Source organism: Neopelma chrysocephalum, unplaced genomic scaffold (assembly GCF_003984885.1).
Source record: "Neopelma chrysocephalum unplaced genomic scaffold, ASM398488v2 Primary Assembly neopelma1_23, whole genome shotgun sequence".
Lineage (NCBI taxonomy): Eukaryota > Metazoa > Chordata > Aves > Passeriformes > Pipridae > Neopelma > Neopelma chrysocephalum.
This window is the reverse complement of record NW_020897691.1, coordinates 20,572,404-20,860,761: the sequence shown is the minus strand read 5'-3', so window position 1 is coordinate 20,860,761 and position 288,358 is coordinate 20,572,404. Positions and strand designations below refer to the sequence as shown.

The following is a 288,358-nucleotide window of genomic DNA, read 5'->3' as shown; positions in this document are numbered from 1 at the left end:
GAAACGGAAAGTGCTGGAAATAAACTATCAACAGATATGGAACAAGTTTCCTGAGAGTTTAGAACATGGAAGGATGTGCTGGAAGATTCTGATTTCTAAGAAAAAAATCACAGTTTCAATACTCTAAAAAACTTTGGTCAACTTCTCCAACAGCAATACATGTAAAATAAACAAACAAAATTTAATATTCTTTACAGTGCCAGTGGTCTCAGTGCTGCAAAAACCATAAAAATTAAATTATTTGTGAACAACTCCTTGTGAACAAACCCAGCTGATCCAACCTGAGAAACTCCATTCTCTCCTTCCTGCTGAGGAGACTTCCTTCATTTGTTACTGACATTTGTATGTAAAGGAATGAAAAAAAAAAAAGATAAAATCACATCCTTTACTCTCAGTGAAGAGTAACACATTATGCAGAAACAACATCACTCTAGCTACTGAGATACACAAAGGAACTCTGCTCTTGAACAGTGAATGCAACTTTTACCCTTCCACCTAAAACAGAAAAGTATGAAACTTACGGTTGACTGGAGTCTACCATGTTTGGATATGTGCTGTGAAGGAAAGACATTACGGAGGATAACAGACCTGATTCTTCTTTTTCTTGCAATGTGAAGCAAATGAAAATCAGATTTGTGTTTTGAGGAAAATCTCTAAAAATTAATATCCCTAATGTTTCAGGGTTAAAGTGTTTACTCCACATCAAGGGAGAATTAAAATGGTAGTTATTATCTGTTATATTGTTATTACAGACTTGGAAAATAAAGCAGCAATTAAAATGAGACAAACATAACAACAGGACAACCCTCCAGAGTAGAATATTCTTTTCGTGTACACCACAAAACAAAAATATTACAAGCTGTTTCAGGCTAATACCATGAATATATAGGCAAGTACTGAATTTTTATAAACCTACAGTACACTACAAAGGAGAAAAAAGACAGAGTACATGAATAGGGAATGAAAGTCATTACATTTAAAGGTGTGAAGTGTTAAATTAATATTTCTGGTTTTTACTTGAACAGGAGTAAGGAAATATTATACTGCATATGAATGTCAAAGTGCTTTTCATTATATTAATATTTAACTAAGTCTTTAATAGCCACTGTGAATGGTGGAAGAATAATGTAAGGTAGACAGTTTAACCAGAGTAACAAAAGCATTGGTTGAGGAGACAGCTAGTTTTCTGATGCTTATTTTTAGTGAAGTCTGGAAAATTGTTCAAGCTCCTGGACAAAACTACCAGCTTATTCAGCAGTTCTGAACCAGGCTGACATATGAAATGCTTCCATCTGGGACAGTATTTTTTCTCAGGAAAGGAAAGAGGTCTCAGGCTCCCAAGCATCCATCAGACTCCCAAGAGCTTGTCAGGCTCCTGTGCATGCAGCTGGCTCCCAAGCAGCCAACACTCCCCAGACAAATTTTTGCCAAACTATGACAGAGAGAAGATGTGCTACTGCCATCCAAAAGTGGTTTGGTTGGTCTGGGGGGTTACAATTGCTGCTCTGGAACTCTCTACTGAGAAAACCCAGATCCAGCCCTTATGGCAGCTGAAGCTGAAACAGCCAATATTTCTCAGATATACTCATGCATCTGGCAGTCGGTCTACAGGCCTGTTGATCCAGCCATTAAGACTGTAAAAATATAAAGAATCAAGGTTATCTCACAGAGAATTAAAGAGAAAGTAAAAAATTAATATCAGTCACCACAGTCTTGTGGAAACAAGCACGTGTTGAAGAGGATTTCACTTACAGTGCATAAAGACATAATAAAGGCACAATACAGGCAGAATCAAGACGTTCATCTGAGTGCTGCACAACAGCGATTAAAAAATTAGTAGACATGGCATTCATGAAGGATAAATTTAATGGAGTCAAATATATACAATTAACTGATGACAAAATGCTATTCTCAAGGGGGAATCATCATAAAACAGATGTATTTCTAGCATTTACAGAACTGATAATAGACTGAAAGCTCTCAGTACATCAGTCATGAAAAGCACATAAAAGCAATCCAATGCTTCCGGATGACACAGAGCTGACAAAGGGGTAAATACTGATAAGGAGAGAGTGATCAGAGAGACTGCTCTGAATTGGTTGGCAAATGAAACTTGCTTAAGCACAATGTTTCAGAATAGCAAATGCAAATAGCTCTATGGCAGTAACAATATTCTTTGTGCTACAAAGCAGCATACTGTTAGAATGTAGTATTACTTCTGCAAAATCAGAACTCTAATGAGATGACAGTAGAGTAATACATCTACTTCTGGTTCTTATAAGTTTAGAAGGGTAGTAGAAATGAGGCAATACTGAGAACAGCATAGAAAAATTAATGAAGGATTTGAGAAAGCACTTACATCTTTAAATTTAAAAAGGAAATTATCTGTTTACAAAGTATATTTTTCTTTAAAGACAGAAACTACCCATCATTAAACAGCTTTTTATTATTGTGGAGAAAGGCAGACTAAAACCAATGATTGAAAAAAACAACTATTTAAAAATAAAAAATTAAGCATAATTTTCTGTGACAGTGATTAAACCATGAAATTCAATTACCAAGGGTTACCCTGCTGTTTCTGATTCTCATTATGCTTAGACAAAACAGCCTGTCCTTTAAGAAAAAAAGTTCTAGCTAAATATAGTGGGGTGACCTCAGCATGGGGGTAGCTGTTTGAACAAGTCAGTTTCATTCAAAAAGCAGCAGTTCAGATATCTGTTGTACCTTCCACAATAACTATGAGCATCTTAAGATCTTAATTAAGATCATTCTGCACAACATTGCTTCTTTTTGCCTTTCAGTGTGGAATTTTACCCTTCCTTTATGATAGATTTCATCTTTGTTCCTATCCAGTGCACATGGCATACAGTGCAGACTTCACTTCAATAGTGTTTGATTTGTTTTTAATGCCTGGTCTGATTCTGAAGCCTCCACCAACCAATACATTTAGTTTACTATTGAAAGAAGAACTGGTCCTTGAAAATGCCTGACTGAGATATTTGTCCTTCCTAGGACAATCTGGTTATCTTTTGTTGCTGTGTGTTAAAACTCAGTGAGCACTTGACAAAACATATACATGCATTTCTCCTTTTCTTATCACTCAACTTATTTAGCCTGACCATTATTATAGTAACAACCCACACTTATAAGCTCCAGCACTAGTTGTTCATTTTTATCTGTTCTAGTGGCTTTAATAGTTTCTGTTATCCTTCCACTGTTCATTTTGTGTGCTGTTTGTAGGTCTCGGAGATCTCTCCTTCAAAAGGCAGTGATGTTGAACTGCTTCTTTCTAAAACCAAAGATTGAAGGAGGTGAAAGAAACCATTCACACACTAAATTTCACCATTACCCTGCAATGTTGGGGGATTTTGCTTTAAATAGATTTCTTTCTTTCTTGCACATAGGAGTGAGTGAAATAATTTCTCATGATCATCAAAAGATCTGCAAAGAGCAAATAGTCTTTCAAGTCTCTCAATAATATTGCTGTATTATTATAGCAATAAAAATATGGTGTTTATTTTATTTTGTTTTTCTAAATGTTCCCAGATGAGATCATTTCCATTTTAAAGCATTTTCCTTGTGAGGGGACGTGTAGGGGCAGCCACTGATCTCTGGTGACCAGTGACAGGACCCAAGGGAGTGGCACGAAGCCGTGTCGGCGGAGGTTTAGGTTAGATACTAGGAAAAGGTTTTTCACCCAAAGGGTGATTGGTCACTGGAACAGGATTCCCAGGAAGTGATCACAGCACCAAGCTTGACAGAGGTCAAAAAGCTCTGGACAATGCTCTCAGGCACATAGAGTGAGTCTTGGGGCTGCCCTGTGCAGGGTCAGGAGTAGGACTTCAATTGTCCTTGTGGGTCCCTTCCAATTCAGAAGATTCTCTGATTCTGTGATTTCCATGTGGTTATGACAACTGTGAAACATCCACTTCACAATGACAGAAATGTCGTGCATTCTACAAGTGTGCTCGCATGACACAACCAACCCAGTGCAATTAGGAGAGGAGCACAGAAGCTTGGACACATAAGCGTGAATCTAGGAAACCATAAAGCTGTGTTGATCTTACCCTGTGCCTTAAAAACTTTCAATGCTGAAGAGAACGAGCTCACTAGTTTCAGCTCGGTGCTATGGCTGAACAACTTAGAATTTTGGGGCTGATAGGGTAGTAAAACTGGTGTTTAGGGATCTCTGCATCTCGATGTATTGAGCAGTAGAGTAACAACACCTTCAGTAATCCTGGCAATCCACTATGCACTATTAATATTTCAGTGTGTACGTTTTGTAATGCCACATGTGTAGATTCCATGTTTCTGCTGGAATTTTGTGAACCATATTTGATTTCACCACCACACTGCAAAATTGTCATTAAAAGGTTATAGTATAAAACATGGCAGAGTAATCTGGCTGTTGCATTGTATGCATATTCAAAAAGGCACTGTTGTCAGATATCTTTATTTTCATTTATGTTCCTTGCCTATCTTATGAACCAAGGTGAAGGGGGAAATGTGAAGGGGGAAAGTATGGAAGTATGGGGGGCTTTTCAGACACTCAGAGGACAAAAAATCAGAATCACACAAAATGACCTTTTAAACTTTTATTACTCAGTTCAAATAGCAATGGATATTTATTTAGCATTCCTTTTCATCAGACAAATCCTCTTTGATTCTACTAAAATGATATACTTGAGTGCTTTTATCTCAGAGTTTTTGCTCTTCACACACATATGAACCACTTAAAAATTGTCTCCTTTATGAAGGTATAATAGATATTTTTATTTCAGTTTGGGTTTAATTTCTTCTGTTTGATATTGAAATAATTTGATTGAATTATATTTTAAATGACCAAAGATAGACAGGTCTACTCTACTAGCTGATCCACATCAGGAAACTGACTTTACAGCATTTTTGTGCCTTTTCATCCAAATTCAAATCCAAAGTCCCCTCCTTGACATCAACAAAAATCCTGGGTATGTTTTTATTAGTCAAAACTTAAGTAGATTTTACTTTCTGTACTAGGGCCAAGGGTTATATTTCCAGTATATTCCCAAGCAGACGGTCATCAGAAGTAGATAATAATTTTTATGCAGAACTTCTTAATCAGATATTGGCCAAATAGAAAGTCTGTTGGGAATGAGATTTTGGAACACATCTTTCTTCGCAGTTGTTACTTGAAGTAAATTGTTATGTGAAAGTAAAATTTGCTAAAAGTCTATTAAAAATAAACTGAGCTAGCTAGCTAGCTACAGAAAAATCCAATCAGTTTAAAATCGGAAAAGTTAGCTGTTTCATTAAATTGTCCTAGTCACTCTGGAAATCTTATGCATCATTTACAATAAAATGAAAACAAATGCACTATCAGAAATTGTATCTGTGTTAATTAAAATATTAGAGGAAGATTGTGTAATTGTGATGAGACACTCTATCTGCCCAAAATCTAGACAAGTCCATTTTGTGGAAGAAAACCAAATGAAAAATGAAGAGGTTTGTAGTGTTCATGGATTACTATACTGTGATTCCTTCAGAGATTTCAAACACTGATAAAGAAAAACAACGAAAAAATTGGCTTTGCTTGGAAGCACACAGACATAAACAACCAGCAATAAATGGGGATGCTGACGTAGATATCCACTTTGGTAACATCTTAACTATCTGTGGTTTGGATACAGTATAAATATATTTGTGCAGTACCTGTTATACTGTAGTTATGAATCTGCAAGTACATAACCTATAGCCCAAAGCACATAAATTTGCATAGTGCTGTTCCATGCTACAAAAGAAGGGAAGACAGGCAAATTTATTTTCTTAGGTGATTTCTACCCAGTACAAGTATATCTTCACCATAATGCATTTCACGCCACCATCATGTTCATAATTACTGTCCTCTCTCCCAGAGAAACCTCTTTGCTTTTCCAGAAACTTGAGTTGGTCCATGAAGCCTTGTACATTATGCATCTCATTTCTTGCTTAATCATGAGGTGTGGAACTGCTTTATGACATAGGGACGTACCATGTACTTCTGTTCTAAAAGCACATTGTACAGGAAGCAAGAGAGAGGCAGGAGGCATAAAGCTACTTAAATTGAAGTTAGTCTCAGCAGTGAACCAGGAATCAAGACAGGTACATGAATCCAAATAATGCAATTATTTGTATGTAGAGACTGAATGGCTGTATTTCTAGTGATGTCAGACAACTTCAACTCTCTCTGAAGTAACATTCCAAGGACAGTTTTCAAACTAACTTGCTAGAATTAACAGAAATTTAATCTTACTTAACAATATCTTACAAAACTTCAAGATGATCTATGCAATCTTAGTTTTTTTTCCTTGTATGTATTGCGGCACAGTTTTCAATTATATCTTCTCACTTCATTTTTTTTCCTTGGGACTCTTGGCTCATTCAATAAAACTTTGGCAGCATGATAAAAGCTGAAAAGGAATTATGACAGCAGAAAATATTTTGCATATGATCTTTACCATCTACAATAATAATTCTTAAAATTGTATTCATTCAGTCAGAAGACGAACTTAAACTGTAGGCATTATTGTCATTCAGAATTAGAAATGACAAAACAGAATCTGGTTTCTTTCCAGAGGCAAGGTCAGAACAAGCAGAAATATCTTACTACTTTAAACTTACTACTAACGGAAGTAAGTAAATCTTTCTTTCATTTACTTTTAATGGAAGTAAAATATCTGTCTTACTTCCATTTAAGATGGAAATATGTTACATCCATATATGTGGATCTTGATAAAGTTCACAGATCTGCTGTTAATTGTACAAAGACTAATTTTTCTAAAAGGCAGTTCTACCCGTAAAGACACAATATATATTTTTGTAAGTTATGGAATTAACTCAGGCATACTGAATTGCCAAAAAAAACTTTTAAATATGATCAGAAAAGTGATACTTCCTATCTCTAGAAAAGTGAGAGGATACAGATAGATTTGCCACCATAACCAGTCATCTTGTAAAAGAGATCTCCTCAGTCAATTCCATTGTGGGAAAAGATACAGTTATAATTTTATTTGCATACTGAAAGGCAAAGAATTATGGCTTTTGCAATGATGTCTAAGCTGCTTTTAAATCCTAAGGTGAGAAGAAGTAAGCAGTATATTCCTATGTCTAAATAGCAGGCACAATATTTGCTATAAAAGGCCTCTGGAACTGAAAATGGTCACTAGACAAAGAACTCACAGGGAAGATTCAGTAATGTAATGCTAAAGAACTGGTGAAAAATAGAGACTTTTTTATTGTTTCATAAAAACAGAATGTCTCCCCTGTCCTTTTCTCTCACTAACAGTGCAAATGAGTTTTAACTCTGGAAAGGTGAGACAAGAAACCTGCCTCACCTTAACACAGCACTGAGAGGCTCTTGCTCTACCCCAGGCTCACTGTTACAATGCTGCCTTTCTTTCACCCAGAGAAGTAGGTAGCAGCCACCTTACTCTGCCAATCTGATTTTGCACAGGGAGAGAAAACCAGAGCAGTGTCTCTGCAGTCTCAATGTGGGTCTCCCACTTGGAGAGCCACCTGCAGGTGGTGCAGCCCTCCAGGGATCAGCTGCTTGGTACCTCTCTGCAATGACTGGATCAAAATCCCATTTCTGTGCCAATTATAACTGAACTACAAGGCATTCTCTTCATATACTCCATTGTCTCTGTGTGTTTCATGTCCAGTACCAAAACAGACGTGTTCAAGGGCATCCACATTAAAGCAACTGACATTTCCTTTGTTTCATGTTACCAATTAGTAGCCATTTTGCAAAATGACTACCATGAACTCAAAATCATAGTTGTTTCAGCTGAGGGTAAAACCTCTTGATTATAGAGACAAGTTGCCTTAGATGAGAAATCTCTATTTTTTGACAAAGCAGTTCTGCTAAAAAATTTTGCAAGTGTAACCCAGAAGAAGAAATTCTGTCTTCACAGTTTGTTATAACAGTTGTGGGAGAATTAAAAACAAGTTAGTGGAAGGTGTTAGGCAGAAGTGCCGTGTGTGCCAGGAAAACCAAGAGGCTTGGAGTAGCTCCACTTTTTTCTAGGAGATATTCAAATTAAAATGTGCTCTTTTAATCCATTTTGCCAGTCTAAGTAAGTTTACACATTAAGTAACAATGAATGTTTAATCTGTTTTCAGGGATTTGGGGGTTTCTTTTGGTTTTTGTTTTGTTTTGCTTTTTGTAGAAATCAACTAGTGCTGGCTTCTTGGAGAAAAAGTAGGAGAAAGAAAGCTTCTACAAATATATTATAATGAAAGCTGCTAATGACTGAGATACAAGAATCAGTTGAATCTAATGAATTCAACCTAATAAACACATCAGAACTGTGCTTTTGACTCGGAAGATGGAGCAGTTAATGCTCCATACACAAGATGAACTGGCAGGTCAGTGCAGTAAATCTGCATGGTATCTCAGAGGTTAGTCATGCGGGTTTATGGATTTGCCAAGCTGCTAAAGTGGAAGGATAGATAGGGTGAACAAAGGGGCCAGTGTATAAGATGAGACAGATAGTCTGGAACAGCAGCTGAAGGTCAAAAAAACTCTAGAGGGAATGAGGCTGTCTAGAGGTGCCAGGTCCTTCCTCAAGCGCCCTGTTTTTCATGCTGCTGACCTGCCTGTAGGTCAGGATTAAAATGTTCACACTGTGTTTATGAAGAGGTAAGTGTCAGAGAACCGGTCTGTGGCAAGCCAAGCTCACTTATACCTGCAGAAAAAAATCTGTACTGAAGTTTGTTCCAGAATTATGTGTAAATGTGTGAATGACTGGAGAGCCTAGACCTGAGACCAAGATCAAATATGTGCTAAGTGATAAACCTGGAGTTTCCTGGACACATAACTGAAAAATCTGGTGGAATTTCAGCTGTTAGTTTTAATGAGTGTGGACTTGGTGTGCATTTGTGGGAAACAACAATAACAAAAATAGAACAAGTCCCAGACAGTTCTTGCAATGAGCTGTGGTAATAATCCTTCTGGTAAGTGGAATGAGTTCCATCTTAAAACATTCGAGGATTTTATCCCTCTATCCAAAATGAAAGTGCACTTCTTAGGCAGTTAGATACATTCTGCTGTTTTACAACATAAACTTGTTGACTAATACATACAAATCATCTGTTGTCTTCAGTGACATATAGATTGGTGGGTTTGCAAGTTTCACAATATTTTGCAGCATTATTTTAGAATATTCTAATTTAGTGTCTTCTTTTGTAAAATAGGTTTAGAAGTATTGCAGCTGTATTTTCTTGATCATTATCCCTTTTTTAGTCCCCCTGGAATAAGCCTTGTAGCTACCTCTATTATCCAGTTTTCTGTTATTCTCATGAATATTTGCATTTTTTCTGGTTTGTTTTCCTGCTGTTTGCTACTCTTTCATGCATTTCATTTCTTGTATACCTGATTTTCCTCTAATCAGGTATCAACATAGGTTCCCAACTTCTTGCCTTAATAGAACTCCCCTATAATCATGTCAGATCTAAAAATCTCACACAGTCTCTGTCTCCCTAGGGTGGTTCCTATTGTGAACACACTTCAGCTATAAACACAAAAATCTCCTTCATATTCCTGATACTTAAACCATCTGATCAATTCATTACCACTTTCTCTGTTTGTTTAGTAACAAGAGAATGTCACTGAATCTTACCTAAATCTCTGCCTGAGAACAGTCAGCCTGTATCTAATCAATTAGGAACCTTAAAACATTTCTTGTAAGAATGTTAGGGGAAAAAACGTGGTAGAAAGGTAAAAAAGAAGTGCCAGTTAGCCTCCTACCCCCCCCCCTTAAAAAAAAAGGTCAGTGAAGTAGACAAAGACCAGTATTTATGGATATCATATGGCAAGTATGAAATAAAACATTTTGAAAAATGCATACAGGAGGAAGAACAGAAAGAGCAGGACTGAAGGTTAATATTGACATTACAAACAGGCAGATTTATGTGAGGAACCATAGGCCTTTTACCAGAGGAAGTGTAGGAAGGAAGTATTTCAGTCAGGAGCAAAAACACCTATTTCTGAAAAGTACTCTTTGTAATAAATTTCAAGAATAATGCTCTTTCAAGGCTCCTATTTAATTAGAGCAAGGCTAACAATTCCCAGACAGAGATTCAGATGATCTTCAGTGATATCGTTTGATTAACCCTTCAAGGAAGTGCTGAGAGAAGTAAAAATCAGGATTTTCATGCCTGACTGACAATGCTAACTGGAAGCTGCTTGCCATTCTCAAAGTACTCTGTGCAGGAGACATCCATACCATCATTCCCTATGCAAGTGATGAGAAAGTATGAGAGATTATCACTGCAGAAATCCTATTTATGGATTTCTCACGCTCCCTTGATGTATCTTCCGTGTGATCTTTATACTTAATGATGCTGATGAAAATCAGGCTTCTACTGGGTTTGAATTTGTACCATGAAGAATACAAGTTTATTCACTCTCCTTTGCATGAGTCTCCCAAACATAATGTAACATTCCCCTCTTCCTCAGACAGCAGTCTCTCCAGAAGTCAAATTACAATGATTTTTTTACTAATTACACTTACAAGTTTGGCACCGCAATATGACCATTATGAATGTTATTCTATTGGCTCTTAACTTGTCCAAAAGCAACAAGTATCAGTTCCTGTAATGTGTGACATGAACTGTTAATTAGGCTCAGCTGTTCAGCTTTAGTTTCCCATTTTGAAGCTATTAGAAATATGCTAATTGTAGCACAGAAGGTAAATAATAATCTGAAACTCCATTTCGCAGCAATTACAAGGAAGCCAAGGTAAATGTGCGAGTTACAAATGGATTTAAAAAGCATTTTGCTTGGAAGACAAGGAGATCTGTAAGTTTCTGCATTCTTCCAGCTCCACACATACAGGACAGGATAAGAAAATGTCAAGAAGATGGTACAAGAACATGGTACAAGAAGATGGAAGTATCTTCTTGCTCCTGATACTTGCTATTCTCTGGCACCATGGAAGCATAGGTGTCATAAGACCTGACAGGGGACCCACTGGAAGAAAGCAATCACACTCGTCAGGTTTGACCAACCTGATGTTAGTTCTAGAAATGCATTAGGGAAATAGCAAGATAGCAATATTTCCATCTATTGGAGTACTGATAGCTGCTGTGGCAAAGTGCTGCATTAAGACTGTTACGTTGATGTGGAGCAGCACTGTTTGCCACTGGCAATACAGTAAACAGACCATTCAGAAATCGCTCTGCCCTTCTTAAGATTGGGCATTAAAGTTGGGGTGTTTTTTATGAGTTGTAAACTGAAATTTTCTGGGTTTTGGTTTTGGGTTTTCCTTATTTTTCCACTTTGCCATCAAACCTCTGCTCAAACTCATAGTTGTTTTTCCCCAAGAGATTGCTTTAAGGGAAACAGGCACAACAGGGGTGCTTTGGGTGACCACAACAATTTAACTATCCTTCGTTACAAACCAGCCTTGAATGTGAGCCTACATCCTTACAAGATAAGCTGATATCACTACAGATGAGAAGGTTTGTATGTCATCATAACAGAACAGCATGTCCTGCAGAAAAAAAAAAAAGGCAAACTTTCCCTCAGGTCCATTAAAAAAAAAAAAAGATGGTATAGCAGTAGAAATATTAAAAAGAAACAAACATACACACAAACTAATAAATATTTCATAAGTATTACATAAATTAAATACCAGCCTTGGTTGAAGGACTAATTTTTGGCTAGCTTGGACACTTTATGCTATCTTATGATACATTACTATTTCTCGTAGCTACCAAAGTTTCATAATTCCCACTATGTTTTATGATGCTTTTGGTGAACATTAATATCATTTGCCAGAGAGTCCAAGCATGACAAGAAAAACCTCAGACCTGGAACATCTTTCAGTATATAGTGAGGCTGAGGCATAGCAGGACCAGGAGGGAAACATTCAGAAAGGTGACCAAGGGGTATAAAGCTCTTTGTGAGGGGGTACCTCCATATACCCAAATTAAGAGCAACACTTCTGACATTGCCCACGCCCAAGACAGACCTCAACGGCATTTGGAAAATGTACAGAAATTACATTTCATTTGTGATTTCTGAACTTTGAAAGTAGAGTTGGAACAGGTTTTGAGGGAATTTTTTTAATTTCCTCAAGTTTTAGACCGTAACATTTGCAAACGTCACATATTTATTCCCTCTTTACTCCTTTTTATGAGGTCGGTGTTAACACATTTGCCCTAATTATCTGTATTTATATGTCCTTTTGAATTTCTCTGAAACAGATTCTTGCTTTTCCTTGGAATGTGGATCTTTCAGAGTTGGCTCCTTTGAGCCCATATCCCTAATATACCTCCTGCCTTACAATATCCAGCAAAGCAAAGCTTCCCATGTGTACTCATTGTTTTTTCTCTGCCAACAGATACAAAGTGAAAGGTAATTTCTTTCTGCTTCTTGAAAAGGTTTCTTGATAAACAAAGAGTTGTAGTTCAGATAACTGCAGTATAGAGCAATACACAAACTACTCACAGGCACATTATCAAAGACTGTTGACATGATTGAACTGAAAACAGATACTCTGACATCATCCTTGATGTCTTGACACATTTTCCCATGTGTAGTCATTTAAAATTCAACAAGAGGCCTTTCCATGTCTGCTCAGTTTCACCCAGTGCTCTACACATTGGTATCTCCATTTAGGATTCCTGACATAATTTATCCCCCATTCCCATCACTTTTCTGAAGATCAGCTCCTTAACACCTCTATAGCGGAAACTGGGAATGTGGAATTGGAAATATATTAAACTGTCTCTTCCTTTCCCTTTCTTTTGCAATAGTATTGGTAGTAATATGCAAGTGTAGGATAATGTTACAGGCTTTCTCCAGAGAATGTTGCCCTCAGACTAATCCTTTCATTAGAAAATACGTTTGAAGATCAGATCCTGTTTGTTAAATCTGTTTCTTCACTAGTAGAATTATAAAATTGTAATAAATCTGTTTTAAGAAAAAATATTGAAAATATTCTTAAAATTCATATCAATGAAATTCTGAGAGGAAATATCATGAAAATGGTGAGACAGGAGTTGCACAAATGTAACACAGCAAGGAGAATGGAAGAGGAGAATATAATAAAAAGGGGCAGCATTTTTCCCCTCTCCCCTGCAAATGGTAGAGCAACTAAAAGGAAGCAACAGAGCCTGAAAATCACAGAACAAGCATATGAGAAGTGGAAACAGACAGAGGAAATTAATAATTTCCTGTACAATCAGAACAATGTTTTCAAGATAAACAATAGGCTTACAAATGAAAACAACAAAGGGAGAAAAAATTTCTAGAGACCATTCTTTCTTCTTGAAATGCTAAACAGCCCAAATTCTCTGTATATTCTGAAAGCAACCATTTTGTGAAAAAGCTTTGTGATTAGGCTAAATTTAGCAAATATATTTCCTTGTTGTTTTTTTTTAATACAATCAAGTGGGTCTTAAATGTATAAAAATATTTAGCCAAGAAGATATATCATAGTAACAGCTTTTCATGTGGTTACTAGGAATAGACAGCTAGAATGCTCTTTGCATAAAATTTTATGTGCTTCTCTATGATAGTTATGTTATTTGTATTAAATAGCAAGCTAAGGATACATTAAATTAAATTACCTAGGGCATCATTAACACATGAATAAAACATGTTTTTGGTAATGTAGAGTATAGCAATACTTTTGGTGCATTTCTCTAACATTAAATGTAGAAAAAAATACACTCCAAGGAGCAGAACACAGCATGGGCGGCGTATAATGCTATCACTCTTCTCACATTGGTGGCACTGATTTACACCAAGTGAGGGCTTTAAATGAAATACTCACTTTTCCCATTAACAGTCACCAAGTAAAGTAGATGTAGATATGACTTAGGGACAGTGAGTGATGTGGTGTAAGACGATTATCTGTGGCCCTTTGGTCTCCTGAAGTTTGTGAGCAACTCCAGAACAATTCCCACTGCAGGGCCAAGTCACACGAATAGCAATGCAATTTTGGCATCTAAAGATTGCCAAGCAGTACAAATTCTCAGCTTTGGAAGCAGCTGAGCCAAGCACAGGCTAATGAGTCTGATATTAGCACAGTATAATGGACAGAGACTCAGGTCAGTGGGACAGAAACTCAAGGAAGACAATTCTTTCAGGTTTCAGATTTTGATTCTCTATTGCTACTGAAGGACTGACAAAAGATGTTCCAAGTTTGTTATTCAAAACCTAAGCACTCAGTCAGTATCAACTAAACTCATAATTTTTCCTTCTTGCTAGGACTATCAGAAATAAGACTGCAACTAGTGCATAAGAGAATAAGAAATGTAGGGTTGCTTTTTCTACGCATTGTACTTCAAGAGTTCTGAACATTAACTTACTTTGATGATCACTAAAGATTTTAAAAATAGTTGCAAAATAATTTCCTGGCCAGAGCAAAATGACAGATAATTCATATAGACTATAGAATGTCCTACTAGTCATGCTTGAGCAAGCATGACATGATGAGTTTCTTTTTCTTCATTTACCCTACTATTTTGACATGAAAATGAGGGAAGGATGTGATGTGATTGCAATACACATGCGAGAAAAGAAGGGGAGGCACTGAAATTTTTCTACTTAATTACAAATCATAGGCTGACATAATACTGAATTTTTGTCTATTGCAGATTAACTTTTTTAACAAATTGAAAATAATTTCAGTTCAAAAGGAATAAAAAGGAATAAAAAACCATAAAAAATATATATAGACAATTTTCTCTCTGTTTAAGAGATATTGTCTATCCCTTATACTGATTACACTGTAATTACACTGAGCCTTCATCTTCAAAGGTTGTGTTGGCCCTAAACTCATCCTGTCTGGGGTACTTTACTTTACTCTTAACGTGTATGAAGCGGATAATAGGGCCATACAATCAGTCCGAAAGAATATTGTGGATTTTAAGCTAGACCACAAGTGAGTCCCAGCAGCTGTCTGAGTTTACTTCATTAACAAGCCTTAGTGTTTTTCTGTAGAATACCTTGGTCACTAAAGGTTTTTACTGATGCAACAGCAAAAATTTTCTAGGTTTTTACATTATTTATTTAGCATTCAGCTCTGAGGGTGTTTGGATAACATCAGTGGTGGAAGCCTTTGGAAGTCAAAGAGATAATTCAGGGGTTCATTAAGCTAATAATTCTCTTTAATATAATTATGTAATGGAAAGATGACACAAATACTTTGCACAAACAGAGCAATGTGCAGGGATTACAATTATTTGGCTTACTAATTAAACCTCCTATTTGGCCTCTTTGTGACAAATTTAATTTCATAAACTCATCATGCATGTCATTCCTTGAGTCATGGAGTAGTTAAACTATAAGACTATACATAAATTTCATGTCCTATTGGAGAACTTTACTGGGACTTTCCTGTGTGTTTGTGGGTTTGGTATTGTTTGCTGAAAATGTTCTGAAACAATTGTAATCAATCAAATTAAAAGCCAGTAAAACTCTGGGTGTTTGATTCAAAGGTCATTAAAATCAGTAGAAATTTTTGATGGATCTCATGGTTTAAGACATTACAATAGTAATGTCAGTAAAAAGCAGTAAAAAACTCCAGACAACTGACAGTATGAAGGTTAAATGAATTTGGATACCAAACTACCAAATATGTTCAGTTGTTTGAAGTCCTCAGCTCCTCTGTTCAATGGGAGAGTTAGTGCCATACAGGAGAGAAGTCAAAGGGCAGTTACTGTTGCGAACCCCACCATGCCATCAGCTGCTCAAAGACACTAGAGCTAGTCTTTGGTCCAAATATGTTCAGGTTTAGGGACATAAAACCCACTAAGAGAAACATGAGCGTTACAAATCTTCTGATCTCTGCCAGGGTCAATCAACTGTCTGGATGGCTGGGCCCAGAGAGTGGTGGTGGATAGAGTTACATCCAGCTGGCGGGTGGTCAGTAGTGGGGTTCCCCAAGGCTTATTACTGTGGTGAGTCCTGTTTAATATCTTTATCACCGATTTGTATGTGGAGATCAAGTGCAGTCTCAGTCAGTTTGCAGGTGACACCAAGTTGGGCAGGAGTGTTGGTCTGCTGGAGGGCAGAAAGGCTCTGCAGAGGAATCTGGACAGACTGGATCAATATGCCAAGGCCAATGGTATGAAGTTCAACAAGGCAGAGATCTGGTTCCTGCCCGGGGGTCACAACAACCCTATGCAGCGCTGGGGACAAAGTGGCTTAAAAGCTGTCCAGTGGAAAAGGATCTGGGGGTGCTGGTTGACAGCAGCTGAACATGAGCCAGCAGTGCGCCCAGGTAGCAAAGGAGGCCAATGGCACCCTGACCTGTATCAAAAATGGTGTGACCAGCAGGACAAAGGAAGTGATTGTCCCTCTGTACTCAACGCTAGTGAGGCCACACCTTGAGTACTGTGTTCAGTTCTGGGTACTTCACTACAAGAAAGACATTGAGGTGCTGGAGTGTGTCCAGAGAAGGGAACAGAGCTTGTGAAGGGTCTGGAAAGTCCTGTTGGAAGCATCTGAGGGAGCTGGGGTTGTTTAGTCTGGAGAAAAGGAGGCTCAGGGGAGACCTTATCACTCTCTACGACTGCCTCAAAGGAGGCTGTAGCAAGGTGGGGATCAGCCTCTTCTCCCAGGCAACTAGCAACAGGAAAAGACGACATAGGCTCAAGCTGTGCCAGAAAAGGTTCAAGTTGGACATAAGGAAGAATCGTTTCTCTGAAAGGATGGTTAAGCACTGGAACAGGCTGCCCAAGGATGTTGTGAGTCACCATCCCTAGAAATGTACAAGAAACAAACGGACATGGCACTTAGTGCTGCAGTCCATTTGCCATGGTGGTGTTTGATCAAAGGTTGGACTCAATCTTCTCAGAGGTCTTTTCCAACATTAATGTTTCTATGATTGTGTGATAAATACAGAAAGTTTTGATAACTTGATTTTAATTGTAAAAAGTTTAATAGAAATCTATTTATTGTACTGAATTATTCTCCTGCCTAATATTCCTTGAGTATGAAAAAATTTAAAACTCTTTTTTTGATTTACATAATTTTAATAAGATGAAGACTCTTCAAGAAAAAATAGATTTCACATTGTTTATCCTTCAAAAAGTAAATATACATCACTCTGATAGAAACCTGATAAACAAAGGATGCCATAAAAGGGGCTCATGCTTACAGTCTATATTATACAGTTGTTATTAACAGCTGCCAAGGGTGAATGATTCTTTGCACACACCAAATACAAAATTATTTTGATTTTGTTTTTATTTTCAGTCATAGTGTCTCTATACTTTTTGGTTAGGCACTACTGAAATGAGTGCTATGAATCCACCAAAAAAAGCAAGTCTCTGGAGTGAGGAACTTGTAAGACACTTCGTCTCACTCTATGAGGAAAGATGAGAGTCATTACAAGGGCTTACAGGAAAGTGCTTACAGGAAAATTAGCACGTGAAAGCTTTAATTTACCAAACAAGGTGTGAAAGTAGAAGCAGCAGAAAGTAGAAAGTAAATGGCACACAAATATTTTTTCCAAGTCTATATTTGCACCCCACAATAAATATCTTTTTTGATACACACCAGAACATGAAGAGGTCATGCAGTGGCAGTAAGAGAATATAATAGATTTGATAAGGTTCTGCAGAAAAAGTGTCTTCATAGGTGATTCTGAATAAAGTAAGGAAACAATAGAAATAAGAAGGAAGCAGTCAATATTAAGGGCCTCATGTTTTGTTCATAATATTGTATATGGGTATATTAATGTATTTATATATTATATTTTATATCTAAAGAATCCACATATGATATACAAACATGCATGTGTTTATACACACATATGCACTCGCATCTATAAAATCCCTGTTTCTGGGGATTTTTTAGTGTTGGGAGAGACCTTTGTACTTTCATAACATGTATGCACATTCTCTTTGCCAAATGAGGAATATTTTTGGCATAGTTTTAGATAATAATTTTTATTAACATTATCACTGGTATTTAGTAACTTGGCACACAAGCAAGGACTAAATCACTGTGCAGTGAACTTTGAAACTGCCAAGACCAAAGTGAGAGACATCAGGCAGACTATTGGCATCAAAATGTTTCAAAACTAAGAACACTTACAGTAATTTTATCTGTTTCCAAGAGGCTAAAACTCTAGTAGCTGAATCCAGAATAACGAGTTTCCACTGAAACTTAGTGCTTTGGCTTCAGAGAGCTTTGGTTTATTAAAATGCACATAACCTAAAGGGGGAAGAAAGGAACTTTAAAAAATATTGCAATAATTCCAAATCTTTGTTGTATGTTCAGATAAATGCATATATGCTTTGCTCATGAGTCTCTGTGCCAAATTTCTACCAGTAGCAGCTTGTTGCTATAAAAAGAACACAACACATGAGAAGATGGTGAACCAGGTGACAGACTGAACCATGTACATCTGTTTTCTCTGGAGACTGGATTGCCTGTATCAGCTGGGGACAAATGAAGCTGAATATAGTTATCCAATGTTAGTGTCTGCCAAAATCCAACACAATTTGGCTAATTCTTTCCTCCTGATATAATTATCTGTTTAGCTGAAGAGTTACCATATTCATTATAATTCTGAACATCTCCTCAATCTATATTAATTATATGGATAATATTATTTAAAACACAGAGCTCACAGAGTCACATCACCAGTCAAGGAAGCACATTAGCCTCAGGCTAATTACTCAAGTAAATTGTTGGGCTTCTGTATGTATTATTTAGATCATAATTCTGTTCACAGCATAAATAATCACTAACTTGGCCTAAGTCATCCTTTCAGAAGAAGTTGCTATGCGTACTTAAAAGGGGGAATTTTCTCCCATGTGGATAAAGAAAAAGATTTTATTTATCTTCAGGTACCTGTAATTTGAACAGTCATTCCATCAGCAGTGTCTGTGCTTTTTCATCATGGAATGGAGGCATTATAAGAATGAAAGTGGAAACTACTATGTACACAGATTTAATGGGATCTTGCTTCATAAGCCATTTGTAAATCTAAGTAGCAAATGTATTCTACTGCTTAAGACAGGATAAATGGCAAGTGATAAGGCAGTTGGAATGCAAAAAGCACAAAGCCAATTATGTCACTTATAATTGATAAGACAATAAGCACAGAAAAATGTGAATACTTGTAGTTAATTTTGTTGACAATCTACCAAAGCCACTAGTTTATGAATTTTAGCCTTGCAGGGACAATTAATCTGGATGTCTTTTGCAAAAGAGACTGATAGAGCATTTTCCCTCGCACAAGAAAAAAACAGCTGATATATCTGGATACTCCAGCAAATCATAAAGCACATCGATATAAGTGGCCATCATTCTTCGTACAGTAATTAAGAAAAAAAAAAAAGAAAAAAGAAAACTGGTTTGGCAATGATTCCTGCCATTCAGATGCAGCAATCAGAACCTCTGCTTAGTAAAATTTTGTGTTGTTTGAGACATCACAACTAAGTCAAGTTGGCTTACAAAATGGGTCAGGGAGAGTGAGAAAGAGAAATGCATTATGTCTGCTTTAAAATCAATCAGGCTGTATGGGGGGAAGTGTGGGACTCTGGAATAGGATCACTAACACTAGCAGCTTGACTGAAATCAGACCAAATCAGGTTTAATTCAGGGTACATTTCCAGTGCAAAGATGTGTTAGGAACAAGACATATAGCATTTCCAATTTTGTAAACTCTTCCTTCCTAATCACCATTCACAAATTAAAATGGTTTCTGTCTTTTTAGACTACTCAGTATCATCCTAAGCACACATCCCCAAACATGGCAGGAATCTGCACCAATGATATTCTCTGCTTGGAAGAACTATGCTTTCCTATGGGGTAGGCAGACCCTGGTGCTGTCTCCGCTTGCACTTCACATCTGCTGGGTTAATTGATCCTTCGGCACAGAAGGCACATTCTGATCTGTTCTTGAAAACACATGCAGGTTCCTTTGAAGTCTGTAGTAGCGTTTCCGCTGACTTCAAACAGCTTGGGAATAGCTCTGTTATGGGTAAACCAGGAAGAAAAATAAGGTGAGCAAGGAAAATTAGCTTGAAAAAAAATACTGATCTAAAAAGAAAGCATGTATTACACAGCATGTGATAACAAGGCATTCTCATGTAAAAGCTGGATCACAATCCATTTTACATGCACAGGTATTTAGGAGGGAAATTTCAGCATAATTATCAAGATTGCGAATGGTATATTGCTGAAGCTAATGCTTCAATATGTAGTACGCTGCTAAGGTAGAATTTCCCAGAAGAGTTTCACGCCGAGAGACCCCTCAGACTATTGCTACCATTAACTCAATCCAGCAAAGCTGACCCTGGAAGCTGTATTCACCCAAGACAGCCTCTGAACTACCATGCCTTGCCTCAAGAAAGCACCTTTTGCTGTGGGTCTGACCTCCCACACCTGTCAGGTGCTTCTGTCACACTGTGTGAGCTTGTGTCCAATGATAAATTAGGGACTCTCTGCTTTGCTCTCCATTTGTACTGCAAGCATGCCCTCAGGCATCCTGAGCATTAATATTCCATAGTATCAGCTTCTTCTGAATATATTAAATTAATAAGGAGGTTTCATCACAACCACACAAACATTCCAGGTATTCTTGGCTACTCCCAGTCTGTTGAGATTTGCTCATTGCAAAATGACTGCCTTTCTCTTTGTACTAAACCATCAGTAACTGAAGGAATTAGATAACCTTCTGCATGAAGAAATATTTGCTTGACTAGGAACTGTTGTCTAGTTTTAGGCTGTTATTTTGAAAATCAGAAGCTTAGAATACTGCAATTTTGTTTTGTTTTGGTTTGTTTTTTTTTTCTTTTTTAAAAGACTTACCAAGGCTGATCTAAAAGCAGGAGGGCATAAAGGCTAACTCTGCATTGCAAATATTTTGCTTAGCAAGCCACAGTCACAGAATACCAGTGCTATAAGCAAAGCCCTGATGTCAGCTGCAGTGCTGCTCTGACTATCCATCTGCTCAGGTTTTGGCAGTAGAAATCACATTTTACTGCATTTTGGAGCAGAAATTAAGAACAGTGGGGTGTATTACTACTCTCTCCATTATATTAGCTGTGACAGCTGTTTGTGATTGGATATGTGAAAGAGCCTTGCCCCATCTCCTTCAATATGCTTTATGGATTTTTTGGTTGAACTGCACTGAATAGCAGTTGAACTACTGCTATTGGCAGTTCAGACGTAAAAGCATTTTGTCAAGTACTACCTCCATCAAGCTTTCTTAGCCTTCTCAGATAAATACTTCTCTATGTAAGCTTACTGTTAGGCAATGACCACAATGGTTTTGGAGAAAGAGAGGAAAGGAGAGAGGAAAGTATTGCAGGAGATGTACAGAAACGTATTTCCTCTTTCCACTTCTACTAATTTACACACACATCTCTTAGGTCTGTTTCATGTATTGCTACTATATACACAAAATCCTGGTTTAAAAAGGTACATCTGGAAATGCTGATGAAAATCCTGAAAGCTAGGAAGAACTAACAATTTCTTTGACTTCTAGCGTATCTTGATTTTCTCTCATTTACTCTCATATTAACCTCAGTAATTTGAATTTGGCCAACATGTATTCCCAGAAATAATTCAAACTTCATTTGAAGTTCCTAATAATAAGTGTGATAGTAAAAATATTGGTTTTGTTAATATTTACTCCTTATCTTGGTGATTTCGATAATGGAATAATTATGGCTTTTGTAAAAGTGCACTTAATTTCTCATCAAAATTATTCAGCTTTAAGTCCAGAACATTTAGCTTCATCACATTTTAATTTTTTTAGCGAGCTGGAAAAATTTTATTAAACCTAGTATTTTCTCTTCCTGAAGATACTTTTACAATGGAATCACTTTGCCTCTCACACTTCCCTTCAATATACTAAACAAAGTGAACCCTTCTATTCTTTTAAAAAAGCCATGCATTACAGACTTTACATCACTTCCAAGTCTTAGCACCTCCCTATGTGCAATTTTCCACCATCCTTCTAAAAATGTGGGTAGCCATGGGATTTAGTGTGTTCTTCTGCAGGAAAAAAAAGCCATTTACAGAGGTAAAGCCATGTATTTGCTAATTCGTTTCCTCTATAAATAAGGATAACACCAGACCTTTTTGCTACAACATAACATTGTGATTCTATTCCTAGTTAACTTTGGAAAATGCTTCTGTGCTTGGATCTGGTAACATTCATATATCTTCTTTTTTTTAATTATTTAACAAAACTTGTAAGTATGACTATCTAGCTTTCATCATTTGTGACTCAGTGTTGTCTTTGTCTAATGTGTACATAGGTATTATTATTTTTTTTTAATCTGATTCTTGATTATTGATGAGTATATCGAGTCATGCTGCACTGAAAATTGCTCCTTGAAAATCTTCAATGGAAATTATTGTTCTAGATACTCCATTCACCTGTTATTTCTTATCAATGACAAGGTTTCAGAGCTTCAGGTCAGCTCTCATCTAATTATCTTGTGCATAAATGCCAGATTTCAATCTGAAGGTCATAAAGTACAAATCAAACTGCTTACTCAAAGGCTTTGTGTTTTACAGAGTCTTTATCAACGAAACTCATTATCTCAATTCAAATTTATGTTATATATTGTAAAACAGATATACTCTGGGGGGTTGTTTTGGTTTCTGGGATTTTTTGCTACAGTGCTGCCATTAATAATATTCTCTCCCATCACTTCTTTATGGATTGAATCCAGTCTGATTTTTTCTGTTATTATTCCTAAGTAGACTGTGACTCTCCAAGCAAAATAATGTCCGGTCTGCAGGAGAAGTAAAACAGTATTTGATGCTGGTGTCATGACAGGCCGTCTGGAGGAAAAAACAAGACTGTTAATCAGTGTAATATATGCATTAGCGGCCAGCACGGTAGATTATCTTTCTAATTCGTTGAACCTCTAGGAATTGGGAAAGTTAGCACTAAACACCCTACACGCTGCACAACGCTTTGCAGTTCACAAGGCACCCTTCCAGTTACTAAGGTTTGTTATATCAGTAGAAATGCAAACGAGAGATTTAAAATTTACGTATCTGTGACCTTTATACATGACTTTGTATGAACACCGAATCCAAATGCAAAATTTGAAGGATCATCACATCTTTGCTTGCAAACTTTAAACACTACTGATTTTGCACTTTACTTTTTGTGTCAGCCGTATCAGTCAATAACAGCTTTTGAATGTATATGCTTGCTGATGTTGCTATGGTTCCCTTTGCTGTGCTGAGCAAAACCCCATGAAATGAATTTGCATTTTGCTGAGAGAAATCTGTTTTTTGCTTCCTCTCACCAGGAGATCATTCTTTGTGATATTTCAGTCTCTTGCTGAGAACATTGTCTTAAAATTGCGGAGAATTATGGCTTTATGTGAGGTGACAATAGCAAAAAACACATGTGGCTATTCTTAAAACAAATACTATTCTTTATCAAAATGCTGTGAAGAAATGTAACAAGGATTATTTCATCAAGTTAACAAAACAAGAAGAAGAATCAAAGGGAACTCAGGACACCGTATTTAACAATAATTTATTGTAATGGTGCAACAAAAAGAACACCTCAGACTTTGTTTTCTTCTTTTTTTTTTTCTTTAAAGATAGAAACCAGAAGAAAAGAATTAAGGTATTTGAATACATGCAAGAAATAAAGAAAATTTTAAATTGCTTTTATTTTCATATTTCATTACTAGAAAAGATGAGTCATATATCAAAGAAAACCTTCTAATATTTTAGATTTTCACCCTAAAATTGAGCAAAAAATAGAAATAGGCTATTGCTTCTATGAGCCAACATTTTGTGTTACTGTCTGATGTACCTGATATTGATATAATCTAACTAAAGTGCTTAAATCATGGATTAGGGAATAACACTTGCAAAATGTCTATATCTCCTCAACTGATTGTGTTTATAGAAAAAAAACCAACCCTACAGATACTATAATTGCAAAAATGTGGTGGTTTGTCGTGCTATTGGAAATACAGGAATATAATTTTGCTACAGAGCAAAATCAGTCTAGAATGAAAAGGCTGCACCATGAGAGTCTAAATGATGCGTACTGTCAGGATCCTTGTGAATATGCAAAGACATCTATATATCTTGAGGATATATGACTTGCTCCTCTTCTCCAGAGGCAGTGAAATGACAAAATCTGGAACTGGAGACCATAGAACACTCTGGGTTTTCTCTTCATGTAGCCACACGTGTTGGTGTGCTGTTGCTAGTGCAACTTAAGGCCATTTATTTGCTCTTCAAAGCAGAAAGGAAGAGTTTAAATTCCCTGCCTTAAGGAAACATGGACTTCGGAGTGAGGAGACCACTTCCATGACGCTCCTTTTCCCTCCTCCTTCCTTCCCTAGGGCTAGTGAAGTGAGGACCAGATATTCCCAAGGTAAAACGTTAGCACTCTTCCTCGTGTTAACAGGTAATAATGCTAGCATTTAGAGCTGCAAGTTTTGTCAGAAGGGAAGAGAAAAGTTATTTCTTAGAGGCCATGATGCAGAAGAAAGCAGACAGGACGCTGCAAGGATCCTGTCCTCGCAGGAAAGGATCTTTTACTATATAGCACATTTTAATAATAGGGAGAAATGAACCAAATCTAAACATAATTTGAGAGCTAATAGTGCATTCCAAAATGTTCAAAATGTTTAAAATCTTTCTTGATAGGATCTGCCAAGTAGCTTGTGAAGCTGCTTATTATTCCGGGCCTAGGCATCAGAAGATAGTGACAACTTCAACTCAAAATGGGAAAAGCTGATGACTAAATCAATCATGAGAGGTATTGGAATCATTTTCCAATGCTAGACTTAGACTTATAACACCTGCAAGCCCTACAGTATTAGAAAACATTGCTAAAGTGTTTGTGCCAATTCTCAGGAAGAAATCAGAGAGCACGTATTCATGAGCTGAACTTAACCCAAGCATAAATAAGAGAGAATTTTCACTTTAGCTTCATGTAAAAGGACATTCTTCTTCAAAAGCTTGGTCAGATGACTGATCACAGCTAGCAATTATTCAAGCAGATAAGTCAAGATTTTGTCATTAATGGAGATGGTAATTGAACCACATTGATTAATGTAATTAAGGGTAATCCAGCGTTCAGACTTTGTCTGAGTCAGCATTAGATATTATTTAGAGTTTTATTCTGTAGGAAGCTCCACTTATTCAGTTTCTCAAACTCCATGCAAACATCTTCTCTAAAAAATATTAGAAGGTATTTTGCTGCTGGAAGTACTGACTCTGAGTGAGACAAAAATACCCAGTTGTTTTCATAGAGACACAAATGCTGAATCTATTGAAGTAAGGAAAGTTATGTGTAATTCTATTTTCTCTGGTGTCCCTGTCATATTCTAGCATAAGTGTCTCAGAAAGTTATAGTCTTTGAGAACAGAGTAGAAATTATGCAAAGCATCCAGGTGTTTTGTTCTTTCTTCATATTTAACATGGTCATAGAAGCAAAGCTTGCTTTTTAGAAGATAATAAAACTTGAGAACAAGAGAAGATAAGCCATATCCCTTAAAAATGTGCTAAATCATTTGCCCTCTTTCCTATGGCAAGCAGGCAGGAATATTTATAATTTATTTTAATATAATTTTTAATTTATTTTAATATAAATTCAGTGGCACGGGATGACACATTTTCCATGGCATGTAAAAATGTTTAATGGCTTAGATAATGGTCCTAGGAAGTACTCTTAAGAGTGACTTATAGAAAATCAAAGTGAAAACCACTTTGGGATCTTCCAGTATGAAAATCAAACTGTATCATGATATGATTATGGTTTTTAATTTTCTTTGAACTACCATCTTTTTTTCTGAGTTAAATTCAAGAAGATAGGAGTCTAAGCCTACACTGTAATGAACATAAGGTTGACAGTAATTTTCTAAGGAGTGAAAAAGGGTTCAGAGAGGTTTTTTAATGACATTTCTCTGACTTGATTCTTTATTAGGGAGAAAAAATGAAAAGAAGACAATTCTGGAAAAGGTCATGTAAATCAGTGTTTTAGGACAGGAATCAGCTATTCTGGTTAATTCAGAGAATAAAATAAGTTACTGTCCTCTTAATATACAGAAGAAATAGGTTAAATAGCAGAAGAAAAACTCAGTAATGTCAATATGTCAAATGCCAGGTCGGTGGTAATCATTCGTAAGACAGATTATGAAATCACAATTACTGGAATTATCCATTTATTTCAAGCTAGAATGCGTATCTCTTTATCAGAGACAAAACATCAGTTGTTAAACTTGTTATAGAGAACGGACTGAGCCAGCCTTTAAAGTTCTTCTCAATTCATGTTATTTCAGGCTTCACCTGTACATCTCTTCTTTCACCCCAAGAGATATACAGTACTATTTCAGCCTCGGAGAAGTCTTCATTGGAGATTTTCTGACAATACAAATCGTTCTGAAAGTTAAAGAAGTTCATTAAATGTGTTTAAGCAAATCATTCTTCCTTGTGATTTAACTTTATACCTGAATTTCCATAAAATTATACAAGTCTATTATCTGTGAAGGACCCATGATGAATAGATAAAACAGAATTTTAAAACTGATTTTATTGTCCTTTCAGTAGGATGGTTCTCTATTTCATTTTACTGCTATTCCTCCCCTTTCTTTCTTTTTTTTTCTGTTCACTCTTTGCTATGACAATTCAATAGTTGTAACTCACACTATCCAAAACCACAGTGTCCATGTGATGAATAAGGTGATTAAGAAAGGGATTACAGCAACCTTCTTTGAGTATAAAATAATTACCTTCTAGAAGACTGTCCTGTCCTATGTTAGCAATGCATAGAAATTAATAGAAATATTGTTGTGCAGACAAAGGGATTAGTATTTACAATGGCTGTGACTAGGACTGGTTTTCTTCCCAGATTTTCTTCCCAGTCAAAGAAATCAAATACCTTTAATATTATTAAGAACTAATGCTGTGCTGAAAAGGCAATACATTTTGTTAACTCATCAAAGTGGATCTATGTATTCAGATCTAAATGAAAAGTGTTTCATTTATAAGCATCCTCTCTTTTCTATAACTGCATATCCAATAATTTAGCTCTTTCTTATCCCATTACTGAAAATGACTTAGCTCATGTTCCTGTCATCATTTGCAAGCAGTTTGGTTAGGAAAGAACATCTAAACTCTCTTCCTTGTGTTTCTGGTTCCTTGGGCATTGAAAGAGGCATTTCCATGGTGCGGCACCTAAAAAACATCAAGTAATCCTGGTAATGGAAGAATATTCTTATAGCTGTCATATGAGTTAGCAGACTGTGGTGAAGAATGGTAGGAAACCAAGCACATACTCTGAGCTGATATCCTGGTAAGAATTACTCATGGTACATCCATGTTATTCTGTGCTTTTCAGTGGCCATCATTAGCAACAGGAAGTTTTGTCTTAGGTCATGACTAAGTGTCCACCACCGCACATAAATAAATAAATAAATAAATAAATAAATAAATAAATAAATAAATTAAATATCTAGAGTGAAATAGAGCAACAAAATGTGTTTTTTCTGTTAATAGAAATGAAGTCCATCTCCCATGAAAGCAGAAAGTTTTCCTTGCAAAATCATTAGTACACCTTGCAGGTAAGTAAATAAGTGGCCTGCATTATGTCAAGCAGCTACCTCTCTTCAGATTGGTTCTATAACATTTGATACTATGGTTTTATTTTTAATTTGAACATTTGTCTGAAGTATGAAAATTTCAGAACTGAAATAATGAAGTATGAGCTATCAGCATCAATAAATTGACAATTAAGGTAAGTTTTTAGATAATTTTGTAGCAATGTATTGATTTTATGAGGTTGTCATGGTCACAGATGACACCACCAGCTTTAGAATGAATGATTGCAACAAACTGGATGCACAAAAACCAGTCTTCTATTGACACTTAGAAACTTGGTAGCCAGAAAAATTCATTATCACAGTATTATATCATCATTTGTATAATCTGTTATTTAATTAGTCAACTGAATTTTGCTGAACCTTAAAAATAGTTCTATCTTTATCATACTCTTAGCTTAAGCGATAGGAAACAACTGTTGCTGTGTAATTGCTAGTAGATGTTATTTTTTCAGTAATAATCTTTTCTTGCACTTATGTTTAACACAAATTTTTCCTCTTGCATACAAAAAATGTTTATTCAGAGAAGGATGTCTAGAAACTATGAAGTATCATTTATGGTTTCCTGATGCTGTGCGCTGATCTGAGTCAGTATGAAGGCTATACGAGATAAGAACTGGGAGAACACAACTATACTGCCTTTTTGTGCCAGATCCTTCTTTCACTGCAGCTGGCAGTGACAGGGACATTACCTAGAGCAGCTTCAAACTAGTTTTTCACTTGAAGCAGCTTTTGTTAATTTGTAGTGCCTCAAAAAAATGAGCTGAAATGTAGATGAGAACATGAAACGCACTGTCCAAAGATCACTGGCTAGCAATCAGTTAGTTGTCTGGCAGGTGTTTGTAGGTAGATATATGTAGAAAGACAACCAATTTGTTCTGCAAATAATAATCAGTAATTAATGGCTTTGCAACTTGCAGTGATAGTCAGCAGCTGCCAGCATCTGGAGCTTTCAGCAAAGGCACGCAAGGCTTCTGTCCCAATTTGCTTTTTGAGTCTGCCTCTCCAAAAGGCAGTCTCAGGCATACTTTCTCTCTATGTCATGGAAGCTGTTGCAGAAAATACCTAGATGTTCCCTAGAACATGGATCCTGGAGGATTTGGACTGTCTGGTATTCATTGACCATGTACTGAGAGATGCAAATACCCACCACCCCAATCCCACAATCAACACAATAATTACTTTTTTGTAATTAAGGTATCTGGTGATTTGGGCACACTCTGCAGGTTTTCTCCCTTTCCAGTTGCTTTCAGGAGAGGAAGCCTCCAGAGAGTGCTGTGAGAGTCGAGCAACATCACCTAGAAATAAGCAACCTTACTCCTTGCTTCCCAGATAGACCTTTTTCACAGAAAACAATATACAGTAAATTGAAAATACATCAAGCTGTTAACAGCAGCTGCCAGAACTCCCACAGGTACTGCAGTTTTATCACAGAGCCACTGTCTCTTAGTGCAGCTTCCTTCCTGGAGGCTATGAGAGCTTCTGCATGGCCAAAAGGCATACAGCAGCTTACTGACACACATACTTAGTAGATTCAGCTTCCCCTAAACCAGCATCCTGCTTCCAAGGTCACTTCTGCCTGTTCCCCCTGCTGTGCTTTATCTTCAGGCTAACCAAGTCGCTGGTTGATTTTATCTGCCTACCCCAGCCTTTCCTGTATGTCCTCTCACATCTCTGTTAATCTATGAGACCTTCTTCGCACCTCCCTACTCTTCACAGATGGTTTATCTTTTAACACCTACTTAAATCTAGGTAATTCTGGCAAGCAAATGAATCACTTCTCTTCTTCCTCTCCTATTCACTCTTGTCATTTACTCAAAAGCCAAGATGGTCTCAAGCAGATTGCCCTCTTTTTCCAGCTTTAGGATCCACCATTCAGTACAGTGTGTGAAAACTGCTCCTGGTCCACACTCTATTAGGATTATTGGCTTCCCTGACAGGTTTAGTAGAACACATGCTTTAGAAAAGGTAAACCAAATGGTGGAAGGTAGGATGGAAGCATGTTAATCACAAGGCTAATTAATTGGAGAATTACGAGACTTAAACTAGTTGTGGATCCTCAGAGAATGTGGTAGGTTGGTAGAGTATATTAGTGAATAACATTTAGACGTTGAAACTCACTGCATACGTTTCAACTCCTTGTCTACTAACCTCATGAGTGCCCACTGTGATGCTTTTCTGACTTTTAAAACACCAAGTATGGCATTTGGGGAACAATCCTCTCAAATAAAAGTCTTGTGTATGTCTTAGAGAGTTGCAGCCACTTCATGAGTGATGGACTGAGCCACTGCTACTTATGGTCCATCACATTGTTGTAGACACACCAAAAGAGCACTCCTTTGCCCAATGAAGAGAATATTTCTCTTTCTGCAGGGTTGACTCTTCAGCTTCATTTTCCTCCCAAGAAAAATCTTCTCTGTGCTTATATTGATGAAAAACGTAAGCATAACAAAAGAATTGGCTTTAAGAAAACAGCTAGAGGATTAATCACTTGAGAGAAATATATATATTTGGTCAGCTCTGAGTACAGGAATATTTTGGAAATCCTGCATCAAAACAGATTACATTTTGTGCAGAGCCAGAATATCTGTCAAGAACTAGTAAAAAGTAACAACTCTGTTTAAAAGTACTATGTTGAAAAATTAAAAAAAAAAGAGAGAGATTTGAGGTTGAATATTATGAAATACTATTCTGGGGAAGTGAACTGGCAAAAAATTTGCAGGGCCAGTCATTAGGGGATTAAGTAACCTCAAATCTCATTCAACTGTGTCAACAAAGAGTTTAATCCTTTGTGACTTACTACCAAAATGTGAAATTCACACCCTTGGAGAGAAAGCCTTAATTAGAAAAGGTAACACAGTACATACTAATCAACCCTCTTCTTTTCAGTCATTACAGATATGCCAAAAGCTGAATGAGCATGAAGTCTGGGAACAAGGGAACTGCTGAGAGTTTTTGGAAATACAAGATCCACCTGAGAAAAATTATGTATTACATGTTCTAGGTAATGAATATTGTCATTAGGGGAGAGGCCTAAGGCTAATATATGCAAACTTGGGATTAGGCTTTTGATTTTTCAGCTTTTTTTTTTACATCATAATCACCTTTCTGCATATCATTCTTACCCTTCTTAGCAGCTATGAAATAGTTTTACTATGAAGTAGTTTTGTAGATAGGGAATGAAGAATCAAGGAACACACTTTTTGTCAGTTTATCAAAGATACTTTCAATTGAAAGCTAAGATGCATAGTTCAGAAGAGCATTTTTTTGTTCTAAGTAAGATTGCATTTGTTATGCCAAGAAAAGGAAAAAAAATTAAAATATTTCATTAAAAAATGTTTATATAATTTAGTGATGCATCTATTTGTCAGCTCAATACAGGAGAGAGTAAGTCTAAGTTTACAAAATGTTCTTATAGAAATAAACCATAAGACGAGTAAAATTCAGGCTCTCAATCCTCGTACTGTTATTTCCTGAGTGGTAAATCACTGAGGGTCATAGAGTATACAAAAAGCAAGTGATTTATGTTTTAGCGCTTACAAAGAATAAGAGTTATGAAGCAGATACTTTGAGTAGGATGTAATGAAAATATTTGCCTAACTTTACACTCAGACTTCATAAATAGGTAATATGACATTATTTTTTTAGCATTGGTTCCATTCAGCTAATGCTTAAAACAGCAAGAAAGAGTAGGAACCTTCAAAGGTACTGCATGCACACATATTTACAAGACAAATAGATAAGTCAGAGAAAGAAAAGAAAATGAATGAAGGACACATCTTAAAACACATCATGACCAGGAAAAGACCACTCCAGCGCTGTTTAACATCCTTGTATAAAACACGGAGAGTGGGCTTGAGTGCACCCACAGCAAATGTGCCAACAACACCCAGCTGCATCATGTACTCAACATGCTGGAGGAAAAGGATGCAATCCAGAGGGACCCTGGGAGGTGAGCCTGTGCAAGCCTCATGAAGTTCAACAAGGCCAAGTGCTAGGTCCTGCACCTGGGTCATGGCAATCCCCAGTATTAATACAGACTTGGGGATGAACTGATCAAGAGCAGCCCAGTCAAGAAGGGCTTGGGATGGCTGATGGAGGAGATGCTGGACATGAGCCAGCAATGTGCACTGGCGGCACAGAAAGCATCCTGGGCTGCATCAAAAAAACATGGACAGGTTGAGGAAGGTAATTCTGTTCCTCTATTCTGCTCTTGTGGGATCCCACCAGGAGTACTGCATCTGGCTCTGGGTCCCCAGCTTAAGGATGCTGTTGGAACAAGTCCAGAGTAGGGCCACAAAGTTGACCAGAGGGCTGGAGTACTTCTCCTATGAAGGGAGATTGAGAGAGTTGGAGTTCTTCAGCCTGGAGAAGAGAAGTCTCTGGAGACACCTTATAGCAGCTTTCCAACACTTAAAGGGGACCTACAAGAGAGCTGGAGAGGGACTTGCTACAAGGGCATGTAGCAATAGGTTAAGGGTGGAATGGCTTTAAACTGAAGGAGGGTAGGTTTATATTAGATATTAGGGAGAAACTATTTACTGTGTCAGTGGTAAGGCACTAGAACAGGTTACCCAGAGAGGTTGTGTACTCTCCATACCTGGAGGTGTTCAAGAACAGGTTGGACAGGGTTTTGAGAAACCTGATCCAGTGAGAGGGTCCCTGCCCATGGCAGGGATTGGAACTGTTTAAGGTTCCTTCCAACCCAAACCATTCTACAATGCTTTGTAATTATCATGTCCATGTTCATCCTGCTGGACCAGTGGAACATCTCAGCAGCAAAGTGCACTATAACACACCTAAACCTGCCTGAGACTGTATACGTGACTAGAGAGTGCAGTTATACAAGCACACAGACCCAACACATAAATATTTAAATTAGCAGTTCTGATTAGATTTGCAGCTCATCATCATTTTCACTAGGACAATCCACTGAGTATTAATTCTTATCAGGACTTGTGTGTGTTGGTGTGTTGAGGGAGTATTTGGACTCTTGTCATGGGCTATGACTCTGTTTTCCTGCAATGTAACTCATGCAGAGTTACAGTCTATGACTATCAGGTGTATGTATAAGGCATTTAGTGGAGGTGTAGCATATCCATCGGCAGTTCCAATCTGTGCATAAGAGAAGTTAAAGATGAGGTTTGTAGGGAATGTAGGGTCTACTCTGCCTGCCCACACAGTCCCAGGAGGGACCAAAGCACCAGCACATTGCAGCCTTCATATCTTGCATGCCTGAGTACCCTGAGTACAAATTGTCCTCATGGCCGGACTGCTCAGCTGGTGTTCATGATGGGAATGTACTGTGGTTCCTAATGCTCCTAAGGTTGTTTTTTTGAAGTAAGGTCAAGCTGGCTCAGTCAGCACAAAAGGCACATTCATGGACTAGAAGCCTGCTGCTTCTCAGTACAAGGCGGTGTTTGAATGTAAAAACTGGAAAGAAGGTATTGAGATAGCTTTTGCTTTCCACAATAGTTTGAGAATTTTTCCAGACATGATCTGCCCTTGAAATTTCCAATATCTGCTCGGAGTAAAGTAGCAATGTCCTATTTCAGTTAGGCTTTTAAAACCGATGTAAGGCCTCTTCTGTCAATACAGGATGTCGGGATTTACTTTTAAAAATAAATAATGGTGTTTTATGGTCCTTTTACTTACTTTTTCAGCTACTTCCCACTCTCTCTGTCATACCTCTATTAAAGTGCTCCTCCAAATCACAGTAAGGGTCCTACCATAAAGACCTACCATTCTTTTTTAAGATAATCACTAAAAAGAGAAGTTTCCTTCTTACTAGAACTCCATATAGGTGGTAAGTTTTAGAGACCAGCCTTAACGTTATTGTATTATTTCTTCCTGAAAGGCATACTGGTGCTGCAAGAACATGTCTGTATTTTTAGGCATTTTCCTGTCCTACCTCTATTCCAGCTTCATATCAGCACACGACTTTGGCACTTGCTACATCCTCCAGCACATCACAGACTGTAATCTGTAAACAGCTTAAGTAATTTTCCTTCCTAGGTACCATAAACTTCTTGTAGGTAAAGTTAGTTCTGTATAGTCTGTGAAGTCTCATATATTACCTCCTAAGACTTAAAGGCTGGTCTCAGACGTCTTGTTTCCCCATCCATAAAACTATAATCTTATGAGGACCACTGATTTTTCAAGTTAGTGTTCTCTCTTCAACTCCCACCATAGCAAAAGTGGGCTTGTCTTATTATTTACACTATGCAGTTTTTCCAGAAAGAACAATGTTAACTGCCACAGGAATGGGGAAGGAGAGGAAAAGCAAAGTATAATTTATCACCGTAGCCTGGAGGTGTAAAAACAGACTGAGAATATAATATTCCTCCTTTTTTCTTTTAAGACATTTCTATCATGATATTACTGTATAAAAGATTAATTTCCAGCTTTGACATTTTTTCTTTCCCTTGTGAAGTTGAAAAACTCACCAAATTTAAATAAGAAGAGAAAAAATAGCTCTCTTAACTGCTACAGCACAAACTGCAGCATATGAAATTGTCCAGATGTTTCTCATGGTGTGAACAATCAGAATGCCTGACAGAATGGAAAATCCTTGTGTGTACATTACATTGCAATACACAATTAGACATGCCTGCTGAAAGGAAGCAAAAGAAGCTCCAACTCTGTTCAAAATCCCTGATGAGGGATGTATTACCCGATTCTTCCTTTCTGTTCATATCACACTTTCCTCAAGCATCTTCCTTTAGAAAGGGATCCCCTAGGAGGAAGACGTGTAGATACATCTATGGCATTGACTTGTTCTAGTCACCCATACCCTAAGAAAATACAGTGAAGACTCTGAAGTATGTTTCCCCCTGGACTGTAAGTCCCAGGGTAAAACCAAGTCAGGTTTTCAGAGTAATGTCTCCTATTTTGGGAGACCTTAGGAGCTTCTTCTCTGCTACCTTCTTATTGTCTTCTTTCATTATTTCCTATCCGATGCCAGAGGAATTCCTCCTCCTGGATGAGCATGCCACCATAGTGCTCTCATAAGAACACGTATAATGTCCAACTTGTTGGGCATGCTGAGCAGCTATTCAATTGCACAAGAACTGATCAAGCTGTCTTTTCCAGACATGGAAGGGAGGGGTTTTTTTAGGGCAGTCAGTGAAGCATGCACTACGGTAGTGGTACAGTGTTCTCTGAGATACTCAATCTCTTCTGCTTTCAGCACTGGTCTGACAAAGGTTATGCCTTTCTCTTCTGGCAAACACCATTTTTGCAGATAATGGCATTCTTCTGTTAATGAGTCCTGAAAAGCAGGAAGGATTTAGACCACCTTCTTTGCAACAGTTCTGACGATTACAATGAGGAAGGACTGTGTACAGAAAAACAGAGTGGGTTCATTTAGGACTGGATAGCAAAAAGCTTCCTTCTAGTTGCAAGATTGTATAAACATCCAGGCATTCAGGCTGTGCATTACTCTGGATGAGAGCATAGACATATACAGTGCAGCACACTCTGTAGAAGGTAAATTACACATCTGTATTAGATGTCTAGCCTATATTTGAATGAATGATGAAGCACAATGTTAATTTTTACTTTAGCTTCATTAACATTAAATTAATATAATATCGTGGTTGATTTATTAACAGACTAATAGTGGTCTCGTTTTGTGGGGTTTTATCAAGTCCATTTTCTTGATGAGTGCTGTGCTGTTAGCCATCCCCACTTTAAACAAATGCCATAAAGCAACACATTCTCTGAAGGGTATGGAAGCCCTCAGCAGGCCTATAGGAGTGTCTACTCAGCAGTAGCAGGTATGTGATTTATTCTGGTTCCCTGGTATGTATGTATGGTTTGTGAGGGTTTTGTATCCTTTGAAACTTATTTGCCACTTAGCAATGAAAGTGCAAAACAGATGCACTGCAAAATCAGCATTCTTCAGTTGATTACATGACCTATAATATTTTCTGCTCACTTGTCATATGTTATGTGGCGTTATTTGCCACATTTTAGAAGACACAGGAGAACTTTAGACTTGACATTTTCTCTTATTCTTTATGAGTACTGCACACAACCATTGATCCAACAGGATTTTGTGAAAGACAGCTACAAAAAAGGAAAGTTTTAATCTATTTGACATGACTGAAGGATGTACCCAAGGGCTCTGCCTGCAGGGTATGCAGTAAAAAGAGAAAATGCTTTTGCACTAAAACTTTCTCTTGGTTCTGCCATTGTGCAAGCTCTGGAAAACACTGAAGTGTTCTGATGTGCCATGGCTTCACTTGTGCAGCGTCTGATATTAAACTGTATCAGAAAAAATCTTTATTTTCAGTGGACAGACTAATGGAATAACCACTTTTACTTTCTGTCTTTCCATCAAATTACTGTGTTGTGCTTGTTCATAATTATATCTTTCACATTAAATAAAAGCCAAATATAATGTAGTTAATATAAAAGTGATTCCCTGGTAAAAATTCTCAGTATACAGGACAGATCCTTTAAAACTTGGCCTTTTGTGCATATCACTTCTTCATGGGGACTGTCAAACAGTTCCCTAGATTTAAGACTTATGCCAGAGTTTGAATTGGGCAGTTTGTGTTCCTCTCCTCAAAACCAGAAAATGTCTGGCATTAAGTAAAAAATCTGATTTGATTTTTGCTTAGATTCAAGTAGTACTGTAATTTTTCTTAAGAGATTTTTTTTTTTACCTAAAATGTGACATTTTCAAGAGGAACTTGTTGAGATTTTTTTGTATAATTTCTTTTCTTGGGAAGAATTTCAATTTTTCTAACAATCCTAATGGAAACCATCACATGGGACACCTGAGTTTAGTTTTCAGTTGTTCTTTGTTGGGTTTGTGCTTCTGTGGGAATTACAGAGGCTAAATGAGATGAATAAATGGATTTTTAACAGACTTATTACAAGGAACATTTGCCAACATATTCTCAGCTTGAAACACAAAGCTCTTAAGATTTAATTTTTAGCAGCTTTTCTCCAAAAGTAAAATTTAATTAGAACCCAATTATTTTGAAACTGAGGCAACTGCTGAGGTAGTGCAATGGATATTCGGTCCCACATGGTCTGATTTATAACCCACAAGCACTTTGAGGAACTATTGTCCTCTCTATATTTATATGCATTTCCTATGGACATAAATAAGAACTGTATGGCTGGTTTGCATGTATTTGAGAAAAATTTAAAGTCATATAAGAATCTCTATTTTACTATGGCTTTACACCACCAAGAATAAACATGCATAAATTCATGTTAAAGTTCAGGGCTTGAGAGTTTCTATTGGAAAGATAAAGAGAAAGTAAGAGAATCTTTCTGAAATATCAGTATCACCTAATTCCTTAGTACAGAAAAACCTTCTTAGAAAATACAGAGTAAGGTTTCCTGTTTTGAACTCACACCAATGTGAGCCCAAAATAATGGTTCTGAACTCATGATTTCTAGTTATTCCAGACTTAAAGTGAGGTCTTAACAAACATCTCTAAGCTATATGTCAATCCATTAGCATAAAAAATTTTAAAAAAAGACCAAAACCAGAGATCCAGATCTTACCTCCATCACTTTTCTTTCAGAGAATTCCTGACACTTTTAAGGGCTTGTATCTGAGATTACTTGTTAGTTACATGACCAAAACTTATAGCAGAAAGTATTCTCATGCTCTCTCTATGTAAGGCACAACATAAGGTACAAGACAATGCGGGGCAGAAGGGTCAAAAGCAGTTGGCCTGAAGAATTGGCCCTTCTTGACTCATGCTTTACTAAGTTTTGGTCAAATTTCAAGTGAAATTATAAATTCCTTATCTTTTAATGTTTAATGGGAAATGTTAATGATTAGGCGGTAATTAGTAGCTTACCTGATTAGCATTTCCTACAAGGTAATTTGATGTGGACTTAGGTTAACTTGTAAAACTCAAGCTATTTTTTCCAAAATCCTTTTGGGTTTTCAAAATGATTTCTGTAAGAGAGAAACCTATATTTTAAAAACAATTTTCTGAATCATCAGCATGATGATCAGCCTTGGCAGGTTAGCTAAATGGCAGTAAGATGCCAAATATTAAGTAGGTGTTTTGTTAAGACCTAAAAAAACTTTTCTTTTTTTGTAATGGAAAGCTCCTCTTACTTCTTCTCATTCTCTTATATACAAGAGCCTTAAAAATATATTTATTGTGTCTATTTTCTCCAGTTACAGAGACTGATTGCAGACCTGACAATGTCATGGGAATTGTCAACAGTTCTGCTTGTTGGCATCTGGATGTCACTGAATGCTGATACTGTACATCACCACTAACTTCTCAGATCACACTTGCATTTACAGTCCAAGCACTGCCACAGAAAGCTGATGAGTGTTCCCAAAGAGGAGGAAGGACTCTATGACCTCCCATGTAAACCATCATTGATCTGCAGGATACAATCATGGAATCGCAGAATTTTTAAGGCTAGAAAAGACATCTAAAGTCATCAAGTCCAATGGTCAATGTAGCACCACTACCATGATCGCCATTAAACCATGTCCTCAAGTGTGGCAGCCACATGTTTTTTGAACAATTCCAGGTATGATGACTCCACCACTTTCCTGGGCAGTCTGTTTCAATGCTTTATAATCCCTTCTCTGATTTTTTCTCCCCTAATATTCAGTGTAAACTCTCCCTGGCACAACTTGAGGTCATTTCCTCTCATCCTGTCACTTGTTACCAGAGAGAAGAGACTGACCCCCACCTGGCTACAACCTCTTTTCAGGTAGCTGTAGAGAGTGATAAGTTTCCCCCTGAGGGAAACAGCCACAGCTCCCTCAGCCACCTCTCATAAGATTTGTGCTCCAGGCCCTTCAACAGCCCCATTGCCCTTCTCTGGACACACACCAGCACCTCAATGTCTTTCTTCTATTCAATGCTGAAAGGTAGAATACTCCTTAGCAATGTGCTCCTTTTTTAACCCAAACCAGGCTGCTACTGTCATTATAAAATAATCATAAAACATCTTTTCATCTTTGAAAAGGAGCTGAGAAGATGGTTATCTTCCTAGCACGTACGTACCCATTTGGGAATCTCACAGGCACACTGGCCCTCCTGTACATACTGTGTAAAAGACCATTTCCTCCTCTCTGCACGTAGTTTCTGTCCTGTATTGCACTTGTGGGCAAAAGAGCCAAACTGGGAATTTGCATCTGCTCAATTTTTAATAATATTATTCAGAAATACATCTTTATTAGCTGCTTTTCTGGTCAGGCACGGCTAAATCCTGTCCAGGTATAAGCTGATTTGAAGCTTTGATGTTTAATTGAAATGTATTCTCGAGTTGTTGTTAGTATTGGTCAGTGTGCTGGGAAATGCAGCCTGACTTCTTGTGATACAAGCTGCCAGTGTGATGCAAACACTTTGTTTCAATAAAGGCTAAACCCATAAAACCACTTTTCTCTGTAAACACCACACAGAACATTCAAGAAAACCACAGTAAAAGTGACAAAGGAAAGATCTCCAAAATTACAAAATACTGGATTTACAGTGATCCTTGCTATCCTGTGCCATGCATAAAGAGAAGACCTATGGGAGTGGTTTGTGGTCCTAGAAGTCATGATAGCAATGATGTCTCACCCAAAAGACAAGAGAGATGCACCAGTGATTTTAGCTTTTTCTGCTTTGTCAGCACTCTGGTCCAGCAGCTGAGCTAGGTTACTAGAAAAACCCAGCTATAGATCATACAGTCATGGAAGGGACATTAAAGATCGTCTCGTTCCAATCACCCTGCCACAGGCAGGGACATCTTTCACTAGACCAAGTTTCTCAGAGATCCATCCATTCTGGTCTCAAACAATTCCAGGGATGGGACATTCACAACATATCTGGGCAACCTGTTCAGTGCCTCACCACCCTCACAGTAAAGAAGTTCTTCTAATATCCAACCTAAACCTACTTTCTTTCAGTTTGAAGCCATTCTCCCTTGTCCAGTCACTACACACTTTTGTAAATACTTTCTCTCCATCTTTCTTGTAGGCCCTCTTTTTCCAGTCACCTGGGACTTCACCTGGGACTGACAGGACTTTTCAAATATCATGGAAAGTGGCTTGGCAACTACATTAGACAATTCCCTCTGAACTCTGAGATGCATTTTATTGGGTCTGATAGACTTAGGTACATTAAGGTTCCTCAAGTGGTCTTGAACCTGATCTTTACTTAAGATGGGAGGTACTTGGCTCCCTCAGTCCCCATCCTGCTGTCCATCTACTCGAGATGTGTGGGCAAGGAGGTTGCCATTGAAGACCGAGAAAAAAAGTTGTTGAGTACTTCAGTTTTTTCCACTGTTACCAGTTTTTTCAGTGTTGTTCATCAGCAGGGGTACACCTTCTTTGACTGTACTTGTAGAAGCCTTTCCTGTTACTCTTTGTGTCCCTTTCCAGGTAAAGTTCCAGCTTCGCTTCCTCACAAGCTAACTTCATCTCTATATTCTTCCTGGGTTACCTGTCCTTTTTTCCACTGTCTGTGTATTTGCTGCTTTCCCTTTAGTTTGACTAGCAATTCCCTACTCAATCATGCTGATCTCTTGCCTTCCTTGCCTGATTTCTTGCTCCTGGGGATTGCTAACCCTTGTGCTCTGTGGAAGACTTCCTTAAAACTCTGCCAGGTCTGTTCCACCCTTTGTCCCTGAAGGCAGTATCCCAGGGGGTTCCACCGACTATCTTCCTGAAGAGCTGAAAGTCCATTTTCCTAAGTTTCAGGGATCTAACCTTACTCCTTACTTCACCCATATGCCTCAGGACTGCAATGCATGGTCACTGCAGCCCAGCCTGCCTCCAAACTTGATGTTCCCAATTAGCTCACTTGCATTGGTGACCAGCAGACCCAGTAACGCATCCCCTCTGGTAAGGCTGCCTATGACCTGGCTCAAGAAGTTATAATGTTAAACTGAGGCACAGGAGCCCATACAGCTCCTGGGGGTACAAAGGCGGTTTGGAACACTACCATTCCTTCACTGAGTGGAAATATACTATAGTCCCTGGGTTTTCCTCAATGAATCTATAGGAAAATGGTAATAATGAAACATCTTGAATATATCTGCTTTTGCCTGCAGAGGAAATGAAAGCAAACAGTGTCTAGGCATGGGAGAAGCACTTAAATGAGGCTTGTGTGCAGTAAAAGCTATAATATTGTCCGTTCTGGCATTCTCCCCTCCAGATAGATACTTCCCCTGCTGCTGACAGCTTCATTCTCTGCAGCCGCAGAATCAGATTGGAAACGCTGATGTAGATTTACAAGCCTACCAAAAGCTACGCTATGCTTTTCTAATCTGAAATGTGTGCGCTGTTATAGATAGTAAGTAACTCTGCTCTCAGACAAGCAAAGCTGATGAGGGCTTGGCAACATTTAGTTTCAGACATTGGGATGCTTAAAAGTAAGGGTACTTTGCAATTTTAGAACCAGCAGTGGTTTTAGATAATATTGATTCTATTTCACTGTCTTAGAATCCTAAGTTCTAACTCCAGACTTTCACATTTCTTAAAATACATATAGTTCAAAACTATGTATAACTTAAGAGTGGAATTCAAATCTCAGCTCAGCCTGGGCAAAGGGCTATGCACAGCTCTGCAGAGTGTTGTAAAAAGGCCAAGAGACAGTACATGTTGCTGGGAATAGTGGTGCTCCAACCACAACAGTCATGGCACACAGGCAACAGTGAGTTGTCTAGGCCAGGTGCTGCAAAGACTTTCAGCAAAAGGAGACAAATCTTAGGTTGTGCTTAGAGTTTTCATCTGGGGTTTGTAGTGAGAAGAGTGACAGTCACAATGCATGGAGAGAAGACACAAGGGGCTCTACCCTTGTCTTCTGTGCCTGAAATATATATGACATTTTTGTTAATAGTTTAGATGGAGCACAGATCAAGCACAGATAGCTTTCCAAAGGTATTCACCTGTGGTGGAGCTGTTTTTCCATTATGCATATACGGACAAGACAAGAAGGAATAGGATATAGCTGAAACATCTTTTCATCCTATTCCTGCTCTGCTTTTCCAGTTCCCAGCTACTGTGAGGCTGCTACATACCTTGGCCATGTAATGAGAAGAATTTGAGAGGACTGAAATTAGAAGGACCTTATGTGACAGGCAGGTAAGTAGTACGTGGTACAAATAGCTGTCTGCTATAGAGCAAGGTCTTGCAAAATTGCTAATGTCAGCAAGGACATCTTGTCTCAGATGCCAGCTTTACAGAAGCTAAGGCAGCAAGTTGCATTCACACTCTATACAGTGGGTCAGCTGGAGGTAGACTGTTGAAGATGCATAAGAAATGTAGTCCATAGGCACTGGGCAGCAGTAATACAGAATGGTTCGGAAAGCACCTGAGAACCATGAAGAGTTAAAACCAGCTAAGCTGTGGTACCATCCCCCCCTCAAGAAAGACAGCATTAATATCTCCTTGTGTTCACTCAAGAAGTATTTTTTCTGAGTCAAACATCCACTACAAGGTGACTCAATAGAGCACTGAGCCACTAATGAAGTAAGCCTCTAATGATGTAAGGCTTCTTACTCACAAATGACTCCTTTTATTTAAAGAATGAAGTAACAAAATCCACCTCTTGACAGATTAAAAACAGTTCACCAGATTACTTAAGAATGGCCATATATTATACCTTTTCTGTTCAAAATCAATGCTATAGAAATTTTCTGTGTGCATCATGTTGTAATACAAAATCCAAGTTTAATTTATGTTATACACATCCTCAACTATTCCTCCTAAAAGGGTATAGTATCAAGAAATAAAGAAACAAACAAACAAACAAAGGCAATGACATTATTTTTGGCTCCAGTATATTGCCATTTTGCTACTGACTTAGGCCATTAAAGTCATTTATTCATTGAAAGCAAAATGAACTTGTTTGCATTCTTGATAGCCACCAAGACAGAGTAGAATAGGGAGTCAGAAAAAAGTCAGAAACAACTAGAAATAAAAGCAACATGTCAAAAGTGTATTAGACTTGTCTAAATCAGAAATCAAAAGCAGATCTGTCTGAGCAATACACTTTTTGTGCCAACCTGCCAGTTAAGCAGCTGCAGAATGTGCTTTAATGTAAAGCATGCAGTCAAGTTCTTCAGTCAAAATTCCCCCTTCACTCCACTGACCAGGACCAATCCCAGAAGTGTCTGAATGTACTTGTGAACTGTACTTAGTTCTATGTTTGTTTTATATTTCCATAACTTGAAATATAAAACATTTCATCTCTTCGGAAAGCTACACCTCTTGAGCCATAGCACGCACAAGACATTTCAGATGTCTTGTAGATCCCAAGGGACCTCTAGCCTACTAAAAGTTTTATGCTTTCAGATTGTGTTTGCTGAAATGCAGTCATGCTGGAAATCTGAGTCAGCAGAGACCATGTGAAGACATATCTTTTTAGTCTATCCTTTTGCTCATTCTTCCTTCTCCTATAACCATTTCCGGCACAGCAGATGGGACCTCAGTAGCAGGCAGGGGAACGAGAAGACTCAAAGAGGGAAGAAGCCTGTAGTAAGTAACATTGAGCATCCTGGGAGTGTTACAAGTACTACAAACATGCAGGTAGATTTTCAAAAGCATCCAGTGATTCTGTGAGGTCAAGCTGTGATGTCATTGAAAGGCTGACTATTGTACAACAGACTCTTATTTTAGAAATAAGTGAAGAAAGAAATGTACTGCAAATTTTCAACTTAACATGAAGCCATTTAAATTATGAGAAATCATTTTTCTCTCCTACTTCTAAATTGACTCTCCTTTTGCTTGTATTTAGAATCATAGAAACATCAAGGTTGGATGAGACTTTTAAGATCATTGAATCCAACCATCCACCCAGCACTACCAATGTAACCTAAAATACTAACACATATCACTCAGTGCCAGATCCAGAAGCTTCTTAAACACCTCCAGGGATTATGACTCACCCTGGCCAACCTGTTCCAATGCCTGACCACCTTAACAGCAAAAAAAGTTTTTTCTAATATCTAATCTGAATCTCCCCTGTCTCAGCTTAAGGCCATTTCATCTAGTCCTCTCACTGCAGGTGCAGTAGAAGAGAATGGTCCCCATCTCACTAGAATCTCCTTTCAGGTAGTTGTAGAGTGATGTGGTTTCCTCTGAGCTTCCTCTTCTTGAGACTAAGCAAACCCAGCTCTCTCAACAATTCTTCATAAGATATATTTTCTAGACCTTCCATGAACCTTGTTGCCTTTATTGGGTCTAACTGAGCTGGAGTTCATTTCCCCACAGTAGCCCTCACAGTGCTGTGCTTTGCATTGGTAGCTAGAAGGGTGTTGATAACACACCAGTGTTTTGGCAACTGCTGAGCACAGCATCAGCACTGTAACATTCCTTCCTCAAATGAAGGCAAGATCCTGGGAGGGGACACAAGTAGGCCAGATGACCCAAACTGACCAAAGGCATATTCCAGACCATATGACGTCAGCTCAGATATAAGAGCTAAGGCAAGGAGCAGGAAGGCAGGCATTCATTGTCTGCAATGGTTGTCTGCTGAGGAACCATTATGCATACCAAAGCCCTGCTTCTTGGGAGTGACCAACCATTGCTGCTCATGGGAAGTAGAGAATAAATCTTGTTATATTTTGCTTCACTTTTGCCCGCACAAGCTTTTGCTTTGCTTTGGCTTTAACAAACTCCCTTATCCCAACCCACAGGTTGTTTCCATCTTACTCTCTCCCCTATCCAGCTGGGGAGGGGAGTGGCTGGGTGGGCACCTGGTGTCAAGCCAAGGTCAACCCACCACATTGCCCTTCTCTAGACACACTCCAGCACCTCAATGTCCTTTTTAAAGGGAGGGACCCAAAACTGAATGCAGTACTCGAGGTGTGGCCTCACCAACGCCAAATGCAGGTTGGGATGATCGCTTCCCTAGTCCTGCTGGCTACACTATTCTTGATATTGGCTAAGATGCCATTGACCATTTTGGTCACCTGTGCACACTGCTTGCTCATGTTCAGCTGGCTGTCAACCAGCACTCCCAGGTCCCTTTCTCCTGAACAGTTCTCAAGTCACTCCTACAGTGACTGTAGCACCTGTAGTGCTGCATGGGATTGCTGCGACCCAACTACAGGACCCAGCACTTCGCCTTATTATGCCTCATGCAGTTGTGCTAAGCCCTTAATTGAGTCTGTCCAAGTCTCTTTGCAGAGCCTTCCAACAATCAAGTAGATCGACACTCCCACCCAGCTTAGTGTCATCTGCAAATTTACTTAGGGTGTACTCAATTCCCATGTCTACGTCATCAATAAAGATGTTAAACAGGACCAGCCCCAAAACTGAGCCTTGGGGAACACCGCTAGCAACTGGCTGCCAACTAGATTTAGCTCCATTCACCATAACTCTCTGGGCTCAGCCATCCATTCAGTTTTTTTAGCCATTGGAGAGTCCACCCATCCAAGCCATGAGCAGCCAGTTTTTCTAGGAGGATACTGCTGGAGACAGTGTCACTTTACTGAAGTCTAGATAGATGACATCCACGGTCTTTTCCTTATCTACTAAGGGGGTCACTTTGTCATAGAAGGACAAAGTTGGTCAAACAGGACTTGCCTTTCATAAATCCATGTTGGCTTGATCCCCTGGTTGTCCTGCATGTGCTGTGTAATGGCACTCAGGATGAACTCTTCTGTAACCTTTCCCAGAACCAAGGTTAGGCTGACAGGCCTGTAGTTCCCCAGATCATCCTTCCGACCCTTCTTGTAGATGGACATTACCTTTGCTAATTTCCAGTCAAATACTGGTTTGGCAAGTTCTTTCACCAGTTCTCCCATTACTCAGGGGTGGATACCATAAGGGCCCATAGACTTGTGAGTGTCTAATTAGCATAGCAGGTCAATAACCATCTCCTCCTGGATTATGGGGGCTTCACTCATCTCCCCATCACCAACTTCCAGCTCTGGGAGCTGGGTATCCTGAGGAAACTGGTCTTGATATTGAAGACTGAGGCAAAGAAGGCATTAAGTACCTCTACCTTTTCCTCATTCCTTGACTCTCTGCATTTGACAAATGATGAAGACACTCCTTGACCCTACTTTTGCTGCCAATGTATTTATAGAAACTTTTTTTGTTGTCTTTAACTGTAGCAGCAAAATCAAGTTCTAGTTGGGCTTTGGCTCTTCTCATCTTCTCCCTACATGACCTTGCACCATCCTTGTAGTCCTCGAAAGTTAACTAACCCTCCTTCCAGAGACAATAGGTTCTCTTTTTTTCCCTAAATTCCAGCCTAAGTTCTCTGTTTAACCAGGCCATTCTTTTTTCCTGATGACTTGTCTTTCTACACATGTGGGGACAGCCTGCTCCTGAATATTTAACAATTTCTTTTTAAAGCACATCAGGCACTCCTGGAGTCCTTTGCCCTTCAGGAAAGTCCCCTGACTCTCAAGGGACTTTGTCAATCAATGTCCTAAGCAGGCCAAAGTCTGCTTGCCGGAGGTTCAAGGTGGAAGTTCTGCTGGTGCTCTTCCTTACTTCACCTGGTATTGAAAACTCTACCATTTCCTGGCCACTATGCCCAAGACGGCCACCGACCACCGACACCAGTCTTTCATTGTTCAGAAAAAACATGACTACTAGAGCACCTCCTCTGGAAAGCTTATTTACCAGTTTTGTTAGGAATTTGTCTTCCACACACTCCAGAAACCTCCTAGACTACTTTCTCTCTGTTGCACTGTATTTCCAGCAGACAACTGGCAAGTTGAAGTCACCCATGAGTACAAGGGTCAGCAAGCATGAGACTTTTGCCAGCCCTTTTTACAATGTCTAAAGAGCTTATAGCTATCCATTGTAGCACTCTAGTTGTGAGAGTCATCCCACCATGTTTCTGTGATAGCAACTACATCATAACTTTCCTGCTGTACATTGGCTTCCAGCTCCTCCTGCTTGCTGGCCATACTGAGTGCACTGGTGTAGATGCACTTCAAATGGGCTAATGGTTTTGCCTCCATCCCAGGTATGCCACCCCTAGGCTCATCTTTAGTGAGCCTGGTCTTATCCCCTTCCCCCTTCAAACCTAGACTTCGCAATCAGCCCTGCTAACTCCTTGGACATAATTTCTATAAACCTATTTGACTGAGCTAAGAAATATATTTATGGGGGCAGGTGTGTTGCAAAGATTTGTTCCATATTGTAACCAAAGTGGTTTTGTTGAAGATAATTATCATGTCACAGTGTAATACTAAATGTGGTGTCTCAGGTCAGTTGAGAATTTAACCATACTGACATTTCAGAATTCACCAGTGTATATAATGCTTTTATGACTGACAGGGTGGAGTGACAAGATGCTATCAGACTTATTCTGTACTAGCTCTAGTCTAGAGAAAAAAAAGTCTTACACTGAGGAAACAGTAATTACCTCTATTCCCTCCTTTTTCAAACACTGAGAAGGGATGGTAGTTTTCTCAATTGTTGTAAAAATATGTTTGAAAGAAACCATCTCAAAATTCAGGAGAGGAAGACAGAAAAGAACTGATGTTTCTGAAATGAGAAAGTTTTCATAACAGAAAAAAACCAATCAGGTGGTATTTTAACAACTGTTTTAGCATAGATCTAAATGTAGTATGTGAAAAGGTGACATGATCTCATTTATAGATTTCCTTTGTTTCTTTGACTACAGTTAGAAGAAAATACTTCATAAAATGTGTTCTACAATAATTTAATTGTTAGCGAGCAGTGTTCTCTGAAAATAGCTTTATACATACAGCTGTACTTGTATACAATATGTACATAAACACAGTAACAGACACTTCCAAAATGTGCATATTGGGCTAGCAATACACCTAGTGAAGCTCCAGAAAGATTAACTAATTCCAGCACGCCATGTTACAAGAATTTGAGAGGAGCTATATAAAGATTAGGTTACTTACTCAAAATAGACTTAGAGCATTAGGCCTGGGAAATAATGAACCAAAATTGTGCTGATTTCCTGACAAGAAGGAGTTATAATCTAGAACAACTTCCCCTCGCAACAAAAAGAAACATAATGTAGCTTGCAGTTCTGCCAGAAAGCTGGCTCATGCTGTCCATAACACACACAGCACTTTTAGATGTTGAGTGAAGAGTATGAATCAAACACAAGCATCGAATCTACTACAAATTAGATTATTATTTTTCCGGTAGGGCACCTGTATCATCTGGTAATGTCCACATAAGACAAATGCATTTAGGAAATAAAAAACACAATGGATTTAGAAGTCCTGTGAAATGCTATGCAGTGTAGAAAGTTGCCAAACAAAATCAGGAGCTGGGAACCAGAAAAAAACCAGCACAAATGAATGGGAAACTTGATTGCAGTCAATGATCAGCACTGAGAATTGACAAAGGAAGATTAAGCTTTTGTGTTTTGCAGGTGTGAAATATTTGTGAGCAAAAAGGATTCAAGACCGATCAGAAGTGTGGAATCCAAAACTTTGGGAACACTGGATTGTGGAATACCATTCCTAAACCACGACAGGGTGACAATTTTCTAAACCTTTACACATAGATTTACAAGTTCGAATCAACTGGCTCCTTTGTGTAAAGCCTTCCAAGGAGCCACTGAAGCCACAAGGCAACTGCAATCAGCTAGAGCAGGTAGTATGGAGCTGATCTACACGGAACTTCGTAAGTTTTCTGATTTGAATGCTGCGCACAACTTTAACTACATTACATCACCCTATAGGTCCATCCAGCTGGACCATGCTGGTTGACATTAAAAACTTCAATCTGTTACTTTCCCTGTTGAATGGTAACAACTGGGGATTTTTTTCTCAGATAATTAGCTAAATCATGTACAGATTACATCAGTTTAACTTCTTGCTGCTTTAAAAATTGGGGTAGGGGTATGGCTAGTCTTGAAGACAGGGGAATTGAGAAAGGAATTTTGAACTTCTGATGGTTCCACAGTTACAAACAGAACTAAATAAGTGCAAGTGCATAAATAAGGACAAAAGGAACAGTGAGTTGCTACACTGCATTAGCACTCCAGGTTTTGAAATTATAAGGCCAGAAACTAATTCTGAAATCCAATCTAAATTTCTGGTGTACTTTCTAGTATTCACCTTAGACAAGTCACTGCAGAAGTCGAGGATACAATGTTGTGACAGAGAGATCTGTGCTGGCGCAGTTCCATCCAATTTCAAAGAAAAAGGTATTTAAAATTACATTTGGCTTATGAAATGGCCATAACAAAACAATTGCACAAGGTGCCCTTATCTGCCATTACTGCCCCTTCTCCTAAGAAGGACACTGTGAGCATTTTCTCTCTGAAGCTCAGACACAAAAAAAACCCTGCCCCAGCTAGCCTCTCACCTGGCTTGAGAATAATTATTCATCTGACACCGTGCAGCTGTGTAAGGGGGAATCAGCTCTGACTCCCCCCCGAAGCTTTTATATGAACAGCCTTGCATGAGCAGCAGAAATATGTTTCAATCTTTTTGCCTAGTTGACTACCTGTGTTGGCATGTGAACTGATTAAAAAAAGTTTTTAAAAAATGTATTCTTTTAGGGCTGAACTTCTTGCTTTCTTGAGATCTGAAGGGCAGTTTTGCAAGCTTTGCATGGGGTATCCCTAGCAGAGATCTGTGACTGAAAAAAAAGAGGAGTAGATCCTCCTAGCAAATTTGTTCTGGACATGATGGTAATTGGTACTAGAGCCTTACACAGCATTCCCAGTTGTTTTAATCCCAGGTCTGCACTGACCATGTACCTTGAAAATGTCCTCCTAGGAATAATGACAAAGACGTATGCTGCCCATGGCGCTGGAATGACTAACAAAAACATTTGAAAATCATTTTTTTGGGCAGCTCAGATAGGATTTTCAGAAGCGCATTGACAATTTATGCACATGGGCCTTCAGGAAAAGAAAAAGTGTCAGATTTTCAACAGTACCGGAGCTTTGTTGAGACTGGTAAACTGTGTGCATGAGGAGTAGATCTAGAAGACAGAATAGAATCACAAGATAGTTAAAATTAGAAAGGACCTCTAGGATCATCGCATTCAACCATTAGCCTAGCATCGCCATGTTCACCGCTAAACCGTATCCCCAACTGATATATACACACACTTTTTGAACATTTCCAGGGATGGTGATTCCAGCACTTATCTAGGTAGCCTATTCTAATACACCTGACCACCCTTTCAGCGAAAAAATTTTTCCTAATATCTAATCTAAACATTCCCTGACACAGCTTGAAGCTATTTCCTCTCGGCCTGTCACTTATTACTTGGAAGAAGAGACTCACCCCCACCTGGCTTCAGCCTCCTTTCACAGAGTTGTAGAGACTGATAAGGTCCCCCTGAGCCTCCTTTTCTCCAGACTACATAACCCCAGCTCACTCAGCAACTCCTCATAAGACATGTGCTTTAAACACAGAAAGCAAACAGCTGGTACTGAGCAACCAATGCCAGCTACTCATGCCAGCCACCCATGTTTCATTAGCTGGGGGTTGTTTCAGACTAGGATTTGTCTGGCCCATGGTCTGGATGATCATTAGTGATCAGAGTATGTTGAGTGCGCTCCTGCATGGTATCCTTCAGCTTGGTTTTGTCTGGTATTAATCTGGGTTCTGCACTCTGAGACTGTGCTGAGCTGTATGAAGACTTGCCACAGAACCCCTGTGAAGCCACTCAGAATTTTACCTTCTTGAATGTTCAACCCTCCCAATACACTTAGCATCCTTCTTAGCTGTGTACTGGTATCAACAACATCAGTTAGCAGCAAATATATAGCATGTAGAAACTCTAAACCAATGGTGCCACAGTCTTAACAGTCAGAGAAATGAGCTTTCAGACACTGAGTTCTAGAAAACCTGCATGTTGCATACATTTTTCTTTTGAGATGTTAACCATGAAAAGAATGAAACTTTAGCAGATAAACCTCTGACCTCAGTAGCAAACAGAAGCTTCAAAGAGTAAAATCTCATCATGTATGTCTACCAAAGTGAACAAACAAGGTGGATTTCAATGAGGTAAAGATCTGGCACTTGATACTTGAATATTTTTTATCTGAAACTAGAATTTATGTGTTGCAATGGCCCTTTAATTGAGTCCAAAATGCCTAACAGTCTTAATGAGCAATGTTTGTAGATACCACACAGCTAAAATAATGCAAAATCTATTAGAGTAAAACATAAGCCTGGATCAATATTCAGTTGAAAATATGTATTTTTTCAAATCAGAAAAGCCGAACTTTTTAAAGCAATATTATATCAGATACCCTGCTTTCCTTTATGTTAAACACATACTAGCATGTCCTTTAAAGTACAGTGTAACACCAGTCAGTTTTGGTTTCTCAATAAAATGTACTGCTCATTTCTATCTAAGAGTCAGACTAGGTGTGAGATAATCTGATACTGGCCAGACTTTGAGAGAACCTCTATTTTGAGTACTTAGTCAGTCTAATCACGAGAGCCAAAAGTGAGTTACAAACTGCAAAGAAAATGTTCAGATTTGTTTCACAGTCAAAAATTACACATATTAAATCATAATGACATTTCTTGTTTCAAGTTGTGCCCATTCAGTTGTGTCATGGTAGTTACTGTGTTCCTGGTATTGCTTTTCAGGGAAGTCATTTGAATGGCAGAAGAGTTGCGCAAGTAGCTGGCAGATCTCTCTTGCTGAGCTTTCTTCCTGCAGCAAAGCTGGTTGTTGAAATGCCTTCTGAAACTCTCACTGAGAAAATACAATGCAAATGGGTTGACACAAGAATTGCAGAAGCTTAGCACTCGGGCCACTAAGGTAACAACCATGTGTCCTGTTGATGGATCAATCTTATTGTAATGAAAAGATCGGTACATGTATAGCACATGGTTAGGAAACCAGCAGATAGCAAAGAAGCCAACGAAAACTAGAACAATTTTTGCCAGACGTTTCCGAGTTTCCATCTAAAAAGATGAAGAGAACCCAAATGAACAACAACGAATAGAACTACTCCACATAACAGACTTGATTAAAACATGTAGTATTTTGCTTTATATTAGCTTCAACAACTATCATAAGTAAGGCCAGTAAAAATGCCTCCTTCAGGGGCTGAATTACTTGTTCCATCTCATTTACTTTCCTTTCCCACTTTCAGTTTACTTTCAGTGAAAGATCCTAGCTGTTTGCAGTTACACAAGGTTGCTCTTTCTATACAATATACACAGCAAGACTGATTCATGACCCAAGGAAACATTGGCTTTTAGCCTGAAAGTAAGCACCAAAGGATGCCATGAATCGTAATCCTTTCTGATGAGATCTCAGTGCTTGGCTTGAAACTTAAGTTTTAGTTAGAAAGCTATTTAGAAACTGTTGGCTTTAAAATCTAGAGACATTGTGAATGAAATGTAGAGACATTACTAGGGTGTTAGCCATTCTATATTGATGTACATATATATTTGTATCCCATTGTTTTTCCTGAAGTGCCTCAGCTTGCCCCTCTCTCCTAGAGAAACCACCAAAACTGCATTACACAGTATATAGCATCTTAATTCCAGGGTAAAGTGAAAGCTTCCATTAAATCTTCAATAATGACATGAAATGTACCTTAATTTCAGTACTAATCTATAATGGATTATAGTGACGCTACTGAGAATGGCTGAAAATTTGGCAAGATATGAGCCTACACAGTGAATGCAAAGTGAGAGAGAGATATAAGCTGGACAGGTAGAAGGTACCAAAGAGAGGTAGAAAGTTTCTTCATATTCCTCCTAAAAGATTTATTATGTATATAAGGTATGAAAATTTTGCAAATGCAGGAAAGTTTTCTAGCTCTGCTCAATTTTCTGGAAAAAAAAGTGAAGCAAATTTATTCTAACAGGATTTCAAAATTTGTGAAATTAATCTTTAAGCAGTTTTCTTGTCTCTATCTAAACAAAAAAACAGTGGGGAATTCCCAAAAGATGGGAAAACTCTAATATTTCAATTTGGTAGCATTTGCACTCAGATTGCAAGAGCAAACTAAAAGGTGCAGAGGCAGAGTGAATTTTACACTTGGCCTAAAGAAACATGATTTGATAGCAACAGTCTGAATTTATTTCCCCTTGCTGGAAGACACATAAGTATACCAGAATTTTCTATTCTTCTGAGCCTCATAGATTAAAAAAAAGAAAAAAAAAAGTAGAATGAAAAAATATGTTCTTACTTTGAAAATACATGTGAGTTCAGAAATGTGATATAAATTAAACATTTTTTTTCCATCTAGAGAGTTCAGCCAAAAGGCTCTCTATATTTCACAAGAAAATAAAATAATACCTGAAGTGCTAATATGTATGCACTTTTGACAAGAAACAGACCAGAGTAGAAATGAAATGCTGCTCAAAAAGGACATGAGGGAATGTAGTCTTTCCTTTAAATGAATATGTACATACTATATATGCAAGGAAATTTCAGTTAGTATGGAAGTAGTTTTATAAAACACTGGAAGAGAAAATCATTCAAAGTTGTTTTAATAGGCATAAGTATTTTTCTCTATCACTACTAATGCTTTTGCAAAGTGGTCAAGGCACTTTCACTGCAAAACTTGTGTTTGTATATAGACATGTTCCTGCTAATGTTGCTATCTTACTGCTTCCTGTGCCTTACAGGGAAGATGGCTTTGTCCAGCATTTTATAAAGCTTTGTCTCAAAGGTATACAGAATCTATACCAAGAGTAGAAAAGTGAGAGTTTAGGATTATATCCAAGGAAGATCTACTAAGAAAGTCAAAAAATAATCAGTTAATGCTTTGTGTTCATCTTTTCAACACTCCTTGGTCTGAGAAGACCTTAGATTTCCTACATAAATTTTCCCTGCTTATCAGTTTTCTCATTTCCAAGTACAAATAAAAGAGGGACAATTCTCAAAGATTTCTTTCCCAAAATGGCTGCCTATAGAGACAAGTGAAGCCTGTCTACATTAACTCCACAAAACATCATTCTTTAGTAAGAACACAAGTAATGGTTAAAATAACAGCACATACAAGCACATGTACCAATGTCACTTACTGTTAGGAATGTGGATTGATGGCACTGAATTTATATTTTTCCTTGGTCATATTAATTTACATACTGGGCTTAATACTGAGTAATTGTGAAAATGAGGAGATTTTTCAGATAATCCTTGTCTTAGTTCATGTGGAAACTGAACTTGTCTTCTGTAAAATCCAACTATTTGGGTGTTATAATTCCTTTACTTTCATTTATAAGTGTATACAAAACACAAATCTTTCAACAGGATGTAAAAAGCAAAGTGCTTACCTGTCTTTTGGAATGCTCACTGTATTCTCCAGGGATGTTGTGAGCACTTTTTATTAAACTCTTTGCAATATGATAGTAGTAGATACTAATAATCACAAGAGGCACAAGGAAATATACAAGGAAAAGCAGCACAGAATGGATCTTTGGGTGCATGTCATCTGTCATGGGGTATGGTATGCACGCTGTGAAAGTGGCATTATCTGTGTCATTGATGTGAGCCAGTTCGGAGAACACTGCTTCAGGAACTGCCAGGAGCGTGGAGATTACCCAGATGGCAATGGCTTTAAGACAGGTCCATAGCACTGCACTGGAGGTCTGGATGTCCATGGGATTTACAATTGCTTTGTACCTGAAATTGATCAAAATGCAGATGCAAATTAAAAGGTATTCAAATTCAACACGTGATGCACAAGATCACTTCACGCTTTTGATTAAAATAATATGTTTTGCTCTTATTTGAAATGTCAAGGGGTTTGTAATCTTTCCTAAATTTGCATTCGCTTAATCTCTACCTTTATTTGTATACATACTCATCAGAGGTGGCAGAGGGAGGCACCATAACCTGTGGCTGTAGGTGTCCATTCCAAGCCAGTGTGGTGAAAGCCCAGAATCAGCCATGACTCTACACTTTCTTTCTCCAAATACCCCCCAGCAAATCTCCAAATGTGCATCCTACCTCTGTACTTCCACCTCCCTCTTGTAACAGCACACACACACTTAGCATTTCTTTCCTTCCTCAGCTCCTGAAGCTCAGGGCTCCTTCCTGTCTGCCACCATAGCTTTCCTACTCTAGGATAGCCCCAATCCTCCTCAGAGGAATATATACATCTCCATAAAGTCAGGCAGAAATTACTCCCAACGGCACGGAAGTATTAAACTCTTACATAAAGTAAACATTTCCACATCCATAGTTGGAAGCTGCTGCTCTACACTGCATTTTGGAAAACTGTCTCATAATATATGATTACATATAAACCTTTGTGGAATTGATAATTTCATAGCCCTTACAATGAAAACAGGAAGAATTGCAGAGAATGGAAATATCACTCTGCAGCAAAGTAAAGTAAACAAACAGAGGTAGACTCTGGTCAGGAATTATTTTATTAAACAACATCGTTGCAGGAAGTGAGAAAAATCGGAATTTTCCACAAGAAAATGTACATGCTAAAAGGGCAAGTATACTTTGAGAAAAATTCATGAGGGATATCTTAATGTTTTCCTTAGATTTTTTAATTTTTTTTTAATGTAAGTAAATTATGCTTTAATGTTTTTATTAAAAACTAAACCTTAAACAGAACATTTCAGTTTGTCTAAGGGGCGGTAATTTGGAAGGTTGCTTTGTCTCATAAGGTTTTTTTTAGCTTTCTCAATTCTTTTGTTTTTATTTTCAATGTGATTTGAAATGGCTGGGTTTTTTTTCTGAAACAGCAAAAGTTTTGAGAATTGGAAAAAATATTCTTCTTTAATATCTAAAGGAGAATTTGATAAGAAGAAAGGAGTCAGGAGAGATTCATACTTCAGGTACATAACTTCATCCATCTTCAGGTCTTTCTAGTCAGTGGAGATATACTTTCAAAGAGTGATTCAGATTTCAGGTGCATTAAATCACACTCCGAGGTGTTTATTTTTCTCTGTTAGCTATACAGTGAGATTAGACTGAGAACTCTAACTTAGATGCCTATCACTTTGTGATAAAACTCCATATCCAAGCATCTAGATACATATACATGCATATAGACATTTAAATATGTATGGCTATGAGCAGGGGTCTAAATACTTTCCAAGGGTTAGTTTATACCCAAATATAACATAGTTGCTGAAGGGACTGCTGGGAAATGGAGTTGTGATCCCAGATATCCTTTATGGCTAATTTGCAGGTCCTGACAGGTAGTTCATAGCTTCTCAACACCATGAGCAGATATTTGATGAAATTTCGATTAAAGCTGTACCACCACACAGCAACTTTGAGTTTGCTGGCAATCAGCACTGCAGCTGGCTATGCCATGAAAATGTCTGGAGCAGAGCACTGTCTTGGTACCTTTTCTTCTGAGAATATTTGAGTCAAAATGTGCCTTGGAATCCTCTGTCTCAGAATTGTGATAATTTTTTTTATCACTAAATAATTGAAAATAATGGCTATTTATGTGCATATCTTCTCTGAATTCAGAAAGATTTTTACTGTATCTTCACCCATATTATGCAGTAGAAAATGAAACTCAGCAAACTGTCTTTGTTAATTTATGTTTACCATTTCTGCTAACACACAATGAGAAACTCCCTGGACACCAAGGTGTAAAGAAATCCTTTATACTGCCATAAGAAGGACAGAAGCTTCTTCACAAAGCATGAATACTACCTAACACAAACTGTGACCTTATTATTCAATAATTGCTTCCTATTGCTGTCCACCTTGATTTCATTACACAGAGACAGATCCTCTATTTCATTTCATTCAACTGAGGTGACGTCAAGTCCTTACATCTGCTCATTTTTAAAAAACTTTACATTTTTTGGGAAGAGCTGGTTTGGGGTCTTTGGGACATGGGGAGGGCACTGGAAAAAAATAATATATTGTACTACAGATTATTTTTAGCTTTTCTTTCCCATTGCATTGCTTCAAACTATTTTGACCACAGCCCTATGACCCAAGACAATGACTGTATCACAAATAATTGTTTTAGCATTTGGTCTAGTTAATCTCTAGTTAACCTTTTCAGAAGTCTTCACATTAGAAAAAGACGTGGCATATATTTCTACTTTGGCATATACTGCTGTTTCAGCAAAATCTCATGCTTTTCCTTGAGCTATGACTGACTCCAAGTTGGAAGGCATTGGAGCAAAGTGCCCCTTTTCACAAAACAGCTGAGTTTAGTACAAAAAAACCTTCTTTTATTCTACTCTTTACTTTACTGACTACAAGTGTCCTTCTTCTTCCTAGGGCTCAGCTCTTCACAGTACTCAGTGTCAATGAGAAGAAAAAGACACTAAGTGCTGTACAAAATCTGTCATCTTGTTCATATTTTTGCAAAGATATAGAGTAGAAAGAGACAGGTTACAGATAAAATCAAATGTAAACTGAATGAAATAAGAAGTGCTCCCAAAGTGAACGTACAACCTCTTCCTTTGTATAAAACCAATGTAAGGCTAAAACATACCACCAACCATTCAAATTAAAAAAAAACATATTTTCCGTCAATTAAAAAAAAACAGTAAATTGAGCAAAGGTGCAAATTAGTCAAATTAGTAAATAAACCCATCTTTTCCTTTACTTCACTGATGGAAAAAAAGCAAATTATAGATTTACGTGAAGTTCAGGAAATATTCATAAATATGCATTTGGTTTTAATTAGAAACCTTCATGTAAATTCTGTCTTCCTATATCCTTTATCATTATAACTGCTGACAAAGAGACCCCAACTCAGGAAACACTTCCTTTCTTTGGAGCTGTGGTTTCTGCCAACAGACACAAGCACAAACTTGCCCATTCTCATTCTGCAGATTGGTTTTGTTTGTATAGTGTTTTTTCAATAGAAAGCAATCTCCTCCCTTCTACACAACCCCAAAAAATTGATGAAAAGAATATCCTCTTCCTCCAGCATTATAACATGTTGCTACTTTATAAACACCAATCTATCTTATTGTCCTAACCTTTGTTTTCAAAGCCATTTGTAAAGGTACTTATCAGCTTCAAACTATAATGGAAAGCTCTGTTCCTGTCTCTGCTGCTTCCACAATGCTATTTCCCTCCCACACACTTGACTTCAAAAGAAGCTGCTCCATGCTTAGACCTAAGCTGTCTTTCCATTACATTGCTGCTTCCTTTTCTAGAGTACTGAGTTGTGATGGCCTTAAAAACAAAAAAAAAAAAACCACGAAGCAACAAGACAACACTTAGGCAGCCACTGGACTAAGATAACAGCCAATGATTCCAATCAAAATTGCCACAATATCTCCTTGCCCTTTTGATTCTGGATTGTCTGTTGTCATTTCTTAAAAATCCTTCAGATCAAGGACTTTTTTCTTGTTCCTGTTTATATAGCACCTATCACAAATAGGACCCTAATTTATAACCTAGTTTTCTACATGCCATCACAATGAAAATAAATATAATAATGAAGTGTCATAAAGCAAGGAGAGACACAATTCAGGCAGGGTGAATCCATATTATTTTGCTTTAATTTTCATTTCAATCCTGAAGCTGGAGGGGTTGGTATAATTTGCCTTATCATAAATAAGTTTTTTTAAGTGATGTTGCTGTGCCATAGTATTGCACTTCCTGAAAACTACAGTCATTTACCAAAGCCATTCATGTGATAATCTTTTATTGTGTCACTGCATGGTGATTTCAAACACAAAAAACCTAACAACATAAAACATACCTGAATATAAAACATAGCTGTATGGTCAGTATTTGTTGAAAACACAAATACCGTGTCCATTCCACTACAGTAGAATGAAATTTTGGATGGGACCAAAGTCCTTTTCCTTGTATGGCAGTTCAATTGACTCAACTCCAGCTCAATAATTAAGAGGAGAACAATTTATCTAGCCGAGAACAATATGGGATCATTTGATGTCCACTGTTGTGGGAACTTCTTTCACAACAGACAAACTGTCTGAAATTTGCATTTATTCTATTTTATTCTTACAAATTCTTGCAATGCAAAAGTGATATCTTAATCTTTTTTTTCCACAGATAGTCCCAATATTTTTATTCTGTGCTTATCTCTTAAAGGCAGAGAATTGCATTCACTCAGGAATGAGCATCTCTGAATATAATGAACAGTATTTGAAATGAAGACTAGCAGACCATGTGTAAACACACTTAGAGTGAATGTCAATGACATGTGTTTTGTGTTTCTTAAGGGGAAAATCCCAAGATTTTCCCAAGGCAAAAAAGTTTTCTACTATAGAAATATGCTCTGTTGAGCCAAAAAGCTATCAATAATGCTTCAACAAAAAAGTCTAATTTAAACTCTTGGTTGATGATTTCTCCACCTTGAAAACAATCAAAACAGAAGTTTCCCAGGATGATGGGTGTTTCTGCATGAAATATATTACCTGTCCTGTCCACTCAGTGTATCAGAGAAGAAATTTTCTTTTTATTTTTTCTTGTCTTGCTACTTCTTCCTCTTGCTATTCACCTCACATTAGCTAACTATGCTTCTTCCAACCTTGTACAAATCTTGCAATGCTAACTCATTGCCCACAATCTGGATTTTTACTTCCACTTCTCTAAAGCCATTTATTTATAACTGCAATAGTTAAAAGCACCATCAGTAATTTCTTCAATTCTCCTCCTGAAAGGAAAATTAGTAAATTGTTTCAGTGGCTATTATTCAGAAAAGTTCATATATGTCAGTATTCCCAGTAAATTTATATTTAAGTTTGATAACTCCAAGTCACTCATCAACATTTGTTCACATATCTTAAGACAGACAAATAGGTGTTCATTAGAGTTGCAGTTTCTCTAAGTTTCTACTTAGAGAAAAGAGAGGAGAGACAAGATGAGATGAGACAAGCAAACATGAATGTAATCTAATAAAGACTTATGCTACATTTATATGAGCAAACTAAATAGTGCTAGAGTCTTTTCTTAGGCCTGGAGGACAAGTGGCATTGGCTGGACATCCACGACTAGTTCAACTCTTTAATATCCCAATATGAGACCACCACTTCCAACAAAATTAGGCAGTTTACACTTCTATTGGTAGTGGCCTCTGGGCTTGTGTTTAATACTGGATCATGCCTAGAAATTGTTTAGGAGAATATTGATTGACCCAGGTGAAAACCACACCATGAACTGCTCTAACAACTGTTTGACAAATGGCTGACTTCCAGTGCTCAGGCCTATGCTTTGGTACTGTTGAATATGGGTTTGTGAGTATATAAATACATATATACATATAACATAAATATACGCAAACATATTTATGTGTATGGCAAAAACCCCACACACTTTCAGGTGCCTGGTCCCAAAAACATTATCCAGAAGCCTTGCACAATGGTTGGCCCGTTCCAACCTGCTGTGCACATTCTTTCTTGACTTCTAAACTAAGCAAGCAGTTGTATTTCCCCTGCTGTGCATGCCAGGATTGTACCTACTTAGTTTGCATCCAAGCTTCATTAGGATCCTGTAGCTAAGCACAGAAAAGCTAAGGAGCCTGATCTCAAAGTTGTGTTTAAATAATGACTGGAGCACACCAAAATCACTAACCTTCACAAAACTGCCATGGCAAAGGCAGCTCTGGTACCTGCCTCTCCAAGAACAAAATGGAGCCATTCATTCAGCCAGGGTGTCAAAGAGTCATTGATCAGGCCTGCTAGACAGAGGCTCAAAATTAACATCTCACTTGTAAGGAGAGAACCGTATTCTTAAAGTACAAGGTAGTTTAGCATGTGTATTCTCTTGGCTTTTATTGCCTTTCTGGAGCATTTACCTCATTCCAACGCTAATTTGGGATTCTGGATTTTGGATTCTGCTCTGGAGGGGTGGAGAGGCAGAGGGCAAAGTCAGCGCCTAGGCTAGACACTAGGCATTGCAATGTGGAGGTAAGACACCTTACCTACTATTTGGCTTTGTTCACTCATTCTCTGCTCTCCATTAAAAAAAAACAAAACAAAACTGGAAAACTAGAACTAATCTTGTTTTATCCTTTCAGAGTTTGGAAGTTCTGAAACTTTAAGGGTCAAAGGACTTTGAGAAAAGAGAAACCTGTATCTCCAAATGGGCTTGATCCAAATTCCATTGATATCCCTACCTTTAGATTGATGAGATAGAGATGCATGCTTATCTGCATATTCACGATATGCTTACTACATGTCTCCCAGCAACAATATCTATACATACTTGAATGAAGAAGATCTCACAAAATCATCACTGATGGAGCAGAAGGTCAATAAAAATATCAGTCACAGACACTAAAGTTCCTGGAAGCAGAAATCCTGAGTGTAAACTATGTTCAGTGCCAGTTTACCTTTATAAAAGTTTTGCTGTTACAAAACATTTTCTCACGTTTCCTTGAGGAACTCAGTTATAGTCCATGCCATGGCAGATAGCATACTATTGCAGAGAACATCACATGGTCAGATGATTTTCAGAAATGTTACAAGCCAGGAAGAATTAAATAACCAAACCTCTATTAATATATCTAGAACAGACTTAGATTTTACTATTTGAGAATTTAGACCCCAAATCTCTAATTTCTAAATTCAAAAAGCACTAGCTTCATTTTTTTGCTCTAGTATTATCATCTAGAAGGCTCCACTCTGCGATTTTTAAAAAAAATTCCAGTTCAGTTTCATTTGCAACTTCTATTCTTAGTCTACCCTGAAATCAGTGTAGATGGAAAAAACAAGTACACACCATGGAAAAAAAGGGAAGATTAAAAAAATCACAGAGGAAAAAATGAATATAGCAATCCTTAAAATACAAACAATCAGACAAACTTGGAGCCAAAACACAAATATGACGCTATTTTAGAAAAAATACTGTGAAAATCAGTTGGAAAAAAATGAAACCATATTTGGGATAGTCATGGGCGGGAAAAAACAAAATCATATGAGATACAATGACAACATATCGAATAATCCATTTCTTTCATGTTTGTACACACACCACAATTTTATTTGTATATATGCTCACGCAAAGCTGGAAATATACAAGCCTGTATGCAGCAGATGTAATTACACCAAGCTTCATGGGGGTTGTTTGTCTCTTGGTTATTTTCTCTGATATCTGACAAGTTGTGTGAAGCTAATGCCAAAACACACTTCTCTTTAATGGACACCAAAGGAGGTTTCCTCATACATTCCACAAATTTCATGAACTAGTAATAACTTACTTGCCATTTGTAATTACACTGTCAAACTTGGCTGAATCTCAGCATAGACTTAGAATTTCGTAGTGCAGATACATGTCTAGACCTAGGGATTGTGACTGCATATACCTTGTTTCATTAGTACATATAAAAACACATAAAAATAATTTAGCACCAGGAATATATAGTCTGGAAGAATGGTTCTGCAGCAAAACTCATATGATAAATACAGAAGTTCTTCTATAATTAAACTATTTAAAATGAGGACTCAATTAAATTATCCCTTTTCAGGAGGATATTTGAGAGTTCCATCACTCCGCACACATATAAAAGATATCTATTATTTATTCTCTAACAAATTTATCATCACAGTAAACATGTAAAAGCTTTTCCCTAAAGAAAGCATTGGTAGAGCATGCTTGATCTTTGACATAATTTCTAAGGACATGACAATTGCAGACTTGAGGATTCCAACAGTTCGATTTGTATTAACCTGTTGCAATGTAATATACAAGGTAATTGTGTACCATGTCACGGCAAGAGGTAAACAGATAAAATAAATGAATGGAGATTTACATGCTTGGTAAGAATTGGGCTGGATCTGCTGTTTAGCACCTATTTTGTCTGTCCCCAGCACAGGCTTTTACTGAATTGATCAAAGAAGCAGGAAACAGGAGGGATGCTTTTGAAACTGTCTCTCAGGGTTTAGGTTGCGGCCTGTGAAAGGCTACTGGACACTGGCATTTGCATTAGTCAAAGCCAAGCTGGCTGTTGCCAGCACAACATAGCCACTGCATTGATCACTGACCAGGATAAACATCACAGCCATTTCTCACTTTGCCATCCTCTGTCTAAGCTGCTTCTGTATGAGTTGAAGAGCACACACAGGACACAGGCACAAAGGCAGGAGTTTAACAGGTGTAAGTGTCTGCATGAAGTTTGAGAAACAGTTGCCTAACTTGGGAAGAAAATGTTATTTACTGAAAAATCATTTTCAGCTGTGTAAAGACAGACATAAGTGGAATTTCTCCAACAGCTGATTTGACTTGCCTGGCTTGGACAATATTACCCTCCCTAGAATAGTTAACTCCTTAACCTACTCCAGACATAAAATTCTTTCTGCAGTGTTCTGTGGGAGTTTTCTGACATCCCTTTTGTTTCTTCTGAAATATCTGCCATCATATTCTTTCGATCTGTATAAAATGAATATAAATTAATAAGAACATTTTAGAGTGGAGATAGGTGAGAACAGGCTTCACTGTTTAACTTGACAAAGGCGTTTTAGCAAGGTTTATTTTGTAAATCAAGTTGGCACACATAAACTAAAACACAAATTGAAAAAATGTGACAGACAAAGCTTGCCAAATGACTCTTATTTTTCTTTTGCTTTGCCTGTTATTGTGTAATTATAACCATATTGCTACAGCCTACAGTGAGAGAAACATCTGGACTGTGATTTATTTTAATGTTCTTCAGTGATTCATTCATTCAATATATTTACCTCAAGTGTATGTTTCTAAGAAGATTTCATACTTCTACTTTCCCATCTACTATATACAGTTTTTCTCTTATACAGATAATCTTTCATTTTACCTTTGATTTTTTTTCTTTATTCTTCAGTTAATTGTAGGTAATTTTCAAGATGTCATTTAATACTACTTTCCTTGTAAAGGCTGTTTAATCCCTGAATATCAGCTATTAGAGCTCAAAAGGAAATCATGTCCACTTTCCTGCTTCACCTGCAAGGTGAAGCACCACCTGTACACCTGTACCACCACCTGTAACAAGAAATGAGGATTTCACATTTCTCCAATAACAGTATTTCAGGTTGAATCAGCATCTTCCATAACAAAAGAAGAAACTGTAAGTAAATTCTGAAAAGAGTAAAAAGAAATTTTTATTAAGGTGCTATTACTAATGAAAAACCTAAAGGAGTTATTAGTGCAGCTTTTTACACTTCTGAATATCTTCAAAACACTTCCTTAGTCTCCCCAAAAATGGGAGACAATAGACATGCAAACTGAGCCAAAATGGATTTTGTTATCAACTGTCATCAGAAGTAATCACATAAATAGTAAACTTGCAAAAACCATTTTTGAGCCTTTTTACAGTTTTAAAAATACAGATTGCAATCTTACACATTTAAAGCAAATGAACAAAGAAATAAAACAAACAAACAAAAGAAGGATCAAATAGTTTAGCTATGCAAATCTATAGATTCATTTTAAACACCTCAGGCACTGTGTTTAGTTATTTAAGTATGAATTTAAATTTTCAAACTCTTACCTGGTTAGTCAAGTATTTGTCTCATCAAAGGTGTCTTTATGTCACACTTTTTAGAAAGAAAGCAAAGAAGATGCTATTTTAACTGCAGCAGGGTAAGTTTAGCTTTGCTGTCTCCATTAGAGTGTAGCAGGACTGCATTTGAGCTAACACACTTAAATCCTTCATTAGAAAGAAAATTCAATGTAGGAAAAGTAGCAGAATTAAATTTAATCCTATTTTTACAGATTACATAAAAAATGAGGTATAAACCACAGCCAAGGAGAAAAGGAAAGACTATGTGGGACAAATCTAGAGCTGTTTGAAGACACTTACCTTCAAAGTTTACTCCAGTGTCTTGGCGTTTTGTGGGTACCACACAATAATGCAGTAATGGCCAAAGGCGCACATTGTTACTCTTAATTCACTGCCTCCTGAGCTTTTCCAGCCACCACTCCACACCAAGGTTATGTGTCATTCAGACCTCTAGCTCTGAAAAGCACCTTGGAAACACCTTTCTGTTCTTGCTGTCCATGTCCTTACCCTACCTGGATTCCTTACCAGGAACAGGTCCTTGCCGTACCTAGACTCCTTCCCAGGAACAAAGCAGCAAGACCTCTTACCCTGAGAAGAGAGTGAGGAGCCTCATGGGCCCAGTTTGCATTCTGAGCTAACTGCATGGGCCACCATGGACATAAACTGGAAAGGCACTCCTTGGAGTAGTGAACAAGTTCATGGGATGGTCCAAGTCAGATTTATCTGTGGCTTCTGCCCTTTTTTGCAATGAGGAGATATTGGCACACATTTTCTTCATGTGTATCATGCTGCAGTCCCTCTGGCAACACTTCTCACCTCTTTATTTTTATCCTCCTTATCAAAGACCACACCAAGTCCCGGGACTTTCTCAGCAACATCCTTTAGATCTGGTCAAAACTGCAGTCCATGGACCCTGGAGAAACAAGCTCATCAGAGACCCCATTTTTAATTCCTTGTCCTATCACATCTTTAGGAAGTGCATCCCTGGCCTTCACATCAGCCCTGTGGGCACTTTCAGGGTGTGCTGAGTGCTATTGGGGGTGTTCTGCCCTATGGTGCCCTTAGTTCCTTTTATTCTGTTGTTTTGTATATTTTTGTCCTTCGGTCCCTTTCCTTTTTTCATTTGTCATGCACTGTAATTACTAGGTTTTCTCTTTCTGTAATTCACCTTCTCTTTTTTCCTTGGTTTTATAAACCAGAGAAATATTAACATTTCCAGATGTGATCTGGTTTCTCCACAATAGAGAAGAGTGGCCATGAGGGGCGGGGGTGCTGTCCCTACACATCTCCTGTGTGGCAGTGAGATGGGATGCCTGGCTCAGCAGCACAGCTCCTATGCTGCCTTCCCCACACCATAGGAGAGGGAGATCGCAACCTGCTCTGACACCAACACCCTGCACCACCAGTGCATCATCTCTGCCGCCACCATCCCCACCACTACTGCTGACCTCCCATCCCTCTCTGCCCCAACATGTGTGGGGCTGCATCTGGGCACCACTCCCTGGTCAGTCAGGCCATCAGGAGTTCAGGGATGGGAAGAACCAACTTCTATTCCTGTGATGGGGGTGGGCAGCAACCTATGCTGTGTGCTGCTAATTTCAGTTTCCAAGTGTGCTCTAGGGAAGTCTGGGAAGAATTGTTAAAAATTACATATCATGTTTGTACACACACAAAAAAACCCCCAAACCCAAAACAAAACTCAAACCATCTCAGTACAAGATAATGAAGCTTCCAGTTAAAAGGTGCATGTTTGTCAGACAGAAAGCATTACTGATGCTGAAAGGGACTTCTGTGACAAAAATCCATATGAAATAAAGCAACTTTAGAAAATATATATATGCAACTAGTACTATTTTTTCTTCCTTAAATCTTCAGTTTGTTGGTAACAGTCATTCAGAGTTTATAGCTTCTGTAGCTGCTTCTGTTAAATGTATGAACATACATGTAAACCATCATGCAGAATTTCCACATAAGCAATAAGTACTAATTACACTGTGGAAACCAAGGCAATCTCCCTTATCCTAATTCATGCAGGCATGTTGCAAAGAATTCTAAATATTCCTAAATCTGTTCCTTAGTGGAATCAATGTCTGGCATTCCATACAGTCCCATGGCAACAGGGAATAAAAAGCAGGAAAGGCTTTAATTATCATATATTAAAATGTACTTCTAGCATTATCTGTGAAAGAGACAGAGAAGACGTGTATCAGACCAAATATGTACTGGATTATAATGGAGCCTGTGTAGTGACATCACTGTGTACAAACATACTATGTTAGATTCACTTATCTGGAGAAAACACTGCACCCAGCCAGGCCTCACCTCCTCAGCACCTCTTGGGTGCAGGATGCTGCCACCACTCCTGATCTGCCAGCATAATTACCTATAACTGATCTAGCCAAGATGACACATGTTAGGATCAGGCTACAGATTAGTGTGATGCAAACCCCTCCACACCAGTGGACCCTCTAGTTCAACTCAAGTGTCATACAAAAAAAAGTAGATGTGATTCCAACTCAAACGCCACTGACATTCAGCCAAGTTCACTCAGCAATATCTTGGGCCCCTAGGAGACTGGTCTCCGAAGTCAGTGGCTGATCTTCTGACTGGAAAATAAATGCTTTTTTTCTCAGTAACCAAAAATAAAATTGCAGAGTTTAAAGAAACAGAGTTGTTTAACTCCTAGTAAAAACCATTTCTGACATTGGTATATACTGCAGACTCCAAAATGCTAGAGGAATGTATTTATTATGAGCTTATATGATGTCAGCGCACAAACCGAAGCTGTTTTCTGGTATGTGCAATTCTAAATGCTTTCAGTGTAAACAGATTCAGCATTATTACTTCTTGAATCTTTACTGATATTAAAGGAAGGATATAAAAGTATATGGAAAGATCAAACAATGAGTGCTCCAAATCCATATAAAAAGCAAATGAATGAATCCTTAAATCACTGGCATTCTCTCACATTACATTTCACTGGGAGATGATCTCCACTACAAACAACTTCTTCCCTTTTCAAATAAGATACCACAATCATAATTTTAAGCACTGCAAATAAGGCAGAAAGAGCATTGCAGGGTTTCCTTGGCTCTTTAAGGACAAATTTTTACATACTCTTTAACTGAGTTAATCAGAGTGTTACAGGTGTTCACTTTAAGGTATGTTTTGGAAGCTATTATTTAAAAAATATAACCAATTTTCATAAGTTATGAAGTCTTTATAGACAAGTATGTTCAGTCCTGATTCAAATACAATTGAAATTTATGTCTGCTGAAGACTATCCTCAGGTGTAATCAAACAATTTACTGAATTAGCAAAAAAAAAAAAATTACAACAAGATCCTATTAAAAAAAGGATTAAAAGTTTTAAAGAAACATTACTGTAATTGTGAAGATATATCACTAAACTCAAGACTTCACATCATGCACCAATATAATGCAGTGGCTCAGTTTAAAACCCAACAAAATAAAATGGGGTAATTTCTATGGAGAGGGAATTAAATATTTTCATTTCTGACTTAAAAAAACCCTGCTTAGATAACAGAAGAAATATAATTTCATTTAATTTAAGGTTGCAATTACACTGCATGATTTTGTCTTTCAGAGGCTGAAGCAAAGTCCAACAGGCACTCAGTTGTTATAAATTCCTTAAGTACCCATTCACAGTAATTGGGAGGAAAAATTGGGGATCCAGCTCTTTGTTTCTTCCTAATTTGACCAGTACTGAAGATGAAAGTGTTACTTTCTATTTGTTTTGGTGTATTTTCTTTTTTTCCCCCTTTTCTAAAAGTTCAGAAGACAAAAAGAATAGTTTGAACAAAAGTTTAAGACTGACAATTACAACAGAACAGTTTGGTGCCTCTGAATTCCCAGAAGCTAAGCTAATTCTGGCAGTCACCTCTGGTAACCTGCTCTTCTACTAAGGCACAGATACACATACACACACACACATACATACACTTTCTCAGCAGAAAGAAACAAACTGATTAAAAGTACCTCTGTGCTTGACTTGGTTTAAGTTGCTCACTGCCTGTCGGCATAACACTGTGACTTGGCAAGGTCTGGCATCTAAAACCTTCCTCAAATGAATAAGATTTCAGTATGTAGGCTGTTATAGGCCCATCCCAGAGGTGCAGAAGACAGGGCTAAACCCATTTTTTGCAGCTGACACCCCGGAAGCTGAAGGCCCAGGCACACCCATTTCCAGATACCTTTTAACTCCAGTTAATACCAGACTTGCCATCGTCAGTGAGGGAAGGACTAGCACAGGCACCTCACAAGCTGGAATGAGGGGACTGCAAACCAGGGACACCTTATCCAGAGGGACGCTTCACCTAGCTCTGGCTAGCCTTCGCCCAGCCTGCAGAGAGCTGAGAACTGCCAGCCCAGCTTTCCTACCTGTCAGCACTGAGGGCAGTGAGAGTGAAGACGGAGACACCAACAGAGGTGAGCTGGATGACAGGGATGAGCTTGCAGCCCAGCTCCCCGAAGAGCCACTCCTCAGAGAAATACCGGGAGGCATCCACGGGGACACAGGTCACTAGCAGCAGCAGATCACCAGCTGCAAGGCTGGAGATGAAGATGTTGGGCACACTTCTCATAGCACTGTTGGAAATGAAGATCTTCATAAGCGTGATGTTGCCCAGCAAGCCGACAGCGATGATGAGGAGGTAAAGCGACGGGATCACACAACGGATGATGAACATGGCCGTGCCCTTCCCTAGGGGCAGCAGGACTGTGTCGGGCACCAGGTGGGCACTCTCATTCTCCCCAAGGGGCATTGTTGTGAGCTCAGGCGAGAGCTCTGGCTCCATCCTCCAGCTTCGGGTGGACTGAGGGTCTCTAGTGCAAAGTGCAGTGGGAGCCACTGGAAAGCTTTACTTTTCTGCAAGTCAACAAACTTTCTCCCCCCTTCCCTACTGCCTTTCTTCCTTCACCTTCTTTGACGAGTTTTTTTCCTTCAGAAATGCAGAAGAATGTCCAACGGTGCAGTGGCAGGGGAGGGAAATAAAAATTCCCATGCTCTGCCCCTCAGCTCTTCGCACAAGCCTGTCTCGGTGGGCAGGTGGGCAAGAGATTCTGAGCCTTGCGGGCAGCGAACGCCGTCAGGACAGCGGCTGCCTGCCCTCGTCCCCAGGAGCGCCCTCGGATGCTCGATCCGGCTACCTCCTCGCGCCCGCAGCGGCCCCGGGGCCGCCAGCGCTGTCCAGCGGCGCCGGTGCTGCTCGGCCCGCAGCTGCGGGCGGCGGCGCCGGAGGCGGAGGCGAGGCGCAGAGCAAGCTCCCGGCTTACTCCGCAGCCCCGGTTTATACCTGGTACCGGGAGGGGCCGCCCCGCCTCTCCTCCTGCAGGCGCCTGTGCCTTCGCCCCAGCCCCGAGCCGCCGAGGTGGATCTTGCGCGAAAGGGAGAGGCGGATCCCGGAGCCGACGCCGTCCCGCGGGGTCCCAGCCCCCTGAGCGCGATGGAGACGACGGGGGGAGCGGGAGGGGCGAGGGGAGCCTATCCCCCCGCCGCTGCTCTCCACAAGGAGCCCCCGAGAGGCGCTCTCCGGCAAACCGGAGGGCTGTCCGCCACGTCGGGCAGAACGCGGGATCGCCTCCGGAAACCAGTCTTCCAGCATTTTACCCAGGTGAAACCACGGCGCTTTGAAACGCAGGGTAACGGGGAGCGAGGGACTTGGAAATAAAGAGATTTTATTCCTGACATCCAGCTGTGGGTTCTGCAAAGATTTTACTCAAAGGCATCAGGTGTGTTTAAAGTTTTAGGGTTTGATTCGCAAAGTTGCATTTCATAGTGGTCTCGACATAGAAAGGGAGAGAGGTGTTGTCTTTTATCCGTGACTTACTATGCAAATGGTATAACACAGTGGAGAAAGAATGTTGTTTGCCTCTTTGAAGAGTAGCATTTGTCCCTAGTGTTTCTTGCTTTTCAGTGAGGTAATGTCTTTTACTTCCTAGTGTCTGCACGTGTATAGGCTTTCCAAACAGTTCCATCTGTTTCCAGCAGGAGCCATGAACGTACATAGCCGTGTACATACGCTGGAAGACAGGCAGACCTACTGAACTGAAGTTTTCAAGACAGAGTGCTAACGCAGAGGAATAACAGCATTAGCCATTAACGTGCTCTGCAGACTTATTCCTTTATTTCTTTCTCTCAAAAGGGAGGATGTATGAGCTTGTAGCAAACTTATTCATGTTATTAAAAGAGTTCTCTTGAAGCTCTGTGGGTTTATGACAGGTGTATGAAGGATCTGTCCACTGAAATATCAGAAGCAAAGCATGTCCCATGTGCAGTGATACATAGTCTGTCCATGGCATGCTGTCTAGTGTAGGAATTAAATCAGAGATTTCTCTTAAATAATTTTTACTAAGATTATCAAACAAAAAGCATTAATGTTTCTTAAAAGTTACATCTCTCTGTATCGATTGATCATTGTGATTCTTCTCACATCCCTGAATATATAAATGTGTTAAAGTTGTGTAAATTACTGATTCATATAATGCTGAATAATTTGTTAGAGACCCAGCCAGTGCTAGGCCTCAGAAAAGATCAGGCTAGAGACTTCACCTTTACCACTAGGCAGCTCATTGGAATTGTCACAGAGCTCCTCTGGAAGTGATTCTTGTTACTGATCAAGTTTCCTCCACACAGTGTTAAATTCACCTACACTCCCTCCGAGGCAGCCTTACTGATGGCTTAGATATTTATCTAAATTGCTGTGACCCTCTACTTTGCTGAGCATACATGAAATTTTCTAAGATCAACAATATTAAGGTCTCTGCTAACACTCTGAATCTGTCTTTTTGGTTCCCATTGTGGGATCTAATATATGTCTTTAACACTGTGAGCTAAATTTTAACACTGAGAGTATGGTCCTTTTGCTAATTTATTTGAAAATGGGTTTATATATGAACAATCAATATGCTTCCCATTGGGAGAACAGTTTAAATTCAAAATATATTTAATATTAATTTATCTGGGACAAGAGGAAGTTGAGTCTTTTTGCATGAATATCATCAGAAGGACACTTTAAAAGCTTCTATTGGCAGAAGCTTATTGCAGTTTGAGTGGAAAGAAGTGAGACCCCTTGCTTTTTGTTGCACAATATTACCACTCCTAGTGCTGCCTTCCAGGAGAATTTCTTCTATCCTAATAAATTTTATCTCTCCTTTAGTCCACAGTAATTCCTAAGGTTAAGGAATTAGAAACATTTTCTCTGTGAATTTATGTTCTTGATTTTTATCAGTACTTGATTTTATCTACTCTATGTTCTTCAGAACTCTGAACAGCAAGGAAATAAGCTTTGGAGAGAGTGAGTGACTCCAGCTCAGAGAAAACAAAAATTTAGATTATGCTTCTAGTGTTGTTCAACAGACGTCTGTGTAAAGACAAGGAAATACACTCAAACAGTATGAATATAATTTCCCACAGAGGCAAAAAGGTATTGGGGGAAGATCCACAGACCCTGACATAAACCAGTCAGAATTCAGATCTCCACATACAAACTGTTCTTCATTCTCTTTTCAAACAAAATAGTACACCCGTGTCTTTGGATCTTATTTCAGATTACAGCCCTGAGACAATCTCGTCATGCAGCTGTGACACAGTACTTGGCGCAAGAGCAAGGCAGAGTGCCACAGGTAAGTGTCCTTAGTGAGAAAAAAACTGCACAGGCACAATCAGCCAGCACAGATGGAGTGTATCTGGGAATGCAACACCATAGGGCAGGAACCACAACAACTTGGAAACGTGAGAGGTAAATCCTCTTCATCAGTAATTCCCAAACGTAGGGATTCATAATCAGTTCGTGTAGGAATGAGGAACTCCGCACACCTCACAAACGCCCTCTACCGAGAAGTTGTTCTGGCAGAGAAAAACACTACTTTCCCACGTTTGTGCAGCTCGAGGCACTTGATAATTCCAGGGCTAATTCCAGATTTGCACATCACAATAAGCTTTGTGTAGTCCTATGAAAATTCAAGCATATCTGCCACCAAAACTACCTGCAGTAAGAAGAGTTTAATTCAGTATGTGTTCTTGAACATTAAATGAAAACTGGGTTCAAGTGCAGCCCTAGAAGTGATCATGTTTGAAAGCCTGATCATCAGTCACACATTAAAAAGAAACATGGCAACAACTAAGGAAGAAATAGTATTTGATTTTAAACACTGAGCATCAGGAACCAAGCCTTTCAATAAATTTTGTAGTATCACACATTAGACCAGCAGACACAGCTGGAAAAAGTGGCATGCATTTTATCAGAGAGTGACTTCTTCCAGACAGTCAAAAGTACAATAACCTTAAGTAACTCATGTTTTCTTTCTTGTTACTTCTCAATAGAGGCTTTCTTATTTTGATGGAGGGTTTTTTTGGCAGAGATTTTCATTTCAGCTTCTTGAGTTAGGGGCTCTATTTAAAGGACAAGAGGCTACTGAAATAGATCATTTCACCAAGTTTCAGAATACATAACAGGGTTTGCAACTATTCCTATGTGGGTAGCTAGAAGTGGGTCCAAGAAGCAGCTGGGAAGAGTAGGCAGAGTCGAAGAAAGGCAGGGAAGGAGACAAGGTCTCTCTAGCTCGGTATGAAATACTCCATGTTTGGAGTCAAGGAGGACAACTGTTCAGTTTCTAAGATCACATCTCTAAGGCCAGACCTCACACTCTAAGGTTAGACATTCAAACGTCAAGCCTCTACAATTCTTTTACTAGTAAAATAGCACTGGAAGTTAAACATCTCATAGGCAATGCCAGTGCACTCCCTGGGAGAAGCTGATATGAGAAGAATTATTCTAAAGATAAGAATTATTGTGGATTTGTGTGGAGAATGTCACAAATAGCATAAGCTAGAAAACTAAATATGTTCAAAAGAGAAACACTGAGTTCAACTATGGCTGCTCAGGGATAAGCTAACTAACATAAAATATATCTGATATGCGCCATGTAGTTCTTTACTCTTCAAGACTCCAGGGAACAGAAGAAATACCTACACTCTGTGGTTAATGCTGGGCTCTGTCCAACACCAGTACTATGTCCCTGGAGCACTGGGCTACAAGCAGAAGTTTGTGGCCTCCCAAGCCTGGAAAGCTCCAACAAACACCAATACAGAAATTCTTCCTCTTTTGTCTGTATGGCTGGACAAAGTGTGTGTAGGAAAGAATGCCAGTGATTCATCATGTGTATTTCTTAATTTTTTTAGATTAAATTGACTTTGAATTAATTTAAAAAAAAAGTGGGGAAGAAGCTGCCCCGTCCAATAAACCTAGACACTAGTCCACCCCTCTCAGCTTTCAGATTTTACATCCTGCCTGCTATTCTTTGTGCCACACATAAACCAGCAGTGAGGAGGATCTGAGGAAGTCACCTGACTCCTAAGCCTCCTGGCCTAGCAGAAGGCGAAGCAACCTCCATCTCAGGTCCAAATTGAAGTGCAGGCACCAGTCTGCAACTGGCAGAGGCCTCCACTGGACCTAAGCTTCAACACAGGGAACTCTGCAAAGCAAAACGGAAATTCATGCTTCCAGCATCAGACAAAGCTGGAAAGCTGGCAGAAGCAGCTGTTCTCCAATATTTAGCATGCTACCTCTCTTTTTGCAGATGAAAACTTATGTTATTGATACCAATTCAATTTTTTGTGCCATTTTCACGGTGCTGTTTCTTTCATGGCACAAGGGTAATAGGTGCCACTACATTTAACCCTTCTATTAAAGCAATGAATTGGGTGCTTAATTTTAAACACACATCTCATCCCTCCAAGCACAACTGCAGCTTTATGCATGCATTTAGATTCCATTTGTTTTACTGTGATTATTCAGTAGGACTCAACTCATTAAAAGGTTAAAGAGCACATAGCTGAGTTGCCAACTTCAGTCAAAAGCCAGGCTTAGGACTGACTTAGAAACAAGTGTGATATCAACATCTTCCATCCCATTTGTTTGTGATAGACAATTAACAGACAGCTGCTCCTACAGATTCAAAACAAATAGTGATTTTCTGTCAACAAAGTCCCATGGAATGGCTTGAGTTTTGTCAGCAGACTGCATTCAAAAGGCCTGCACAATGCCGACTTACTCTACTTCCATCTCAAATTATCCTCCTAATGTGGTGTTGCAAAGCACATTATTGAACACACATGACAAAAGAAAAACATTGCTATTAGTTTCTCCTAGTGTGAAGATAATGGGATTCCTGTGCTTGATCTCACATGGCAGGTATTGAGCCACTTCAAAGAAAGTGACAATTTTATTGTGGGCACATTTATCACACTCAGTGGGGTTTCAGTGCAGATGCCCATGGGGTTTGTACTGGGTTTATTTGACAACCTCTCCAGAATTCTTTTTTTTTTTTAGTTCGATGCAGCTGTATTCCTTATGTGTTCCCAGAACTAAATCAGAGCATTGCCAGATAACTCTTCTTTTAGCATCTTTATCACAGGACAGAAATTCAAGTTTCCATAGTGCTGTTTCTGAAGTTCTACAGAGAATGATTTGATTGTCTTAGATTAGATTATCTAATCAGGTAAGTAATTACATGATCCTCACCTAAAAATAACAAGACACAAAGTAGCATTTGTATAGTGCAACTTTTTAACCTAAAATGTGTTCTTAAATATTGTTTCTATCTGTAGTGGAATCAAATGCTGACCAAACTTCATGACTATTGTGTGTTCATGTGCATCAATTAACGTGCAAATATTTACTACCATACCAAGCATAATGAAAAGCATTGAAAGATCTATCTCCATTTAGAAACTAGGAAATTTTCAGTTTTCCTATTATTGCGTTTATAAACATTTCCGCTTAAAGAGATCATAATAAATACTAAAACAAGTGTTTTTGGAAGTATATTCAGCAGCAGGTTTTCAATAGCAATTCACATTTTAAATAATGAAATTATTGAAATATTACTGACATTAAACATCTGCCCAGTGTGCTGAGCTAATTTAGTCATTGCATACTATTGTGGGAACATTCAAATTACTTTTGGATGATAATTAAGCTCCAGATATATTATGTATTGAAAAACAATTAGCTGTAATCACAATTACTGCATTTTGGTGAAGGTTAGTCACACAGCCTGAGAACCACAGTACTTTATTGTAGATTACATACCACTATGAGGCATTATTGCTTTTAGTTCATTCCACATACGCAAACCTCAGCATTCACTCTATGCAGCAGAGCAGAGCAGCAGATTGCATTATTAAAAGTTTGGAAACCCAGTCTCGGTGTTACTGATACAGCACCTTTTACAGTACTCCATGAGATAGACATTTCATTAACTGCCTGAACTAGAAATTGTAGTAAATAACATGTACTCATTGAAGCATTTTTCAACTTCTTTGCAATTGAGCTACTTCAGCAGACACGGGGCAGATTCCCCTTACAAAGGATGTTCTGATGTCTTACTACAGTTATTTTTATGATGTCATTAATACAGTCACATTGAGGTACCTTGTACACACACAACAGCTAAATCCATACATAAAATGAACCGTGATTCCCATCTCTTATGTCCTTCTGCCTAGGCTTCCATGTCTCTGAGTATTCATCACAGAGGGAACAATGCCTTTTGTTACTTTGGCCTGAAGTTACGCTGCAACCAGTTACAAGGGAGGTTCTCTCATGATAGAGGGAAAAGAATAAATGCCCCTCTTTGGATTTGTTGTCTGGATTTCACTTTCTTGTGCACCCAGAATAACAAATAAACTATTGCGCTCCAGTGACTGACAAGTTAGCATTTGCCCCTTACTGGTTTCCTGTCTCCTTCTTCCTCTCTCCATCTTCTAGTAAAACTCCCACTGGGTTCAGACCACTCAGTTGAGGTAAATCCTTGAGGCTATTTACCAGCAGGAGTGTCTGGCGTCCGCATGGGCTCGCATGCCTAGCTCTTCTAGAGATCTTTCAACTGCACATACTGAGTAAGCTGGCAAATTATCAATTGCAATTATAGCCATTAAGTTATTAATAGCAATTTTAAAGTGGTTAATAATATTTAATTCAATTGCTAGTTCTTTGAATTCAGAATCGTGGACCAACAGATTCCAAGTCTTGTTGCGTCCTTTCTTTTTTATTGGACTTAGTTAAAAAGCAGCTATTAAACTCTGGATATTCCGGCTCGCTGGGTCCCGGGTCCTCCAGCCGGCAGCAGCCCCGATAGTGATGCGCCGGGTTCTTAACTGGGACCAGGGACGGGCCGGGGTGATGGTCAGTACAGCGGCAGTGAAAGGCCGGCGTAAGGCAGCGGGGCAGGGGCAGGGGCAGGTGCGCAGCCGGCAGGGGGGCGGCGGTGGCGGCCAGCGCTGCTGACGGTGCTGCCCCGGGATTATCGTCCGGCGCCAGCCGACCCCGCTTTTGCTGCGTCCCTGCCGGCCCGACCGCGGGGGCCCGCCCGGGGACAAAGGGCGGAGCGAGCCGGGGCCGGGGCCAGGGCCGGGGCCAGGGAGGGCTCCGGCTCCGGTCGCCGCCGCCCACGCAGAGTACCTTCCCCAGACATGTCCCCCAACTACATCCGGAGCTTCTCGGAGGGATGTGTGAGTACCCGGGGGCGGCTCCCCACGGCACTGCCCGGAGCCGGGGTCCGGCCCCAAACCGCGCGGGGGCTGCGCCGCGCCCGCCGCCCCGAGCTCAGAGCAGCGGTGCTGCCCGGGCGGGACGCTGAAGGCGGCTTGAGGGGGGCTATAAATGGCCCTGTGGGGACCTGAACTTTAATTTGCAGGAATAAGTATGGTTATAAGTATGGTCTGGTTTGATGGTGGCACGGCGGTCCGTGCTTCGCCATCACCTGACATCATGTCAACAGCAAAACGAATAGACTTTGGGTCGAAGCGCTCAGCTCCGTCTGGCGCGTTCTGCAGCAGCGGAATACAGATAAAGGCAGTGAAACAAATGAACTGACAACTGCTAGACAAATGAACGTTTATATAAAATTAGTAGGAACAATAAAAGAGTTGTAAGCCGTTATTTTGTTAGAAAGCTACTGCAGCCTTCATAGACAAACTCCTTTTAAAACAAGTAAAATAAAATAAATATTTTGGATAATGAAAAAGAGCAAGTAGACCTCCAACAATAACAGTGTTCATTTTTGTTTTTATGGTGAATAACCCTGTGATTTGCAGCTCAGGCCACCAACGGTAATTGGCCAATTCCACACTCTTTTTTTTGGCTCAATTCGAATGTTTTTCCTTGGCGTTTTGGGCTTTGCTGTTTATGGAAATGAGGCCTTGCATTTCAGCTGTGACCCAGACAAGAGAGAGGTTAATCTTTTCTGTTACAACCAGTTCAGGCCTATAACTCCTCAGGTAATTATCTTTTATTTGTTTGTTTGTTTGTTTTTAATTGTAAAAATCTAACATTAAGAAAATAAACTGCAAAATTTAAACATGAGTGTTCCATATAAGAAGTAGTAACTGGCTGGGCTAATTATCTCTATCTTTTCTTCATTAGTATATTCCTTTTAATAACCCTTTATCTGTGACTAAATATGGATTTGTGCTTTCTGTCCTTCATAACAACAATCCTAATGTTTCAGAAACCAACTGAAATTTCAAATGAAAACATAACAGTGATTTTTACCTTTATTGTCATCTAAGTGTTTAAACATTTAATATATGTTAAAAACAGACTTGCAAAATGTTCCAATATGTGTGCATTTTAACTGTCCCTATGCAGTTGTAAATGATCTGACAGCTACCTTTCTGCTACATTTTAGGTTTTCTGGGCATTACAGCTGGTGATTGTACTCGTACCTGGAGCCTTTTTTCACCTTTACGCTGCATGTAAGAGCATCAAACAGGAAGATATTCTCCAAAAGTCATCCTACACGGGTTTTTATATCTTCTCTGTTTTCTTAAGGATTGTCCTTGAAGTTGTTGCTTTTTGGCTTCAGATTCAGCTCTTTGGTTTCAAAGTGAACGCAATCTACATGTGTGATGTGGGAGCACTTGAAAAAAAGATTAACGTTACCCGGTGCATGGTGCCAGAGCACTTTGAAAAGACAATTTTTCTTATTGCAATGTATACATTTACTGTGATTACAATGATCTTGTGTGTTGCTGAAATTTTTGAGATCTCATGTAGAAGGCTAGGTTTCTTAAAAACTCAGTGAGGTCAACCACTCCTACTCATTTACCACCGTGTCCACCTGTAGTTTTATCAAAATTATTTCAAGCCATAACAAAAAACATCTCCTGTCCTCTATGTAGTGTTGCAGAAGAGAACCACACTCATGATTACTGCTGCAGAATAGTCATCTGACATTTACTCCTTATCTAAAAACTACCACATCATGTGAATAATCTTTGTTTCCATGTCAAGACTAAAGACAATAAGATTTACAAGAGTAACATATTTTCATGACCTGCCACAAACAATAGTTTTGCCTCCAGAGGAATGTCTGTATGTGAGGAGGAGGTAATTTATAAATGTACTGTTATTCACAGGTTTTCTGAATGCATGCAATGGGGGCTAATAAGGTTATTGACCTTCCAAGAAAAACTATTCCAAATTTCTTAAATGTTCTTATGGCTTGAGAATTAAGCGGTAATGGTGGATAATCTCTGAGTACCAGAAAGAATTTGAGCATCTTCCCAATCAGTGCCACTGTTACAACCTGCATCTCAGCTCCCCAGGGCAGAGACTCCTGGTTAGAACTGTGGGGACAACATATCCATCAATACCAGCTTAGTTTGTAGTGGTCTAGCTAGTGTCACCTGCTGGCTGGGAATCTCCTTTTATAAGTGAGAGAGTCACATGGTATTCTTTGTGCTGACTGGAATGCCTTACCCTCCTTATGTTTTGGCTTAAGATGTAGAAGATTTTTAATAATTTAGCATGATCCCATTTTGAAGGAATAAAGACTTAATTTTGCATAAGAGGCTTAAAAGTGTCAAAATAAAATATCGGAGATAAGCCTTCTCTAGACCCAATAATGACTTGATTTCAGTGAGAGTTTTGCTTGTGTATGACTGCAGAATCAGGCCCACAGAATTTTTTCCTATATGTGTCACACCTAACTTCCTGCTCTGACTAAAGTTGCTAGAATAACAGCTAAAAAAGAAGTCTGCATACTAAAATTATTCTATGCAATAAGTGTATGTGGTTAAGTTAGGTTTCAAACTTTATATAGGTATCAGATATTTTTGTGTGCAACAGTTTCTTCTTAGGGACTAATAAACATATCAAATTTACAAGTGATTTCCTTGTGCTGAAGTGAGATAATGGAAATAAAACAGATTTTAAAATGGGAAAGAAAGGAGGAAGTAGTTTCCTGTATAAAATACATAAGAATAGCAATCATAACAATTAGCTATTTTCTGTTTGTTTTTCAAACATAAAAACTTGAGATCCCAGTGACATTTGGGTCCTTTCAGGAATATTTGGAAAATTCTGGAAAAATTATTACCAAATGTTTTAGCACCAGCTGTTACTTATGCAGTCCCAAGCAAGGTTGTAATCCTCACCCACAATAGTAGTCCTCGTTACATAAATGGAATTGCATGATTTAGGTGTCTTGGATTTGATTGAATCTGGGCCATTTAAAACAAAGTGGGTGACAACTAGATGTCTGATTTTTTTTAATATGCTGATCAAGAACAAGATGATGAATTTCAGTGCATTCACTATATTAAAGCATTAATGTTATTTTTTTCCCTACGAGAATAAGATATATGTTGTCTTAAACGAATGTCCAGTCAACACCATCAGATTTGTTCAATATGAAACTTACTTGTAAGTTATTTGATATTTGCAAGCATTACAAGTGGAATAAAAATCACTGTGCTAATTTCTTGTTTGCATAATGTGCCATGTGCTTTGGTTGATACATGTTTAATTTTTCACTGTATATGTCAGTATCCATCTGGAATTATTCTTTGCAATTGAAACTTGTAATCTCAGGTAAAAACCCCTTTTTTATTTATAAAAGAATACAATAGATAGAACTACTCAAAAGAAGAATTTACTTTCATGTGCTAGGTACAGTTGTGATCAATGGTACACAAATCACACGATCAGATATTTGTATAGTAATAAAATTACTTAATCACAACCTTGTCAGTATTTTCCCTGTTGCTTAATATTTCCATTGCTTGCTGTTCTTCTTCTGTAGTGTAGATTTCCAAACACTTCAGAGAGGTCAGAGAAATGCCAAAACCCCCAAGCCCTCAGGGGATGTCCTTGTTAACCACCAAGACCCTTGAAGAACAAGTACTACCATGGGACTGCCTGAGGACCCCCAGGGGGGCTTTAGGAGCTGGATTACCCAGCACTATGCCCTTTCCCTTGGTGGTCAAAATCTGGAACATATTTAAAAGTTTCCTTCTTGTAAATGAGATACACCACCAATTTTTTCCCTGCATTTCCTGTGAAATTAAAATAGTCAAATTCCTCTGTTTTTCATTTAGAAACAAAATGTGCATTACTGCCTTTTAGTGCAAATGTTTTTCTGTGACTAATTCTGTCATTAGTTTCTGGAACAAGTTGATGGGGGTATTATCTTCATGTAAAGAAACCATTTCCCCATGGTTGTCAACACTTCTTTTTCCTATATTTGCCATTTGTTTACCTGGCATTTATTGTACTCTCAAGGGGTTTCTAAACTTTTCTTTCGCCTGGTCTCCCAAACTCCCACCACTTTAATCGTCATTTACATTGTTTTCTATTAGCTTGCTTCCACCCTTACTCCCTCTGAGATTGATATGCCTTCACGTGTTTCTCTGTGTTATACTGATTTTAACTCAAATGCTTAGCATATATTTGAGATGATCTGAAGGTTTGGGGGTTTATTGCCTTTATGAAAGGAATTATATAATCCACTTCGGGATTCTTTGATTCAATTCTATTTCTTTACACAAGTGAACATGAAGTCCTGTCTCCCAGAACACTGAGGAAGCATTTTTGTTGTTTACATCAGGTTCATGCTGTAAGTGCTTCTTTGATTTTTTCATTGTTCTCCACCATACTTGAGCCACCTCATTTTCACAGACAGCACTCAAAGCAATCCCCAGCTCACGTGTTTGTAGTCGGTTTTGTCTCTAGTGAGCCATCATGACCATTTTAGTTCTCACTTAACAAAGAGCTGTAATTGTGATGTGATTGCATTTACATCAAAGATATAGCTGTTCTGGGCCAGCCAGCTTCTAGTATACCACCACAACATCCCAGTCCTGTAACCACTTCTTGTTCTCTTCCCTTCTTGGCATCCTTTCTTCTGTTCAGACATCATTTCCTTTCTGTTCTCTTTTCAGCACCCTCCCATGCCAGCAATGAGACAATGCAGCCACCTCTTCTACCCCATGCCTCCCTCCAATCCACATCTTTCTTTATGCCCTGGCGCATTGACATTCTCTTGCCTTGCAGACAGTCATTTTGAGACCAAGAAGAGGTTTGGCAATAGGGCTATCTAAAACAAATTTTAAAATAATTTTAATTATGCTGTCAGAATGAGAAGCTGATAGACACTGAAATAATTTATATTGCAATAATTTGTGAGATCCGTTTGAAACCATTTTGCTTCAACAGTTCACATGTCTTTTGCTGTACTTATCTGCTCTCAGCAAACCCAGAAATCCCTGGAGGTCCCTCCAATAAGAAGTTATCTGGGAAGTAGTGATCCTACAAGATGTACGTTCCAGGGCTGGTGGACCTGCTGACAGCTGCTGGAAAGCAGCCCAGCCCTATTAGCCAGACCACGGTAGCATACGGCTTCTCCAGCGGGATGAAGGGCAGAGGTCCAGGAGAGAAGGTGCAGTTCAGCCCACGAGGGCTCCCTGGACGCCTGGTGAGCCTTGGCGCAGCCCAAGCGGCAGGTTTTTCAATCTGAGATTTTACTTGCCGGTGTACTTGGGAAGGGAGACAAGAGGGATGGGAAAGGCGTCAGCGAGGACATAGCCGGGGCCAGGCAGGGCCAGGGGAAGCCCTGGCCGTCCCGAGGTGTCCAGACCCTTCCTCACGGATGCTGTGGGAGGCGTTTCAAGCACCAAGGGGCCATGCAGGTGGCGCTTGAGGCTGTGGGTCCGCATCGGCGGACAGACGGACAGACGCGCCGCACGGCACGCTGCCTCCCGCCCGGCCAGCAGGGGGCGCAGTTCCGGCCCCCCTCTCCCCCCGCCGGCCCCCGCCCACGGCGCCCGGAGCCGGAAGCGGAAGCGGCGCGCGCCAGCCCCGGGAGCGAGAGCGGTGCTCTGCCGCCCGCGCGCGCCATGGCGGCCCCGGCCCTGCCCCCCCTGCCGCCGCCGCTCAAGAGCATCCAGCACCATCTGCGGACCGCGCAGGAGCTGGACAAGCGCGAGCCCGTGGTGGCGTACTACTGTACGTGAGTGAGGAGGAGGCGGCCGCGGCGCCGCCCCGCCCCGCCGGTCCCTGGCCCGGCCACCGCCCCCTGCCCCGGCCGCCAGTCGCCGCGCTGGGCGGAGCGCCCCTCCCTTCCCTTGCCCTCCCCTCCCCTGCCTTGCCCGCCTGGGGGGCCCGTGGGATGTGCGAGTTCGCGAGGGCGGCGGGAAGGCCCCACCTCTGGGCGGCGCCGGGTGGTCGCGGTCCTGCCCTGACCCGCCTCCCGTGGGCTCTGTCCTTTTGCGGAGTTAAAGGCTCTTCGCAGGCGAGGGGGGTATGCCAGCAGCCCGAGTGCATGCTTGGACACACGTGTGTGAAGTCCAGTGTTCCGTCAGTGTTGGGATAGCCGTAATAAGTATGGCATAAAATAATACTCGAGAGCCTTTTCGAAGTTTTTCTCCTCCTGAAAAGACTTCCTTTCTGTCCTGTGTATCTGAGTAAGCGTTTAGGGTTTGAGAGTCTTTGGTCCTGCCAGTTGTGTTCATTTTATTTTCTGTGGGGCTTTGTCACCTTCTCAGGGTTCTCAACGGGGGCGAGTGGGTGGCTCTTTTTCTCTTTGTTTCTCTGAAATGAACACAGCAAAACCTTACTGTAAAACTTCCGAATTAATAGGCAAATTTTTTAAGCTTCTAAGGTAATGGTCGTCAGGGTGGACTGTGAGCCTTTCTAAAAGACTTTTCATAGCGAACTAAGAAATGCGAGCCTGCTGTTAGTCTTAAATTCCTGTTACAATTAAACCACACGGGGAAAATGCCTGAGATCACCAGAAATGTCTGTTTATGCTGTGACGACCACCACCCTTAAGGGGAAGGAGGGTATGTAGTCACAGTGTTGTTTGTTTTTTTCTTTTTGTTGAGATGCGAGGTCATCTGAGGGGTTTACTTGGCTTGTCTTCAAAAAGAGCTAAAAATAGATGTAGTTTAATTTGTAAGGATGAATTCATGAAATTGGAGCTTCAGAAAGCTCTGGAGAATCTGTCAGTTCAGTGACAGAAGAATAATATAAACTTTTATGTGTTACGCAGGAATACTGTGCTAATGTGGAAAACTGCAACCAGAGAAGGGAGATAGCCACATATTAGAACATTGGTTGTTCTCGATAGTACTTGCTCTTTATTTAATGGCAAAACACGAGACAAGGCACACTTTGTGTAACAGAAATCACGAGTTAGGTCAAGTTGCACTGATTTTTTTGTTTGGTTTTTTTGTGTGTGTGTGTTTCTTTGGGTTTTTCTATCAGAGGTAACACCCTATCTGGCTAGACAAGAAAAAGACTAGCATTTAGTATAGATGAGAAGATACAAGTCTATTTTTATTTTAAAACAGAAATGGTTAAGTGTCTGAACTCTATTTTTCTTTGTCTTTTCAATTCTGAAACTTAAGTCTTAGTGTAGAGGGAAAAAAAGCCTGTGTTGGATAATTACTATTTTCTATAAAGTTGTTTGCCTTGTCTGTCCTAAGTAGTCTGAAAATTTTATTTTTTCATTTGAGTACTTCAACACATCTGATACATTACTGAGTACAGTGAAGGCTATATTCTAATTAAAGTATTACATAAAGTAAAAAACAATGACACCTCTTTTTCAAGTTAGGTCTTGCTCAGATCCTTTGTTCTTTCAAATAGACAAAGGAGAAGAATTAATTTTCACCAGTGTTCCACTGGTGACACTTATTTCCTCCCATGGTGGATCAGTTTTGTCTGGATTGACTAAAATGCGGAACTCCTGTTTCATAGGATTTTTTTTTCTTCATTTGGTTCTGGCTTTGAAGCAAGAAGATTTATGAACCATTAATTTTTAACATTGTGGGTTTAGAACAATTACGTGAAATCCCAAAGTATTAATTATTAATATTGCTACTGTCCAAAAAATGTACTGTATATACTGCTAGCATTCAATGAATAATAAAAGCTTTACTGAAAAGATAGGTTTTTAAAAGTGTAGGTCTGGGTATACAAAAAAGTTTCAGGATACTTTTCAGATAAACTTTTGAGAGCAATGCAGATTTATATAGAGTTAAAGCAGTGTTTCTCATTAGATGTTTCACTGAAAAAAGTGAACATCTCTTTGTTTAGCCTTTGAAATGTGTTTCAGAGGAGCTCTATACATTTTCTATAATGTATTGTGTGGAGGGAATAGTGTGAGGAAATCTCGGTGTGTGCTGGAACATGTGGTGTTCTCTGTGCTGGCGCTTCTCCACCAGCCTCATCTGCAGATGCATGCCTGGCACTGTGTGTCCTGGGACCAGGAGGCTGGTGTGGCCCAGCAGCCAGAGGGGGCCCTGCAGTGACAGGTCATGTGATGAGTCAGTGCTGCACGTTCCATCACAAGGCTGCTTGCACAGCCACTCTGTGAGGCAGAACCATCTGACTTTTGGTCATCTGCTGGGTGTAACTATCAATCTGAAGAGTGACGTGTTTATAGCTTTGGAATATTGCCATAAGTGGCTCATACCTATAACAAAGCTTTGGTCCTAGTATTATTAATGTTTCCATAGCACGGTAGTTGTCAGTATGGACATATGTTTGCTAGGTTTTGATTTATGTTCATTTTAGTTAAATTCCACTTGTATATTTCTGATAATAAGAGCTGTGACACGAATTGATTTGAACATCAGAAGCAAAAATCTGACAAGATGTGCTTGCAACCTAAAATATTACTTTCCATAGCTTAGCAATAAAATTGTCAGGAGTAACTACTTACTACCTTGTTAATATTTTTGTCTCTCATCAGCATCCATGAGAGGTGGTAGATGGTGCACTCTTAAAGCTGGGAATTTAAATGACATTTACACATTCTATTTGCATACACTGTTTTACATTTTTGTCTCTCATGTTTTTTGGGGTATAGTGCATTTTAAGCATTAAGTTAGCATAAATCAGTAGTGCCACCTAAAGAAGATACTGTAGTCCTTCTCTGGCCTCTCATTCCCAACCCTAGTATGATGAAAGCCAATAATAAGCTATTTTTCATCCTGGCCAATTCACTGCTTCTTAAACAGCTGTACTCCCACACAGGCAAGGACAAGGAACAGGACACAGTGACTTGGGGTGAGGACAGGACTCCCACTTTTTTGATATTGCTGGCGTATGTTAATTTAAAGAAACAGTAATTTAATGAACATTAATCTGTTTTACACAGTATGAATAGCTACAACAGGGATTATTTGTAGTTTTCAACTGCCACATAATTTTCCACATGAGAAATAAAATGTAGAAGAATATCGATGTTCTTGCATGCTGTAGCACATCACAGATACTTTTTGTTGTGGTACTTCCTAGAAACACCGCAAAAATTAAAAAATGGGTTTATTGCTGGTAGTCCTGTGTATTCCTTACAAAACCTTTGTGCTTAACCTCCTTTATAGGTATTCAAATTTATATGTTGTGTGTAAACTGTTACTTTCTTAGCTCTGTCGTTAGTAGATGGACATAATTGATTGAAGCAATAAAAATATGATACTGTCTGGAAGCAAATATAAATTTACTTGGTTGTTAAATGTGTTCTACTTAGAACATAGACCGCAAAGAAATAAAAAAAAAAACTTTTTTAAGTTGTGCAGGACATGATCTCACAAAATAATTCTCCTTAAAAAGAGATTAGACCCTTAATGGTTAATGTATGTAGCTGTTTCAGGTTCAGTAAAAGTCAGCTGATTCAGCAGGTATAAGGGAATACCAGAAATCTGTGCTACACTGGTTGTCTAGCAAAAGGCAAATAAGTAATTGGTAGTCAATAAAATAAATTTTTATGTTGAAAACTTAAACGAGTCTGACTGTTTGACTACTTTGAGATGTTATTCTACAGACACAAGGAGGCAGGCTCTGATAAAAAAATCTCTGACCTGTAATAACTGAAGAAATTATATCTCTGGCATAGACAGTTTGACTCAGAAGTAATTTTTTTAACAATTGTAAGTCTTGAGAGTAGCTGTGTCTTCCAGACATTTCTAGTTTAGAGTTTAAAGCAAGATTTTCCTTAATGGCTGTTGTTTCAGCCTTTCAGTGGTGTTGTTAAGCTCTTTGCAAAGATGATTGGTAGTTTATTTTGGACTTCTGTACTTACCAGGCATCGATGTTCTGATTCAAAAGTATTGAGAGAATGCGAGTGAGTTGCCAGAAAGAGACTGATGTTTCATGATATATGACACCCTAACACACAACAGTGTTTGGATATCTAATGGATGCAACATGAGAAATTATGATTCTAGTAACTTCCGAAAAGCAGAGCTGTGATGACTTTTGCTTTACAGTGTACTAAACATCAAAAAACATTCATGTGAGATAAGTAAATTTGATCTTAAAAAAGGTGTGAAAAATTCTTCACTTTTTAAATTCTTGTCATGCAAAAGCACCAGAGAAATGCTTCTGAAGGATCTTAGTATGGTATTAATGTTGCTGGTTTTGTGAGATCAAGCAGGAGAGAAAAAGCAAAAGAGACAATTTTTCTTCCCAGAACTAGTTGACAACGTCTTGAACCAAAAGATTTCCAGGGCATGAAATAGGCTTCTTCTTCCAGTTTAAGCCAAACTGGAGGGTGTTCCACAGAAGTGCTTTAGATCTGTGCTCTAATCACTACAAGCTGTTTTATCCTTGTGACTTGGCCGTAACTAAACCAGAGTAGCTGCCTTGTCCTCCTGTTGCATTCTAGAGATCTCAATTGCTGTAAATCCTACATTTAATGTAGTTTTTCTGATTTAATTAGAAATATTTCCTTTTCTTTATTAGACTGTAGAGACAAGCTTCTAAAAATACTGGTAATTTAAATATTGTACAAAAGCTTAGAAGCTTATGAATTCCACATATAGATCTCTTACTCAAATTTTACAAGATCAAAATTTGTCCTTAAACCAGACTGAAATATGGTAGTGTAAAATACAGAGTAATTTCCTAGGATTTGTAATGGATAATACTAGATTATTTGTCAGCTAACCTTAATAGTTACCACTCATTTGTCATTGGAAATTTTGTCTCACCTATTTATCTTGTTTACAAGTTGCTATTATTCAAATAAAATGGAATTGTAATGTAACTTACTGTAACTGTCAGGAATTTTAAGTAAGAGACATTTTATTTGAGATCATTTTGACTTGACAGAATTTGTCTAGCATGTTACATAACCCTGAATTATACTGCTATCAGTCCATTTTCCTCGGTAAAACTTAAAATACTATGAAAGAACCTGAGGGGACAAAGGGGTCATGATACTATCCTTTTTTTGTTATGAGTTTCTTAATTAAATTTGTTTGTAGTCTTCATTCCCTGTACTTTAACATCAGATCTTTTTTTCTTACATTTCTCCTTAAACTAATTTTACTTTAAAATAAATATTTAAAAGTAATTTGCTTTCTCTGGAATGTTTTAGGTTTTTGAATCGATGCTGCCAGACTAATATCTTGTCTTTTGCCAGTTTCCTTCAGCATCTTATAAAGAAGAGGCAGTATAAGGCCCTTCAAAGTTTGTTTGTCAGAACTGTTAAATCTATTTTTAAAAGTCTTTGGATACAGACAACTTGCACTTAGCCATGTAGAAATACCGTATATTTATGATCTGCACGCAGAAATTGCATGACTGAAATGTGGCACATTAATGTTCATGAAAGCAAGCGTAATTCATTTTTATATGAAAATATGTTTCCAGTAGTTTTGGATTTGAGTAGAATCCAATTTAATGTCTTTGTATCCCTTGCTTCCTACATTTGTATTCCAGCTGTTGGCTTCCTGTACCAAGCAGTTAACAAATGTTTTTCTGTCAGTGGTTTGACAAAGGGAAGAGGAAGGTGAAGAATATGAACAAGTAATAAATTATGGCCTGAAAAAGCTTTCATTCCTTAATCAGAATCAAAATATAGTTAAAGTTTACTGCAATGTTATTTGTTACTATTTTATCGCAATTTGTTACTCTCAAATGTCGAAAATATTCCAGTTGCTAATAGTTTTTCTTTTTGAATGCCAGAGAATTAAATATGTACAGGGAAAAAAAAATATAATCTTTTGACCCTGCTAGGCCAGGAATAAGAAAGATGGATAGGAGGACAGGATTTAGAACATAGAATCAACGTTTTGTGCATGCTTGCTGGCTGGGACTTTTGTTCTCCAGTATTTTTTACTTGGCACAGAGTTAGTTTAAAGTGGGAGTGAGGGGAGTTTCAGTTGTTATCCAAACATAAATCTGGAGTAACTTAATGTGTATGAGAATGAATGCCTGGCACATACTAAAGACAGAATACTTTCTCTGAAATTGGGCTGGGTGTTAGCAAAGGAAAAATAATGTGACATAAATGAAGGCAAAGAAGTTTCTGTAAAGCTCACTGTATAATTCCATCCAGCACACCCACACTCAGTATTTACTGAACAAAGATTAAGGGCAGCAAGTCAAGATGTATATTTTGTAGTTGTCTTGGCAAAACATTTTTGTAAGAATGATAACTTGCCGAGTCTTTATGAATTTGAAGATAAACATCCTGTCTGCAAACTGAGAGCAAGCTCTCTTTTAGTTAATAATTGGCAAAACAGTTCTTTGTGTATAAAATTACAAGTGACTTTAGCTCTAGTTATAATATTCATTAATATTTAGACATTAGCTCTATGTAGACTCCTTTACCTTCTTAGTGCTTTACTTTATACATGTACTACTGTTGTTGGCTGCATTAAAGTCTTTTTTGCTACCTGATTTCAATAAAGGGGGCAAAAAATAGTTGTGTCTGTTATTAAGGTGAGTGCATAAAACAAAAAGAAGGAATAATTTCATTCATCTGTTTGTTTACAAGAATTCCAGAACTTCATCACAAATAGTGAAGAGCAATGAGAATTACAGGTCCCTTAATTCCCAGATTGTCCGCTTTCTTCACATACTCCATTTAGGCTTAAAAACTTGAAAACTTTTGCAGCTACAATGTATGGATGTAGTTGTCTTTTTACATCAGCATTTCCAGAAGCTTGGCTTTTCACAGAGGAATTTTTTTTTATCAGATGTTACTAAGCAAATGGCCCCTTTAAGTCTAGTTGTTTAATTTTACAGTATATTACTGCGGTCATTAGGGGCATGCACTTTAGACATTTTTTTTCTATGAAATAATTTTGATGTAAAATGGCATCTCAAGTATGGTATTTTATAAGGTAAAATAATACATTTGTAATACAGAACACTAAGAGGATTTCTTTCTGTGGTGTCCATACTGTTCAGGAGATTAACTTCCACTTGTTAGAAGTTGAACTACTTCCATTAAAGCAAAAGTTTTGTGACTTAGCAAGCACAGTAATAATACATGCCACTACTTTTGCAATATTACAGGAACCAAAACAGCTGTATTTAAAGGAATGTAAATAATTACTCTCTTTTCTTTTAGATATGGGGGGAGCCGGCAACTGAACTCATGTCACTGTTGACTTTCTCAGCAGAGACGTGTGAGGCAGTAAACTTTTAGCCTCTTGCTTATAAGTTATTTGCTACTGAGATTCCCTGTCAACATAAACATGGAGGACAGTTCTTTAAACATTAATTGCCAGTTTAAAATTTGACTGACGATATTAACACTGGAAAGTTACATTTTGCTCGTTGCTGCTGAAAATTTAGTGAGTTTGCCCATTTGCTGCAAGTTAGGCAGGAAAAGGGCATTAATAGATTTCCTTCACTAGATGAAAACATATTTTTCAGTTACTATTATGTATCTTTACTATAAGTAATACTTGTGAGATGAAGTACACATAAAAGTAAAAGATATGCTAGAGACTTCTAACACCTTAATTGGCAAAGGTAGTATCAAAACCAACACAGTCTTACAGATAGCCTTCATATAGTACACTTGGGATGATTCAAAATTAGAGAGAGCAGAGAAAATGGCAAAAGATGCAGACATGGAAAAACTTGCATTTGAAATTTAATAAAGATTCTTTGCCTTAGGAATACAATGTAATAATACTCAAAAATGGGAAGAGTAGAACTAGTAGACACTTTTTCCTGTTGTCAGTAATAAGGCAAGGGATTTGAAAAGAAATTGCTTACTGCTTATTGCTTTCAGATTTCATTCACATATTGCTCTTCATATAGATAATTTCAAAAGCAAAATTTTGAAACATTAAAAATATTATTTTTATTTCAGTGGTGTCTTTAAAGGTAAATACCAAATTATTTCCTTGTCTTCCTGTTTTGTTTCTGTCCCTAGAAATCTCTAGTTCTTTCAGTTTTTCAGCTATTTTACGTGCTGTTTGCTTGATAAGTTTAGTGATTGTTGATAGAGGTTTTCTATCCCAAAGCCCTACTTTTGACTAGAGCAGCGCTGAGTAAAGCAGTTAGTGTGCCTAAACATACTTAATAACATTTTGTTTGGCAATGGTGAGATTCAGACTGTGGAGAGTGTACTTTTTCTTCTGTATCCTCAGTTCATCAGCTGAAACTGATGTTTGTGGAGGTTTTGACTGGACAGGTATGGTTTGCATTTTCTGACCTGCAAGTTGCCTTATCCTTCATTACAATCAGGTTCTTTTATCAGTGATATCTGAGTCAAGACTACCTTTTAGTATGGATTGCTACTAGGTAGTGATACTCTGTCAATAGTAGTTTTCACAGACATCCTGCTCTTTCTTGATCACTACTTACTTGAGAAAGAAGGAACAGCTTTTGCCTTTATCCTAATGACTGCCTCATCAGAGGCCTATCTACACAGGTTTGTTATGCAGTATTCCTCCTTTCAAATGTATGTGAAGAAGTGAGTATGCAAAAATTCTGGACTTCAAAAGTTCCTGAAGATCACGGTAGACTCTCTTGTTGCAGTAACTTAAGTGTGCTTTGACCTTTTACCAGTTAATAAGATCTTTCAGGAAATCTCCTATACAATTTATATAGGCATTGATCCAAATTGGGATTTGGTGGCTAAATGTGGTAACTGTCTCATATGGTCGGTTATGTGGTACAGAGATGTAGTTGCTGTGACGGATGGAACACATTTAATCTTATCTCAGGTGACATTATTGTCTGTGGGATGTCTCTGTTCTTAGTGTCTGTAGAACTACTGCTGCTAGAGCACCTTCATGTTTTCTTGACAGTCTGTGCTTTGGATAATAGACCTTCAGTCGTGAGTGACCTAAGGACTCTTGGGCACTTTGGTCCCAGAATCTTCTGTTGGCAGGAAAGTTGGTATGGAACATTGCTTGATGTCACCCACAGTGTAAAGTTGTATATGGACAAGAAACACGTTTCTTAACTGTAACTGTTGTTCTCTGACCTGTGTTTTCTGTGTGTTCAAGACTTGCTCTTCTGCATTTGTTCATTGGAGTGCCTGAAGGAGTCTTGAAGTTTTTCTGAGGCTCTGAAATCCTAAGAGGGGAAAGGGCTGGCTTTTCAGGGCTGCCTGCAAAACCTACAGATGGCACAGTCCTGTAAATACACCCCTTTGGGTATTAATGAGGAAAAAAATTACCTTGCTTTCACTGTTTAAATGGGAGTATTTGCAAAGAGTGTGAAAAAAGCCACATATGGGTAACACAAGAGTAACAGTTAAAAATTAGGACATCTTTTAATTATTAAACATCCTCAAGACTGAAGACATTTGCAAGATCCTTTTATATGGGATCAGAGTTCTTTTTATGTAAATGAGTTATGGAAGAGATCTGAAGATGCATACTTCTGTAAGATAAATCTATATCCAGTAATGACCAAGGGTATTCTGAATTTGTCGCCCTAATGCATATTAGTCTGAAGTTAATTTATTTGCTTCTGAAAACATCTGAAACTTCCATCCATCAAAAAGAAACAACTGATCTCGATGGCTTATAGGTTTAGCAACCCTTATATTAATTCTTAAGTTTTATATTATTAAATTATACCATTAAATGTGTTCAGGGGAGCTTACAGTCAAGGATTTACTTAAAAATCAATTTAATTGAAGACTGAGTACCTATCAGTCATTAGCTTAATATTAGTATTGTCACTTGATGAAATCTACATAGCATAGAAAGTGTCCTGTAGGACTGCCTTAGAGGTCAAGAGTGAGAGTTAGTGGAATACCTTTTTTGTGAAAGATGTTCTGCATTTGGTTACTGAATGTTTCTGTCCATTTTCCCTTCTCTGTGCATGTTAATCCTAGTAAATAACAGTTGTTTGGGTTTGCTCACAGTTTCGTGAAGCCTATAAAGTTCTGCCATGTGCAAATCTAAAATTCACAGATTTTTGGTAGTCAAAAGATAATTGTTAATCAGAAGATGTTCATCATCATTCATTTTCAAGATCGTATTAAAAGCTGACAAGTCTACTTGCAGATAAAATTTAATAAAGCCTGTCTTGTCTGCTTTAAAGATCAGGTTTTTGTCTTGAGTTTTTTGATGCTATGTACATGGAGATAATAGATGCTTAATTCCGTTTGTTAAAGTGGTGTTTTAAAGCTAACTGGTTCCTACTACGTGAAGTTCCATTTTTGAGATATATACACACACTCTCAAATCAACTTGAAGTTCCTATTTGAGAGCATTGCAAGCAAGGGTCGTGGTAATTTACAAAATCACTTAATATTGCATAATAGTGATACAAACATCAATTTGAAATCAGCAGGAGTAGTCATTGGGGAAAATAAAGCATAAGTCTCACAAAAATATCTCCTAGTATCTCTGCAAGACCAAGCATATCTGGACTTCACTGTCATTGCTCACTAGTACTGATGTCATTACACTGTTAAACCATGAGTTTGTCTTTCAGATGTGTGGGAGGCATTGCTTTGTTTGCTAATGGGTTTTCCCTTAGATAATCACTTTTGGTATTTTTGTGTTTTGTATCATTTCAAGGCCGTTTGTATGCAATGCAAACAGGGATGAAGATTGATAGTAAAACCCCAGAATGCCGTAAATTTTTATCCAAGCTTATGGATCAGTTGGAAGCTGTAAGTAGAATTTATTGCTCTCCTTTAAAATCATTCATGATATTACTTTAATTTTTATTTAAGCTTCTGCAAATAAGATCTCTTCTCCAACATCAGTCATTGATGCAACTATTCTGTATGCAGGCACCTTGTATGAATTTAAGTTGTATGTAATAAATTGGCAGAAGGATTTGAAAAGGTAAAGGAAGAGGTAAAGCTGTATATGAGTATGTATGCATGCACAAACATAACTGAAAGTTTGCCATAAGGTTTTGTGTAGACAACATGAATTACAATACTTTATTCAAACATATTCCATGACAAATCATAATTCATTATGAAATAAATACAGGTGTTCTAGAAGACCTTTTTAATGTATTTGCCTTTGATTCTTTGAAGTGTGTGAGCGTTATTTTCACTGCTGTAGGACTCACTAGCCTAGTCCTTGGATGCTTTTGAAAGTTTTGACCTAAAATGTTGTACCCGGGGAGTTTTTAAACTGTAAAAGATAAAGATACTTCTGATCTTATCCTCTGTTCGAGATTGGAGATCTTATACTATGAATTTTTGTAAGCGCAGTCTAATCTGTGTCAGAGATGTCCGTGCCATGCTCTTTGAATGGATCTGATCCTATTAAAAAACCTTAAATAAAACAGATTTTAAAAAGGTAAGGTTATTGTACAAATGGTCGGTTTAAGTTCTAGGAGCTGTTTATGTTCATACCTTGTAGTTTTCAATATTCTCAAAGGAAGAAGTGTGTGGGTTTTAAAGTTTAAGTGCTCATTTGGAAGCAGAAAATAATGTTGAAAAATGAAGCAGCAGTTTTTTGTATGTTCACTATTAGTAATTGTGTCCGAAATCTAGCCACAGCAGTGCCTGAAGAGTTTGTGCAAAACTAGTACAACAGCCTTCCATTGTGAAAGATGGATGCCTCATCTGTGAAAGTATTCAAGGCCAGGTTGGATGGGTCCTGCCTGAGCAACCTCATTTAGTGAATGGCATCCCTACCTATGGCAGGGACGGTTGGAACTAGGTGATCCTTTAAGTCCCTTCCAACTCAAACCATTCTATGATTCTAAGATTCTTCGGAAAAAAAAGGAAACGTGAACTATTTGGGTTTTTTTCTCATACCTTGTGCTTCTTGCTATGTTTTATCACTGATCTTTAGTAATGGAAAATTCAGTGTACAGTGACTTCTTGGTGGGTTATTTCATCAGATTTTGGCACCTTCAATGGCTCTGGTTTCATGTTCAGAAAGGGAGAGAGGTGGCAGGAGAGATGAGATTAAAACTCCAGAAGAGTTTGCTCTTCATTTCCTAAGGATTCTTGAAATTTGTTGGATCCATGTGGTATTGCAGCAGTTAATCTGTCTGCAGCATTCAGTTACCCCTTCTGTTTCAAAGGTGGAAGGACTAGAAGAGCAGCAAATGTCCATGCTTTTAGTTGCTGGTAAGATTGTCTGTGAGACAACTGATGCACAGGCATTGAAGGTTCTTCCACGTATGTAAGTGGTGGAAGGATGGAGAGAGCACCTCTAAGCAAATCTAGTACAGCAGTTTTGTGGGCTGGGAAGCTTGGGTTTCTGGAAAAGTTGGACCTCTGCAGTAATGTAATAGCAGCCATATTCAGTCTGCCCTTAACCACCAGGGGGCACAGAGAAGCACTGCAGGTCTGTGCTTTCACTGGCGCTGCAGTTGGGTGTTTTAGAGGTTAAGACAGAAGCTTGCAAACAATCCTGATCTTCACAAGAGCGGAGAATAAAACAGCATAGATATAGGTGGAAATTACCAGATCTGTTCTTTGCAAGAAACATCATAATATTCCAAAAACGTGAATTAAACACAGTGATTTTGTATCTAAAATGCATATTTCCCTCAGAAATATTTTTACATAAAATTGTGTTGTTTTGCTTTTCTGGTACATGACTGTTTCATTTAAATGTTTGGGTGTTTTTTTTTTTTTTGTAAAGTTAAACTGAAGTGACTTGATTTTTAGGTTCAAATTTTGAATCAACATTTATAACACCAGTACTGCTTTATTGAATCACAGACTGTATGAAGGGTAATTTCAAAAGTAAATAACTTAACTTTAATATTTTTAGAAGTGTATGTAGCAGTGTCACTTGTATGTTTAAAATAATCTTCATTGAACGTCAGATCAAGTATAGTTATTCAAGTATAGTTATTTTCTGAGTGTGAGGTATATAGACAGGCTGGGGAAATATATGTGTATGCAAACAACTTTCCTCCTGAGTTAGCTTCAGTGTTTCATCTCAGTTACATATCTTTCAATTTACAAATTATGGTATTCTCACAAGAAAATTACACTTTGTGGAACAAATACTTTTTAAAAACCACTTAGAGTAGTTGTTGACGAAAGTCTTTAAATTTAAAATTCTATTTGGAAAGCTTATACTTCACCATTGAAATCAAGTAACTCTTCTGGCAGCATTCTGTGTCTTAAAAAGTTGGCAGCAGTCTAAAAAATATGGAAATGCAGCCTGCGTGATTACATTTTCTTCACACGCACAATGAAAAATAACTACCATTCAGAGATTGTTTTTAAATCTTTTGGCAAAATAAAGTCTGCAGGTTAGTATCATGCAGTGTTCCTGTTTTTGTTCTCTAAGGATAACCTGAGATATCCTCATGTGCAAACAGTAAGTCTATTCAGAAGCTGTAAATCCACCTGTTGTAACTGTTAGAGGGTTCTTTGCTTTACTGATTTTTATTAGGAAACCTGAAGATTCTTGTACTCTAACATCTTTGAAAAGAGGTCTTAAATTGAAATACACTACTTACACTGAAAATTCCAGTAAATCCATAGGTCACTAGACCAGTCAAGGTAAGGCTCACACACTTTGAAAGATATAATAAGCTGCAGTTAAGTAAGCTTTATAAGAGGGAAGATACATGATCACTCTGATCTACAGCACCTTTATAAAGCATGGATTACATTACTGATTGAACTGTGTTGAATCCTGACACAGGCTTCAGAGTGCCTGGTCTTTTGGATACTAAAGGGAAAAACATCTGTAACTATTCCTTCACAATACTGTAGTTGTGTTTATTTTTAACTTTTACAGAGATTTTCTGTAGTTTTTATAAATATTTTGTGATTGAAGATTCATAATGTTTCTCTCTCCAAAAGAATGTGCCTTCTCTTTCACACACTGCTTTTAGCATTTTGTTATGTTAGAAGCTGGAAATTTGTAAAACAAAGTGCATGTTGTTTCTTTTTAAATTGTACTTGTCCTTGTTTAAGTCAGCAGGTTCTTTTTGTGTTTGCAGAATTGCTAGGGTCTAATAAAGTAATTGATGTATTTTTCCAACACTTTTCAGATGAAAAAGCAATTTGGTGATAATGAAGCAATTACTCAGGAAATTGTTGGTTCTGCTCATGTGGAGAATTATGCTTTGAAAATGTTTTTATACGCGGACAATGAAGACAGAGCTGGACAATTTCATAAGTAGGTGAAAATCTTTGGTTTTCTTATCTGAATTAAGCTGCTGGTCAGGGAATGTGAATATCCAAACTCCCTTTAATTTGAATGGAAACAAGAATTGGGCTTTAATACATTCTTTTCTCTTTTAGAAAACTTGATTTGTTGCTACTTGTACGTCTCTAACTTCACACATTATCTGGTATCCTCCTTCTTATGTTCCTGAAGAGGCTGTTAACCTGCTGGCAAGCCTTCTAAAACCACAGGCTAATGCTGCACTTTATTTACATCAAGCATGTTATAGTTCCTACTGATGGATAGTAAAATAGTTGTGATGATCCATTATGTGGTTTGGTTTACAGCAATTACTATGGCATGTTGATGTATTTTTCGAAACTAATATAGGATTTCCTATGTCCTACGTGGAACATTCCAAACTATAATCTAAGTACAGAACACATGAGCAGTTTTAAAAAATACTGAACATTTTCTTCACTGTAGTCAGGACACTAATCCATATATTGCTAGATTTAAATGTTGTGAAGCAGGTTCTGTAACATCAGATTAAAAGAAAAAATATAGTGATATTTGGCTTGAAATAAGCCAGTATGATCTAAAAATGACAACTTGTGATAGTATGATTCTGAAGACTGACATTACCAAGTTAGTGAAATATTTTCTCTTTTACAGAAACATGATAAAATCCTTTTATACTGCAAGTCTCCTGATAGATGTTCTAACAGTATTTGGGGAGCTCTCTGAAGAGGTAAGTGTTAGGCATACAAGTGTATTATGTGATTGCTTTTGCTAGCACAGATGTTGCCTTTATAATGTGTGAATATGAATTTCAAAGAACATATGTTCTGATTGTATAGTCTTATGCTTGTTAGTAAATAAAAAAGAATTGTACTAAGTATTTCAGATATATCATATGTGAAATACTAGACAACTGTTACCTGTTGGAGGATGCTTTATGGGAAGTATCAGTTAGAAATTCAAAGTTTGATTATTACTGTGGAACACATAGCATTACATTGAACAAGTGGGAATGCTTATAGGGAAAAATGATGAAAGATTTGTGGCTTTTTCCGCCTTCGCTTTTTTCCATGCCCAGTTTGGAATTCACAGACTCAACATCCTGTATGTAAATCCCCAATCTGATAATTGTGCCTAATGTGCAAGTTGTACTTGCTGAGTTTCAAATGCAGTTGTTGTGGCTACTTTCATTTGTAAATATTGGAAGGAGGGTAAAAAAATGGTCTTAATACTGGTGCACTTCTTGTATACTATGGGATGTAAGTGTAAATATTAAAGATAGGTCTTACCCAAGAGAAATGCTTGGCCAAGAGTTCTTTTAAGATTCTGCATCATCCATTGCCTGAGACTATACCAACCTACAATTTTCATTTATCAAGAGGCACAAGTAAGTTTGTTCTTTCATGTGTTCTCTTAAAACTGGCTGCTCTGCACCCTGACATCCTTTACTGTATCAAATAACATTTTCTAGAGCCAGAGAGTGAATGCATATTGAGTTGGATTGAAAATACAATCATCTTAGGCTGTAGGAATCCAGTGCACAGGTCAGTGCACTGATTTGGTGACTCCTCAGAGGTCCTGAAGCAATCCTCCTTTGTAGATGGAAGAAATTTTTATTAATGTTGATGTGGAGTGCTAGTAGTGGTATGTTTACTACTGTGTGTCAGGGGTTTTTGTTGCTGATGCGGAAAGGACAGATATGCTTTGAAATTGGAAAGAAGCAGAATTCTCTCATTTTATTTAATCAGTGAAGACAATAAAAGAGAGTGTACCAGAAACACAGGAAACTTCTGTATAGCATCATTACATTTCAACAGTGTCCTCAACCAGTTTCACATGAGGGAATGATGGGACAAATATGATGTGACCGTCTTAGACTTTTGCAGAAGCTTTTCTTAGCCTGAAGTAAGCTCAGCTTGACACCTGGTTATATAGTATGACACCTATATTCAGATTATCTGCCTGTTTTTTCAACATGTAATTGCCTTCATATATATGTATTATCAACTGCTAAAAGGCTTTTAAATCAACAACAGAAGGAATAGAAAGCAGATATTTGACACCTAGAATCAGAAAATGGGTATTGTACGTAATATGTATTTTTTTTAAATGGCAGTGGTTGATTACTGGGTTGTATGAATGGATTATGTCACAAATTAAGAGTGAATGTTCTATATCTCAGTATTAGAAGTAGGCAAAAGGATTTTCTGGAAGATGTGTTTTACAAGACACAGCTTTCATCAGGTCAGTAGGAAGCTGTGTGATAGTAGTGTTCTTTTCATTAACCTCAGTAGTAACGTTCATTCAGTAGGGTAGCCTTCCAAAAAGGGACAGCAGTGCATATTACAAACAAACCGAACACAAAAGAATTTTGCTTCTCAGTTCTGGAATGATAACCTTTGCAGTTGGGATGCATGACAGACATGACACTTTGTTCCCTTCTCCTCCCTCCATCCAGCATTTTGGGTGTGGGGGGTGCTTGACCCATTCTTAAATATGCACTCCTTGGGGCACCACCAGCCTGGCTGAAGGTCTCAGCTGTGTCCCACAGTGGGTCTGCTGGAGCTAGTTATATCCAACGTGGGGCAGCCCTGGCCTCTCCTCACAGACACCACTGCTGCCATCCCATGTTGCCAGCACCTGGGCATGGACACCTGATGCAACAGCATCTTCACATTTTATCAATAAATAATTGCTATATTGGAGCAGAGGGGAAATGTACAGACTGTTAAATATTGCATAATAGTATTTTCTAAAAGTACTATACTCTGGATGAGTATTTCTGCATTTTGTGGCTCCTAGTGTGTTTGTTAATAATAGAGGAATTTAATCTGTAACACTGACTGGCCAGAAATGATTATTAAAAGAAAGTATTTAACAGAAAGTCAGGTTTTCCAATTGCACTTTTTGCTTCTGAGGTATAGTGAATGTATTTTAATAAACCTGTCTTAAGGATAGGCTTTTTTTCTGAAGAAAATCTTACTTGCAAAAATGAAGACTGTATCTTTCTCTTGGGCTTCATAAGGGTCCTGGTGGATACAATGTATTGAATATGAGCAAGGGAGCTTGCTGGGGATACCTTTTGTATTGTGTCTCTCTACCCTGTTCTAGATGACAGTGCAATAGGCTTTGTGAAGTACGGTATTGAATGTCAGTTTATTAATTCTCAAAAACTTAGGATTTAATTTCAACCAGGACTTCTAAAGAGACATCAGTCTACCTCAGTTTCCAAACCACTTTACCTGTGATTGTTAGTGTGGAAATTTGAGTTCACCAGTACCTTGCAGGTGGTGATGTTGATGCGAAGCATGCTATCACAACCTGCATTGTTGATTTGGCCAATTTATTCCACTCATCCTTCTAAATTTCTCATCTCTGTTTATATTCAGCCTTGTTCCTTGATATATATTACCTCATAACTGTCAGAACTGGTGGTTTCTCATATAACTTATGACAAAGTAGTTAATTTACATAATCAGTTTAAGATTTATTGCAACAATTGAGAACTCTTCCTGGATTAAATAAACACTGTTGAACAGTCCCAGGAAATACAAAGTGGCTAATCTTCATTTCATGTTTTGACATGTTGAAGGTTGTACCCAGGAACAGTAAAGTATATTTTAAAAAATGAAATGGAAAATCTTAAAATAGTTAAGATTCTGGCATTTATTTCAATCACTAATGTTTTCTGAAAAGAAGAATTTATGAAAACCCAGGTGAAATGCTTTTCCTCAATTTCTCTTTCCCAGAAACTGAAAATAATGAAAAATCATGTTGATTTTTTCAATTTCAAACTGTTACCATGGAAAGGCAGGCAGCCACTTTGCTTCTCACTGCTATTGCTTCATACTGACACCATTTCAGAAGAGGAGAGTTGGCAAAAAAATATATTGACTGTCAATATAATAATTGTTTTTAAAGACACATTATTTTTTCTATTAACTGTACTATTAAAGTTGTCATTAGCAGTTTGTTTAAACTTGCAAAAAAGGTCCTTCATCGGAATTTTAGCTAAGTTGTGAAGATATTAAATCAAAATATGTCCTAGAATATCCCAAACAAATCACATTAATCTACATCTATATCAGCCTTTCTGTATTCATACTTTTAAATAAATTTTTAAATTTTAAAATAATGTAATTAGAAAAGATTTTATATTACTGATCAGCATCAGTTGCATTTTAAGTTTCAGGTATTTAAATCTAAAGTAAATAGTCATTTTAAGTTTATGGAGATAGGTAACTTTCATCGTCATTTCACATCGGTAATTACTACACAGTGCTCTGCATTTCATACTGGTATGAATAGATGGTCTTGGTATAATTTATTTCCTTTTCCTGACATGCTGCATTAATTGAAGATCTCCACATTTTCCTTTCATGTTGAGATCCTGTTAGAACTGTTATTTTATTTTTTTTTTTAATTCACCTGTTAATTTCACACATGTTGTTTGTCTTGAAAGGGGTGACAAATGACAGAAGAGAAAGCAGTCGAGTTTTCTAGTCTTCTCTCAAAGTGGAAAACATGTTTATATTTCTGTTTTGAATGCATAAATTCACAGAAGTGAATGGGTAAAATGTCTGGCCTTTTCCCTTCCCCAGAATGCACAGCACAGGAAGTATGCCAGGTGGAAGGCAGCATACATTCATAACTGCTTAAAGAATGGAGAGACTCCTCAGCCTGGCCCCATTGGAATGGAAGGAGAGAGTTTCGGTATGTGTTTCTTTTATTTTCAAAGGAGCAGAGAGCTGTGCCAAGACTGAAACGGATGGTATGTGCAGTTCTTCAGGGAGCACCCCATAGGAAGCAAAGCTTCCCCATTTAATGTTCCATTCACAATGGGCCACCTTCTGCTTTTTCTTTTCAGCTTCTCCTACTGCTAATTTTATTGGACCTTACTGTTGATTGACTTATTTAATAAAATATTTTTTTCTTTGTAGTAGAGATTATTATTTTGAATACAGCTGCTCTCTAAGAAGGCATTGTCACCTTTGGGCCAGAACTGTGTATTTCTTTATTAATACTCACGCTCCTTCTTTTAAATCTGTTCTGTAAAGTTATGATGCCTTTGCCAGTTTATCCTCTCTCAGAAGTTACAAAGGATTTGAAAATGAACTGATCATAGGCGAATTCAGCTTCAAAGCAAACACCTGGTTGTGAGACAGCCTTTTCTCCCTGTACAGTAATGTGGGTTTCAAAACAGGTCTGCTGTTTTTCAGTTGGACTTCCTGCCTCTTTCTCACTCATCCACCTTTTCCTCATGTTTTCAATTTTTCCCTGTGGTCCTCTGGCTACCTGAGCTTCCTGTACAGGATTCCTTGAATCCTCTGTAACTGTTAGGTAAAGTAGGGATTTCCAAGCACATCCACTTAAACAAAATTAATGTTTATTACAGCAGGCTGTTCTAAACCTCCTAAGTTATAACTTTTACTGTCTTCTATTTAATACACTCAGACCTGTCTAAATTGCTGCTAATTTAAAAGGCCTGGCTCTTCAGTATGAAATGTTAGGGACATTCAAAACTTTCTCATTTAGAGCTTTTTAAAGACAGACACACCACTTTGAGCAGACATGAACTAACCTCTCTATAAGGTAACAGAACACATACTAAGCAGACTCACATCCTAATCTCTTCTGAGAAAGACAGCTCTGTCCTCTTTTTTTTTATGTGTATATTTACTAAAAGTAACTAAACAATCAAATCAGAGTTGCCATATTTTTATTTCTAATCTTTATAGATATTACCCTACTTCTAAAGTAGAGATCTGCAAACTTCACAGATATGTGCGTTTTTGCAAAGTCGAATGAAATCATGTGCAAAACTTTTTTGGTTAAACTGCTAAGCCAGAAAAAAGTATTACTATTATGTCTGTAAACTAATCATGTTTTTCAGTTATTGATAAAAGCAAAAGATATGCAAAAATTATTCATTTCTAAAATATATAAAAATAGAAATTGTATGTAATTTATTAAACTAACTTTGAAAATATTTTCACCCGTTTACTTTTCCTTTGATTGCAATTTTTCTATGCTTAATGCTTTATGGATGTTTAGTTCTTTTTTAACCAATTGCTTTTGATAGTGATCAGTTTTATTAATAAGAGATCTCTTTGTTTTTCTCCTCAGTCAACACAGATTGAATATGAATTTTAGAGGTTAATCTCTTACGAAATAGGATGTCTTTGGAATGGATATTTTCACTATGCAGATTAAAACAGACTAATTCTGCACAATGACAATAACCTCTATGTATCACTCTTCACATACCTAATGATAAAACTAACAATATTAAACATTTGATGTTTTCTTTTGACCTAGTTTATGAGACTTTGTACGTATGCACGCACAAGTATAAAAATATCAATCACCTCTATTAATACATAAGTTCATAAAACTTATGTAGCCACCTCTAAAAGTGCAAGTTGCAACTCCCACTGGAAACCTCATCACATCTTTGTCTTACACCAGTTTGATGATTTAATGATTAATGGAACATGTGGGAGAACAGTCTTTTGGTATATTGAATGTAATTAATAGCTCAATTAAATATTTTTAGCTTTAAATGAGTTCTCTTTAGGGGTCTGACTCATAGTGTGGTAAAGCTCACCTGATTATCTGAAACAAATTGTGAATTGTAAAAAACTGCAAAAATAGAATTTCTAAGTAAATGTTACAAAGCTTTTGCTAAAAATCTGTGTGCGCAACTTGTGTAGGAGCTAATTATTCCTCAACAGCAACAAATAGGTTCTCTCTTCATTTTATTAATGTGAAATGCAAAGATAACTGACTTGCTCAAGGCTGCAAAAGAAACTGTTGAGAGACGTGAAAGTAGAATTCAGGGCCTTACTCAAATCCTTAGTACTCATTGCAGTTCAGTACAGGTGAATTGGTCAAGACTCTTGCTCTCATTACCAAGTTATATCTACACGCAACTTAATAGGGACGCAAATGCTGAGTGAGCCAAAATTTTAACATCCTTACTGTTAGGAAGCCTGCAAGATCTGTGATTTGGCAATATCTTTTTATATTGTCATTGAATTGTATTTCATGTAGAAAGATAATTTCTCACACTTTTATTTTCTGAGAAATGAAATGAAAAATACCTTTTTTGACATTTGTTTTGACAGTTAACTCCACAATGTAGGTGTCCATACAAGACAAAAACATTATGCAAATTAATTTTTATGAGAAGAATCGGTAAAAAGGGGTTTCAATTCTTGCTTTGTGCATCATAAGAAGAAAAGCATCATTGTTTGAATGTACGACTGGACCTTCCCCATTCCTTTCTGCTTGCTCATTTTCTTCCTCCCCTAGCAAGTGGAAAAGTCTGTTTAAACAGAGTGAAGCTAGGTCTCTGAAGCTTGACGAATTACCATTTTTTTCCAAAGTGTTGGGGTTTTTTTGTGATTTTTGAAAACCATACTGTAACTCTTGGAGATGTTTTTACAGCAACATAGGCATGCTTTATGCGGTTCTGCTGTTGGATTTATGGATACTTTTGTCAGGATGCCACCATGGAAACCTTAAAATAACATGCTTAATTTATTAATGCAGTTGGAATACAAGTCCTAGAGTACATATAAAGGTTACTTAGCATTTGCCCTAGGTCATCCAACAAGATTTTATACTAATGGAAAAAAAAAGGAAATATTTAAAAGTTCTAAATGGTTATAGTATAGCCATAGTAAATAAATGAAATGTAATTGCTTACACTGCAATATGTAATATGTAGTCTACATTTATATTACAGAATTTCAGAAAACATTATTAGTTCCAACAAGTAGAAAGAACATTGTATGAAAAGTTGATGCACTTTGGTGTTTATTTCTCAATGTTGTGGAAAAAAATTGGATGTATATATATTTTTTTTTAAAAATCAGTGTTCCAATAGAACCTTACATTATGAATCTTATAGCAACATCTGAAGCAAAAGAGAAACAATGCAGCAGAATGAGAAAAAGAAAATGTTTTAAAATTAAAATTGATAGATTTTAAATCTCTGAATTCATTAAAAATAGGAGTCCATAGAATTGGAGAAATCTGGACTCCTTAAAAATAAAAATTTTTTTAGTCTTAAATTTAGTGCATTAAGCTGCTGAAGTTAAGTCATAATTGGTGCTTCCTTACACTAGACAAGGAAATGCCATTAAACCTTGAGAATCCTCTGTTTGTACAGAAGTATCTTTGGATAGTTGGTTATGCGGCCAGGGGTGTCAGTCTTATTTCACAAAGTCTTGCCTTCCATAAATAAATAATAATTTTAAAAATGCAAACAGATGGTGTAGGTATACTGTAGCTTTGCAGAAAATATGAAGAGCTTATGGATTCATTATGCTGGGATTCAAGCACAAAGGCTGATGAGGTTCCAAGACAAGAAGCTCAGCTGGAGCTGAAACGACATGTAAAACAATTGTGTCACTGTTTCACAACCTAGTATTACAGCATCTTTAAGCAAATTGCAAGGAACTTTGAGTTCTAGGTTATTACTGCTTTATGAGAAAATATTTCTCTAATTTTTTTTATTGTTCATTCCCATTCCCTGGAAAAGATTTTTTTTTTTCAGTAATGTTATGTATGTTCTAACTGCAGAATTTAAAAACAGTTTGTTGACTTAAACGTTCTTTTTCAGCAGTGTGAAATCCTTTTATTTGGTACTACTGTTAAAACTATTCACAAATACTGCAAGTGCGTATCTTAAAATGTTTCTAATACTTTAATCTTTGATAAAGAGTATTTTAAATATTTGCTTTGCAGGAAGAATAGTTACAATGCTTTGATGATATTTGGGCACTTTAAACACCTAAGAAGAGTTAATTTAAACAAAACTACTTTTATGTTTAATACAGTTTAACACTGGCCAGTTGCATAATGAGCAAATCAGTTGAGCTTAATCTTTTGGTACATATACCTGATTAAAAAGTAGATTGCCTTTTTTGAATTTACCTTTTGCTGGCATTGTAATTAAGGGTAGTCAGCACTGGTAACACTTCTTTTTGTTGTTTTTAACATTAGCGGTCTTTTTTGAGTTCATGTCTTCCATGGCCAGTGCTGCCTACAGCATTGCACTGTTACAGGAGTGACAAGAGACCCTGAACTATGCAGTGAGGAACTTGAAGCTGAAACTGAGAATGTCTTGGAGAGAAGATGGGATTACTGCAAGAGAGACACAATTATGGGGCAAGAGGTTGCAGGGATATGAAGTCCTAGTGCACAGAAAGAGAAATCAGAATGGGACTGGCAAAGCAGATAAGGGCAACAGGAAACTGCAGGGGGCAGAATAAAGGAATAAATGCATGAATGGTTTAAGTCTGGGCATGAATTTGCAGGTAATTTTTCCTAGTTGAGATACTAAATACAGTGGAAGCATGTTTTCTCTTACTGCCTCATTCTTAAAAGTGGCTTAGTAATTTTTATAACAGCTTTCCCAAAATCCTAGCTTCATGCAGACGCCCAGCTTGGAGAAGCCAACTTTATGGCTACAATTTGACAAAGCTATAAATAATTGGTAGCAGCGTTACAAGTAATATTGGGCAGCCTTACCTTCAGACAGCATGATGAGTGTTGTACGTAACTATTTCATTCATTTTATGTGTAGTAAGCCTCTGTGTTTTTGTTAAATTTATTTTTTTTCTGAAACTTTTTTTTAAAGTTAACACCAAAACCACTGGAAAATACAGCATTTGAACTTATTCTTATCATTGCAATATTATTTAAAAGACATTCATTGTTTACTTTTGAACCTCAAAAATAAAAAGTTTTCTTCTCTTTTTTGACAGTTGTCAGGCATTAATTTTATTTCCATGCGTATTAACCACATCATATTGCAGTATGAACTACTAGCAAAAAAATACAGGAAAGGAAAAATCTGGCTCCTTAAGATACCCTTTGTCTTTCAGAAATCTGCCAGATGTTTGTTTGCATATGTCAGAAACAGTTTGATAAAACTACAGTGTATTTATTAAAGTCTACTAAAAATGTTCTAACAACAATACTGTTGATTTTAATCTGCTTTATAGCCTTTTATTTTAGTACATAGTGTTGTGACTTAAAAGGTGTTTAGTGAAGGTAGCACCTGAAGTTTTTTCTGGGAGGAAGAGGGTCTTACAGGGGAAAAAATTCTTATCTTTGTAATAGTAATATTTTTAACAGTAGGTGGTTTAATTATTAAGCAGTATAAGTGTTTGCATAACATAATAATAATAATAATAATCTTGTGTAGTTGAAGATCAGTATGGATTTCATAAAGAACATCTTTTTCTAGCTCTACACACATATAAGTTTTGTGCTCCTATATATATTTTTTTTTTCACTTTTAATAACTGGCTGTTCCCAAAACTGTACTTGTTCCATCTGACATTATTGATACAGGAGAATGCAAACACAGTAAAAGAAAATTAGCTGTTTTAAATTGAACTGAATTCAAATGAAGGAGCAGAAATCAACCATGTTCTAAATTAACTGGATCATTAGCATAATAAAGTGATCACTGCCCTTTAAAGCAACATTGAATAAACTAGACTAGAACCTTAAGAACGTGACAAGATTGAAAAATAATATGTATGTTCTTTTTACATGCTATGGGATATATTGTTTTTGTAGGACGTTATGTACTCTAACTGTTCTAGATACAGTTATGACTTAGCTAAGCTGCATTTTGTTTTCTTGTTTGGTATTACTTTCCCGAAGTTCCTCTTTTTTGCTATTTATCTGTGGTTTGATATGGGGTAAAAGGATTATCTAGTTTTTTATGAAGAGTAAGGCAAATGCAGTTTTCCATATTCTGATTCATGTATATATTAAAATATAGATTGCTGCCTGTTTGTACATCTTGTTTAACTACTCTGGATGCAGTACATGAATGTATAAGGGATTGTTCTAATGAGAAAGATTTCTTATATTCAGAACTGTAATGAAATGATCCTTCAATTTGAATAGAAGAGATCTTTGAAAGTATGTGAGTTTCTAGATCTTTACTGTATGGTATGTTAATTTTTATTTTGTCAAATCAATTGTAGGTGGCTTGGGTTGATGTTTTATGCCACACTGTGGTGGCAATTTTTTTACTAATAAAAATTCGAAAGGAGGTTTTAAAGAAAGCCAGAGTTTTCAAGTGCTGCAGTAATTCCTATTTTGTTTCATCTTAGCAGATGTTGAAAAGGAAGAAGCGGGGTCATCTTCTGTCCATAGTGGAACAACTCAACCAGCATCATCATCTACATATGAAGCTAACAACACACCAACTAGTAATTACACTGGCATACATATACCACCAGGTGCCCATGCACCAGCCAACACTCCAGCTGAAGTACCTCATAACACAGGTGTGTCCAAATCACACCTAAAAAATCCATGCCTTTATTGAGAGATGAACTCTAGCCCACTTTCCATTACATACAAAGTAGAATAACACAGGTATTGTGTGGCAAAAGCATCTTCATAAGATAACATTATAAAAATGGCATAGGGAATACCTTTTTATGTTTTTTAAAATGTGTAATTCATATTTTGGAGCACTTTGCCAGAAGAGATTTATGGACTAAAAAAATTACTATCCCTGCAGACAGAATTTTTTGTCTTCTCTAGAACCAGTAAAATGATGTTGCATTGCAACATCTATACTATAAAGTGCTGTTCGAATCTTTCACTTGATAGATGAAATTGTGTTACTTCATTTCATATTTGGCTTTCCCTGTGCAGATAGGCTGTTGTTCTTTATGGGGGAACATATCCAACATAATGTTGAAATTGCTACAACAACACTACAGCAGTAATGTCTGATGTACCGTTCATACTTTTCTTCTTTTTGGTTTCTGCTCCTTTTCCTGTGCAAGTACTTTACTGTGATTGACCTCAGACAATATTATTAATGGGAATTTTATCCCTACTGCTAAACATATTGCCTCCTTCTTATTATTATGTGCCATTTTTGGACCAAAACCAAGTTTGTAAAAGTCCAAAGTTCCTTCCCAGTTGCAGTATTGAAAAAAAATTGTCTTAAAGGATTGGTGAATACAACTTTTTTACCTCATGGGACCTTTTTATAATAACCATAAAATATAATGATTGATAATGATTAATAAGATTAAAAGTTTGAAAGCTCTTGATTTCAATCCTGATGATCATTTATTGTTTAGATACATTTTTTATTATCGAACATGTTTTTGTCACACAATCCCTCCTTTTACTTTCTCATTTTAAAAATACTTCACCCTATGAGGAGTTCAGGATGCTCTTTTTTCAGTTTTATCAAAGGGAAATCCTTTAGATAGGTGGGGTTTTTTTGGGTCTGGGAAGGAGAGCGTGTTGTTTTTACCATATCTGAAAATTATGGAGTATGTACCTTGTTGGAATACGTGAATTTCATTGCGTTACATAGTTTTAACCCCATCAATCATTCCATGCAGTAACAGATAATTTAGAAAAGTGATTATACCATCTTCCTACATAGCAGATGTTGTAGAAATAACTTTAAGTTAGTCTGCTATGATCTGGATATATTGCAAAAACACACTTTTGGATCTAGGCAAATGAGTTTGTCTAAAATGGGAACACATACAAGAATGTTTCACAGCATGAAATGCTGTTTCTTCTAGCACCACCATTTCTCTTTCAAATCTAGCTAGCTATTTTATTTTCATCAGTCGTTTTTGAAGTAATTAGGAAGAAGATAGTTTGCAAGTGTTAAATGACAGGCATGAGGCTTTAAAAATAAATAATAGAGATTGTCTCTGATATTAAAATGTAGAATTTAAGTTTCAGACATCAAAGTTAACTCACACTTCTTTAGCAGGTTTTCCTCAATGCTCTAGGGAGTCTCTTGGAGTAGTGTTTTCCTATCTTTTTGATGCTTGAAATTAAATTTCTGTGAAATCCTGTACTGATAAAATGGATGACAGCCTGTATATTCTTCTGTATAATTTTATAAAACTTTCATAGTATGAAGTGAGGGCTTTAAAATTGTTTTTTACACATTTTCAGAATTAGTAAGCTATCAGCTGCTGAATTTAAAAATCATTAGGTGTACCTGTTCCATTTTGTTTGCTTACTTTTAAAGCCTATGAGTAAAAATAACCCAAGTCCATCTTTTTTGCATTGATTTGCAGGAGTGACAAGTAACACCATTCAGCCTGCTCCTCAGAATATTCCTCTAGTCGATCCTTCCCTTTACAGTGCTCAGTCTGGAGGTAAGCTGGTGGCATATTTATTGTTTGTACATGGGCATACTTTGTCCTTTTTGTCTCCCCTGCACTGCAGGAAGAAGTTTGAGAAATATTGTCATTGTTATCTGAATGCTACTAATTCCGAAATTTTAAAAAGAATTGACATCACCTAGGCATTTTTTTGCTAAGAGTTTAATAGTTTCTGAAAGCTTTGTTGCAATGTATGGTTAGTGCTGTCTATCTGACTGTTTTGAACCTATGAGCTACCACTGTGTAAGGCTTTTTATTATTTATGTTTTTACTTCTCAGATGAGGTTCTGATATACTTAGCACAGCCTATATTCCCAATGGCCTTGCGAAATTATATTTTTGGTCATTAATACACATTCCCTTTACTTAAAATTTATTCTGCAGGGTCAATATGTAAGTTATATATTCACTTCATTAAATAATTGCAACATTCCAGTGGTGGTTTTGGTGCAGCATAATTGTTATGTGTGCTTGTGGACTACAAATAGTACCCATGTTAAATGAAGTAATTTGTAAGGTATTGCTAATTATGTCGTTTTGATGTACCATTTAATCAAGGCTTTTATCTCCTAAGATGCCATCTGTCTTTGATGTTAAAATCACTAATAACCTATATCATGTGTATTTTTATGTCTGCTTGCATATACCATGCTTTGAAGTGTGCACATAAATGCTAACCTTAGGGAAACCAGTGAAAGAGTAGTGACTGACAATAAAGCTGGAATCATCCTATATTCTAATTTGAACACTCATGTACATTTGGGCAAATTATTATTTGGTTTCTAGGAATTTTTCTGTCTGTGAAATAGATATTTATATTATTCAATATCTGAATGGTATCAGTGCATTGCTACCTCTAACCACTTACCTGTGATAACCTGGTTTAATAAGTACATAAATAAAAAGGAATTGAGTGTGTTTGTGAGAATGCGTAGTAAGTAATATTGTGTAATTAAGAGATTAAGACCCTTGTTAAGCACCATGATAAATCTTTAACTTGACCTAACCTGAGTATTTGTATGCCTGCATTCCTCCTGTGCACATCTGTTGTGTCACTACAAGTTTGGGTCTTGGAACAGCTCAAAGTCACATTTTTATGAGGGAGTTTTGCGGAAGTGCACTGGAAGAGGTGATACGGGTCATACAGATCTTCAGTTCTAAAAGCTTAGAAAATACATTTTCAGTTACGTAGGAGTTCAAGAGGGCATAGGGCATGTGTCAGTCAGCAGAGATGCAGTGACAGTTTTGTTTGTATGTGTAGAATTAAAAAGCTTGAGAGCAATGGAAAGCGTTTGTCTGTGCCTGTCTCTGTCCTGTTGTGCGTGCCTGGTCATTACCCGAAGCATCCTCCCCTCAGCTATACATGTAAGAGTAACGGCAGATACCATTCTTCTCATGCTGCTGAGGAGTCCCCTTGATGCCAACAGTACTCTGTTACACAGTAGCCTTGTTCTCTGACCCATAAGTAGATTGAGAAATGCCTGTATCTCAAGGGATGTACTAAACTCTGGGACCCAGGAGCCCCCCCCAGCTCCTAGTTGCAATATATATATTTGGGCTAGATACTTGCTGCGTATTGAGGTATGTACCATTCCTATGGAACTGAAGTTTCCTTTGCACAGGAAGAAGGAGTCAGTGTTGCCCTCCAATAGATCTGTAGAGCTAGCACAGTGCAAAGTACACTTGCTCCATGATTAGACGCAGTGTCTGTGTCTATACTAACAAATTATACATGCCTATAAATATTTGGCATGGAGAACTGCTGGCACAGAACCACTCACATCCATGCTATTAAACTTTTAAACCTTCTAAACAAGGTAGACTGTGAAGACTGCTCATATTGAACGATCTGTAGCCTGCTCTGACCACAAGTCATGTCCAGGAATTGTTTGGGAAAGTGCTAGTTTGCTTGGGCCAAAACCATACTGGAGCCTGTTCCAGCAGGTTGACACTGTAGACAGTCAAGTTTGAGTGCTGAGACGCGTCCTTTGGCACTGTTGAATGTGCTAGTATAGACATAGCCAAACAGGATATTCCACATATTCCTGCAAGACTCCTTCTGGTAGTAAGATCAAATGTATATCTTTAGAATAAATTATATATTTTCTTTCCTTCCCATAACATGGGAGAAGCAATTTGATTAATGCTATGATGGGAGAAAAACTTTTGGTGGAGAGGAGTTGAATATTTTATCAAAAGAAAATTAAGTTAAAGGAACAGTATTCTTTGATTTTTAGTCAGCATGAGTCTTTGAATAGTTGTTCTGTCCTGTGGGAGCAGGTTTCAGAGATTAACATGACTTCTGAAGTGTCAAAACTTTTGCATTTAATTACTGGTTAATGTGTTTTACTACAGAGTGTAGAGCTACACAGCAACTTTGTGCATGTGTGTGTGTGCACTTGTCTGGTGTAGTTTTCTTAAAAAATTTATTACCCCTAGATTCTGCTAACACTACATGCATTCATAGTTGTGCTACACAGTTTTTATAAGATCTTACCTTGCCATATGCTCCCTTCCACAAGTGGCATAGTATAGAGAAAGCATTTGTCCATTCTAGTTATGTGTATAATAATGTAGAAATGATAATTTGACATTGAATGTGCTTTTATGATCTTAAAAAGAAATCCTTTCAAATATTTCAAGTGCTTTAATGGGGAAAAAGAGCATCTTGTTTCAAAAACCATTTGTTACCTTTGCCATCACTGTTTTTATGCACCAGTTTGGTGATTGAAATATTCTTAAATCAACTGCCTTATATTTGGGCATCATAAAAAGGAAAAACATCTGATGGGTAGAAAAGGACACTAGGGAGAAGCAGATATATCATGTAAAATACACACTACTTTCATTCTAAAACTGCTTTTTTCCCAACACGATTTTCAGCAGTTTTAGTCAAATAATTTTCACTTTGTGTTCTTCTTAAATGAAAAGAATCATGCTTGTTATGGATTCCATATGCCTTTCATGTTTCAGTGATATAACTACTGTGCTAGTAATTCCAGACACAGAAGCAGGTTTGTTTCAAGATAAATACAGTAAACTTCTCCCATCTTGGTGTTGTTTTAGAGCTCAGAATCACAGGATACTTTAGGTTGAAAGGGACTTCAGGAGGTGGTCTGGTTCAACCCGTCCGCTCAAGGAAGGGTCCTGTAAAACCAGTCGCTCAGGACCATGTCCTTTGTGTCTCCCCCTGCCCATGCACTCTCTCTGTAGTATGATTTGCTGCACTGAAGGAGGAAGTTTGAGAAAAAATGTCACTTAATACAAAAGGCAGCTTTTGAATTTCTCCAAGGACAGACACTTTGAAGCCCCTCTGGTCAACCTGTCCCAGAGCTTGGTTACCCTCACTAGAAAAACTGTTTCCTGATGTTCAGACACAACCCTCCTGTGTTTCAGTTTATGCCTATCACCTCTGGTCTTGTCACTAGGCACCACTGAAAAGAGCCTGGCTCTGTCCTCTATATGCTCCCCCTTCAGGTATTTATATACATTAATAAGATTCCCCTGAGCCCTCTCTTCTCTAGGCTGAATGGTCCCAGCTCTCTCTGCTGCTTCTCATATGAGAGGTGCTCCATTCCCTTAATCATCTTTGTGGCCCTTTGCTGGACTAATCACCAGGATGTCAGTCAGTCTTTCTTGCACTGAGGAGCCCAGAACTGGACACAGCACTCCAAATGCGGCCTCACTAGGGCTGCGAGGGACAGGATCACCTCCCTCAACCTGCTGGCAATGCTCTTCGTAATCCAGCGCAGGATGCCGTTGTCTCTCTTCACTGCAAGAGCAGATTGTTGACCCTTGGACAAATTGGTGCCCACCAGGACCCCCAGGTCCTTTCCTGCGAAACTGCTTAATCCTTAGAATATGTAGATGAAGTTGGTAACTCATTTCTCTGTTTATACCTTTGATGTAAGGCAGTCATTACAATTAAGTTTCACATTATTTTGAAAACTTAAGAACACAGAACTGGTTTATTTCTATTTTGTTTGTCCATTGTGAGGTGCTGATTTCAATAGGAGCTCAGGCTACTGAGCACATCAAACGATCAACACCCTTACTGTGTAAACTTTGGTTTATAAATTTAAAACTGTTAACTTTTTTCCCTCAAGTTATGTCATAATAGCATCTGAAGTAGATTTCATAATAAATAAGGCTTTATGCCAGCAAAACATTAATAGAGCTCATACTGTAAAAATAAGATTAGACGAGTGAATTTAGGCTTGCTTCCAATAAATTAGTTGAATACTGGACTGATGCCTTGGCCAGTTTTTAAAGAATGATTTTGTAGTTTCTTTTGGCATCATAGCATAAAGCCACTTTGAGGGGAACTGGTCTTTTATAATTTCTTAAAGATGTTCAGTAATGTGGTCACAGATTGACCCCAGCTGCTTCTACTCTATAACTTTATGTATGCTACAAAATAACCGAAGTGTGTGCCTGTGTTTATGCACTCCCTCACGTGTATTTACTCACATGTGTACATATTTTAAGAGATGTAATGTGGCTTCATTTATACAGCAGTAAACTAATATACATTGCAATTATAATGAGCCCACCAAGTTTTCATGTCCCTCAATGCTTATATTTATTTATTGAAGGGAAGAGAAGTAGAGTTTTAGAGTATGTTTTAAAAATTGATAAATTAAGCTTAAGAGCACTTACCTTTCTGCTTTTTATTGGAGTAGGGTTGTTTTGAAAACCAGCAGACCAGTCTAGTTTTTAATATTCCCAGGTTTTTCGTTTTATTTGTTCAAAAGCTGTTCTTAAATAATAAGATTGGGGGAAGGAAAAGCAAATACAATAGACATTTTTTGATAAGAACTGAGATTCTTTAGTAAACGTTCTCACAGTATTGCTAACAACAGTTCTCTTTTGAAAGAAAGGATCCAGCTAACTGATGTTTGCCATTAAAATGGATTTAACTATATTCATGTCATTGCTTAAAATGTTGTACTCAGAGAGCTAAATCTTTGTTTAACCAATTTTTATATAAAATCTGTGGTGCATTTAAAAATGAATTTTCTCTTAATCTGTGTAATCTGTTCACTGCTAATAAAATGCTGTGTTGGAAATTATTAAATATAGACATAATCTTTAGTGTTTCATATAATTATTTATCCGTGTCCATAAAAATCCATCATTTACAAGTTAAATTGTTCTGAAAGAACCTGAGTAAAGATTTTATAATTTGTCCATTGGTTATTGGAGTGGCATGGGATTAGCCTTAAAACTCCTAGTGAATTTATGGGTGGAAGGAGGCACAGTAACATAACTGTGCTTTATTTCATGCACACATCACTGATGCTATTCAGTTAGGGCATAAGTCCCTACTATGCTTTCTTGAAGACTGAATGCATGTGTTTGAGTGTTGCAGAATTCCCAATATTTTAACTTATGTTAAGAAAATAATCTGATTAATAAGTAACAGATGGTTTATACTATATTATGAGAATATTTTTTGCTAGTGTTCTCCAGTATTACAAAAATGGGCACATTTAATGACATCAATCTTGTTTCCAGTCATCTTACATAAAATTGGAAACATAAGAATTATTTGGAAAAACAGAAATATAGAATGTGTGAAAACATACTGGTGAGGAATTCTACATTTTGAAAAGTTATCCAGTTAAGAAGGAACAGTTTCTAACTCAAATGTATTATTCCTGAAGAAGAGAGCAGAGTAATTATACTGTAAACACAAAGAGCACTGTCCTTGTTTCTTACAGGTTGTAATATGAGGACAGTTGATGTCGTTTAAAAGCTCTCCTCTGCTGCCTTAGATGAAGAGCACATCTTTCTCAAAGGTCTTGACTTTTGAAAGACGCTAGGTCATACAAATACCAGTGTTTAGAAAGGCGCTCGTATTTTTCAAATGCCAGAAGTAAAGAAATTAAGCATTATATAAATGGAAAGAAAAGAGAACAGAAGAAATTCCATAGCCTGGGCTTTGTAATACTACCACAAATATTAGCCTGGTTTTCATAATATTACCACAAGTATAAGTCTAACATAAAAATCATAAAAAAGGAAGCCTAAGTCAGATTTCCTTTACAGTAACTTTGTAATACTTATGTTTTTGCAGGAGAAGTCCGCTTGACTCCAGAGGACTTTGCCAGAGCTCAAAAGTATTGCAAATATGCTGGCAGTGCTTTGCAATATGAAGATGTGAGCACTGCTGTGCAGAATCTACAGAAGGCCCTCAAGTTACTAATTACAGGCAGAGAATGAAGCCTTTATTCAACAGATTCATCTTTTGCCTAAAAAACTAACATCTTATTACTGTACCTGTTAGGGTAGGGGAGTTACTCAGAAATTCTCAATTCCATCACCCAGGACAATGAAACCCCTTTTCATTGTCAGATTAGCAATTAATGGTACAGTAGGAATCGTTTTCATCTTACAGACAGTGGAGCTAGAAACATGAATGCAGTGGCTTGTTGTAAGCAAAATACTGAAGAAAGTACTACGAACACCGTGCAAAAGTTAGAATACTTGCAGTATTTAGATTATCAGAATGCGAAAATGCTGACTGTAAAAGACTTGAGAATTAGGATGTTCTGTTAAAATTCTTACTCTTATTTTATTATTCCAAACAAATATTTAATAACTGTAATAGCTTTAAAATGGTAACTAAGATTAGTGCTTTCCTCCTAAAATGAGGAAATGTGAGAAGGCTGACAGATCCACAGTAGGAAGAACTTTATTCTGTATATTAATTATTTTGGTATTTGTATTACTTGAGACATAAGTCAAGGTTGAGGGAGACTTGAGGACCTTTGCATCTCATTTTAAAATGCGCTGGAAAAAACATCTCTTGTTACTTCAGAGAGAGTAATTTTGATGGTGTCCCAACCTAATCCCCTATAGCTGCATGGATTGCAACATGTATTCTTCATTATTGGTTCTTGCTCCTTCTGTGTGAACACTTTACAATTTTGTATATGTAAGGGACATTAAGGGAAAGTACTAATATTTATCAGCAATGATCCTGAAACTGGAGGCAGAGATTCTAAACATGAACTTTTAGGGAGATTTACTTCATAACTGTTCCATCTTTTTAAGAGGCTGAAAAAAAGGCTTGTTCTTCAGCCAATAAAGCGGTATAGGTTTGTCTCTGGTCTTAGTGTCATAGAGTTTTGTATTTTCAACTAATATTTTTCCTGTCTGCTTTGTTGTGGAGACTTTTTGAACTTGGGATTTAATTAAAATATCTTGGAAACTGGATTTTGAGTCTTTATGAAGTCTGCCCTTGCAATTATAGAGCTCTTGATTGTTAAAAATCCTTCCATGCTGTTTAAAAGAAAGAATTAACTGGCATGACAAAATAATTGAGTACAACATAAAGCATGTCTGATTTATGTAATAATGTAAATTACATTTTATCTGTTCTGTCTTTCTTTCCCAGCTACTGGGTCAAATTTGCATTTTTATAGCTGTACTGCTTTGCAGTGACTAAAATAAGTCTTATATTCAAAGCAAAAAGATGAGGAAAAGAAAATCAAACATAAGTATGCATTAAAGTTTAGCTGGTTGTATCCTTTTAAGAGTGTAGAATCTTTGACATATAAGGGGTAATATGAAACTTGTAAATGTATGCTTAAGCACTTCAGTTGACTGAGATTTAACAGATAAAACATGGTATTTTTTGTGTTGCTTTCTGATCTGGTATAGTATGCTAATCTGAACAGTGCATTGGGTTAGATTTTAATTGTGTTGGGAAACTTAGAATAAAACCATCTGAAACTTTTTTGACAGTAATTCTACAGACCTGAGCAATAACTCTGTTTTGTACAGTGCTTCATGCAAGATAGATCCCTCACGTCAGTAGTAAACTGAATTACTGCAAATTATTCTATGTATATAATTGTTCTTTTACACTGTAGCATTGCTATGAAATCAATTCAGCATTGCTATAAAAAAATCAGAAGTTGCTTCCACTTGAGGATCATACTACTGTTTTCTAATACCAGCATCAGTCCCCAGCATTTGTAGGAGGAAATTCAGTTTTCCTGTTTCTATTTATAAAATAATACAAAAGTCCCAAAGATTTTTTTATTACATGCAAAAATAGGCAAGCTATGATTTAATTTGAGGCTTTTAAATTAAAATTGATTTTTTTTTTGTGATTCAATGATGTGAAATGGAAGTACATAACTAAAAAGATTGAAAATGAAAATTTAGGTATTTCTTAAAGTGTGTAAAGTATTGTCTGTTGGCCATGATTATACTGAACTTCTTGATTCCTCTAGGAAATCAGGAAATCATCGGTGAAAAAGCAATAAGCAATGTAAAAGTCATAAGCAGTTTTCTTGAATAATCATTTACAAATTTGTCAACATTCTTCTGCTTCAAAAGAAGTAAAGTAAGTGTTCCTGAGGGGAATGGAGATGAAAATGCTAGTACAAAAATTTTAGAATTTCTTAAAGAAGCTATCAGGTCATTATTTCTGAAAATAAGTTAATGTTTAGAAGATATACTGTATAAAATATCATGTAAAATTTTAACATATCCGAATACCAACCTTCAGACAACAATACTTGACTTAGCATATTGAGTTTTATTTTACATAAAATAGTTTTGCTCTGATCATTTATTTTTCGGTTCAGAAGTTTTATAACAGTTCATGATACCATGTTTGAAATTCCATCTTTAAGCTGCTAATGTTTGATGTAACAGACTGAATATTTATCATCCAAACTGATGCCAAAAGTAAATTATAGCAAAACATTTCCATTCCATTAAGTATAGCCTCTGGGACAGTGTTAAATACAGCAGATAGCCCAAAAGTGCAAACCAGTGTTGTAGAACTGTTCAAAAAGTGTACACATTTGAAAATGTTAGGCTGTAATTATTCCAAATTGGAATTTGTCCTAGGCACTGGAATTTAAAATTGTAAAATATAGTGTGAGCTTTTAAGTGTTGACTGATTCATTTTACAGTTGCTCTGAGTGATAAAGTATCAATCCATAGCTTCTCTCAACTGATTCCCATAACATACAAGTACAGTATTACATAAAGGAGAGTGCTGATTTTGTTCCATACTGCAGTCAACAGCTCCCTTGTTCAATACGTTTGCCACCTACATGCTTGTTGGCCATTCTCTTTCTCAGTCTTACTTAAGAAAGGAGAAAGAGGCATTTTCTGTCAGATATTCCATGTTCAGTTTTGCTTCTCATGTAAGCTAGAATTTTAGTAAATCTGTTCAATGTTTGTTACTTAAAAGACCTTTTGTATTACTTTATGGTTTTGCAGTTCTTTGTACTTCAGGAAAAGTTCCATATTACACTTCAGGATTCCTGAAAAAGTCTGTAAAGTGTCTTGTGGAGCAGGTCATCCTTTATGAAATAGTGGAGATTTTTTCAAATACGCATGAATTGGATTTACTAGTACTGGAGGCAGTGTTCTCAAATTGTTGAAGTAATTTTAGGTGGAATTTTTAATGATGTCCTTTGTAAGTGAAGTTTCAGAAGCACAGACCTAAGTATGATCACAGTCCAGCATGTGATTGTAATTGTAGTTTTTGAGACTATATGATATTGACCTATGAAAAATTAACAACAGAGAAACTTACTGTCTGAGGTAGAATTTGGGGGGTGGAGGTGGTGAGTGTGCAGACACATGTCTGTGCATGTATAATATAATGCATGTAAATTTGATGGTGAGCTATAGGAATGCCTTCCAAAAATCATAATTACTACCTTGTTTACAAGTATTCGGAAAATATCAGGTACAAATATATAGATACTGCTGACAAATGTTGTTCTTCCTGCGAAGTTTTAAATGTACTAGCATTGGACCAAAAGCTAGCATTTAATTGTGTGGTATTCCAAATGAATGATCTTTGATTTTCTCCTTTTTCATGTCAACAGTAAAACAGGAGCTAGGTACAAAAAGAATGAGAAGACAAATTTTAGAGGAAGTTAGATTTACTAAAGAACAAATATGGTTTCTGTTATTGTAAAGTCTTTGTGGTAATGTTTGCATTGAGGTTGGAAAGTGCCCACGCTTATAAAGTATAATTCTTGCTTTCTTTTAAAATGTCCTTTGTTGTGCAGTTTATAGAACTGGAGCCTGAGCCGTGATATCTGGATTAGGAAAACCTGGTTTTTGATGCCAAGTTTCTAAACCACCAGTGCAACCTGATACTGACAGCAACTGTTCACAATCACCCCAGAGTACCTCTTTTTAAATGATGCAATTTTAACCAAGTTTGTTGGGAAAAGTAGCAATGCTTTTTTCCTACTGCATCACCACCTTTCAGTGCTCAGCTGCAGTAACAAGAGAAGAGAAAATATGAATTTGCATTAGATATTTCACTGTCAGTGAGAAAAGAGTATCAATGCTGCCAGCAGAGCTTTCTTTGGCTTACAAGAGTATTGGAGGACTCTGATCATAAATGTTGTAATGCCCTAAATGATCTCAGAATAGAAAACTTGTAAATAAGAGTATTGAAAACAAACTTGAAAGAGAGGAGAGAAAAAGAAATCACATTCTTCACAGAACGAGAAGGGGTGCAGAAATGATTGCAGAAGAAAAATAGAAGAAATACTTTAAAATCCCACGTGGGAATGGAGCATGACAGTGATTGGAATGAGGTTTGAGTTGTTGTCTGATTTCCTTAGGACCTTGAAAGAGATGCGAAAAAAAGCCTGAAGATTACAGGAAGATAGGAGAGATGGAGAGGAGCACTAGAATGATGAGAAAAGAAATATACTTTTTTTTTTATGCAGACTGGGAAAAATGTGAGTTGTAGCACAGAAGAAAGTTTTCCTAGTTGATGAAATTATAGCAGAGACTAAGTCTAGCTCTAAAAGGGAAGCAAAAAAAATACAAGTTGACAGCATTCTGAAATTGGACAGGAGCAGATCCTCTCATTCTTGGAATCTGTGCTTATTAAATATGTCATAATTATCAAATAATTAAAATTGACTTGATGTGACCCTTTTAGAAAACTTAGGAGCTTGCATAAATAACTGCATGGTATCTGCAGAGATCTACAGACATCCATGTTTGCCTTGAAATGCTGTCTACTGATTTTGTGCTTTCCTTACTGTTGTGATTTGCCTCCCCATTTTCAGTGTCTGTATTTAATCTGTGGTGCTCCCATAGCTAGAGGGGAGGTTGCTTTATTTGAATACAGTGCTAAGTATAAGTGATAGTGCACATGTTTAGACATTCTCGGGTAATTTGCAAAGATTATCTGATCTGGGTTTTAGCTGGTAGGTGCTATAAAGAAGAAGGAAGTGATTATACTTTCCTTCTGAGCTTCAAAGGCTCTTTGACAGCAGTATGACTGCAATATCTAAAGAAGGGTATATGGAAATTAACTACTCAGGGCCATATTCCAAGTCAGAGCCCAACGAACTAATCTCTGGGAATTCGGAGACCTCCACCTAAGCAATTGGTGCAATTGTCAACTTTTCTTTCTCTCAGTTAACCCATCTGTAAAATGGGCTTCTTTAGATTTAACACTTCTTAATATAGTCAGGATTTTTGTAATTCTGACAAGTAACAACCAGAGAAGGGCTGATTATTACAACAAGTTCCCAAAATAAATAGAGTTTTTAGGAGAGGCAGAGTAGGTATTAATATGTAGTGAGGAGATGTATAATGAGAATGGAAAAAAACTTGATAATATAATTTGGGGGACAATGGGAAGGAATGAGGAGATCTGAGATATGGAAACAATGTAAGTGACAGGCAGCAATTTATATAGAGTAGTAGTATCTAGTGCAAATCTTAAAATGTTGGATTCATCAGAAATCCAACATAACCCCCATTCCACAATACTGAAATAAGTATTAGTACAATAATAAGAACTTTGAATGGAATAAAGCAATTGTATTTTTTAAAAAAAGAAAGCTGTGATCAACTTCAGACCTGTTAGTTTAACCACAAGAAGAAGCTTACTTCAGATTGTGAATAGAAGTCTTGGAAGTTCAAACATGGGTATGGTAGCATATAGTATATTTTTTCTTGCCCTTTAGTTCTGCCCCTCATCCTGGGTGGTTTGGAATAGTCACTTTTTAGAAAATTAATGTAATTAATTTAGTTTACTCAAATTGAAGTAATGCTTGACATAAGACTCTAAAAATACTTAGGTTGAAATAGATTAACATGAGAATTGAAAGATGGATTTAAGATGGTGGAAAAAGAGATTGCAGTAAATTATAAATTATTTTCAGGATGGAAACGAAGAGAGATCAGCCTAAGGACACATCCTGTTTCATGTATCAGTGATGTAAGTTGAGGTCACCGTCTAAGTCACATGTAATTTGTGGATGAGATGAAATTGGGAAGTATTGCAAGACCTGCAGGGAACTGGGGAAAATTCTGTGACTTCGACTGAAGGACTAGACTGGAGTGAAACTGAAAACACAAAACACAAAGTCATTTACTTGGGTTCTAACAAGAGAGTATTTTTTTAATAAAAATTAGGATACGGGAAGCTGAAGCAATTCTGATCAGCTTTGCCCAGTACAGTGAAATAATGAGAATTTAGGGTGCATTGGATGAGATTCTGTCAGTACAGTGAGTGAGTACACTGTCACTTAACAGTCCTGGGTTTGATTCTCATCATTGTTGATGAAAGTTATTATACCAGTACAAGATGCAAAGAAGGGCTACTGAGATGATGAAAATCTTATTTATTGAAAAAAATTAACTGTAGTTACAGAATGGCTTTCTTAAGGCATTAAGGACAAAGCATTAATTTATTTTAAGAGAGCTTGATAAATTTATGGATTTGATTGCAAGATTGTAGTGATTCTAGAGTTAAAATTTCTGTTTGTCAAATTGATGAGCTTTGGGAAGGTTTTTCTGGCTTCTACTCAACCTTGAGTAATTGTTCATCACCCAAAATACCTGGAAGTGTAACTATTAGAAAACTATTGCAGTGCTTGAGACATTGTGATAACCCCTTTTCTCCCAGTGTTTTCCAGTGATACATAATTTCATCTTTATTAAACCTAATGTTTGTTATGGAGCATCGTAAGCATCTTGTGGATAATAGTGTGAGGCAGAACGAAGAGATATTTCTAGGTTGTATTAATTCAATACCTAATGTATGTTTGCTTGTGATTGTGAAAGAATATCCACAGTCTGCATGTTTCTCAATGCAGACACGTTTTAAATTTGCAATATGAAGAGTTTTTCAGAGATTGAGATGTATAGCATCAAGATATGGCACTGCTCAAAATAGAGGCCATATCTCTTGATGTGAATACAGCTTTGCAGGAACAAACCCATACTGAAATCTCTGTAAGCTGTTGTAAAAAAACGGCAAATATTTCTTCTGTGCTGAAGTTAATCAAGTGTATCAGCACAGTCTTGGGAAAAATACTTTATTCGGTGTAGATACTAAATCTGTATTTGTAAAACAGGCATGCAGGTACTCATAATTGCTGCACTTAAGCTCAGCAGCCATTTGATAATAGAAGCCACACACATCTGGCTTTTATCTTACACTTATTTGCCTGAGTAACTTCACTCATGTGAATGGTCCTATTGCAACAGGAAGAGTACTCATATACATAAGTGTTTGCTGTGTTCAGGTAGAAAGCTTTGCTTGTTGAGTAAAATACAGCTGGAACAATGGTAATGGCATTAATGGATCCAGGTCTGGTATGCTGATAGTTCTCCAGACTGGAGGTTCTAATCTCAGAATCTTTATACTGGCATATTTTTTCAGCCATTTTTCTGAAACTCTTTGTCTATTAAGACTTAGATTTAAAGTAGTTTCTTGAGATTTTGGCAAGCAACTGGCAGAAGTACTTTGCAAAAATAGTACATTGAATCAGTCTATACCTTGGTAGTTCAACATACCTGCCATTATACTCAAATATCTAGGAACTTTGGCAAAAAGTACAAAAGACTGCAGAAGAGGGTTGTTTTGTTCATGTGACCAAACACGGTAGCCACCATGTCTACTGCAGCCTTTAAAAACAGTAAAGAAACCAGAACTGAGTGGCTTTGTTTATAGTAGGACTGTCAAGCACTTCATAACATTTGAAGACTCACTAAATAATTTCTTCTGGGATTTGGCACAAAAGTGTTGTCATGTGAATCCTTGGGCCTCCCAGGAGGATACCAGAGCACATGCATTAATATCTGTTGTGTGTGTCTTGATTCCTGAAGAAAATTTATCCTGCAGTGAGAAATGTTTAGCATCTGTATAGTGAGCTGGTCATTTTGATAAGGATAACTACTTCATACTTTGTGTCACCAGGGGACCTCCCTTCACTCTAAAAAATAGTAAATCTGAACTTTTTGTGGAATGCAATTAAAATTGTTAATTCTCTGTGTTTTACGACTTAGACCTAATACCATTTTAGATGCCATTTATCTCCAGTGTTTGACAGCTGGTAACCTCAGACATGCTTAAAATTATGAAATAGTTTTTCTTTGCTACATTTGAACTCTTGCTCTTTTTTTTCGCTTCTAGAACTCGTCCTATGAGACTCCCTTGTTAGACTTTCTGATAGAGTCAGAATTTCTGTTCATAGAAGTTCATCCAGGTTGTCTTCTTGGCTTTGTCTATAAGCAATTGGCAGTTTTATTGCAGAGGTCCTCTCAGTAGACTGTGATGAGGTGATATGGGAAGAGGTAGAATCATGGATGACAATGGGGCAGATGCTGCTGGAAATGTACCACTGAAAAGGAGTGGAGGAGATGGTTGAAAGCAGAAATTCATTAGTTTACACTCTGGTATCTATAAGTAATACATCGTAGAGGGAATTAGTTATAGGTAACTAATCTCTCATAAATTTTATAAGACACCTTTACATCACTAAAATGATCATAGCATATATTGTTCATGAAAAATGCAATGTAAATTACGAAGTTATGTACATGAAAAATAGAAAATAATAGAAAATTTAGGGTGGCTATTCATATTATCCTTTTTTCAGCTATGCTTTGGGCAGTGCCCAGTAAAAGGACTTTATTTGGAAAGCACATTTTGCACAAAAATTTCCATAGAGAGATGGATGGAAGAAAGGAAAAATGAACCCAGATTCTAAAATAAAACAAATGTTCAAAATTTAACTGCCTACATCTTTATTGCTATGAGTGTTTGGGGAGAAGTGTGCTTATTTCAATACAGTGAGGTTCTGGTTTTATTCTATGTGGGCATCATTCTTGTTAGTATAAAAGAAACTACAGTTTCTAATGTAACTAATATTTGTTTCTGGCAAGATATAATTGAAACCAAGATTTTATATATTTGAAGTCTCACAGTAGTAAAATGTAAGAGAGGCTAGAAGTGGGAGTGGAAACTAACCCAACAAAATTCACTCATCCTTCAAGTATTTTTCTAAATGGATTACACATTGATTCATTTGATTGTCCAGAATGAGAGATTTGCACAGACCTTTTTTATTCAGAGTTTTTACTAAGTTAAAGTGCTCAACTAACTACTCTTGTATTTTGTATTGTATTTTGGGCCAGGTAGAGGCAAATTAAAAAGTTTAGGAAGTGTTTGCAAATTTCTATTTTGCCTCATAAACATTTAAACACAGCACATGCATTTCTATCTGATATTTCTTTAAATGCCATACTTTCCACTGAATGCAAGTTCATAACCTGTGTTACGGCATTCACAAACAAGCCAGCATGCTACATGATCACCTGGAATTTTTCGCAAGCATTCAGCTATTGAATGCAAATAAATATTTCATCAGTGATTCCCTTTGCTGGCACCACAAATTCAAATTAGTGTCATCAAAATAGGCAGGGAGAGAAGAAAATTACCTGGTGCAGTTCTGCATGAAGAGAAAGATAATAAAATTCAGCATATGAACATTGATCTCTGACTTAGTAAGGTCTGATTCTGTCATATCTAATTTAGTGTCAAGATGTCAGATTTTCTGCTTATGGGAGGAGGAATCTAGAGCCATGGAGATCTTTAACTTAAATGATGAAATTAACACTTCCATGGGGACATAATTGGGCCTTTCAGTAAGTACGTGGAATTCTCTACAGAGAAGATTATGCAATATGATTATTTATGTGGAATAAAAATTATTTTTTTTATTCTGTTTACCACTGTCTGATTACTTTCAGTTACTGTTCCATGCGTGCAGCCAGCCTGTTGGTTGCCATGCCTCATGAACAACTCATGTATACAATTTAAAAGAAACCAAATCCCACCCCTCGAATGTAGCAACAGTAATGGCAGGTACTTTAGGCTTGTCAGTAGGGGTTTTTTAAAAACCATTATGTTGTAAAAATTGTGTGACTTGATGGGGAATGGCTTGCTTTGTTCTCTTGAGATGGAGCACATACATATGTATGCTGTTTTATGCATTGCTGCAAGCATGATTTCCATGAACCGGTATAATTGCTACAGGAACTGTAGGTTCATGGAGAAGGGACAGATATTCTTTGCTGACATGTGATTGCAGAGCATGTAAAGGAGAAGTGGGGAAAAGGATGGGGGGTGGGTATAAACTTATATCCCGATTGCCTTAAGTGGAAGCAAAGATGATTAAAACAAAAAATACTCTTAAAAATCGGTTCAGAGCTTGAAGACTTAATTTGTTGTGAAGATTTTAGCTACTAAACTGCTCCTAAAAGTTTTTAACACAGGTTCAAGGTTTATACAGACTAAATGTCATCAGTTATTGTCATGATTTTGTCCATTTCCTTTAGAAATAGACACCATACCGATGTCTAGTATCTGTGGAGCACATGGTGTAAAAAGAACTATATATATATTATGAAGAATTTTTTCTGTCACGTGTACCTATACCTGTTTTTGCTACTTCTGAGATTTGCTTGGGAGTGGAAGTTGTAACTACCAGCTGGCATACCCCCATCTGGGCACTTCTGGAGAGCGGAGTGTTCCACTTGTACCATGACATTGTTGGCATGCTATAGAATTGCCTTTTTTCTTTTTCCTGCGATACAGGTTTCCCCAACTTCTCACTTTTTGTTCCAGATCTTCATTCTTACTCAAAGCAGCCTAGCTATTGATGGAGGGATTCACTTATTTCTGTATCTTGCCAACTCCTAAAAGTCAGCAAACTAACCGAAGGTGATTTTTTTTTTTTTCTCTTTACAGTATTTTTCTTGAACATCTTATACAAAACAGGCAATTTGTAAACTGCAAGGAGAAAATTGCATCACTTCATATGTGGGGGGGTTTTGTTTGGGTTTTTTTAAATAGCCTTATTCCACATCAGCCAGTACCGTTTTTTCAGTTGTTCCTTCCACTATAATTTTAAATGTATTATTTCTCAACTGGATCTTTGTTTATTTTCTCTAATTACAGTTTTGGATGTGAAACTTGACTAGATTTGTCAAAATGACAATCCAGTGAACCAACACTAGTTTAGGGGGAAAGGCCATAGATCGGTATTTTGTAAAGCAGACTCCATTTTGATTGGGTTTTGCTTTGTCTTTTGGAAGACTCTTGGATGACAAAACCTGAGGGTTTGTGAACCAAAGGAGAGTTCAAAGCAGGCCTTTGTGTCAAATAGCATCCCTGAGCTTTGCATAATTCTAGCTGTCATTATCATATGTAACTGCTGCCTGTTTTCTGTAGAGAGGATTTATCTATTCAACAGGTGTGCTGCTTTTCTTGTTTGGGGATTTTCGTTTTGTTTGTTTGTTTGTCTGTCTTTAGTTTAGACTAATTGCTTTCAAACAGGAGTGCTATTTTGAAAACAAAATAAGATTTAAGTATGTATTAATTTCATCTTGGAAGCTGCTCTTATTGGTATCCAATAGCAGTACTTCTGACCACAGTATGATGCATTATGAAAGAAACAGGAGGTAAGCATGCCAGAGTTTTACAAAGCACCCTTTTTTTAAAAATGGGAGCGTATTAATGTGTTGAAGTATATCCAGTGTCAGTTAGATACAAAGGAATGGCCATCTCTTTGCAGACTAATTGGACTTCTTACTTTTGCCTGTTTGGAGTCAACAGTTATTGTGCACTTCCTTGGCAAAACTAGGATGCATGCAGAGAAGAGGATCAGGCAGAGCTTTTACTTTTCTGCCTTCATAATGGATTTGAACTTCTAAAGGGAGAGCTGTGCATTTCTATGTTTAACTTTGCTTTATGAATGATCACTAACATGGAATTAGGATCAAAACCAAAAAAAAAAGGAAAAAAAACTAGCCTTTACTTTGATTCTATGCTGGATTTATATTATAACTGTGAGAAAAATCCCTGCTTTCAATTTATGAAACGGCAAAAAAATACTTGCAGGACAAGGAAAATTGCAGCAAGAAATCCTTTATTGCAGCGCTGGGTGCAACCCCAAGTCACATGCCTGGAAAAGCACACGCGGTTTGAAAAACGCGCTCTTTTGTACTCTTGACCACCTAAGATGTTAAATATTCCACAGGTAACAAGTATTTTACCTTAAAGGGTCATTTTTTGAATTCGGGAGGGGGTGTTACTCTCCCTCCTGATTGATTGATGACGTACCCCTCTGCGCATGCACAGAGGGGTCCCTCTGCACACAGAGGCCAGCCACGTGGCCAGGGTATATTTTCCATTTTTATATATTTTTCCCTACCCCGACCGCGACATTTCCCTGGTGTCAGGCAGGCCCTTTCACCTTACAGTCTCCACGAGGCACCTTAAACTCCTGGAATTAAATGAAAGAGAAGAAATAAATCCCACCACCCCCTGCTTTCCACTAAAATCAATTTGCTTATAATAAAACTGGATTATTTATTTCTCATAATAACATCTAAAGTTTTAATTTTATTTTACTGGTAAATTCTTGTGAGTCTCATTCAACTAGTGACCCTTGATCTATTAAGCATGTTTTCTACTTTCTATAGCACAAGCTTAATAAAACTGATAAATTTTAAGAAAAGTTGCTATTTAGAGTAACCAAAATCATAAAAGGTCCAACAAAGTGCTTCTTGCTTCACCTGATACAATTTATTAATCATAAAATTTACTAATGATGAAGTTCTAATATATTTTATTGTCTTCCCAAAGAAACGTCATTGGTGTACAAAAGATTACATTAATTTATCTCCAGAAAAGAGGGATCACCACTGTGGTTGTTCCTCGATCATCCGTAAGAAATGTACATGTTGGAGGGGTTCTGACTTCCCCAACCAATCGATCTCTCTGCTTTTCTGCAAAGACAGCTGGTAGTCAAAGCTATTCATAATTTTTTTATCAACGATCCTGAAATGTGCAATGAGAATGTGCAATTACAATGAGTATTTTCAGCACAAATTCTGTTATTCTAAACTATGTTTCCTTAGGATCCCTATTGGCATGCTTTGCTGCACTGATACTGGTGCAAGCATGAGATGGGCAGTATTTGGGGCAGACACTGACTCACACCATTCATACCATTCCCTCTAACCAGACTTTTGGCTTTAATGAAACAGTGACTGCATCCATTTTACTTGTCTGGTTTGAGCTGGTATCTGGTGCTGTGACAGATTACTCCTGTGAACAATCTAATCTGCCTCCTCTGTTTTAATCCCCTCTTCCACTGTTTTTCTGCTGTTTTCCTGTAGGTCTGCCAAGCATGAAAAAACATACATGTTCTAATGTGTGTTTTATATCGGTGCAGGACCCAAGAATTTAGACACAAATTATGTCAGTGGTGAAGAAGGTAAACAAATGGGAAACAATACCCTCCAAGTAATTTTAGTACAGGATATCTAGGTAAATTCTGCTTCCCAGAGCCTGTCACAGGTTAAATCTTACAGAAGACCATCTAAGCACTCAGCATCACTATGGAACTACACATGAGATACACAACTTGTTCCACATGGCATTTGAGTTATCCAAATGCTATAAAGAGGATCATAGATCATAGAATCATTAATGGAGCACTGCTAAGTCCATCAATAAACCATGTCCCTGTCATTCAAGCAACATCTATAGCATGAGATTTGTGTCCAATTAAAAGGTTGCTTTATAAATCTTATTTTTAATAATGACAGCATTGGAGACCAAATAAACCATACCTGGAATTAAACGAGTATGGTGATTCTAGAAAGTCTAAACCAATCCTTTCTTTTCATTAGTGTTCATACTTCTAATTTCACACAGCAGTTATGCTGGTGTTTTGAGTTTTAGCTGTGCTTTAGGCTCGGCAGTCACAACTCCTAGACTGATAATAACGGCACAAAGTGTTACAAATAAAGGCTTTGTACTACCATGCACTGTGGAAATTATCACAATGAAAACAAATTGTATGTAAACAAGTAAATGAGTGTAATAGGACCAGTTGTATTGTCTAAGTGAAATAAGGAATTTCGGATTAAACCTCTTTAACTCTCTAGAATATCAGTATTAGAGTTACATCTTTAACACACTAATTCTGGACAGATACACAGAAACATAAAGAGAACGACAACAGGTGTAACAGTTATTTTCAAACACATCAAGTAAGTGGGAGTTTTAATTGCCCTTCAGTTTCTCTCTTTCATGACTAGAGACTTCACTGGGGAGAAGTAGCTATAGTGAAATATACAGTGACATGCCATAAGATCTGATTGTATTAAATTTACTGCATGTATAAGAAAAGGGTAAATTGTAAGGCTAGAATGTGAATTCTGCTGATGGAACACAGTATGGGGCTGTGTGGAATTTACGGCACGTTTTCATCAATCAAGAATTAAAGATTCATATTTCCACCTCTTCTTATACCCAAGTAGGTGAAGTTAATTATTCCATGTATGATAGTATGATACAGTATAGAATAAAACTTTAAAATCATCATATCCCATTCTAACATGCCCATAGAAAAGCAAAACCTTTGCATTTCCTTGATACGTACTGTTAAAACCTCTCTGTTTACAAAATACCAGGCAGATGTTTGTTCAGTTTAAATTACCTATCTGCCCAGGTGCAGAATTTTTCTGGGGAGCAACTTCCATATAGACCTACAGTTCTCGGGACAAGTTGAGTAAGCTTCAGGTATGTGTGGTCTATGAGAATTGGAATTATAGGTGTCTAAAATTTAGAGAAAGCAATACATTTGTAAACTCTGGTGTCTTCATAGTTACTAGTGCAACATTGTCCATTCCAAAGGCAGCCTCCTGGTTTGATATTAATATTTCTCATCTCGGTGATAGTTTTGATGACACTGAGAGCTTTCTGTACATAAATTCTTTGCATAGTGGTATTCTCTGACATCTCTCTTCAGTTGTTTCACCAGAACTGTTGATTTTGTCTTCTTACATCATAATCTTGCACAAACATGTGGAGAATAAAAATCAATTAAGTAAATGAGAACCTGATCCCTAAAGTATTTCTCTGTGGATGACTTGAAGTAGATTAATGGCTCTGTTTGTACACATATTTTCCCTCTTTAGTATCTAATATAATAGTACTATCACTTATGAAAAATGATTAGCTGAGTACTTGTCATGTGAATTTATATCCTGTTTCCTTGCCACTTATCAGAAAGCTAGAGGTGATGTGCTGTTTCTGGTGTTTTGTTCCCAGAGGAGTGAGAGGTGCTATAGCTGCGGCAAATGTAAACCAGGCATACACTGGAGACAAGGAAGGGGAAGGAAGTACGTTAAGTGCTTAAAGGTGGTTAGTGTAAATATCATTTTCCCACTCCCCATGCTGTTGAAATCCCAAATATTCAGACCAACTGATAAAGCCAAAAGAGAGCTCTTTATTTCCATGCGCAGAGCAAGAGCATACTTTTGAAGGCTGTTTAGCTTTACGCGAGGAGCATTATTTTAGCAGAAGTAATCAGAGTTACCTTAATACTGCTAATGCAAAATTGTGGCAACTTGGGTTTCAGCATTGCTGGTTATCCCTCCTGGCGTAGGGTTAGGGGTGCTAGTATAGCAATGGAAGCCTGTGTTGGACTCCCTTGCTGCCAGCAGTACTGTGAATGGTTGCAACAAGTGGTTTACAGTGCTTTCTGGACCTGGGTTTATTAAAATATAGGTATTTGTAGGTTACTGTTTAAGTAGTCAGATTATGCTTAAATCATTAAATTAGACAGGTTTCTCTGAACAGTGAAGTAACAGTGTCCTCAATTACTCCTTTGTCCATCATATTAAGCATTTTGGTAATGCCCTTTACTGGAGAAGAGCTTACTTTAGTAATATTATTTCTAATGCATTAAATCTGCATTTTCCATTAGCACAGATACTTTAGTCACTGATCATGTTCTGGTTCTTTCTCTCAGATCAAAATAGCATTTTTACTGCTATACCATAATTGTTCAATTTTGAAACCAGTGTGCACTGAAGCACCTTTGGAGCCATACCAAATCCAATTTAGTCTGCCCAAATGTTTCCTGTTTTTCAAAGGGTGCATGCAAAAATATTACTAATAAATTGTATGTAGAGAAGTATTTGGTATCTGCTATATTTCTGTAGTAGATCCCTTTAGCAGAAATGGAACAAGTGTTTTCTTTTTTATATTTAGGTACTTCTAATGTAAAATTTTCATGTGAGTTGCCTTCTCCCAGGCAACTAGTGACAGGACAAGAGGAAATGGCCTCAAATTTTATCAGGGAAGGTTTAGATTGGATATTAGGAAAAATTTCTCCACAGAAAGGCTTGTAAAGCAGTGGAACAGGCTGCCCAGGGAAGTGGTGGAGTCCCCATCCCTGGAGGTATTTAAAAGACATGCACAGGTGGCGTTTAGGGACTTGGTTTAGTAGTGGACTTGGCAGTGCTGGGTTAATGGTTGAAATCAATGATCTAAGGGGTCTTTTCCAACCTAAATGATTATATGTTTTTATGGATTAGATTTTTGGAAAAAATGACTTTTTCTAGCTGTGGATTATAATGCAGCCAGACAGCCATTTGCTAACCCATTCATGAATTGAAATCTTATCTTACTTGGTGAGTGTTCTGTGTCAGATGTAAATGTCAAGTACTGCTGTTGGTGATTCTCACCCTGACTTTTCCAACAATTCAGTATCTATTAAAAAAAAAAACAAAACAAAAAAAAATGTTTATTCTGGTATATTCTCCCAGCATCTTTCAGCTTCAGTCGTAGTTCCATTTACTGCAGAGAAAACTGTTTGTGTGTCAAGGTCATAGTCCTCAAAAAAGCCGGAAAGACAAGCCTCCATATCTCATCCTTGCAATATTTCACACGTTTCATTAGATGTATGTCTGCTCAGTGGGCAAATGTGGTCTCTAAAGAGTCTGCATATTGGTTTCACCATCCTTCAGCTGGAAACCTTACTATTAACAGGCTTCCACTTCTCATACTGGAAACCAGAGGTATTTCTCAGCTATATCCTTAATGTATTTCCAATTAAAGTTGGAGGGAGGGTTCTTGCTGATGTGACTGGTAAAAGACAAGATAGAAATACTCATCAATACAAGCTCAGATGTATTCTGTAGCTCATACAAAGGGGAGGGTTGTATTGTAAACTTCAGGTCTTGTTGACAAATACATGGAGAGGGCATCCAGGCAGAAGGCACAATCTTGGCACATAAAGGAGAAAACAGAAACATAATTTCCTACAGTGACAGGATGAAGTCTAGTAAATGTTCTGTTACCATGTGCTGATTTGTCATCTGACAAAATACAAAAAGACTTTGAAAGGAAGCACAGAAGTTTTAGAAGCTCTCCTGCAAGTCAGCTAGACTGAAGCAACAGTCAAGAAAATGCATCTCAAGAGAAAGACAATACCAACAGTTTAGCCTACAAGGAAGGATAATACAGACTTTCCTTCAAAAAACATAGCTCTAGTCTCTTAAACCGCATGGTGGAAGATTATATGCACAAGCCTGCCAACCCATTACCTCTGGAAAAACCTGTAGAGAGTAAAGACAGTCTCCCATTAATGCTTTCAGACCTTGAAAAAAAATATTAATTCTGAATCATGGATCATACAGATGCATACGTATAAGAAAGGTGCTGTGATTTCCCAAGAGTGCTTGGTGCTGTGTGTTTTCTTGAGGCGACTGTGACAAGAAAAGGGGGCATCTTACCTTCTTGTCTTGTCCAGGATGTCTCAGGCCAGAAAACTTGGAGGAAGAAAGTGAAGATTGCACCATTACTTAAAGCAAGCAACCTTAGCAAGGGAGAAGCATTTTCAAATGCTTTAATTTTTTTCTAATTTATCTAGATCTAATGACCTTTCTTCTGAGTCATCAGGTTCTAGTTTATGTTTGAGTATGCTAGTACACGTAGAAGGTCTTGTTGGGATGTTCAGTACACCCAATTCCAGATCCACCACAAAAGTGTGGGCTGTCTTGAGACCCCATGATGGAGTCCAACACCTATGTACTATGCAGCTTTCAGTAAATGTGGCAGAATTGCTGCATGCAGTTAAAAACCTACAACCAACATGTTACAAAGACACTCGGTAGGGAGAAAGATTAAGCAATATGCATTCCAAGTGAAGGAGGAACTGAGATTCAGTATCAAAAGAAGAAGTAAAGTGAAAATTTAAGCCCTGTTACAATCCCTGCCTCATGGCATTGCAGCAGTGAACTCTAGTCAGGAAGGTGGATATAGTTCCATGACGGATGGGATGGGATCCCACTTGGCATCTAAATGAGCTGGTGGTGTGCTAAGGTGAAAACAAGTGGCTTTGATCATAATAGGACAACTCAGAAAACCATTCCAATTCCTAGAAGCAGTGAGGGGAAAGGAGCCAGATGAGCACAGTCTGGACTATGCATAACTTCTTTTAGGGAATAATGTTCCAGAAGGCTAAGACTTCATTCTGTATTTAGGAAAGGAGAAGAAAAGGGAGATAGAACAAGGTGGAGAGAGCATTTGTACCTTGAGTTCTAACACTGTGTAATAGGAAATTGAGACCAAAGAATGACTGCCAAAGCCATTGCAGAGATGGATATGTTATTGTCTCCATAGACATATTGTTGGCTTAATGTTATACTTTCCAAAAATGAAAGCCAGATTCCTTCTCCTCCTCAAATTTTCTTTGTTTAGATGCCAGTATCATTCTTAAGAGAGAAAAGAAATACAGCAATTGTGTGGGGTCTGTTTCCATCCTGTGGTTGCTGTGATTGAATTAAATTGCAGTCTATTCTCTTTTCCAGTAATTCTGTAAAATCCACTGTAGGAGTGGATGACAAACTAACAAATATTATAAATGGTCATGACAACCATTACAAAAAGGTTTTCCTTCATTTGGTGGCCATTTGAGGGAAGTCTAGTCCCTTTATTTTTCTGCAGACAGCACTGAAAGGATATTCTGAAGAAATACTGGCAAACCATAGACTATCAATTATTTTAGAATAGTTTCTTCTGGTATAAAGGGAACTATGTGACTCTAAGAACAATATCATAATAAGGGTGTACACATAAAACTTGTGAATCATTGATTCACAGTCATTCTGATTAGATTAAGCCTAAAATATGTGTTTGCACTGGGAAATTGCAGTTTCCTATCTTAAAGCTTATAACAGGATATGTCAGGAGTTATATGTCAAGTTCTTTGGTACTGAATTTAATTATTCATTTCACATCTCACCATTAAAGTGCCATACCAGTTGAAAAGGCTTCTCATTATTTTCAAAAATGTCCAATAAACATGATAATGCCAGTTGCATAATAGGAATTTCAGTTTAGATGCTTATATGTATGTATATATAAATGTGACTGGCTCTTCAGGAAAATAAGCCTCAGTTTGCATGCAGGAAGATTTTGCCTGTATTTTCTCAGCATGTGAAACTCAACATGTTTATCAGCGATATGCACACAGTTAACAAAATCAGTGAGTTAGCCACTGCCAGCATTTCTATTTAGTGGAATTAGTTAAGGTCACAATTGTACCTGGAACTTTTTGAAAAATGGTTGGGCTTATTTTGAAATCGGGAGGAGCATTCTTGCATGTGGGAAGTAGAAGGGTAAGTTGGAAGACATTATTTGCAGTGGCTTATAAATACAAGACAGTGACTCCAAAGCTGTTGCAGTTAAAACAGTGTCAAATTGAGAGCAGCTCTGAGGAGAAGGGTTTTGCAGTGTTGGTGGATGAGAACCTCAGCATGACCCACCAATATGCACTTGCAGCCCAGAGAGCCAGCCATGTCCTGGGCTGCATCCAAAGCAGCGTGGCCAGCAGGTGAAGGGAGATGATTGTGCTCCTCTACTCTGCTCTTGTGAAACCCCACCTGGAGTACTGCATCCAGCTCTGGGACCCCCAATATACAAAGGACATGGACCTGTTGGTGTGAGTCCAGAGGAGGATGATGAAGATAATCAGGGAGCTGGAGCCCCTCTCCTATAAAGACACATTGAGAGATTTGGGGTTGTTCCACCTGAAGAAGAGAAGGCTTCAGGGAGACCTTACAGCAGTCTTCCTAGATCTAAAGGAATCTTACAAGAGAGTTGGAGAGTGACTTTTTACAAGAGCAGGTAGTGATAGGACAAGGGTTGATGGCTTTAAACTGAAAAAAGGCAGGTTTAGATTTGATACTTGGAAGAAATTCTTTACTGTGAGGGTGGTGAGGCCCTGAAACAGGTTGCCCAGAGAAGTTGTGGGTGCCCCATCCCTGGAAGTGTTCAAGATCAGGTTGGATGGGACTCTGAGCAACTTGGTCTAGTGGAAGGTGTCCCTGCCATGGGCAGAGACAGTCTTTAAGGTCCCTTCTAAACCAAATAATTCAATTACCTTATGAATTTTTTTTTATTGCCTGTTAACATAACCTTCTAATGATTGATTCAGAAAAAGCTTTAACAATTAAACAAACACCAAGTGATACACCTTTCCTAGGTTCAGCTTCAGTCATATCACTTCTCTACTCTTCCTGGTTTCAACTCCCTTCATTTTCATCACCTGCTGCACTGAATCATAGAATCAACCAGGTTGGAAAAGACCTCCGAGATCATCAAGTCCAACCCTTGATCCAGCACTGCTGTGGTTACTAGACCATGGCACTAAGTGCCACATCCAGTCTCATCTTAAAAATCTCCAAGGACAGTGAATCCTCCACCTCCCTGGGCAGCCCATTCCAATGTCTGATTACCCTCTCTGTAAAGAATTTCTTCCTAATATCCAACCTAAACCTCCCCTGGCACAGCTTAAGACCATGCCATCTTGTCCTACTGCTGGTTGCCTGGAGAAGAGGTCGCCGCCCACCTGGCTACAACCTCCTTTCAGGGAGTTGTAGAGAGTGATGAGGTCTCCCCTGAGCCTCCTCTTCTCCAGGCTGAACAACCCCAGCTCCCTCAGCCTCTCCTCATAGGACTTGTGCTCAAGTCCCTTCACCAGCCTCGTTGCTCTTCTCTGGACCTGCTCCAACACTTCAGTGTCCTTCCTGAACTAAGGGGCCCAGAACTGGACACAGTACTCCAGGTGTGGCCTCACCAGCGCTAAGTGCAGGGGAAGAATCACTTCCCTGGTCCTGCTGGCCACACTGTTCCTGATACTGTCTCAGTACCTTTACAACAGGGCACTGTATGAAATTGGCATTGTTGAATAATGGTTACTTTCTGACACTCCTTACTTACTCTTTCTCCTCTACTCCACTCACATCCAGCATGAGTGACTCACATGCCATAGGCCCTCTGGGGTGTCCCTGTTCTGACATGGGTTGTCCAAAGCTGAAGTCCCTCAAAGCCATAACTCCCTCAATGTTGGGGCACCTCCTTCGAAGGGTGTCTCCAGCCATGTCCCAGACAATGTCCCCTTCGACTCTCCTCCTCTGTTCTTCCTTCCCCTGGCAGCTATTGCTCTTTCTTAAAGGTTTGAGCACAGATGCTGGGTGCTCCCCTGTATTGGTGTTAAGCAGGCTACCCACACAGGTTTCAGAGCCAGAATGATGGGTTGCCTATGTGGGTTTCCAAGCCACGTTAATACAACCTTCTCTAAGAAAAGCCCCCAGATTAGTGAAATTCTGCCAGCTACCTTTCTTTCAGCTGGCTTGTGCCAGCTTGCCCCCTTCATTTAACAAATCCACTTGCAGAGTTTGAGGATGCAGTGAGGGAGGCTGGGATGGAGGGTGTGTGAAGGAAAAAAGATGTACGTAAAAGTCTGTGGTCTGAAAAAAATGACAGTATGGGAAATCATTTGCTTTATGAACAAAACAAGGAGGAAACCAGAGTGGGAAAAGAGAAGATTTAAGGTTGATATCCTCTTGCATTGCCCTGAGCACCACAGGGAACAGTGTTGTTAGTTGGGATATGATAGAATCTGCAGGATTGGGGTCTCCACAGCACAGTTAGGATCAGGAGAGGAAGGGCAGTATGTCCTTGTGAAGAGGAGGACAGTATGTGTTGGAGAGAAGACTATACTGTAGGTACCAAAACTTTTCCAGGCCGTTTCTTTCTATTGTTGGTATCAACACCATGGGGGGCCAGTCCTGCATCCATCAAACAGAAGACAGTTTTGAAATTTTAGTGCATCTTGGCTGTGAGAGGATTGACTAAAAAGCTGCATTTTCTATGGTTTAAGCAGCTTGAAATACAAGCAAAGATACATAAATAAAGCATTAACCGAGGGCACATAGATTTTTGGTTACACAGTGTTACCCTCATTTGGATTCCGGATCTTAAGTGTTGTCTTGGTGATTTTACTCACTGGGCTGTGCAGGAATAGTTTTTATTATATCTGTAATTTAAATGAGTAATTCTATCATAAGCTAGAGCTAAAATAATAAACTAGAATACAATTACATCTATATAGACACGAGTGGGTTCTTAGCTCCTTTATTAAGGTAATACTTTACTTGAGCAACACATATATTAGCAAGATGATTGTTTTTCCATGTTATTTTCAGAATTCAGCACTTCTTTTTCAGTGTGCATCTAGGAGTTCTCAGTTTCTTTCAGTCCCCATGCAGACAATAAATCAGTTATTACTCAACACACACACACACACACACACACACACACACACACACACATATGAGTGTGTATAGGATATATATGAATATATTTTGGTCATAACACACAACATTTTCTCTGAAGAGGAAGTCTTCTGTACTAACTATTCACACTGTCCTGCTGTTTCTTATGCAAATCAAGTAGAAGAGGTATGGTCAGTTGCCAAGGAACTATTACCTCAAGGGAAAATAAACCCAAAAGCTCAGGCATTTGAATCTATTGTGCATTTAAAGTAAAAACCTATTCTATGCTAAAAGAGACCCAAATCAGAGGGCCTGCAATCTCATCAAGGCTCATTGATATATTTGGTTTCATCTACTAACTGAAGTAGAATATGAAATTTTACATCCCACTTACCTGCAACAACTTTTGCATTATTAACTAAACTTGCAATGAATTTCACCCCATGCTTTAGCAATCTAATTGTCAAGATGACTTTTTAGGCATGCCATGATAAGGCAACCCTACTGTATCACCAAATTATTTTCCTGCTAAGTCTGGGCTTAGGGGTGTGGTGAATGCATTACAGTCAAGGGATTTTTTAATTGTGCTTCCTAACTGCTTTTACGTGATTCCCAACAAAAAAAAATGTTAGTGGGAAGCTTAACTTTTGTATTTTCTGAAGAAGAAAGCCTCAAGGGCCACATTTTTTTCAGAAGCTTAGACAATAACGTGTGAATTGCACGTATTTGCACTGCTGATGCTGGGACAGATGAATGTGCTTTCTGGCTAAGAAAAGATCAAATGCTTTCCCCCTGCGCTGGAAATTCACAGTCTTTATGAACTTGCTTCCCTGCATCAGTCTTTGTTCAAACCTGCTTTTCTGTCAAAAATGATCTATTTGTTATTTCTTAAAAACACCAGTGCATCACAACAAATTTAATACAGTGCTCACATCTGCTGCTTTTTTTCTGCGTGGCGGCTTGAGCAGAAAGTGCTTGAAGACAAAAACAGTGATTAATCCATTGATGATCTAAAGAATACAATATTTAAGTGCTTGCAGTGCCTCATATGATGATTTTAATACATGTCCAGCCTATAGAATCATAGAATCATCTTGGTCGGAAAAGACCTCTTAAGATCAAGTCCAACCATTAATGCAACACTGCCAAGTCCACAAATAAACCATGTCCCTAAGTGCCACATCTACACATCTTTGAAAATAAATCAGTGTGTTTAATTCTGGTCTAGTACGTAAGTTATTTATTTTCAAGGTGTTCCCCCCCCGCTTTGTAACAATTTTTAAATCTAGTATAATTCAGAAAGCATTAACACTTCACTTATTTAAAAATATGAAAACCGATGGAAAATTAAGAGAAGCATTGCTCAATAAAAATTGGAATTTTTGCTGTGTCCCCACACAAAAACAGCTTTTAAAGGGATGTCTTGCTGTAATCTCATTAAAAAGAGATATTAATATTCCCAAATTGGATAAAAGGGAGGGGTAATGTTGCATATTGTATTGAAGAGGATGTCCCAGTATTAATTGTCAGACTATTTTCAAACAACTACAAAATAGATGCTGATGGGGAATGGAATTCTGCAGTGTACACTCTGACATTTAACCCAAAACCTTGTTTATAAGAATTGTCCATGGGTTCTAACACACTGACGAGATCATGCCTTCCTATATTTTGATTGTTAGCAAAGAGTGTTTAAAAACAGAATGGTTTCTTATGAATGTACTCACATTTTGCCGAAGATTTGAGAGCAAAAGAAAAATTCAGTATTTTCTCCTGTTTCTTTCCTCCTGACCTTTTTTTTGGATGAGGAACAATTGGAGCTAAAAAACAAAGGATAGAAAGTCTCATCTCTTCCAGGAATGAAGCATTCTGAAATTCCCTGTCTCCCTTTCTGTGTTTATCTGGCAAAGCCCCAGATTCTGTCACCAGTATTTACCCTGTGCAGATCCTTATTCACAGCTTAATCCAAAGTCTGTTGAAGTCAGTGGGAACCTTTCCCTTAACCTCAGGGGCAATCAGCTCTGCTTGTGAAGGCAGAGCAGTTTCAAATTATTTCCACTGCTGATTGTAGTATAAGTACTTGTTGAAATCAGTAACCTGTCCTGAGATCCAACATTACAGCTAAGTTGATGATGTCTTAAGTTACTATTATAGTCTTTTAGTTGTGTTTTCAGAAGCTTAAGTAGTAACAGCAGCCAGAAAAAAAAAAAAAAGAAAAAAACCACACCAAAAAAAACCCCAAACCAAACCAAAACAAAAAAAACCAACCAAATACAACAGATAAATGACTGAGAGTAAAGAAATTGAGAACAATAGTACAGTTTCAAGAGACAGTCGTCAATAACCATCACTAGAGACATCATAATGATTCTTCTCGTCTTTTGAAATGTCTGTGTCAATAATACAAAGTTATTTAGTTATGAAAACTCAGAAAAAAACCCTTAGTTTTTGTCTAGAGATTGCTTTTAGTAACAGAGGAAGTTCTTCTGATACAAGATAAAGGGAGAAAATTTGGATAGCAGCTTAATAGATACTCTTCTTACTGACTTCATATGAATTTGGGGCGTTCGGACTTTTCTGAATCTGAGCTGGTTATTTATGGAAACTCTACAAAAAGTCCCATTTAAGTCTTGTTGACAATTGAACCAAGTGGTGTTTGGAGCCATTCCAGGCAGGCTAGATCAAATTCAGCTCCATTTTCCTCACTAGCTTAATGGATGTCTGCATTCAAGTTCACAAAAAAAAAAAAAAAGGAATGAGAAATGGAGGAAGAATGTAATGATTGTAAATTCATGGCTTTTAATGATTTGGATTGTTCATCCTTATAATAATTAGTATAGTGGGCATTATCTCTATACACACATTCTCACATAATATGTGTGATACCTAAAAGCAATGCTCTGAAAAGTGCATTTACAGTTCCATTGTGAAAATATTTACAAAAATACTTGCTTCCAGTGTATGAACTCCAGGACCAAGTTTTTGCATCATCTTTTCCACACCCACTTCCTTTTGATCTAATAACTTTAATTGTCATAAACATAATGTTTACTTCATATTTTTAAAGTTTTTAAAGGTTTCCAATTTAATGTATTGTTTTCCTTCTGTACCTTCTTCTATCATCTTCCACTCTTTCCTCTTCTCACTACAATGTGTCTTGCCATTTTTTTGCTCTTTAGCAGTATTTCTATTTCTCTTCCCTCCATTATGTGGCCCTGCCTATGCCTCTTCAGTAGCTATTTGGTTTATCCATCCAGTCTTCTTCTACTAATTAATTTTCAATGCTTCTACCATTTTTCCTGTGTCTTCCTTCTTAACTTCTCACCTCTCTTACTCACCAGCTAGACTTAGTTAAAGGATGTTTTCAGGCTTTTTTATCTTTCCCTTCCCTTTTCAACATGGCATATTATGAGAGAACTGAACTGGAACCCAAAAGACACACTCCTCCAGCACATCTCCACTTCCTCAGGAAAGCCACGGGAAAAACACAGCAACACATATCTATGGGCCTATGCATGCTGTGCATCAAGAAGCACAAAGGAACAAACACTTCTCAAAATTTTTTGGATCTTCTTAATCATCCTATAGATGTTTGTCTTCTGTCACCTCATACACTCACCCTTCTTCCTCAGTAGTGGTTAGGGTTTGGAGGGACCCCTGGTGGCCTAGTGGTTAGCATGCGGGACTCTCACCGCTGCGACCCGGGTTCGATTCCCAGTCCCTCCCGGGCAGATGGAACCCGTTAGCCCTGTGAGGCCATCCATCTATGAGAAGGACACTCTAAACAAACCTACGTCCTGAGGACCTCACTGCCATTGTCCAAGCTTGCTTGGCCCCGGCAGATGAACCTTAGGATTAAAGGGTGGGCTCAGTTCAGCGCAGGCTGTGTCTCACCTAAAAAATCCATTGCGCAGGCTGGAAAGGTAAAAGACCTTTCCCCAAATCTTCGTTCGCGAAGATGGGCCATTATACCACCTGCGGTTAGGGTTTTCACTCCTTTGTTTACATATGCCTTATTTGCTAAGATGCTGTGTGAAATTCCAGTAGAGGGTAGATCCAGTTGCCTATTATCGAGCAAGGAGAAGGTGGAGGTGGAGCACTGCATGCTTAGGGGACAGAAAGGTGATTAGGAAGCCTTTGTGCTGTTTCCTTTTCCATCATCCTCCAAAAAGGCATGAGAGAATAAGGGCAGAGAGGAGACAGGGAGGAAGCATGTTTTGCAAGAAGAGAGAAAGGACAGCACCCAGAGGAACACCCACTCTGAACATCTAAATGTGGGTTCATTTAATGATACACAGAATAACTCTACTAACACATTAATATTTCCAGCATACTACTTTAAATGTGCTAAGGCAGGTATTTGAAAGTGAGATTCCAGTGCTGCTGACCTTTTCATAGAAGGAGTTTGGGGTAGACATTGCTGCCTTCCCACGGAATAGAGCTAACATGTCTTGTCCGTAAGTGGAATGGTATAGACCTGCCATAAGAGAGACGTTGGTGCTCACCGCGGTCCCATTCACTTCTCTGCTGAGACTTTAAATGAAGATCCTAAGGCAGATGTGAGCTATGATGTGATGACGGTAAAACCAAGTCATTCAGAACTAGACTCCTATAACTTAGGACTTAAAATAACCTGTATATGAGATCATTTTTAGGGACATAGTTGAGTTGCTGAATCATTAATTGCTAACTGGTTTACCAAATACCTCTAGTTTAATAAATTACTGACAATATCAGTGTCGTGAAATTAATAAGCAGCACTAACATTCAACTGTCTGAATTTCCTTTTCTATTTGAAAAAATAAATAAGTATGTTCAGGATAGATTAGACAAAGATTAGCTGTAGGAGGACATTTCAACATTCTAATGAAAATGGTGAACTTCAAAAGAATTACTATATTTTTTCAATTAATCTTTGTGGCTTACCAAAAAATATCATTAAACTACTTTCAGAAGATTTCATACAAGGGATTTCTTTGGAATTTGCTCTTTAACCCTTTGCATTGTCATGATTGCCTACCTCTAAAGAAAATGATTTAAAATAGCAAAATAAGAAAGTTAAATGGGAATGATATTCAAACACCTTTAAACTTTGTGAATCTTGAATATTTATACTTGTACCTGTATTTACATTATTTGCAGTGGTTTCTCTCTGTTTATCGTAATAGATTTCTGAGATTAAGTGTATATAGGTAGTCAGTAATTAATATTATTAACAGAGATTTTGCTTATTTCTTTTGTCTTAGAAACACAGTAACCCTAATAAGTGTTATAATGTAAGACTTAGAGCATGTAAGTAATAGCAACTCTCAAAATTACCTAGACCTTATGTCTGAAATACGAAGCAAGCCACAGGAACACAGAAGCAGCCCCAATTCCTGTGCTGTGGAATTTGTCCTCTACTCCTGTGTCCCGCTCTGTAGGCAAAGCTTGCTCCTCGCTCCAGTAATGAGTGATTTCTTCCCTTGGGCTGGGATTTGCTGAGGGTAAGCTACTGTCTCTTGCTGCAGTTGCTTCACTGGTAAACACTGTCCTGTGCCTTTTTAACCCCAGCCCTGAGGAAAGTGTTGTGGTATGGGGGAGGATCACACTGCCAGTTATATCTGCACTTAAACTCCTCCTGGCAGTCAGGGATACAGTCGGCAGGATTATGCTGTATATCCATACAGTCCCTAATATATCCATATATCCCAAATGCTTGGGGAAGTAAAATAAAGAGTCTCCAGGTCCTAGCAAAAGAGTATAGGAGACACCTTTACTGAGGGTAGGACTGGTCCATATTTTCCAAACAGAAATGAAAAAACAGCACTTAAAAATTTCAAAAATATAGAGTTAAGTTGAATAACATTTATTTTAAAATCTCAAATTGAAACAATTTTACCATCAACTATTTGTGGGGGAAAGGTGTGGGCAGAAGGGGCAGGAAGAAAAGAAGGGGGAAAGGGGGCTAGGAAAACTTTATAATAGTAAAAATGAAGCACCAAAGTTTCACACAGAGTAAAATGGAAAATATGTTCTTTTCTCCTTGCATATTTTCCTGTGACTTGTCAAGCCCTAATTTTGAGTTAGAGAAGTAGAGATTCTTTGTTTCTTTCCCCTTCCCCACAAAATTTTCCAGGTCTTATTTTTTCATCATGAAGAAATAAAACCTCAACTGTTTTTCTTATGCACTCTCTCTTAAATTAAGCAAAAAAGTATAGATTTAACCATCCAACACATGCCCCATAGAAGTAATACTAAAAGATTACATTAATTCAATTCCTGAGACTGTATTTTAGGATGTTTTACTATGTCTTACTATATACTAAAAACTGAAATAAATGCATAAACTTTCACAAAGGATTTAAAATATTTTAAATATTTTAGAAAAATTAAGTGACTTGAGGTATGACAAGTTAAAAGCACATGCAACAAACACAGTCTTAATTCAGTGTCATCATCGCGAACAAAGATTTGGGAAGGGCTCTACCCACGATTCTTGCAAGTGCGTTGGTGGCTAAAAAGGCCAATACGAGAAAGGCAAGTCCGGTTGCAAAAGACACAGCAGAAAGACTCCTTAGATGGTATATTCTGCAAGGCTCGATTCTTTCTGCGTTGTCTTTTCTCCTCATGAGTGATCCTGCGTGCTTTCTCAAAAGCATCAGCAGCGTTATAAATGGACTGTCTCCAGGCCTCCCGGTTAGAGGCCAGAGTAGACCAGTTATGGTGATCAATATGCCCGAGGCTGAGTTGTTGCTTCAGGGAGTCCTTGTATCTTTTCTTTGGAGCTCCTCTCTTGCGGCAGCCGGAGGCAAGTTCACCATAAAGCAGGATCTTAGGGAGGCCGTGGTCCTTCATCCTGGAGACGTGCCCTGCCCAGCGCAGTTGCGTTCTCAGTAGCATGGCTTCAATACTTGTGATTGCTGCCTGTTCAAGAACAGATGTATTGGTCACATAATCTGACCAGTGGATGTTCAGGATTGTACGGAGGCAGCGTTGATGGAAGCGTTCTAGGAGACGCAGGTGGTGGCGGTAGATGACCCATGTTTCGGAACCATATAAAAGAGTAGACAGCACAATGGCTCTGTAGACACTGATCTTGGTACTTTTCTTCAAGTGTTTATTACGCCATACTCTTTTATGGAGCTTTCCAAAAGCACTATATGCCTTCGCTAACCTATTGTCTATCTCCCCGTCAATCTTACCATCTGAGGAGATGAGGCTGCCTAAGTAATTAAACTGTTGGACTGATTTGAGTTCTGACTGGCCGATGGTGATGTGGGGATGATGGAGGACTTCCTGAGGTGCAGGTTGATGAAGAACTTCAGTCTTCTTTAAGCTGACTTCCAGCCCAAAGAGCTCAGCAGCGTCTGCAAAGCAGGATGTTAAACGCTGCAGGGCTGCTTCTGACAGTCTTAATTACACTTCACTAAATGAGATATTCATGGCACTGCACATTCACATTGCAGTGCAAGTAGATACAGTCTTGCTTCTATGATGAGAGTCACACCAGTGTTTAAAAAGAAATAAAGTAAGTAAAAAACATATGCGTCTAACTCATCTTTCACAATTAATTGAGCATGTTCAGTGCTAGACTAGGTCTTCTATGACAATTCTGAATTAAATCTGTCTACAAAGCTTTGATGTCTGTTTCTCCACTGCTGACTTCCTTCCCCTGTTCTTGCAGCTGGTCTGCGGAAAGCGACCACTGATAGCTCTCCTTATCCGCCACAATCACATAAACATTCTCCTGTTCCAGTAGTATTCTCTTAATGAGATTGTGCTTTTGCTTTTCAGGTTTTTTTCACTGCTTTTTACCTTTCTTTTCAATTATATTCTGCCTGTGAAAGGAAAAGAGAGATACAAAGAAGAAGTCACAAGGAGGTCTGCAGAGATGTGGATTCCAAATCATCTTATGGAAAAGTTCATGTTTGGGTGAGGCAAATACGTATTAACCTAGTGATTTGGAACTCACTTTGGCTCATGTAGCAGTATTCCTTTGAGTAAATAAATTATAACCTGTTTCAGATTAGCTGTTTTCCCTCACAGCTTTTTCTTCTTTAGTTGCAGGATGTTGTAACTGTGTCAGGTCAACTTGGAATAAAATATGGTGGCTTAACTGGAGGTTCTGGAGGTAGGTGATCCAGTTTCAAGTGGAGCTCTGTGAGCTGGACATGGTTAGGAAGTAGCCAGATAACAATATATATTGTGATATAACCTTTCAGTTCTCATCACACCCTCCTCAAGGTTCCAGCTCTGTTCACTGATGGAAGTCTATACGTACACCTGCAAGAATCACAATTATTTTTAGAATTTGATATGCCTCTTCACTGTGCGCAATACCTGCGACCAGCGAGAAAAGGAGACCAATACCTGGGAAAGGAGTCGAAGGCAGACAAACACTATTTTAAGGAAGCTATGAAAAACTGGTTCCTACTGCTGCCATAAAGTTTTTTAGATTGGAAAAAAAATAATTACTAACTGCTGTATTTACACTTCCCTATTAATTTTTACTATGAGAAAAGCTGAGCTCAACAGGAATACAACTAAAAAATTCAGAAGTGTTATAAATATGTCACAGAAATCTCAAGGGAAAATAATATCCTAATATTTTTAGTCTGGACACTAAGTAAGTATGTCGGTACTTTTCTGTAATTTTGCTCTTAACCCCTCTCTCTGTCAGTTTTCTATTTGGAAAATTATGGTAAATCCATGTATTCGCTTAAGTATACTGTGTAATCAACCTTTCAGATGTTATGATGAGGGTAATTAAAAATGTACTTCCAAAAGTTCAGGGCTTGGATTTTTTTCTTTTTATTTTAATTAATTGCTCTCATGCTGAATGAGCCCTGAGAGCCCAAAACATGTGATTAATTGTTACTCTGAATTCACACCAGAGTCTGTCCTATTTAGTTCAGCTTTTAAAGCACTCCTAATTGTTCAGTTTGGGATGCTGAAGGCTGCCAGACAAAGCATTACCTATATCACTCCAACCTGTGCTTCAGGCTCAAGAAACTGTCTCACTTAATTCTCATCTTGTGGAAATGTAATTTATAATGATGCATATGAACGGGAAATGGGATTTAAGTTATAAAGGCAGGTCAAATTTTTACATAGTTTTGAACCAATATTGTTCTTTTTTTTTATATATATAGTTTATTTAAACCTGGAATTGCAAGTACTTTTTCTTGCATCTTCAAAACAATACTTTACAGTATTATCCTAGAACATTGGTGTGGAACTCCTGTGGTTTCAGCCTGAACACAGTGAAAAGTTTCAGAAGAGCAGTGGACAGCTAGTTAATCACAAACATGGTTCTAGCTCACTTTTTCTTCCATTCTCTTAAAAGTTAGAAAGGTTTTATACATCTGTATGTTTACTGTTTTCACCATAGAACTACAACTCTGCTCTTTGAATCCTTTTTTTTAATTGAATGTTGCACTTGTGTTTAGTATCTGATTTCCATTCTGCATTAGTATATTATTTTTTATGAAATGGGAAAAAGTTAATTGATTGTGATTAACATGCAATTATTACTATTTCTATGTGATCCTACAATTTTGTTACCACTTGTGCAGTTTTTACAAAGAATGATGAATGAACTTCATACTGTTCACTCTGGTTTCAGTTCTGATAAGCATCCAAATATTTTGATGCTTACTCAAAACTTATCCAAACTTTCCTAAGCTCTTGAGTCTTCAAAACTAGTCTGAACACTTAGAGAAGGGCTTTCCTCATGAGGTTTCCAGTTGTTCCACTAGTGGAACCTGATGGAAATACCATGAAGTCAGCTTTTCTTCCAGTTGCTCCAAATATTTAACATCTGGACAGAAACTGGAAGTGAGAAATCCTGCCCAGAAGTTGTATTGTAGGAAAAGTTGGGTTCTAAAAATAGGTGAATGACTGGGTTTTTTAACTCCTCCAAACTGGCTAATCCATGACTGAAAAAAAAATAATCAAGAATCCAGAATTAGAGATGAATAAGTTTAACCGGTACCATAAAAATATAGCCCTACCTCAGCTGAAACCTGTTGCTCCTTAGAATTTTGTTATTTCTGAAGTAAACATATGTGGAGCAAAATTCAAATTTGTTGACATTTTAGAATCTTTCAGGGATGAACATTTATTCTCATTCCAGTCAAGTATGTATTCATTCATGAGAAGGTTGTACACAGATCCCGGCAGGAAAAGGTTATCTTGTTCTTGTACAGAAATATTGGTGTGTTTGCTGCCAGCATCAACATTGTGGGAGAGACCCCAGCTATCAGTGTAACCTTCTCTAAATAGTTCTAATTTCAGAGTTAATCTATTGGGGAGGTGGGGGAGTTTAGCTGGTGTTGAACTTATCATTCAAATGACTTGCAGCCACAGAGCCACATTGGATAGCTTAATCCGATAGCTTACCATGTTTGTTCATATCTAAGAAGTTCAAAAGTATACTTGGCAGAATTATCTCTTTGATGAAGCCTCTATTTTCACTACTGAGCTTTTTCCCCTGTGCTTTGTATCACACCGAGAATTACTAGCTCTCCCTGCGTATCCTCTGATTCTTTCTTACCAGATTTATCTTCCTGTTCAAACACCAGACACCATCTCAGATCAGGCTGCCAGTAATTTTTCATTGCTGATAACAATCATTCTACAGGTTTTTCATAGTAAGAATGCATCACCATGTAAAGTGAGCACCACTTCTAAGTTCAATCATCTGAAGTTAGAAAAAAGTTATGAAGCTCCTCTTCCCCTTCAGAGAAATGAAAGTTCAGGAAGCAAGGACCTCCAGCATCCTCCCAACCCCACAGATGAGAAATGTGTGCAAAACCACCAGTGGCAACATGATCCAGCAGGCTAAGGTTTAGGACCCCTGGAGTGCCTGATCAAGAGTAAGGAGCTGAAATGGGCTCAAAACCAAGAGTGATCAAACATATCAAACATTTTGTGAAAACCATCCAAATTAATTTGCTGCCTGATCTGTCTTGTGCTTTGCTTGAGGTCACAGGCTTTACAGGATTTTATGGAGCGCAATGTGTGCAGGCACAGGATACACCATGCTCTCAGCACTTCATCAAAGACATCTTACATGGCACAACACACAATGTTTTAGCTGGTGGTAACCTCCCTGACAGGAAATATTTCATAACCTAAGTTTTATGCATATGAAAGCACACAGACAAAGTACCAATGAAGCAAACATCTGAGTGTATGTTAGCCCCTGAACTTCTGCAAGTGCATTGTAAAAATACATTAGAGTTACAATTCACTTTATGCTTGCTTTCAGGAGATAAAAAGTTAAATTCAAGAACATACATGTCAGTGCAATCATTTATAGGCAGTTTCACCATTTACTAACTTGAGTCAATATGGTCCTTACAATTTCCTTGCCTCCCAAGTTCCTGGAAGCCTATGTTTGAATGGAACTTGGTCAAGCACGCAGGCTGCATGCCATTCCCCCCTATCTACTGGGTCAGCAGCCTCTACAACATGCTCGCTCACTCACTCAGCACTGTACTAAGTGGAACCATTGTGCCCCTGCCCAGTACTTAATTGAAACCATTGCACTAAGGGCCACAGTGAAAACTGACTTGCCACCTCTTCAGTCGCTTACTAATGGGAACCAGCTTTGTCTGGATGGCATCTCAAATCTGAAGGGAAAATATCTTCCCGGGAAAAAAAAAAGAAAGAAGTAAACAAAGTAAAACACACTCCTGATCCAGTTTACACTGCCTTTACACCTGAAACAGAAACATAAGGCTCTTAATCCCTCAGACAAGGGAAAATAAGGAAAAAGGAGCTGTTTCGAGATCTCCTGGCAGTAGAAAACCCAGGAAGTTTGGTCAGATTGTCCTGTGGACTATGAAAAATGAGTTCTGCAGTGACCCAGGTAGGGGCAAACAAGGCCGATCGGTGCTGGGAAATCTGGGAGCTGATTAAGTAGTCTTTAGAGGGATAGAAGACTCTCAAAAAGGAAAAGCTGTGGGGCTGTAGAGATTACTTAATGTAAAAGCACAGTGAAACAGAGTCCTTGTCTGCTATATGTCAACAATCTGAAGTACTTCTTGAATTCTTTAATTGATGTGAAATGCTGTTCCCAACAGTTCACATAAATTCTGCTACTTCACCTTTTAGACCAACACCCAGACTTTGATCCTGAAAACCAGCTTTTGAGAGCTCACCTTTGAACTTTCAGATTCAGCTGTGGGTATCTATCATGTTTTCTCCAAAACAGGAGAATGACCAGGCAGAAAGCCCGGAATGATTGTAAAATGCAAAGATAACTTTTTTTTCCCTTGGACTTTTTGAGAATGCATATGATCTTGAATTTTCTTCATGAGGTTATAGCACTGCACTATTTATATTCAGCTTCCTCTTTATTGTTCCAGGTTAAGTGTTTTCTCTTTTGCACTGTTACAGGCAATAAAGTTTCAGTATTTGCACTTCTTTGGAAAATAAACACAGATTTTCCTAAATGAAATTGATATAATAAAGAGGAAATTTTTGAAACAAAAGTTCAGTGGAAAATCATGTGTCTCATAGGTTAAAATGAAGTATCCAGACATAAAATATGGTATTTCATATTATTTATGAACCATTCTTTGACATTCTTATAAATATTTTTAGAAGTCCATGCAAAGTTGCACAAAATATAAGGAAACCACCCTAACTGTAAGCTTAAAGAAATACATGAACAAAGCCATAAAAATAGGGGCCTATAAAATGAATACAAAATATTTCACTAATCATCTCAGAATATTCATTAAACGTTCTGGATTATTTGTACAATATGCTACCCCTGTACCTAAAAATATTCAGACATCATTGCTTATAGTATAGTAAAAATAAGTGTGATGCCACATTGTCACTACAGATGCAGTAAGAAGAGAATAAAAAGATGTGCTTGCCTTTTTGGTGGCGTCACTCACTAGATGTCAATATAAAGTACCTATCAGTTGTTGATTATAGCACTGTTTTCCAGACTTTTGTATTTTTTTTTCCTCTTAATCTTATTGTGCAAAACACAGCCTGCAATGTTAACCTGAGACGAGTGTTGTAAGGTAGCCTGCAGTTTATCACTCTGAGATGGAGATCTTAAAATCACTGTAATCTACACACAGAAACTCTCACTCTTGCTAAGCAGCAGCCAGAAACGTAGCCCTCTCCGACTAGCCACTCCATGCCAAGTTGTTTCACTATTGATTAAAGGCAGATGTGGCACAGTGAGCTGCTGCCAGATAATGATGGGCATTTTCTCATGACCGATTAGGCTTCTCTTCGCTGCTCTGCAGCTCTGAGACTGTCTCCAGCAACATGCTACTTCAGTGTCCAGAAAATCTGCACTGCACGTTACCCCCACAAGACAGTACAGGCATTTCTCACTGGGCAGTGTCCAGTTTGAGATCCACGAGTAGCAGTGCTCCTATTGTGGAGGGGAAAGCAGATTGACAATTGCAAAACTATATGACAGCAAATTCAGAACAGGAGAATTAACCAAGAAACAGCTCAACAAAAACATGATGGGGAAAAAAACCCATGATTTCTTTTTTTCCTTTTTTTTTTTTTTAGTTTGACTGCATGGTTCTGGAATTGCAATCACCTTTAATGCCTTCCAAGTAGGGAAGGAAGATGGAAGTTTCCAACACAGCCAGCAAACATACACTACACACATATCACTAATCTCCTTATGAATGGCAGATTGACTTCTTTCAGATGCTCTTGATTTACTGCGCACATCTCATACACAGTGGGTCCAATATGCCCAGGAGATTCAGAGCTCACAGTGAGTCCAGTGCATTCTAGAAGCACAGACTTTGTTGTGCACATGAGGTAAATGCAATCAGCGGGTGTACAATAAACCCAGGCTGTGAGAACTTTTAGGTTGATTTTGCCCAAGCCTGCACTGTTGGCCGTGTAGATTTGGCTGACACAGGCCCAGAGGTTCCTGCACCCACATTCAGTGCCAGGAATTTACAATGAAAGCAGGCATATAGCTTATGGGTTTTAAAGACAGAGAATAAAAATTGACCAGAATAAGTGAATATTAATGTTCAGTATAAAGTTCATGAAAAATTTAGTGATGTTTTCTCTATTTTTTAAAATAGGAACTCTGTTTGCTTGTAACTGCCATTGCATGCTGATAACTTCATGGGATGATTCACTTTCTTCCCCCATCCTTGTTCATCCTGCTAGCTCAGATCCATAGAGTACTAAGAAAATTTTGGATTTCTCTGCTGACCTTTTGGTTTTTCCTGTCTATCCATGTTTTCCTCCCTACCTGTAGTGCAGTGGCACATTCGACAGATTTCAACTGAACAAAGCAACTCAGGATAATTAGGAAATGGCACAAGCTACCATCCTCCAAAAACGCTACCCAGGAGGGAGGTGTGGGCCAGCACTCTATGTGGGAGCAGCATTACTGCCTTGCACGCTTCAGAAAGTGGGTCAGAGCTGCGTCACCTCCACCCATCTTGTATCCCAAGTATAGCGTGTTGTATGTTTCAAAGGAAACCAACACACTTAAAGTGCCTTGGGGTCTGTGTCAACAGCTCTGGGACACAAGTGAGACAGAGTGTTGGGGCGAGCAGGCACGTCTGTGGGCGCTTACCTCTGCAGTGCACATTGTGGTGGCTGTGCAGAGTGTGCTTGCCCCCAGAGGCCTTGCTGCCACTGGGATGCTGCGAGGTGCAACATGCTCAGGGCGCTGTGACCACCAAGGTCAGTGTCCCTGGTATGGAATCTTCTCAGAGGAGGCCCATGTCCTTTGCGGGTGGCTTTGGGCCTGTGGCTACCACCCCATGAGGGGTGTTTGGGGGCTGCACACCCCTGGGCTGGCCCTAAACCATCCAGCCGGGGCGCTGCATGGCCGTGCCGCGTGGTGCCGCCCAGGGAGCGTCCTCCCAGGGGTCGCAGGCAGCGGGGTCCCGGTAGCCACCCCTCTGCCCAGAGGGGCGCGCCGGCCCAGTGGAGCAGGTCCTCGGAGCACTGCACGGGGGCCCCCGCTGGCGGCTCGGCGGGTCCCGTCCTGCCCCCGGCGCGGCGGGGGGGCCGGGCCAGCCCGCGAGGCCGCGCCGGAGCCTCCGGAGCCGCCACCTGACTGCGGAGCGCAGGGCGCGGGGATCGGCCAGCGGGCGGGGCGGCCCCTGCCCTCTGCGGGGGCGACTTCCCTCCGCACCGAAGTTTCCTCCACTTGTGCAGAGAGAGGCAGGTCCCGGCGCGGCGCGGGGTGGGGGAAGCATCGCGGCGGAGGAGGAGCGGATCAGCGCGGGCGGGGAAGAGAGGTGGGCAAGGAGTGATGACCTTTGCGAGAAGTCGGCGAGGGAGCGGGCTAGAGGCAGAGCGAGCGGCAGCGAGGGAGGATGGTTGCTGAGAGCCGGAGTAGAGCCGTCCCGTAATGTCACCATGTAAGTCTCTTCTCCGGTCTCTGGGGCGAGGGCTGCTGCCGGCCACCCGCGGCGCTGGGGGAGCGCGGATAATCCCCGCGGGCTCCATCGTGGGGCAGGGAACCCCGGGCAGAGCGGCAGGGCTTCCCCCTCCACCACCACCCACAGTAGGTGGTGAGTAATACCAGGCTTGAGCCGCGCAGGTAGGTAGGGCTAAAAGAATGGGGAAACGGGGGAGTTTCACGCCGGGAGCTCAGAGGGCAGGACTGGCGGGGCTCTGCCCCGTCCGGGCTCCGCGTCCGTCGGCGGCTGCCCTGCAGGCTCCCGGGCGACCGCTGCCTTTCGCAGGGCATTCTAATCCCGTCCTTAGGACCGTCCTGGTGAGTTTCCCCGCGTTTGCAGACAAGTAGCGAAACCCTCGGCCCCGCTCGCCGCCTTCCCTGAACGCCGGTGCCCCGGCACCCGCCCGGTCCCGGCCTCTCGGCTCGGGGCCGCGGTCGTTCACGTCGAGAAGCGCTGGCACCACGGGCACCGAGGGCACCACGGGGGGCCTTCCAGGTGCGGTGCCAGCACAAGTAGAGAAAAAATAAAAAGGGGAGAGGCAGGGCCGGGCGGGCTTCATAAAACATTCCCAGCCCCACCGCGACTCTCCGCAGCGCACGGCGGACCGGGGACAGCGCGGGGCTCCGCCGCCGTCGGGGGACGAGGGACGGGCGAGGGCATCGTAGCCGGGTCGAGGGTTCTCCCTCCTGCCGTACGCCGCCTGGCCCCGGGCGGGCTGATGCCGTGGCCTCTGGGCGCCTTCCCCGAGATATTTCTCCTTTACTGACTGTCTCTCGCCGACGGTAAGGCGAAGTGCTGAGGTTTGGTGTTTGACGTTTCGCCGGTGCGTTCGCAGCCAAGAGCGAAGACCTGTGGCTGGACTCGAGGGAATCCGTACAAGGGGAAAAGGGTAGGGGGTCCACACAGTACACCGTGAAGTTAAGGCAGAAAATGAAAAGGAGTTCCTAGAGACCTGGTGTTGCAGTGCTACTGAGTTGGAAACAGCCAGCAGATTTGTTGCCTGCAACTTGGAAAAGTTTCTTTTGAAAGGAAAGCCAAGGGACTTAGATGGCTCTGATAGAGCTGATACTGTTTAAATTAAAAGGAACAGTCTTAATTTTTTTCATCTCTTTTGATGAGCATGATACTGTTTTCAAGGTTGACTGTAAGAATAATTAGGAACAAGTAGTGCTTGACAAAATGAAATTTTTAAGGGGTATTGTGTAATTAATCTTTGAAGACATTCATGTACTACAGTTTAAAGCAAGGATTTCAAAGTTAAAATCAACTCCTCTATTAACCTTTGGGAACTAAACTGTGAGTTGCCATCACCTTTCACTTGTAGTTCCACTTGAGAGTGATTAAGCTTAAAGTATTTTTGTTTACAACCTCTGTGAGAAAAAAAAATTGTGAAATTGATCTTATCTTTCTTTTAATTTTAAAGTGTCAGCAACATTTTTCCTTAATAGCTTTAGACATGTCAAAGACCAAAGAAAGTCATGTCAGTGTGCCTGAGGCACACTGTAGAATTCACATGTTACTTCAGGGAACTTTGACAAAGCTCTGGACAAGGAAGATGGTGTATTCAAATTTGTATTGCATGTTTTGAGACTGTACAGTATACAAATGATATGCCCCAGGATTATTCACATTTTGTGTATGTTGTCTTGCGGAGCTGTGTACTCCCTAAAAGGTGATGATGTTGTTCTTGCTAGCTGGCTTCTGGCACATAGAGTAAAAGATTTAGTAGTTGGATGTAGTAAAACTTGCAGTAATCCCATCTTGGACTATGTCAAGTTACATCCATTTATGGTTTAGATAAATTACATGTCTATTTTGCTCTTCTGGAATGAATTGTGAATAAGCTCGTTGTCTCCTTATGTTATAGGAAATTAAAGTAGCTGTGGACTGGACTGTACTGAATTGGTAGCTAGAGTGGTCATGTCACACAGTGTGACATGGAAATGCAAGTCCATAGAAAAAAATAGTACTTCTTCTATCAAACTCCACAGAAGGCCAAAAAACCCCAAAACGTTACAAGAGATTGCTGGTTTTAGACTATATCCAGCTGTAATGGATATACTTCTACCATAGGTGTCCTAATAGTTCCCAAATATATTAGGTAAAATGTTTTGGTTCTCTGTTTGACACTTTACAGTGATTTCTTCAGAACTGCTAGTCTGTTACCAGCTGGGGACAGAACAGGGCTTTTTCATTTAAATTGATACAAAATAGAGAAGAAAATAATGGAGAAGAACACTTAGTATGCTCTCAGCAATTTTAATGTAACCAAAGCTAAAGAGTGAAATAATCCATATATGTTGGATCCATAAAGATCCATCCCTTTGCTTACTCATGGTGTGTTTTAGTACATTGCTGTGCAGATAGCCATTCTCTGCTGCTGCTGCTGAATATTAAATGACAGAACACATCTTTTTAATACTATTAAAAATAATAACATAAGACCAAAGGGTACCTTGGACCATCAAGTCAGTACTGTCAGGGGACCATATCATCCCTTGGTAAGCTATAAACTAGCCCAGAACTGTTTGCTAGTTTTTGTACTGAATTATTCATATCCTGTTTGGATTCACTTCTAGATGTTAATTAACACGGATAATCAAGAAAAAGAACTTTAAAATAAATATAAGCATAGTGGGTATTAACAGGTGAATATTATCTGCAACTAGGCTGTGTCTTTTTAATGTCTTGGAAGTATTTATTTGTCACCTTATCATAATTGTCTGGGATGTCACGCTATAAAAATATCACAGATGGATTTTGTTGTGCAAGAAGCCTTTTTGTTGGCAATGTGTTAGCTGACTTCCATCCCTGACAATTTCTTGTGTGGACAAGGGTGTTACACATCACAGTGGAAAGCTGTGAGCAGTCAGTTTTCAGAATTTTGACTTTTTATCTCCACAAGATCAAATATATATCATATATATATCATATATATATAAATAAAGTGATTTCCTCACTTATTTGTAGCACTCAGGTAGAGGTTATGCTTTGTAAAATAGTTCTTCAAAAATCCTCTCCAAAAGAAACAGTTCTGACTCATGGTGCCCACATTAGTGGAGTGTTTGTTGATTATCCATGGTCTTGAAATCTTTCTTAACTTGTACTACTTTCATAAGTAAGGATGAGGAAACAGAATGTAAACTATCACCAGGGAGTACCATGAAGTACTGGCCTCATAAGCATTACTGCAATGCAAGTGAAAATTAACAATAGCAAATTGGCCAAATTAAATACCTCTTTCAGACTAATGCAGAATTTCATGTTCTTTAAGAAAGGCACTAAAGGCAATGTGACTGGGTAGATTCACAGCAGACCTAGGCAGCAGAAGCTTGTCGTGTTATTTTTCCTCGAGTATTTCAAACTTGGTGTCTTAGATTCCCCAGCTATTAAATGAGCAAAAGCTTTGGCTGAGTTCACAGAGACATCAAAAGTGGTGATACAGACAATGTTTCAGTTTGATAAAAACCAACATAGATTTTTTCTGAGTTAATAAATAATTGTTTGCAGCCATTTCCTAGTCTGATAACTGTATCTGTGCTTGCTCAAAACAAAGCAACGGTCAGAAACTAGTAATGCAACTGCTTCTACAGGTTTGCATTCGTAGATTATGTAGCAGGATGGCATGTAGCTCATCAGTACCTGCAAATTCTTTCTTCTGTAGGAAGAGCAGTGTTCTCTTGTATCTCTGGTATGTCATGCTGCTAGCCTCAACATTTCCATTTCCCCACTCTGTGAATATATACTTATGTTGTACGTGCTTGCACATGTGTGCAACTGGTTTCATATCTTACAAGGACTTCCATTCAAATTCAGTTTTCTAAATTAATATTAAAGGTACTGTGGATTTATGAATTGTATACATTGAACAGTAATGGTTTCAAAACCTCTGCATACTCTTGTCTGAGATTTTAATAGGGATTTTGGATATTAAGTTGAAGGACAATAATTCTATTGTTTGATAATCTGGTTACTTTGTGTGTCTGGCTTCATCAAAGAGATTCTTGTATTTCAGAGCCCAGTGTTTTCTGTGCTTGTCTTCAACACTTGTTAAGTTTGACTTCACAGTATTTCAGAAAAAATAAATCTGCTTCAGATTCCTAATTTGATACAACTACCCATAAAGAACTGAAATTCTTTTGTAATCAGATACCTGTACTGTGTAACACTGCACTAAATGAAAGCCTAACTGGCTGCAGTCTTCAGCAGTCTGCTGAAGTGTCATTTACTTGGGCCCACTGGCGTCTGGCCCACAGGGGTGCTTTGATGAACTACCACTTTTTAATCTGAAACATTAGTTGCTCCTTTTTAGTGGTTTATCTTGCTGCATTAAGTTTGGCTTCTGCTTTGGGAAGAAACAGAAGCTGATACTGGGAAAGGTTTTATATTTGCCCCCAGCTTTCACTGGCAGGTTCACAGCCATGTCTGTGGAGCAAACAAGTTTTCTCCTGGTATAGGTAGATAATATCTTACTGAACAAAAGTCAGTTATCATCACCAAATAGAAGGGGAAGGAGTTGGTCAAAATAATGTGTGTTATGTTTCATTATATGTGGCTTCCTTTTGTTTGCCACTAACTTATTGAATAAGATGAGATGGTAATGTAGTGGAACACCATTCATTTTGGATACCTGGTTAAAGGCCTGTCCAAATTTATTAAGTCTTTTTAGCTTCCTTTTCTACCCACTATGGAGGAAACATTTTGGTTTAGCCATTAAATATCCCGTATGCTTCAAGGGAAAGGAAGCTTCAATTTCAAGCTATAACTGATAGAGACTTGTATATAATTGCATTTGTTTTATAAATAATAAAGCTGTCCCTGACTTCATTGGCAGCACAAATGAGCTCCTAGATTTTGGCAAGGAAAGTTTCAAGATTTTCATTAAAGTTTTCAGCAGAAAATGTTGTAACTGTCAAAATATTAGCACTGCAAGCTGGAAAGCCTTGTTAAGGGCAGAGGCAAATTATCACCTACCATCTTTATATATGTATGTATTATATATATTTAAATAGCATAAATGTGTTTATATGTGTAAATTAGGTAAATTAAGCAAAAGTATTTAAAAAGAACCCTACACCTTAACTCATTCAGACTGTGCTTCTTGTTTCTTTTACTGAAATACCACCCACATATATCTGCTTAGAAGCCCAACGCTGACCAGTCTTACACTTTGTTGTCTGCTAAGAACCAGACAATATAATTTCTGACCCTTTTTGGCAGACTTGTGTCCCCATTTAAGCAATACTAGGGCCATCCATAATTTTCAAGTGCTACTTTATTTACTGCTAGTTACTAGTTTGACTAACAACAGTGTTTTCCTCTCTTTCTTGTCTTCTTGGAAAACTCCCTGAATTCTTTCTTGCTTTTTTCCACCCCACAGGATGTCTCATGTAAGTGAAATGTGGTGCTATCACTGGAAATGGAAGCTGCAGTACTGTCTCATTTTGTTTACCACATATATTATATGCATGCAGCAAGCAGGTAAGTCAGCAATTTATCTTCTTGCATAAATAGGTGGTCTAGGAGCCAAAGTTTTGATGACTGAGGATTATGCTTATGTATGACTGAATTATGTACAATATAAGATTTTGATGAAAGTTATGCATTATAGTAATTAGTTGTGATTTGATACCTTGTTCTGCTACCACTGAATTTTCTTTTTGTTGTTTTTTATCATTTTGCCTTGCTTTGTTTTGTTATTCATTATTTTTGTTATTGATTGTTACTATTTTTTCCTTTGGCTTTTTTTTTTTAATTCTTTCATTCTGTCCTTTCTTTGTGTTTACCTTGCCTATCTCTTTTGAATTTCTTCTAATTGTTGGAATACTGTGAGTAATCATGTAGCTCTTCTATTTTCCACAGTACTGTTTGTGCCTGTAAATTATGTATTCAGTAACTCTTCACTCTAGTTCAAAGTTGTAAAATAACTGTAGTGTGCTTATTATTTTTACATGCTTTTATGATTCATATAATAGAAACATTCCTCAGCAATTTATATGTATCTGAGATAATAATACACTGTAAAGAAGAATCAGTTTTAACTTGACATCATCTTGATCTGTGGTGACACTTCAGCACAGCATAATGTAATACATTCTGACTGTTTTCTTTAAATATATGAATGAGAGATTTCATTTACTAAATGTCTTGTCCTAACCACTAGAGTGCAAAGTATTTTAGGAGTTCCAGCTGCTTTACTGGAAAAAATTTCTGGAGTTTATTCTGGAGCATATGAAAATTTTGGAGCAGCTTGTGCTCAGCTAATTCCATATCGGATGAGTAGTTTTGCTTTTACAGACTTGCCATTGGAAAAAAGGATTGTTTATATACAGCAAGAGCTTTTAGGTTCTTTGATAATGTTTTTTTTTTCTTTAGGTAAAAGGTGCATTTTTTTACATTTTTAATACCCGCACTTTTTTTTTTTTAGAGAAAAAACAATGCAGTTGCTAAGCAGTAACAGTTTCCAGATTCATGTCACTTTATTAGGTGTTCTTCATTTTCACTAAGTTGTGTAGCCCGAAGAATACCTGGGATCTGCTCTCGCCTATGATTGCATTGGCTGGCAGATTTTGTGTCCCCGTGATCCTGGGCCGTGCAGCTGCCATCCTTAGCATAAAGTAAATCAACAAAACCTGATCTAATTTACATGTCCTGTGGGTTGTTATCTGGTGACTAGAACATTAAGACCCAAAGATTATTAGCCTTTGCTAATTCCTCTTGATAACAGTTCAGTTATTGAAAGTGCAGGTGACACGGCAAGCCTAAGTCCCATGAGGCAGAAGGTCCAAGCCAGTATGCTGTGAGGACAGAGGAAGCCAACCACAGGCTCGCCTGTGCGTTCAGCTAATCGCAGGATGCCGTCACTAGCTGTGCCGGTACTGAACAAGTAGTTTGGTGAAAAGGCCTGTGCCAAACTCCAAGATGTGTTTTTATGAAATCATATATGCCCCTGGCTAACCACTTCAGCAAGAAAATGGTTGGGTGTCATTGCATTGGTAAAAGCAGACAAAGTGTTCCAGCCTCTAACTGTTTGTGCTTTTTTCTCAGCCACTGGCTTGGTATGTAGGAAACTCGGAACCAGGTCTCTCATGGAAATCAGAGCAAAGACCTGAACCTGAGACTTTTACATCTCAAGTGCATCCCTGTGGGGGCTTTTCCTTTCTTGACTCCACAGGAACAGATTTGAAATCTTCAAACCTTTCAATAAATGCAAAAGATATTTCCCTATCTGCCTGAATGATAAGTAGATAAATAAGGTACCCTGGAAATGCCCACATTGAATAGACAAATCTTTGCTGTTCAACAGTGAAATAGATGATAGATAGTCTGCTGTTAATACTCGACTGAAATGAAATGAGACATTTACCTTTACAGGAACCTGTCACTTGGCAGTGCTTGCCAAATGACCCCCAGGATTCATATTTCTTTTTATGTTGATGTAAAAGCATAGGTTATGTTGGAAAATGGAGTATTTTCATCTGCTTTTTTTAATAGAGCAAGACACACAAGGTGGGAAACTGCTGCTCCTGCATTTTTTATTTCATGTTCTTAAAAGGTATTGATCACTTTGGCTGTGGATTCATATGGTATTCATAATCTCTCTGGCAGCTTAAGCTTTACTAAAGTTACAGTAGAAATATCATGAAGCCTGACATTCATCCAGCCTCTCTAGTGAGCTGTAAGCTTAGAAAGCTTTTGGGGTTTATTAAGCTTTGCCTAGAGGAGGTTACATACAAGCGAGGGATTAAGATCATCAGGTCTAGGTTTTATGGATTATTTAAGGGGCTATTCATTAAGATAAAGATATCAGTCACACTGTGACATGGAAAAATGCAAAAGTAATAATTTTATAGTTTACCTTGAGAAAAACTACAGTACTTGGACTGCTTTCAGAAACAAAGCTTAGAAGAAGGATTACGCAGCAGAAAACTTAGAACAGGAACGGGATAGTCTGTGGAAACAATGTTTAACCACAAAATGATAAGTAAGGTCCTGACAAGCAGGTGCAGCAAAAGTGCAATCCCAAAATATAGGTCTGATACCTCAAAGGAATCAATGGATGGACTGTGACACTTGAAATAGAAAAACACAAAGAAATTATTAAAATGAAAATAATTTATGAAAATATAACGTACTTTAGTTAAAATCTCGGCAGCCATAACTGTTTTGGCAGACTGGCTTAACATCATGTGTTGTGACATGGGGTGAAGTTAAAGCACAGCTCAGTTGGTAACTTGACAAGTTTCCGTTCCTCTCTGGGGCAGATGTCTCTGATGGCCTTATGTGAGTCATTTAGCTGTGCCTCAGTTTCCCCATGAGTGTATGTCTCGCCTCCCTTGTAAACAGCTTACATATCTTCCAGTGAAAGGACTGTATAGAAGCTGAGATGTTAGAATGAGGGTGTTTTAAACAGAATTAGTTAAATCTGCTTTTATATCACATTCAGACACTCTAACTTTTTGTTTCTATGTACATTTCATTGGTTTCAGAGAGCCCAAGAGAACAAAAAGAGTGAACAGAGTTCTGGAAAACATAACAAATGAAGGCAGACTGAAAGAACTAAGATTTTTTGGTCTAGAGTAGTCAGAGGGGGGAATACATAAAAATTGAGAATATTTAAAGAGATAGCTGCAGTGGGAAGGGACAGACTGATCTTTCTGGGCAGTTGAAAGGGGAAAAAAGAATAGGCCTAAATTACAGCAAGGTAAATGAAGGGAGGACATCTCATCAAAAGGTTTAGAGGAATAGACTGCCAAGAAAGACTGGGGAATCTCAGTCCTTGGGAATGTATAGTAATATCTGCCAGAAATGGTTTAAATATACATTCCTCTTTCCTTGGGGGCGAGAAATACATTAGATAATTTCCAAACTTCCCTATTTCTATAGTGCTTCCGTAATTGTTGCCCTGTAGAATCTATTTTGGTTAAAAATCTGGGAAATGAGGAGATCCTTTGGAAACTGCACTTCTCAGAATATGACAGTGGTTTTGCTCTGCCTAAAATTTGTGTTGGTGTTTGTCCTGTTGCAGTGGCCTCATTTTTATCTCACATAAGGAAGCAGCAGTTCACTACAGAAAGTAAAAATCAGTTGCTTCAGGTGTGTATAGCCTCACAAAAATGTTCAGTTTAGTCCCCCCTTGCTTTTCACTTTTCAGTTGTCATAGCAAAATGTCTGATGTTTTAACATTGTGCTGTCTTTTGGGGTTGTCTGTGCTCTCTCTGGTAACCCAGGAGAAGAACTGGAGTTTTCTCAGTGACCGTAAAAGCAGATTCCAGTTTGCATAATTACTTTCCAGTCTAATTTTCAAGTGTCTTGTCAGTATTAGACTTTCAAAGTTTTGAACATTTGAACATTTGAGGAGATCACAACATCCTCATAAGAGTTTTTACCTTTTTATGTCATTAATGAACATATAATTACCTAAGAGTCAATAGACATTTCAAATGTTGACTGGTGTGCAACCATGTTTAGTTTTATCCCGAATGTGAAAAGTATTTATTTTAGTAAAGCCATGAGGACATTTATAATTCCTACTATACTATTTCTTATGCCCCATACTGATGTTATCACAGAATTACTATGACTGTAGCTAATATCAGGGTGAGGATTTGTTCTTTTGGTCTTCTGTTGGTAAAATGCACTGATGTCTGTAGTCACATTTCCATGTCCCCAAATGGGTTTAATCGGTTCCTAGAAGTTCACCAAAGAGTAGTTTCAATTCTGTTACAAGCCTTGAAATTTTAATTTTAGTGGTGATTCAAAGCAAAATTTTGTGCTATATTTAATTCATCAAGGAGGAGAGGTTAGAAAAAAGAATAAATCTGAAAGCAGGTCCTTCACCCACGTGGCTGATGATGATCCCAATATCAGAACATCTCTGTCTATCGTGCTCCTTAATTGGGCCAATGTAGATAAAGGAGGGATTAAAGTCCTCCCTCGTTTATGGGAGTATTTCAGATTGAATCTGTGGGTTCAACAGCCTAATAAGAGATGGGAAGTCAGTATGGTGGGAAGTATTGCTCATGCCACCAGCCCTAGCAGCAGGAGTTAGTGACATTGTCATCTGTGAAAATGGATTGGGTTTTATCTGGAACAGCCAAGTCAGGAAGTGTGTTTTTTCACCACAGTTCTCAAGCTGTGTACCCCAGACAGGGGCCAAAGATCCTATCACTGAGCAAATGATGAAATGGTTGTCAGCACATTCCCTTATCTTCCTCTTTCTTACCATGTGCACAGCAAGAACCGAAGTGCCAAGGCATTAACCCTGTCAGTCAGCACAATCCTCGCGTACAGCAAGGAATGATTTTATAACGTTATTACTGGTGCTTTGTGAAGCTTCTTTCATGGCATTCCACGGGTGGAAACAGGTGTGCATAGGTACAGCAACAGCTGAGCAGGGTAAATGTGACTGAGGGTGCCATCCCTGACTCAAGTATGGAAATTCATGTTTCTAAAAGCTGTGGAAAAAACCAGGAAACCTAAAAAGTTTGAAAAAATGTTCAGTCTGTAGTCTCTTTCCTTACACAGGCATACATACATCATGAGTAATTGGGAGATTAGTCAGAAGGAATCTGTGTATTTAATGAATAGTTCTCAAGTATTTTTATTCTTTCCCTTTTCTCTGTCAGTCTTCTTTTATATTTTAATTTAGCTTAAGCAAAACATATGAAAAGCAATCCTCTTCATGTTCTGTTTAATATCTCCCTTTTTCCTGGCTTGAGGCATGTGTTTAGAATTTCTGTTCATACAAACCTTGCAGAGAAAAAATTGCTAGTTGGCTTTCTTGTATTTCCCCTAGTTGACAATTTGTTAATGTAAAAGTAAATTACTGTTGGAATGAATGTCACAGGAACCTACCTCTCATTACCTCTGTTTACTTTTTTTAGCTATTATTTTTTATGGTGTTGATAATTCTTTTTCCTTAAGAGTTTGGACCTCCTTGCAGTAACCATAGCAATATTGCCTTAAAAACATGATGATTTTTCCCCCTCTTCTGATATGCACTGATAGCTAAACCCACATGGAATACGCTCAAACATCACAGAATTTCAAGGCTGACTGGGACCTCACCTTACAGGGTCTCTGCACTCCTTTATTAGAACATAGGCTAAATAATTTACCTTTCCATAAAGAGTATACCTTTAAAGAAAGAACAATCTGGCACTGAAGGTCCAGTCTTTATGACCTATGGGATCTCAGAATCCATTTATAAATTATTTTTGACTCATTTTTTCTGTTCACTGTTAGAAATTAAAAACATAGCCAACAACAATTTGGATGTTTGTCTATGACAAAAGATAATAAAAGTACCTACCTGAGTGGTATATCCAACAATAGCCCCAAGATAACTTGTGACCGTGCTTTACAAAAGGCTGCCCTTGATAAAGGTTATTATGTGAAAAAAAATTAATTCTTAAAGCTATTTGTCAGTTACTCTCAATAATGTGAATGAACATTTTAGAGCAAAATGTGTTTCTCTCTTACTAAAAGACTGAAGTCTTTGAGATTGTCACTTTCTTCTAGCATGTGTTAGTAATGGGACAAGTGTTGCATCATGAAGTGAAGGTGTTGATTAGGAATAGAAGCTTTCCAGATAAAAGTTCCCTACATACAAGTCTAGCAATCGTGTGATGCACATTTCAGTATGCATCACAATTAATACTGAGTAATTAAAATGGTTGATTTAATATCCCAGTGGACCTTTTAGAAATGATTACCACTGTAAAGTCAGCATTTCTCAATTAATCAGAAGAGCTGATCTTGCAGATTTGAGATGCCTATTGCTATGTCAATGATTGTTTTGCTAGAATATAGGATTTGGTTACTTAATGAGATTGCTTAAGTGATTTACACAAGATGTAACATGCAACTAACTAAATCAAGGCCTCAGTTATCACTGCCTGATAATAAAATGTTAAAATTTGCATTTTTATACAACCCCAGCACAGAAATGTCTGAGGTAGATATACAATACTAAAATGAAGAAAAGCATGTATGACTTTTATTTTTCAAGAATATGGAAAAAAATCATGGTCTTGTAGCTACAATTTAGTAAGATACTATGATATAAGAAATCTCACCTAGAAAAGTACATTCCTTGTTAAGACTGTGTATGAATTACCTCTGATTAAATAATTTACCCGTACTGTTTCCAAATTTTTTCTTCTCATCATGGAAGGGAAAAGTATCTCTCCTATGAGAGAAAAATAAAGTATTTTAGCTGTATACTGTAAACATTTTCTACAGAGCTAACAAAAATAATAGTGTAATAATGATAAGTTGCATCAAAGAAGTACATCCTTTACAGTGATACATTGAACCAAAATATAAATTCCCATATGAAGGGAAGGGAGGACTTCCAGAAACACCTCTTGTTTTGTCTGGGTTCAGTGCTTCTTGGTCTGCTCAGTTCCTGTAAGTGACAGACTAAGCTCTAACTCTTGCTGCAGTACAGGAAAATAAGGTGTATAATTCATAGTTAGAGGACTGCTTATGTAGTCTGGCCTCCAGTAGTTAATTTTGTTTGCCTTCTCTTGAAAGATCAAGCCAATTTCTGCCCTAAACACAACTCCGGTCACAATTTTTTGGTACCACTATGAACTTGTGCTCCATTATTATCATCTTTCATGCTGTAGTTTTAATCTTCCATGTTGTAGGGGATTTTTTGAGTTTTTTAGCCTACTGTCTGGGACTACAGCCACATGAACAGTATGTTGACTGTTTTCAATTTGTTGGTTGGAAACTATTTTGCTAATTGTCCTCAAGATTTCAGCCCCCAAACATGTTTACCAATTCCCATTTTGTGAATTTCTGAACATCTTTTCAGTTATTTACTGGTTTGTTCAAATTCCAGTGTTATAAATAGTCAAATTTGACAATCAAGGTCACCACAGTGGTAACTCAGATTGTCTAATGCTCTAAAACTGCAGCTGTATCGATTAAAATGCAAGATGCTTAATATTGTATGGAAGCGCCAGCATGGCATATTTTCAGAGAACTTATTTTTTGAAAGTTCTTGTAGACTGAAAAATCATATGTTGGAAAATATTTTACTCAATTAAAGAGTGACAAAAAGTTAGTTCCTGTTCTTGAAACCATTTTTCTTCTGGATATCCCCAAAGCAGTCCAACCGTCTCCCAGTACATTGTAAAACAGCTGCTTTTTTTTCCAAGGCTAAATATCTGCAAGAGTTAGCTCTGACAGAACATAGGGTAAATCCATGAAAAGATTGTCACACAGCTAACCTAATTTTTGAAAGGATACAATGCAATCAGAGTTTTTCCCAATTCCAACTTTTTCCCTCATGAATATGCTTCTTAATGGGTGTCAGCCAGAAAGCTGCAACTCCCTATGTTGAACAGAGTTTGTTTTGTTCGGATACATGCTCTGGCTTCTCACAGCTCTTTTAATTAAGAGCTGTGCAGTGAGAAATCCATACTATGAAGCTGAAGGCATTTTTTAATCAGAACTTGCTATTTAGGTGGAGAAAAAGACCTCATGGTTGAAGTTATCACAGAGGCACTTGTACAAGTGACCCAGTCCTCTGTGACATTTGTTCATGTGTTGTGAGGACAACTGTTTTTTCTCATTGTGTTCAATTTACAGGAAAGGTCTCTAAGCGGGTTTAAAGTTTGAATATTTTAGTGGTTTTTTTCTTCTGATTCTGTCTAAATGTCTTCCACTTCCAAAGTATGTTAGTCATGTATTATACTGCACTTTACAGAAACTGAGCGCATACAGAGACTCCTGAAATCATCTTGACTGATGAGTTGTTAGAAATACACAAAGGAACACCAGTAAAATGTCTTTTGTAATGAAATTTAAAATAACTGAGAGATTTTGTGCTGCGTGTGGGTGCCCACCTGTCCAATGTTTTGAACAACAAATCACCCAGATGGTGTTCAACTCATGTTGGATTTTAACTTTGGTTTAGAGAACCATTATTTTTCAAGTATGTATTTAATATACGCAGAAAAATAAAAGGGCAAATGTTGGTGTTGAACAAAGACATCATTCGTACAGTGAGTTACAAGTTGTGGGGCTTTTAGAAAACAAAAATTGTTTGACTGATAAAGATATTTAAAGGAAATGTAACAATAAAAATAATGAACACCCTCCCTCACATGGGTAAGCCTGGTATCTCAAATATGCTGTGTGTGCCAGCTGCTCTGGTTACAGTTTATTGTGTAAGTACTTTATAAAGCATCGGATTTTTTCTTTGACCTGTCAGATTTTGGGAGTGTACTGTTTCCATGATGTCTAGTATTTTGATCTTATTTTGGATTGGGTGTGCTTCTGTTAAGATATTGCCATTGGAACTGGCAAAGGCATGTATATCAGAAATGCTACCTGTCAGGGCTTCCCTCTGTCTGTCTATGCATATGAGGAATAGCTTTTCTGTGAAGTGATTATTTCACTGCTTTACAAGTGAATTGCTTTTAACCCTTCTGCATTCTTGGAAGGGTCTTGATGGAAGTCAAAAAGAAAGACGTCATATTGGTAGAAAAATAAATTTCTCTTTCCGGTGGCACATGGCAATCATAAGATAGTACTGAGGATTAAAAAGGCAAACATCTCTCTATGTATACAGTCCTTTCCTCTAATAAAATGTTCACATTTTTCACATGTGGGTAGTACCAAAAGAGCGATTTTTAAATCTCTTGCCAAACACTGGTAACTTAGAAGTTACCTGCAAATAATATCTGACATAGTCTTTTGTTTTAGGTGATTTTCTTCCTCTCATTTTCAGCAATGTTGATGTGTGTGACAGAAGTATCCTTTTTCAGGCAACTCCTGTAACTACTGACTGCTTTGACTGTTACCTTCAACAAAAGTATCTGAAGTTGTTCTGTTTGGAAAAAAAATGCTTGGCTGCATAAAACTTTTCTGAATAGCACATCATAGCAATGGAATGTATCAGATATGTAGCTGAGAAGAGTCCAGTTTTTAAAGCTGTTGTTTTCAAAACATTTATCTTGCTTTATCATCTGAATCAGTTTTCTGATGTAATAAATACTCTGAATTTGAAGGAGAAAATTATGTTCATTTTAAAATTTCAGCATATTTTCTTAAAAGAACGAATTTTCTTAAATAGATATTTTTTTCCAAAAAAGGAAAAAAACTTAGTAATAGTATGATTGAAAAAATAATGAAATAATCTCATAACAATCATGCAATTTGCTTTTTTGTGCATAAGAGTGGTGAAATTGAGACAAATCTGCTTTAACCTTGAAATATTTTTGCACAACTTCTGGAATAAGATATAAGAAAACTCTTCGGTGAATGTTCAGCTGTGTATGGTCTGGTCGTTTTTCTATTTTAACTGGATGTTGTATCATTAACTTTACTGGGTCCCACCAAAGCAGGTTTTACTATCTTTGAATAAGTACAGAGGTACATCACTGTGGAGCTCTTTGGAAAATCCCTCCCCAGATGTCCAAATAGAAACTACTTGGAAGTTCATGTCTCAGCCAAACAATGTTCCTATGTCAGAGGAAGCCAAAGTTGTGCCCCATGCCTTTAAAGATTTAACTTGCGTGGTGCTGCATCATTGCTGTTCACTGTTCAGAAAGGAAGAAGGCTTAAAGAACTCTAAAGAGTTGCTGTGTACACTTGGCAATGATTATGTGCTGTAACTTGTGGGTTTTGTCTGCAGATTACTGTGATCTCACCCAGTGAAATGGAAGAGGTTTTTGTATTCTGCTTTTTGTCTGTGTAATCCCCATGTCATGTGAATCCCTTCTTGGTACTTAAGAACTGACTTGAGCTCCAGCAAAAAACTCAGATGCACAATCTCTTCTGGAAGGAGTGTTACTGAATTTTTCTTCCAGCACTTTTCATGCTTTGTGCAGGACACAGTAACATTGGCAGGAGTCAGAGCACCTCTGATTCTGAGATTCGGTGGGAAATGAACATTCTCAGCACTCAAAAACTAAGCCGAGGAGAAGCCAGCATTTTTGCTGTATCATCCTCTTTTTCAATTAGGTTTACTGCACCTGGTTGGGGATTGTTCAGTAACTGGCAGAGTCATTTAAAGTATCGTAAGAATCCAGACATCCACTCTTGTTTCTACCTACCCATCCATCCATAATCTGACTGCTTTTTAATCCTAACATGCAGAGGAAAGCTTTTTTTTTTTCCCTTGAAGTGGATTGCTTTTGATTATAGTGGCATGAGTTTTTGAGCTTTCCTCATATTTTACTGTAGTTTCTGTTTCTAATGAGAAGACAGCTCAGCCTGGCCAGAGTTTTAATCTTTAGGGTGAGGTCTCCAATGCTTCTTATCTTAATCAGCTACTGTGTTTATTCACTTGAAATATGTGAAAATCTGAAGAAACATCTTCTGTTAGCAGGGATCAAGCCAAACTTAAAAAAAATCTAGTCTCTTAGCAATTTGTAGCACTTCACATTAGATTTCTATTAGTTTTCCTTTACAGAATTCAATATCAGAAATGATACAATGACAGCAGAATGGAAAGTAATGTTACATATTGTAAAAACAAAGGAAGGTCTTAAACTAGAATCTGGTCATGAAAACATGAATGCTGTGAGTCACAAAAATAAATTACTGAATAGCAGTTGGTGAAACTTTTTGTTTCATGCAGAGAAGCTCTTCTGTGGTGCTTGCAGTTTGTTCTTTGCAGTTTGTCATAATTTAATTGTCTTCATATTTGTGGTTCAGTATTTTATACTGGCCCTCACAACAGTTCTCATCAACAGTCCCCATTATTCCTTTTATATCATTCCTCATAATAATTACAGTGTCAGAGTGTAGACTTAGAAGTATGTATACAAGTACCAGTGGTAATAAATGTCATGATAGTCAAATGCTATGCAGGTAGACTTTGTCTGGCCAAGGTAGTCTATACATTCAAGAACAAGTTACTTCAAATGCAAGGAGATATTCTACACCATTAGAAATCAGTGTTGGGCTATGCTTACCAATTTGTCAACAATTATGAAAAACACTGAAGACCAATATGCCCAGTCTAAACAATGATCTAGTGAATATGTTCCCTTATGGACCTTTCTTGGGGTTATGGGATGTATTACACGTACAAAGTTTTCATTAAGGTTAACAATTTGCCTGTTATATTTTTAAAGCTATAATGCAACTCCAAGAGGGTTATCCCCTTGAAGTAATAATATCATCATAATATAAATGTTAAATAGTAATAATAACTTATTTTTCTCCATATAGTATGAACTTTCATAAGTAAACTAATACTAGTTAGCGTTATCATATCTCACTGGAGATACATTGTCTGGAGGTAGGATTGACCATTACCCTGTGCTTGTGTACTGCTATAAATAAAGTTACTTGACTTATTCTCGAACACTGCTTTAAAAATACAATAATATAAATTATATGCGATAAAAATTACCAATAAAAATTATCCTAAAACATTATATGTTTATAATGCAACTTAAACTTTGATACATGTTATTGTGTTTATTTGAATTGTGCAGGTGGATCTCCTGTACTGCCTGTGTGCGCTGACAGATTTATAAGTCCAGCCCAATAGCACAGAGCCTTTGTCCACACTTTAAGTAAATTGTTCTTGAGTAAAGGCTGCTTTGGTCATGGAAAAATATATCTGTATGAGACTTGAATGAATAATGGTTTTAATTGTTAGCACCTTTTTATCAGCAGCAATAAGAGAGGTTTGAGTAAATATCTAGGCTCTCAATTATATACGAATATTGCCATATTCCTGTAATCTGTCTTTTCTAATTATGACACAGTATGTTTATTTCTGAAATGTCACATACTGTTAAATGTCTCTTACTTGTCTGTTACTGCTTTAAAGGAACACAACCCTTCAATCACACCAATTCTGACAGAGAGTAAGACATTTATATATTTTTACTTTCTCATCATTTCCTGTCTTACGTGGAGGTGAGGAGAAGCTTGGGATTCAGCTTGTGAAATAGAGAACAATAACATAGAATCAACACTTGCTAATTCAGTTTAAATGTCAGATACCTGTGTGGTAGATGAGCGGGGTAGGTTTCTTTTGACTGTCACACAAGGGTGGTTTTCAAATTTGACTTATTTTAAATAACAGAAGAAAACTTTACTAAGAAAATAATTTAAAGAAAGCATTAAGGCTAGAAAACTGTCAATTCAGTAATTTGGAAATAACGGAATGGAAGAATTCAGGTTGCCTATGGATTTTTCAATTTTCACATCCACAATGATGATGCATTTTTTGTTACAAAGCCACCTACTTTTTGTCATTGTCCTCCAGCTTTGGGCAGAGCACATGTGCTATGAGGCTGAAAACAGGTTTTAAGGTCTTTGCTTAGACTGTGGCCAGAGGTAAAATATGTACACTAAATGAGGTACTGGATTGCAAGAAGATCTCATGGCTAGGGTTATAGGGTTTTATGTTAGAAAACTGAATACTGTCTCTGACTCTTTTCTGCTAGGGGTGGCTAAGCAAATGAATTTCATGGCTGTCTTTAATGAATCTCATTTTCTGTGCCTAATTTAAACCTATAGAATGATTTGCATCTGTAATTGCAGCTGAAGTGAAGAGGAACTGTGTTTGACTATATTAACCTCTATATAATGCTGAAAATCACAAGTAAGTGATTTCTGCCTGTCTGAAATGAGATACCTAACATCAGAAGATTCTTCTGATCTTGATATTCCCCAACTACACTTCTGTAAAATGAATTTAAAAGTACTTCTTCCCTCACAGTAATATTGTAAGTTTTTAATTAAAATAACTGTTGAAGAAATGTTCAAATGTTATACTAATGAACACCAGAGAAAAGCTCGTAAGGAAATCAGTGTTTATGTCTCAGGAGAGGTCTGGAATTGCTTCAAGGCTGAGGGTAACACTTTGAAGAATTGAGGTAAAGCAGGATACTGCAAAGTTGCTTATTTCATGTGTTTTGTCCTTCCTGTGAACTAAATGAGATCCAAAATGAGTATGTGATTATGTAATTGAGGGTTTTTTTTTCAATTATCTATGCACAAAGGCCAGAGGAAGGTTAACTGTGGCATTTCCTAACTTCAGTAGTCCTTGATTGTACAATCCTAGTGGTGTCTGAATGTTTCTGGGAGGGGTTTATATTGTTGAGATGACTGTGTATATGTAGATAAAAATATAATTACTCTTCGAGATGCTGAGTTAGAATTTTAATGTATCCCATATGCAGAGCAGAAAGTCTTGTTAACAAAATATAATTTAGTGATTTTCTTTTTTCACTCATATTCACTTAATTGAGATTTTCTCCTCTATATTTTTGAGACAGTGTAAGAAGGCTGAAATTGACAGTGATTGGAGTAATCAAACTACTTCCCTGTGAAGCAATTTGCTTAGAAGACCTTTCTTTTTAATATTATTATTTATTGCATCCTTTGAGTGATCCAGCAGTTAGATCAACAGCAACCTGATCCTGCAGGACCTAAGTAACACCAGAACATAGTCTTTTATAATGAAAAAGAAAAAAAGGAACAGAGAGGTATTCCATGTACTTCCCACATGCTTCTACCACTTGAAAAAAAAAATTCCCTTTGATTTTTTATTCCATGGGTATTTCTGGTTGCACATTTGAAAAATATTGTTTCTCCATCTTCTCCAGTATTCTCTCTAGTCATACTGTGCATGGGTGTGGTTTGGATTGGTGTGTTTTTTGGGTTTTGGGGATTTTTTGCTTGCTTGTTTGCTTTTTTGTGTGTTTGTTTGCTTTAAGGCACTGTAATTATTAGTTTATTGATGATTGATTTGTGTCATGCTGTTGGAAAAAGAAAACAAAACACTTGGCATTTGGAATAGAGGATTCAATGTTACACTTAGCAAAACAGTGACAAGAAAATATCTATCTAGAGAAAAGATGTTCAGTCTTTCACTTCTGCAGCGTTAGTTTCTGGAGGAGCACTTGGGGAGTGTTAGAGTTTGGATGAGTAGGTCCTGTGTGGACTGAGGTTTGAACGAAGGTGGCATTTTGCTAGGAAGTGGGGTTCTCTGAAACACATAAAATCTTTGTGTATCTGAAGTAATGGCAGGGTGCCCAGAGCTTTGTGGAAAGATTCCTAATTCTTCAGCAACAAATAAGTAAATAAATAAATATATTCAGTAAAGGGTAGGATATCTTTGATGTGAAGATATTCTGCTAGATGAAAGACTGGAACTGGCATGCAGTGCCAACCATCCCCCGGCTTCCTTAGCGCCTTTGGTGCCAACATCCTCAAAAAGAACAAGGATTGTAATCCTTAAGACATCAGATTTGAAAAAGGATTTCCTTTAGAGCTAAGGGTGTTTTTCTTACCCTCCAGACATGTAGCCAGTGGTAAGACAAATGAGTCTTCCAGAAATTATGACATGTTTAATAACTGTGGCAGTTTTCAGATTACAGGTCATCAAATAATTTCATTTTCCTGTAACTGTGGACAAGGTCCTGATGCCCATCTACCCTTGGAACAGAAGTAGGTCTGTTACTGGTTGAAGCCAGGGGTCAAAGCAGCCCAGTGTTTATAGATGGGCACCTGGAACAGAAGAGTTAAAACAAGACCTGTGTACATGATGCTTCACCTCAAAACTCTCCCAGTCTTCAACTATTTCCATTTAGGGAATGCAAATCTCACTGAGGCTGGTGTGGCTTGCCTTTTTAGTAGTCTGTAATGGATTTCTGCCAACTAGTTGCCCACTCTCCCTTTGAACTTGCACATCCACAGTTGTCCTCAGGCAGGGAGTGCCATGTGTCCACTTCCCACTGCATGAAGAATCACCTTGTTCTCCTTACTTTGAACCTGGCTTCTATAACATGGGGTCACCAAGTGAAAACAGTGAGCAGGTACTCCCTATCTCTCTTTTCCCTGTCCCCCAAAGACCTTTTGTAGACCTTTGTCAGCTCTCATTACATCATCTCTTTCCCAGCTTGAAAAGTACCTGACTACTTCCTCTCTTGCCCTGACCATCCCCACCCAGGACCCACACCTATGCATTTTCTGCCTGTGGCTCAACAGCTTCATTGAACCCAGGCTGGGATACCCAGCTGTCACCTGGCTGGGAGCAGTAGGAGCTGGGTTGTCCATGATGGAGGAGGATCTGGAAGCCAGGCTGACTCCAGCACAGAGTTCTCACTGACTGGGCACAGTCTCACCATGTCTTGGCTGGTTTAGTAGACAGGGTGAGGTGAAGAAGTAGGCCCAGGGTCCATCCAGGAAGTCGTGTCAGGAGCAGCCAGAGACAAAGGCCAGAGACAGACACACCTACAGCATATGTCCAGCAAGAACTGAAAGCCAATTAAGGGCTTTTAGTGCACTCAGGGCACTGTCACACTTATCTATGTTGAATTTTATTTGTTATTTTATTGCCCAGTCACTCTGTCTTATGAGACTCATTTTTCTGTTCTTTACACTTTGCCTTCAAGGTATCTACTGTCTGGAGGAGCTTTCTATCATCAGCAAACTTTGTCTGTACTCTTCTACTGCTTTTCCAGATGCTTTCTGGGTATGTTAATTGATTTGGATCCCAGCAAAGACCCCTATGGAACTCTGCTGGTGACTTTCTTGTGTTTTTGCAGCTTCACATATGCTCCTATACCCTAACTCTTAACCGGTTATTTATCTGTGCCAGAACCTTCCATTTTATACAATGGAACTTAGTTTCCTTTAAAGCTTATGGTGAGAGTCTTTGCCAGAAAGTTTCTGGATATCCAAGTGAACCATGTCAGCTGGGTTACATTAACCCACATGGCACAACTAAACCCTGCAGAGAACTCCAAGAACTTTAAAAGACAAAATGTCACTTTACAGAAGTGAAGATTTTATTTGTCCAGGTGTCCACTAATTCTAGCATTTCTTAATACCGCAGATCCTTTGCAGTAGCAAAGACACTGGTCTGGTTAGAGGCAAAAATTGGAGTAAACTAGTTTTACCTGACTGCCAGTTACTGGCAACCTTTACAAGTGTTAACATTATTAGCATATCTTCAGGATGTGTGACTTGTAATTACACTCCTCTCCCAGTGCTCTGCATCTGGCAGAAATAGGCTTGAAAATATTAGGATATGTTTGATCATGTTGACAAGCAGTGGAAAGGACTGAGTGGTACTTCTAGTACTTTACTAAAATGTAATGAAAGCTTGAAGCAGCTCACTTGAGTGGTAGCTCCTCACAACTGTGAACATCAGCAGAAGAACCTTTTCAGTTGCAACAAATAGCTAGACCACAGTTTTACCACCTTGAGAAAGGTGTCAAATGTCTGATTTTCATATAATGCTCCCTGAGACTGTGAAGGAGAATAAAAAGAACCATCACTGGAAAAGGAAAGCATTAATTTCTACTTTCTTCTGAAATGCAGAAGAGACAGAAATATAAACTGAGATGAAGAAGGAACCAAGATAGTCAGCAATTCATCGTATATTTTATAAGTTCTTTCTCACAAATGAGGGAACAAACCTGCTATTCTGCACAGTGCAGATCTGGTAACCATGGGACTAATGGTCCTACCTCTCCCTAGAAGGACAGAGCACTTCTGCATATCCTCATATCAACTCAGATATGGTCACATAAATAGATTATTTCTTATTGATGGGCAGTTCAGAGATCAGCTAGCTCAGACACAGATGTTTTTAGACCTTTCCATTTGAAACTGTTGTGCTAGTTTTGGTTTTTTAGTGAGTCCAAATGCCAAGAAATTTCTGATACTGTTACTTCCTGTAAAGTAACTGCTTTCTCAGAACAGGAAGGTTTGGTTACTTGTAAATAAAATAACAAGGTTTGCATTTGCAGACAATGACAAAATTGGCTTTGAAAGAAAAGGTGCAATTGTTTGCCTTGTCATAAATGAATGAAGACTCTTCTGGCAAATGTCTGCGAGTCACAGCTGACAGATGAATCTAGGAGTTGCCTGATTACTTACAAACAACCCTTTACCATTTCCATAACCAAAAACTGCTTAAAGTTGCTGCTGACACTTAATTATATTTAAATTTAGAGTTCAGGCTGAAGCGAACTTATCAGATGAGCCAAAAAAAGTGTTGAGACTGACACCATTAGTTCTCTGTAGTGCAGCGTGTGATTCAGTACTGGAAGATGTGGTCACACTTTCGTAGCCATTTAGATCAGGATGACATCAACTTTTTGTTCCTATGGCATTATATACAAGTGGTACCTGAATGGTTCTGTTGGAAGGAAGGCATTCCACCTGATCATCAAGTGCTCTTCCATTTTCATAACTGATACAGACTGAAGAAAATATGCAAGCAGTTACCATCTGAGCTATTATAAGCATTTTTCCTTCTTGTGATTGTTGCAGCCTGATCATAATGACTCAATTACCACACGCTACAAAATGCTGCAATTGCTGTTAGTCCAGTATGCTGTCAGAGCCTGTTCTGGCTGTTCTGGCTGAATAGTCTTGAGTTTGACTACAGGAGGGGATGGGAACTGCCTTCATGGAGAAAAACCTGCAGTCATGACCGCCACAGAAGAGCTGTCTTGCACACCCCAAAGCTTTTTAGACTACAGATGGATCTCCAGCACTCTCTTATTTCAGAGTTTGCTGCACAATAAAACTTAAGAAAACTACAAAGAGGAAAGAAAATATTGGAGTTCCTGGAAAGCTTGGATGAGGAATTCAGTTGTTTTTAAATAAGATTGATTTTTCTTCCCCAAATATATTGTTTTTGTTTAAACTGAAAGGTATATAAATTTTAAAGAAAAGTGACAGGATAAAAATGCTAGATTAAATGTTTTAATGATGGAGAAAAAATTTTGCTTTGAAAATTCAAAACAAATTTTTAAGTAATTGTTTTGAATTTCCTTCAATATTTAAAAAAGGTTTTCTAAAGGTTTTGAAAGCAATGACAATGAAATGTTTTTACACTTATTTAGTATTACTTTGCAGAATATTTTTTGAAGGAGATTTCTTAATTTTTCCCTTTTTTGAAATAAGATTTTCCATCTAATTATTCATATGCTACTTATTTTCAGGAGGTTACTTCTTTGCTACATGAAATTAATGTCTGGATCAGCTGACCAGGTATTAGGTTCATATTAGATTTAATGCCTGCAGGTATTAAAAGGTCTCGACTTTTCCGTGCGTGCTAAGGGAGAGCTATACTGAAGCTATCCTGAACCATACTGAAGACTTCCCTGTTGGTTTGCTCAGCAACTTTTGTTGAAAAACTTGCAATGATTGATGCTAGTGCCAGCCACACAGCTACTAAAATAGATTTAATAGATTTCATAAGTACTAGGAGATCTGGAATAGCCTGTCTCTTAAGGAAATAGATACAATAATTCTTTAACTCTTGGCCAGCAGCTGTTTTGCAGACTAGACTTCTCACTAGGGTCTACTCAAGTAATTAGAAAAAAAAAAGGAATATTTTCCCTAAGGAGCTCTTTATATTGACTGTTTCTGAATTGAGCTACTAGCTGAGAGTCTTTGATAAAAAAGCTTTAGAAGAAAGCAAGCATAAAGTCACTAAGTTTTATTGATGAACTCCTGACCAAACTCAGGTGAGCTGCCTAAAATTCTGCCATGGGAGTCTACCATAGTTCTGGGCTTAGTCAGTGGCTTGTGTGGAAGAAATAATGCAGTCACAGGACTGTAGCAAGGTGGATTTAGGTCAACAAGATGGCAGGCAGAGTACAACAGCACGTAGGTAGAGTGAAAGGAATTGTTTAATTTTTCTTATCCATAGCAATTAGACACTATGGTCAGGGTGAAATGCAAGACTTCCTTTATTTCCTGTTTACACAAGTTCTATCCTTTTTACTCTCTGCTTCTTACTGATGATTTTTGGACTCTCTCTCCTTGTTCCTCTGTGACAGTCCGGCTAAGTTCTCCCACAGCCATGGTGTTGAACTAATTTCTGCAGAGTTGTTATGAAATTACTCATGACTCATTCTTTTCTTACTTGCATGAGTGAAATATGACCACTAAAAAAATCTCACTGTGGTATGGCAAGGAACACTTACCAACTTGTTAAGTAGGCTGAGCTGTGTTTAAGCAGGTCTGTAAAGCGGGTTCCAACCTATACAGCACAGTATTAATATGCCTTTTCCTAATTCCTATCTGTACCATGGCCTGACAGATGCTTCAGAATATCCTTGCTCTCAGGATGTAGTATATCATAATAGAAGGAGACACTATTAGGAGAAAGGAAGAGTCAGATACAGCCTTCACTGTTTTTTCACTAGTCTTTGTCCACTTTTTTCTCATCCACGCTCACGTGAGTACAATGATATGATCATTTAGCACAGAAAGTGTCATTATGCTATGCCTTACCTTATTTTCAGTAGCTGTAGTTGTCCTGTTGTGACTCCGCATTACAGACAAGACTCACCAAACAAGTTAATTCTATGTTTTCAGACCACTTCTCGCCTTTTCTGATGCTACTTCTACGAAGGTGAGGCCTTGTATTTATGTTTTTCTTTCGCTCAGGAAAAGTGATGTGGTCTGCTTCATTATCTTACAGTTTTTATTACTTGCTGCATTCAGATATTAGAGGGACATAGGGCAATGTTGTTGGAACAATTTTTCAGATTACTTCTTGTTTGTACAGATTTTCTCTTCCTTGTGTATGCCTGGTAGGGACCACATTGAATAATAATTCAAAACTCAAACTGTGAGGTTTCTTAATAAGAAGAACTTTTTCCACTGTTGCCTGCTGTTTTCTGATCAGATATTATAGTCACAGGTAGTATGCTTTCCGTATGAAATCTTGCCATGCTTCAGGTATTCACCTTAAGCAACTTCTATATTTCTGTTGAACTTTATGTGTGAAGATAGTAAGGTAGGTTATTTGTTTCTATGACAGAAACTGTACATGACCAGCAACCAGATCACCCTATCAGGTTCCGGTTTTGTCAGTTACAGTTTTTCATGTTTGAGTCTATAGGGTGTGATCCAAATCCCACTGCAAAGCGTGAGAGCATTTCTTTTGAGTTTAAAGAGTTTTGGATGAGGCCTAAAATTAGATGATCTAGCAAAGGATGATGAAAGGATAAAAGCTTTTAGTTAAGCATAGAATTTTGAACTGAAATAAAGAGAATTAGATACATTTTATGTATATTTTTTGTTTAATATGTTTAAACGTATCTTCTTCTTCAAAGCCTTAAATTAATTACCCTAAATTCCTATTTTGAAGTGTTCATCCAGACTTTCTATGAAATATCTAGAATATCTGGGTGGACAACAGTGAACAGAGTTCACACTAACTTCGTTTTTGATCCTATGGTAGGCTGAGTATGTGGGAGACAGCCAGTATTCCCACCAGTCTCCTTAGACTGCTTTTGAACACTGCACTGATATGCTTCAGTAGCCTCTGAAGCGAATTTTCAATGCAGTGAAACAATCACTGAGATAAATCCTAAAAGAGTGGAGTTAAAAGTAGTTGATGGGTTCGTTTATAAACTCAAGTTTACAGTTTAATAGATTACACAGCATATGTGAAAAAGCTGGGCAAAAAAACCCAAACTAAAAAATGACAAGAGAACTCCCAAGAACACTGCTTTATTCTCTTTGTTGTAGGAGGCGAATTAAACACCTTGCTGCTGTATTCAGTGTATTGTGATGGGTCATACTGGTAACATAATGAAGTGTGTCATAGCAATGGGCATATGCTTTATGTTTTGCTGCTTTTTTTATTAATTGTCACACCTGGCAAATTGCTTTTCTGTTAATCATTTTGTTCCATAACTCTTGAGATCTTTCTCTCTAGTTCTCCCTCCAAACTTTGCAGTTAACTCTGCATAATCATAAACCTGGAGTCATGGGTAAAAATATACTGACTTTTAACTATTTGCTTCTAACTTTTGTTATTGACTGTTACTGTAAAGTAAATCTACATTTAGGAAGCAAAATCCTCTCCCTCTTTAAGAGAAGTATGCTTATACTGTCCACACTGGTATGTTTATGTCTTTGGGCTTGTACCATTGCTTGTTCAAATGCTAGCTCAAAAGTTATAGTATTGTGATCTTTGATTCTGCAGATGCGCAAAATCTTAAAGTAATTGTGATTAAAAACTATAGTAAAAGGTAAGTAATGGGAAAGCAGTGGGAATTGTAAGTACTCTTCGAAATTCAGCATCAAATGCTCAATATTAGAGTTTGATTAGCGTCTTCTTTTTGTTAGGCCCATTTTATTTTATATCTCAGTCAGGCTTCATCATTGAAAGACCCAGGACTTAGGATCCTGAAGGATTCAGTCTTTGCAGGTTTGAGAATTTCAGCAAATTTCAGTCAAACTGGGCTTTGATTCTCAGAGGTGTCCAGATAATCTCTCTAGATACTCAGTTACTTTCATATAGTTATTAGTTCATATTTCAGGTGCAAAGATGGAGAATATTGATAAATGGACTCCAACTCTAAATAAGAAGATATCTCTTTCACTGTGGCTTTCAAATAGGCTCTCCTTGAAAACAGTTGAAATGTAATAACAAATGGTGTTGGAAATTATGTGGAAAAGGAGAGTGCCATGGTCACTGGTATTCTCTGAGGTAGGTTTTGCTAGAAAGATTAGCTGAAAAATTGCCAGGTGAGAATGTTAAGTTTTCAAATGAATTCACATGTTGGCTTGCTTGAACTTCAAAGTTTTGTTGAATATAAAACAACTGCAGAGTTTAATATTTCAGGAAAATATTTTAAAAAATAATCTCAGACAGAAGGAATATGGAAGCAACCCAGGACTTGCCTGTCATTAATTGAATAGTTAAGGCAATTAATGCAGTACAGTGTGTTAAAGGTCAAGTAAAGGCACAATACTTGGTTGTAAATGTTAGTGTATGGTCATTATTAAGAGAGAACAGTTTGTTCATTTAGTTTTACAGAAGGATGATGCCATAAAATTCTGTCTCGTACTCACTTCCCGTCTCATTTTAAGGAACACTGTGCACCTGTCATTATACTTCCTAATCTTTTAAAACCTCCTTAAACTGTGTCTCCAGAGCTAACAAAATACCTTTTCCTGTCTGCTTTATATGTCAATAACAGATTCATGAAAGAGATTTCCTTTGGTTGATTGGCTTGGTTTGCTTTCAGAAATTGCAGAGCGAGTCAATTGTAAAACTCTGCAGTTTCCATTAAATGGCAAGTGCTTCAGATGTTGTGTCCAAATAATGCTGATGACTGCAGAACCATCACAAAAATAAAATAAATTCCTTCACATGAAGAAAGTTCTGTTAAGACTAAGAAAGCATTCTTGTTCTTATAATAAGCTGAATAACTTGCTGATTTGGATTTGTGGAAACAAGAACTTTCCCCAGACAAACGAGAAGTGTATTTTCAGAATTCCTCTTTCAGTGAAGAATTGATTTCTCTTAGTATTTGAGATTGAAGTGGTCTAGTATTGCATAATTAAATACAATACATGTCTTTAATACAGAGACCAGTTTAACATTGTAGCAGACGTTTAAAAACATCACACCATATATGTAAAGCTGTTCTTTAAGATGTAAACAAATAATAAAATCAAGACACTAAGCATTTTGGAATCTACCAGAGAGGTTTTAAAGCCAAACTTGGTCAAGCTTATCATAGTTTTCTTGCTTAAAGAGAGAATATTTTCAGTTTTTATGTGGTAAGTGGTCATAGTTAACAAAAAAGGCACAGTTAATCACTTATTTATTTCTGATTTGATCATTGTAAATTTGGTTTTTTGCTTTCAGTAAAGAAGCAAGATGCAAAAAGAGAAGTGGGGCACATTCTGTCTGTACTCAAGGAGTTCAATCAGAATCAAATTCCTAACTTTGAAGTCCATTCATCCACAGAATAGCTGTCTTTAGAGAACTGGTAGAAAAAGCTTATAGAGTTGGAAAAAGCAATGGAATGTGTAGGAAGACTTTTTGATTGATTGCAGTGGGAGTTCAGTGTCTAGAGCAGTTGGAGAACTGGATGGAGGTTAGAAAAATAAATCACATAGCCCAGAGTGACAAAAAATAAAAGGTTCGGGTATAGTCACACAAAGATCAGTCATTTTAAGTTTAATGAAAGCAATAAGGAGACACTTCACTGTTTAATACAAGACTTTGCTGTCTGTGTTCACAATGTTTTCTTCTCTCCAGCAAACTAGGGGTGGAAATTGGTAATACGGCAGTTGAAAGAATTAGTGTTTTGAGTTAGGTATGCCATTCTTTCCCACATTTACATCTGATAGAAACAATACGATAAGAAAGCTAGATGCTGTATCTCTGAAATTATTCAAAATTATAATGAATGCCTTAGTTAAGAATATAGGGCAAAAACCAGCATTAGAGAGATCAAAGTAACACTAAGGTTCCAAAATGCACACGCTTCCCCCCAACAAGAGGTATCAGTCTGTATTAGTCTGCCATATCATTGCATTTTTCTGTTATGGCATTATTCTGTTCTCAGCAATGAAAAATATTAAGAAGTAATTTCTGATCTCACTTGTGTAGCTGCACTATTTCTAGCAAGTCTCTAAATGAAACAGGAAGGGTGAAAACTTGGGTTAGCAAAGTGGCTCTAACCCCTTCCAGTCTCCTCACCTCTCAATATTAACAGTGTTCAAGAAAATACCTGATATCATTTTTCAGGACATCTTTTCAATTTGGTCTGGGCAGAACTGATTGAATAATAAGTGTTAACATTGAATATATTATTTTCTGTGGAAGGTGAAAGAATGGCTAATTTTCTATGGTAGGATAGAACAAAATATTTCTGTTTGTAGTAGAAAAACTCTTTTATTATTTTATGATGTTAAAAAACTCAAATATTTTGACTTACATTGCTCCTTCTTGCAGATCAGCTGAGACAGATATATTGCTAACAGCATCTATTTTTAATGGCTTAGTAAAATGATCCAGAAAATACTAAAGTACTGAAATATAAGTAGCCCAAAGAATACTGAACTAGACAGTTTGAAAACTGGTATAAAGGACAGGTAATAAAGGCTTAAAATGTTTTGAAGACCCTGTATGAAATCGATTTTGAGTTGGTGTTTCCCAATATGTCTAGAATGCTTTAGTCTTGTATTAGAATAATGAATTCTAGTGTAAAGTAATTTGGCATATCTTGTGTAAACCCCAGCAAAAAGTAGTTTCAACCTCTACTGCAGGTGATCCATGTAATAATTAGCAAATTTTCTGGGATAGCTAAGCAATTCTAAAAAAATTTCTAAACACAAAATATAACCAATAAACACACAAAGCTTGAACAATATCACTGATAAGAAATAGTATAACCCCCCCCACCTTGTGTTTTTTAGAGGCCTTCATGGGAGTTTAAAATTATGCTTATTCAGAATACTGATAGTAGCAGCCGGAAAAGACATTCCAATACTGAAGCCTGGGAAAGAAAACTCTGCAATTGAATTATCCTCTTACAAGTAATAAAAGATGTTGAAGGCATCATGGGTCAAATGGAAACTGCTTTGGATATTGGGTGTGTGTTGGATTTGTTGGGTAAAGCACTTAGTGAAAAGGCAGTATTTTCTACTTTCACTGCACAGAATATTCTGTTACCTAGAAATTTTATTCTAATAATTTCTTTAGTCTGTGTCCAATGTATATGTAGAAGAAATGTATTTCTTGTCTGCATCTGTCTGATTGAGATTTACTAAGAAACTGACCTGTGCCTAGATGTAATCTTATTTTAACCGATATCCGTGCGCTTTGGTGGGATCTCAAGTTCCTACAAACCACACCTCACTAAAAGATTGTCAGCTGTTTTCCCACTCATTTTTTGAACAGCTTCCCAGACAAGCGTGACACTCATTTGCACGACTGATACCTAAGAATTTATTTAGCCATACAGCTCTTCAGCTTGTGCAGCCTGGTGTAACTGTGTTGAAGCTAACTGTCCTTATCGATTTACTCCAGCTGAGGATGGGATCCTCTTTATAACACTGCAGTGGCAGACTAGCCGGGAGCCATCAGCCAGAACTTCTTGCTGGAATAGACAAAACCATGACATTCTTGATGACCATTTCTTTTGTAAAGCTTAGCATGACTTGTGATAGAGTATGATATGTAGATCTCAAGATTGAAAACACTGTTACATGCATCAACCTTTCAAAAAACACTTCACCTGTTCCCACCCTATCCCTTCCCTAACTTAATTTTCTCTTTACTGACATGCATGTTAGCTTATGTGCTTATTGTATTCACATATATACTTACTAGTTAATACTTTTTCAACCAGCATATCTAAACTGAACTGCCAATACCACTCTTTGTCCCAAACTTCTGTTACTTTGTGGAAAAAAAAAAATCCAACTCAGGCCAAAATCAGCAAGTCAATTCTGTTATTTTTATAAGATTATCACAGGAATGCCAATGAAAATATTCTTAGGTTACAATGGGTGTAACACAGGATTTTCACATTACCCCCTCCCTCTGGGGGAAATCCATAACTTTGTCTACAGTGTGAACTCTACTCATATGGGTCAGGGCAGATTTACCTAGTCAGTGTGTTTGTTTCCACTTCCATTTTCATTGGCACAAAACCAAACAACTAAGGGGAAACAGGCAGTGCAGGGCCCCCACCCTGGCTCTGAGTGTATTTTCTTCTATTGTAGCAGGTTCCCTCAATTTCCCAGATCAATCAAAACCTGCTGGAGTCACTGCTGTGATAAAGCTGGTTGCTGTCAGAGGATAGGATATCTGTGCTAGAGTGATCAAGAGGGGTCAGAGCTTTTTTAGGGCTTTAGTAACCCTACAGAAATAAATACTTACCAAATTCTAGCATAAAATGGGGCCTGGGTGCAGTACAGAATATCTGGAAGCACAGTGAATGTCTAATGGTCTCTATATTGTGCTAGCATCCCACTCGGAGAGAGTGAAGAGCATCAGCTCTTACCTTTCCAGGACTGTCATAAAGTTTTGGAGATATCCAGTGTGTAAAAAGTGCTGAAAATGTCAATACTTAGGTAACTCCTTTGAGTTTGAAAGCTGGATAGGATGCTTGAGAAGTCAAGAGGTCAGTTCCCTGAAATATCCTGTCCAAAGTCTCAACAGCCTGAATACAAATGGTACACCCTCAGTCAATGTAAAGTTCCAGTCCATCTGTGTCCCTTACAAAAAGGACTAATAATCAAGCCATGGTTTCTATATTTATTTATGAGAAAATAAATAACAATATCTCTTTCGATGTAGGACCATATAATACAGTTGTGTCAAGAGGAAGTGCAGACCAGCTTCTGCTATCTTGGTTTTAGTGAAAAGCTTGCTGCTGGGTTTAGTGGTAGGTGGCGACTGCCTGTGTTCTTGGTAAATGCTTCCTGAGTCAGTAATTTACTATTCTCACTTCTGCTCTTCTACTCTTAACCTGATTTGAAAATTAAGCTTTGCTCTTCCTGATTTTTTTTGGTACATTATTACTGTTATTGACCTCACGTGTATCCTGAAAGATAATTTTGATTATCATGTTAGAAACAGGATGTAATACCACCTGTTTCTCCCAGATTTCAGTATAATGTTTGAACATCAAAATTAGCGACAACTGCTCTGTTTGCTGCTACATAAGATACACAAGACAGAGCCTTGTCTCTGCCTCACATGGCTTCTTCCCCTTCTCCACACGTGCAATGGCCAATTCTACTCCAGTAAATGATATGCCCAGGGCTGTTCTCTGCCTCAGAGGCCAGCTCATGCTGTGCCTCAGGTGCACACCCTTATAAAAAACAGGGTAGCTGTAACCAGACTGCATGTTGGGAATGGCCTCCAACCTGTGCTGGCTGCTCAGCTGTACCCAGGAAGGGTTTGTAGAAGAGCTGTCTGGGCTAGCCTAAGCAGTGCCAGAGCCTTGTTCTACAGCCATATGGGCAGTTGAGTTCCAGAGACTGGGAGTGTGTTCACAAGCAAGGTGAAACTATTAAAACTGTTTCCTGATCAGTTGGTTAAGATTAATTTCAAACATAAGTCACAAGGTTTACAATTCCTTACAGTTATGTCTCATCAATTATTTTATATCTGGAGGGATTCAGAGGTCCTATTAGATGCTTGGAAAAATGTCTGTTCACTTTCCGCATTTTATATTCCCTGCTTTGATACTTTTCAGGTCAGAGTTCCACGGGCTGACAGTGCAACATAAGAGAAAATATTGTCTTTTATCAGTTTTCAATTTGCCACATACAATTTCATTAATTAAGTGCTTTGTTCTTGTCCTACAAAAGAGAGAAAGTAATCAGTTCTAATTACATGTGATGACAAATTTAATTTGTTAATAAACTGATAAGTAATAAGGACTAGAGCAACAGGAAGCAGAATAATAAGTTATTTCATAGACAATGGTTCTACTTTCATATAAGTCTCTATATTAGCCTCTGAAGAGATTTTTTTTTTCCTACCATTTTATTATTCTTGGGTGCACCAACTGGTTCAGCCATTTAAAGCATATGTTGCAGGACATAATGTATCAGCAAAAGATGATGTGAGGCAAGCTGATAGGAGTGGCCAAGGCATAGTACTCCCTTTGTCTCCTGGATTCAGTGGCCAAATCCCAATTGTTGAATTATTTTGTGAGAGCACAATCTTGTCTTTCATTGAATTATAAAAGACTCTGCCAGGGTGCTATTTCCAGTCAGGAATATGGAGGCTTTAAATTTGCTGGGTACAAGAAGTACTATGAAGATGATGCAATGAGAATGATGCAGAATGAGAGTCTGGACTGAGTTTTTAATAGCACTTAAAATAGTGTTTTCTTAGCAATCAACAAAAAAAGTCACATTTGCAAACAAAGAATAACACAGATGCAAAAGATTCTTCCTAATTACAACTTTATTGTACTTATGCTGTGCAAAATACATTTGATTATATGTTGCAGAAGAATAATGTAAAGTTTTACTCATATAAAGCTTATAAAATTTTATTTTATAAATTATGCTGGTTATATTACTGATGAGTCTATGCAGGTGATTTGCCTATGTTGGTCCAGTTATTACTTCTTTCATTAAAAAGAAAATAAAATGATCAGAAGTAGATAGGATGGCACAGCCTTTTTCCCTGCTCGGATCCATGCAGTGCCTCCCCTGTGGTTTTCAGACAGCAACAGTTACGGAGTCATGCCCTCCCGTTTGGCCTTGAGGGGGCTGCAAGGCTGAAGACAGGGCTGTAAAGCTTCAAATACAGGACTAAAAGGCACCATTGTGCAGGAAAGGACTTTAAACAGTTGCTGAATTTTAAGTCCATGCTTAAATTCAAATCGTATCTGTGAGATTTTAGGGTTTGCTCAAGACTTTTGTGAATTTAGAGCTGTGCACACCTAGTAAAAATGCTGAAGTAGAAATTGTGCCATATGATGATTACAAATCAGGGGACACAGCCATGCTTCCGAACAGTAGACCTCAGCCCTGTAACGTCGTATGTGTAGGGACAAACTTTTGTACACAACAGGATGAGAATCTTACTTTCCTTCTATTTATTGCAGAGATAATCCTTTCTTTTATTTTTTAAATCTGGATGTTTAAATAGAATTAGGATTGTCTGATTAATTTGAGGATTACAATACATGCTAACATTAAATTATGTATGGTATATGGTAATTTTTATTGGCGTACTGTAGCATAATAAAGATTTTTTTGGGAGCTAAACAGCTTCTACAATTTGGATAGCAAATATAGAAGCAAAAGTAAACCTGTCACATCTCCTCATTTGCACTTTCTCAGACTGAACTCAATCAAAGTGTGGGTTGCACAGAGAGCAGAGTACATGGTTTGGTCTGCAGAGGCTCCAGAAGACAGCTAGGCTTCATGTTTTGCATAAAAATTGTCTACGTCATATCTCATAACTAACTTACAAGTGAGTAAGCAGAACAGAACATTACTTTATGTTCGGAGTGAATGATGGGACATTTCTTTGCAAATAATATGCTCACACTTGGAATATAGATATTTTTGTAGATCTACAGATCCCCTTTGCATCAAAATGATTTTTAAAGTGAAGATAAGCTACTGTGGAAGCCTTGACATGTGATATCTGTTCTGAGTTTGGTGTTTGTGTCTCTTTGGAATAACACGGGTTTGTTTGTTCTGTAGCCATTCCAGGCCACCCACATCTTGGTGGTTTGGCCCTTCCTCTTGCTTGTCTGCAGGTGTGCCCGTTCTGACCTCATTCACCCATCTATTTGCAGTCATAAATACATCTAACCTAATGTTTGGCCATATTTGTGTTATGACATCCTTGAAATAGAAAAAAACCCCTGACAATTAATTGCTTATTCAAAGCAAATTTTTTTTCCACCTAATGTTCATCAAAATAGATTTTTTTTTTTCATGCTGACGCAGCAAATGATTGTAAAGCTTTTCTATTTTGGCCATCACCGCAGGCTTACAAGTGTCTCTGTCATGTCACCTGGCTGTGCTTCTCTTCTACTTAGTTCAAATCACCATCACAAAAAAAGTGCTGCCTTTTCAAATGCATGTAAAGTGCTTAAAAGGTCTCCCATGTCAACATGAAAGCAAATTATAGTTAATTCTTTACTACTTTTTATACCTAAAGTGCTGGGTACTCTAGGTAAGATTTTCTGTGGTTTAGGATTAGCCTAATTCTGTCAGGCAGGGGAGATTTTGTTGACCACTTTAATATGACTAGAGTTAGCATAAAATGTTTTGGTTTGTTTTCTGAAAATTCAATTCCAGAGCAACATAGATTTATTTTAGGATATTTTCATATAAAAATTGTGTCATCTACAGAGAGAAGTAAATTTAATTTTCATGTCAAAATGAAATCCAGCAGCATTCTGTTTTATGAGGGAACCTTTTAAAGTATTAAAAAAAAAATACCAGTAGTGTTAATTCAACCCACGCAGGCTATCATTGGTATCCTGTGCCACTGCCTACACATATGTAGTCATTTGCGCTTCTGTCAGGTGGAAAATGCTGCATCCCACAGCTGGAAAAAGAAAGACCCAATGCAAGGTGTCACTTAGTTTGAAAACAAACTGGATAATTTGCAAATGCAGACTTTTTTCCCCAGAGATGCTGTTTTCTTTTGATCCTAACCTTCACAAAATTTAGGTCTTTAGGGCTGAAATAGACAGTGTCCCAAGCTGGATTGCTTTTGCGCTCTTCTGAAAATTCTCAGCCAAACAAAACTTGTTGTCCAGCACTTCTCCAAGCTTGGATAAGTGCAGAAATGAAAACCGGTGGAGAGGTAGAAGTCAAAACTCATGCCTGATAAAGAAATGCAGAGCATAATAGGGTAAGAGATAGGTTTGGGGGGAAAGGATGATAATGGAGAGAAGTAGAGAAGTGTGGGAAGCTAGAGGAAAATATGACACAGATTTTGGAGGCAAGTGCTGGAATGCGTTAGTAATTTAAGAAAAAATAAAAAAAAAGAGAAGTATGAACAAATGCGATAAGGTTATATAAGGAATGTTTCCTTCCCAAATCTGCAGTTACGTATTGTAGCTCTGTGTCTGATTGTTGCTTCAGCTGCCCACAACTGGCTTATGAAAGTTGCTTTCAAATTGTGCATTTCAGTGCTTACAGGTGTCTTCATGAGTTCCAGTGGTGGAATTGTGTGCTAGGACTCTATAAAGAGACAGAATCAGTAGATAGAACAAGATGGTCAATTAATTTTTTTTTCATAGGATATGAGGTTTGCATGTACACATCTGTTGGTATGGTGCAATCTTTAATGCATCACATACTGTTTCACTTAGCCCCTTAGTTTTGGGGCAGTCTTCAGATGATTCAGAGTAGTACTTTCCCCTTCATAGAAATTTAAAGATATATATGTAAAATTGGCAGGAGACTCACAGAAGAGAGGGGAATGTTTTCATGGTTAGGAACATTGGCAACAATGAGAATGGGATTCTATCCCTGCCTTTACTGACAAGTTCCTATCAAAGATGGCCAAATTGCTGTGACCAAAATTTTCCATTAGCCATTAAATACTCATTTTTTGATTTTCTACAGTGGGCCAGATTGGCAGAGTGCTCTCCCAGCTGCAATTTCAAGTCATTGATAGTGTGCTTTGGACCTATAAAACCCTGTACAAATACCAAGTAGTTAAGAAAAATCAATAGTCTCATTTCTTCTTTGAGGAACCCAAAATCTGTGGAAAGTTTTGCCATTTTTGTCCCATTATCTCCATGCCATTTCCACTATAGTTAATTCCTCTTCTGAAGTCAATTAACATTTGTGAATTGCTTTGATAACTTTGGTGAAAGCTCTAAGGTACTCCAGAAGAATTTATTCATTTCCCTTTTTAGCATAGTGTTGAAGTGTCACACTAAAAGCTTAATTATTCTTTTATTACAGGAAGTATGAGTATGATGCAGGGAAAAGAAAATGTAACTTTGAGTTTACAAAATGTTGAAATTAAGTGCTTGATTTCACTATCTAAAGAGGTGCTCATTTTGATTTGGGAAAGAATACCGGGGCGAAAAGAGAAAGGCGTTGTATAAATATATTTGTATAAAATATATTTAGAGAGTGAGTTTCCTGTGGTCTACGGTGGTAAAAATTACAGGTCAGCAGATTCTGCTTATGTGGGGTTCCTGACCAGGAATATCATACCTAAATTTGTTCGCATTAAAATCAATAAATATCTTGGGTTGCTTGTGGAAATATTTGTGGTGTGTATTGCAACAAGTATTCAGTCTCCGTAGTTCAGGACTGCTCTGGGCCAATGGGATTGCAAAATATCTGTCAGCTTTGGCTGACAGCCTAAGGTTGCCACAGCAATTTTTCTCTTTAATGAGTAAAATAGGTGATGTTTATAGAAAAATAACTGTCTCATGAGAAGCTGTGCAAAAAGTTCCATTCAAAACCATTCTGTTTATATATAGTTTTGTTGTTTGTTTTCTTTTCTTTTTACTTACTACTGTGGACATTTGCATGAAAACAGGATATTTCTCCTTCAAATTGCAGTCATGGACAGAATAGCTACTATGCCAAAATGGAGCCAACCCACTTCAAAAAAAGTAAACTATTTTGCTTACCAAATCTGTTTCTTCTGTGTATGCAAAGTTTTGAGCACTTATTTTCCTACCTAAATTTAGGGGCTGGGTTTTTTTGCTGTAAAACCAACAAAACTGTATGGATGTAATAAAATGAGAATACATTACTGTGAAAATTAAATTATTAAAAAAAATACCAGAAACAACATTTATGTTTTAATATTTGCAGTGACAGCAGGGATAAAAGTATTTTTTCTTATGTGTGCTGACTTTTTTTTTTTTTTTTAAACAGCCTCAAAACAATGATACATACTCAAGGGAGAGATGAATAGAAAAGATGAGTCCTGTTTTGGCTGTTGATGATCAATAGAATTAATAAAGACAAGGAACATCAGTATTCTTTCTGATGGACAAATTTGACTTTTCCAGTCTCAGGTTGAATGCAATATTCTACTTATAAGGGAACAACACTTTTACTGACAAGTAACATATTTTATCCGGTTCAGCAATGTTTTATAATGCCTTAAAATTACATTGGGTGTCCGAGAACGAATTAGTGTACATTAACACCCATCTTCCTATATGTATTTACATCACTTAACAGCTTAGTCCCTGACTCCAAGTCCATCTGAGTGCTCAGGGAAAGCTCTGAACTACCCATGGCTGTGCCATTTGTTTCTCTGGCAGGAATGAGTAGGAGAGTGAGTGAGGCATGCTGCCAAATCCTCAGGCCCTGTGAGCTCTCATCCTAGGAATAAGGAAGGCAGGAGCTTGAATCAGTGAGCCTTCCAGTGGGAGGCAGATCCAGCCAGAACTCTCTTACAGCTGCTCTGCCCTGTAAAGGCTCACTAGCCCTGGACTAGGAGATGCCTGCAGTGGCTTGTGGCATAGAGCATGCTTTTCCTGTTCCTCCTCCTTTCAATCTAGGGTGGTTCTCTGAAAGCTATACCTATCTGTGCAAAATCTACTTGATGAAGCCATCATCTGTTTGTACAACTGCAGGATTTAGAGTCACCATACTAATAAGTAAATATTCCCTCTCTGGTTAATAAATGGGACACCAGGGCTGCAGTGCAGGTTAGCATAGTCCTCTAACTCTAAAGATTTGCAGAGAAATTCAGCGTGGATAGGCTTCTGTTTATACTACACAGATCAAGTTTTCCAATGCCAGGAGCGCTACTTCTTCCCAAAGCTACCTGCAAATATTTCAGACAATCCTTTTTTTTCTCATTTGAACAAAGAACAATCCCACTGAGCTTTTCTAATGTAACCAGCCTGCATTTGGCTCTGAGAGCCCAAATAATGAACAGTCTCTTTGCCTCTTTGTGGTCATATGATTTGTGTTTTGCAAACAAAAGTTATAAAAAGTGTAACAATTCTACCTGTGGATGTAAACTGCTTTTTTTGGCATGTCGCTTTACAGGGTCAGGGTCCATTTGCTTAGGCCAGACAGCATTTAAATGGGACTGAAAAATATCAGGCCCCAGGTAGTGGTAAGAAACATCAAGGGCTCTTTGGAGAAGTAAGTTGCATTTATTGCTATTTTATAGGTGCTCCATATGTAGTTTGCACTTGACAAACTTTTTTAGTTTGGGCAGCTAATAATGCATATTCACACTGTCCTATTTTTTGCGTACTTGTAGTACTTGACTCAGAATTGTGGCTTGATGGAATATTAGCAAAGTAATTCAGCATAAATGTGCTGATACTTTCTTAGGTTATCTGTTGGTGATATTCAGTTCCCACCTAGTTTATTCAGTGATGCTTTGGCAAATTGTTGCAGATTTTAGTGGCAGGAAGTTTATGGTAATTATATAATATATTATGCTAAGTAAATACATGATAAATGAGCAAATGTAAACAAAACAAGAAATGCAACCCTGGGGACTAACTGAACTTGCAATTCTCGTGGATGAGCACAGCAGGTGAGCAAAGGAGTATGAGGAATACAATAAGAATTTCTTAAAGCCTGACTGCCACAAATATGTCAATGGAGCTGAGTCAGCATGGGAAGAACACAGTAATTTGCTGTTGATTCAAAAGCCAGTAGCTCACTGCTACTCTTCTGGGTGATGTGGAACGCATTAACTGGAAATGCAGATGATTAACCTTCAGGAACTGCCACTTCTGCTGCTCTTCAACCCATCTCTTGTGCTGCTCCTTTCCGGGGAAACTTCTCTGGAAACAGTGGCATGGCATAGAGCTGCTGGGATAGCCACCAGTCAGCATCAGACCAGCAGTCAAAAAATGTAAATTATACCAGTCATCTTTCTTAAAGTAGCAGTTTCAGAATTTGCCTTTCTGAATTCAAAAAGACTGCATTCGCTTTGCCTCTATCAGGCCAATATTAATGGCAAATATATATCATGTGCACAAATTAATGTTTAGCAGTATAGTTTATATTTCTTTGTTGTAAGATTTCTTATATAAAATACTCTTTTCCTGTACTATTCCTCCAGCATTTTGCCCACTAGAAACAAGGCCTTTTCCTGGCTTTCTTTCTCCCACCTCTGTTTATGTGTTTCTATATAGAAATACATTTACTTATTGTGTTGATGATTACTTGCCTTTTAAGTTACTTTTCTGCCTGACCTCCAACCTTCTCTGTTTTTATTGTCAGCTCATGGATGCTACGACTGTAGGATCGTGCTGACTGACCCCTCTGGAGTTTTCACTTCCCCGTGCTTCCCCAGTGACTATCCCAACAGCCAAGCGTGCAAGTGGATCATCCGAGCACCTCATGGATTTATCATACAGCTAACATTTATTGATTTTGACATTGAAGAAGCTCCAGGCTGCATTTATGATTCACTGACATTAGACAATGGAGAAAGCCCAATGAACCTTTGTGGCATCACTGCCAAAGGATTATCCTATAACTCTACCGGGAATGAAATGATTGTGTCATTTAAAAGTGACTTCAGTATCCAAAAGAAAGGTTTTAATGCCAGTTATGTACGAAGTAAGTAAAACCAAAGCATTTCATCCCTTTATAGATGTTAGAAGGAAATGTTCTATAAGGATTAGAATGACACTTCCCAAAGGAATCAAGTCCTCCATGAGAAGGGAAAGGATGGCGGGACTGCAGGATACAGGCTACATGGTTCTCTTGTATGTTTTTTTTAACTAATTTATTTTTCTTTGAATCAAAATTATTTTATTCTGACACATGACAGGAAATGTGTTAGAAAAACTTTTCACATGCAAAGATTTTAGGCCTAACAGTTCCTGCCTCTACCAGTTTATCCTGGCAGATTTGAAAGCAGGATGCATGTATTTCAGGTCAGCATACCTGCAGAGGACATAGAATCGTAAAGACAGCGTGACAGGGAACTTAGCTGAGACAGAAACAACACCAGCCCAGACCTCTGGCCCAGTGAAATGACCAGTGGTAGGGAGGAGTTTGTGCAGAAAGTAGAACTTCTCAGAGTTCGTCCAGTCTCTGGAACGAACTTCCAGGAATGAACTGACGTTGCAAAATGGCTACCTTTTGTTCCAGTTCCTTGATGTTTCTTTCCCTTCCTTAGACACATAACAGTGGTTTTAAAGGTTTTAAAAAGCCTAAAACTGCAAAAAACAAGACACTCTTGCTTTTTCTCCTAGAAGGGTACAAATAGCTTCTGGTTGGTGTTTGTTTTTTTATTTAAAGCATTAATTAGAAGTTGCATGACGTTAAATGGAGGACATTAGGATGGTCACTGACAGGCCTCGTATGCAGCTCACTGTGCATTCTACTTCTTCAGTTTCCAGTCGCATTCTCTCAGTAGACTTTCTTTTTGTAGAAGTTGCACACCTTAAACTGAACACCAGTATTGCATTGAGCATTTACATTATTGTAGCACACTTATGTTCTGCTGGTTGGCTGGCTGCCTTAAAAACACAGAGCAGGGAGGCTTGGCAGTTCTCTCTTCAATCACAAGCACATCTTCCTTTATTTAAATTTTAAAAATATTTATTACATGTCATATATTTTAAAATAATTAAGATAGTAACTCCCAGGAATGACAAGACAAAAGTAGGCCTGATTATGACAACAAAATTTGTGTGCAGTTCTTAAAATTAAAAAGGTAACATCACAGAGGAGCTGACAATATCTCTTTCTACTGAGGTCCTTTCATGCTGACAAAATGAATGTAGTAATAATTCTAGGAGCACTGGTTTTCTTCTGAAAGTGGAAGCAAATTTCTGAAAGGTTTCTCTATTTGAAAATAGCAACTCTTGCTGTGTTGTAAGAAGTTGTAAAATCAAGTGGATCATAAAAATTATTTGCAGTCAGATTATTCAAATGATTTATTTCTTTATTCCTCTTTAATATTTTAATGTTTAAGTATCACTGTAAGGGTAAGATGACTTACAATTGGAATTTAAAGATGCAATGTTGCCCTCAGCTGTGTTTAGTGAGGAAGAGAGGAAAGGTCCACAGACATAGTCAGAGAGCCCTTTGTGTATATATACCTACAAGTAATGTATTTTTATGAAAGCAAAAATATTACCTCCATGCCATGTTGGATAGTGCCTTCTGTTCATGGATAGCACCATTAAATAGTCTTGGAAATCCTTTTGTTTTGAAAAAGAAGACTATTCCCCAGTGTGAATAAAAGTATCGGAGACCTTCACCAGTGATTGTATTTTAATGTTTCATATATATTGGTTCAGAAGGTCTGTATTAAGGCTTTTTGTTAAGCATCTAGACTGAGGCCAATGAATTTGGCTTCATTACTCCAAATGTGTAACTTTCACCTGACATCTTGATTTTGACCGTGGATGCTGGGAGAGGTGGCCACGTGCTTCTAGGGCAAATTAAAACTGTATTCTGCTTATTGCCCACAGTTATGCAATTATGTTAGTTTCAGAGGGTTGTTACAGACAAAGATCATAGTGACATTTAACCTGGAAATGAATACAGAAAATGGGCTTGGTAAAGGTATTACAAGGTACCACTTTCTTTTCAAGTTATAAAAGCACGTGGACAATAGACATCAGCGCGCACACACATTGAAATTACAACTCATCCTCATGGCAGATGTCAGTGAGTTTTGGGAGGGAAGTAGATTGCGAATAGAACAGCTTTTCTGTGACAGCTCAGTTTTATGTAAGAACAAAGAAGTTTCAAAATGAGTTTTGCAAAGTGTGTTCTGTTATCCGTAGCAAGTTGGCTGCTCACACAAATATTGATTTTCTGGTTGTGACCTAGTGCAACACACCAACAGCAGATGGATGGGCCATATCCTTAGCTTCAGTAAACAAATGCAGCTTTGGCAGTCTTAGGGAAATTAATGTCTATTTATACCAGCTGCAGAGCTGGCATGGTAAATAATTCTCTAGTAATAGTTAACTGCATAAGTAATAGCTCCACTAGTCAGTAAAAGTCACTCGGTTGCCAAAAGGGGAGGACAGAGAGCCAAGAGATGTCTGTTAGTACAGAAATGCTTGAGACAATGTCAAATTAGCATACAATTGAGTAGTACTGCAGTAGCTCAGATTAAAAGCACAATTCACTGAGGCAGTAACAAGACACTCTCAAACAGGCACTTGGTAAGTAGACTTCTGTAGGCCTCATTGAAGTTTGACACATTTCTTCCAGCATTAGTGACAGGGCAGATGAAGGCACCAGTCAAGCACTGAGCCATGCTGAAAAGCCCATCAGCTGACAGGAAAGCAGTTTTCCCTGCAAGGGATGGTAAAATGCAGTCTAGGGACTCCTGGCTTGCTTATGCATAAAGGGGTGTATGAGATGTGAGATAGTGGGATGCAAGTAAAGTTTTTTGTACATTCTTCATGAGAAAATCGCAATATGTCAGAAAAGCCCATGTCCATTGTAATCCAGTTATCTTCCTAAGAGAAACAATTTAACATCATTCTGAATGTAGTATAAACACTTGGATAAATATTCCAAGAATATATGTATATTCTTCCTCAAAGAATAAGCAGTTTCTCCAGTACTAACATCTGACATTCGTCAGTGTGATGACTGAGTGTGCAACAGCAATCAGGAAAGACATCTGCACGGGATTCTGTTTTCTTCGTGGGGACAAAATACTTCTCAGTTTTGCACTTTCATATAGCTAAGTTGAGGAGCTTTCTTCAGTATGGGATCCTCTCTGTTTATTTCTCTTTCTATACTGTTTAAATTTGACCAGGTGGTCCACAACTTTTCTGACCACCCTAACACAGGCTGGATAGTGCTCATATGAATAAGCTTTCTTCTTTTCCAAGTCTTGAATCCTTATACTTCTGGAACACTTTCCATGTTACGTAGAGGAGCTTACAGTATAATTACCCCACTAAAAAAATGCTCCTGTTTTCAATGGAGAGTTGAACACATTTTCTATCTATAAAATTGTTACAACATACTTTTTCCCTTGGGAAGAAAAATAAATCTATGAAGTAAATCCAGAAACTATAAAAGCCCAGTATTTTTCTCTCTTCCCTCCCGTTCTGCAGTTGGTAGGTTGGCGGATAGTGAGCAATGCTTTACGTTCTTTTAGTATGTAATATATTGGTCAAATTATGTCCTTGTGTATATCCAAATATGGTAGTTTAGAGCTCAGTCTTTGCAAGCAGCTGTGTCTTGGTTGGCAAAAGGAACTCGCAGTACCACAAACAACACAGAATCCTTATACCCCATATATCTGCATCTTCTCCCAAGTATGATGTGACAGTCACCCTTCCCTACTGTCTCACCCTCTCATATTAAGGAGTTTTTTATTTCATTCTGAGAAGACAAAAGTTGTAGTAATGAGTGTAAGAGTTGTGACATCACTGAAAAATCCCAGAGGAGGCTAGGAGTTAGCTACTGTGGCAGTTCTCCTTCAGGTGCAGCAAGAAACAGTTTCACTTCCAGCATATTTGCTGTGAAAATGTGTAAGAGGTAGCAGACATTTGCTGGGGATATGATCTGACAAAGAACTGCGGAACCAGAAGTAAACCAGGAGCTGCTGCAGTCTGATCTTGACTGCCTGTGCATGTCTGATAGCCAGAAACTTAAAGCTGTGGAGAAATTTGCTGGAAGAATTTTGCTGCCATAAATGTGCCAATAAAACTGCGCATATTGACATTTTATTTTGAAAACTAATGTTCTCCAAAACAGAGTGAGCAGAATTGTCATTAATGTACTCATGGAGAAAAAGCATATGTCATGGGATACCTCTTCTCACATTTGGTGACTGCCATTTTGTCCATGAAAGTGAGAATACTTAATAACAATTAGAAAGAGCAATTTTGCCCATATGTACCTTTACAGCGGTACATAATTTACAGGAGGACTAGACATTTCTAGATACTTGTGCAAAATCCAAAACTGCTGACCCAACTGTTAGCAAATAGTGAGCAGCTTGGATATAAATATTCATAAACACACGATTGCAGTATTCAACCAGAAAGCTGCTGGGGACAAAATAAGAAGATGCCTAATGCTTTGCAGAAAGCCATTAGCTGAATTCAGGAACAAAAGGCTTCAGTTTGCCAAGGAATGTAATGGCAGCTTTCTTCTATTGCGATAATTAAAAGAAGCAAGGCCTGAACTTCACTGGTGTAATATAGTCATGCAGACAAGTAATCAAAATAATATATCTTAAAAGCAAGTCATACTGTGTTTTTCAGATAACTGGTTTACTCCATTGCCTAGTGCATCCTTAGTCAATGAATGAGTAGTAATTTTTATAAAGTGAGCTGAGGCAGAATTGGAAGTTAGTAAGTAATATGTCCTAATATTGCTCTTAATGCAACATAGGGGGTTGTTAGCTGTTACACAGCATTTTCTGTGCCATTGAAAGGATCTTTGCATATTTTCAGCAGAGTGCACTCCTAAGTCTAATTCCCCTTGGTGTGTGCTATTGATATATTACAGTGATAAATACCACCTAATGAATGTTTGATTTAATGAATCTTACTTTAAACCCCGCTGCCAGTCTGCCTATATTTCTGTATGATGAAATTTTTTTTTTGTTGATTTACTCATCTGCTCTTGTTTCTAGTCGCTGTGTCTCTGAGGAATCAGAAAGTCATCATTCCCCAGGTTCCCGACATTGATGCTGTATCTGTGGCAGAGACTGTCTCAGTGCCAGATCTTAGCCAGTTTACACTATGCTTTGAAGCAACCAAAGGCAACAGTGATGACAACGATGACTGGAAGGTTTTCTCCTACACTAATGCATTGTCGACAGAATTCTTCAGCTTCGGAAAGACCACAAAAGGCCATTTTCTGTCCATCTCAGGCACACACTGCATCCTTGAGAATGCATTGCCCCGAAATGCAGAGTTTTTCACGGGAACCTTTCAACAGCTCTGTGTTGTATGGGACAGCTTCTCAGGGACTATAGGTATATATGCCAAAAACACCTATCATATAGTGTATTGTCCAAGTATCTTTGGCAAAGTTATCCCTGGAAATGGGAGGCTGGTGCTGGGCTCTAACAGCAATGAAATGAGCTCTCTAAATGGAGACATTTACAACTTCCGCCTCTGGAATTTCACCATGAATGCACAAACACTGGCCAACCTCAGCTGCGATGTGAAAGGAAACATTGTAGACTGGGAAAATGAATTCTGGAGCATTCCAACTTCAGCACTGAAAGCAGAACACAATTTGAGTTGTGGTGAGTATGCCTTGCCAAGACTTTTTTGCTTATTTTCCCCCCACACTTCTGCATTGTGCTGAACATATCATATACCAAGATGGAAAAAGATGAGAGTGTTCCTGTGAAAGTAAAATAGCTATGTCTTACCTTTCTTAGACTTTAGCTCAACTCTTACCATACACAGAGGCTTTGAAAGGGTATAGAGTTGATTCCTGAAAGGAAAAGAACAAGTCCCCTAAGTATATTGAGTTGCTGCTTGAAATGATCTGCAGATCAAAGTTTTTCCCAAACACTGCTTATTGGCTCATACAAAAGGGGGATAACTGCAACTACCTGCTAGCCCCAAGTAAAATTACAGTGGTCTCTGGAGAAAAAAAAATAAAGTATGTTAACTGACTAATTTCTAAATATTTTTGTACCTGCCCTTTCACCCTTTCAGCCAGGGGAGCACTTGGTAGCCTTCTGCTGAGTGTACAAAGCCAGCAAAATCAGTGACAAAATGACAATTCATATGAGATAGGAAAGTGGGAGAAAATATTAAATTAGAGGAGGCAGACAGGAAGGAAGAGTTTTAGATCAAAATCATCAGATTTTGTCTTCCTGATAATATATTATCAGTCCTTCTTTTAATTGGTAATTACTGAAGGTCTTTTTTCCTGTAGATTACTCTAGAAGATAAATTTCAATACATTGTCCAATCTGTACTCATTTCATGGCTCAGACACTTGATTCTCATAAGTGTCCAGATGTATTTTTTGTATATGTCTATATTTTTACAGCTGGTTGGCGGTTTTCTACTGGAATGAAAAAAATTCAAAGCTGGAAACTCTTTGTCACTTTGGAAGAATAATAATAAAGACCAATAAGTAATAAATAATTTAATTATAATAATTTTTAAAGAATGTTTTGCTTAATAGCTTTGGAAATATTTAGATAATTATAGAATGCATAGTGGAAAATCTGAACCATGGCCAGGAACAACCTATACACATACATATGATGCTTGTAAAATCAGCTGCTATCAAACTCCATGTCCACAGAGTTTGAGCTCTCCAATAATAATGAATACATGTTGACAAAAACAAAAGCAAAAAAATCAAAGTAAACGGTTACAGATATTGCTTCTTTCTAAACCACATGGAGTCTCTCCACATCTTATGTCCTCTCCAATTTTGCGTTCTTGCTCCTCTGACACCTTATTACTTACTGGTTTAAACACAGTTTAAGTAGTGTCAATATAAACATCTCCTGACAGAGCATCTGTCAGCACTAAGAGAGTCATTAGTTTAGAACAGAAGCTGGCACCATTAAGACATGCTAGTTTCTGTATCTAATAGTTCATAAGGGATTAAGGTGGCTAAAAAAGCTATCTTGCTTGCTTTATTTTACTCAAATCAAAGTGTGAGACACAATCACAGCTAGACCCACTGAGACAGATCTCAGCGTGCCTCTGCTAAAAAAGGTTAAGCAACACTTCTATAAAACCACAAGCAACTGGATACTTTCACCTTTCTACCAGAACAAAGAAAAGACTGATCTGACTATGGTTGATAAAGGTGTTCTGGACAAGAAAGTTGTTTCTATTTCATCAGTATGAACTGATGTCATAGCGAATAACTTCCCAAAAAATCTTACTCTTCTTACACTATTATACCGTGATGACTACCATAACACTTTTACCAAACAACCTACTAAGACCTCTGTAAAAGCTGCAGTCTCATTTAATTTTCACTGAAGTAGGGGTCTTGTTCTTCTTTCTGTTAAAGACTGTACAATCCTGTAACACAAATGTAATATCACAGCTGTGGTCATAGAAACAGTAGGCTTACTTTCATTGCAGAGCTTTATTCCTTGGGATATCAGTGTCCAGCAGAGCACTGTTTTAGAAAAAGTATATTAATGTTCCTACTTTAGGCCTATTTTAGGAGTCTATACAAGTCACTTAAAATGTATCTACATATAAGCATTGTTATTTCCTCTAAATCAGCCTGAAAAAACTAACTCATTAGTCAGTGTTTTTCTTTCTTAGAAGTTAAATCACCCTCTGTGATAAAGGCTTTCCTGAGCCAGAGTATTTCCTAAAAGAAAATACTGCATGCAATACCATTTCAAAGATGGTTACTAATCCCAGAGATTAAATTGTTAGAATTTTCTTCCCTTCTTCTCCTTGAGTAAAAGCCTTCTTTGTAAAACCATCCTTCAACAGGAGAGTTGATGAGTCAGACTATCAACCATGAATAAACCACTAACAGCAATGGAAGGATTTATGCAGAAAAGAGGTTTTCATACAGCTCCGATAATGCTTCACCAGGAAGCAGCATGTAACTTTAAAAAAAAAGCAAGCCAAGCATTTAGCCATGATCTCAATGTATCTGTGCCTGAACAGTGCTTATGTTTATCAAGGGGTATTATTTTCAGGGTTTTTCAGACAAAGCTTTTACAGGTAAGTTTGTGGAGCTTGAAATAACTGGCACATTGTTTCAGATAATCTTTTCCTAGTTTTACCTTTTACTAGTTTATTCCCTAGACTAATGTTTTCACAGCTGTGCAGTCATGGTAGGGCGCTTGTGTAGGACTTGACAGAATTCTGTTTTTATTGCCATACCTTTGCACAGATTGCATTAAAGCTATACATACACAGCCTGGGTATCTGGACTAATTTTAAAACAAGTAGCCTAGGTAATGATAGCACTTTATTGCTACTGAACAGTGGTTCAGAGTTCAGTGCAGGCAAATTGAGGAACATTTAAACAACTTCTGGTTCTGATTTTGAAGTCTGAATTGGCTACACCTGTAGCAGGATATGATCTATTCAGTTTAAGGATAATGTGGCAGCATGTCTCTCCATGCCTGCAATTGCATTTGTTTTATATGCATTTTATATAAGTCCTTCATTCCCAAAGGCCAAAGGAATTCTTAATTTCATTGTCAGATTTAACTCATTGTGGGGTGTTTCTGCCTTAGGCAGCTGGACAATTTTTCAGGCAGAGCTAATTGCCCTCAGTACTGTTTATGAACAGTGGAACCAAAAAGGCTATTCCACAGGTCAGTGCATCTCATACTGGAGAAGATGCCTCAGTGAAGTCAGAAGTTTTTTTTGCTGTAGGAGTGCTTGTTCCTCTCCACTGACTATGAAGAAAGTCTATTATGACAAGCAGATACGGATGTCTGAGTCTTAGACATTTGGAGTGAGATGTATCACACAATTGCCTGTAATACAAGTCCATGGGGTCATAATTCCTGTTGGCAAACCTGCTTCAGAGTGGGCTTCTGTCTCCATGGGTCCACAGATCCTGCCAGGAAACTGCTCTAGCATGGGCTTCCTGTGGGGTCACAGCCTCCTTCAGGAATCCACCTGCTCCAGCGTGGGGTCCTCCATGGTCTGCAGGTGGATATCTGTTCCACCGTGGACCTCCATGGGCTGCAGGGAGACAGCCTGCCTCACCATGGGCTGCACCATGGGCTGTAGGGGAATCTCTGCTCCAGCACTTGGAGTACCTCCTCCCGCTCCTTTTTAACTGACCTTGGTGTCTGCAGGGTTTTGCTCTCACGTATTCTCTCTCTTGGCTGCATTGCTGTTGTCCTGTAACTTTCCCCCTTCTTAAAATCTGTTATCGCAGAGGCACTGCTACGGTTGCTGATGGACTCGGCCTTGGCCGGTAGCAGGTCCATTTTTGGAGCTGAGTGGCATTGTCTCCATTGGACATAGGGGAAGCTTCTCACAGAACCACTCTTGTAGCCCCACTGCTGCCAAACCCTTGCCGTGCAAACTCAATACAACAGTCTTCTGACTTAAATGTTTTGTAAAGTTGGATTGGATTTTTTTTAGTTTCACCAAATAAAATCACAGTCTTGTTTTAAATACTCAAGAAAATATGAATGCCTGCAGATTTTCCAACTCTCAGGTCATCATTCCATGATACAGAACAGGGATTAAACTTAGAGTAGGTTTTGATATTGACTGTTTAATATTAGCATATTTATTTTTTGGGGAAAAAGAAAGCTCATGGAGGATGAGCTTAGAACATCCTTTCTGGAGTTCATGAGAAGTATACCAAGGGAGTGAATTTACCTCTATCTCTTAATCTGTTAAAAAAAATTGCTGAACTTTAATGCTTGTTGAGGATCATGTTCTTAATTCTGCCTTCTATTTGTCGGCAATACATGTAGCGGTATCTGCGGCATCATATGATGTCTGTGTCAAGGGTCCATGCTTCATTTGTTCTTGCATCACAGGAAATATTTTCTTAGCTATCTTTACAAGCTGCTGGATGGTGGCTGTTGAATTTTATGGAAGGAGACCACCTCATTGAGTTGATATGACTCTGAAGTGGTAAAGCAAAAGCCAAAAGGGCAGCACTCTTAGTAGGTTCACATTTTGCCAGTGCTCTATGGTCCCATTATTTTCAACACAATGTGCAAAGGCAGCTCTGTCTGCAGCTGAACTTCTGGGATACACAAAGTGCAACTAATTCAGTTGCACCATTTCTTTTTCTGTAGCCATTCTTACGTGCCCTGTTTTTGCCTCCAGATCATCGAAGTGTATGCTTGTTGTTATGAATAATTCTGTAACATTATCTGTTTATAAATCATGCATACCAGAATATTAATCACACCCACGCCCTGGGCAGAGAAACAAGTTTAATTACCTTTTATCTGGTTGGTGTCTGTCACAGGCAGATTACTCAGAATTGTGTGGTGGGTAACCTGTGCTACAGTAGCAAAGTGCAGTTGCTCCTCCAAGGCAGGGGTTATTACTCACAAAGATTGCATAAATCCTATGGCCATACTGAACCTGTGCTTAAACTCATTTCACACAGTACATGCAAGCTGCATTCCTTTACTGTGATGTTATTTAGTGAAAGCTAAGAAAACCATGGGAGGATACACGAGTGAGTGTAATTTGCAAGTCAGCAGGGTTTTCAAGGATCCCGCAGGGGAAACAGAAAATGAAAACACATTAAGTCTTATAGGCAAATGGCAGTGTCAGTTTTGCCACTGAGAGAAATTAGGAAAGGGACTGCACTGAATGATATAATATATTTTCAGACATGACAGCTTTATGCCCAGTAGTCAACCTTTTCTAAATTATTCGCTTTCTTCTTTTAAAGGCTCATATCTAATTCCCTCTTCTTCAATTGAACCAACCAGTTGTGCAAACCTAGGAAGCCTTTGCCAAGGTAAGAAGCCCAGGTCCTTTTCACAGTTTCATCTTTGGGAAATCCTGAGGTTTTTTATTCCATTTCTTGTTTATTATTGTTTCTAAAAGGGCGAGTGGCAATAAAAAATAGCAAGGAAAGGAATTCTTTGGTCTCATCAAGTGTGTGGGTGTCCTGTATGTACAATATGTGGAAAAAATGTGATCGCTCCCTTGATAATACATTTTGCCAATAGTCTCCATTATATCAAAACTGCATTAATTGACTGCTTTCATTTCTTTCTACCCCTCTTTTCCTCCTGCACATTTTGACAGTAAAATATTAACCAGTATAAGAAGTGCATACATCTGTAAATAAAAAATGAGCAGATGGAATTAAAGGAACTGGCTCTTATTCAGAGTTTTTTCAATAAGCTATTTTGAGACTAGATACATTGAGATTAGCAGGTAAAAAAAAAATCAACATTAAACTGCAAAATCCAGTGACTATTAGTTAATGCAACACATGCTACAGCACTTAGTGAGGGTTTAATAGTGAAAAAATCACCACATATAAGAATTCATTAGATGTCTTTAAAGGTCAGCTCAGTTGAATGCAAGGAATGGGTGCACCCTGAAGATTTCCATGTCATGTGAATCAGTGGACATGCAAGGATGGTTAATTCGTTCTGTTCTCCTTAGATGCTGAAGTTCCATAAAACGTGCTTTACATGAACAACATCAATGCATTTCCACAACACCTTCATGAACACAAACCTGATAACGTGTTGGCCTTTTATGTTAGACTTTAATCACATCAGCAACTGCACCAAAAACGTCTAGCTGTGTAACCCTTTTCTGGACAAATGGTGGAAGAAGGAGACAGGAGAGAATAAAATGTAAGAGGGGAAGAGGAAGTCTGAGAACTCTTTCAAAACCAATATTACAAGTAAATCAGATTAGGTCAAATATAAAAGGGAAAATGTACTCTTCCTGGAAAGCCAGTAAGGGATCTGTGTCAGACTTCAGTTTACTTTTCCCAGATTTTCCTGAGGTAAATTTGGTTCAGGTTCTTGGAGCATAGTGCACTGATCTCCACAGAGAAAGTGAAATGCTGGTTATGTTCATAATCAGATTCAAACAGTAATTTTCAGGCATTATATTCACAAAGCACAGTGCGATGTAAATACTACCACTCAAATACCTTGGTAAATGAGGCATCCACAATTATTCAGTATTAGTCTTTTTATATGTAAAGGGTAATACAGCCATCATATAAATAACTTTGTATATTCTCTTGGAAGAACTCTGAGTGTTTTCCTACATCTAAGTGGCACAGTATGAAAAGAAGAGACTGTCATTACGTCCACCAATATGGCTGCAGAAATGGGCACACTTCCATCAAAACAAACCTGCTTTTCTAAAAGCCTTATCCTTTTTTCCAGCTTTATTAACTTGTCTAGTAGAAGATATTGCCTTTCAGACTTGCCTCTCTTAACTTCTTAGGCCATCATATATTCAATAAAGACTGAGTATTTTCACAAAGGTAATACTCTTTGCTTCTCTAAAAAGTGTTTGGTAAAGTGTCCCTTGTGTTCAATTCATCACTTTGGAATAAGATGCCATATCAGATTTACCCCGTTCAGCGCCATCATCATTATTGTAATAATCATGGAAATCATAAAAAGATGTCCATCTATTTCTGTTGACACTGCAGATTTTCTCTAAATTGAGAGGCAAGTTTGGATTCCTTTTTTGTTTGTTTGTTGTATGCTGTGCAATAACACCAGGCAAAAAGTTTGTGGATGCCAGATCAGCTACAGTCTGATGAAAGCTGTTTTCTCCGTTATGCTTAGTAAATATTTTCATTCATTAAAAGATGCCTGCTTTGACAGCATTGACTGCAAGATACAATCTATTAGAAGCCTTATAACTTGTTTCTCAGACAATATAGTTCTGAGGTTTCATGAGAGAAGAGCTTTTTTTATATTACAGGATGTCACTTTATATGCTCGCTTTCCCAGTTATAACCTGTTTGCTCCAGTGTGCAACTTCTTCTCTTTCCCTAATTACCCTGTTGGTATCAGTGGGAACAGTACAGCTGAGCTCCTACGTCAAGCTTTCAAAATATATATTCCTGTTCACCTATTCCAAGACTGATTTCAGTTCTCTTTATTATTTGGAGCTCGGAGGAGTTAATTAGATGGATGGAGTTAATTAGATGGATGTTTTAGTTTCTCATTTGTTTGTCGTATTCAGTCTTTGAGTAGGGACAATGATTCTTTTCACAGGCAATAAGTGCATCTTCAAACTTATTTTCTGGTCTTTGCACAGCTGTTTCGATCTAAAGTTCTCAGAAGAGGATTCTGAGTTTATGAAAGCAGTACAGGACTGATCTTGCAAACTTTACACTGGCAAAACTCCCAGTGAAGTCAATGCAAGTGAAGATTGCAGGACTGGGGCCTCAGTTCATATCTATTCATCACTTTGTGCAGAAAAAATAATATGTTTATTTAACATTTATGGCATTGTGTGTAGACGATTTCATTTTACATGGTCATGCATTGTTCCCATTTTGTCTTACCTTATTAACATTCATATTTCATTCAAGTTCACCTCTTTCTCATCTTTATTACCAGCTACTGTAAATGCTACTACTCCTACACCACCCACTGTCACCACTAACATGCCTGATACTAATAGAAACGATAAGCCAAACAATGGTAAGAAATCCTGTGTTACATTTTTCCTTGTACTATGTGTAAAGCAAATTTGTTGTATTTTAAGGTGTGTTTTTCTGACTATCATAATGTCAGGGGTCACGTCTCAGTTCTGATCTCATTTATGCTGAAATAAATCAGGACTAACTTCACTGGACCATGTCAGAATGGTGCAGATGAGAACAGAACCAAACTCAGTGTTTATTTGTATCATGTTTACCTGGCTCTTCTATGAAAGGGGTTAACTTTGTGTCACCCGTTGTATTTACCCATGCAAGGAACTAAGGAAGGGAGAGGGATTTTTGAAAAGGGTCCGAAAAGAACTGTACTATTGAAATGTTTCAAGGCTGCAGATTGTGTGGCTCCCACTTGTGCAGCCAGGGTGGTAGTATGCTTGGATTGTCTGTTCCTCACTAGTCAGGCACAGGAGCCAAGTGGAACCATTCCTATGGAGCAAAGCCACTTCCACTGAGTCAACAGGAATCTTTCCACTGACTTCAAGAAGAGCTGGATCAGACTTTACTAGGGAAAATGTTGACAGTATCAGATATCATTTACTTTTCATTTAGAAAGATTAAGGGAAAAAATAAGGTAGTAAATGAGCTTATTATTAGCACAGGATTAAAGCCAGGATTTCTTTTGAGGTTTTCTCAAATTCTATGATATCACTGTCTCCTAAAGACTGAGCATCATTTTGTGAGGTGCTGCTAAAATATTTATTCATTTGTTAAAGATGGTTGTTAAATGTTATTAACAACACAGAGATAGATTTCTGCAATTTTCATCTGAGGCTTAAAGATTTATTTTTTTTAAAGATTTATTTTTTCAGTTTGCTCCACAGAAATAAATTAGGATCTGGGTGTTTTTCGTCATTTGGTTTTTAACTTGTTTGGTTTGGGGTTTTTTTTCCCCAATGCATCAGTTGTTACTGTAGGATTTAAAACTCTTGGAGTATTTTTTCTTTTGGCAGATCATTTATTCTACATTGGCAATCAGGCAGTGCAGTACACAATGTGAAAGAATTTATCTGAATCCAGACTCTTTGGATTTAGTAAACTGTAAAAGTGAGAAGAAAATATTGAAAATTTCTTTCAAGTTGTGTTTGTGTCCTTTTTGTGGATCCACTCACTCTGTGTTCACCATGAGCAGTTACTCTGATTTTTTTAATGACAGAAGGAATCAAATCTTATTAATGTTAATATGAATAAAAATTGGACAATTAAGTCCTTTCTGTGGCTTTGAAACACCCAAGACAAAGTAGAAAGACTAAGAAAATAAGCAAATTCACTTATGGTAGAAGCAAATTAAACTTTCACTCAGCTAACTGGCAGCGTTCTCCACTCTTGGTAAGTTGATTTTTAAATGAAGAGCAGACAGCCAGGGACATACACATTACATATATTTTCTTTAATCCATTAACTATGTGGCTTACTGCACACAGACTTGCAGGAATTCAGACTTGCTGCTACACTTATCTTCAGAATGAAGAGAAATTCACCTGAATTCTCCCATTCACAACCACAGTGGCAGCAGGAGTCTAAGATGGAAGGGGTCAAAATTATAGAAATTATCTCAACCCTAATTATTTGGCCAGTGAAAGAAAGGCCTCTGCATTTCAGTAAAAACTCAGCAGATGAGAACCCAAAGAGAAAAAATCCATACAGCTTGTTTCTTCCAACTATGTCTTGCTCAGCTTCTTCTGAGACCCACAGTGAAACCTTGGCTCCTTTTACAGAAAAAATCAACCTAGACGATACTGTGATGAAACAGTTGCCAAATGAAAATATTTTAAATTATTCTAGAAGTGCACTTAATGGCACTTCTTATGCAGTAGATGCAGTTACAGAGCCTTCTGTGAATGCAGCAGTTCCTCTTCTTCACAGCAGAAGTCCTAATGCAGAGGTAGCATGGACTTTGGCAAATGGACTAGGTCACTCTGACTCTGGGCCAGCATTCTGCTCTCCTGTTAGCAGCAGCAACAGCAGCAGCAGCACTGCTTACAAACACAAAAAAGAAACTGTATAGATTTCATCCTCCAACAGCAACACAACCAATTTCATGTGTGTCTTGGAGCCTGTGAACTGGTGGAATGAGACTGTATTTCATCATCACGTCACCTCTGACATTCAAGAAGACAGACACCGTTCTCCTTCTGGCTTTTCTATATCATCTACACAGGAGAAATCACCATTGCAGAAAATTTTCACATTGAAATGATAGAAAGCAATGCTGATAGGAAAACTTTTTCTATGTTACCAGCAAACAGTGCATTTCAGTTAAGAAAATCTACATACATTACGGCACATCACTCAGGAGACATTACAAATTTAATCCGTAAAGACTCCATGTGCAAACCCAACATACACAAAATTTATGTCTGACATCCAACTGACAAATTCAGTCCTAGGACCCAGTAGAGGGTTGTTATCAAACTGTTTTAGGACAAAACTCCATTGAAAATCAAGTGGACAGTCTGAGATACTCTCTATGGTCAGTAGAACAAGAAATCATTGACAATAATGAAGACATAAGGAATTTTGCTGTTTTGACACCAACAAACATATTGAGATTTTCTGAATGGGATTCAGGAGAGGTGTATGGATCCTTCAGCAAGGACAGAGAAGGAATGTCTTCTCTGAATATTGTTACTACTCATGACTTGGATTTTGAAAATGCTGGTTATGGGCATTCTGCAAATCGCTCTTCTATTTTGGAGTCATCCAGAACTGCAGTAATGAATGATGCGATACCTCTACCATTTTCATATAGTAGAGTTGTTATTCAGCACAAAGAGACCATTTTGACAGGCACTCTGACAACAGGTACTGCAGCAGCCATCCATCACTCTCTCATGCAGTTCCAAACACCAGTTTCTTCTGTAACATACCATCAGTCATCAGTTTTGGCACATGTTCATTCCTTGGCCAATTTACCATCTGGGACAAGCCAAAACAGCACCGCTTACCCATCACTGAATCAACTTACTAGCTCTGCTGCAGTCCTTTTGTTTTGTTTATATATCTCCTTCACTGATCCTCGCTACTTGTGTTGACCTGAGGTCACCTACAGTATGTCAAGCTATTAAGTTAGATGTAGAAGAAAACCCACATCATCTTATCTATTAGATATTCAGTTTGTAGAATGAACATAGAAGTAGCTGTCTTTCATCCTTTAGATGTATGTCAATTTAGCATATGAAGATGTTTTGGAATAATAATTTAATTGCAGTAGAAGGGAATTTGTAACATCTTAGTGATAGAACATGTCATTAATGTGATTTGTAGTATTTGTGTACTTCTCTAAACCAGCTCTCATGACACTGTGAGAATAATATATTGGTTGCCATGTATTTTATATAATTTTATGCCATTTAAATGTTTGGGATTGTATGAATGTTTTTTACTTACATGTTTTTTAAGATTTTAATTTCAAAAATCAAAGATTTTTTTAAAAAGGAATATTTAGATAATTTGCCTAATGAATTTAAAAAAAATACTGGTATTTCATTGATCTTTATATTTTTGTAGTTGATGGTGGGTGTGGGGAGAATTGATATTCATGCTATTTTTTCCTCTTTTATTTTCAAATTATCTTTGACTACTTTTTATCAATTTTGTACCCATTTTTTTTTTCAGTCAACATTTTGAGATGGGATTTCCACAGTTTAATGTGGAGAGTGAGAAATAATTTTTAGTTTTTACTATCAGCCACTGCGGTCTCCTGACAGTGTTTTAAAATATAGATTAGTTCTTTGTTCTTGTTCTTTTTTTCACCTCATTGAAACCATGTTTGGGTCACTAACTGGTGGAGATCTCGAAGCTATTGACTTTTTTGTACTTACTATGTTTGATTTTAAAAATACTTTGCATATTCCTATATTAAGGTGGTTTTGTCCATATGTATAATTATCTGAATAAGGTTATGATTATACATATGTGAATTCATTATATATGAATCTGTGAGAATATATAAAATGAACACTTTCTGTATGTGTGTATCTGTATAGCACACATACATTATAGATATAAAATTGTATATGTGTATATACAAAGATATATACATATAAATGAGATCCAGGTCTTGCAAGTGTTTTCAACTTGCGCAAAGTCCAATTTTTTACTTCCAAAGACTTAATTTTTCCTCTTTTATTTACATTTGAAACTATCACAGTAATAATATAAAAATAAAATACATTTTCAGATTAAACTGTACATCAAATTTGTGTATCTCCTGAGTTAAGGGAGGAAAAAAAGACATTAAATCAAAAAGCAAGTTCATTCTACTCATATATAAAATTTAATCATAGCTTACTAAAGAAGGTAACTAGTAAACCATCTTCTTTAGTATTTTATCATAGAGGAGTTTTCATACTAATCTCAGTGTTCATGTGATTAATTCCATATTGAAAAGAAAGAACAATACTCAAGCCATCTCATGAATAAGATAGTAACCAATGTATGCACAATTAAACTGGAAAACGCTGGCTTCAGATTTTCTTTCCAGATACTTCTGTTTCAAGCTCTTGTACAATAATTATCTATGAAGTTGTAAAATTATGACATTTGCTCCACTTAGAATAAAAGGTCTTTTATTTAGATTCAGAAAGATAGAGCAGTTCCTTTACATTCAGAGATAGAAAGGGATTTCTGTATAATTATTGTCGTGCCCTGTTCTGTCCTGTGTACTGTCTCTGTAAGATTTGCAGAGGATTATATGAATACATGTATCTATGATCAAGACCCACAACTTTGTTTGGTAACAGCCCTGAACCAAGCAATGCCACATGTGCACATATATGCAAGTGAATTCATCCAGAAGTTCTTAAACCCTCCCCCACATCCTGGGAAATTTTATCCAACTGGAGCTTACAGACTTTTTAGTAGCTTAATGAAAAAAAAAGTGACTTGTGAGAAGTACAGACTTTTGACACAGAGCATAACCATGAAATGATTTGATGTTATTTATTAGATGTAAAATCTTGTAATGCTGCCTACCCACTCATGAGCTTAAAGAGAATTTATATTTGCCCAGTGACATTTCAAAACAGCTTTCTGAATATAAAATTGCACCAAGCCAAGTGTTACACATTTTGTGACCGAAAGATGGTTTGTTCAGCTGCCAGTTTCGTAAAGCTAATGTGAGTTCATCTACTCTCTGGCCATCACCAGGCCTGAGACAAAGACTGTGCTTTGGAAACAAGAGCTGTATATCCCTTCTCACACCTATTCCTATGTCCTCAGTTACCTTGTTACTTTTAATTGATAAGCTTTATCTGCTCTCACAAACTTTTAAATGTAACCTGCAGTGGTTCAATTCTGAATTATAACAATATGACTTAGAGCAGTATTTATCCACTTTTACAAACTTCATTAATTATAATAGTTTTTTAATTCATGGCACTTTCATGATATTGCTTTAACACACCACATTAGAGGCATATGCAAAATAATATTTTTATATATCTTGTCTGTGAATTTCCATGTCACATTTCAAGTGTCTCTGAAAATATGAAGGGGAATGGAACTCTTGTCAAAATCATCAGGACTAGCGAGAATGGTCCCAAACCTGCAGGCCTTGTTCACTTCAAACTTTATAATGCCAAGAAGAGCCTGAGATGTCCTTGTATATGAGGTTCAACCTAATCTTTACATTAACCGTGAAACTAAAGTCTCATTATTAAAAAGGTAAATTTTCTCAGTTTCTAACATTATAATGCTGTTTTTAATGGACAGGTGGGCTGTTCTACAGGATATCTATAACTGTCTTTAGTTCCAACTCCAACTCAGTGTCAAAAGTACATGACGTCATTGCAGAATGGGTAAGTTAAGTTTTCTTTCCTGTGTGATTACATATATGAATCTGGTGCATCAATGTTATCAGTTGGAAAAGGAAAAAAATAGACTACCATATAAACTCTAAATATGTGTTCTCTAAATATCTTTCTATTATTGATTTGTGCAGTAGTGAATTCAGCTCTGTGGAACTGGGGCTCTTCAGCTCTATGGATAAAATTTTGAAATGTCTTCACTTCTTAAGAAATGTAGATACTAGGTAAGATTTTGAAAAGTATGGAGAAATCATAATTGTCCACTGAAAGCGGTAGATGTCTGAGTTCCAACATCACTATACAGGACAAAATTTTTCTGCCCAAATGCTAATATGGTTTTGAAGTTATATGGTGAAAGAAATTATTAAAAAAGCCAGGCAGCGTTGATTTGTGTGAAGCAATAAACTTTTCCAGTTTATCCTCATGTTCTGTACTTCAGAAGGCTTCTCCTGTGGGTCAGTTGCTGAGGATTCTAGTAGTCTCTGGGTTTTCAGCCCATTTTTAGTAGACATAAGCTCCTTTCCGGGCCCTCTGGGTGGAGGATTCTTGAAGTTCTTGTCTCTGAAAGTTCTTCCTGTCTAAATACAGATATTCTCTGTTCTTTTGACAGTTCACATAGTTGTACTCACACAGTTTGTAAGTAGTATTTATACAACTACTTACATGAAAATGTATCATGAATATATGGCAACTATTCTTTATTTTTCTTTTCATAAACCTGGAGCTTTCAGCTTTCAGAAGCTAGGGAAACCACCTATAGTAGTAATCTACAAACCAGAAATGCAATCATCCACACCTGCCAAGGTTGTTCTCTTAGCATCACTAGCCAGGCAAAGTACTTTAGGTAGCTGAGCCAAAGAATCTAGAAAGGTGTCACTTGGCCCTAGCAGAGTATGCAAAAGTGTCTCTTGACAGGAAAACTGAGCAGCCACTGTGCACTTAGAATAAATAGTACAAAGGCGTAAAAGAAGATCATCAAAAGTTTGAAGACTTTCGGGTGAATATTTACCTGGTACCTTTGTCAGGAAATCTATTCTTATCAAAGTGTTCCTAAGAATTTAAGAGGGGAGAAAAGGAAAAGTGCACATCCTGTGCACTTACCTATTCACTGTGTCATGACCTTATAGAGATTTCCTTCTATCTGTAAAAGGCCACATTTCTCACTACCAGTTGTACATCTAATACAACATTCACCTCACTGAAATGTGAGAGTGTTCTCTTTGCTTTGCAAAACTGAAGGGGGTTTCTCAAGGGGCAGAAGGGTGAAATTCTAACTGTGCCTTAAGCAATGAAGAGCCCCATTAACATCTCACCATTCATGTGATCAATGTCTTCCTGTTTTTCAGCTGAACCGTACTTTCCAGAACTGGAATTACACTGTGTATGTGGTCAACATCAGGTAAATTAAAGGGGAAGATGTTTATGCTGTATTCCTTTGGAGAATTAGCCCACCCTAATTAATGTCTATCTCTTTTATAGCATCCACCCAGGCTCCATAAAAGAGGGAGCAAGAGAAAAAAGAAGTATTAAGAGGTAACGTGTTTAAAGACATTTTCTCAATAGAGGCAACAGCTGCTATTACAAGTGGCTTTACAACAGCCTTTATTATCTATTATTGGATTCATTGTCTCTTATTTGGCATATGCTGCAAGTCTGTAAATATACGACTGCTGACAAGCTGAGCGCTCTGGATGTGCTTAGAAACCTAATACTGGTTATCATGTTTGTTTTAGTTTAAACCTCCTGAGCTTTAAACCTTAACAGATAATTTTTTTCAGAGCTCAGGTTTCATCTCACAGAGAACTGAATAGAGTTATGATATGTAAGTTGCATGGCACACCCAGCTTTCTTTAGCAACAAGCTGCGGTACAGTGGTGGCTGTCCACTGTCATTGTATTTGTTCTCTTTAACTATGGCTACCCTCTCTGGGGTACCAGTTCTGGTTGCATTCCTCCCATTGTGGGGTTCCATTTCCGAAGGCTTGAGGTGGATAGGTAAGGGGAAAACTCCAGCACCAGGGGTTTCTTCAGGTCCTGACCGCATGGAGGGGAGAGCTTGCTCACCCCTCCCCCCACCCACGAGGTCCCATGGCAGCCACAGACAGCACACGGGACTTGGAGAGGAGGAGAGAGAGAGGGTGTTTATTGATAGGGTTTGGAGGATTCAGTGACCAATTACCAGTTGCAGGAAGGGGTTAACAGCCAATAGGAAGGGGTTAAAAGAGTCCAAAGGGAAGGCTTCTTGATATCTTCTCAGGACATTCCTGAGGCAGAAATAACACTATCGTGGGGTATTTTGGGAAGAAGAAAGCATGAGTTAACTAAGAGACTACAAAAAACCATCTTGAAGCATGTTTAAACAGCAGTTTTCTCATATAATGCAGATTTACTGCTACATTTAACCAGAGCCTTTTGAGTTAATAGTCATCTTACTAGATGCAAAACACTGAAAAATCATGTTAGAATTGAAAGCCAAACTAGTGTGAGTTAAACTATTTACCATATGCTCTCATTTCCTGACTTCTGCTGGGCTTTGAGGCGCTAGAGTTGGAACAACCTCAAAGGCAACCAAAGAAAGTCAGATGGGTCACACCCCCTGAAAATTTGACCTCTAGGGGTTTCTTTGAAAGCAGCAGGCTGATTCTGAGGGTAGTATGGGGAGGGAGGAAATCTTAGGACCAAATTGAGGAGAGTAAACCAAAACATCATTAGTCTTGTGAGAATGGGGCAATAAATGGGTATGGGATGTATCTGTTTGCAGTGTAGGCAAAAATCCCATAGAAAAGGACTTTAACTGCTGACTCTTGAGAACTGTCATGATAATGGTAGTAAAAGCTGGGCTTTTTAGTTTCAGAGATAGGCCGGGATTCCAAATTTACCATCAGGAAGTAGCCAGTGATGCTTCCAGTTTTCTACAGAGTTTACCTAGGTGTGAAAAGATCTGTAAAAGGTAGTATCTGCTTCCCACATAGCCACAGCATAAAGACAGCTTTTATTGGCAAAACCATTTAACGGGTACACTGTAAGCCCAGTCTCTGAATGGGCTATTTTGCTGCTTGACCTACATTTACAGTAGAGTGTAGTGATGTGGGTAGGATTTTTTTTCCCACTTCTAAATGATATGGTTATGCCAGCAGTGCCTTTGAAGTGGAGGCCATGCCTCAGGTCATACCAACAATCCAGGACGGCTGAGGAATGTTAAGCTTTCCCCATCCTTATTCCTGCATCTTTTACGAGGCTGCCTCGCTGCACACCTGATTTCTTCTTGTCTCATCTTCCCACTATCCCATCCTCTGGATTTTTTTTCTTCTTCCTGGTCTACTAAAAAAAGGTGAAGAGGGAGAAATTATTCTAGTAATTTCCCTTTCCGTTTCCTTTTCCTCCCTTTTTGACATACAGTGATTGTGCCACTAAATTACTTCTCTTGATGTATTACTCTTATGGGGAAGTAACCCCATTTCTATTTATTTTGCTCATCATATGTAATCTCAGAGGCAATAGAATTACATGTTCATAATATGTCATAAAGTTTGTCAGGGGTGACCTGGTCCAGTGAGAAGGCTCTAGTGCACTTTGTGTCAAGGTCAAATGGCATTTTTTGTCATCATTCTGAATAATTTAGTATAAATGTTAATCATGTCACACAAAATGTTAATGTTCTCCAAATAATCAGGAGTGTTACTATGAAAACTTAGAAAACAAAAAGTTAGAAAACAAAACGAAAAAAATGAAGTCAAGATCCAGCCCAGCCTACCCTGTTGTGGTAACACAGGGATAATTAAAAATTTAAGTGAGCTACATGATAGATGACTAACAAAATTTACACCTATTACATATATACATATATAGGAATATATATACACAGTAATTTTTTGCCTTTTTTTGTATATCTTTCATGTCTTGCATACATTTTCATGCGTCATTTACCTCTTACAGAAGAAACATTTGAGAAAAGTTGGTTGAAACAGCTTTAGGTCTAAGTTCTTCTGAGCATACATCTATGCTTGTACATCCTTCCCTTATGAAAAAAAAGAAGGATCAGCTTCCCAGTAGTCTTTAGTGTTCCTGGCTTTAGTAACCAGACTGCCAGGTCTTTGAGGTTTCTAGATTTTGTGAGGAAGTTGAATTTCTGAAGATCCAGAAAGCAAACTTTTTTTTCCTACTGCTTCCCATTCATTGCTTTCAAGATTCTTTGTTAGATTTTTCACTTTCTTGGATTTTTCCTGTATAGGATTCTTAGGAAATCCTACAAGACACTAGGGTAACATTTCAGAGTATAAAAAATTAAGAGTTAAAGGTTAGCAGTTCCTAATACCTGATGGAAGTAATGGTAATTTCTCACTGCCCAGATGATCCACTGAAATGTTATGGCTGTCATATGGAACTTGCTCACAATGTGATTTCATGCAGTTACTATTAATTAAACATCCCTATAATTTATTTCTGTGAATAGTTGTCCGACTATTTTCTTATTTCTCCATTTTGTATAGCCAAGAACAAGTCTGTTGCAGTCTCAAGACATTCTACTTTGTTTTTAAGTACTTCTTATTCTATTTACTTTCGTGTTCATCTGAACAGAAATTCACTCCACAGTTGAAATTTAAGACCTAAGCAATAACTATCATGGCCTTATCTTTATCTTTTACAGAAGTTAACCTATTAATCTTAACTCTAACTCACTAAGCCTTATTTCCCTTTTCTTAATTTTCCACAAAATCATAACCTTCTTATTTCTAAGACACTATCATAATTCTTAAAAATTGCTCTTTGAGAAGGTTTTTCCTCTCTTTACATGAATTCATATTCTTATCATTCAGATCACATATGCAGCAGTAAAATAAAACCTAACAAAGCAACCATCCCCAGCCTTTTCTGTGCATTTTGCTTTGCTTCACCTTAATTCACCACACTGCTACCTTATCAAGGAACTTCAGTTGTCAGTCTCCTCACCTAGTCTTCTTGCATGGGAGAGAGAGAATGGTTAGAGAGAATGATTCAGAGAAGAAACAGAAGCTGGAAGTGGGAGGTAGGAAGGTGGCTTTTTTTGTCACGTTAAAAATAGGTGTTTTCCAAAAAAATATTTTAAACTGTTCTGCATTCTGGACAACAGCAAAACAAAAGAAAATTATTGAATTGGATTGTTTATCTTTCATTGTTGTGTTCTATGAGCTGCAGAAAGCCAAAGTACACTGTGCTTATTAGGTGTTTGTGTACCTGGTGATGAGAGACAGTGCCAGGTCCAAATGTGCATATTATTATCAGCACCTTTAATACTGTGACATCCCTGGATGACAGCCGTATATATCAAGTTAATACTTTGGTAGATTATTAACTACTTTAATAGACAGAATTTTATCACAGCTATATTTGACTTTGTGTCTGTGTTTAATTTTTACCTCTGGTCATACTGTTACCATCTGTTAATGAGAGGGCAGCTGTTCAAAATAGACAGGAAATCACCATGGCCTATGGACATAGCTCTTTCTTTGTTCCCCATTGGCCTAGTGGTTAGCATGCAGGACTCTCACCTCTGCGACCCAGGTTCGAATCCCAGCCAGTCCCCCGGGCAGATGGAGCCCGTTAGCCCTGTGAGGCCATCCATCTATGAGAAGGTCACTCTAAACAAACCTACGTCCTGAGGACCTCACTGCCATTGTCCAAGCTTGCTTGGCCCCGGCAGATGAACCTTAGGATTAAAGGGTGGGCTCAGTTCAGCGCAGGCTGTGTCTCACCTAAAAAATCCATTGCGCAGGCTGGAAAGGTAAAAAGACCTTTCCCCAAATCTTCGTTCACGAAGACTGGCCATTAATTGTTCTTGCACAAACCTTTGAAAGTGAAACCAATTTATGGATTTTGTGTGGATAAACTATAAATGTGTTTGTTTCTTTCATTAATTCTTTGCCTTTTATGACTCTGCAGCTTTGTCAAAGCTTCCTGTGCTTTGCTGCTGCTGCCTTTTCTCAGAAGGGCCCTACTGATCCTGGGTTTTGTCAGATGACTATATAGTGTTGCCTCACAGTAGGGGAATTGGTCTTTAATAAACAGCTCAGCTCCTCTGCTTCTCCTTTCTTCTTTTATTTTCCAAGCAATTTTGAGGATTCAGGCCCCAATTAATTTATAAACTTTTCTCCACTTAACATACATAAGTAAGTTTATGCTTTTTCCAGCTTCCACTGCTTGATTGTCATAATTTTGGCCTATTTCCAATGTTCAATTGCTTCTACTGTGGGAAACAACATTAATGTTAGTACTGTTAAACATCTCATCCAAATTAAAAACCACAGTGGTAGCCGTGGTGCAAAGACTATTAAACCTAAACAGAAATCCTTTGTCTTAGGAATGAAAATAGAAAGGAAAGGAAGAAATCAGAACTGCCTGGGCCTAGTCCTGCTTTTTGAAGTTTGTGGGAGTTTTGCCACCAGTATCAATGAGGCACATTCAGGATCCTGCATGCTGTGGTTTTGGGTGTTGTTTTGCTTAATGTAAAGTTTAATGCACTTGGATAGAATTTACATTAATTAGATTTAGGCAGAAGCTAGGAACATCAGAGCAGCATAATTTTGCTTTTCTAGTCCTAAGCTTTGTAGATTGCTTCAAATTATTTGTTATAAAATAATTATGCTATTCTTGTTATGAATGAACGTATCTGTGATGTCTACTCCTGTTTCAAAAGTTTTCCTGGTTTCTACTGGTGCGGTTTTAGGAACAACTTAGACCTGACCCACCTCTACCCCCTGCAACTTCAACTTCAGTGCCTCCATTGCTGAAGATAGTAATGGACAGCCTTTACTAGGGCTGAGAAACATTTTAAAATGCCACACAATGTGTATATTACGTATAATATTCTGTTTGAAAAACCAACCAACAAAGCGCCAAGCAGAAATCCTCAGGTTTCTCCACAGTGGCTTGCTGGCATCTTGTGTCCATGACCTGTAAAGAAAGCCTTCATCACAGATAGAGGAGATTGGGAATTCCTTTCAAGTGACTGAAGGATGATCCCTTCTTAATCTCTTGCTGAAGCTTCTTGCTCTTGGTCCCGCTTCCAGTTATTTCCTTTATCTTTCCACTGGCTTTAACTAGATTTAATGTAGGTCTGACATTGTTAGATGCTGTTTTTAGAAAAGTAGTGCACTGGGGAATGAGGAATGGGGAACGGGGGTTTTCTTTGTTGTTTCAGAATATAGTTCAAGGGTAATCAAAAACTCATTTCAGCAAAGACCTGATGTTAAATGCAAGGGATTCTAGCCCTTTCTATTTTGGCTATTTGCAACGTTCTGTAATAACGAATAGCCTTCATACCAAGTTATCACATATTATAAGTGCCTTCTGTTGAAAAACCGTAGTTGATTGTATTCCCACAGCAGATCTGCAAGGAATAGCAAGGCCCAGAGACACAAGCACAAGCACAGATGCATGACTATGGTGCTTGCAACGCTGTTCTGCTACAACCGTCATTAACTTAAAAAGGAAGGCTTAGGATACTTTTATTTTTAATAGTGCAAAAAGTAGCTGCAATTTTTAGTTTTGTGTCCTGAAGTCTCAGATTTTATATTTAACTATAACATCACCTTCTCCTGAGAAAGGAAACTCTTTATCCTTGGCATTACTTTGAATGTCTGTGTTATGCTGAATCATAGTTTTTTGCTCTCTGTTCTGAACATTTTAATAGTATTGCAGTCAAAATCACCTCAAGTAAAAATTTATCCACAACTCGGATGCTTTTGTGGAATGCTTTTAGTTTCCCTCTACTTTCTTAGTTATTTCTGTCTCATTCTGTGTGTTTTCTAACATTTTGTCTGCTCTTTGTGTTGTATCTTCACTGAGTGACTTATGCAATGGTCAGCTCTTTTTTTGTCTGTCTGGTTAATGTGAAGAAGTTAGTACTGTTCACAGGTGACTCTGTGGGCCTACATGTGCTGCCAGTCTTGAGTTATAGCTACCCATTACTGCTTGTCTTCAGAGCCAACATAACAGCAAGATTGATAAAGAATTTAACGTTGACATCTTAAAACTTTTTAAAATTTGCCAAGGTAGTTAGCAATGACATTCCCAGTGACTTTGAGTGGAAATTTAGATTCCCTGAGTATTTAGCTTCTTTAAAAATGATTCGTTATATTCTTTAAATCAAGTAACATTAACTATGAAAGAAATTAATAGTGATTTGGGAAACAGTTTGACAACAACAGTAATTCGTATTGGTTCAGCCTGTCTAGAACAACAGAAAGGAGAAATGTGCATTGCTAATTATCAACCACATCTCTTCAGGTACAAGACAGTCTGTGCTGCATGGTTCACATGGTTTCTTAATCCTTCCTTCAAGCTCCTCGCATCGTGTAGCAGTGAGACCACAGCCCGTGTGTAGGCACACTGTCCTGGAATAGCTCTGAGTCACGCTGCCAGAGAATAAAGCTGGCTTTGTGGTACAAGCCATGGCAGTGCAGGCTCCACCACCGCCTCCTGTGCCTCTGATGAGAGTGCAGCTTAGTAAATTCCTCTCTCCGAGTCAGCTTAGCTCAACAGACCAGGACGAAGTGGGAGAAACACTGGTCTTCCCCTGCTTTCCTGCTTGCTTCATCTGTCACCATTTCAATCAAAGAAAAGAGAAACATACTTATCCCCATTGTGTTTACATACACCACAGTCATTTTTTTTAATATCAATAACTGTAATGCTGGAAGTACAGGTTACTGTAGATGATGTGTAATTTGTAATTGATTACTGCTGTGAGAATCTATCTGCTTTTATATGGCACACAATAAGTAGCAAATCCAGTGACGCCAGCAGAGCATGGCAGAGTTGTAAGGCTACTGTTTCCCAAATCGAGATTTGTTCTTCACCATTAAAATGTTTTCTTTCTGCGATCTGAGTGTGACAAAAGTGGAAGGAAGCACTCAGCTTCATATTGCATCAGCTGTCAAGTTAAAAGATATTTATTTACTTTGGGAAGCTAGCATGAGTCATTCTGAAAAGTTTATAGAGATTTTTTTCATCATATTATGGAGGAGGCTCTTATTATATAGTATGCATGACTTGCGATATAGGATTTTCTCAGAAAACAAGTTACAGATTGGTTTAAGAGATTATTTTTATCAGTGCTTCATTATCAATACTTTCCTCTATAATTTTGCAAGATAACTGCAACCAGTTCTACCTCATCTATCATTATACATTCTATTTTGTTACTGTTATCCCTCTGCACAGTTATGGGTACTAAATATCATTTTGGTTAGTTGGGAGTCCTGAAACAGGCAGCTTAACAGTAGCAGTGACTGTTCAGAACTTCTGTTTTGCAGCCAGAGTGCTGAGGTAGGGAGTGGCATCAATATATTAAGTTTTCCTCTTCTGAAGTAAAGGGAATAGACAAGTGAAGCCAGGATCTTTTAGGAAAAATGGTTAAGTGCCAGGAGACTCAGCCTGAAGTACTGAAGGGCTGAAGGAATTGGCAGTCACGTAGGCAATTTCCATGCTTCTGCTAAAAATAAATGCCATAATAAACTTGGCTTTGTAATATGTCTGAGGTATACAGCAAAAGCCTACTAATGCTTATCTACCCTACTGAGGCTATTTGCCATTTATATGTTAAACACTCCACAGAGACGAATGGAATGTTAGAACTCAGTATATCTGGGAGCAGGGCAGGAGCAACCTGGCCAGGGATAGTTGTCATTTCTCTGCTAAAATACATCCACTGGGAAAAAGGCAAGCCAAGCCAGCAGGTGGTCGCATTTTTGTCTTTCATCTCCAGTAACATGTTACCAGTAAAACAGTAAATATGGCAAGAAAAAAGAAAAGTATGCTGGTGTTCAACAACAATAAAAGAAAATAAACAACCAGGGACCGTGTATATTTATTTACTTATTTATTTACATCTACAAAAGTTAAATGTGTGGAGTATTTAGTTCACATTTGTGATTTCTTTATGAGGTTTGGACTTCGCTTTTCCTTTTTGTTGGTTTTTTTTTCCTAGACTGAGAGGTTGTTTTCTAATGCCAGTTGGTTTAATGCCATTTCACTCATGAGAGAGTACTTCAGAATTATTGGCTAGAGTTACTCAGTTTTCAGAATGATGCCTGACAGAAAGAGGGTTAAATCTACCATCTTAGAGCAACATCTGTACACTAAGCTGTAGTTTTATACTGTACCAGATTAGGCACCTCTGGAAAGTACAATTCTGAGCTGTCATCATGGAGATGTCTTTCTGGAAGATTTTTTTTGAGTTGAAGTCCTTGTCTGTCATGGGAAGCAGTACCTGAAAACCCTACTAGCCCTCTTCAGCACCCCTGTAGTTTTTTTGTGCTTCTTTCTGTAGACCACAAGACCCTTTAGCTGACTGTTGCTTTCTTGCATGGGGGGCTGCAGGTGAAGGCAGCTCTGATCAGTTTGTGCTGTGCTCGCAGTATGTGTGCTGGCAGTGCTGCTACTTCTCAGCCTGCCAGGAATGGCTCACACACTGCAAAGGTCTGTCTTTATTCAGGCTGATGGGTATCTAAGGGCAAGGCTAAGATGAAGACAGCCTAAAGCAGGTTTGCTTTTTCCTTTTTTCCACATTTTGGCTTGCATGGAGATCCAGTGTTCCATACTTTAGTGGCGTCATGTCCTACTAACCAGAGCCAACCAATGTTCTTGGGTACCAACGTATTCTTGTCTCCAACATGTGTTTCTTTGTGTCCCAGGAGGAAATTTCTGGGCTTTCCACTGTGAGCTTATTTCCTTTGTCCTGCTAGAACTGCTTTGCTGTTCATGGTTTCCCTTCCAGAAAAGCTACGTTTTTGGACAAGGGTGGGGACTGTTTTATTTCTCTCACAGGAAAGAGACTTGGGCACTTTGAACTACTTCTTATGCCCAAGAAAGTAGCAGCGGGCCACAGTACAAAACAGCTATTAGTGCTCAAACTTGAATTACTCATCTGAGCAACTCGACTTTCATAATTACATCTAAAAGCTTCAGAAGTGTGTCATGGTGTTTTTCATTCCATTAGAATCCAGAGATTTAAGTGTTAGGCATCTGTTCTTTGTTAATCTTCTAGTCTTCCTCTGTCTGTAGTCAACGTAGAGGTAGATCCTCTGGAGGTGGCATGAATCAGCTCTTAAGTTTCTAAGCCATCAGCAAATAGATTTTTAAAATTAATTGGGGCCCATTTAGAACTCACAAGTCTATGGTTTTATCTTTTAATATCTTTTAAAATATTCTAACTCTTCTGAAAACATTTCTTAGCTCTTTTAATGAGATGCTTCTTTAATGGTAACTAGAAGATGAAATTTCCCAAACATATTTTCTTGTTGTGGCCTTATATATAAACGTAATTTACAGATAATGTGCAACATTGTGTTGGTGACTCTGTTCTATACTCAGAAAATCAGAGATTGACAGATATTTTTATTTCCACACATTTGGCCTCTGCTGTTCTGACTGAAACACTTGGATAATTTTCCTTGCAGTTTTGGTGTTTTGGCTCTTCTGGTTTATAATTCTACCAACAACATCAATTTAGAAGAGGAAGACATCCGACAGAAGCTCATAAGTAATAATCGAACCATAGAAGAAGGATATAAACTTCATACTGTGGATGTTGATCCAGTGGGTAGGTAGTGTTTTGCTTTGCAAATTTTGTTTCCTTATCTATAAATAAGCATCTTCTGTGTTAAAATAATCCCACATTTCCAAATGATATGACTCTTTGAGATTTTAAATTGTCCCTATAAGCTTCATTGTTCCACTAATCTCAGAGAGCCACGGTCAAGATATCATTTTAACACAAACACAGTTGTCCAGATTGCTTTAGTCAGTGTTTTGCTGTCTGGTTCAGAGACTGGGACAGTTCCTGACAACTCCTCTGGTAGTTTGAGGATAAAGAAGAATGTTTTACAGCCAGAGCTAAAATGACCTCCATTTTGGACCTCCAAGGCCCCTTGTCCCCACGTTTCGATGCTGTTTGTGCTCCTGCCAGCTGCTGCCCTTAATCTGTCTCTTTTTAGCTGTTGTCTTTTCCCATTCAACTACTACCAGTCAAAGATTACTTTTCCTTCGGGAGGGAGGAGGTGGAGGCCGTTGGAATGCGAATGGATACTGCATGCATGTTCAGCTCTTTCCCTTGAGCAGCAGCAGTATCTATTGACACTCTAGAGAAAACAACCAAGAGTTTAATTTGAAGACAGTTTTGTGCTGTAGACTGCTGAGGACAAGAAATGGAAGATGGTTAGGTGGTGAAATTTACTGTTAGCAATGATATTAATACTCTTTTTTACAGAAAAATGTTTAGCTGAAGAAAACCCTCCAAACTATTTTTGGCCAGATACCAGACCTACTGTGACCAACTTCACATTTTGCCATGGGAGCTCAGTTCAGACTGCATCAAGAACCTGGTAGGTGTTCAAATGTCTGAGAAGCTGAGTTGCTTCAGATGCAACTTTCTGGTTATATAGTTAATCTAAATTCTCTGTAATGGTTGCCATTGGCTGGTATTGTGTTTCAGGAAGACAATTTCTATACTGTGAAAGATTTTGTGCATGCAGTAAGAGTATGTACTTGATTGATAAGAAAAAAAGGCTCATCTACCTTCTGTAGGGCATATTAAGGCCCAAAACTAATGCATGTCCAAAGTGACTATAAAAAGAGCATCTTCTTACAGAATGAAGCTGCTTTATTCAAGTCATAGAATCATAGTATGGTTTGGGTTGGAAGAGACCTTCCAAGGTCATTTGATTCCAACCTCCCTGCCATGGGCAGGGACACCTTTCACTAGTCCAAGTTATTCAGAGTCCTTTCCAACCTGATCTTGAATACTGCCAGGGATGGGGCACCCACAACCTCTCCGGGTAACCTGTTCTAGCATCTCACAACCCTCAAAGTAAAACATTTCTTCCTAATATCTGAAACTTAATCTCTCTCAGTTTGAAACCATTCACCACTGTTCTGTCGCTACATGCCCTTGTAAAAAGTTCCTGTGCAGATCTCTTGTAGCCCCCTGTAGGTGCTGGAGGCTTCCATAAGGTGTCCTCAGAGCCTTCACTTCTCCAGGCAAACAACACCAAATCTCTCAGCCTGTCTTTATAGGAGAGGTGTTCCAGCCCTTTGATCATCTCTGTGGCCCTTCTCTGGACTTGCTCCAAGAGATCTACATTCTTCTTATGTTGGGGGCCCCAGAGCTGGATGCAGCACTCCAATTGAGGTCTCATGAGAGCAAAGGGGCAGAATCACCTCCCTTGACCTGCTGGCCGCACTGCTTTTGATGCAGCCCAGGATACGGTTGGATTTCTAGGCTGCAAGCTCATATTGACAGGTCACATTAAGCTTTTCTTCAACCAACATCCCCAAATCGTTCTCCTCAAGGTTGCTCTCAATCCATTCTCCTCCCAGCCTGTATTCATGCTTGAGATTGCTCTGCCCACATGCAGGACCTTGTACTTGGCCATGATGTTTATGTTACTGAAACCAAAGTTTCACATATGCTACCACTCCCATGTGTAAGAAATAGAATAAAATTCTATGAATTTGAGACGTGTATTTGGTTAGTCCAGAACATCTCATCTCATCAGGGGAAAGTAAAAGAAATCATGAAAAAAACATTTTGCCCGTAGTTAGTCATAACTGAAGGTGGGGATAATCTTATGCTTAAAGAATTGAACTTGTGTTTTTAAGGTTTAGGACATATTTTCCCTAATGTAGGCTTTCTTTGCAAACATCTACAAAAGACTTTGACTCTGTATCTCTATTTCTCATTTGTAAAATGGGAATATTATTACCTCCATTGATGTATTACCAAAACACTATGGCTTTGATCTCTTTTGAGTGCCTTAAACGTGGTTATGATGATGCAATATTAATTAATTTCCTCAGTATTTAGGATGATTACCATTAAAGGCAATATATTAGTCTTATCCACCCACATTGCATCTGGAACATGTTCGGAGAAGACCAGATCTCTTACTTCTTGAAAACAGTATGGCAACATGGATATGAATCAGCTTTGAGGTTCTGTGCCAAACAGGAAAGCAACCTGCATTATATTTAAATAACTTACTTCCTCAGCCTCTTAATCTTGTACAAGAACTGATCCTGATTGACCAGCTTTTGTTGTAGAGTGAGTAGTGCAGAAGTCAAATTGTTTTTATGTCAGAACTTCAGAATCATTAAAAATTAAGGTTTCTGGCCTTTGCTGTCCCAGTATTGCTTATCTTTATTGTTTATTTGTGGTCTACACAATACCATTGATTGTCTGTGTACAGCACTTCTCCTTTAAAAAATCTCTTCTAGTCCTGTGCATCCCACAGTTGAAGGTTACCTGCTAGTGTGCTGTTATAATAAATGTGATCAGCTGAGGAATAATGTTATTTTATCATGTGCTTAGTGAAAGGATAAGTTTTTCCCATTCACCATCCTGCCTTTGCCATGCTATGACAACATGATTGTCTTTAAAGAAAATTGAGGAAAAAGTGTGTTTAATTTTGGAGCCATTGTTACAGGATGACAAAGATGATTAAGGGACTCATACATCTCTGTTACTAGGAAAGGCTGAGGGAGCTGGGCCTTTTCAGCCTCGAGAAGAGGCGACTGAAAGGGGACCTCATCAGTGTCTCTAAGTATCTGAAGGGAGGATGTCAAGAGGATGGAGCCAGGCTCTTCTTGGTGGTGCCAAGCAATAGGACAAGAGGGAACAAACAGAAACTGATGCACAGAAAATTCCACCAGAGTACGAGGGAGAACCTTCTTACTGTGAGGGTGACCAAGCACTGGAACAGATTGCCCAGAGGGGTTGTGGAGTCTTCCTCACTGGAGATATTCAAGAACCATCTGGATGCAATTTTGTGCTGTGTGCTCCAGGATGACCCTGCTTGAGCAGGGAGGTTGGACCATATGATCCGCTGTGGTCCCTTCCAACCTGACCCATTCTGTGAGTCTGTATTTTGCTATGGTAAGGCTTTAAAAAAAAAAAAAAGGGAATCTTTTTATCTGCCCCTTACTTTGGATCTAGATCTGAAAGTGACTTGCCCTAGTTTTCCTGGGTGGCATAATTTATATCTTCACATAGCTCCTCTGCATGTTCTTCTGAGAGGTATTATGGCTTGCAATTGACTTAATCAGAGCCATTTACATCAAGGATAAATGATAGGAACAGCACCTGAGTGGCCATGATAGGCATAATAGTTTGTGTTAACATTTGGGTATTTCCCAAAATAAAAGGCCAGAATTTCCATTGAAGCATTTTGTCAAATCGGTGTAGGAATCAGCTGGTAATTTGTCCGAAAGAACTAGGGTTTCTGTTTGCACTGTCGCTTAATCGATCACATTTGATCCAATACCGCTCTCAAGAATTCATATTACATTTCACTAGGGGCCATGTTGCTAGCAATGTTGTGAATTGAGAAGAGTGGACCACTGTGACACCTGCATAAGAATTATTAAATATGTATGTAATTTTGTTACTGTATTTCATGTGAATTTTGTCATTTTCCTCTTTAGCTATTTGGGTCTGCAGAATTATACATCATACTGGGGTCAACCTGATCTTAGAAATTGCACAGGTGGGTATATTGATGTTGGTCTTCGGCTAAAGGAATAGTGTGGTAGACTTTGATTACTGCTTCCTATAAGGAAGTTACATTAAGGAAGAATATCTTTCCTCTTTATGCTAAGTTGTTTAAAAATCTTTCTAAATAATCAGAGTAAATAATTAAACTCTGAGGAAGGGCACCGGGTTCATATCAGCTCACCCATTAAAAGCTCTGGATATGAATTACTGAAATAAATCAAACTCTTCAGGCAATTTAAGCAAGAGTAGATGAAGGTGGTATCTTGCCTCTATTTGATATTCAAGGTAGGACAAATTTTTAAATGTTTCCAATGCCTGTAGCTGCCAGGGGAAAGACGCCCACTCTCTTCACTGGACTTATGATCATACATTTTCAGATTTATTCTCAGTTTGTAAAATACCCCTTGATGTCACTCTGGTCATAAAGGAGTAGTGAAATAACGAGACAACAATTTTATGGCCTTTTTTTTTGTTGTCAGAGCTAGTGAAGAGAATTATACTCTTGTGTGTATTTCAGAGCACCTATAAGTAAGCTCCTGTTCTGAATTGCTTTCTTGGAGAAGCCTCTTTTTCTTTCTTCATTGATAGAGGTGTCCTAGGGAGCCCGGCTTCACAACGTAGTTGATTGAGTACTTGCAGTCAGACTATAGGAAAACATCATGTCATGTAAAGTAAACATTCTAAAGTAAATGTACCAAAAGCTGTATTATAAAAAAACAGCATTAAAAACCCACAGCCAGTTGCAGACTGAACTGATATTTCAGTGTTATTTGCGAATTTGAATAAATCTCAAATATTTTGATATTGTAAAAGGTTAGCATTGACATTAGTTTTTGTCCAGGTGGCATTGAAATTACAGTTTAACATGTGATTTACACTAATGTTTTGCCATTGGACACACTATAAAACTTTCCTTACCAGGAAGATTCTTCTCATGAAATTTGCTTGTGTGTCATACTTGCCAGCCCTCTGATGAGTGAGAGAACCATCCTCTGAAAGAACTGAAACATTTGCAATGGGGTCAGTCTTTCTTCACAAAGCTTAAAAGAGTGAATACTCTTTCAGTAATAGTGAAAGAGTGAAACTCTTCTTTCCCAGTGGAAAAAAAAAAGGATAACATAAGGAGAAAAAAAAGAAAAAAAATAGACTTTTTATTCCTTACTTTTTGTTTCAATCAGCTCTTTCAATAATAGTTCTGATTTACAAACTCAAATCAAAATAAAGAAAAGAAAAACACAGCCAATGAGGACAGTATGTAATTAGCAGGTTCTATATACTTTTTTCATAAAATATAAATTTGACAAAATTATAAAATCCTATGATCATTCCCAGCACCCTGGAACATTCTCTGGATTTCAACAATGTGAATAAAAACTTGTATTTCTGGATTACTTCAGGACTGTAATGCATTATTTTCTCTTTTTTACTTGATTGTATGCTTACAGAAAATGCAGCTGATATAGCCAATCAGCTTCTGAATCTCACTGGTGAAGGGCAGCAGCTAACCTCAGACAAAGTAAATGACGTTGTGCAGAAGCTCAAAAAAATTGTTAATGATGAAGAAATTGATGAATCTCTGGGTTCTACTGTGGTGACCATTTTTTCTAATATTCTAACCAGTTCAGATAGCGTATTGGCAGCCTCATCTTCAGAGTAAGTATTTCTTCATTTGAGACAAGCTTTTGAGAGCAACCTGCAAGGCTGTAAGGATTCATCCTTCCATAAATAGGCAAATGATTGCAGCACAAAAATCAAACTTTTCTGATTTTCATCAAAAAGAATTTTCCAAATTAGATACACAAATATTTCTTCTTGTACTAAAATTAATGTGCATGACTAAGACAAAGTATTTGGATGGAAAAAAAGAAGTCTTCTGACACATGACACAGCATAGATATAAGTATTGTTGAAAAATTATTTCAGGAGCAGTGATATGTAGTCAGATAGTTTCTGTCAGTCAAAAGCTTTTGTTTTAGAATAATTTAACTTCTGTTTTTAGGGCTCTAAAAACTATTGATGCCTTGGCTTTAAAGATCCATTTCACTGGACCATCCATGAGTATTTCAACACGAAATCTCGCACTTGGAGTGTCTTCTATAAACTCAACTTCATTCAAAGGTGGTTCTTTCAGTGTCAGTCCACAGAATAATGCATCTGATTTCCAGGTACAGAACAAGCGGTTGTATTTGAACATGAAACGTGCGTGTTGTTCCAAGTGTGTTTACTGTGGTTCCTGTAAAAACAGTTACAATTCCCAATTCTCCCTTTACTTTCTATTTCCTTTTTCCTGCAATAATCCAAACAGATTAATGTAGTATTTCCTTGAATGACAGGAAACACAGATAAACTCACATTCCATGCAGATAAAAAGTGATTTCCTTATAAATACAGAACAACTTGACCCTTTTTTAGTTTTGTGAGTTTTTTTACTAGTGAAAAAGGAAAATAATCTTCAACAGTCTGTTATGTTATCCATTATACACTAGCTAACAATTCCATTGATGCCTTTCACCTTTAGAATGAGACTTCTGGATGTAGGTATCTACATACAGATTTCTTCAGATACAGTAGGTCTTCAATCTTCCAGTAGAGTTTTAACACTTACTGCTGAAAGAGACCTGCGACTGATCCTGTTGCCCACACATAGGTTGATAGGCTTGTACCATTTAGGAATGTCTGACGTGGTTCAAGTCATTCATGTGGAGCTTGGCCAGCCTAGACATTAAAAACAAAAGAAACAGAGATCACTCAAAATGCAGGAAGGTCTCCGGTGCTACAGTATCTAGACAGGTTAGTATAGTTATTTATTGTCACCTCAAAAATATTTTTTCTCCTTTTTTTTCCCCCCAAGTAGAAAAAATCAGACATCTGAAAGCTTGAAATAGAATTTGATATGCACATGAGCACCTATAGGATTTTCCAAAGGTTCTTTGGAAATCTGTACTGATGAGATGCTGAGACTTTAAATTTCACTATATGCCTAACTGCATCTTTTGGCACCTAAATGCTTTCAAAAGTGCAATACAATGTTTTTGGGGTTTTTTTGCAGTTAAATAGGAAGTCTATGACAATGTAATCTCAGTTTCCTGGGTGTTTAACCATTCAAGTATCATGAGCATTACTTGGAAAAACTCACAGAAAATATTACACAGAAAAAGAAAAAAATCTACTGTCATTTGGGCCAGAGGAACCAAAACTGAATTCAACAATACTTGTCATTATGCAAACAGTTAAAGGCTAATCTTTAAAGATCTAAGAGACTAAGAATAATTTTAAAAAGTAGTAGTAACATAGTAGGCTGCAGGCCTTTTACATGTATATAGACTTAGGATCAAAACTCAGATGCTGTTTAAAGGGATATGAATAGATTTCATGCAATTGAGTTTTCACATATTTCTATTCATAGACATTTTGGCTAAAATTTCTTTGAATCAATTTTATCAGAAATTTTTGATAATTTTAAATCTACTTTTGTTTAGCTCTCATATTAATGAAGGTCCTCAATAGCTGTTTTCAGCTTTGTTTTCAAAGGAATGGTTCTCCTCCAGATTTCATCCTTTATTTATGGAAAGAGGAAAGGAAAAATTCTAAAACCAGGTTTTCAATGTTCGCTTGTATAACAAGAATTACCATCTGTGGCTTGAGGACATCCAGGAATCTTCTCGTCCTGGAATCATTTATTACAGCACTGCCTAAATAATCATAAAATCCAAACTCTGTCAAAGTATTTATAATGTTCCTATTGGAACATGAGTTTCCTCTGAGGCTTTCACATTTCAAACAGCTGATTGAGAATTCTTAGCATCCTTCCTGCTAGAAAAATCTTCAGGAGCTGTGGTCACCATTTGTATTTTCCATGCCTGTCAGGAAAGATACTTGCTATCCCTCCTGGAGGGAGATTCCCTTGTGAAAGCCCTCGTTTTTCACCAGCGATGTGATGTCCTATCCTAGGCTCATTGGGGAACAGTAACAAGCTGTATGTCAGAATGTTGCCAGATTTTATTTCTTTTTTTTTTTTTGAAGTAGATATCAAGCAAATTTATCCATGGCAATTTGGAAAGATTCTGTTTCAATCCCCTGTGTCTTTATATTTCTTGCCAAACCTTTGACTAGGTTAGGTTTTGGTGATTCATATTATTAAATTGTTCATGTAATATATCCATGCTTCTTTATAGAAGTCTCTTCCACTCTATTTGCAGACAATGCCTGGGACATCTTTATCACACACACACTTTCTGTTTACTGTAGCAGAATTACCCTCTGAAAACCTGTTTTTCAACTACATCTGTCCCTGTCAGGAGATATCTATGAACCACTTCTGACTGATTTACCGTGGTGTCTGTTATTCACAGTAAACCAGTGAATAATCTGTCAGTAACCTATGACTTTTAACTTTCTGTTAGCTAATGGTGCTTTTAGAATCAAATGTCTGATAGTGAGAGGCATAAATACATGACCAGGATGCCTCTGGGGAAGTCAGAAGTGTGAGTTTCCATATCTCACAGTAAAATTCTTAAATGCTTTTACTATAGAGCCATTGTGAGATGGCTTGTTCCCCTTCCTTTGATGGCTATGGTGGCACACCTTGAGTATGTCATGGTGGGAAAGTGTGCAGTCATAGAATTGCTAATAAAATGCAAGGTTGCATACTCATTTATGTCCTACTCACTTGTAACATCCCTGGGTCACAGTGGGCTTTTAGATGTCTGACACATTGCCAGTATATATTACATTTATATTAATGGCAGAAAGTGTCTTTTTTTTGAGCTATATAGCACAATAAATATAGATGGGTGACACTAATAATTATTTTAAGATCTCCTTTTTGTAGTAGAGAAACTATAAAAGCTCATAAGAAAATTATTTCAGATATGTGGATCAAGCCAACTAATACAACTTAAGAAAGAAGGATTTCAGAGCATATTTTTTAGTTCTCAGCATTGTTTTCTATGAGAAAAAGTATATTGAAGGTTACTGAAAATGATTATGACTACTGTTATTGCCATCCATTATTTCCAAATCATCATTATAACCGTGGAGGAGTTTGTTTCTTTGTTGGTTTTATCTAATACATTTTTATAGCAGAAGGCTGATCTCATGCTGGAAAGGTGGCAAACCTACCAAGCCTTAAAAAAAAATTATTTATTGCATCAACTCTTACATAGACACAGGTCATATAAGTGTTGATTGATTCTATACCCATGTTTAGATATCTTTGTGTAAAGGTGTGAACCCAGTTGTGGACAACAGATGGTTTGATTTTTGTTTGAACATGTTCTTCTCTTGTTTTATTTAACAGATAGATTTTGACAAGGATCAGACAAGTGCCTTTGCTTCTGTTGTTCTGCCACCAAGTTTACTGAAGAATTTAAGTCAAGATGAATTTGAAGTTATATCCAGGGCTCAGTTTACTTTCTTCAATAAAAATGGTCTTTTTCAGGTAATCGTTAAAGTGTTTGAAGTAATTTCAGATAGGGTGAGTCAAAGCCAGCTGCTAAAAGTTTCCTATAGTGTAATCATTTCACAGCATTTTGTGAGTTACAGGAATTAAAAGATGATACCAAATGTAGGCACTAAAGACAGTCTTATGTTCAGAGTGACAATATAGTTGAAGTGCCCAAGATGGGTTAAAGTCTGTGATTTGACTGCAGATTCCTGTGAAATGTAAGATAAACCTATTCTCAGGGTAATCTGTGGAAAACTGTATCCCAGCTGCTTATAATCAGAGGAAAGTAGCATGTCCTTTAAAAGGGCATAAGTTGTGTTTAAATGCATTAATATAAGTCCTTGATGTTCAGGGGAGCCAGGTTCTTTTCTATCAGAAGGGAATTTGGCCTGTAACACTGCAAGTACTCTCTTTTCCTTATAAGCATTGGTTAGTAATCATATCCAGCTGACTACTTTATAGTCAGTTGGAAACTCTGGGCTGATGGTCAGTAGCCAGAGAACTTTTGTTTCGATATGTACTGTTCTTTTCATACCTGTGTTCTCATAAGCTCACCGTATTTTAATAGGGAATAAGGATAACAATACTTGCACCTGAAAAATAAAGGTACTCAGGTAGATTTTTTTTTCTTTTTGGGGTCCCATCAAATGGTAATTGTAAATAGTGCCTGCATGGTAGATGCCAAAAAAGTAGGAAGAGTTTGCAACTTGAAAAACAGAAAACCGAAGCCATATCTATTTTGAAAAAAACCAAAAAAATTAATTAAGAAGGAAATATTGTTTCATGGTGAACTGTAGAATGTGTCTCAGAAGACTTGAGTTTGTTTTCCCATCAGTATTTTAAGTGACCTTTGGCTCTTGTGCATCTGCAGAGCTCTGTAGTATTGTATTGTCTCTGTATTATCGTTTTTATTGGCAGTGTATCCAGATTCATCAGATAATCTAGGCAAGAAAATACCCATGACCCACAGTTGCCTTCTGAAATACACCCCAAAGTATTTTAACTGTTTTAAAATGTATTAATTTTAGGCCTGCTTTTGAGAAAAACAGGATGGATATCTTTAATTAAAAAAACCAGAAGAATACAGATGGACTCTTGTCACTATGGCATAAAATCGTATAAAATTAGAATGTGTCCTTTAGTAGTTTTAGAATGTGTTTCTAAGTGATACTTAATAAGCCATTGAAAAGCAAAAAAACAGGAAAAATTGCATCTGAGTTTACAACTAAAATGCCTTTTATTTTTTGTGTGTTTTTCAATCTATTCATGGGTGGTACAATCAACACAATTAAAATTGTGTTTTAGTAGGTCTAAAAATAAAGGAAGTCAGAAAAAAGGGGGTTAAAATAAGGCCTACAAATAAATTAATCCACATGCCATCTCAAACCCAGTAACTTTATTCATTAGAATAAAAGTATTTCATAGATACATTTATTTCAATTGCACTTAAAAAACCCCGAATGCTCTTAGCTGTATTCCTTATAAGTAGTCAATGTAACAGTGAAACATTTTACTTTACAGTACTGGAGGATTTTTTTTATTGCAACTGGGAGAATTCAGAAACTTTTATCTTGTCATTCATTAAAATCTGATGGTTATATCACTTAGAAGACTATATAAAAGCTACTCAGGGTGGGATTCATTTCACCAAAGGCAGGTGTGTTCCATGTACACATCAATGCCTGAACTGTTGTCCATAAGTTGCCTTCAAAGCTAGTTGATGGAAAAGAATGGACACCGTTGAGGTGTAACATATCCCAGTGCAGGACTCAGCATCAGTTCTCCAGACAAAGGAGCAATTGCAATTTGAGATACTCAAGGGTACAAAAGTACTGACAGATGTGACAGTGAACCTGTAAGAGATGTGACATCTGCAGTACCAGCTGGAGACTGGGCAGAATACCCTAAAGCCTCTAAAATGGGCACTTTTTTTAGGCAAGTCGTATTTTGACCTAGATGTATAGAATAGATACAATGAATTAATGCCCTGGATGTGCCAGTTTCATTTCATTCACTATGTTAAGAAACACTAGAATGGTATTTTCCCTTAATTTAGCTGAACATGACCTTACAGCTAAATAAGTAGTTACCTGTATTTTACTTTAATACACACATTATTTCTATTTGTTTCTAAGGATAAGTAAGAATATATTATATCACCTTCCCTAGAGAGACCAACTGGTATTTATGTCTAGTTTTTCATATCTGCTAGAGACACAATCGACTGAAACCTGTAGAAATATGTCCAAGGACTTCCACAGACTTGGTCAGATGTTAAAATTTAGGTGGTAGCCAAGAGGTTTTGTCTTGTTTGAATGCTCAAGAACTGTCTAGATATTTGGATTTTCTTTCCTCTTTGACTTTTAAGGTTTTAGGAAATTTTGTTACTAAGCTCCAGTATAATCTGAAATACTGCATCTGAAAATTCTTGGATATGGTTTTTAAGAAATGAAATAATCTTCTCAGGATAATGTGTACTTAAAAACTGAAGCTGTTCTGTCTTTCATGAGTGGTGGGATCTCATGAGCCCAGTGCTGAGCTGATACCTGACATCTTGTTAGGTTAATAAAACCCCTAGACAGAAGGAATCAAAGGTTCAGGAATTTGACAGACCAGATTTTGGGAGGGAAAGTGAGTGACAACAGACTTCATTTGACCTAAGATCTGCCATAGGTAGTGACCAGGCTTCCCAACCAGGCATGTAACTATGCGGGTTTCAATGGAAACTCATGAAAAGAAATTAGTATTTCCATTTTAGTAAATAATTGGTTTCCAAGGAAGACTTCTCAGTTGGAAGATTCTTAGCTGCAGGTTGAAAATAGTATTGCTCAGTGATAATATCAGAATTCTGTTTAAATTCCCATCAAATAAGACCTTGCAGAAAATACTACCTCTTTTAGTACGTAACTTGCTTTGAATTTGTTTACTTCTTCTTAGTCATTCATTTTAAGGTGGAGGATGATTTAGCAACCATACACAGAAAACAGGTTATTCTCTAAAAACTTTTCATCTACTCGAAAGGATAGTGTCGACAATAAAAGAGCAAGTTCATTCTTGTTTAGGGAAATGAGCTAATCATATCATGAGTTGTTATCTGCTACATTGTTTGAGTTATAATTTTGTTTGCCTTCTAACCTCTCTCTATAATTGTGCTCATGTATGTCTATGACTATAAGGAAAATAGGGAAACTTCAGTGAAGCTAACCCATAATTTGATTTTATAAACATAATGTTCTTATATTGCGTAATCAAAAGTACAGAAATGCTGACAACTTACTTATTCTGGCATGCTGCAAAAATGAAACTATGTACTCTGGCTTTTATGTTATGTGCTGTGTAAGCATTTATTATGTTTTTCCTAATCTTTCAAAGGATACAGAAAATCCTGCCAATTTGACCAGTTTTGTGGTGGCATGCAGTATTGGAAACTTAACCATTCAGGATCTTCAGGATTATGTGAAGGTTACAATCAAACATACCAAAATTCAGGTAAAACAAGACTGATTATTCAGAGGAACAGGAATGCAGAGTGTATGTGGTAAAGGCTAAGCATAAAGCCTGATTTATTGGGATGGATTTTGAGTAAGAACATTGATGGAAATCAAAAACTCTAGAACAAAAGCATGTAAGCAAAAAGTGAAAACAAGTAACCTCTCCCATCCTCATGCATTCGCACTCCATTCATAGTCTAAGAATTACCTGAAAAACTGTTCATTCTGTCCCTCAGAAGCAATTTCTGTGCCAATAACTAAGCAAAACCTCTGTTCATGACCATGGTTTTGACCAGGGACATGATTTATTACACTGGAACTTTAGAATTACTTAAATTCTTTGATCAAATATTGTTTTTTTAATACTTCCCCGAATTATTTTGTTGTTACGTGGTTTTCAGCAAAGGAGGAATGCACAGAACATGTTGTTAAAAGATGACCACAGCAAATTTAGGGAAATAGAGACCAAATGCAGTCTTTTGGCACATACTGTTTCAGTTAAAAAATTGGGTGAGCTTGACTCTGTTCTCAGACACGTTGTCACTATCTAATCCAAAAGAGGCAATAGCACTAGAGATGTTAAAAAAGAAAATGTTAAAATGTAATACCAAAGTAAATTGTAAGAACCTGGTTTGTAATTTTCACGGTTCCGTTAACTTTATCTTGTGTTTCATTACAATGAATATTTTAAGGTGAGGCAAAGGAACCTCCACTTGGGTTCAGCAGGCATTTGCATATTGTCAAGGACATACATAAAGGATTCATGGAGAAGCCCTAAGAAAGTGAACAGTAAAAAGTGTTTAGATTCTATAAAGACATACTCAAAGATAACTTCACTGAGACAATAAAACTTGATTGTTCTGAGGATGTGGAAAAGGAGCAGTGGAACAGTGCAGAGAAGCAGTGCTCTAGATTTTAAAATCTGGGCAAATCTGTTTTTCTAGCAGAAGAAATTCTAATTTGACACTAGACAAATTTTCAACAGTCTAAATGATATGGATTATTCTGCTCAGTAAATGAAATACGCATTACAACAACTGTTGTAAATGTTGATGAGATTTATGCCTGAAGAGGTATATAAAGTCTACTTTTGCATCTGTTCTTAGGAAGATCCTAAACCTACCTGTGTCTTCTGGGATATGGACAAAAATGGTAAGTTTAAAAATACTCTAATTTCTTTCATGTGGGGAATAAAGTTGTTTTGAGTTTTAAAATCAGATACAGTATTTGCCATATTTCTTCCTAATTAATCCTTACAGAATTCAATTAAGTCCATTCAATGAAGCGTATAATTTTTTCTGGTTAGTATAGTTACTTGTAACAGTAGATGTTATATACTCCTTTTCAAAGTTTGTTTTTAATGTAAATGTTTCCAACATTTTAAATTTTTCAGTCAAGTTTCTCTACTTTTCCATAGCTGATTGCATTTTTCACTGATCTGTCTGTATGTGCAAATTAAATTATAATGCTACTCAAACACAACACAGAACAGTGGTTCTCAGCCATACTTTTAACTGCTTGTTTGTTCTCTGGGATGACTTTCCATATCCTTCTATTTTAGAGATCACTACGGAGATGTTACTCTTCTTTACAATCAAACAGATAGAGCAGTAGGATTTTGGATGGAGAGGTTTAATACAGAGAGTCTTGCAAGAAATAAAATTTGCTATTCAAGTTTGTACTTCAAAGCAGGAAATACAGAACAACTGAGGAGAATGCAGGAGGATAAAAAAAGAGCACAAAATTATAGAACCTACCTATGAAGCTGAACTTAGGAAGCACAGTAAAGGAGAAACACACAGGGAAGAAACTATTCCCAGTGGCTGCTTAAGTGGGGAAGAGCTTTGAGTGGTTTTGGAACATCTTCACAGTCTTTTGAGATATTGCCTTGAATTTAAGCATTTGATTGTCTTGACATTACAGAGCAAATTATGCTGGATTTTGTCAGGAATTATGAAAAAATGTCTTTAGAAGTCAGAGAATATGAACTGTTTCACAAAATTAGTTCATATTTTAGCAGGGGGAAAACGAAGAAAACAGATTTTACTTTTTAACATTTAATTTTTAAAAATAAAATCTTTCTACTTATTTTTCAGAATGGCCTTTTCAGGTGGGGTTAGTAGGGAATAGTTTACTCCGAGTTTTTTCATAAGGCCACAAGACATCTTTGGGATTATCCACTCTGACCTTCTGCATTATATGCTGCAGGGAGGAAGGGAGGGACCCTCTCTGGTCCTGGGCCATAAATGAGGATATATGAGTGGGAGGCAGGCAGGTGCACACGTCACGTCAGTGGGGTAAAAGGGAGTTCTAAAACTATCCTATTATTGGGTAAAACTAAGGTGTGTCTTAAGACATGATCCACATAGTAGGTCTTATTCACTAACCAAAAAGCTCCCTACTTTTATTGTAGATCTCCATCTATTGCTTCTGCTCAGTAGTCCATTACTGGGACTCTCACCTGCTGTGATTCTCTGCAGAAACTAGGAAATCTGTTACTTTCTTCTCTCCTGGTTGTTTTTAATCCTTGCTCGTTCAGTTTGAGAGAGCGCTTCTGCATTTGTACAAGGTGAAGTGAGAAATCTGTTAAAAGAGAGGTTGACATGTTTGTTGGACAGCAGTTTCTCGTGTTTCATTTCCACAGGTGGCAATGGTGGCTGGAACCCTGCGGGCTGCCAAGTGGATGCAGAGTCCAATGAAAACGAAACGGTGTGCTTATGCAACCACCTCACACACTTTGGGGTCCTAATGGTAGGCAAACTCACTGTTCACCAAGTTACCTTTCCTAGGAACAGGAGCGCAGTTTTTCTCTTGTGTCAAGACAAGTCTCAGTTTTGTTACTTGGGTTATTTCTTTTGCATATGATTTTTAATAATAATAATAAATAATTTTCCCCCTTATTGTCATAAAGTTATCTTTTCATAATAAAGTAACTAGTGATAAGGATTCAGGAATGAGATAATAAAGTTAGTAATGAAAGAATATTATTGTTGTTATTATTATCATTATTACATTCCTTACAAGTGCCTAAGTATTACATTTTTTAAAAAGTAAAATTCTAGATTTTGAAAATACTGTGCCACAAAAGACCTGGGGTTGAGGCTTCTGAGCAATACCAAAATACCAGTACTAACACTTCCACAGAGAAACAGAAAAAATTGATCTTAATGATCCTGAAGTGCAGGGAATCCCCAACATATCCCTTAACAGTATAATCTGTCAAAACTGACCTGCAGCTGAGGGTGTGATAAGAGGGAAGTGAATGAGAAACAAGTCTAAGTATATTTGAAATTTTCAGATTGGGAAAGTGGGAAGTTGTTTACAGAAAAAAAATCATGATAAAAATTTGAAAGTGCTGTTTTCAGAACAAAAGGGAGAGAGACACATACTGTCAGGAAAAACAGGGAAAGAAAAATGTCCTACAGTCAGTGAAACTGCTAATGAGGATGAAAAGTCAAGGGAGCACAATAATTCCCTTTCATCCTTAGATCGAGAGGCTAATTTGTCCCTCGCAAATATAGGCTGCAAATCTGACAAGATTTATCTAATGTCAAAAAGTATAAAGCAGTACCTTCTTTTGCAAAATGTGTAAGCATGTATTGGCTCTTTACTTACTTGGCTTTAATCAGCTTTGGGGATGCCTTACATTACAGGCCTGCTCTGGGAAAAAGTCTGTCAACAGTGGGCTAGTACAGAACTTGTAGATCATTCTCTGTCAGAGCCTTAAGCAAAGTCTCCAGAGTGGGTGGCTGAGAAAAGTAGAGCAATACCTAACAGGGAGATGAAAGAGGGAACCATAGAGTGCACTTTAGCCTCAGTAGCATAGCCTCTAGCCTTCAACTGTCTCCAACAATTTGCACTTGTGAAGTGTTTTTCAGGGAAAAAAATCCCAACATGGAAAAATGGAATACTGCTATCTTTTCCTAGCATTTGGTGATTGTTTATGCTCAGTAATGGGCTGAAACACTTCTTTCCAGCTGAAATTACCATTCTTTGGCCTCTAAAACATTGCTGCAGAAAAGATATTGGCTCCTGGTCACAGCAGTGCTCCGAAGTGGAAGTGTTTGGGTTTTGAAGTAACTTGCGGCAGTATCACATAAGAGTTTAACCCCACAAGAGAGCCACATATGCTGACTTTTTCAGCTTTGGCCTTCGAGACCCTTCTTAATAGGACTGCTCTCTTCACATCATGCTGAGTTGTAGATATGAAAAAGCCACTAACTTTATGTCTTCTTGCAAGCTAAATTGTGGTCTTGTTCCACTTTCCATCCTCAAAGGGAGAAAGAAAAGGCTTTCTTTAGGATATAGTCAATGAGTCCCTTCTCTTCCCTGAATGCTTTAGTGGCAGTAGGAAATAAGGCAGAAGTTCTTTGAATTCGGGCTGCATTCCAATAGATTTTTACACAGTTTTGACCCTTCTAATTGCTTTTCCATTTTAATAATCGCTTCTGACTTTAATTCAGCTATTAAATTATTTTCAAATAACACTCTCCTTATGTATATATAAACTGTCATATAAGTTTGGGGCAGGCTGTAAAAAAAGCTGCTCCTGCCTTTTCCTACAAAGCATGTGAAGTTTTGTAGCATTTTGTTTCTTTTTGCTAGATAGTTTTGCTAGGGACAGCAGTGACACTGACTGTAGAATGAACATCGTTATCTGTTAGCATTTGCTTGCATTTTCTCCACAGTGATATAGATCCGAACATTCTTATATTTTCTTGTCCTTAAATAAAGAAAATAACACTGGCATTTATTCTCAGATGGTACTATGTAGCAGTTACAGTTAGACAGAAAACTGGAAAAAAAATCTTCAGAATTTTCTGCTTCATTTCTAAATCTTTTTTTTTGTCATCTTTGTCACTACTTTTCTCACCAATTCTACTATAATTGTAGCTTTTATGTCAAAGCAGACCATAAAACCAAAAAGCAATATCTTGCCCTTGATTTCATCTGTAGATGATTAGCTACATTAACTCTTACGAACTTTTAATAACAAAAAGTAATGTCAGAAGTTCCCAATAATGTCGAACATTTCAGTATGAAAACCTTTAAATTACATTTTCCTAAATCTTACATCTTCTGAAAGAGAGTTGTGTAGAAGCAACAAAACTAATAAGTTTAAAAACTAGAGACTTTTCCAGACAAGGACATTTGAACTCCTGGTACTGAATTATAAGGATCAGAATTAGGCTCTGACTATGTGCTGTTCGCAGCAGTGATAATACTTAAAGCACAATGTTTTGGAGAGCTGTGGGAAGGAAGTGAGAGGTGGAACAGCTATAGACTAAGTACACTCAGTAAAAATGAAACCCCAGTGTTAAGGTTATAGTGGTATTGCCAAAGTGCTTTTGAGTTTTACTTGACTAATTACCAACAAAGAGTGTTGTGCTCATAGAAGAGGTGTTGGCTATAAATGATTTCTCTTCCTTTTCTCTCACATAGGACCTTCAGAGAACTGTGACACAAATAGACCCACAGAATAACAAGGTCCTGACCTTTATCACTTACATAGGCTGTGGAATATCTGCTATATTTTCAGCTGCAACTCTTCTAACATACATTGCATTTGAGTAAGTGAAAAACATCACAAATGTAGTACCTGTATGTGCTGAATAAAATAAATTAGTTACATGGATAGTGTGGTTTATTTGTCCAGGAAGGGAAATCTATCTTTAAAAAAACCCCAAACCTATAAAATCACGGTCACACTATTGTAAAAGTGAAATTTTTTTTCAGGGGAACATAAATTCAGTCTTTCCTCCAGTTTCTAATGTGTTGTGTTGCTCAGGCCTGGGAATAAGATGAATGTGTGTCAAAATTTTTCTCTTTTGGGAATACAGAATGCTCTAGATTCTGAACAGATATGTATTATTTTAAAATTCTCAAACAGGCCTTTTACAAAAAAATAAACCAGAACTTGCTTATGTGAACATAACGTGACCCAGGTATAAAAAAATAAATTTCCAGCTAGGACAATTACATTCAAAAGCCCTTCAGAAAGAGGTGGGAAGAGGGATAAAATGAAGATAAATTGTGAAGTGGTACAACAATTTCAACAGCAGTTCTACTTAAATGTGAAAGTGACTCAAGAGAAGGCAAAAGTTTTGAAGTGATACTGTTCTGTGAACAGTGAAAAGAGAAAATGAAGTCATGTCAGCACAAAGAAACCATTCTGCCTGTAACAGGATAAGACACAGTGGCTGCTAAAGAACGATAGTTGGCTGGGGGTGAGGGAAGAGGTGGGGGTTTTCAAGTTTTAAATGTCTTCAGTGATTGCATTCCTATTAAATTACCTATGGCACAACATTCTGGTCCTAGAGGGCAGAAGTTTTTGGCTGCCCCACATTTCCTACATTTCAGTGTGTATCAGTTAAAAAAAAATTGCTTGATCTTCAGTCTTCCTAAGATCCTATTAAAAAAGCCAAACAAACAAACAGAAAACAACATGCACTGGACAATATATTCCAAAAATTAAGTGAAGACTTACATATAAAATGATCACAGATGACCTTCTTGTCAGCTGTATCTTTTTGTTTTCAGTTTCTATCTAAAATACGAAGTACTGTTTTATATTTAATTTGAAAGGGTTTTTTTAAAGAAAAAATCAGTTGCTAAAATATTGTGGCAGTTAATTAACTCATTAAGGACCTAAAGAACTGGTAGCTTACCCCCCCTACACACAGCAGAAGCCTTCAGCAATCTGACACAGAAGTACACATCACTACATCTTACAGTGCAAACACTTACAGCTCGGAGGAGTTCCCTGTACTTTTATTTACTTTGTGAACCGGTAAACCCAGCTGCTGAAAAGTGGCCTGCGTGAATACAGCAAGTTAATCACAGGCACCTGTATTTCTCTCATTAGGAAGTTGCGAAGAGATTACCCATCCAAAATCCTGATGAATTTGAGCACAGCCCTGCTCTTTCTTAACCTGATTTTTTTGCTTGATGGCTGGATTGCATCATTTGATATCGATGGCCTCTGCATAGCTGTAGCTGCACTCTTGCACTTTTTTCTTCTGGCCACCTTTACATGGATGGGACTAGAAGCTGTTCATATGTACATTGCTCTGGTGAAGGTGTTCAACACGTATATACGGCGATACATACTGAAGTTTTGCATCATTGGCTGGGGTGAGTTCCAAAGATGCAATATTTACATAGCATTTATGCTGCTATATAAAATGCTCTCTATAAATGCTGCTATATAAAAGCTCTCTGTCAGAAGTGCAGAGCAAAATTAATATCAACATGGTGTTTCCTCCCCCCCCGGCCTGCAGCAGTGCTGGCATGCAGCCAGCCCTCTCTGTCACGAAGTTCCCCTGTATAATTCTGTGTAAATATACTATAACTGGCACCCTCCACCCAGGGCAGCTCACAGCCCTTGGATGAGTGGAGAGACCGGATGAACTGGTCTTGCTCTCCAGAGAGGCCAGAATGGGAGAGGGGAAACAAGAGTGTCCTATCAGAGATGAACCACAGCACACAATGAATGCAGAAACTCTTGCAGTTACTGCAACGCCTATGGGCATCTTTGCATTGATTTTCAAAAACTTTAAGTCCAGCTTAAATTTTCTTGCCAACAAATATGTGTAGAAGTTGGTGGAATCAGAGACAACCAACATTTTCTGAGCTTCAGTACAGTATTTAAAACACAGAGAGATCCTGGCTGCCCTAAGCAATGTACAAAGCAGGTGGAAAATGTAATACTGAAAAATAACTGCAAGGCTCAGGCAGCAAGGCTTTTATTCTTCAGTTTTGTCTATATCAGGAATCTGTGCCTTCTCCCTGAATGCACATATTGTGTTTGAAATAATATACCACAATACAAAGCCATTAACCTTACGGCTAGAGCACTGACCTCAGTACAGCTGATAATTGATGTCTTTCCATTGGCAACTAGCATCCTCTTTGGCAACCTCAGCAGAGGGCAAGAACTGAGTGGTCGGAAAAGCAAATTAACCTCTTCCCCTTTGAATCTGTTCTGTTATAGCAAGGGTAAGACATGTAAATAAGGCATATCAGGAAACGTACATTTCTTTTGTTTGAGCTGTACCTTTCTGCATAGAGTTCTCTTCTGCATAGTTGTCTGTTTTCCCAAAATACTCCCTTTACCTTGTTATTAAGAAATATATATTTTGTTTTATAGGGTGGAGGGGCTTACGGTTGAGAGAAGCAGTGGAGAAATTAGAGATTTAAGTTCATGTTTCCCAGTTACCCGACCTAATGAATTCCCATTAGCATCTCTAAAAAAAATCCCTCAAAAAAATCCCAGTAGCATCCTTCCATTAAAACTCATTTTTTTTAATATTTTGTTAATCTTCTTCTCACTAGAGAGTCTATGTGAAGTTGCAAATTTAACTTTGGGTAATTAAGGGAGATTGGTTTACTTTCATTTCCATATCACATACTAAAATAACTTTTTTACCTCACGGAAGGTTATGAGATGTATTCATTAATGCCCATTAGGTGCTTTGGAAGTTCTATATATTTGTACTGTTTGAAAAATTGTTTTCTTCTACCTTCTCAGTGCAGTTTTTTCAGAATACTCTGTACTAAAGCAATAGGGATGGAGACATCAATAATTCAGCTTAGCATGGAGACATCAATAATTCAGCTAAGCATGTGAATTTAAAGGTTTACGAAATTTGAAAGCTCCCAAGTTTTCTTGTGTTACAGGTTTACCAGCTCTGGTGGTAGCAATTGTTTTAGCAAGTGCTAATACAAGTGCAAGTCATATTTACGGCAAGGAATTATATGGCAAAGATTCTAACGGGCAAGGAGGAGATGACTTGTGAGTATTTCTTTTGATCTCTTAAAATTTAGCATTTATAGTTTAGAAAAAAAAAAACATCAGTCAGATTGCTTTGGAAAAGTCAAAGACACATTAAACAAGCCAAATGGGCAAAATTGTCTTCTAAGTTGTTTGAATTTGAAATGTGAAGAAGGCTGTAAGAAAAATTGGAGGGAAATCTGTATTACCCAATGCCAGGTACAAACAGTCCTCTGGCAGAAGAATAATTTATAGGTTTTGTCAGGAAAATAAAATAAATAAAATAAATAAAATAAAATTTGGTTTATCTTAAATGAAAGCTATATTTTCTAGGTAGAAGAAGTAGTATAAAAATAGTTTCCTTTTTAGGTAAGCTAGTCTTTTGCCAATGTAGTTCGATAGTCTTCTGTTCGATAGTTCTTGATGTCAAGCTAATAATCTCCAGATGCCAAAATTTTTATATGAGCGCTCTGTTCCTTGCCTGGGAAAGCTTCATCATGATAAATAAAAATGTCATTTTATATTTCTATTATAGTATCATGCTAAACATTCAGGCCATTTGCTGCTAGAGGTATAAGCTAGATATCTCATATGGCTGGCTGTCAAATGGCTACCTCAAAAGTCCTACTGCTTCTCCAGTCATGTACAAGTTCTCCTTTAGCTCCAGTGGCAGAAAGTTGAAATTTTGACACTGAAGATCCAAATTTGCCTATTCTGTTACTAAAACATACTATGCTTCACACAGATGACAGCTGTGAAGCTGCTTGTACTGAGTTTAAACTTTTCATGATGGGATTGCAGTTCCCACAGCTTGTATCTGAGGTTGGATTTCCTTTGTAATTGGTTTTGACAAAATTGTGGTACAATCCTCAGATTTCCAAGGTGATAGTACTCTGATCCATAGTCACTTAAGACACCTCTGGACTTCATTCTATTTCCAAACAGAAAATGGACAAAGGTTTAATTTTCAAGCGTAGCTCTGCATCAGTGGAATCAGAAATAGGCTGGTTTTCCTTGTAGTCAGGTGAATAATTGGAGGATAGTTTGCATTAACCAAAAATGGTCATTTTTTGTATTTTTTTACAGCTGCTGGATCAAGAATGAAATTGTCTTCTATGTGACTTGTGCTGGCTACTTTGGAATCATGTTTCTAATGAATATTGCCATGTTTATTGTGGTAATGGTGCAAATCTGTGGGAGGAATGGGAAAAGAACTAATCGGAGCCTGAAGGAAGAGATCCTGAGGAACCTCCGTAGTGTGGTCAGCCTGACCTTCCTTCTGGGCATGACATGGGGCTTTGCCTTTTTTGCCTGGGGTCCCTTGACTCTCGCTTTCCTGTACCTCTTCTCAATTTTCAATTCTTTGCAAGGTAAGCTAAATTTTTGTTCTGTAAACGAATAATATTTGAGCTATTGCTGTTCTGGGGCATACTATGCCCAGTAATTTGACTGGGAACTCATATTCAATCTCTAGGTTTTCAATTGCTACAAAACCATCATTGATTTCCCTTATGTGGAATAATGATCCCAACTACATGCGGATTGAATATCTTTCACAAATTAGTTGACATTTCAAGGTCTTTTCCATAAAATGCACTATATTATAAATAGAGCTATTCCTGACTAACAGTCTGAAGTGTTCACTGTTGAGATAGATGCTGTGTCACCTTCATTATTTCTTTTGAAATATAGGAAGTCTTCTTCTTTACTTTATTCCTGTAGGGAATCTGTAAAGCTCACAACTATTTTATTAAGGTATGAAAAGCTCATAAAACAAAATTCAGTCCTCTTTTCCTGTTTCAGTGTGTAGAGATAGCACAGACTTATGGAATATTCTTTGGTTAAGAAAAATCCAATGACTGTTTTAGTCAGATTATTTTCCTTTCCTTTAATCAAGTTTTGAATATTTTAAATTTCCAGCATAGTTTGTCTTTCTGAAAAATGTTGTGAACTGTACTCAAATGTCTATAAATTACAGAATTATATAGCTGACATTTAGAAAAAATTTCAGCTCAGAGCTAAAATTTATGTATGTATCAAATGTTATAAGATTCTCAACCAACTTTTGCCCTACCCACTAATAAAGAACTATTGAAAGCATAAGGAAGAGAAAAACTCAAGAAGATCATTGGAAGGGCATGTGTTATACCATACATATATTCATATAAAAAATTAATTTCCCTGAAAAAAAGCCAAAACAAAAAACAAACTCAAGAATGTCATTGAAGGAACATGTGTTGCAACACAAATATTGAGATAAAAATTAAATTTTCTTAGGGTTAGCAAAATATCTTCCCTTTATGAAAAAATACTTAATGTTATCCCCGTGTGGATTTTATCTGATATGGTTGAGATGCATTTATTGTGCTAAAAGATTTATTGTACTTTCATGGAAAAAGAGTAATGTTTTGGGCTGTTGTTTGGGTCAGTTTTAACCTAAAATTCTGGGCAAAATGGCAAAAATGGTTTATTGTTCTTACTGAAGCCTTTTTTTCCAAAGGACAGATTCTGATATTCCCCTAGCAGCATAATGAAGTATTTGCTGCATTGTGTCTGTGTGAGAAATTCAGAAGGGCCTAGAGAGGTTAGAAGTATGGGAAGAACATGAAAAAAGATTTAAATTCTGAAAAGCATGCCAAGGATCAAATTAAACAAGTTTTCTGTAACCAGAATTTCCAGTGCAATCAATTAAGCTTGTATGTGCAGAGTGCACACAAGGTTGACCACCACCGTTTAAGTCTCTGTGGGGTAACAGCACTATTTAATGGAAAATGAGTATTTGGAAGGCAGCTAAGTCAGAAGATGAAAGTGAAAAAGCTGAGGAGTAAACGCAAAAAGAAGAGTGATGAGCTTTTCTTGGATTGTGGTGGCAATAGTGGCACAGTATACACTCGGGCATGTCATATCAAGCCCAGGAAGATAACAATCTCCTATCTGAAAGTACTTATTGCTGTGAAAGAGTTAGGCAAAGCTAAAGAAAAAAGAAGTATGTTTAAAATCACATATAACTGGTGCAGTGTTCACGTACCAGTAAGGGGGTGGAATGGAACAAACTAAAAATTAGGATTTGTGTCAGGAGGCATTTCCTAGCAGCCAAAAAGCATGCAAAAAGTATGGCAAATTTTTCATCAGTATTAGCACGAACTTAATTATCGAGACCCTGGTAAATACGTTTATTTAATAAATACGTTTATTATTATTCTCTCTCAAGTTTTTGAAAGCTGCATGAGTATTTTAAGCTATACCAGCAGCCTCCATCAGCAGTTTTCTGTGCACTGGCAGTGAAAAAGCAAATTGCAGCAACTGGTGGTGTTACAGTACTTTGCTATTTCATCTACATAGGAAATTATTTTTCTCTCCTTGAGGCACAGAGTAAAAAATCTGGGAACATTTCTTTTTTGGCTGCTTATTTTATATATATGCCTGGGCAAGCCAAATACTTTCAAGTCAGAGCCAAGCTACAGCCAAGCCTAGGGTCTGATTTGTCTCTGGGAAACAAAACCAAAGCTGTACTACTAAAAGCACATTGTAAACTTAATGAATAATGAAATACAGAGAAAAAAATTCTGGAGACCAAGCCCAGACAGGGCAAAGGCAAAGTACTTAATGCAGTGCATTTGTTTTGCATTACTACAGAATATGCATTTTCTTTTTTTAACAATTCAGAATGTTCCAAACATTTACTGCGATTTAATAAAGCATCAATTTACAAAGTTTGTAGCTGTGCAGAAGCCCTAAGAGGAACTTCGGGCCACAAACTGCATGTCTCTAAGACTGTACGACTGTAAGAGCTGCTGATGATTGCATTGGAATTGTTCGTGTGTTTTAAACAAATCACACGAAAATATTTCACTAAATGCAAACACAGTAACCATAATTTGAGAGAGGTGCATCAAGGTATGTTTGCCTTTTTTAAATTGTGTTTTTCCTTTTTTTTCCCCTATCAGCTCTTGAAAAAATTTGGAAAAAATGTGTTTCATGACACAACCCTTACCTAAAGTTAAGTGATCTCAGAGGTCTCATCCTGGTCCGATGGCTATAAGCAAATAGAAGTCCAGTTCAATGGCATGCATTAGTGGAAAATTAGACCTCAGCAATTTGGAGGAGAGAAGATAGTTTGAGTCTCCAGAGCATTATTATCCAAGCTATACCCTGCCGTTTTGTTCTACCAGCTGAAACATCGTACTCATTAGTATATGGAACTACTCATGATGATCATAAAGGAATGGTATTAGAGGAAGCCACTTGACCACATTTGCCCACCTTATGTAGCATTTATTCATGTTTAATATATAATCATGAGGGATTTGGCAGTAGCATTTTGCCATCAGGTGTTCAGCCTCAGGTTGGCTCTCTCCCAGAGAATATGAGTAAAACAAGAATAGGCTAAGCTGGAGAACAACGAAAGATTCCACAGACAGGACCTGCCTGGGAAAAACCAGGAGCATGTAAGATTTCCAGCTGCTATTTTTAGCTCCAAAGTATATCTGTAGAATGATGGAATTGTACCATATGTCTTGTTAAGACCTACTTTATCACATGGTAGGATGCTTATCTCCTGTCTTGAAAATCAAAATTTAACAATTGCTTGAGAAAGATCAACTCTGCAAAAACATTCTTAAACACTTTTACTGCAATTGCATGCACAGATCAGTTCGTTTTCTTTGGAAGTTTGTAGTTGGACACCTGATTAATACTTGTGAACATATTGTTACCATTTTCATAATCATTTCAAGTACATGCAAGTGATGCACGTAAATCCAAGTGTGCTTTTTTAGGACACCCATTAATGCAATTTGCAAGACTTCTGGTTTTAAAAGAATGCAGCCCACAGATCAGTAGGTATGGAACAGAAGGAGATAAATTATCTCCTTGCTAATATCATAGTGTCTCTATTTACTTTGCAGTCTGTCTCTTGCGGTCCTGTTGGTTGCAAAATAGTCATTTGGTTCAAAGAAAAAACCTTTTAATAATTTTCCTCTATGCTAAAAAAAATAAATAAAATTAAAAGGTCAACACTGAGCTGAATCTGTATCAACAGTGCCAATAAAATGGGTCCTGTTCTCTGTATTCTGATATCCCAAACACCCGTATAGCAACTAGAGGATGGGAAAATTTTTAGTTAATTTCTGTACCTCTTTAATGAGGCATAGATGACAAGAACAAAATCTTAAGATTATTTTTTCTTTGCTTGTACTTCATAGACTTTTGATAATAGACTTTAGTTAATCTGTTTATCTGTTTATAAATACATGCTTCATTTTGTTTGCTTTTGTCACAGGTTTGTTTATATTTGTATTCCATTGTGCTATGAAAGAAAATGTGCAGAAACAATGGAGGAGACATCTCTGTTGTGGCAGATTCCGACTGGCAGACAATTCAGGTAAAAACAGTTCACAGCTCCCATCCCTAGGTGCTGCAGTTGTCTTTAAAAGTCCAGGTAAACAGCTTGTTAGTTACTTTTAATATAATAAAAGGTAAACCAGAGATGTGGAAAAATGTATTAATCACAGGCTGTCACTTCAGTACTAACAGTTGCCAAGGCACTTTTCAGATATCACTTCATAAAAATTCTCAAGTCTTTCAGTTTTCCACTGAAAGCAGCTGGTAAATTTTGTACTCCAGTAAGTATGGTTTTGGAAGGCCCTTTGGGCCATGCAAAAAAAAAAATTGAATAAGGATCCAGAGATTCAAACTCTGTCATTCAAAATCCATTTTACTCATTTTCTCCTGCATTTAGGTATGTTGACTGAATTGTGTGAACTACTAGGCTGATGTAGGAGCAATTCTTAAAAGGCGTGTAGAAATATTCTGTCTTCTTTTGCTTTTATCTTTGTCTTTTTTAATTGTCTGTCATTCACCATTTAATTCAGAAGGACCATTAGACGCTCAGAAATATAGAAAATTCCTTAAGCAGAACCCTGATTAGGTTCCAGGCTGAAGCTCAACTTTATCTGCAACAGTCAGGGAGCAAGGAGAGCAGTTGTTTTGGACATGTATAAGTAACACTTGGGCCACTGCATTTGTGGTTTCCTGCACCTTTGGCCATCTTGGATGGCATTAGATTGCTGTGTTCAGGCAACCGGATTTTGCTTTGCTGCCTGATGTGGTGATTTGGTCCATATAATTCTTTCTCATATGGTTCCTGCTCAATGACCAGTGTTCAAATCTAGAGTTGATGTAAGGTGGCATAAGCTCATTGCCCATTACGGTAAGCCAGTCTGTCCTGGCTACTAACAGTGCTCAAAATACCCTTGTGTCCTTTCTTTCTCTCTTGGCATACAGGGCTTGTTTCAAGGTTTTAAGTAACTGCTTTGGTATCAAGACTTTTGCTTGTCTTGCTCTGTTTTGTTTAGGGAATGCATTCTCATTGTACACTATAAAACATTTATACTTTCATTTTTTAGTAAGAAAACTCTATTCATTATTTCAAAGAGTTAATACTAATTGGGAAAATCATATTCATTCTGATCAGACATCCAAATTGTTTCATACGTTCAGCTTCTGTGTGGTTTATGCTGTAACTCCTGAACTGAAAAACGCAGATGGATCAAACTATTTTTTTTTTATACTGCTGTTGGGCAGCTTGTGCGCATGATAGAAATAAAAACATGAAGGATTTGAATACTTCAGTGGTATAGTTAATGTGATGTCATTATGTCTAGCATTAACCAGTCAGTGTCTACAGGCTGGTTTTAATCTTCATGAACCTTCATGACACAGTTTTCAGGCAGAACAGTGAAATATAAGTCAAATATGAACTTGCATACCTGAACCCTATAGCAGTGATTTAGGATAAAGTGACCTAAGTGTCTTTGGTTTGGACTTCTTTTCCATTTTGTGAGTTTCATTGAAGTACAGTGAATAACAGCAAGGTGATTCAAATGTGAAACTTCCTGCACTTACCTGCAAGTATCTGATGCAGAAGTAGTTAGATGCTTTTGTTCTACTGATATTGAGACACACTGTCGAGTTTTTCAGTGGTAGTTTTCCTCACTGAGTTTGTTAGTATTAGTTATTTAATTCGATTTTTTAAGTTGTTCCAGCATAAGAGCCTATTGTGTTAATGGTTTGAACAAAACTCTTAAAATGGGAATGACTGAATAAACAGTGTAAAATAATAGTGCACCAATATTCTAAACAACCAGGTGAAAATATACTAGTATGTAGTATCTTCCTCAGCAGATCAAGCCCTCAGATGGTAAGATCACTGTAAATGATCCTAGCCATCCCTTTAGATTTTGCTCTTCAGGTTGTGAAAGTATGGCATTCTTATACTGCTACAGAGCTTCTCTGCTCTCCTGTAGCCTGGAAAGCTAGGCCTTATTTGCAGTTCTAGTCTAACAAATCTAATCTAACAAATGATTAGAGTGTTAGAGCCACCAATTTTAACTATTGTGGTAGAATAAATTAAGTTGGAATAATTTTATGATTCTTAAGAACGAAAGAGGCTGCCTAACAGGAAAAGGATAGGCTGTTTGTTATAAGCAATAGTAAGAAATGCATCTGTTACCTGAAATAATCATAATTGAATAAATTAGGCATTTAGTATCTATGGTAGTTATTTATGTAAAACTTTTCAATTATTTTTAGATTGGAGCAAAACAGCAACCAATATTATAAAGAAGAGTTCTGATAATCTTGGGAAATCCTTATCCTCTAGTTCCATCGGTTCCAATTCAACGTACTTAACATCCAAATCAAAATCTACAACAAATACATATTGCAAACGAAACAGCCATACAGGTGAGTTCTTACACTGTGTGCAAGTGTGTCTGTGAATACATAGTTTCATATTAAAGGTACAGTAGTTGTTTCTACCCAAAGGTCAATGTGAGAAAATTTCATCAATTTGTGTAGTGTATTTTTTAAATATATGTTACTTTAATAAGAATCATTATTTAACATGCAATACATCCAGTATATAGTTCTGACCTTGGTATGTTCCCATACTAAATAAAGCAGGTGTGATGAAAGCAAATCTTGCTTATTATCCTATTGTAAACACAGGGTAGCCAAAGCACAGAGAGATGACGTTCATCACCCAAGGTAACATGAAAGCTGGCAGCACAGCTGGAAATAGGAATCAAGTCTTCAGAGTCCAAGTCCACAGCTGATTCACATGATTAAACTCCTTCCATCTAACTGTAAAACATTTATGGCTAAAACAACAAATGGAGCCTACTTGGAAATGGATACTGTGTTCCTAGATTATGCATTGTCTTGGCCTTCTACAAATAGCATGCCATATCTACTGCTTATTTATTTAGATGTCAATGGTATATGTAATAAAAGGCATCATCTGTATTCCACTCATACCATGAAAATGTGCTCATTTTAAGAAGACTTTAAGGGAGCAAAGAAAGAGAGGAGCTGGAATGATTTGCAAGTTTGGTTATGTCTGAGATCCTATTTCAGAAAATCACTTATGTAGTTCACTTATTTTTTTGTTACTCTGTTTTAGTGAACTCCTGTTTTTGTCCTGTGTAAAGTCACATACATTATTACAGAATACTCTATTATAAACATAGTAGTAATAAAATCTGTGCACATATTTAACTCAAAGATGTGTTTGCTTGCTTCAAAATTTTTATTGGAAACAATGTTTATATATGAAGTAGATTATTTTACTAGAATGAAAGTTATGTCGTTTCTTAAGTATAAATTGTTTTCATAAGTCTCCAGTGTCTCTCTTATGATGGCACACTCTCTTTTCTTGATATGGCATAGTTTCCAAGAAATATCTTCCTTTTTTTAATTGATGATCATTGCCTGATTTGATTAGGCACACCGTTTTTGTCTAGAAATCTCATTTTTTTAAGAATTAAATTGTTATTTTCTCAGTGACCAATATGCATTGCATCCATTAGCAAGAAGGATTGCACATCAGGTGTTATAAGAGTTTAAAATTTTTTTGGTTATAGAGAATGTCTGTGTATCTTCGAAATTCCCTGATAACACCTGAGCTTGCTCTCAGGACTGCTGTTCACAACTGTGCTGGGAGCACACAGCTGGTGCCTGCCTCCCTAGGCTGCCTGTCTTTGCTGCCATGTCAGGTTTGGTGTGCAGTGCACCCAGCTGCCCTGATCAAGCTGTCTTCATCTTTTCCCTATGAAGGGACACTTCTACCAGCCGTCTTCCACAAATAACATCCTTAATATCCACCGATCACAGTGCTACTGTTGATTTAATAGTAGAGGACAGCCTTGTGCTCTGAAGCCAGAGAATCCCCATTTGTAATCATGGCAGATTGGTTTTTAGACTCTTGGTCTTGGGATTAATGATAAAAATGTGCTTAAATGTTTTGTTGGACTCAGGACTATTTATCAGGCTGACAATTAAACTTATGGCTGGAGTTTTTGCAATGTGTTCTTAAAGCAAAACAAAGAAACCGTTCCAGATACGAAGTAGTAAGTTAAAAGAAACTTGCTCATATACCTTTTTCAAAAATTAGGAGCTTAATCCCATGCATAAATTGTTCCTAAAAGGGATTTTAGTTGGCAAAGTAATCGAAGTTTGTAATGTAGAAGTTTATTGGGTATTAAGGGAATATGACAGTTTTATTTTTAAAATTTTAATGCATTTTGCTTTGATCTCTAAAAATACACATCTTATTGTGATACTTCACAGGAACTTTTGCTAACATATACTGACATATCTTCTCATGTGTTAAAGTAATAAAAAATAACATTCATATTCTGATTTTTAATACAGCTGAACTTCTCAGTTTGATGACTTAGCTAAATTGCAGGCAAATAATGTAATAGCTACATGTCTTGGCAAGTCTTGTTAATATGGTTATAATGTGCTCCCTGGAATTGACACAAGCATTCATGTGTTTGTGGTATAGATAATGTCTTCTAAGGCCCTTTCCTCATCAGTGGTGGAGCATTACAGGTAAAGTGAGAATTGCTTTTGTTGAATGCATGGTTGAAACAGGGTGGAGGGACGCTTCTTGCATGATGTCCTCATTGACACAAAGGATTTTGCTAATCAGAAACACTGCTTATTTCTCACTATTACATCTTGCTCCATTGATGCTGAATCAAAGGATAAGCATGCTTCAAACTTCGGGTGTCTGCACTCTGCATGGGGCATGAAGCATTTGGAAGATACCATATTAAAAAACAGACCATGTCCTGACATTAGTGCTTGTGCAGAGTAGTCTGGGTAAAGGAAATTGTCCTGAAACACCCATACACAAACCATACATTAACAAGCAAAACCAATCTGATTGAGTTCCAGAAAATTTGTTAGTATTTATAAAAGTTATCACAGGAATTTTAAGATAATGTATTTCTATTTGGTCTGTGACCATTATCGTATTAGTCTTTTTTCTTTTTATATCCAGTCACACCCAGAATAACTCTGAGTGACAAAATGTATATGCCTGCAAGCCATCCTGTGAACTGCTGCTTGAATGCAGAATGCACCAACACAAATATTGGGTGGACCCTTATGGGTGGACGAAAGAGGTCACTTCGGCATCTTGTGCCCCAGCTGTCTACAAGCCTGAAACAAACTACTTGTAGATAGTACTTAAATACACTATGCAGCGCTTCTGTGAATGAGAAGTTAAGATTATGTCTGCAGAGAATTTGTTGATACAACTCCCATTTACTTCAGTGATACATGATTTTAATCCTGTACTTAGGTGAGAAGCCGTGGATTGGTAAATGCATACATTTGAAAGGCACGAAGTACCCAGAAATTTGCTGTGGGACATGGAGTTATTCACTGCAATTCATGGACATTCTTGAGTGCTTTGAAAAAATCATCTCAATATGCCTGAACATGCCTGTTTCTGTTTTCATGAGTGAAACTGTTTTCATTTCTCAGTCTGCAAGCCATTTCTCCTTTGCAGCACTTTGTACTCTTTTATGGCTTGATATCGTGACTTCTGCAGGGGCAAGTTACTGTTTATTTCCAGTTAATTTATTCCTAAGAAAAAAGTTTATAGTAAATCATACTTGAAGTAATAAGTTTAATTCTTAAATGATCCTTTAACAATGAATTTTTGAAGGTGTTTCACCAAAGTCTTGTAAACAGCCATCAGAAATGTCACCTGTAGAAAACATTGCTTCCCAGGGTACTCCACCTTACTGTCAGCTTGCAGTGGTCCAAACCTTGCCTGGGTTAAGAGAATTAGTTCCAGCTTTATTCACTACAGTGGAAGATATAAGAAAGAAAGCTCGTTAATACAACTTACTTGAGAAAATGAGAGACAAGGTCTCTCCTTCTCATTTCTCACTACATGAGCTCTACCTACTGACCATTCTCTGAACAGCAGTTATGTTAGCCACTGGAGCAGACTTTCTCAGTCTGTCTGGGAATTGCCTTGCTCCTTTTTCTCATCAGCTTCACCCTTGGCATATAGCTCATGGACTCTGAAGGAATGCCTGGTTGTTGCGTCTTTTTCTCAGTTGTTCAGTCTGTACCCTCCACATTATGGAGAAAAAAAGGTGATGCTAGACAAGCACAAAGTTTAGGCCAGTTTCAGCTCTTGTTGTCTGCTTTAAGATGCAAGACATTTTCTGCTATATTCTGCACAGATTATGTTATTTCTGTACATAGCTCAAAACCTCCACTGTTGAAATGATTAAAACTGTTTACTGTCATTGTCCACTACTGTATTACGTGGAGATGCTATTTATGGAGGCCACCCCTATTCCTGTGCTATCAAAATGGTTTTGGTTTGCAAGATGCAAAGCATCAACAGTAAATTAATATATTAAAAAGTCATAGGAGTCAGTTACACTTTAGGCAAAAGAATAGGGGGATAATTTCAAGAAATACCTGAAAGATCTGCCCACAAAACCAGGCATCTTAAAAGAATTTAGAAGAAGCAATGCCAAGCCAAAAAGTTCCTTGCTGGCTTTTAGGGCAGTAATTTCATTGAGCAGTAGTGGCAATTGGAGGCATATCTATATGGAAGTGACACATCTCTTAAACAGTGAGTTTGCATAAGAGGCCCTAACTTCTTGTTGCTTTTTCCTCCTCCTAGAGAATGTTTTTCTTGACAAGCTATCTTCAAAATTTGCCCAAGAGGATGGAGAACAGACATCAATCATCCCTGTCCACCAGGTTATTGACAAGGTCAAAGGATATTGCAATCCTCACTCCGACAACTTCTATAAAAATATCATCATGTCTGACACATTTAGTCGTAGCACAAAGTTCTAACTGGGCTTATGATTTATTTTCTTTTTAATCAAAGGAAGATAAAAGTCTGCCTGGAATTGAGAATAGTGGATGTCATAGAATGTGACCTGTTTAGTTATTTTTTCCCCAGTTTATAATGCTCTTCTGTTAACAGCTTCCACTTAAGGACCGATTTCTCTACCTTCTTACTGTTGTGGAAAAAGACAATTTTCCGCCATGGTATTGAGCTGGTTTTTAAGTGTGTGCCAGCCAACGTGATGACTGGACAGATAATTGTAATCCTGTGCAAATATTTTTTAAGGCTAAAGAGCCACAAGCCTAACTTTAAATTATATAGTCCAAAGAGAAACAAGTCTCGACTCCTGGAGAAAATAGCAGACATCTCATGCAGTACAGGCAAGCTTTCATTGAACAGTTTACTGATGGTCTTTTTCATTTGGAAAATATGGATTTTCCCTATGACACTTGTTAGATTCTTGCTTCTTGACTGTCTAGTGCTGACTCTTCTTTATTCAGAAATGAGTAAAACCCTTACACCAGTTAGGGTTTTTAAACCATTTTTGACTAAATAGACTTAATCATGCAAAACAGTATATGCTGTAAATTCAGGCCATTTTGTGTCCATGTACAAAGAAACACAATTTACACAAAGTCATGTTTCAGCATTTATTGATTGGTATGTGTGAAATGCAGCATTTCCCATCACAAGTCTATGTTTAATGTTCTTTTTCACAAAACAAAATAGAAGACATTCAACTATATATAGATCTATAAATAAATACCTAGAACTCTCTCCACACATATTTTTTTAATAATGCACACTGTAAATATGACAGAGAAAACCACAGAGTGTACAATGGATGGTGCTAAAACTTAAGTATTTAAATACAAGGTGAATTCTTTGTAAACCCATGAGTTTGTCAGTCTCTGTATTTCAGATATACTATATGTATAGACACCTCCATCAGATGGCATTGCAACATTAGAATAACCTGGATACATTTACCAATAATAACTTTCCAGGCACCTAATGTTTCCAGGCATCCCTGTTGGATGACTTGATGGAGGTTGTTGGAGGCACAGAGTTTAAACAGTCTTCAGGCAATATTAGGGAATTTACATTGCTACACTGTGTCCACAGTGACTGAAGGGGAGGGTTGTATGTGCAGAGAATAGACAAGAGCATAAAATGCTTACTTGTTTAAACTTTATAAATATATGGCACATTAGCATGTGGCCATGAGTGGCAAAAGGGCATCTCTCCTCATTAAGCATGTTTGATCCAATGACAGGCTTTATAAAAATTGTAGCTGCACACATTCCTGAAAGCATGCACTGAAACATCACAGGTATTTTCAAGTGCTATTTTCAGAGGAGAGTGTCCCTTAATGGAAGTTTTTATTTTTAAAATTACTTTTTTTTAACCAAATTATTTTTAGCCAAATATTTAATTATTTGCATTCAGAAGGTGACCAGAAAGTTGTGCCGAGATTTTTCAGTTGCCAAGCAGGTGTTTGCTCAGTGATTAGGGATATGGATTTGTGCTTTCTCTGCTCTTTGCACATGCTTTTGTGTGTAGAGATCATTTAATGCTGTGACCGCACAAATAGCATATTTTCCCTGGCTGCAAACACCTGGTGGGAGGAGGATGTCCTGATGGTATTCCATCCAGAAACACTGCTGTTGCTACATGGGCCTTAACGAAACCTCAGTCTTGTAACTGCAGATACTTACATGGTGGTATGAACAAAAGTCAACCTGATTCACTTAAAATGTAATTAATAACAGGGATCAGTGTTGTCAGATATCTTTAATAAGTGAAATAGTCTAGGGAGAGATTATGTACAAGCATTTACTGAACTTATATTTTATCATCCCACTTGCTTAACTACTGTAGATAATAGGGTTCACATAGCAGCTTACTGTGAGATTTATACCTGATTAAGGTTTTCAAAAGCGAAGGAACACAAAACATTCCTGAAAAAATAAGGAATCAATAAAACATAAGTAAAATAAAAATATCAGTAAAATATAAACATCAGTAAAATATAAATAAAAAGAAAACACAATATCTTGAATGAAGCTGAGCTGTAACCTATCAGTTTAATGTACAGCTACCTATATTTTTGCTGAATTAAGATTTTTTCTTTTTTTTTACTACCATGTAGTAATCTTAAACTGTCTATGTCAGCTCTTGAATGCTCTCAATTCTACAATGTAAAGCTTCTGTTTTGTAGTTGACATGCTGTAACCTCCCTTGTATATAGTTATTTATTTGTGAGGTTAGATATGTCAAATATATTAGGTTCTGTAATGACTGTTCTTGTTACTTTAAAACTAGATTTCTGCTTTATCATAGAAGAAGAGGGAAAGAATAATTTCTTATATATGTTTTTTCTAAACACCGTGTGAAACGATTTACTGTAGTTCTATCTTTTACAAGTATAAGAAAACATGCTGATCTAATTTGTAATACTAGTCAGTGAAATATACTGTAACAGGTTTGAAGATGGACTAAAGTGGAAAGAAATCTTTTCAAGTAAACAGTTTTGATGTTAGTGTTCCAAATAATTAAAGTCTTTTAATAATGAATGGTTTACTTTTATTTTTCTTTTTTAGTGTTTAATGCCAAAAATTACACAGTGGAATTCTGGTACACACATAGCCAAAATGTTGGAAATAAATGTGCAAGACTAACTCCATCTCATCAGAGGAACACATTTTGCAGAATATGCCTTTCCCTTCTGTAATTTACTCAATGCCACATTCAGTGAATGATCTAGAAGTTATGCAAGCACATTTATTTATGGTAACAGTCATGCCATATAAATGAAAGGAAAATCAAGGCAACAGACAATACGCTGGGATGATCTTTTAAAGTAATACAAATGAATAATCTAAAACTCAGAAGTTATTTCTTTTCATATGTTTCTCTCCAGCTGAATTTAGTCCCTCATTATCAATAACTTCTTTCAACTTGTAGTCATACTTTGATCACTGCTGAAATACTTTCTTGAGCCAATCACTTGATTAGTGATTACTAATCTATAAACAATAAATGTCTCACAAATGGTCTACCTTTACATGCTTACCTTTAAGGAATACAGAATCTGTTGAAATGTGTTAGATCTGTATTTAAGTCTCATCACAGAAAATGCACAAAATATGAAGATTTAGCAGTAATATTTTTTAGAAAGCATTAAAAAAACCCCATGGGATAGGTGGCATTTATTAATAAGCATGCTGGGTATGCCTGTGTATGGTCTGTCCATGGTCTGTGGATGGTGAACACTACCCTTGAGATTTATGCCTTGAACAGTGTGGGAAGGAGCCCAGTTTTTTTACCAAGTAGGATCTTGGCAGATGCCAAACTTGTAAGGAGTGATTTGCAGCATTTGGGGGTGGATTTATTTTTCTCCTCACTTCATCACTTTTTAAATACCAAGAACAATTTTATTTTAATCCTCTACCGTTAACAGCTTCCTACTGTAACCCATTGAGTTACATAAAATGCCACTTCATTTTATTGCTTTTGAACGGCTGATCTATAATCAGATACATCTGTGTACTCACAGGGACAGCTACAGAGTTGCAGGACAGCAACGTGTCATTCATGGAGTCATTATAAAACGTTTTTATGCATTTACTGTATATAAAGATGTAAACCCATATATGGGTCAGCAAATTAGGCAAAGGGCTTTGAAGTTAATGTCAGGAAAGTCAATCATGCAAACCAGTCTGTGGAGCAGACATTTCATGCCCAGTGGCTGCTATGCCAAGGAGGCTTTCCTCTTCACCCTCCACTTAGCTAGTCTTTGGTTACTTGGTCCATTTAATTTTCAGATCTCCTGTCACCATCGTGACACTTCCATCCTCAGGACAATCATTTACTGTAGCGCAAGGGAAAGGGAAAAAGAAAGAAGAGAAAGGGAAACTGAGACGGAAAGAAGGGGAAGGACAGTTGTCAAGGGCTGCTCTGCATCTTCGTATACTTTCAATGGGATTTCTTGCCCCTTCCTCAGGATTTGTCACCCTGACCAGCAATGGAGGCAGGCCATTGGAGTGGGTGGAACACAGCACCATGGCTATTTGTGCATCTGTCAATGTAAACTGGTATTTTTGACCCTCCATCTTTAAGCTGAAAATTTGTCATGGTTCTTCAAGGCAGCAACTCCAGAATTTCCATGTTTGGAGACTAACCTAGCAATAATAACTGTGTAGTTCAGGAAGAAACTAGTGCCCCTCATGATGAGAGATCAGTCTGATAAACACCACACCAGGAATAGCTAAATAAATCTTATGGAAACCTATTCTGGAAAGGTAGCCCATTCAGATACATCTGCTCACTCAAAGCCCATGCTGCTGTTGATCTCAAATTAAGTCCAATGTGGAGTGCACATTGAAGGGATCTCCATATAGATAGTATAATCACAGCTATCTGACAACAATTTGAGTGACATGGTTTTCTCAAGGTGCGTTGAGTGATCTTTACCTTACATAATAAATGCCAGTTTCAGTCTTTAGCATGTAACAGCCTAAGTTGGGCACATTTTATCCAGACTATTCTAGTAAGGGTTCTCAAAAAACATAGCTTTAGATAGAAAAGGGTTCTCATAAATCCCAACTGTATTCCATACATGAAGCATAGAAGGAAAACTGATAACTCTGGTCTGATGTATTCTTCCACTGCAAGGTTTTCCCCATCCTGGGAGCCCTCCAAAATGAGGGAGAAAGCTGTGGTAAGAGACTGCATTCTGCTCTGCCCTGCGGGCAGATGACTCCCACTTTCCCTGTCCTGCTGCACTTCACAGTTCTCCAGTGCCAAGTGCAGTAAATGCAATAATGTTACACATTTACAGAATTCCACTCTGGTTTTCTTTTCTGCTCGCATGGCTTGTGCTTTTCCAGCAGAGGGCAGTGGCATATTTCTAGTTGCAAAGTTGTTAAAATCCAGAGAAAAATGCAGAAATGTTCTTCCATATGCACACCGATAAGTAGGAGAGTTCATACCAGGTTTGTCTATTATTTAGCAATTGGTTACATCACCGGAAAAAGCAAACACACTGCATTCAGGGAAGTGAGGGGAGAGAGCTGTCTGCCTGCATTTGGGCGTATTTAGTGGAAAGTGCAACAGAGAGTCTCTCTGTATTTTCTCTGCCGGTTGCTACAATTTCTCCTTTTTTGCTCTGAGGGGATGCATGGAATTAGCAACTGCTACACTGTTGTCAGCTGAGCAAACAGAACCTGCTCACAATTTCAGGCTTGTACACTGGCTTATTCCAGTACTGGGCAAATGATTTGATCTGCAAGGATGCCAACCTGTGACTCAGAAATTCACTGTATGCATAATTGTCCAGGGAGGAAAAAACCCCAGCAGCATATTCCTTCCCCTTGGCACGTGTTACGCAGTCAGCTCAAGCATGGTGCAGAACTGCTGGGCTACAGACTCAGCTGTACAGCTGCCCCATGGCCATTCCGTTGTAGGGCAGGACTGACCAGAAAGCTGCTCCATTGGAAAATGGCACCGTGTTGAAATTAATATGTCTGGTCTGCAATTGTGGACTCTCACTGGCACGTCCCTCTGATTCCACATCTTCGCCAGCACCAAGCTAAGGGAAGAGGGGTGGTCTGAAGTAGGTGGGGGGAGGGGCGGGAGGCAGGGAAGGACATGACCTGATTTAGCCTCACAACCTGCCCTGGGCTCGCTTACTCTTTCTGGAGACAGCCCACAGGCATGGCTATTGTGCCCGTTGGAAGAAGGAGCAGTAGGAAGGGAGGCCCAGGAACAGTCAGGACTTGGTGTACAGAGCAGGGCACAAGACTAGTATGACAGATGTCATGACACCATCATTTCTTCAAAATACTCGTGTTGTTGGTATTGCACAAGTTCACAGTCACAGCACAGCTGTGTTACTGGCATATCAACTTTTGGTGACCTTACACAAGTATGGCTCTGCGCAAGGCAGGAGCCAGCATGAGCTCCCCAAAGTTTATGTCCTCCCTACAACCACTGCTCACTTCCCAGGAAAGCAGACATGCCAGTATGCCTCTCAGCCTGGCTGCAAACATGTCCTTGCTCAGATATGGTCATTTTTTAGAATTATCTGAGGTGCAGGGTGATCTGGGTATTATGCAGCACTACTCAGGTCATAGAGCCATAATTGACAGCGTACAACAGAATACTCAAGAAAGGAGGGCAGGCATGGGAAACTAGCATTGGCAAAGCTTTTCAGGGACACTGGGTGACAGGGGCTGAAATACTGTGGTTTTCCATGCAGAGTGCAACTCAAAGAGCTCTCAGAAGAGTTTTGTGTGTGTTTGCAGAGGCCCGGGCTGAACTCCGCAGAGAGGGCAGCTCAAGGGGATGTAGCTCCAGCAGCCTTGCTGGACCTCAACCCATGGGTGTCTTCACCCTTTCTTTGGTGTAGCCTAGAGTCTTTGGTGTAGCCTAGGTGGTAACTGTGGAGCAAGATTTGAAGCAGTCTGGCTAATGTTAGCAAGTATGTTAGCAAGATGTGTTCAGGCAGACTGAGACTTACTTAAAATGGTAGTCCAAAGCAGCCCCCACCCCCTGCTGTAGTTAGGTGGCAGCTCTTACCATAGATGAGGAACTTACCTTTATTTTAGCTGGATTAGATCCTCAGATCTTTGCACCAGTTTTAGCCAGAGACACGGTGATGTGAGTCTGTCATGGTATTCCTGAGCTGGCAGGGCAGAACTGAGGGAAAAGCCAAATGCACATTTCAATGCAGAAAAGATCAGTCAGAAGAAGATCAGCACAGGCAGAAGCAACCTGTCCCTGAGAGTGTGACTGTTGGATACTGTTGCTGGGTAACAGCCAGTTGATTTTAACGCATTCTGCTCTTTTATTCTCATTGATTTTTTAGTGTCTTCCAAAGATGGGTCTTTTTCACTTTGCCTTTTGCTGTCACCCAAATAGGTGAAAGCAAATAGGCGATCCTCTGATCATATTTTATCCTACCAGATGCTGTATATGAAGTGTTCTATATTCAAGCAAAGAATGCCTCTCACTGCAATCAGACTGGACATCACTTGGAAACTATTGTAAGGATAGTCTACAAATTGCCTCCTGAAGGCAAAGGTGAAGATCTCCTACTGAAGCACCAGAAGACTTTTAGGACAGAGAAGACCCTCTGTCTAAAAACAGGCTGAACCTGGGCTTCCTAAACCCACTCTTCATGGGTGCCACCATGAACACCAACAGCAGTATCAGATGACACACAGAGACAACCTCCTGCCCTGTGATGATCCTCTTTAATTTCATGTAGCTATTTTTACTAACACGGCACACTGCCTGAGGAGGAAGGTGCTCCCACAACAAATTCATAAATACCCTCTCACCTCGGCTTATCTTCTTCTCATTTCCAATTTCTCAGCTGCAAACCCTTTGCCCATAACAACTGCCTCATCCACCAAATAGCTTCCCCTTCCCTAACAAGGAGCCCACAGCCATCACACTCCACACTACCATTAATCACTTCAGTCACCAGCCTCCCTCCACTGCAGCAACAGCCCATCCCTTCACTTACCAAAACTTGTTGCTGTAGGTTTAAAGCAGAGATGACCACAACAGCAACAACTCCCAGCTCTTGAGCAGCCTGGCACTGGTATGGTGCTGTGGTTCAGAGGTCAGCAGTAACCAGCACGTGGAGGAGCAAGTGCAGACACCATTGCTACGCTGCCTATGAGCCCTGGTCCGTTTTAGAGGTGGGTTGCAAACCCTCTGAGTTAGGTTTAGGCATAAGTATCTCAGGGTTGATTTTGACAGAGGTACATTTGCCTTAAATGGGGGGTGCGGGGGGTGGGAAATAGACACCCTCCTGAGAACATTTCTGGTTCAGTTTTCCTTTTTCTTTATTATTTTGCTCAGTTTAACGTCCAGTATAGGCTTGTGTGAGCTTTTTATACTAGAAACTGGGGCTTGTCTCTGGCACCTTTATGAACCGGGTTAAATCTGTGCCAGAGCTTCAGGTGTTTGTTTCACTTCTTAACCTTTGTGCTGGGACCCCTGGTGGCCTAGTGGTTAGCATGCGGGACTCTCACCGCTGTGACCCAGGTACGATTCCCAGTCCCCCGGGCAGATGGAGCCCGTTAGCCCTGTGAGGCCATCCATCTATGAGAAGGTCACTCTAAACAAACCTACGTCCTGAGGACCTCACTGCCATTGTCCAAGCTTACTTGGCCCCGGCAGATGAACCTTAGGATTAAAGGGTGGGCTCAGTACAGCGCATGCTGTGTCTCACCTAAAAAATCCATTGCGCAGGCTTGAAAGGTAAAAGACCTTTCCCCAAATCTTCGTTCGCGAAGACTGGCCATTATTTTATTATATTTAACCTTTGTGCTAAATTCATGCAGTTGCCTGTGGGAGCATGGCAGCTGGCACCTCCATTGACTCTACCAGTAAAATTGACAGGGCCTTTATTTCCCAGTTAAAAGAAATACATCCATTGCTGAAAATGCTGCAAATGACATTCGGTGTTTTCTTTTGGTTAGGCTGAAAAAAGAAGGTGAGAAAGAAGCTTTAGGGGTGTCTCAAACTGTTGAGTTTACTCAAAAGTTGACATTTGCCAGGGATGGCAAGAATTAACTTCTCGAACACTTGGCAAGCAGGCACAGAGTCTGCTGCAGTGGCCCCTGTTTAAGAAGCCATTTCAGCAGGTACTCAGCAGGCAGTGGGGTGGGAAGGATCTAAGGAACAACACATATTGGTACCACATGCGTAGACAGGAATACCCCGATGCACATACACACGTCCCAGAGAGGTCTGAAAAATGGACCATGTGTTTGTTCTCTGCTTTTTTTTCTGAACCGCTATGTAAACAATCCATTACAAAAGTAAAACACTAGCTGCAGTTGTCCAAAAGTCAAGCTACAGAAACAAACAAATAGTTTTCCAGGATATTTGCAATAAATGTATTGACCTAATTCCACATTTAGACATTAAATTAAATGGCTTGATTTTTGGTTTTTTTCATACCATAGGAAAAACAATTCTCCCTTTGGCAAAGAGTCTTTCCTCCTTAGGTTGTAATCTCTGCCTAAGAGGGCTTTTATGCACACGAACCTTGAATTGTCTTGGTGCATACAAATAACAACAGTTTTGGCTGCCTGATGATAGGAGCTGCAGTGGCTTATTCCCATAAACCAGACATTTCAATGTGTGTTGAGTAGCCCTGTGATTATGATTGGCATGTGGTTACTTTCAACCAACCTGTTTCTTCCTTGGCTGGCACAATGCCAAGAGAAGCATTTTAATACTAAGGTGGATGTGGAAAAGTAGCAGATGCAATGGCTGAAGAACAAAAAAAATATTGTTTTATGAAGTGTTTTGGCCCATTTACTAGTTCTAAATAATTATCGGTGACTAAGTGCCTGATTTCAGAAAACAAAGGTTTTTTGTCTTGCAGAATTCCATTTGTCCAGTTTGGGATGGATAGGGTCCACTTAAACAACACCCACATATAAGATTCCTATCTTACTCACAGAAATAGTTTTCTTTATATCAGCTAAAACAGGATCAGTATACTTTAACTCTTTTGCCATACACTTGTGATTTATTTATTAAGCCATGCTGTGTAGGATGATGAGGAGCATCAGCTTCACTCAGGTTGATCAGAGCCCTCTTACTTTCCTCAGATGAAGGGCTCAGCCTGAGCCTAGTATTGTGCATAGCCTCCCTATACAATTTTTAGTTTTCTAGCATGGAGGTCCTTTCAATGGGGCATTGGAGCTATGGTTCCCCAGAACTTGCTCATATATTGCAACACAAATGCACAAACAACTTCTACGGGTTATCCGCTTTAAGATTTTAGCAGGATCCATTTAGCTGCACAGCAATAGCTTTTACATTCAGGTAGTTTTATGACACATATTTTCACTGTGGAGGTAGCAGAAGATTAAAGCCACGGGTGGATGCTTCACCACGTGTTATCTCCTTGGCTGGCCTCTCACATCCACAAAGTTTGACCTCTTTTCTCAAGCACTCAACCTTCCCTTTCCATAAATCTTGGGGCTCAGACTTACGATGAGGCTATTGCCATTTAAAAAGTTTGCCTTGTCCTCCTGAGTCATCAGGACTGCCAAGGTGAAAGTTTTTCATCCACCTCTTTTTCTCTCTAACATGTTTTACCTGTCAGTTGTGACAAGTTAAGAATTGCGCTAGCAGCTGCCAGTCCTCACTCAGCTGATGCACACTGAATTGCTATAACAGAGCTATGTGCTCCAGACCTGAATGCACTGACTTATTAAGTATGACATGCTACTGATGGTTTCTTCTTGTGCCTATGAGTCAGGGTGTAACCAGCTGTATAAAAAATGATAAATAATTGCTTGTCTTTGCAATGATTTTGGTCATAAGAATAAATTATTTCAGAGTGGATGAATGAGGCAATACTGTTTGTAACCTTTATAGCTGAATGATTTCTAAACGTAAATGAAATTATCATTTTTAAAAGGCAGGAACATCAACTTACAAACCATTGGATAACATATATTTAGTGTTTAAAAATATCTGAACTTTTTTGGGGAAAACAAAAAGAAATCCTCTATCATACTGGATTTATCATACATTTGACAACAGAAGGAATGCTGCTTTCAAGTTTATGTAGTGGAGTTATAGGTGAAAACAAATGTCAAAGTCTTGAGTAAAGAAGGGGGAATTGCAGCTGGTCAGTCACTGCATGAGAGTGAATGAACAGCACATCTTGCACTCCTCTGTCTGAGAGGATAAAAAACCATTTGCAAGCACACTTACTGAAATAGAAATCAACTGTCTCCACTTGTCCTGATCAATCTATCAATTGCAAGAAACTGTCAGATAGCTTAAACCAAAAACAAATTTATAGTTAACACTCAGGGATGGGCCAAAACTAAAAATCAAGGCAAAAGGCAGCCTTAAATTGTGTCATTTATCTCCTGAAAACATGAAACTGAGGTAAAAGCCATCCCAAGTCTGGCCCCAAAGACTGTCCCCAGGATGGATGGCATGTGAATCCTGTGACACTACACCAGGTGGATGGCCCTCTGGGTTGCTGTGTTCAAAGAACATCAGACCTACAATGAGATGTCCAGGCTTGAACGTGGTTCTGTTGGAACAATTTGTATTTAGTGCTCAGTGAGGGGCTTAGCACATGGCCTGGCCTCTGAGGAAGGGACCTGCCAGGGCACTCCTCTGAGCCGCCCTTCTGAAAAACAGGGAGTGAGGAAGGAGAAGAGAGTTGGGTACTCAGTGTGTAGCCTAACGTGGATGTTCATCCTTACTAGGTATCTGGGAGAACTGCTGCACTCTGCACTGAGACCAAATAAAGCCGGACGTGAGACATGCATCAAGGTATTAGAAGGGCAGTAGAACACTAGTAAATCCTAAGTCCTGTGAGCTCTGCTCAGTGACAGTCTTGCTAGAGCACCACAGGATTTCCTCCCAGCAGGAAACTGCATTATAGAGCAAGACACCATCTCCCCTTTCCCTCACATTCCTGACCTTTTTCATCTTGTGGTTGCTATGCCACTGAAATAAGACCTTCCTCCTGACAGCAGTGCTAGGCAAAGCTCAGTTTCTGCAAGATCATTATTCCAGCTGTCATCTCGTCCTCAAGATTCCCATGGATCACTTGGTGAGCACTCTGGCACTCAGAGCACACCAGCTCAAGAGTAGAAAGGAAATAGCACTTCCCAAGCACCTCACTGGCACCCTCAGAACCTCATGCTCTTTATTTCAGCCCTAGGCTTCGTCTGTGACCCTCCGCAGTGCCACGTTTTTCACTATCTGTTTTCCTCTGGCAGCAGTTTAGAGATAACTCCATCTAACAGGGCACTATTCTTAGCCAGTGGCCCAGCGGCAGGTGCAGCCGTGGGCACAAAGCCGCACGTGGGAAGGTGGCAGAGCATCAGTGATATCATCCCTGCAAGCAGCCCCAGGGCTTCAGGCTAACTGGGGGTGCTCAGGCATGAGTGGATGATTAAAAATAAACTAATTCAGGCCCAGGGTACTGAACAGTTAGAAAAAATCCTATCTAGAAACTTAGAGGAATAATGAGTGATAAGCAGCCATGGAGTAAGTAGTGATAAGCCAAGCGGAAGCCTTTGCCTTTAGAAGTCATGCTGCTGGTGGCAGCTGCAGCTGTGCCTGTGCTCACTGTGCTCCTGTAGCCACAGCAGTGACAGAAATGCGAAAGTGGAAGTTTTATCTTTCTTTGAACTTTTTTCTCTCTGAAAAGTGCTGCTACTCATGCTTGGCTCAATAAACCCGGTCCAACATCTGTATGGAGCCGTTCATAAAAAAGCACATGAGAGGGGAAGCAGGGAAAACCGAATGTCACTGAGATTCATATGTGACATTAAAGAGCCCCAGATTCATGACCAAAGGTATTCCTATGAAATCTGTCACATGCCAAATGTTAAAGTTCTGTGTGGTATAACTGGCTTCAAATACAGGTAAAGACATAGATAAATTGATGCATAAGCTATAAAGCAACAAAGGCATTCAAGAGTAATAAGAGAAAATGTTGGAAAAGTCTCAAAAACTTTTACTGGAATATGTTAACAAACTACACATTTTTAATTCTTCAGCATCTTTTTTCAATTTAAAACAAAAACTGTGTATACAAAAAACCTGCAGACACTGACAGATGTTTTCTTTTTATGTATTTATGTTTCTAAAAAAAAACCGCTATGGGAAATAGTGGTCAAAACAAAGTTTTATTTTTGTCAGATATCACTTTTCATTTCACATTAGTTTCAAACCTGTACTTTGCTGTGTTCAGAGGAGCTCCTCTGTGCCTGAGCAGTGCCACCTGACTGCAAGCAGCACTGAGGATAACACACTTTTCCCATTCTCTAAAAGCATGTAGAATTTTTCCTCCTTGATATAGAGAAAATCCGTTGAAATAAGAATTCCCAGGAGAGGATCTTATAACTTAGGGCACTAGCATAAGTTCTTTCTGAACTCTTCCAGTGCAGAGATCCAATAACTGAGGACATTACAGGCTACAGAGTATGGCTGAATTAAAAATAGTTTTACTGTCCTTTGAGTGGGCAAGTAAGGCTACAGTAGTCAGTCTAAGAGCTGTCTCTACCTCCTACCATCCCCTTTGGCAGCTTCTTGAATGGTCTTATCTATTTTATAGAGTTTCATATGGCTCTTTGCATGTATGAATTTTGCCTCGCCTAGTATCTGGAGAATAACTGAGTTACATGTTGTACATGCAAAATTAATTCCCAACATGTCTGCAAAACCACTGCCTGCATCCAACTTCCACATAGTTCTGGGGTTGCAGGGAAGCGACCTGGATCCTGTACTAATGTGACCTGCAAGTCACTTTTCAGCCTTGTCACCCCTAAATACCATTTGACTTGTAGGTCATTCTTTGGGGCACTATTCTTTGGTGTTGAGGGGGTGAGTCAACCCTCTACATGCTACCTGCTGTTGGATAACTGTTGGGCTCATAAAAACTGGGACATCCTTAAGAAAAAGCAAGGTGGGGGGGGGAAGAAAAAAATTGATGTGCTAGGTATGAATAATAAATAGTTGCGGTAGAAATGCCTAAAGAATTGCAGCTGTAAAGTCCCCCAGCTCTGAAGCACCTGGCTGTGAATTGAAAGGGCCTACAGCTACCTCAGAGTCAGTTTTGACATTTATTTTTTTAAATTCTTTCAGAATATTAGACAAATAAGAAGTTTTAGACATCTTTGTGATGTTATTGCTCATCTGCAACAATTTTTGTCACTTTACTGAATGATTTTCTACATTTACATGGTGTCTGGGGCTTTTTAGCGTGCCAAGTAGACTGGTCTGTGAAGAAGACAGGCATGTAGGTTTCTCTCCCCTGACCAGTGCCCACAGGAACACCACACAAACACACAGCATGGTCACACAAAAATTCTGAACAAAGCTGCTGTGCTCCCCACCTACCATCTGAGCTCTTTCATTGAGTTCACCCTCTTCCAGGTTTACACTCTTTGAAGAGTATGAGAAAATAATTGCTTCTTCTCTTTCTGGAGCACAGGAAAAGTATCCCTAGGAAACAGACATTTGTTATAGTCTGGCTCAGCAGCAACACCAGTATGTCATTGAACGTTGGCAGAATACCACTGAAGGCAAGCCATAAAAGTAAGAAAAGGTTTGGTAGACTGTACAGCTGCTTCTTGTTCTGTATCTGGCTGGTGAATGGAGAATTCAATCTCTATTATGGCCAAACCAGTACACTTTACAATGTTAAATTGCTTGGAAAAATGAAAAGAATTAGAAGTTTGCAACTAATCTCAATTAGAAGTCCTCCTGAAAAGAATTAGAAGTTTGCAACTAATTTCAGCATGGTCATGGGTTTAAATTCTTTTCTTACTGGTTGTTCAAAGGAGATTTCAAATATTTTGGTGTGAAATTTTGAGAAAATATATTTTCAAATTCATGAGTCCAAAATTCCTCGGAACCAATCAATTTTTCCAGATAAGCGGAGCATAATTTGCTTACTACATTCACTAGATCTGCTTCTGTCAAACTTGCCTAATTTTTATGCTAAAGATTGCTTACCTTAAGTATTGTTTACTGCCTTTTGACACTCTTTGAAAGATGCACACAAAAAAAAAAAAAGGGAAAACTACCATTTTACAAAACTCCTATCAAATTCTCAAAATAGTCTGAGAAAAATTAGGAATCATTTTCTTTAAGTACCACAAGATTAAGTAATAATACCATTAGGTTGTCTTATAATTGCATTCTTCTTTTTCTAACAATTAGATGCACTTACATTTTCAAGCACTTCTCTGCAAACATGAGGATTAGAAATGAATACTTTACTTTTTAAATGCAATTAACACAAGCAAACAAACAATCTCAGCTTCAGTTGGCATAAATCAGCATAGTCACACTGGTGGAATTACAGTCTATGCTGAATTTTTTCAGTTAATAATCACAGGTTCTTCCCATACATCTTTTTGTCACTCCATTTATCTCACATGATGCTTCTTTCCCAGCCCTGTTTTAACAAAGCCTTTCTCATGGTCTATGTGTAAGGCATTCTCCTGCCAGTGAAAGTAAAAAGTATCATATTTTTTCTGGGATCCTGCCTTCCTTCCAGCTGCACCTCAATACAGACAGCATCACCTAGACAACAGCTGGCCACAGGTGATGCATAGCAGCAGTTCACTTCTCGGCCCCTCTCAGTGTCTGGCCAACCTTCTCTCAGTGGTTATCATCCCATGGCATCAGGAGAAGAATGGCTTAATGACCTTCTCTGTTCATCTAATTGCTTTTTGTTTGTGGCTACAAGGTACACCAGATGATGCCAGTCATTTAGCATCACACCCCTAAAAATCTCTATATGATCTATACTTGCTGTTGCTGCATCTACAGTGTTAACTGTAATGTCAATAAAGTTGTCTTGCAGCTAATTGGGTACTGAAGGAATCTTGAACCGGCTAATCAGAAAAAACATAATTTAGGCATGTTTTATGGAGTATACTTGAAGTTAAAGACATCAAGAACAAAAACATTTGAGAAGCAGGTGAAAAAACACCTAATTTTTAAATGAGAAAGGATAAGGGAGCATTCTGCTGGACCTGAGCTATGCATTCTGATGCAATAAATTTCCACTTCTTAGCAGTTAAGCCTGAATTCCCACTTTGTATAATCATTATTCCTAAAAAGCAAAAGTAATAACCTTGTAGATAGGAACTGAAGTGAGGCTAGATGAACCACTAGAAAATATCACGAGAGGGCCCTTCTGCAGTGATAAATCTGAATAAGATGGATTAACAAGATCTTTGCATCTCCAACTTCCATGCCTTGACTAAGATTTTCCATAATTTACAAAGAGTGCTATTTCACAGCTTTCCCCCACATACACAGTCTTCTTTAGAAAATCTAATATTGACTATGTCAGGAGAATGGTGTAGGTTTTCCTGAGTCGTTGTCCTCATTCAGGTTCATCCACTCCCTCTTCCTCAGAGATGTGTAGAGCAGTCTGTAACTTGACTATAGATGGTAATTGTGCATAATTTTAAACATCATGATGGAGATCATTCTGGACTTTTCTCAGCTCTTTTCAATATTTTCCTCAACTTTCTTATCATTATCAGCCGAAGATAATTTGACTTTATTTTTAGATGTCCTGCAAACACCTTTATTCAGGGAGAAGAAATAATTCACAGCTGGTACGTTCCTTAGTGCCTTTGCCAATCAAAACATACAGCTCGCCTTTTACTGGCAACATGGTTATCATGATTCAAGCCACTTGGCTCTTCTCTCAGCTCTCTCTGGCGTTTAAAGGAAAATTCACATCCATGAAGAAGAACACCATTGAGTCATTAAATATATTTATTTTAATATTTAAATCTTTGGCTGCAGAGAAGTGTCTAGGAAGGGTTCCATGTTTATCAAGGGGGCTTACTGAAACCACACCCACAGACAGCCCTTTTGCAATTTGCTGACACATTTGCTGTACACCCCTCTGTAAAAGAAAGAGGGAAGTCTGTATTGCAAAAGACACTAAAATATAAAGACAATCCTCTCCTTTGAGACTGCGAAGTGTTGCTGATGGAACAGGAAATCCAATTCCCAATGACACCACACGTGGTGATAAGGAAATTATTCTCCTCTTAGTCAGAGACACACTGGGTAATAAGCTGGAAGTCAAGTGCAATGATCCAGGACTTTACTGAAGTACAGTGTGACCTGTCATGTCTCACACATTGAGCACTTTCAGACTTAGACAATCCATGCTCTTTGGAATTTTGAGGCTTGAGCTGAACCTTGCTCATTTTCAAGGAAACTCTGTTTGGAGCACAGACTCAGCAGCTGAAAGACCACTTGGCCAGTATGGAAAGAGTTATAGTACAAATAGGAGCTCTACCTGTTGCAGGTGCTGCCTGGTAACATGGTTCCTCCCCATTCCTCCTCCTTTATGTAACTGCTATGAGCCAAGGCAGTATCCCTTATGTGCTCTCTTATAGCATTGTCTCCTCTTACGAAGCAGGAGAAATCTTACAGATCTGTAAGTGAGATAAAAATGAGAAAGGCAAAATCAAGATCATCCACTAGACATGCAAAGCAAAGAAAACACTTTTTTCCTTCTTTCAAATGAAATCTGTTGTACTATAAGAGTTATTGTAACCTTAAAAAGAGAACCTAGATAAAATCAAAACCCAGACAGGAAATAGAGTAGAAGAGTGGTTTTTTGACCTTTCCAAAACATTTCATTTTGAATCAGATTTTAAACACATAAGGGCAGGCAATTAAACAATAATTTTACAGTTACATTTTTTTAGCAAATCAAATAGGCAAAATTCCTGAAAATAATACATTCCTAAGGAATGCCCAAGTAAATCAGTCAAATGCTTGGAAAAAGAGGCAGGAAATCAGGAAGGTCTTCTTGGGAAGACTTCACTGGCTTGTCTAGATGAGAAACAGCAATACTGTGATGACATAAAAGCCTTTCTTTTCTCTTTCTTTACCTATTTAAGTTCTAAGGGAAAATTTGTTTCTTAGAGGACTGAATGTTGTAAATTTGTCTATACAAATCCAAACTGACATGAGTGACAGTTATCAAGCCCTGCTTTGTGACTTAGGATGCTAAACCTTACTGTATTCTTCTATAATGGGTTTCTAGAGTTAATAAAAAATATAATGTAAAAAATTTAGACAAGGACAAATCAGGAATATAATACCTCCATCTTTGTGCAGGAAAACTCTCGAGAGTCAACTAAAAACCTTTTTCAATTGCCTCCTTTGAGAAAAGAGAGGACATATTTGCAGGTAGCACTGAGCACAGGTGAGAGACATAGAGGAACAAAGGCTCTGCTTGTCATTTTGCATTTCCTTAGCTTTTGCCAGTTACCACCAGAGCCTATAAATATCTGCCTTTGGGCAGTGCAAGGCTCCCTGAGCCTTGGTTATACTAAACTTCCCAGCACCTGCCTCATCCCCAGGCCTTCTAGGGTCCACAAATAGGTGATCCTGACCACAGGTATGCCTGCAGGAAACACAGAGGCATTCTCTCCAGGTTTTACTCATTTTGGCAGTTAAAGTACATGGGAAAAGTGAGGCTGTGCTTCAAGGTGTACTTGGCTTGGACAAAGAGAAGACTATTTCTCTGCATCTGAATTCAGGCCCCATGTGAGCTATCTTCCTGGTGCCCAGGTTGGGAAGTTTGAGGTTTCTGTATCTGATCCTGCACCCTCCCCATTCAACCCATCAAAGTGGTTCACATGCCACTGCCTCTGTCCTTTTTTTTCTCCAGTCTTTTCCTACAGTCCATTTGCCGTGTCTCCAGTCTCCTGGATATTGTCATGGGTTACAGCTCCACTCGTAACCACTGGTTTAGTTTCAGCATACAGAGCTGAGGATTGAAGGGGTATGAGTGGGACAGAGTTGTTCTCTGCTACAGCTGTCAGCAGTCTGGTCCTTGCTTTCTTCTCACTCTGCCCGACCATTGCTACCTCCATTCCTCTAGGCCTGTCCCTGGAAATCCACACCAGTGGAATGACTTTCAGGGAGCTGAGATAACATTCAGGCTTTTACTTACAAACTGAGTGACCCATGAACATCTTGTATTTAAAAGTTTTGCCTATGGACCTCCTAAATGCTGGTGTATAGAGGATTCGGTGACGTTTGCTTACTGTGTTCAGTGAGAGCAAACAGAACTGGTCAGGTGCCAGAATTTTGAAAACAAATAAATCTCTGGCCACTAATAAGCTTACTGAGAAGTTCCCTTCCACATTTCAGCATGTCTTGATAAAAATCTCATAGTTTCTAGGGCCAAGTCTTTGAACAACATTATGCTGTCTTTTTCATTTGCTAGCAAAGAAAGTGGCCACCCTGCTGCTCTGGGACCTGTGAATATATGACATTGCTCAGCCCAAAGGATGTTAGTCTTGCTGAAGAGAGATCCACAGTAGTGGACAAAAATCTTTTCAGCCACAAATGAACTATCCTACCCACAACCCAACAAGGCATCTTTAGTTTTTATCTTTTCAAGACCATATGCATTTTGCTATACAGAAAGCACTATCACTTCTCATGTGGTTTGACCAAGAGGAGATTAACAAAGTGATCATAGATAGCTGAAGGAAACCTGCAGGCACTCAATTGTGCCCTGCATTTCAGAGCTGCTCTGGTATTTGAATACTCATGTCTGTCTCTCTAGGGAACTCTCCAATCCCGTTATCGTTGTTAAGGAGCATATCCAGACAGTTCTTTGGCTGGACAAACCATCAAGGCAAAAGTATAAGTAGGTTAGTGCCTAAATAACTGTTCCACCATGTGGTTTCGTACCCTGATCATTAATTCTGCATGAGTAAAGGTTTGCTGAGCTGCCTGTGCAGCATATGACCTTGCCAGTGTCAGCTGAGATTTCCATCCTTACAATCCAGAGTGGGTAAAAAGTGGCTGCCTTTCTGGCTGTGTTTTAAGCCAGGTTTGCTCTTCTATTTGGACAGCTCACTTGCTTCAAAATTTAACACTGAGCATACCTGCTTGAGCATTCATTTCTTTAGGTAGTATCTCTTGTAACCTCCCAGGATGACTTTGTTTGGTTCAGTCATGCAATTTGAAAGACCTCTTGCAACTACAAATAGTTTCATCATATGATAATTTTTGGGCACAAGGTGAAATACAGGAAAATCCACTGAAACATAAGAAAACCCTTTTTTTCACTATGTAGTTGTCTGAATATGGGAAGATGCTCAGAGAGGTTGTGACATCTCCACCCTTGTGGATACTCAAAATCTGACTGATCATGGCCCTGAGCTCTCTGCTCCACCTGACCCTGCTCTGAGCAGGGAGGTTGAACTAGATGGTCTCCAGAGGGCCTCTCCCACCCTCAGCTGTTCTGGGATTCCATTTTGCATGAGCCATTTCATGTATGTAGGACAAAAGAAAACCTTGTGATAGCCTTTCACACTCTATGATGGTTAGAAGAAGTCCCAGTGAAGGCTTTACCTTAGGCTTGTTGTTGGAGCCAAGGTCTCAGCTGCAGTTAGAAAAAGCTTTTCAAGGGGCAGGGAGGGAAGCCTGTGTGGCAGCACTGTAATGAAAACATGAAAACGTGATATAATGATTTTGAAGTCTCTAATCCATCAGAATGCAAACCATATGTTTAAGAAGTTTTAAATTAAAAAAACTTATGAATATTCACTACCTCAAAAAAAGGTTGATTTGTTTTTTCCAGACCAAAAATGTTTTTCCTGCTGCCATCAGTGAAGAATGTGTTAATGAAAACAAATTTCCCATGGACCTTTGATGTCATCTGAATGAAAGAAGAGAAATTGCTGTTCCTATTCAGACTTTGGTTTTTGTGACGCAAGCTGTCACTGGCAATGATGTTATACCACCACTTTCACAGGGTATATTTATCCAGCACTCACATATCGTGACTGGGTTGTAAAATTTGATTAATTCCTTCTGCATGCCCCACAAAAATGTCAGTGTCACTTGCATTATGACAACACAATGACAATTTCTTGCATATTGTTTGTACTTCTATAAATTAAATACTATTCCCCATCTCACCTCTCAAATTGTCCACCAACATATTGGATAGCAATTCCATACACTTTATACAATATTGTCTTCCAGAATATCTGTGTTTCAGTGAACTGAAATTACTTACAACATATTTTTAATCTTAAGCAATGATGATTACCATTGCAATGGACAGCAACAAATTAACCCCATGTATTGCCTTAAATGAGGAAAATATTTGGTAAGCAATGTACTACTGAAGTCAAGTCAACTTTCAAAGAGGCATTTGTAAGTAACTCATATAACTTTGTACTCATTGCGGTAGCATAAAAACAGAGAAAATATGATAAAATGTATTTTGAAAAATAGTCACCCTATTTTGCCATAGCTGTATTTTTTCTCCTTGTCTACTGTTTTTAATGGCTCTGGAAAATATTTCCCTTCTATTTACTTGCATCCTCATCTGTGAACCAGAATTGCTGATTATATCAGGATAGACTTTAGAACAGATTTCATTAAATATGGTTAGCCTAAAACTGTAGCTGCTAAATGACTAAAATTTCTTTTAAAATTATTGTGAAATTGCTAAGAGAACTTAGCATTATTATTGTACTGCACTATGCTTTATTGTTCCAGATATCGTTAAGCAAATGTGAAAAACTTGCATGAGGAGCAAGTTCCTGGAAACCCACAAAAATACTTATTGCTGGTGATGCTTAACTCTACCACTCTAGTAACCATTACAATGATATGTACTTGTTAGAAATGTTGGTGTATAATTTTTATTGCTTGGTTTAGCACACATGTAATCGAGGAATTTTTTTCCTTCCTAAAGGAAATTATTGCAAAAACAGAAGTTATATATATATATATAAATGCTATTATTTTAGCTATAGAGAGAAATTGTCTTACCGGAGATCAAAAGGTGACATGAATGGGGCAGGCCCTGCACAGTGCTGTTAAAAGTTGAAAATATGGAAGTATGAAGGACATGTTTAAATCATTACCTGGAGTGCTCATAGCCTGCAGTTTTCCTGCTCGTGAAGCAGAAACAGAACTTTAGATAGTTTTCTAACAATACCACGCAGACGTTTATACAAACAGCCTGTGCAATACCTTAGATAGGATAAACTTTAAGATCAGATAGTCCTGATGTGTCAAGGTGTAAACATAGTCACCATCTAGGCCAGTAACCTCTCTTTCTGCATGCTGCCACTCACCAGAGATGGTGAGTTTTGGGGTGAGGGGCTTCCCAGTGCCAGCCCCTTTGTGGTGCTGGATCTGGCAGGGCCCAGCTCCTTGGACTACGCTGCACAGGCCTTAGACACAGAAATGTCAGTGTCTTTTTTCTATGTCTTGCCTTCTCCACCTCTGCCAGCTTAGGAAGCCCAGCTCAGATTGCAGTGTCACAGTCCTTGCAGGAACAGAGTTTTCATTCTGTGTCCTTTCCCCTGGGATTGAGGTTTAAACTGTTTGAATGCTATTTAGGTCTAGGGAATCTGGGCCACTTTAGTGAGCCATAAATTACATGCTAAGCAGTGCTTAATAAGAAACCGGAATTGCATATCAGAAGCACACTTGAAGTTTGTTTTATTCGACGATGCTTTTATGAAATGGTATGATTTAGTGTTTTAAATAATTATAAATATTTGAAGTAATGAAATTACAGGACCTTTTTACTTTATATACAATCCTAAAACTTCTGTTCTAAAATGTGAATGGGTTGGAAATATCTCTATTCTAGAATGGGCTCTTCAGTTGCAGGCATTGCACATTAAAAAGTAATTCTAAACCAAAGAGATTTGTCCCCCCATGCATATACTAAATTTCTACGTATAATTGCACAACTCTAGGATTTCTGAATGCCAGATTTCAAGTTACACAGAAACATTAGTTTCTGAGTCACAATCTTAACTGACTATTAGGTATCAAGGTGTCACAAAATGTCATATCATAATTAGACTTGGTTTATCTCAATATATTCTTTTCAATGTAAATGTCTAAAGAATCAATAGGTATAGGACTCCATGACATTTTTGATAAGAAAATCTTCTATTTTAAGAATATTGGCTATTTAAATTATTAGTGGTCATATCTACCACCACTATACAGAGAAAGCTTCCAGTGACTTATGGATGAAATTTTGTCTGGCAACCAATTTTGTTTTGTCTGCATTGTCTACATCCTTCATATTCTACTGATTAATTCACATTAATTGGATAATCAAAACAAGGGGGAGGGGGTTGTTTCTAGAAATTATGTTCATCATGGAATATGCCTGATTCAATACGTCTAGTACTCAGTCAAAAATCTACAAGTGAAGTAATTCTTAAACAAGAATAACTTAATGATGAAATCCTTAAAATTAAATAATCTTTGAACAAAAGTCAAGGAAGATAGAGTAACTTTCTGATTAATCATTTGAGCTTCTGCTTAGTTCAATACTACCACAAATGTTCCTTTATAGTAGATGCCATGATGGATTTCAAACCCTGTTGAAAAGTAATAAGAGTTTATTCTGAAATGTCCTGCTGACAAAAAAGGTCCAAGCTACAAGAGAAGGAATTTAGCACTCAATATTCTTCTAAGTAAAAGCTTTCAGACTGATCCAGAGTTGGTGAAGGCATTTGATGTCCTTCCACTGCCTGCATAGAAGATTGGATCAGCTTTTAAGAGTGTCATAGAGGTCATCAGAACTAGGATTTCTTTCAACTGAAAAATACAAGATTGAGGAATTAGAAGCGTACAATAATTTGATTCTGCAGAGATTTTTAAAATATCTAAATAGGAAAATGCTATTAATAAATATTTTCTTTTGTATCATATGTTCACATCATATTACTTTCCCGTAATTCTTTTCACTTGAAAATTTCAAACTGCCTGAAAAACATTAATCAACTTCATAAAACAAACAATACAGAATGTCACTGTCTGAATTGGAGCCAAATACCTGATTTACAAATTGATTGCAAAAGTGGATAGAAAGAGTTGTAAGTAATTTTGTTCCAAGTTCTTGAACTGATGCCTAACATGTTTTGGACATTGACATTACAGTTTTCAACAGGTTTAGTTTTATAGTTACATAAGTATGTTTAAAAAAAGACAATGCCCACTCTGCTAAAAAGTCTATATACAGATTGAAAAATTGGAACAAAAGTTGCTAAATAATAAAGTCTTGGACCTTTTCTGGTTGGCAAGCTCACACATAAATGTTATCGGTTACATAAATGTTATCGGTTACTTTGGGTGAATGCTCGGTGTCCACCAAGACTCCACCCAACCCCACCCCCCCAAAGGGAGAAGGAGGAGGAAAGGGGGAAAAGGAAAAAAACTTGCAAAAACCGAGGCTGCTGAGAAAGGCGGTTTTATATTTACGCAGAGAAGAAAAAAAAGAACTATAAGCACTATACACAGAGGGAAAATTAACAATAAAAACTACTTCCCCACGAAAGCTGTTTTCCTCCTCTGAAAACAGCTGTCTATCCCGCACAGTCGTCCCAGAAGAGAAGAGATGGAGTTGTTTCCTTCTCATCTCTTTATATCTGAGCTGACGTAACATGGTACGGAATAGCTTATTGGTAAAATATACATCGTGTGACCTGTCTTAGTTCCGTTTCCCTCCCAGGGAGGGTTACAAATCCACTACAATAAAGTAAATTGATTTTTAACTGCCATAGAGACAGGTACCTGCAAATCCACAGACTTTCCTGCTAGTTGGAAAATGCACATTTGGAAAAAAACAAAGATGGTCTCTCCTTTTGGCCAACTATTTCAAATGATTGGCCATGAGACGAAGCTTTCTAGAGGAAATATTTCTCCAGAGAAATGAAGTTTTAGTGGAAAGAGTGAAAAGGACCAGGCCTAAAGACCCAGAAAAGCATACTTGATAAATCCCTTCAAACTTAGAAAACATGACATTACATCTTTACCTGTCCATGTGTTTGGTCTGCTAGATCATGATTTGCAATATGATATGTAATCTGTGGTTTGAGGAAAAATGGATTTGATAAATAGTGGCATGTGATTCAGTAGGTTTGGGGTGGTTTAAGCTTGTTTGGGTTTTTTTGCAGTGATTGCTGCTGGCAAGATATCAACGTTTCTTTGGAGGAACTGATTGGAATACTTGTTAGGAAAATTCTTACTCTAACAAGATAATGAATCCCAATCTTTCTCTTTTCTTCACAGAAATTAAGATACTGGTAAGGAGTGATACCAAAATTATTATTTAGCCAGCAGTAGCAGAATCAAATGACCCAGTTGTAGAAGCTATATGGGACACATGAAGGTGATAAAATAATATTTAACAATCAAGTGCCACTGCAATTTCCCTCCAAACGACTTTCTGATTGAACTGGTTCACTGGAAGAAAATGCAAAAAGAACTGGGCACAGGTTTCCGAAACAACCCTGCCATTGCCGGTGAAAACCTGGTTGCTGGGATCTTCCCTGTGGGGTGAAGTTGTAGCCCCACAATTAAAGTTTGAGGTAGTGCAAAAGTTGGGCCGTGTTCCATGGGAGCAGTGGAGCTGGTTAGATGGTTTCCATGGACACGGCCTTGGGTTGCAGGGAGTACAAGGTTAAGACGGTTTGATAATGTGCAGGTGCTTGGATTCCTGGATGTTGTTGTAGGAATATGTTTGTGTTGTGTGTGAAGTTGGCAAGCTCAATAAAGGCTGCCTGCTGCGCTGAGCAGGCAGACATCTCTTTGTCTCACCATCCTAGTGTGTCTTGTGTGTCCTTCTTTTCCCCTCGGACCAAGACCTCACGACAGGTACCCCACAACACTTCCCCTTGCTGAACCTCTCTGGGTATACTCTATCAAAGAGTACCTCCGGATACCAGAACTCACTATGTAACTTTAGAGTGTAAAATCCCACTCACTACAAAGTAGCTCTTCTGACTTCACTGGAGTTACTGCAGACTTTAAAAAATATAAATGCTAGAACAAGCCATCTGAGCCTACTGGTGTGGTGCTTCAGAGATACAATTTTGGGCTTTAAGATGTTTGCTCTAGGAGGATAATACATATAAAAATTGGATGTATCTCACTGAGCATTGTAAAAAAAACAAAACAAAACAAAAAGAGCAGAAAAGGAAGTGGAAATTGCCATGAGAAAACAGAATGCAGACCTAAGGATGCTTAGAAAATACCACTTGGTTCTAACATCTGTCAAAAGTAAGTGAAATATTAGTAACAGGTGATTCTTCAGTCTTCCAGGAGATGTAAATGTGCAGTGTTGAATCAGAGAAAGGAAAATAGAAATGTATTTTCTACTACCTCATCTGTAATAAGTTAGACTGGCAGCCTAGATCATCAAATAACTCAATATGATGAGAATTTATGCAATGGGCATTTAAAGTGGGTCTGGAACAGTCAATGCAGTGAGTAACATGTTTTGAGGTGGAACAAAACAAACTGTTCTCAGGCAATGTCTTGTGTTCACCAGCCACAATTTCCTATTCCTTTCACTCTACTCCAGGCAAGCTTTCCAACAGATTCCTTGCATAAATGTAGATACTAGTGGTAGAATTCTGTCTATCAAATGCCATGAAAGTTATGCCCTTCACTTCAAAGTAATTGATATTTTCTCCTGGAAGTGATGTTTGGTTAACTGCTGAAACTTGCGTTTTTGGGTTGATCTGAGATAGTTGTTCCTTCTTTTTTATGTCAAGGGAAAATATTTGTATAAGAACATTCTTTCATTTTTATTGATAGCACATCCTGTGTTGTTGCTTTCTAAAATAGGTTTTAATTTCTTTGCATAGCCAGCTGATGAAGTGCACTAGCAAACAGAGCTGCAGAAAGCCACAATGGCAGTGAAGCATTTTAACCCAGCACACGATATACACAGCAGGTTGCTGTGCAGACACTGACTTATAGAGTTGAACTGAATGGGACAAGAAAATGCCACACATTCACAAGGCGATTATTTGTGCCTGGCTGACTCCAGCTGACTGCAAAGTGCCTCTGTCAAGCTCTCTGTCAAGGCTGAGTACTGGTGCTGAAAAATAAAAGGCAGTATGTGAATAATGATGAACAGCATGGTTAAGAAGAATAAACGCAGAAATTGGAGATGAAAACTCCTAATTCCATTTAGCCTTCCATCTTTGTATAGTTTTTGGCAGATTTCTTCAGTTCAGGCCTTGAGTTCTCCATTTGCAATGCAGAGGCAATTTCTACCTACTCTATTCGCCAGGTTTTTCCAAGGAATGTTTAATACTTGTATCATGTTTGGGAAGCACACTCACTTGTTTTATTTATGCTTTACTTTTTCTAATAAAGCTCAGCCACACTGTCCAGTCCTAAATTTTTGAGCACCTTCTTGCCATAACACCAAATACATAAAGAAGCGTCATGGGTTGAGGTGATTTTTTGGTGGGGGGGGGGCTACATAGGGTGGCTTCGGTTAGAAGCTGATAGAAGTTTCCGCCCCAATGAAGCCAATGATAGCTGGCTACAGGAGGGACTTCCTGCTGCTGGCCAATGAAGAGCCAATAATTATGCCTCTGTGTTAACATATTTAAGAACAAGGTTGTTGTGCAGAAGAATTCTAGCCAGGGGAGAGCTGGTCAAAGCTCCCGGGTGGCCCTGCCGCCTCCCCTGCAGCGGGGGTGTGGGGGGGCGTGGCGGCAGCCCGGCCTTGGCCTCTTAGCACGTAGTCTGGAGCAGGCAGTGGCACCCTGTCCGAGCCACCCATGTTGCTCTCAGCAGTGCTGGCCGAGCCGAGCGGTAGTCCCTGCGAAGGGGTGGCCGGGGCCAGGGCCAGGGCCAGGGCATGCGGCCCTGCAGAGAGTGGCCCCACAGCCCCCCAGGCCCACCCCACGAGCAGCCCGTGCTGGGGGCCCATCCTGCCCGAGGAACTGAACAGCACCGACAGCGCCAAAGCCCCTAAGGTGAACTGTGAGGGGTGCGGGTGGGTGCCCTGTAGGCTAGACCAGGGCGGCAGAGTGGCCCCTGCCGTCAGGCACTGCCCTCCCTTCCCCCCCGGCCGAGTCGAACCGAGCCAGGCCGGGCCAGGGCAGCCTGGCACGGTGCAGCCGAGCCCATGCTGGAGCAGATGGATGCATGGAAAAAGGCTGTTACCCCCGTGGAAGGCCCAGGATGGAGCAGAGTCCTTCAAGGGACTTGTGGCCCGCAGAGAGGAAAATCCATGCCGGAGCAGGTTATTCCCAGGTAGGACTCATGGCCCTGTGGGGAATCCACATTGGTACACCTCACCCTATGAAGGACTGCATCCTATGAAGGACCATCAGGGTGCAGAGACCCCCCGCTGCACCCCATGGAGAATGGACCCTCGGGACAGTAGATACGGAAGAACTACTGCCTGAAGGGTGGACTTAAGCTGGAGAGGTCCATCAAGGACTGTTACCCATGGGAGGGACCCCACGGAGCAGGGGAAGGACTCAAAGCTGTGGCCGCCCCCCATAACCTGTGGTGAGGACTATGGTGAAGCAGGCTGTCTGCCTGCAGCCCATGGAAGAGTGACATATGGGACAGCAGATTTGGAAGACCTGTTGCCCCAGGGGTGAACTTGTCTCCCTGCACTGCTGTGGGGGGAGGAGGGAGAACATGGAAGGAGGGAGGGGTGGGTAGAAAGTGTGTTTAAGATTGTTTTTTTTCTCACTCTTTAGATCTTATCCTAGTAGTAATAAATTTTAATATTAACCCCACATTGAGTCTATTTGGCCTGTGTGACCTCTCCCAGCTCAGAGCAACTTTAGTGGGTGCCTAGAATCCGGCCAAGGTGAACCCATGACAAGAAGACATCAGACAGGGATGTCCCCAGGAAACCTGCCCAAATTTGGTCATAACATCAGCTCTGAAGAACCAACTACACTACATGGGAGGTAGCCTGAAGGGGACTGGCAGTGCTGCACTCCAAATCTGTGCAAAGTGAATGGGCAACCTCTGCCAGGGTGTCCCAATTTCTGTGGCTAAGAGAATGCTATTGGAACTGCACAAGGAGATTGGTGCCTCTGCCTTGCATAGGCCTTATAAAGATGTGATGAGCACAGCAGACATCTTACAAATCTTACAAATACACTTACCTGAGCACATGTGTGACTATGTGCATATATGGTAAGAGGGAGGATCGAGCAGTCTTTCTGAAGCACTGATTTTCTTAAGCAAGACCAGCAGAAGATCTACCAGGAAATGTATAGTCCTACATTCAGGTCGTGTTTTCATGAGCTATGCACACTCTATATCAGAGGGAGAACAATCTTCTATACTTACTAGAACACCATGAACTGTACTGATGTACTGAACACATCCATGGAAAAATCCTATTCAAACATCTGACTACCTTCTAATGTAACTGTAACATGGCAGATATTAAGGGAGTTGCATTGAAGCCGAACAGTCCATCTCAGTTCTGCCATTTCCCAAATTTTGCCTGCTTGACATTGTAGTCTTAGTGTTTCTAATGAAGCTTTCTCATTTGAAATAAATTATTTTCTTAGATAATGTTATCTAGATGATTCATTGCAACGGACCCATCATCCATATTTGCACTCAATATGTTGCCACAAGTGC

At 38.1% G+C, this 288,358-nt stretch overlaps 4 protein-coding genes and 1 long non-coding RNA gene across 13 annotated transcripts; 3 read left to right on the top strand and 2 right to left on the bottom strand.

Moving 5' to 3' along the window:
* Positions 1-47,174: 47,174 nt before the first annotated feature.
* NMBR (neuromedin B receptor) lies at positions 47,175-68,904 on the bottom strand. The gene is made up of 3 exons (XM_027689701.1): positions 68,267-68,904; positions 53,749-54,097; positions 47,175-51,417 (listed from the first exon to the last, which is right to left on the bottom strand). The coding sequence occupies exons 1-3, from the start codon at positions 68,680-68,682 to the stop codon at positions 51,016-51,018; spliced, it is 1,167 nt and encodes a 388-aa protein (XP_027545502.1). The 5' UTR covers positions 68,683-68,904; the 3' UTR covers positions 47,175-51,015.
* GJE1 (gap junction protein epsilon 1) lies at positions 62,759-79,934 on the top strand. The gene is made up of 4 exons (XM_027689713.1): positions 62,759-62,763; positions 76,282-76,400; positions 76,986-77,168; positions 77,579-79,934. The coding sequence occupies exons 2-4, from the start codon at positions 76,362-76,364 to the stop codon at positions 77,972-77,974; spliced, it is 618 nt and encodes a 205-aa protein (XP_027545514.1). The 5' UTR covers positions 62,759-62,763; positions 76,282-76,361; the 3' UTR covers positions 77,975-79,934.
* Positions 79,935-82,030: 2,096 nt separating this feature from the next.
* On the top strand, positions 82,031-116,932 carry VTA1 (vesicle trafficking 1). Of its 4 annotated transcripts, none has more exons than XM_027689670.1 (8): positions 82,031-82,176; positions 92,970-93,064; positions 96,385-96,512; positions 97,176-97,251; positions 101,123-101,234; positions 107,669-107,842; positions 109,625-109,705; positions 115,791-116,932. In XM_027689670.1, exons 1-8 carry the CDS (start codon positions 82,068-82,070, stop codon positions 115,934-115,936), a joined length of 921 nt encoding a protein of 306 aa, XP_027545471.1. In that variant the 5' UTR covers positions 82,031-82,067; the 3' UTR covers positions 115,937-116,932. The 4 variants fall into 4 exon arrangements, with proteins under 4 accessions (XP_027545471.1, XP_027545464.1, XP_027545490.1 ...); XM_027689663.1 differs by having other exon boundaries at positions 107,666-107,842; XM_027689689.1 differs by lacking the exon at positions 82,031-82,176 and adding an exon at positions 82,447-82,634 and having other exon boundaries at positions 107,666-107,842.
* A 36,691-nt stretch (positions 116,933-153,623) lies between these two features.
* Positions 153,624-262,412, top strand: ADGRG6 (adhesion G protein-coupled receptor G6). 6 transcript variants are annotated; one of them, XM_027689620.1, is made up of 26 exons: positions 153,624-153,816; positions 159,239-159,339; positions 194,305-194,646; positions 199,661-200,281; positions 205,375-205,443; positions 208,040-208,123; positions 213,853-213,938; positions 215,294-215,346; positions 215,427-215,480; positions 225,385-225,527; positions 226,194-226,308; positions 229,406-229,467; positions 230,921-231,128; positions 231,475-231,640; positions 234,775-234,915; positions 238,294-238,410; positions 239,519-239,564; positions 241,057-241,163; positions 243,855-243,982; positions 245,278-245,546; positions 247,092-247,206; positions 248,272-248,555; positions 252,467-252,568; positions 254,779-254,931; positions 259,190-259,281; positions 261,967-262,412. In XM_027689620.1, coding segments are annotated over exons 1-26 (3,738 nt in total). In that variant the 5' UTR covers positions 153,624-153,814; the 3' UTR covers positions 262,045-262,412. The 6 variants fall into 6 exon arrangements, with proteins under 6 accessions (XP_027545421.1, XP_027545445.1, XP_027545427.1 ...); XM_027689644.1 differs by lacking the exon at positions 261,967-262,412 and adding an exon at positions 257,036-257,082 and having other exon boundaries at positions 259,190-261,939; XM_027689626.1 differs by lacking the exon at positions 259,190-259,281.
* Positions 262,413-274,937: 12,525 nt separating this feature from the next.
* LOC113970540 lies at positions 274,938-280,852 on the bottom strand. The gene is made up of 3 exons (XR_003535197.1): positions 280,736-280,852; positions 279,302-279,386; positions 274,938-276,354 (listed from the first exon to the last, which is right to left on the bottom strand). It is a non-coding gene; the product is annotated as an uncharacterized LOC113970540 (long non-coding RNA).
* Positions 280,853-288,358: the final 7,506 nt, after the last annotated feature.

Bases quoted from the DNA above. Each gene is read 5' to 3' on its own strand.
- GJE1 (XM_027689713.1), top strand. From the start codon at position 76,362: ATGTCCCCCAACTACATCCGGAGCTTCTCGGAGGGATGT. The intron at 76,401-76,985 runs GTGAGTACCCGG...TGTGATTTGCAG, and splicing joins GGAGCTTCTCGGAGGGATGT to CTCAGGCCACCAACGGTAAT. The intron at 77,169-77,578 runs GTAATTATCTTT...GCTACATTTTAG, and splicing joins TCAGGCCTATAACTCCTCAG to GTTTTCTGGGCATTACAGCT.
- NMBR (XM_027689701.1), bottom strand. From the start codon at position 68,682: ATGGAGCCAGAGCTCTCGCCTGAGCTCACAACAATGCCCCTTGGGGAG. The intron at 54,098-68,266 runs GTAGGAAAGCTG...GATCAATTTCAG, and splicing joins ACTGCCCTCAGTGCTGACAG to GTACAAAGCAATTGTAAATC. The intron at 51,418-53,748 runs GTAAGCACTTTG...TCATCTTTTTAG, and splicing joins GTGAGCATTCCAAAAGACAG to ATGGAAACTCGGAAACGTCT.
- ADGRG6 (XM_027689612.1), top strand. The intron at 239,565-241,056 runs GTAAGTTTAAAA...TCATTTCCACAG, and splicing joins CTGGGATATGGACAAAAATG to GTGGCAATGGTGGCTGGAAC. The intron at 254,932-259,189 runs GTGAGTTCTTAC...TCCTCCTCCTAG, and splicing joins CAAACGAAACAGCCATACAG to AGAATGTTTTTCTTGACAAG.
- VTA1 (XM_027689663.1), top strand. From the start codon at position 82,068: ATGGCGGCCCCGGCCCTGCCCCCCCTGCCGCCGCCGCTCAAGAGCATC. The intron at 96,513-97,175 runs GTAGGTGAAAAT...TCTCTTTTACAG, and splicing joins AGAGCTGGACAATTTCATAA to AAACATGATAAAATCCTTTT. The intron at 109,706-115,790 runs GTAAGCTGGTGG...ATGTTTTTGCAG, and splicing joins TTACAGTGCTCAGTCTGGAG to GAGAAGTCCGCTTGACTCCA.